Source organism: Leptidea sinapis, chromosome 15 (assembly GCF_905404315.1).
Source record: "Leptidea sinapis chromosome 15, ilLepSina1.1, whole genome shotgun sequence".
NCBI classification, from domain to species: Eukaryota; Metazoa; Arthropoda; class Insecta; order Lepidoptera; family Pieridae; genus Leptidea; species Leptidea sinapis.
In genome coordinates, this window is record NC_066279.1 from 2,389,084 (window position 1) to 2,658,868 (window position 269,785).

The 269,785-nt window shown below is 36.4% G+C and overlaps 9 protein-coding genes and 1 long non-coding RNA gene across 23 annotated transcripts in view; 5 read left to right on the forward strand and 5 right to left on the reverse strand.

Annotated features, from left to right (window-relative positions):
• Window positions 1-16,964: 16,964 nt before the first annotated feature.
• LOC126968169 (uncharacterized) lies at window positions 16,965-32,652 on the reverse strand. Its single transcript, XM_050813026.1, has 4 exons — window positions 32,602-32,652; window positions 27,910-28,060; window positions 17,956-18,077; window positions 16,965-17,204 (listed from the first exon to the last, which is right to left on the reverse strand). The coding sequence occupies exons 1-4, from the start codon at window positions 32,650-32,652 to the stop codon at window positions 16,965-16,967; spliced, it is 564 nt and encodes a 187-aa protein (XP_050668983.1).
• Window positions 32,653-69,710: 37,058 nt separating this feature from the next.
• Window positions 69,711-74,352, reverse strand: LOC126968415 (uncharacterized). Of its 3 annotated transcripts, none has more exons than XR_007730198.1 (3): window positions 74,199-74,352; window positions 71,959-73,384; window positions 69,711-69,842 (listed from the first exon to the last, which is right to left on the reverse strand). XR_007730198.1 is itself a non-coding variant. In XM_050813437.1 (2 exons), the coding sequence occupies exon 2, from the start codon at window positions 73,379-73,381 to the stop codon at window positions 72,356-72,358; it is 1,026 nt and encodes a 341-aa protein (XP_050669394.1). In that variant the 5' UTR covers window positions 73,382-73,384; window positions 74,199-74,352; the 3' UTR covers window positions 69,861-72,355. The 3 variants fall into 3 exon arrangements, 1 of the variants encoding a protein (XP_050669394.1); XR_007730197.1 differs by having other exon boundaries at window positions 71,954-73,384; XM_050813437.1 differs by lacking the exon at window positions 69,711-69,842 and having other exon boundaries at window positions 69,861-73,384.
• Window positions 74,353-83,142: 8,790 nt separating this feature from the next.
• Window positions 83,143-92,331, forward strand: LOC126968404 (uncharacterized). 5 transcript variants are annotated; one of them, XR_007730195.1, is made up of 5 exons: window positions 83,143-83,598; window positions 84,430-85,455; window positions 86,542-86,913; window positions 90,014-90,763; window positions 91,368-92,331. XR_007730195.1 is itself a non-coding variant. In XM_050813421.1 (3 exons), the coding sequence occupies exons 1-3, from the start codon at window positions 83,482-83,484 to the stop codon at window positions 86,656-86,658; spliced, it is 1,260 nt and encodes a 419-aa protein (XP_050669378.1). In that variant the 5' UTR covers window positions 83,143-83,481; the 3' UTR covers window positions 86,659-88,865. The 5 variants fall into 5 exon arrangements, 2 of the variants coding, with proteins under 2 accessions (XP_050669378.1, XP_050669379.1); XR_007730196.1 differs by lacking the exon at window positions 90,014-90,763; XR_007730194.1 differs by lacking the exons at window positions 90,014-90,763; window positions 91,368-92,331 and adding an exon at window positions 87,742-88,865.
• Window positions 88,656-94,323, reverse strand: LOC126968417 (mediator of RNA polymerase II transcription subunit 20). 3 transcript variants are annotated; one of them, XM_050813442.1, is made up of 5 exons: window positions 94,109-94,323; window positions 93,898-94,040; window positions 92,795-93,054; window positions 91,975-92,215; window positions 88,656-89,508 (listed from the first exon to the last, which is right to left on the reverse strand). In XM_050813442.1, exons 1-4 carry the CDS (start codon window positions 94,147-94,149, stop codon window positions 92,006-92,008), a joined length of 654 nt encoding a protein of 217 aa, XP_050669399.1. In that variant the 5' UTR covers window positions 94,150-94,323; the 3' UTR covers window positions 88,656-89,508; window positions 91,975-92,005. The 3 variants fall into 3 exon arrangements, with proteins under 3 accessions (XP_050669399.1, XP_050669396.1, XP_050669397.1); XM_050813440.1 differs by lacking the exon at window positions 88,656-89,508 and having other exon boundaries at window positions 91,936-92,215; window positions 94,109-94,322; XM_050813439.1 differs by lacking the exons at window positions 91,975-92,215; window positions 92,795-93,054; window positions 93,898-94,040; window positions 94,109-94,323 and adding an exon at window positions 89,584-90,577.
• A 2,358-nt stretch (window positions 94,324-96,681) lies between these two features.
• Window positions 96,682-116,465, forward strand: LOC126968416 (homocysteine-responsive endoplasmic reticulum-resident ubiquitin-like domain member 2 protein). Its single transcript, XM_050813438.1, has 5 exons — window positions 96,682-97,096; window positions 104,661-104,965; window positions 109,885-109,977; window positions 112,176-112,382; window positions 112,747-116,465. The coding sequence occupies exons 1-5, from the start codon at window positions 96,962-96,964 to the stop codon at window positions 112,994-112,996; spliced, it is 990 nt and encodes a 329-aa protein (XP_050669395.1). The 5' UTR covers window positions 96,682-96,961; the 3' UTR covers window positions 112,997-116,465.
• Window positions 116,466-117,289: 824 nt separating this feature from the next.
• Window positions 117,290-130,977, reverse strand: LOC126968396 (putative uncharacterized protein DDB_G0286901). The gene is made up of 5 exons (XM_050813403.1): window positions 130,684-130,977; window positions 125,781-125,927; window positions 122,208-122,344; window positions 118,420-118,607; window positions 117,290-118,177 (listed from the first exon to the last, which is right to left on the reverse strand). Exons 1-5 carry the CDS (start codon window positions 130,811-130,813, stop codon window positions 117,313-117,315), a joined length of 1,467 nt encoding a protein of 488 aa, XP_050669360.1. The 5' UTR covers window positions 130,814-130,977; the 3' UTR covers window positions 117,290-117,312.
• LOC126968445 (uncharacterized) lies at window positions 119,649-122,339 on the forward strand. The gene is made up of 3 exons (XR_007730210.1): window positions 119,649-119,790; window positions 119,922-120,327; window positions 121,298-122,339. It is a non-coding gene; the product is annotated as an uncharacterized LOC126968445 (long non-coding RNA).
• A 9,256-nt stretch (window positions 130,978-140,233) lies between the features above and the next one.
• LOC126968372 (protein lingerer-like) lies at window positions 140,234-194,056 on the forward strand. 6 transcript variants are annotated; one of them, XM_050813360.1, is made up of 29 exons: window positions 140,234-140,288; window positions 142,747-142,901; window positions 146,933-147,001; window positions 147,748-147,870; window positions 149,472-149,589; window positions 151,256-151,420; window positions 153,122-153,201; window positions 157,660-157,728; window positions 160,248-160,337; window positions 161,587-161,679; window positions 163,335-163,410; window positions 164,027-164,112; window positions 165,817-165,960; window positions 167,671-167,805; window positions 168,648-168,735; window positions 169,756-169,838; window positions 170,934-171,080; window positions 171,977-172,078; window positions 173,614-173,742; window positions 174,932-175,028; window positions 177,595-177,737; window positions 179,172-179,273; window positions 180,612-180,692; window positions 182,044-182,167; window positions 183,819-183,946; window positions 185,324-185,440; window positions 187,355-187,387; window positions 191,338-191,446; window positions 193,120-194,056. In XM_050813360.1, exons 2-28 carry the CDS (start codon window positions 142,788-142,790, stop codon window positions 191,425-191,427), a joined length of 2,826 nt encoding a protein of 941 aa, XP_050669317.1. In that variant the 5' UTR covers window positions 140,234-140,288; window positions 142,747-142,787; the 3' UTR covers window positions 191,428-191,446; window positions 193,120-194,056. The 6 variants fall into 6 exon arrangements, with proteins under 6 accessions (XP_050669317.1, XP_050669319.1, XP_050669320.1 ...); XM_050813362.1 differs by having other exon boundaries at window positions 173,629-173,742; XM_050813363.1 differs by having other exon boundaries at window positions 173,632-173,742.
• Window positions 194,057-204,519: 10,463 nt separating this feature from the next.
• LOC126968400 (juvenile hormone epoxide hydrolase-like) lies at window positions 204,520-242,662 on the forward strand. The gene is made up of 8 exons (XM_050813414.1): window positions 204,520-204,629; window positions 222,910-223,095; window positions 224,185-224,412; window positions 227,597-227,761; window positions 230,216-230,401; window positions 233,213-233,375; window positions 237,278-237,506; window positions 242,416-242,662. The coding sequence occupies exons 2-8, from the start codon at window positions 222,919-222,921 to the stop codon at window positions 242,630-242,632; spliced, it is 1,365 nt and encodes a 454-aa protein (XP_050669371.1). The 5' UTR covers window positions 204,520-204,629; window positions 222,910-222,918; the 3' UTR covers window positions 242,633-242,662.
• Window positions 242,663-253,847: 11,185 nt separating this feature from the next.
• Window positions 253,848-269,785, reverse strand: part of LOC126968398 (juvenile hormone epoxide hydrolase-like) — a 23,356-nt gene continuing 7,418 nt past the window's right edge. The window contains exons 3-9 of the mRNA XM_050813412.1: window positions 267,388-267,527; window positions 266,433-266,520; window positions 262,624-262,788; window positions 260,448-260,594; window positions 258,737-258,938; window positions 255,052-255,286; window positions 253,848-254,126 (exon numbers count right to left, since the gene is read on the reverse strand). Of these exons, the coding sequence (XP_050669369.1) occupies window positions 253,898-254,126; window positions 255,052-255,286; window positions 258,737-258,938; window positions 260,448-260,594; window positions 262,624-262,788; window positions 266,433-266,520; window positions 267,388-267,527 (1,206 nt within the window). The 3' untranslated portion in view covers window positions 253,848-253,897. The remainder of the gene's footprint in view (window positions 254,127-255,051; window positions 255,287-258,736; window positions 258,939-260,447; window positions 260,595-262,623; window positions 262,789-266,432; window positions 266,521-267,387; window positions 267,528-269,785) is intronic.

Below are 269,785 nucleotides of genomic sequence, written 5' to 3' on the forward strand. Positions count from 1 at the left end.
AATGTTACAAAATAGGTTAATAAACACAACTATCTCCTGGCCTATCCGTTGAGGCTTCAAAACCCACAAGGCGGGTATGTTTCGACCCGGGAGAGTCGGATGTTTTCTGATAAATGTGACTTTATGCTTCGTTTGCAACACATTTCTTACTTCAACTTTCTGGCAATTTTGTTAAAATACAGTTCTTTTTATTACTATAAATATGTCTATCTAAATACTGTTAATGGATGTCTGCTTCATTAGAAATAAGGGATTGCTTGTGACTAATTCTTGTAGTCTTCATAATATACATAATAGCTTTAAGGGTACTGTAGCTGACAGCTTGGAATTTAGATAATTTATACGTCTAGATAGAGTATCTTGCTGTTAGACAACCGATAAAAACAAGCCAGAAATATTAGTTTAGTGTGCGTGACAAGCTACGTCTTACACTCGCGATTTGTATGACACTTTGTGTTAGTACTTAGTGTGCGTGAATTGCTCAAAATAGATGTTAGTTCTAAAGTCTATTTTTTCTCGATGTTTTCACAGCTGTCATAGCCGTACAAATGATCTAAAGCTGACAGCAAATTTCACAACGAAACTGTTCAATTTTGACGGAAAACGATTCTGACCTACAACTAGTTACAATTAATAAGCAACCCGTTGTGACAGCCTTTATAATAAAAATAATTTAGATTTTATTTATCATTTTTATAAAACTGAAACATACAATATACAAGCCAGGCAGCGGTGACGCGTGCCCTTCGTACTATAAATGATATAGCCTCACAGACGGATCTATTTTGTTGCACTCAGGGTGAATTCACGAGAGTAGCGTTATTTATAATATGTTATAAAATTTAAGGATGTAAAAAAGTGAATATTGTATGTACCTCTATCGCATTGGAATATACTGTAATGATAGTGTGTATTTTGATAAAATAAAAATAAATAAATAAATATTTTTGCAGAAGTTATAAGTTATACAAATTTAATTTGTAACAAAAATTATTGACGACGATTTCGAGACTTGATTTCGTAACATAATATACAATTATTTGGGTTGAGCAGATTATCAACTGTAAATTAGATCCTGTTGGTTAAGCCTCAACCAGAGAGTTGAACATAGCATAACAAGCATAAACAGTAAGCTCAGTTGGTTAGAGCACTCGGAGGGAACCTGAGAGGCGCGAGTTTGAGTCCCGCATCGTTCAAAAAGCTGTAGGGCTTTGTAAATGCCAGTCTCGTCCCGTATTGCCATAAAAAAAATGGGTACGTATCGTCTTACGTATCTCGAAGTAAGACGTAGTTGTCATGCATGATAAAGTAATAAACCTGGCTTATTGTCATGCGATGCCTAACAACAAGAGTCTCTATCTAGACGTCTAAATGGTCTAAGTACAATGCCATATCTGTGGAACGTGCTCGAACTTAGGCCAAAATCGAAAATATGATTGTCTATCGTAAATTGTTCCAAAAGTTATGGATAAAGGCTCTTGATTGACAATGTAATACCGTTCGCATCTTATCGAAGTTTATCAAATACCTGTCCTGACGGGAATTAGTTTCAAAGAGATACACTACAGCCACTACAGCGCTGTATTGATTTTAGTGCCAGAGCCAGATACAGGACAAGCTAATTTCAAAGGAGGCCGACCACATCCTACACATGGTTGGGTCCAACATTTGATACAGCGCTTCAATATCCAAATGAGTGACATACGTACGTCACACTAAAAGTTTTGCGTAAGTTAAAAAAACAACATGTTATAACCAAAATATTATGTTGACTGCTTTTCAAAATACTCTCCTCCATACATTTTTAACATAACTTCATGCGATCGATCCATTTTTTAAAACAGGAGGATCCCAGATCTGAAAGCATGTTTTCTACGTGCTGATTGAACGCTATCAATACCTCTTCGGAATTTGTAAAAGTCTCTCCCTCCTCTCATTAAGTCTTTGATGTTTGGGAAAATACAGAAATCACAGGGTGCTAGGTCGGGGCTATGCACAGGATGGGTGACGAGTTGTACTTTTTCGGCAGCTAAAAATTACTTAGTTTTGTTGGCCGTGTGTGAAGAAGCGTTGTCATTATGTAGGAGAACGCGGCTTTTTGGTCGTCTTCCGCGAACTTTTTTTAGCACCCTGGGTAACTTGGCATCAACACTCTTTTGATCTTCAAGTGTAATTGTGCAGATGGGAGGCGTAGCTGAGAATGAATATGCGATCATTTTTTTACCAACGTTTATCGCCTGCTTCATTTTTGTTGGCCTGCTTTCATTTTCAAACACCCATTCACAAGATTGCTATTTTTTCGGGTTTAATACAATAAATCCACGTTCCATCTCCTGTGACAATGTCAGAAACAGCATTAGAATGACCGTGGCTGTACTTCATTAGCATCTGTAAGCACCATTCCACGTGAGCCCGCTTCTGCTCCGCGGTCAGTTCATGAGGGAACAAACCAACGACAACAAAGTTTCCGAACTTTCAATTCATGTAAAATTTTCTGAATTTGGCTCATACCAATCCCCCCCAATAGTCCTCGAATTGTCTCATAGGTAATCCGCGGGTTTTCTTCAATTAGCCGCTTAACAGTATTTTAGCCGGCAGCCACATTATTTTCGTTGACGGCAGTTGAAGCCCTTCACTAAATTTGTCATGTGAAGAAACCCAAATTCAGCAAACTATCGCCTCACGGTGCTCGAGAAAGGTGTTTCTCTCCCAAAAATATTTTGAAGACAAGTTTTTTTAAAATCATAAAAAATCATCGTTCTAATATCTTTTCGACTTAATTACATTTTCGTTGCGTACGTAGATCTTTGATGTGTGATAAAAAACAATTGACAAATGATTTCCCGCTATTTTTTTTTTATTACGAAGGTTGCAACGTTTCAATAAATATAAAATTTGAAATTCAAATAATTCCGATTAGCTAGAAGTGCAAAACTTTTAGCGTGCCCCATGTATTACGTCAACTAACCTCAAAAACAGGACGAAGTACTCAATACGACTGTATTTTTATTTATTTTTCGCCGTTGAGCACTTTTCTTGGGATGGGTATAAAATATTTTATAAATCATAAATGATTTAAATTCGTAAGACGGTCGTTGAAATTATGGATAATTGAAATATTGATGAAATTATTATAAGTTGATTTTTTTAAGAGATAAACTTTTTAATGTAAAATAATTGTAATAGTGTAATTGAAGTGTTAATTTTTTTTATGTTATATAAAGTAATTTATTGTACGATGGCGCAATAATTGATTATTGTATTTAACCACATTAGTACTAGTACTTTTATACTGTTAAATAAAGCAATTCGTGCCAATATATTCCCTAACCATTTCAAAATATTCATAAATGCACAACGTTAATGTTCAAGTTTTCACTTCTGCCGGCACTCCCGGAGTGCAACCTGATTTTTTTTATATCTAGCAATTTTTGATTAAGACGCCATCTGGAATGGACGTCTGCCAACATTCACGCTAGTTAAATTTGTAAATTATTTAAACATTTTAACAATCTTAAGTATTACATTATTAATAATATAAAATCATTACAATAAAATTTATCATTGAATAGGACTTTACAACTATGTGAAGACTTTATATTATGAAAACTTTCCCACACATGGTTTTCACATAAATTCTAATCCTTCCCTGAATGGCTAGCTCCGGGCGAGCTGGCGGTCACCGGTTAAAACTAGATAGAGCCGGTTCCAACCGGATCATTCCGGACAATCACTCTCTCTCGGGTTACTGTTTGCGCTTGTTTCGTGTTTGATAAATTGTTTTGATTTCGTGTTCACATGCGTGTGGTGTAGTATGAACATTGTAAGGACATGTCGCTCGCATGGACAATCCTTTGTTAGTATTTGATTTATATACAACGACATTTAAAGGAAACGTCCTTATTTTCTTACGATAAATATTTGGGGCAAAAATATTCTGTGATACTGTAGGTACATTTTGTCAGAGTAGATTTAAACAGAATTATTTTATAAGTATCATTAGAAATGCTACGAAATAAGAACAAAATAATGGTGTTTCGTGATTGAAGAAACGGCGGATGAATTTGATTTATGATGTCTTTAAAAATTTAAGTATAATAATTATGTACTAATGTGAAAATAATTTAATAGATAAGTTTTATCCAAGGCCATTTTTTTTAAATATATAAATAATGTTCACACCAGTGCTTTTCAGTCAATTGTTTAAAAAATATAATGAATTAGTAGTCTTATTATCGGCTAAAATAAAAAATATGTAGTTTTTATCTTTTAACAAAACCACAGAGTAGGAATAAATACTTACGTATACAAAACTGAAGATTAAATCTTCAGTTCTTCAATCAAAACTCTGATAAAATTCCAAATATTGTTTAGGGAGCTGTTAGCAAATTGGTTAAATAAAGCGTAACAATCAGCTATAGACCACACCTGTTCATTGTTAAAGTTTTCATTGTGAGATTTTTATTATTATTGTTACAAATCAGGACTACAGTTCAGTAAAATACAGTAATCTACAGATAACGCACGAGTTGAATGCAGAGTTTTGGAATACGTAGTGATGTGATCTTATTATAATTGATGACGATAATCATGAGTGTGTCGATAAATTTAAACAATGCTCTAAGTGTATCATTTTACGCTAGGTTACAATGATAACAAATTATTATTTTTTATTTCGTTCTAATTTACCTAACCTAATAATGATCTCAAGTGTTTATTCTGTCTCTCTTCAACACACATGTCTAAAACATTTTTCGATATCTCGTGCTTGACGATGAATAAAAACTCATTTGGAACGCAACCTTGGGTCATTCATTATTGAAATCAAAAAATAAAACGGCATCACAAACTTAGTAATATAGCAATATGCGATGCGACGCGAGATGCGATGCGACGAGAAGCATACGATAACTAACAAGGACGGCACAGCACTACACAGAGGCGAGGCGTGTGGACAGAGGGGAGATGGTCCGGCTCTTTACCTTAGGCCTCGACTGCATTCAACTCGCGATTCATGCGATCTATAACTAAGTGTCAGTAACTCGTTACACACTGATCACCAAAAACACACACGAAGTTGTATCGCTTATTATATCGCACTGTTTGTTCACTTTGATCGATTAATTACTAATGAATCAATAAATCAAATGCGCTTCTATTAAAAATATTATAATGTTATTCGTATTACCTTTCTGCACTGCTCTATGCTCAGAATACAGAACTAACCATAAATCGTCAACGTGCTCCGTAGGATTGGGATTACATTTCATCTGTAAGTAGCACATTTACAATTCATTTTATTAAAATACTAGCTGGCCCAGCAAACGTTATATTGCCATATAAATTATAAAAAATATACTATTAAATTTTTTGGGTATAGAAAATAGATATTGACCGATTCTCAGACCTACCCGATGCACCCAAAATTTCATACAAGTACACTGCGACACGAGAAATGTATATATTAGATTGAATTTATTAAATAAACCCTAAAGGCGGCTAGTATGAAGCGCTGCTAGCAGGGAGGGGGGAGTTATTTTGGACCCAATATATTATGTCTACTCTGCCAATACGCTTCGTAGTGTCTCTATGTCACATGACACGAGTGACAGTGTGACTTGAGTGAGACATGATATGAGTCTCTATGTCAATCAACTATTTCACTGTCAATATTATTAAAAAGGGTATCTAAAGTTTTAAAGGTGTTAACGCTCCGCTCCACTAATCGGAACGTGTGTGCGTTCCCAACGCATATGCGTATCGGTGCTTCAGACAGTGGGAGGCTCAGTATGCCGGCTAGTTTATGGGTACCACAACGGCGCCTATTTCTGCCGTGAAGTAGTAACGTGTAAACATTACTGTGGTTCGATCTCAAGGGTGCCGTAGCTAGTGAAATTACTGGGCAAATGAGAATTCACATGTTATGTCTCAAGGTGACGAGGGCAAATGTAGTGCCGCTCAGAATTTTTTGGTTTTTCAAGAATCCTGAGCGGCATTGCATTCAGGAGCGTGCATATCATATAAGCAATAAGGCAGTGCCTACCTCGTTATAAACCTAAATAAATATAGCATTGCCTACTGTTAAAGTTAATTTACTACGCTAAGCAGTCTACAGATTGTATATACGAAGCAAGCAGTGTTTCATACAACATAATACTGTCGAACTAAAGCACAACTTCTTCTCAATCGTTCACTCTTGTCAGAGTGGTCGTGGTTGCCAAGATGACGCAACATTAGTCGCCGTTGGTCTCCACAGTTATGGGTCGCACTGCCTCCCTCGCGATGCTCCTCCACTTTTGACGGTTTGCAGCATTGCGGGAGCACTCCACAACAAGTGTCTGGGTCACTGTTTTGATAAGGTCCGTCCATCGCGTGGGTGAGCGCCTCTCGCTCTTTTCCCCTCCACTTTGCCCTGCACTATCAACCGCTCAATCGATCCTTCATTTCTGCAGATGTGATCAAAGAACTTCAGAATTCGTAGTTGCACAGTCGACGATAGCCTTTCTTTTATATTCAGTTATTTTAAGATGGAATTGTTGGTTCGGAAAGCCGTCCAAGGGATCTTCAGGAGTCGTCTCCAACACCACATCTCTAAGGCATCAATTTTGCGGCGGTCAAGTCTAGGGGACCAGGTTTCAGCCCCGTAGAGGAAGATTGGAAACACAAGACCTCATAAGTCGAACCTTGTTGGTTTTGCTGATCCTTCTATCCTTCCAGATCTTATTGAGCTTCTCTACCGCAGATCTGGTTATAGCACATCACCTTCGGATTTCCAGCTCGCATACTCCGGTATTGGAGATAGTAGACCCAAGATAGGTGTAGGTTGGCACCACCTCACAGTTGGCAATGTGTTGAAATTCTACCCTATTGTTATTTACGCGGTCTACTATCATCATCTTGGTTTTAACTCTGTTGATGGCCAGTCTGAATTCAATTCCAAGGCTGTTTATTTCCAAACGTGTTAGTAGTTCTTCAATATCCTCCTTTGATTGGGCAAGTAGTGTAGTGTCGTCCGCATATCTGAGATTACAAATTGTGCGATCTCCGACAGATATGCCTTTATCCCAGTCCACCAGAACAATCCGCATTATGTGCTCGGTGTAAATGTTAAATAGTAAAGGTGAAAGGATACACCCCTGTCGAACGCCACCCTCTGTTTTGAAATTTGTCGAGTCTATTTCGTCCACCCGAACAGCTGCTGTACCATCTATGTATAATCTTTTGACGAGTTGTATCAAATGCAGAGGTACTTTCATTTGTGATAGTACGTGCCAAAGTTTTGTCCATTTAACAGTATCAAATGCTTTCCGAAAATCAACAAAGCAGATGTATAGAGGGGTATTGAACTCCCTAGCTTTCTCTACTACGACTAGTTATATCTACAGTGCCTACCTTGCTAGAAAACCAATGCACGCCCATGATTGCATTGTAATGGGCAGGGCGTATTAATTACCGTCAGATAAACGTTTTGCTCGTTTCGTCCCTTATTTTCACAAAAAAAGACACACGCACAGCCCGTTTCCAGAGGGCACACTGAGCGGGGTGGGGATGGCTTGCGTGATCAGCTGATCGCTCTCTTGCCACGACGCACGCCTGCTACCAAGTGGTCGTGTGCGCAACGTCAGTCATCTCAATTATCAATATATTATTATTTAATTTACAAAGTACAAAAATTAAAATACATAGCTTATAGCCCGTAAAAACATTGTTTTATTCAAGAAGATCTAGGCAAACCGCAATTAGTCTCAAATATTAAAGTGCTAATTGCAAGATTTGGTTACAGTTTCAGAGAAATTTCCTTATCAAAGCATAAAGGTTCATATACGGCATGATTTGTTGACCCTCCACATAGTACTATATTCAAACTTAGACTCTCCCGCTTTCCTATCTCAGATAAACATTTAAATATTAGACAAATGGGCCAAAGATCAAAACCCTTTCCTTTACGGCCGTTTCCAATATACTATCTACAGTTGGAGATAAATTACTACCTTCTACTGTCAGTAATTAGCTGTCAATAATCTGAAGCTGTCCCAATATACCCGATAAGTCGTTCTTATCACCTTATATTGGGACGCGTGAATTGAAATTTCCATACAAACTTCTATCGCTGGTAAGCTATACGTCGTCCCATTGACAGACAGCGTGCCGTTACCGTCGATAAGTTTATTGGGACAGAAAAATCAACGATAGTTACGATTTTTATCTCAAGTAAGAGATAGACTGAATATTGGGAACGGCCGTTAGACATTTGTTCAAATAACCACCCAATCATAAGAATGTGTCGCTCATAATATAATGAAATAGCCAAATAGACATAGATGTTTTCGATTCCAGACTTTCGTTATTTTTTAATAAACTAAATGAAATAAATAATTAGATAAGGAATTTTGTAGTTGATTTGATTTTAAAACCTTATTCTAGCTGTGCGAGCGTATAGGATTGCAATAAGATTCAAATGTAATCTAATTAAGACTTTAGGTTAGAAAATATTGTAATCTGTTTGGATTGCCTAAATAAATAAATAAATCTAGTGCAAAGTAGAGCTGTAAAATTATCTGAGAGTATATAGATGCAATATTTAGTAAGTGATATTCAAAAGCATTATAATTAATCTTTATTGATGGAGAACTTCTAAACAGGTACACGTTATTTATTAATTTATGCTAGAGGGTGGACCGGACCGGTTGCGGGGATGAGAAATTATGCAAATAACTATTTGCTCAAGCAAATACTGAATCTTTATCATTCCTGTTTAAAAATGTTTGAAACTGTTTAAAATGTTTGTTGAGAACGTTTTAATGTAGCCTGCAGTTAGAATAAATAATGTAATGTAATCATATTCTCTGATATAATAATTTAAATAAATAATTTTCAAAATAAATACGTACATTATTCAAAATAAAGTTTGAATATGACCTATCATGCTAGTATACATTTAAGGCCACATTGATAATTAATATTTACCGCCTTTGTAACTAAACTACTTTTCTAGTGATGTGCTGAGTAGGTCGATAGATTATAGACAAATATTTTTAAATATTGAAGAATATTTTTGGGTAAATTGGTATTGATTATTACATTTAGTTTTATAATTTCAAATTGCTTAAACTAACATGTACCTTGTTATTTTCCATATTTCTTCATAAAAAATAGCCAAATGGAGAATGCAAAACACGACATACATTGATCACCATAACAAACAAACCTTAACTTACAAACGAGTATGCCAAAGGCAGTTAAAGGCTACACTTATCCACTTTGTATGATGGATTCAACAATCTTTGTCATAAGCACTAACTTTGGTTGTATTTCTGTACTCAATGGAGAACACCAAATGGTTTAAATGTAATTAAACTGATATTGAAACACTGAGGCACGACACAGTGTTTCTTATTCACTATTAGATGAGTATTACCATCACTTGATGTCCGAACGAATATTCGCAGAGTGCGGGTAGCAGAGCAATCATGACGTCATCACGCTTTCGACTGCCGAGTACAGTTTGATGTCATGTCGAACAAAGTTGCATACTTTGATCTTAAAGTTTTTTTTTGTATATATAAGAGGGGCCAAATGGGCTCACGGGATGCGGAGAGGTGAGGCATCCGCAACAACAGCTGTCAAGAAATGCGTTGCTGGCGTTTAAGGTAGATGATATATAGGAGTTAGTTATCCCTTTAAGGGAGTATGATGTTTTTCTTGAAGGTCCCTAAGTCGTATCTGTTCGAGAAAACCGCAGCCTGTAACTGTTTCCATAAAGTGGCTGTGCGAGGCAAGAAATTCTTGCAAAACGCGCGGTTGTGGAATGCCAGACGTCAACGTGATGCGGGTAGTACTTTGCACGTATTGTCCGGTGGTGGCCGCTGGAATCAACCCGAACAGCTCCTCTGACCACTCCCCGTGATAAATGTGATAGAAGATGCAGAGAGAACCCACAGCTCTACGCAATGCCAAAGAATCAAGCCGATCGGAGATAACTTGGTCGTCGATGATTCGAGCCGCTCTTCGTTGTATGTGGTCAAATGGAAGAAGCTGGTATTGGTAACAGTACTCTAGTTGCAGGCGGTGGTGGTTTTAGAGGCCAGTCTGGCCTTCTCTTCCAACCACGGAACTGAACGTCGCTCGATATATCGACGCCAAGTATGTCAATGCAGGCTGTGGCAGTTAGAGGAATCTGGAATCAAGGGGTTACGACAACGAGAGATTTTTAGCGATGAACGCACAAACTTGTGCCTTCTTGGGGTTGAATTGGACTAAATTTTGTCGGCCCTATTCAGAGACTTTGCAAAGCATAGTCTCGATTTCAGACACAAGTTTGTTCCGGTTCTTGGTTTTTACAGCCATTTTTTAAGCCAGAAAAAAAGTTTTGAAGAGTAATTGTCGTCTTCAAGATTGCTTTGGAATTTTTAGAAAAAAATGTTTGTCATCTTCATTTCAACATTAATTTTTGCATCTGTTTTCATAATGATCTTATTTTTTTGCACATTTGCTTTTTATTCAAGTAGTTCGTCAATTCTTAAATGCGTATTTGAAGAGGTTCCCACAAGACGAATCGTGATTGAAGCAATTCGGATAAGTTAATTAACTTAGTCATTTGAGTTCTATCTTCTGTGCCAATTTTACAAGTTTAATTAATCAAATCAAATCAAGTCATTTATTTGCATAGATTGAGTGGGTACATTGGTGTTACATTATAATCATAGGTGCTAACAATCTGCCGGGTAGGCATGCAAAAATAATATTTGACAATTCTTACTCTAAGTTTACAGTGAAAAACATACAACTTAAAACCAAATTATTCATAAAAGTCTATCCACCATCCATAATATTATAAAAATGTGAAAAATAAAAATTGCTTACTAAAAATGTTAATTTGAACTATCTAAATTAACTTATTCTAATGACTTTAGATTCATTTAATCTGTTAAATACTCTTTAACTGAATAATATTTCTGCGTCATTAAAAATTCCTTAATTATTTTATTTTTAAAAGAGTTAATATTTAAGTTTTGGTCTGCTAATGATGCTGGTAGTTTATTATATAGTTAGTTAGGTAGTTTATTAACACTAGTATTTAAATGTAAAATTAATATTACACATGGAGTTGCTAATATATTTGTAGTCCAGTAATACTATCACCATTTTAATAGATGAATTAATAATAAATGTCAAAATTTCATATCATATACGTATGTGTGTGTGATTCCGACATTCAGAACATATCGTAATCATAAACTATAATTAAAAGCTATTGTAAATCCTTAGATAATTAATACGTCTAGATAAAGTCTCTTGCTGTTAGACAAGCGAAACAAAAAAGGGCTGGAATAATACTTTCGAAAGCGTGACAAGTTACGTCTTACACTCACGATTTTTATGACACTTTGTGTTAGTGTGCGTGCATTGCTCAAAGGAGAGGTTAGTTCTAAACTCAATTTTTTTCAATGTTTTGCAGCCGTCATAGTCTATCTAGACGTATTAATTATCTAAGTGTAAATCTTCATCCAACCGAGCTAAATATCGATTCAACAGTACAACACTATCAAAATTAAATGGAGACATTGGCATTTCCAATAGTTTATTTCGATTCGCAAAGTATTTTCGATAGTGATTTATAAAGCTTCGACAAATTATATTGATATTGTACACATATTATATCGGAAGAAATAAAGCTTATAAAATAATATATATTGAAGTGAAACTATTATCTAAAGTAAGCAAAACTATTATCAATGTTAGGTTGTGATACTAGTGTTTATATATTACAGGTGAATTGTACAATAGAAATAATTAATTTAAAGTAATCTAAAATACAATGTTCAGCGAGTCTAAAGTAGTTTCCACACCAAAAAGCCCTCACACAAATGTCTTCCAAAGAGATCTTCTCCCACTAATAAGTTATTTGAATCTTAAATATTAACCGTGTTTATCTTTCATTCAAAAGGATTCATAATATAGTATATATTCACTAACAAACTATATGCAAACTATAAACCGTTCGTATTAATTAAGCCGGTCATAGATTGACCAGTTGTATAATACCTTAATCTGGCGTATCGATGCCTGCCTCTATCTCACGATTACTCTGTGGTCCGAATGGAATACGATACGAAATAGGAATATTAAGATCCGTATTCTAGAGAAAGAGTCGCAATACATAATATATAACAAAGTATATTATTGTTGTCACTGTTTTATTAAATGTACATAAAAGAGATAACAATAGCCTAGATCATGAATCACATATAATGGAATGTCTTCTGAGATATTCTTCAATAATTATTCAAATAAAATTGAAAAACCTATGAGGCGTTTTCAAAGTTTTATCCCGTGGCAATTCCTTTCCTTTGGCAAATAACGTAAGTGCCATATAACATTTTGTGATTAGAGATAACATTTATCAATTAATGAATATATTTTCTTGTCTGAATATATATATATATATGTCAACTAAACTTAATTTGAACTTCAACAATTGCATTATTGTTGTTATGTTTGAAGGCTCTTGATTAATGTAACAGCTGTATATAAATAGTTTCACTTTTAAACTATAATTTATGATAAGTCTGGCTAGTATTAATTATATAATACGCTCATCGAACGTCGAATTATAAATATTAAATTCATTGCGATAATCATAAAATTCGGTACGTATAAACGTAGTTTAATTTAGCGTTTTTTTAATGTGTACGTATTAATACGAATCTCGACCTTAACTTGCCTAGCTGTTATGTTAACAAGTTGTTTACAAGGGATGTTGTTTATTCGTTCGAGAATATTCGAGAATAATTTAATTTAATTCTAACTTGTATATGCAAAAAATAATATGTTGTAGTTTCATAATTAAAGAATATAACAAAAAATAAGCGAGAGGATTTAGTCGGGGTTTTAACAGTATGAGATGGTAGTAGAGAGAGGTATGCTCACTCGCAGGTCTGCAGCTCCGCAGCAGCAGTTGGAGTATAATAGGAGAGGTATGGAGCAAATTTTGAGCTCACCTTGAGGTAGGTATTTGAATACCTACCCAAAAATTGGTGCCAGCTCTCCTACTATCTATATATATGTCGAAGGTATATCGTCAAAGCCGTGATGTTATAATTTACCGGTAGATTTTCAATCCACTTCATTGTAATGATAAATAAAACTACAACATATAAAAATTGCATATTGCCTCTAACATATTTTTGAAAAATTAAAAATGATATTTTAAAACTTTTGAGGTTCATTTAGCCCCGATACTCACGAGTCAGGTCTGCAGCTCCGTGTTGTGTTATAATAGGAGAGGTATGGAACAAGTTTTCAGCTTGCCTCCAAATACCTACCCATAATATGCCCTGTACTTTCCCCGGGGCGAAAAAAGAATAGGGGAGTCCCAGGCCCATGGGTGTCGTAAGAGGCGACTAAGGGCTTTTTAGAAGTGGGAGAGTCACGCTGCCGTCTTATGACGGCAGCACAATCGGGCCAGACTCGTCCGGGTTAATTACCACACTCGCACAGAATACCGGCGTGAAGTAGCGGCCTAGTGCCGCTATGTTTCGCATAGGTTAGTGTCGAGGACCGGAGGCCATCCCTTACCCCCACCCCCTCCCCCCAACAAAATATGAGAGCGGTCCATAAAGAGATATTACCCCAGGAGGGTACCGGTTCTACCAAAGCCGGAGAATCCCTCCCCGAGCACTCTCGCTCGGGCTGCCCTTCCTATTCTGGGGTGGGCACTTCTGAACCGCGCATGACCGAGGACAAACGAGGCAGAAACACCACGGCACCCCGCTTCACGCTCAACGTGGACTTTTGCAATATCAGGGGAATTCACTCAAATTTAAACGCCGTCCACCACCACCATGAGACGGCGCAGCCGGCCTTGTGTTTCCTTACGGAGACGCAGATATCTCGACCTAGCGATACGTCATATTTAACGTACCCCGGGTACAAAATTGAGCACAATTTTTTGCCTCATGCCGGGGTATGTGTGTACGTTAGGGAGGATATCTGCTGTCGCCGTCTCGGCAATTTTGAGGGTAGGGACCTGTCTACTCTCTGGCTCCGCGTAGATTTAGAGGACCGCGTCCGTATCTATGCGTGTGTCTACAGGTCCCATAGTGGTAACGCAGAAACCGATCATCTCATGGGCTGCGTTCAAGCGGCAATTGACGACGTGCTTGCACAGATCCCCTCCGCTGAAATCGTAGTCTTGGGTGATTTCAACGGGCACAATGCCGAATGGCTTGGATCACGTACCACAGACTACGCAGGGTGATCTGTGCATAATTTTGCATTGGCTTATGGTCTGTCCCAATTGGTTGAGTCGCCAACGCGGCTCCCGGATGTGGATAGCCACATGCCGTCCATAAGGACGTATTCTATCTTAGATATTTATATAGATTATTTATATAGATCTTCTGCTGACTACACATCCCGATTGTTACCAGGTCTTTGTCGACGCCCCTCTCGGAACGTCCGACCATTGCCTGGTCAGGAGTGTAGTGCCTATCCGACGCCAACGTCGCAGACCACCAGCGACCCGCCGCGTTTGGCACTACAAGTCAGCAGATTGGGATAGGATGCGTTCCTTTTTTACATCCTACCCTTGGGGCAAGGTTTGTTTCCCTTCGGATGATCCTAGTGCCTGCGCCGTTGCAGTAGCCGATGTGATACTGCAGGGCATGGATATTTCTGTAGTACCGATCGGTGGCAGATCACAGCCCTAGTTCGATGCGTCAGTTAAAGCAGCATCTGACTGCAAAAAACAGGCGTATCGAACTTGGGTTGCGGCGCTGGGCACAAAGGATCCGAACTGCAAAGTTCTTAAGAGGAAATATAACCGTGCCTCCAGATTTTTTAAGCGGCAAATCGCCCGTGCGAAGTCTAAGCACGTCGGCAAAATCGGCGAGCAGCTTTCCAGTTACCCGACCGGCACACGCAAGTTCTGGTCGTTGTCGAAAGCTTCTCTTGGTAACTTCAACCAGCCGTCCATGCCGCCGTTGCACATGAGGAATGACACCCTGGCCCATACGGCAAAAGAGAAAGCCGAGCTCCTGTGCGCTCTTTTCGCCTCCAACTCGACACTTGACGACAACGGAAAAACACCGCCGACCATCCCGCGGTGTCAGAGCTCTATGCCTAAAGTACAGATCAGACAGAAAACTGTTAGGCGAGCTCTGTTTTCATTGGATGTCAGGAAGTCGAGCGGGCCGGATGGCATTTCTCCAATCGTGCTTAGAACGTGTGCCCCTGAGTTGATGCCGGTGCTAACGCGTTTATTCCGGATCTCTTATTCCAAAGGCGTAGTCCCTGACTCATGGAAGTCAGCCCTTGTCCATCCGATCCAAAAAAAAGAAGACAGTTCGGATCCGAACTACAGGCCTATTGCTATCACCTCCCTGCTCTCTAAAATCATGGAGAGCATAATTAGCCGATAGCTTTTAGTATACCTAGAGGGTCACCAGTTGATCAACGACCAACAGTACGGCTTTCGCCATGGCCGGTCGGCAGGTGATCTTCTGGTATACCTAACACATAGATGGGCGGCGGCCATTGAAAGCAAGGGGGAAGGCCTGGCAGTTAGCCTGGATATAGCGAAGGCCTTTGAACGTGTATGGCACAAGGCGCTCCTCTCAAAACTTCCATCATTTGGGCTTCCCCGAGAGCTTTTGCAAGTGGACCTCCAGCTTCCTCACTGGGCGTAGCATACAGGTCGTTGTCGACGGATATTGCTCGAACCCGAAGCCCGTGAATGCTGGAGTGCCCCAAGACTGTGTGCTATCTCCTACGCTGTTTCTTCGCGGACGACAGCACTGGTGATGCCGTATACACGGGCCATGCAGGTCTCTCTCGGGAAATCGTCGACCAGTGCCGGGAGAAACTTGTGTCTTCTATCGAGTCCTCTCTCGAGAAGGTAGCGGAATGGGGTAAATTGAACCTTGTCCAATTTAACCCCCAGAAGACTCAAGTTTGCGCGTTTACCACTAAAAAAACCCCATTTGTCGTATCACCGCTCTTCGAGAACACTTCTCTTAAAGCCGCGCCTAGTATCGGAATACTGGGTCTCGAAATCTCGAGCCAAATTGGCTTCGAAGAAGCTGGGCGTCATCAATAGAGCACTGCAATACTTCAAGCCGGCCTACATTCTAGCGCTCTACAAAGCGCAGATCCGGCCACACATGGAGTATTGCTGTCATCTCTGGTCTGGCGCACCCCAGTATCTGCTCGATCCATTTGACCGCGTGCAACGTAGAGCAGCTCGAATTGTCGGGGACTCAGTGCTCTGTGAACGGCTGGATCTCTTGGCGTTGTGTAGAGACGTCGCATCATTGTGTGTCTTCTACCGTATTTATCACGGGGAGTGTTCCGAAGAGCTGTTTAACCTGATTCCTGCCGCCGAATTCCACCTTCGCACGACACGCCACAAGTTAGGATTTCATCCCCACCATCTGGATGTGTGGCGGTCCTCCACAGTGCGGTTTTCAAGGAGCTTTCTCCCTCGTACTACAAAGCTATGGAATGAGCTTCGTTGTGCGGTGTTTCCGGGACAATACGACATGGGTACATTCAAAAAAAGCGCGTACACCTTTCTTAAAGGCCGGCAACGCTCTTGTGATTCCTCTGGTGTTGCAAGAGAATGTGGGCGGCGGTGATCACTTAACACCAGGTGACCCGTACGCTCGTTTGTCCTCCTAAAAAAAAAAAAAAATGGTGCCAGCTCTCGGACCAAAGGTCTACTTGGTTTGTTGAGTCATTCAGTATCTGAGCGATAAAGTGAACAGTGAGTACGATATGACATGCGATACATATACAAGTGTATTATTGATAATCACTATTAATGTGTAGTGCCAAGCAATAATTATATTACTGACTATGTTGTATTACTTATTTCCCGAACTATACTGGAATTTCCCGAACCCTTTAGCACTGACGCCTTGGATTATCTGCGTTCTGTTTATCTTCATTTGTCTCGTTAGTCTTCAAGCCACGGGTCTCCAAATAAATGGTTTCTGCTTTTTAGCATTAAAGTAAGCCATAGTGCGCTTCATATCAAGAAGACGTCTTTCCTTGCCGTAAACCTTAACAGAGTACTTGACGAAACCTACGAAGAATATATCTACATAAAAGTCTAATTTGAGAGTTTGCATCGCGTAGCAGATTGGTGTTGGCGACGAACACAACCGTCGAAGGTATATCTTTGGCTTCACTGCTTTCTTGGCCTTAAAAACCCTGAATATGATGCAGGAGTAGTCCGTGTTGGCGAATATTGTGAACTGGAATAGCAATGTCTATTATTTTATTAGGAAACATTAGAGTATTTATTAAGAAAATTCGACTAAAATCTCTTAGTTCAAATATGTACTAGGTTTAGAATTGCAAGAGCTCGTAAAATTTAATCACCGTACATAATGCCTTTTTAACCGACATCAAAAAATAACTATAATTGTAACTAGAATAAGATTAATTAAATTGTATGAAAATAAGCAAATTGTTTATTAGATATATTATATCTTTTTTTTTTTGAATTCAAAAAACTATTCTATATTAATTTGTAAATATTATTTAATCATAACTGACCGAAATCCGTTGACCGAAATAGCTGCCAGCGCTTAGGGTTTCCAGTAGCCTTATTGAGGCGCAAAGATAGTATTTTGAACATTCTCCGCGCCTCTGGGCCCCACGCGCCAAGTGTCTCGACACCAAACGGCACAAAGATGTATGACTCACTGAGACCAACATATTTGCGACGCTTGCTGTCTTCGGCAGTCGAAGTTTTTTGGAATAGTTCTTTTTTCGGCGATACCATTGGTTATTTGAATATTAATTCGAAGGAACATTGGCTATAGAGAGACAATACTACACATAAATAACAAGAAGACCATATATAGATTTGAGCTCTTATCTCTGGCCGTATAAAGGCGTTTAATACAGTGCATGATCAAAGTAAAAACGTAATAATTTGCTACTCACATTATAGCTGACTTTATGTGTCTTCTGATCGAACATCCTCTCGATATCCGTCTCATCTGAGAAGAGCTCGGATTTAATTTCTTCAAGGTCGCAAGGGCCGTACCGTGGAATACTAGTAAGACCTATGATGCCACATTCCAATTAGGATTTAGGACCTGTTATTGTACTGAGAAGAGGACGACAAAAGCAGAGAAGTGATAACTCTGAATTGCGTTTCGGGACATATTATAGTCTAATATATAAAATTTTCATGTCGCGGTGTTTGTAGTTAAACTCCTTAGAAACGGCTTGACCGATTCTCACGAAGTTTTGAGTGCATATTGGGTAGGTCTGAGAATCGGACACCATCTATTTTTCATCCCACTAAATGTTAAGGGTGGTCCACGCCAAATTTTTTTTTAAATTTGTTTGATTATGAGTCAGCATTAAAAAATTCATACAACTTCAAATTTTCACCCATCTACGATGAACAGTTACTTTTGTATCGCGATTTTAATATCGGCAATACAAAGTTTGCTGGGTCAGCTAGTCTGTCTATACTAAACTGATAGGTACTTAATAATTTCTGGATCTACCGAACCAATTTTAAGAAAATTCTGTTAACAATAGAAAGCTAAACTATTTGTAAGTGTCATATGATATAATTATATAAGCCCGAAAAATTAAAATAATTTTTCGTGGCGGAATTCGTCGATTAGCAAAGACAAAAAAAAAACGTTTCTTTACAAACGCTGCCTTAACGATGAGAGATATATGATTGTTATGTATATATGAATAATAATATGTATAATATGATATGCTTAAGATATAATAGCCAATACATACAACAATGTATTTCAAAAAGCAGGCTTACATATTTTCAAACAAACCACTCCATGTTTTAAACGAAAATTTAAAAAAAAATGTTTACCACCTAGAAATGCCTCTTTTAGTTTTAATATTGTATTATATATATACTCCCTTAGGAGGGGTGCTTAGCAGAAACCTCCACGTGTGGGCGGTGGTGTCGATCCACGATGAAACCTCTCTTAGGCGTTCTGAATAGAGTGACACCTACCTCTCCGGTGCACCCTGGAAACATTGCGCCTGTGACTGATTTGCTATTGCGCTCGATTTTCACTAATTGCTGCGTAATGGCAGTCCTTTGCTGGCCAGTGGCTAATATCTGCTCCACTCTTCCGGCGGTTAGTGGGTGCCAACCGGAAGATTTTACAGCATCCACCTGCGTCTTTGGCCTGCGCAGTTGATCGCCGTACGCGGGGATGACGGAGTCCTGGGAGGTTGAGCGGGACAGGGGTCGGGGATTAGTTACCCCTGTAACGTAATACGCTTCCTTCGGTCCTGATTTCAAGCTAAACGGTAGCCCCGTGAGTAGCCGCCACGAGGGTAATGGTCAAGTGTCCCCGCCTTGGCAGGGCCACAGGCGAGGTTCGGCTGGTCCCCGCAAGGGGAGGTGCTCAGCCATGCTGACGGGGTAAGAATGGGTGGAGGAACTGATGGATAGGATCGAATCCATCAGCCGCTCATCTCGAGCTCCCGATGTCGCGCAAGAGGCCAACCAGCTGGACCTATATTCCCCTTGCAGCCCTGATGGTTAAGTTAACCATCCCCAGTTGCGGGCTCGGTGGAGGGTGGGGAGCAAGGGGAACGAAGTTCTTTACCCGGTAAACTATGGACAACACAAGATCCAAAAAAACCCCTAAACAAAATAATTCCCCGGCGGAGAAATCCACCGGGACCACACAAACCTCTGGAGCGTGTTCAGCAACTGCTGGCACCCAGAAATTACAGACCAAGGAGCCTAATAGGGAACCGTCTATGGGCACAGACGCCGCATCAGCAGTGTCTGCCCAATCAGTCAGCAGACTGGAGGCAGGTTGGACCCTCGTATCTTACAAGGGCCGAAACCAAAACAAACCCCGAATAGGGGAAAGTCACTCGGCACATGACAACACAGATCGCCATCGACCCAACAGGAGGCAAAGGCGCATAGCAGCTCGCCTTCGCAAGGCCAACGCTCAGAAAGCTAGCGCCTCAATGCCCTCCTCTGAACCCGAACCGCAACCCAGCACCTCACGAGGTTCGGATATGCCGGTCAGGCAAGCCCGGTATGATCCTAGGAAGGCCCCAGACAACCGAAGGCCTCCTTCCAACAAAGCAGGTGGAGTAGCCCAACCCTCGACATCCACCAAACGCACTCGCTTGGACGACACCAACTCTCCGAGGGGTGACCACAAGAGGGCCAAATTGCTAAATAGGCCCAAACCGACAACATACGCCAACGCTGCGAAAACCGACCCTGTTGTGGCCATAACATCTACCACTACAGGGCATATTGACGCGAATATGGCACAGCTTATACAAAGCAAGCTTGAAGATAAGCTCATGTCAGCCATGATGGCCGCTATGAATGAAGACAGAGAAGGGCCTGCGTTTCTGGGCAAACCCGTCTATGATGGGGGCATCCTAAAACTGTGGTGCTCTAATCTTAAAACATTGGAGTGGCTGAAAATAGCTGTCCCGGAAATCCAACTCCCTAACGGTGACACCCTGGCAGTAAAAAACATCTGGGAAATTCCCAACCGCGTCAGGTGTGGCATTCTACTACCAGGTGAATGGAAGGACACCAAAGCAATCGGCGGGATGCTACGGTTCCAGAACTCTTGGGCCAAAGTAGACAGCTGGTTGTTACACGCCCTTTATCACCACAACGACCACAGCTTCATCGTGGTAAGCATCCCGGAGGACCAAATCCCCACAATCTTGGAGCATGAGCGCCGGCTATCATTCATGCTGGGCTCAGTATATCTGAAGTTCCAGGGGCCAGGAGGTAAATACACCGAGACCCCCCCCTCTAAGGATACAAACGGTGAGGCATCGACAACAACTGGGAATAATATAGACGACAGTGATGCACTGCCGGAACCCATGGACGCTCAAGCAATTGACCCAGCAGACGGCAACTGCGCCACTAGCTCTCCATCGGAGCAAGTGCTCGACAGCCTAAAGGAGCTCGAAGAGCTTCTGGCGACGGGCACCAAAGGCGATGCCGACTGCACCAAGGGCATTGAAGAGCTCTGCATCGGTGATGGCGAGGAGGGTGTGCTATCCAAAGATGGCATCCCCTTCTAAGTGCAGCACCATCCAAATAAACCTCCACCATAGCGAAACCGCAACGGCCCAACTTCGGAAATGGTTGGAGGTTAACCCTACAGCTCTCGCCCTAATCCAGGAGCCGTGGGTTAGGCGGGGCCGGATATGCCATCTCTCCAATATCGGAGGTAAGCTTATACATTACTCAGGACCAGAACACCCTAGAGCCTGTATCTACATTTCTAATAATCTACATGTGCAACCCCTAACAGATTTTTGTTACAGAGACTTATGCGCAATAAAAATACTGGACAGACACATCCTTCCAACTCACCAGAGAGCGATAGTGGTCGCCTCCGTCTATATGCCGGACGGGGAAGACCCACCGCCGGAAGAACTTGTCAAACTGGTGAACTACTGCGAGACAACCAAGAGCGAGCTTATTGTGGCTGCAGACTGCAATGCACATCACCCGCTCTGGGGCATGCAAACAACCAACGAAAGGGGTAAGCAACTCACTGAATACCTTTTTTCTACTAACCTTAATATCTTGAATGTAGGTTCAGAACCCACCTTTGTAAATAGAAGGAGCAAAACAATTATAGACATCACCTTAGCAACAGAGGGAGTGTCTGATTATATATCCAATTGGCATGTGTCGAAAGAAGCATCCTGCTCAGACCACAAATGGATACTTTTTAACATGGAGGTAAACATCACTACACCGCCTCCCAAGAGGAAACCCCGCAGAACGAATCTTACTCAGTACAAGTCGCTGATGGAATCGCGTCTAAAGGACGAAACACTCCCAGCCAGAATAATCGGAGTAGACAACATCGAAAACCAAATAGAAAAAATATACGAATTCATGACTGCCAGTTATCATGCTACATGTCCCCTCACCAGCCCTCAATCAGACAGACCAAGACCCCAGACCTGGTGGGGACCTGAATTAGAAAGGCTCAGGAAAAAAGTGAGGAGACATCTGAACCGCGCAATGAACACAGGCGATCAATACGACTGGGACATCTACAAAGAGTGTAAGTCTGAATACAAGAAACGCATCAGATACAGAAGATCAGAAGGCTGGCGTAAATTTTGCAGCAGCATCCAATGCCATAACCAGGCCAACAGGGCAAGGAAATTAATCTCTAACCAACCCAGGCAAATCCTTGGATCCCTGCTGAAACCTGACGGTACATTTACCAACTCACCAGAGGAAACAGAGCGAGTCCTGACGGAAACTCACTTTCCAGGATGCAAAATAATGCAGCATATCGAGTGGGTAAATGAAAACATAACCGCTGAGGAAGCTGACTGGCAACAAGCACACAAGTTGGTGACAACCGATAAAATAAAGTGGGCTATAAATTCCTTTCACCCCTTTAAGTCAGCAGGACCTGATGGGATCTTTCCCGCCTTGTTGCAATGGGGAGGAGAAGGTCTCCACAACCGGCTGATCAACATTTTCAGGGCGTGTCTAGCGCATAGATACATCCCTAGGATATGGAGGGAAGTTAAAGTGATCTTCATACCTAAACCAGGTAAAAGTGACTATTCAAACGCTAAATCTTACAGACCCATAAGCCTTACCTCTTTTACCCTAAAGACCCTAGAAAGGTTGTGTGAAAGAGAACTGAGGGAGAATTACCTTAAGAACATACCCCTACACCCCAACCAACACGCATACAGTCAGGGTAAAAGCACCGAATCTGCACTCCACGCTGTAGTGAACGTTATAGAGGGCGCACTTTCGGAAAAAACCTTTTGTCTAGGAACTTTCGTGGACATTGAAGGAGCCTTCGATAAGACAAAATTTACAAAAATAAAAGAAGCATTACACCGCCATGGAGTATGTACAACTCTGTCATCATGGATTGAAAACATGCTCAAACACAGAGTGATTTTACTAAATGAAAGTGAGACACAGAAAGCATTTGTAGCTAAAGGCTGCCCCCAAGGAGGAGTTATCTCACCTCTTTTATGGAACTTGGTAGTAAATGATCTAATTACCACTCTAAACGAAAATCACTACTTTACGGTAGGCTACGCAGACGACCTAACTATATTAATAAGCGGAAAGTTTGCCAGTACTACATGTGAAGTAACAAATGCAGCATTGAAAATCGTGGAAAGATGGTGCATAGATAACGACCTATCAGTCAACCCACATAAAACAGAATTGGTAATGTTCACAAACAAAAGAGTCCTGGGTAACTATAAACTGCCAAAACTGTTTAACACCGAACTCCAACTAAACAGCGAAGTGAAATACTTAGGAGTTATACTTGACAGCAAGTTAAACTGGGCGGCCCACTTGGAAACAAAAATAAATACAGCTACCGTAACCTTCTGGCAATGCCGTAGAATGTTGGGAAAGACATGGGGACTTGCCCCGAACATCGTACTATGGCTCTACACAGCTGTGATACGACCTATGATATGTTACGGCGCAGTTGTATGGTGGCCACGCACCAAGCTGATCACTACTTGTAATAAACTGCAACGATTCCAAAGACTAGCGGGTATGGCTATCACAGGATGTATGCGAACTACACCTACCGCGGCTGTAGAAGCTATGCTGAATCTTCCGGCACTACACCTCTATATAAAACAAGAGGCGGCCTGCGCCGCAGTAAGGTTGAAGACATTAAATCTTTGGAAAACCACTCAATCCCCACACCCAGAGGTTCTAAATGAGGTGATTGAAAAGGAGCCTCTGCTGTTGGCAGTAAGTGATAGATCTCCAAAGGAATACATATTCGATAAGAGATACAAAATACAGCTGCATGAAGAACTGAAAGAGGACCTCAGTACAAAAAACCTCAGGATTTTCACAGATGGCTCAAAGACAAGGTCGGGCACGGGATACGGAGTGTTCTCGGATGACCTAAATATAAGAATAGCTGCATCACTAGGAGCTCATAACACTGTCTTCCAAGCAGAATGTATGGGTATCATAGAAGCAGTCACTGCTACTTTGACTCGAAAGGTAAAAGACTACTCCATCCGCATCCTTTCAGATAGCAAATCAGTACTACAAGCCCTACAAAGCCACACTATCACCTCTAAGCTAATATACAACTGTCACCAATGTCTGAGGGAGTTATGCGAAAATAACAACCAAGTAACTCTTCAATGGATAAAGGGACACAGTAACTCACGAGGGAATGATGCCGCTGATGAATTGGCCAGGAGAGGCTCAGCGATGACAGCAAAAGGACCAGAACCAACTATCCCTCTCCCGCCTAGCTGGCCTACGAAGGTAATACGCCAACACACCAAGGAATTACATAATAAGTACTGGATGAACGTAAGTGGGTGTAGACAAGCAAAAGAAGCTCTACCACAAATAGACCCCAAGCTCTCTCGCAAGCTAGTAAAACTTCCACGACCTAGGTTACGGAAAATAACTCATGTACTAACGGGTCACGGCCCTTTTAACAAGCATCTGTTCAATATAGGTGTCACCGACAGCCCACTGTGCAGAGCCTGCACGGAGGCGGACGAAACGGCCGCACACGTCATTTTGGAGTGTAGGAGTGTGGCCTCATACCGGGCCAAACACCTGGGGTCACCGAGGACTCTCCCCGAGGTCATGGGTGACATCAGAGGTTTGATACATTACCTTGAGGAACTAGGGTGGCAGGATTAGCCGCCCTCCTCACCACGCAAAATAGGCGCGCTGTAGTCGTCGAGTTGCGGATAATAGCCCGTGATAACCTATAACCTATAACCTATACTCCCTTATTCATAATAGTCTGCTAACTTAAAGCATTGCTAATTCTCACTCTGTCTTCTTCTATTGACCTAAGTCAGAATGAGAAAAAACACTACTTAGCGACTGTTTTAACTTAGCGGACCATTATCAATAAGGGGGTTAATAGTTCATATTGTATTTTAATTGAATTACTTTTCAGTTGTTCAAATTTTTGTGTCTTTTTTGTAATATTTTTTAGTGATTTTAGTTTAAAAAAAAGGTATGGTATTGTTTTTCATTTCATTACGCATTTTGAGTTAGCCTGTAACGGCCGTTCCCAATTCAAATTCAAATATTTTTATTCAAAATAGGATTTAAAATCACTTATTGAACGTCAAAAACTGCCACCCATTCAAAAGAGACTGCCTCAGACCTGAGAAGAATGTTCAATATTCAGTTTATCTCTTACTTTAGATAAAAATCGTAACTATCGTTGACTTTTCTGTCCCAATAAACTTATCAGCGGTAAAACACCTTATCCGTACACGCTGTCTGTCAATGGGACGACGTATATGTTACCAGCGATAGAAGTTTGTATGGAAATTGCAATTCACGCGTCCCAATATAAGGCGATAAGAATGACTTATCGGGTATATTGGGACAGCTTCAGATTATTGACAGCTAATTACTGACAGTACAAGGTAGTAATTTATCTTTTTCTGGAGATAGTATATTGGGAACGGCCGTAAGTGAGGTATACAATTTTCATAATAATATTTAAGTGTGTGCTTGACAATAAGGATTATTATCGTATACAACGTTGTCTTCCTATTTAATAAATATATAAAAAAAAATATACATATGTTGTATTCAAACACAACTAACACACTGGTAAATAAATGCAAACGTAGTCACGGATAACAGTAAACTGTAGAGTCAACGTAACTGTACATTTGATGTTTTTTTTTATTAGGTTTATTTCCAGATAGAGTATATCTAAACACAAAAATACTAATTAAAAAAATTGTCGATCTGTCTGTCTGTTTTTTTTTTGTAAACGCTAATCTTTGCAACTACTGGACAGAATGTTATGAATGCCTTCAGCCATAGCTCGGAACAATTATTTATAGGTGTTTGATCAAAATCGGTAAAAGGAAAAATGGTTAAGTTGCTCCAAATTTATAAACAAAGGGTCAGGACAACATATTATCTAGGCTACATATTATGACACTAGATCAGATATAATATTCTTGCTTCCTAAAGGTTCTTTAGGTTTACCAGTGGGAGGCTCCTTTGCACAGGAAGCCGGCTAGATTATGGGTACCACAACGGTGCCTATTTCTGCCGTGAAGCAGTTATGTGAATACATTACTGTGTTTCGGTCTGAAGGGCGCCGTAGCTAGTGAAATTACTGGGCAAATGAGACTTAACATCTTATGTCTCAAGGTGACGAGCGCAATTGTAGTGCCGCTCAGAATTTTTGGGTTTTTCAAGAATCCTGAGCGGAACTGCATTGTTATGGGTAGAGCGTATCAATTACCATCAACTGAACGTCCTGTTGGTCTCGTCCCTTATTTTCATTAAAAAAAAGGTTCCACGTAGACAACGTCAAAGGCAATAACTAGGTTACTAAGTAAACCTTACACAATTAAATTTATAAGCAAAAACGAACGATGCGGGACTCGAACCCGACTTGAGAGTTGAATAAGACATATACAAGATTTATCATCGATACGTCACTTGAACGGTTTGCTCAGAGGAAGAGCACTCGCACGGAACGTGAGAGGTTGCGGATTTGTGACCCGCATATTTCATAAATTTTGTTTATAAATTTAATTGCGTAATTAATCCCAGAAGTGAGGGCTTTCACTTTAAAAAAAATAACAAAGTGTTTATATAAACCTTGATTGTCTAACTTACTATAAAGATTTTAACTGTAGTATGAATTTAAATAGATTTATAATTATAAATAATTTATTTTTTAATGCAAGTATCATACTACTTTTAAAGGGATTAAACTCATGTAACTATGTAAGTTTCTGTTATGAGTTTAGTTAGAGTTTAGTTCGCGTTTTAATAGTCTAGATTATATCTACACTAATTCAAGTGTTTTATCTTCACTAATTCAACTTTAAAATGAAAAATACTCATATATATTACATATTTTTTTATACACAGAAACTAGCCGTTCCCGCCGGCTTCTCTAGGCGAGTTTTAAAAGGAAGGAACGTTGGATTTCGAAAAATAACGAGATTAATAATAAATAGCCATAAACCATCAATCTAAGACAAATATCGCATCAGTGTTTTAGGCGTGATTGAGCCTTAAAAAAAGACCATTTTCACGATATATATATATATATATATATAACGTCTTAAATTTGAAAACTCGGTCCAGTCGTCAGCAGGAGTTCACTAACATACACATGAGCAGGAGAATTATATTATATGGACGGAATTGAGAATCTCGACCAATCTCAAATTCACTGGAACACACAAAAAATCATCAATATCGGTCCAGCCGTTTAGGAGGTAGTTCATTTGTGAATCTAAACCTTTCTCGAATCCACCTGAGGACACACAGAAAGTTTCATTAAAATCAGTACAGCCGTTTTTTTTATTGGAAAAGGAGGACAAACGAGCGTACGGGTCACCTGGTGTTAAGTGATCACCGCCGCCCAACATTCTCCTCATCCTAGAGGAATCACAGGAGCGTGCCGTCCTTGAAGAAAGGTGTACGCGCTTAGCAGGAGTTTAGTTACATCAGACGCACAAAAGAAATATATATATTACTAGCTGACCCAGCAAACGTTGTATTGCCGATATTAAAATCACATACAAAAGTAACTGTTGATCGTAGATGGGTGAAAATTTGAAGTTGCCATTTTTTTTTAACAAATTTAAAAAAAATGTCAAAAAAATTAAAAAAAACGTGAGGACCACCCTTAACATTTAGGGGGATGAAAAATAGATGTTGTCTGATTCTCAGACCTACCCAATATGCACTCAAAATTTCATGAGAATCACTCAAGTCGTTTCGGAGGAGTTACAATGTTTAACACCATGACACGAGAATTTTATATATTAGAAAGATAGATAAGAAGAGTGTATATGTATAAATTGGTACATTTTGTTAGAGTACATTTCTTGCTTGACACTTACTTCTTCGCAAAACAATTTCTTGGTCTGATAGTCTCGAGACAGCTGGTTGGCCGATCCGCAGAATGTTATTTCTGACCCAATGGTGATTCCAGGTGTAGTCTATAAACCTAGCAGGTGCACGACACCCAGGCCCTTCTATACCAACACCGATCTATGAACATAGACAATTATCACTAGCGATACTAAGATTTATCTGAGAAGGTTTTACTGAAAGAGCATAATTTGTTTGAAACAAATTATGGCTGGCAGCTGAAATTATTGGAATGAAAACAGTATTAAGACTGGGTTTGCAATATACATATACAAGTAAAAATTTACTTAAGAGATTAATTTTTAGAATTTTTGATATTATTTCAAGATTTATAATATTTTCCATAGGAATCTGAAATATCTATATACACCGTTTAAAATATAAACTGTTTTCAAAAACTTCTTTTTAATTCCATTTGTATAGATATTGTGACTATAAGATTACGTATATTCAACGTTTTATTAGGTCGGCAACGCTCCTGTGAATCCTCTACAAGAGGGAATGGGCCGTAGTGACCTGAAGGGTCACTATCAGGTTTAAGCATAAAAAAAACCTATAACGTCGTACCTATGTTTATTCCACAGATTGGCAATACGTGGAAGAAAGTTTCTGAAAGTTTGTCCACAGTGTAGTGGACAAAAAAAAATGTGTGTATGTACTATACACGCAAGAAATTATACTTCTTTGGCCTAAAAACCAAAAAAAAAAAAGAAAGAACAAAATTGTAAAAATTTTGCAACGACGGCTTTGACAATAAATTATTAAATAATGAATACGGCTCTACGGGCTTGAACACTTTGCCTATCCTAATAATGGACGAAAAACCAAAAAAAAAAAAAACGAATGTCGCAAACGTCAGAAAATTTTAGGAACCAATTTCACCCTGTTACTTTTGTGCTACAGTGATGCACGCGCATCTTAAAATTTCACTGTCATAATTTTTTCATAACGTGCCTAAGAAAGTATAGATTCAAAAATATAAAATCTCAACGAACCAAACTCCACTTATCGCCTTGTCTGAGCGCCAGAATGGTACCACTTCTCCAGATGCAGTCTTTAGAAGCGGCCGCCCTTGCACATAAAACTCGAGATGGCCATATGCTATCGATATCCAACTGGAATTAATATTGCTTTTTAGATTTATCTGCGACAGGCTTCTTTGCACAGGTTTCTGGCTCGGTGAAAATTAGAGCGAAGCCTTTTTCGCTATTTATTGTGCTTCTGTTAGAAGGGCACTGGGTTAATGAGATTTAACATCTGAAAGTGATGAAAGAAATTATATTGCCGCACACAAGTTTTGGTTGAATCAAGAATCCTGAGCGGCACTGCATTGTGAGCATCTGGGAGCAGGGTGTAGTAGCCAAGGATGGTGTTACTCATACGCATTCGAGGGCCGCAATCATAGAGGAGATGAAGAGGCGTTTCATCAGCCTCAAGGCCAAATCTGCAAGTTCTATCGTTTCTTATTCCGACCACATTAAAGTGCTTATTTAGGCGACAGTGCCCAGTTAGCATCCTGGTAAATATGCATAGTTTTTTCATCCTCAATGATAGGGCTTCATTCGCGTTTCTATTATTGAATGCTTTTATCAGTGCTTTGGAATGGTTTTAACCTGTTAGGTAAGCCATGCTCGTCTCGTCGCTTTTTCTCATAAAAAACAAGGTTTTGTATATTTTGCAGTTAGCAGCCCTACACTCAAATTTTGAGACTTTTGGATAGAAAAAAATATTAAAACTTATAATTAACTTAGTTGCAATAGAATAAATTATTTATTTAATCAAAACAAATCTTATAACTATATTTACAATACTACGACTACATAAAATTAAAACTATCATTACGTGGAAGCGTACCAAGAATACTGGCAGCATTACCCCGTTGGATAGCAAGGCTGATCCGTTGACCGAAATAGCTGCCAGCGCTTGGGTTTCCAGTAGCCTTATTGAGGCGCGAAGATAGTATTTTGAACATTCTCCGCGCCTCTGGGCCCCACGGGCCAAGTGTCTCGACACCAAACGGCACAAAGATGTATGACTCACTGAGACTACATATTTGCAACGCTTGCTGTCTTCGGCAGTCGAAGCAGCAGCCCCAGCACCAACTGACGTAACTTGGACATGAGAAGGAGCCAGAGTGTCGACGCAAGTAGCGTCCCACACCAGCGCCCTTCCCCGTGCCCAAGCTACCAGCGTCATTCCATCAGGACGCTTGCCATCGCGGCGGGTAATACCATTTGGCTCTAAAACAGCTGGTATATTAAGAGCGGCAAATGCCCTGCGGATGACTTCATTAATGCTGGCGTGACGACTGATACGGCCTGCCGATTTTAGGCAGGATAACCCGTGGCGTCCAAGAGCATCTACCTGAACGCCACATCTACATTGATGTGGTTCATTCAGTTTTATACCTAGCCGGAGTGATACGCATATTGACAATGTCATATTGTCAAGTAGCGTTCCAATCGGCGCAGAAGGCAAGGCTTGTAACCAAAATCCCGACTCATTTTCTGTCACGGCCAAAAGACGAGCACGCTCTGTTATGTCAGTAGATGAGATCAAAAGATCATCAAAGGCTGACTTACAAAGAAGTGCGTCCCATGCTTTTTGACACTTTAAATCGTCTGGAAAATTTTGAATGTTTGCAATATTTAACCAAGCATTGTTAGCTTCGTTCAAATACACAATCTCTGAGTTACCTGGTACATGATTTACAATTCTAGTAACCAAAGGCTGCGCACTATGAACTGAAGATAGAAATGCTGGTAAGGCAACGCCCAAAACTTTGCGAGTACCCAAACCACCAAACCGTATCGGTAAAGAGGCTTGAGACCATGCACGATCTGTAAACGCGCAATTCAAAACGGTTTCTAAAATATTTTTAAGTGAAATATCAATCACATCAAGCAAATTTGGAAATTTCCATAACGGGCTAGACCTTAAGAGGTACGTAAATTTTGGAACAAATAAACAAGACCGAATAATAGTTAAGGCCATATGAGAATTAATTTTCAATAATCTGTCCGAAACATTATTAAATTTTTTAATGTGATCGTTTAAGATCGTTGGAATTGAAACAGGAAATAATGGAGCTCCAAGAAGGTCAAGTGAATTCTTATCCAAAACTTTAATATTGGGGGCCAGAACATTAAATTTATTGGTAATATCAACCCGGTCTGAAATTATTGCATTGCCATCGATCCTTGATGAGTTTGCCAATTTCCAAATTAATCTAACGTTTTGAAAGAGTCGAAAATGACGTTCAAAAAATTCCGTTCCCACAAACAAACATATCGATCAAGCTGCGATAGATAACATTTATCAATAGCATTACAAAAAAGTTTTAAAAATAAGATTTCGTATAATTCTCACAATTTAAATTATAAATTCTTGTTTATTTTCTAAACCTTGGGTTTTGCAAGTTATCGAATCGAACTTAGATTGGATTTTTACTATTAGTTTGGGTTATAAATTTAGGTACATGTTACATTCTGCAGTCAACAAACACAAATTAAACTTAGAATTATTTAGTTAAACATAATTTATTTCATTTTTGCAAACACCAAGATAGAACTGATAAAAGTAAAAAGCAATGACTTTTATAGTTACGAGTAGACTAGCTGAATCTGGCAAACGTTCGCGTTGTATTGCTAGTAATGAATACACAATCTTTATAAGAAACGGTTAACGGTTAACCGATATAGAAATGTGTGCTCTGTAGAACCGCCGTATGTCCAGCTGGATAGCTAGGATAAGGATAAGGAAAAACAAAAACTTTTCTACAAAAAAATACAAATACCTGCCAGAATTTACAATGTGATTGGTACAACAGTGTTGATGGAAATGATAACATATAATATACAAACACACATTTTGAACACGCTTCTTTGAGCTTGGACTGTCAATATGTATCTAAGTAACGGAACGTGATTTTAATGCACATTAGGACATCGGATTGAAGTGAAACTTCGTACTTTAAACGCAATTTCAATCAACGGAATCTTTGAATGTAATTTTCGACTTCTTCAAAAGGTTATATTTGGAAAAAATTAATATTTGGAATTTTGCACACTCGTCAAGAATCGATGGTAACTCAATAATTTAAATAGTTTGTCCCACTTTTATTAGCTTGATCGATATGTTTGTTTGTGGGAACGGAATTTTTTGAACGTCATTTTCGACTCTTTCAAAACCTTAAATTAATTTGGAAATTTGCAAACTCATCAAGGATCGATGGCAATGCAATAATTTAAATAGTCTGTCTCATTACCCTTGCCAGGATCTTCAGTATTAGTATTTTTTTTAAATTCGATTCCCGATAGTGTCTGTGCGAAATTCCAAGGGGCGTGAGTTTCTACAATAAAATACACTTTTTGAGCATCACAATATTTCTAACTTATTTTCTACTTTAAAATTTTGTTTTATATTAAAGCGTGTTTTTTCAACTTTATTTTTAACTTATAGAGTAATTAAAACCTGCCCGTGTTTTTTAATATACTGTAAAAATTTCAAAACGGTTGAAAGAAAACTTTAGGAGATTCGTAATTTTGAACAAATGAACATTATAATTTCACATATATGCTCTGTTATCCATTGCAAATAATTACGTGTTTTAATAGCTTTAGAAAGAAAGATATACTATAATAAAGTTTAAAAGAACTCACATCATGTTGTCTGTAGAAATCTTTACAATCAGCTGGTTTGACATAGTGCATCTTATGTATAGTGATTCTTGTACTATTACAATCTGAAATTATTAGAATTACATTACATTTATTGATATTGTAACAAGGAGTTCTTATCCGCATATAAGAACTCATTGTTCTATGATTGGCCGTCAAGTAAAAGAGTAATTTTTGACATGAAGTATGATGAAGTTCGAATATTGACGCGGATGAAAAAGTAATTGAATAACGAGTCAGAAAAGAGAATGAAGTAAAGTAAGAAGGGTCGGCCTTCGCCCAATATAAAATATATAAGATGTATTAAGTTTTGATATGAATATAATGAATTAGATGGTATTAGGTTGTTGTTATTGATCCCGCGTATGAGGGAGGACCCACGCGTTACAATATTAAGGGTAGGTTCCCATTTTACAACTAAATATCCTATCAAAGAGAAATTAAAATATATTTTTTTTCAAACCTTTTTCTTTCCGTTGTCTCAACTGAAAACACGATTGGATGATATTTTTTCGATACTTTTTTTAAACGAAAACAGTGCTTCTAAGAGATTGGTAATTTGCTTGAAAACTACATCTTTCATAAAAGCGAAAAAATACTAGTACATAGAAAATACGGTTAGTAATCACCAAAGGCAAATTTACGTAGGTTCTTTAGTATTGCCATAATTAAATGAATAAATTTTGGGACTTATTTTGTTTAATTAGGAGCAAAAATATCGAAACACATTTATACGATACGTTCCCGCCCGCTTCGCTGGGCGAATTAAAAGGAAATAAATTAATAAAGGAACGTTAGAATTCAAAAAATAGCCATAAACCATCTAGGATGAATTTCGCAACGAATGGTGGTAGTTGCATGTCGATACGACCAGTGGTTTAAACAAATTTATTAAATCGACGTTCTACTAAAAGTGAACCTATGGTGGTTTATTATTAGTGTAGAATTGACATTCCACTCCATCCCCCTTTACCACCTCCTTTACCATGTTTTGATATATATATCATATAGCTCTGTGGTCAGTGAGCCTACCTACTGAGCTAGGTAGGCTCATAGGTAGTAGTCGAGGTCCCAGGTTCGAATCTCGTTACGTGCATGCATTTATATGATAAATATGTTTGTTTCTGAGTGGAAGTTTAGATATGTGTTTATGTATGCAATACAGTATTTTTTTTATTATCTACAGAACAACGTCTGTCGGGTCAGCTAGTATTATATAATTAATGTCATAACGCATTTAACTAGATAAACAACATAACCATATCACAAATTAGCTGCCGTAAATTATAATACGATTAAAACTGGCCGCTCCACACAATTACGTGTGAAATTACCGTTCGGTGTTGTCATAGCGTAGAACTCTGCGTTATTTAGTGCAGCGGGTGGAGCGCACATTGGCCGCAAACCTGCGAAATTAATGTATTTTATACATTTATATTTACTACATTGTGTTGTAAAGTGTATAAATTATAGTTCACTAAAAAGATACTATTAATTATTAATTAATTAATAGTATCTTTTAAATACTTTTTAAATGATTAAAACGCGCCTCATTGTAACCCGACGTTTCGTAAATGCCTCCCCGTGATGAATGCGGTAGAAGAAACACAATGAAGCAACGTCTCTACGCAACGCCAGGTGATCGATCAGTTCACAGAGCACGGGGTCCCCGACAATTTGAGTAGTTCTGCATTGAACGCGGTCAAATGGTTCGAGCTGATACTGGGATGCGCCAGACCAGAGATGACAGCAATACTCTATATGTGGCCGGACCTGCGCTTTGTAGAGCGCTAGAATGTGAGCCGGCTTGAAGTATTGCCGTGCCCTATTTATTAACCCCAGCTTCTTCGAAGCCAATATGACTTTGCCTTCCAGATAACCGCGGAATTTGATCGCTGGAAATTTTGAGAACCATTATTCCCATACTGGACGAGGCTTACAATAAGTCGTCTATCCTGGACATATAAAGGGGAGTACCTACTCACGTGATAGTCTCCAACTGGACTCGAGTTGTATCAGCACTAGAGCACTGAATGTAGTAGTCAAGTAATCCTGATGGAAGGAGTAGTCCTTGATACGATGCCCGCTGCCCTGGCAGTTAGTCCCAAACACGACCCGCGCTCGAGATCTAGAAATATGGTTCTATAAACATTAATATCATATACTATACGGCCACATTATTTCTGGACTTGGAATGTATTATTGTTTACCTGAAATCTCTCTTTGGCACTCTGTCAATGTCTGACGCGGGCCCGATTGCCATTTGTTTTGTCACCAACACCACCGCCGTCGACAGAAATTTAACATCTATAATAATTATGATAAAATTATGGATTTGTATCCACGGACTAGTAAAAAAAGAAGGACTCCGCGACGTGATATTAGCAAGTGAAGCACCTTTATGCTAGTGTGTGTGTGGTTACGGGGTATACCAGTTACACAATTTTTTCTCCCTTAAATTATCATATATCCACAACACGGACTAGTGAAAAAATAAGGACTCCGTGTCACCTTACATACCACTAAAACAATCCGATTAACGTGTAAATACATAGCCCCACGCACACACTTACACTACTACAGGCCGATAGGCGTCCATTATGAGAATTGTCATTGTCTGTGACAGATCAGTTTGCGTCTCAATTAGATATTTTAAAAATGCCGTCGGACCTTGTGAAAAAGTGTAAAAACGATACTATATAAGTATATGTGATTATTTAAGGGAGAAAAAATTGTGTAACTAGTATCGCCCGTAACCGAACATACACTAGCATAACGGTGCTTCACTTGCTAATATCACGTCGCGGAGTCCTTCTTTTTTTACTAGTTCTGTGATCCACAAATACTTTTAATTTTTTTTTTGGTCTAACAATGAGAGGACGCAAAACCTTGCTATAGTAAGTTTAGGTTAGCTATAGCTAAGACTAAAATGTTTATATGAAATATACAAAGTTGTGGAGTAAATAACATCTCAATATTTTTTAAGATTTTTTTTTCAAAGTCAAAGTCAAATATTGTTTATTCAATTAGGCTTGAAAAAGGTGCTTTGGAATTGTCACTTTAAATATTTCTTTTAAATTACTGAATCTACCATATGTTCGGAAAAAGTAGAGCTCGTGACAAGAACATATAAGAAACTCAACGAACACTCTTTTCAACCAATAGAATATTTTACAATGGTTGTAATATACAAAACAAATTAGTTTATAAGGTGCTGCATCCAATATATAAATCGTATTCCAAGTTAAAAGTGTTTTAAATATTACATAAAAAGTAATAAAGAACAAATTGTATAAATATAAATTATCATATATTGGATGCATCAACCTTCAGAGCTTGGATTTATTGTTTATGTAAGGTTGCTTTCTGAACATGATGGTCGTGATTACTGTCATAATACGTAATCACATCCAACAAAAACAATAATTTATCAAGCAAACACAAATATGTATATATATATGATACTAAGAACAAAAATAATTATAAAGTCCTATAGTGCTTTAAGGTATGTGAAATATATTTCTTTTGTCATGTCTTTAACATAGCCAGATTTTTCCATTGAAGTGTGTCCAGTTAATATTCTCCACCTTGATTTAGCTGTTTTTAAGGTCATTTTCATAATTATCTAACAAATCGTTAACTACTATGTACCATTTCTCTTCATACCCTCGAAATTTTATAGCATCATAAAAAAATCGATAAGAAACAAACTTACCACCCTTATAAAATAGTGTCCCAAGCCAGGGGTAAGTCTCAATTTTACCGAAACCCTCGTACACCACATTTATTGGTGAGTTATCAATGCCACACTCCTTCTTGTATATACTTGCGATGGTGCTGTTTTTGAGTATTTTAGCTAAAATCATTATTTTTATGTCATCTCACCAGTAGGCTCCTTTGCACAGATTGCCCGCTAGATTATTGGTACCACAACGGCGCCTATTTTTGCCGTGAAGCAGTAATAGGTTAGCATTATTGTGTCTCGGTCTGAAGGGCGCCGCAGCTTGTGAACTTACTGGGCAAATAAGACTTAACATCTTATGTCTCAAGGTGATGAGCGCAATTATTGTAGTGTCGCTCAGAAATTTTGGGTTTTTTAAAAATCATGAGCGGCACTGCATTGTAATGGGCAGGGCGTATCAATTACCATTAGTTGAACTTCCTGCTCGTCTCTTCCCTTATTTTCATAAAAAAAAAACCTCTCATTACGTGAATATGCCTCTTCTTGCTATGAATACAAAACTTAAAAAAATCGGGAATTAGACATTACGTGGCACGTGCCACAAGGATCAATTTTAGGTCCTATTTGTGTCAATGTAATATATCAATAACTTGCCAAATAAATATAAAATAGAAATTCAAATTACAAAAATACGTTAAAATTAACTGTAACTTACTATTTACTAGAGCTGATATTAACACTGATATTTTAATAAATACTTCAAACATCTGTATAGATATTTTATAACTTTTTATCTTGTGCCTATCACCCTCATTTGATACAATAAAACTAATGTAAAGTTCGTTTCCAGCTTTAGAATTCATAAAATGATACTGGTAATAATATGTTTGATTCAACTGTTTAACTTACTCAATATTTGTTTGTTATTGTTAAAATGTTTAAGTGGTCAATGATGTAAACATAAATATTTGAGATGTAAGCATAAATTTGTAAGCAGATATGAATGTGTACGGTTATAGTTTGTATATATTTGGTATGAAATGATTTACATCACTACTGGGAAATACACCACTGTTTTAAAATTACCAAAAAAATATTTATCACTGAACACTAACCTATCCCCAGTGACGTTCCTATCCCACGAAAATTCCAAATTATTGCTAATTTTTGAAGATTGCTATTGTGTACGTATGGACTAACACAGAAAATAAATACGAAGTATTCACAATGTTATCTATCTATTGCTAGCAAAACATCACCTCGCATCCCCGGCCTCTTTCTTAGCCCCATGCTATTCACGCCCCCGTTACGTTCGCTTGCTACGATTTCATTAATAAAATAGTAAAGCAAACAGGCAAGTAATATGTTCGTATTGATGATGAGTATTGTCTTCTTAATTTTTTGACATAATTTGATTGAAGCTCGAATTGTCGGGGACTCAGTGCTCTGTGAACGGCTGGATCACTTGGCGTTGCGTAGAGACGTCGCTTCATTGTGTGTTTTCTACGGCAATTATTATTTTATCACGGGGAGTGTTCCGAAGAGCTGTTCAACCTGATTCCTGCCGCCGAATTCCACCTTCGCACGACACGCCACAAGTTAGGATATCATCCTCACCATCTGGATGTGTGGCGGTCCTCCAAAGTGCGGTTTTCAAGGAGATTTCCCCCTCGTACTACAAAGCTGTGGAATGAGCTTCCTTGTACGGTGTTTCCGGGACGATACGACATGGGTACCTTCAAAAAAAGCGCGTACACCTTCCTTAAAGGCCGGCAACGCTCTTGTGATTCCTCTGGTGTTGCAAGAGAATGACAGAAGGTCAGATAGGTGTCGTATATATAACAAAAAAAATAAAGGTAGACAGCATCAAGATGGGAACATGAAATGAAAAACGTGACAGGATGGATGAGGAAAGCAAGGGGAAACTTGGGAAGGCTTGATTGTCTTAATCAAGAAACCTGAGTCAAATACAAAAATTATGACATACCTACTTTTATTAATCTAAGTAGAATTAAGATAATGTGAATATGATAGGTACTGTAACAAACTATTGTGAATTATAAATAATTTAATAGTATGAAATTTTTTTCTTCTTAATTAGGGACACATTTATTTATTTCAAAAATGTAAATGTATTTTCAGTGGCATAAAACCTCTTTGTCGTTCCAAAAAAGAACTGTATTACCCGATTAAATTGAAAATGCTCTGTTTACTCTCATATAATTAGCAGTTAGGTACTAACTTAACTTTGTGGGGGTAATTATATTATGCAGTAGTGTGTAATATTATTATGCACACGTGATCAGTTTATGACCCTAACGATGTAATAAGGCTAACTTTATGAGCAAGTGTGTTAAAATAATGATTTAGTCATGATTTAGGAGTTGAGGATTTGTAACGTGGAATCGATGGTACTGTGGTCTAACATTAACTCATTGTAACAACATATGGGTATTTGTAAGGATATTTTGAGAATTTTAAATGAATCGTTTATCGAAGTACAATGTAAGAATTTTTTAATATTACTAAGTAAAAAAATTTTAATAAATAAACAACCGAAATCAGTAACACTATTCCAAAACAATAGATATAATATGCACTAAAAAGTATAAAAAATTGCGTATTTTATACTATCTAATTAATTAATCTTCTTTTAATTACGATTATTGTCATTTTTGGAATCGGTGTCCTCCCGCCGCGGCCCCGCTCTTGCCTCTCGCCTCCTTACGTCGCGCGTGCGACTCAAGCACATCTCACCTATAACTTTGTATGTAGTTACAAAACTACCTTGGCTGACACCGACTAAATAATTTAATAATATATTTTGTCTATATATTATGTTTAGATCCATTAAATAGCAATTAACGTAAGTGCATTGCAATTTTATTACAGACAGATATTTTGCGACAAATCGCACCCTTACTGTAAGTCGTTAAGGAGTTCCATTGATCATCATATTCGACTACAACAATTACTTGACCATAACGACGTCACGGTAGGTGACTCAAATTTCCGGATAGCATAAAAAGATTCGGCCGAGTATCGTTTATTTGCTCCTAAGAATTGAAAGTTCCGTTACTTTGTCATGGATCCCATAATCAGAACCTAACGAAACTCTCACCAAACTATCTTTGAAGTCTGACTGAGTTATTCGTAAAATTGTGGCGCACATACTTACAGCAAATTTAAGACTTTTATGGTTTTCTCATGGATTCCACTGGATCTGAACCAAATTACAATCGAATCACACGGGAAGCACCAGCTTTCAAATAAAAAAAGAATAATCAAAATTGGTTCACCCAGTCGAAAGTCCTGAGTTAAAAAGATAAAAAACTTCTTCCTATTTTGAAGTCGGTTAAAAATTAATGCGCCAAGTAGTTTACCGACCAACAAGTAAACCTCGAACTCATACATTGAGCTGACGAATGCTTACATTAAATTTCCATACAACTCAAAGCTGAACATGTTAGAAAAGTGCGGAAAGGTGTATAGTATTAAACAGTAAAAATGAAATAAAAAAATGTACAATTATGATTGAAAAAGAAAGCCGATGCCAAAGTAATGTATAAAAAGACAGGGCTGCTCCTTCCGAAATGTCGCTATCGGCAAACTTTATACGTAAGTATCTATCCGTACTATGTGGGTAAACTAACCTAACTTGAAATAGGGTTGATATCACTTTTTTTATAATTCTTCAATATGCAATTAAATAAATATTTTTTTTTTTTTTATGAAAAACTTTGCGAACTAGAGCGGATGGTAATTGAAACCCATTACAATGCAGCGCCGCTCAGGATTATTGATTCTTTATTTTTTTTTTTAATTCTGAGCGGCACCACAACTGCGCTCGTCACCTCGAGATATAAGATGTCAAGTCTCATTTGCCCAGTGATTTCACTAGCTACGGCGACCAAAACACAATGATGCTTACACATTACTGCTTCACGGCAAAAATAGGCGCCGTTGTCGTACCATAATCTAGTCGGTATCCTGTGCAAAGGAGGCACTGCTAAAAAATATAAATATAACTGGTATAAATAATTAGATATGAATAAAAAAATAAATATCGATGAATATTGTGCCAGATTAACAATTTTCTTCACAAGCGTGCCCCGCTCCCAAAATCAGTATCTGTAATCCGTATCTAACTCTTATTCAGTTATTCAGTAAGAACCTTTGTGGACTTTGCTTGAGACTTTTTGGTTGTGATGGCAATATCAAATATTTAACAAGCTTTTATTAAACTTATTATATTGCATACTACCTGACCCGGCAATCGTTGTTTTGCCATAGAAATTATTTTTAGAGTTAGACCGTTTCTTAGACATTTCAACATTACTTTATTTTTCTAAAATAAACGAATATTTCTGAAATAAATGTACCCTAAGTTACTCTTTATTACATCTAATAAGAGTCCTGTCAAAATCAGTCCAGCCATTTCAGAGATTATCCGGAACAAACAGACAGACAGAAAAAAATTGTAAAAAACGTTATTTTTGGTTTACCGTTTAAATATAATAATATACATGTAGTAAAAAAACGGTTATTTCAATATTACAAACAGACACTTCAATTTTATTTATATGAATGTATGTATAAATAATACTGTTTAAAACAAATCTTTCAAGATGAATCATATCCACTAAAACGCCAAACATTCTTAGATAAATATTTTCTCTGAATCACAGTATATTTCAAATTGTAGGGAGGTATTGGAAGAGCGGGGTCTTCTAACACAGGCGCTATAGTGCTTAAAAGGAGGCTCCAATCATGAATATTGATTTATGTACATACTTGCTAAAGAAAATAAACATTTTGTATTTTTGTAAAAAAAATAAAAAAAAAATGTTAGCACCGTGATAATTAAAAACAGTGGCAACCCTGACCGCCCATTAGTGTAAAAGCTTCCTGGCGATAGTTCGTACTAACCATGTTTCCATATAACAAGGAAACTGCTACTTTCTAGGCACCTTCGACTGATTTAACCTACTCCTCATCATTATTCATAAAATCATGTATATGTCGCAGGGATATGATAAAACAGAGATTTGGTCAATTCCTTAAGTGATTTGATCAAATCACGGAAGATGTTAAAATAACAACAGGATTTTACCATTTCTCTAAACAAATCTAGAGATTTGGTTAAATACCAGAATTGGTTCCGTGAAATGACAATAAATCTTTTCTTTTGTATATTTTAAGAGGTTTATTTCGTAACACTTAGACATAATTTAATAAAAGACAATGTGTTCATTGTGTTTTGTCGTACCTACTCGTACGAGCCCCATACGTAACTATAATGTTCTTAAGAAATTATGTTCATTGTGATTTTTGATACTACCGTTGCTTTAATGATAAAAATTATGTCTAAGTGTTACGAAATAAACGTCTTAAAATATACCAAAGAAATGATTTTTTGTCATTTCACGGAGCCATTTCTGGTATTTGACCAAATCTCTAGATTTGTTTAGAGAAATGAAAAAATCCTGTTGTTATTTTAACGTCTTCCATGATTTGATCAAATCACTTAGGGAATTGACCAAATCTCTGTTTTTATCATATCCCTGCGACATTTATTAGGCACTCTTATTCCAAAGGCGTAGTCCCTGACTCATGGAAGTCAGCCCTTGTACATCCGATCCAAAAAAAGGAGACAGTTCGGATCCGGCTAACTACAGGCCTATTGCTATTACCTCCCTCCTCTCCAAAATCATGGAGAGCATAATTAGCCGCCAACTTCCGGTATACCTAGACGGTCACCAGTTGATCAACGACCGACAATACGGCTTTCGCCATGGTCGGTCGGCAGGTGATCTTCTGGTATACCTAACACATAGATGGGCGGCGGCTATTGAAAGCAAGGGGGAAGGCCTAGCAGTTAGCCTGGATATAGCGAAGGCCTTTGATCGTGTATGGCACAAGGCGCTCCTCTCAAAACTTCCATCATTTGGGCTTCCCGAGAGCTTATGCAAGTGGACCTCCAGCTTCCTCACTGGTCGCAGCATACAAGTCGTTGTCGACGGTTTTTGCTCGAATCCCAAGCCCGTGAACGCTGGAGTGCCCCAAGGCTGTGTGCTATCTCCCACGCTGTTTCTTCTGCATATCAATGATATGTTGGACACCTCCAACATACATTGCTATGCAGACGACTCAAGTTTGCGCGTATACCACGAAAAAAACCCCATTTGTCGTTTCACCGCTCTTCGATAACACTTCCCTTAAAGCCTCGCCTTGTATCGGAATACTGGGTCTCGAAATCTCGAGCGATTGCCAATTCCGTGGCCATCTGGAGGGCAAAGCCAAATTGGCTTCTAAGAAGCTGGGCGTCATCAATAGAGCACGGCAATAATTCAAGCCGGCCCATATTCTAGCGCTCTACAAAGCGCAGGTCCGGCCACACATGGAGTATTGCTCTCATCTCTGGTCTGGCGCACCCCAGTATCAGCTCGATCCATTTGACCGCGTGCAACGCAGAGCAGCTCGAATTGTCGGGGACCCAGTGCTCTGTGAACGGCTGGATCAATTGGTTTTTTTTTATGGAATAAGAGGACAAACGAGCGTACGGGTCACCTGTTGTTAAGTGATCACCGCCGCCCATACTCTTCATTGTGTGTCTTCTACCGCATTTATCATGGGGAGTGTTCCGAAGAGCTGTTCAACCTGATTCCTGCCGCCGAATTCCATCTTCGCACGACACGCCACAAATTAGGATATCATCCCCATCATCCGGATGTGTGGCGGTCCTCCACAGTGCGGTTTTCAAGGAGCTTTCTTCCACGTACTACAAAGCTGTGGAATGAGCTTTCTTGTGCGGTGTTTCCGGGACGAAACGACATAGGTACCTTCCAAAAAAGCGCATACATCTTCCTTAAACGCCGGCAACGCTCTTGTGATTCCTCTGGTGTTGCAAGAGAATGTGGGCGGCGGTGATCACTTAACACCAGGTGACCCGTACGCTCGTTTGTCCTCCTATTCCATAAAAAAAAAGTATAAAATGTTTAAATCTAATCTCCATTGTTTTATACTTCTTTCAGGTTCCTATTCTATTGAAAGTTGGAAATTACAATATCTCATTCATTATCTGCAATTCCCATGTATTCTCGGTTCTTACGATTTTCTATTTCTTCCTCTGCTACGTCATCCTCAATATTCTCTTTCAGAATAAAATTTAATAGTTCTTATTATTTTGTTCTGCCATACCGACGCCATCGGTCTGTGAAACCTACCGTCCTTAGGACACGGCATTTTTCGGTCATTCTTATCTTACATGATCGACTTTTCGTTATAATTTATAAATCTCTTCAAAAAAAGGTTCGTTAGATTTCTTTCAGTGAGCTCATGTGGCACCAATATATCGATATTTTATGTTTCAATGTTTGGAAGGGTCAAAAGGCTTGCAGTTAAGGGATCTAATTGAAAAATGACGTACAAAAACTTATTGCAGATGCCATTTACTATGCTTAAATCGGGAGACTGACCAAATATTTTTATATAATCCTGGGATCAAATCCAATCAGACCTATAACATCCAATCAAAGAAGCACTCACCTAAGATTTAGTTCATCACTTTCACTCCACTCACCCTCTCTTCCACTGTACGGTGATGTTTCTTCCACTCCATCATCAAACAATCCATTGCCATCATACCAGATAAATCGCATACATTTATCTTGCCAATCACCATAATACAAAAACCAATTACCTTAACAGTCACCACAATACCAAATTCTGTTACCTTAACTGTCACCACAATACCAAGTCAAGTTACCTAGCCAGTCACCACAATACCAAGTCCAATTACCTAGCCAGTCACCACAATACCAAGTCCAGTACCAGTTACCTAGCCAGTCACCACGATACCTAGTCTAGTTACCTAGCCAGTCACCACGATACCTGGTCTAGTTACCTAGCCAGTCACCACAATACCAAGTCCAGTTACCTAGCCAGTCACCACAATACCAAGTCTAGTTACCTAGCCAGTAACCACAATATCAAGTCCAATTAGATGACTCATCGGGTTATTACCAAGTCCATATTCCCTAGCCTTCATAGGACCCTGATAGCACGACGGGTACAGTAATTACCCAAGAAGAGATCTTTGATAAATAATCTTTCGCCATTAGCTCCTAGCAATATTTTGATAAGAGGAACAGGAAAACATATGAAGGATTTTTTAAGTTATAAGAAAAATATATACATATAAGTAAATAAAATTGGTGTGTCTGTTTGTAATATTGAAATAGCCGTTTATTACTACATTTATATGAATATACATACACCAAAATAACATTTTTAACAATTTTTGTCTGTCTGTCTGTTTGTTCCGGCTCTGAAATGGCTGGACCGATTTTGACGTGACTTTTATTGGCAGGTAGCTGATGTAATAAGGTGTAACTAAGGCTACATTTATTTTAGAAAAAATGTTTTATTTTAGAAAAATAAAGTAATGTTGCAATGTTCAAGAAACGGTCTAACTCTAAAAATAATTTATATGGCAAAACAACGTTTGCTGGGTTTGCTAGTAATAAATAAATCTCCGCGGCGACCTAGCACTGCTAAGTTCTTTGGCTTGTATGGTAGATTCTGAATAAAGCGAAAAGAATTAATTTTGTTTTATTTTCTCATCTTTATCTGTATATCGCCAACATGTTTCAGACATCAATTGTGAGAAAAGTGATTCTGATATCAAAGAACTGAACTTAAGGTCGTGATATGAATTTCCTGTTGCAAGAAATCTCAATATGACAGCTAATCTTTGTTTGACCGTAACGCTTTCTTTTAGTATTGTATCTTCTTTCTGAATAAAATCTGTTATTAAAATACTGGATCAAACTGTGTAGTAGTTATTCTGAGATCATTTCTGAAATCTTCTGGATCTAAAACGTTCAAAATGTTCATATTGTTTAATTTATTTATCAAGAGCAGGTACTGTTCAAACCAACGTTTTCTTTTATTTCGTTTGGTTATGCCATGGTCAGCTTTTCGTCATAGACTGAGTTAGGTAGGATTCGTATGAAGTGCAGTGTAAACAGAACAGAACAGTTTGTAGTGACCTAACTTAATGCACTAGAAATAGTGTAACTCACTGCTAAGATTGATTCTTTCCATGAATCTTATTATATCTTTTGCAGTGAACTGATGTATCTCAAATGGTTGAAAAATTATACTTCCCAAAGAGGTATAGCGCTTACGCATTAAACGATCGCATTCAAGAAGATTATGAATTAATTTATTTATTCATTCATTCATTCATTAAGCAAATTATTTTAATTACAATATATGTTGCAACAAAAATACTCAATACCTTACAGAAGCTACTAATACATTATAATACGTATTATTATGTTAACTCTTTTTATTATGTAGTACGACTAGAAAGATATAAACCAATGTACGTAAATGAAGTAAATGAAATAAAAATAGTTTTAAGACTGCAAAATCATACCAACGTAAGTAAATCGGAACCTACGAATCGATTATCGATTAAGCAGAACAATTACTAAACTCGAGCCCAACTCGATTCAATAGCAAAATAATTGATTGCTGTAATCCCGTAAGCACTGCTCTCACACAAAGCTGAATTTAATTTCTAAGGGGCTTTGTTTCTTCGAGCCTTCCTACGTTTGTTCTTTGGAAATTTACTTTCAAGTTTGCTGTTGAAATATTCTATTGAATTATTACTATAAAATATTTCGAATTCAAATATTTTTATTCGCAATACAAATCTTTTAACTATATTTACAATACTATGAATACATAAAATTAAAACTATCATTACGTAGAAGCGTACCAAGAATACTGGCAGCATTACCGCGTTGGATAACTATGCTGATCCGTTGACCAAATTGCTGCGAGCGCTTGGATTTCCAGTAGCTTTATTGATACGCGAAGATAGTACTTTGAACATTCTCCGCGCCTCTGGGCCCCACAGGCCAAGCGTCTCGACACCAAACGGCACATAGATGTATGACTCACTGAGACCAACATATTTGCGACGCTTGCTATCTTCGGCAGTCGAAGTAGCAGCCCGAGCACCAACTGACGTAACTTGGACATGAGAAGGAGCCAGAGTGTCGACGCAAGACCTTCTCCGTGGCCAAGCCACCAGCGTCATTCCTTTAGAACGCTTGCCATAAAATATTTTAAATTAAATTTGTTCAATAACTTCTTTTTCTGTCTTTTGGCGCCATGTGTCTTAGAAGCGGTGTTAGAAGATATAATTTTAAAAATTTTATTCCTAGAATCAGGTCGTGTTAAAATTATCATATTATTATTAGTTACGAGATAGAGAAAACATTTAGGTGACAGTAAGATTCTTGAAAATCTATAACAGTTTATATCAACTGAAATACGTATTTAGGCATCTGAATGCCAATGTACACTATTTAGGGCCGCCCTACAAACCGAAAGATAAATTATATTGCTTGCAAACTCTACTTGTCGACAGACAATGTGCCGCTGTGGTTGTTTCCGGCATCCTGTGAAAAAAAGCATCTTGCTTGGAATTCGGGACATAATACTACGATTTCAAAGTTATAAGAATATATTAAATAGCAATATTATTGCGTAATTTTTTATCCAAGTTGGTGATTAGATGACGCGTATCAATTGAGAGAAATCTCGAGGTTCAGTGTCGTGTACAGACTAATCAGTGTCACGCGTTCGGGGAAATACCTTCTTGCTACCTGCATGTACGGTCTGCATACAACGTAAAGTGAATATGTTGTTTTGCGATTTATAAAAATCAAAAGAGAGCGCTTGATAGAAAAGAAGACTGAAAAAGTTCCCTACGCCATTTCTAATTACCTTGCGTATTTAAACGCAACCAGAATATTTCCAATTAGCCATGTCTGCTGACTGTTTGTCATGGTGAGTTAATACCTACGCCTGGTTATGGTAATGAACGATTGGTGGGGCAGAAGAAGAATAAAGCAGAATAAATGTGGTAGAAAAACGAAATGAGATCTTTGTATTAAATATTCGGTGTTAATTTGAAAGACAGGTAAAGAAACAATGACACAAGAGAGCGACGTGAAGTTAAAGAAGCGGTACTGGCCATTATTGAAAATAAAGTGTTAAAAGTGGAATAGGTTTGGTCATGCCGACAGGTTAAGTTAAGATAATGTGGATGGAAACGTTGAGAAAGTATGACCTAGATGTAGGTGAAGAGTATTAAAAATACGAGAACATGTATAGAAGGTTGCATGCTAGTGGGAAAAGCCAGAGATGTATGTCATAAATGTGGCACATAGAAGTGCGTTATATCTACCTACCCCTTTGGTAGGCATGATTATATGAATTTTTCTTGTCTTTTTTTTATTAAAGAGGGGGCAAAGGGGCAGGAGACTCACGTGGTGAGGCAACTGCCCATAGGGCACGAGAACGTGGGTAGCGGTGAAAACTTATCCATTTAATTGCAAGAGAATGACAAATGAGACGCGCATACGGGTATAAGTCTTCACCACTACCCACGTTCTCGTGCAACACCAGAGGAATCAAATGAGTGTTATATGCCTATAAGTTTCGTATCATCCTGGACACACAGCCAAACGAAGCTCATTCCATAGTTTGATTGTCCGTGGAAAAAAGATCCGCGAAAACCACATAATGAAGGAATAAAAAAATTGTATTGTATTTTAATTGTCACTGTTTTATTATAGTAAACTAATTTAAGTAACTTGTACATAAATGTGTCATTTCTAAATTTATGCTTAAATAAAAGGATTGATAAGAAATAAAAAGTTACATAAACGTGATTGTTTTGCTGTCGCTACAGATCATCAATATTCGTTCCGCGCCCTGACGACGCCAGTAAGATTTATTATTCACAAATATCTTATTTCTTCAAAAAAAAAAATTAAAACAGACGGAAGGAATTATAGTATCCATATTATATATTTTTATTGTGTATACTTTATAACAATTTCGTGTCAAGTTGTTTGTCAAGAAATTGGCTGCAGTTTGGGCATCCACTTGTGATTTTCGATTCGTTTCTATGAGAGGAAATTCTGACCTACAGTTTGACAGTTCTGCAGTGACATAATTTCATTATGATAATTCATAATTATTAACAGGAGAATGTAGTTAAATTGTAATATTAGAGGATAATATATTTATTCAAGAAATCAAATTTTGTAACAATGTAATGTACGAGACAAAGGCTAGATAGAGTACACGCCGCAGTAAGGCTACTGGAAACCCAAACGCTGGCAGTTATTTCGGTCAACTGATCAGCCTAACTATCCAACGCGGAAATGCTGCCAGTATTCTTGGTACACTTCCCAGTAATTATAGTGTAAATTAATGTAATCATAGTATTGTATTTTTTTTTATGGAATAGGAGGACAAACGAGCGTACGGGTCACCTGTTGTTAAGTGATCACCGCCGCCCACAATCTCTTGCAACACCAGAGGAATCACAGGAGCGTTGCCGGCCTTTAAGGAAGGTGTACGCGCTTTTTTGAAGGTACCCATGGCGTATCGTCCCGGAAACACCGCACGAAGAAGTTCATTCCACAGCTTTGTAGTACGTGGAAGAAAGCTCCTTGTAAACCGCACTGTGGAGGACCACCACACATCCAGATGGTGAGGATGATATCCTAACTTGTGGCGTGTCGTGCGAAGGTGGAATTCGGCGGCAGGAATTAGGTTAAACAGCTCTTCGGAACACTCCCCGTGATAAATGCGGTAGAAGACACACAATGAAGCGACTTCTCTACTCAACGCCAAGTGATCCAGCACTGGGTCCCCGACAATTCGAGCTGCTCTGCGTTGCACGCGGTCATATGGATCGAGCTGATACTGGGGTGCGCCAGACCAGAGATGACAGCAATACTCCATGTGTGGCCGGACCTGCGCTTTGTACAGCGCTAGAATGTGGGCCGGCTTGAAGTATTGCCGTGCTCTATTAATGACGCCCAATATCCCGTAAATTTGTTTAAATTTGACATAGATGTCCTTTTGAGATTGCGCAAATGAATGGTAGATGACGATCGACAGACAGATGTCCGTTGGGGCAGTAAGGTTCTCGAATGGCGACCACGTACCGTAGACGTAGTGTTGGTAGCCACCCCACAAGATGGACCGACGATCTGGTCAATATTGCCGGAGTAGGTTGGATGAGGGCAGTGCAGGATAGATGGTCATGGCGATCTATGGGGTAGGCCTTTGTCCAGCTGTGGACGTTTTCCGGCTGAAATGATGATTTTGATGATGGTATGCAGTATTAAAGTGTAATTAAAATATATATAATAGAAAAGTTAAAATTGTCTTGTTTGTGTAGCTTACGTAAATCTAACGCTGTATGTAACTTTCGGTATATAGTACTAACGTACAAATTATTCTACAAAGAAATGGAATAACTAAAAACTACATATGCTCCAACATACTGGAGTCAGGTAGAAAGTGAAGAGGAATAGAGATTTTGACAGGTTGAAGCTCAAATTTAGCTTATTCCTAAAAAAATTCCATTTAATTTATTACGAGTTCCTACCGTTTCCGGTGCGCTTATTTTACACAATGACCAAAAAGCACAAAGCATCTTTTTCAGTTCAGATATGAAAGTGATGTTTTAAGTGCTCTCAAAAATTTCAAATCAAATCAAAATCATTTTACTCACAAATGACACTTATGAATGTCAAAAAAATATTTTTCCTTTTGAATCTACCGCTACTTCGTAAAGGGTTGAGCTAATGAGAAGAAGCAGCAAGAAACTCATTGCCACTCTTTTAAATCAAGATTTACATTCTCATCGTTTTACAAATCATTTCAATTACAATATAATATGTAAAGTGATGCAACAAACATTCTATCAGTAATCCAACTAATTTATATGCACACATTTCTGGAAATTCGCCGTATATAGTATTCTACATATTTTATTGTAGATATTGATCTAAAAATACTATTGATCTACTAAACAGAGAAGTGTCATTTGTAAATTATAGTGATACGCTATAGAGATATCATCACTGAATTCGCTTTCACTGACGCAGATCAGTATCAAATCAAACCTATACCGTTCACAATTAACAAATGACAAAACAATAGTATCCATTGTATCCAACAAACACGAACAAACAAAGCCATATTGTGTTTCATAATAACAAGTCCACGTAACTACGTTCATCTCTACATAAAACCTCTTGCTTTTATAATGTGAATACTATATTTTGTACTTAAAGTTTAGTGAAAAACTATTGCAATGTATAAAACACATTTTGTATTTATAATTAACCTTGAGTAACATAGCGTTCAAACAAAAGAAATGTCGTTAAGATAATATACCTATAGCTTGGCCTACTTAGAAAATATAGTAACAACTTAAAGGAAACAGTTAGATCTTCACACTATTTTGTTTATTATAAGGGTGTCATGAAAATAAAATAATATGGACATTGAATTCTGTGTCAGATATGTTATCTATAGACCAAACTATACTAACATTATAAATTCATGTTTGTTTATACTTCAAAACGGTCGAATGGCTAAAACTTAACAGACTTATAGATTAGTAGCTAGAGTAAAACAGAGGATATTATGTTCTGTGGACATAGGTTTCACCACATTCGGTCGACATATGAATCTCGCCGTTCTGAAAATTCTACAGGTTGGTGGAATAAAATTGGCTATTTAAATGGTACAAGAGAGTACTAACAGCAATGCTTGAGGATCTGGATTCTCTGTTGTCCACAAAGTTGTCAGCACTGATCTATACGGTACATCTCCTGCAGGAATTTTTCAACACGGATTCTTCGTGGCACTATTAGGTCGAAACGTGTCGTATGTAATAAGAGAATGATCATCTACACTATAGTTTCTCAACCTTATTTTGCTCACCGCCCACTTTGAGAATATGTTTTTTTTAGAGTATTTTCGTGTATTTTTTTGCCTTTTTAGACTATATTTTTTAATCTACCCACGCCCCATCTGCGCCATCTCAATGCCCCCTAATTTTCTCTAGGTCTTCTACTGCCCCCCCGAAAGTCTCAAACGCCCACAAGGGGGCGTTATCGCCCACGTTGAGAACCTATGATCAAGTGAAGTAATTGTGCAATACATTGCCGCATGCCTTATCGAATGACTTCTCCAATACTCATTCAAAAGCCAATGTTGTTCAATAAGATTTGGAAACGGCAAACATATTATGTTTATTAATGTCATGTCAACGCGAATGAAGTCGCCGGTAAGAGCTAGTGTATAATAGCAACTTGGAAAAGTAAAGTACGTGGAGACCAACCCAGTCTGAGGGCTAAAGATGTAAGACCACAAAAAGTCATTAATTTTCTCAAAAAAGTTCAATGGTATCCTTTCGGTAAATCTTCGTAGAATTGCGAAGTCAAAAGTATGATAAATGTGAGTGCACGCCATTGCCCCCAGACTGAATTGGTTTCATATAAATATGAAACATTGCAGACATAACAATACTACAGGTACGGTTAGCAACACCAACTTTTCTGATAATATATTCAGTTTTATCTGGAGCAAGCTTAATAAGTAGAATTGTAGATGTATAGTATAATGCGTGAAATTGCAGGAATATTCCTACTACAAGTAGCTTTAGCATTGACAACTGTTCCGATATGTACAGTTGTACCAATGACATAAGCAATCGTAAGATAGAGATTTGTAAGTAGAATTACATTGTAAATAGTATAATGTGAATGTAGCATTGCATTAATATAACCATATATATATTCATCTGATAATATTTTAAAAGCACTGCGACGCTACAGTAACCCCAAAACCCACCTAAGGGCGATATTACACGTGGCGTGTGGAACGTTATGTCCCACGCGAGTAAGTAGACTGACATAATGCCTTAAATATTGTGGCTTTAAAATGAATTCGATAAAATCTTTTCAATAACAGAGTTTTTCGCTACCGCTCTATAACAAAGTCAAATTACTCGAAATATTTAAACGTATGTATACATTTCTGATTGCTAATATAAAGAAAACTTCCATATCATCATCATAATCAGCCGGAAGACGTCCACTGCTGGACAAAGGCCTCCCCCAAAGATTGACACTGCGCTGCCCTCATCCAACGTATTCCGGCGATCTTGACCAGATCGTCGGCTGATTTTGTGGGGGCCTACTAACACTGCGTCTTCCGGTACGTGGTCGCCATGCGAGGACTTTACTGCCCCAACGGCCATCTGTCCGTCGAATTATGTGCCCTACCCACTGCCACTTCAGTTTCGCAATCATTTGCGCTATGTCGGTTGGTTCTCCTACAGATCTATTCATGTCTGATTCGATCTCTTCTATATACTTATATATATATATGTGTGTGTGTGTGTGTGTATCATAATATGTTTCAAAATCAGTAATAATAAGTAACTATGTGCAATGTTTGATATATTGTACATTTTTACTATAATCTTTTTTTATATCATTAAAAAAATACGTTTGTACATGATCCTAACTCCCATGTTTATGTGGTCGTCCGGCTGCGTACCTGCGTCTAGCATGATGCTAATATAACCTGATCCACATTGAAATTAATGACTTATTTCGCGTACGATCGCCCGGGCCGCCAGGCCGACTAGATAACTGGTTTTGTTTGTTTATAATCCAATTCACCAGAGACAATAACTTCCTTACTTTTAGTTTTTAATATTGTTTTGTATTATTTGCAATGAGCGATTCTCTCCTAACACAGATTATCTAAATCTACCAGGAGAGTTTCATATGTGATTGTAAATGACTGTGTACAAATAAATAAATTTTGAATTTGAATTTTTGAATACTAACCAGGAATAAAGAGTTCTGTATGTGCCTACCCGTTTAAGAAACATGCGTTTTTATACACTCTTGTTAGCATTTTTTACTCTGCTAATAAATAATTTATCATGTAACCATATCTTACAACTATTATGTTGTCTGTACTTAGTATATAAAAGTGCATTGTAAGCGTTCAATAGGTCGAGCTATGCCAACAAAATCATAATCCAAAGTAGACTGGAATATTTCAAATCTTAAAATATACGTAAAATTTGAAGTTTAAAAGTTAATGGAAAAGTTTGCTTATCGTCACAATAACTAGAGCCTCTTTCACAGTTTGATGAAATACGTTAAGGCTTATATAAATTGAAAGATACATTTATTCAAACAATAAATCTTATGACTATATTTACAATACTATGACTACACAAAATTAAAACTATCATTACGTGGAAGCGTACCAAGAATACTGGCAGCATTTCCGCGTTGGATAGCAAGGCTGATCCGTTGACCGAAATAGATTCCAGCGCGTGGGTTTCCTGTAGGCTTATTGAGGACTGAAGAATGATGTGCAAATGCAGATGAAATGTTTGAAAAGTATCCTATATTTTGATACCATGAAGAAATTTATTGATGAAAATCAATAAATAAATTTCACATCCTTAAATTAATTCAACCATTCGAAAGCTAAAGAATCAAAGAAATCGTTACATCATACATCTTTTTTTGTAATATTTATCATTCCAAAGTTTGACCCTTATCAGCAATAGAGTCCATTGGTTCAATAATACAGGTGGTAATTTTTTTGAATTATTATGCAGGTTGATTTCCGCCAAAAGTTCAAGAAATTTTGTAAAAATAAATATATGCAGTTGTTGGATTCTTATAAATCGAGGGCAGGACTCCTTTTACCACTTTCCTCTAAGTCTCGTAGTATCCGACTTGGCCATTACCACCCTTCTCAAAAAACCATCCTGTATACAACGCCAGAGCGCCATTTGTTTCCGAAGCGGTAGTGGTATCTAGTAGTTATTAGAAATGACATCAAAAAGAATTCTAAAGGATTCAATTTTGAGAATCTTGATTACAATGCATACACGAATGGGAAGTGGTATATTACGTGTGTTCCTATCGAACAATGGACTGGATGCACAGGCACTGTCCGACCAGGGCAGCTGTACTGCCACCATATTAGTGGTACACTTATAGTGCTGCGAAACTCATTTGTTTATGGTGAGAAAAGGTTCACATAATGCAAATATTTTATAATTCTTTGAACGAAAGTGTGATAGCGCTTAAATTTTTAATGATACTGGACTATCATTAATATCCTAACATAATTAAAAAAGTATCTATCTAACATTGAAATCAATGATGAAAAGAAATTTTAATACCATAATTATAAACTCGTTTGTTCTGTATTTTCTCTCAAATTGATTTTGTTTTTTAATGAAACAGGATATCCTGTCGCCATCTTCTATATAATCGATAGTGATGGGACATAATATTTTTTAATTCGATATTAACATTTTTATGATTTCCATTTTCAACTTAAAAATTAAAAAATGGATCCGTCATACTTACGGTTATTTTTTTTTATCTATTAGTCTGTTTATCCATTTGTTCTGTTTCTCAGGGATGCATGAGGTTATGGTGTAGAAATTAAATTGCTAAATACCTAGCAGATATATGTTAAATCTTAACATCTTGCATTCTGTATAAAAATCCAGTCAAATATACTTATATACTTATATAAATTGCGGATCGGGATTTTATTTTAATATCGTATTAAATGATAAATAAATTTCTGAAGAAACTCACAACGAAAAGTGCGATCTGCACTCTAACATGCTCCGACGGAATTTTTCAAATCCACCATCCTAGATATACACATACACTCAGACTTTTCAAAAGTGCAATGCTCTCAGATATTCAGCCCCCTACCTTTACGATCGGTAACAAGACACGAGTACAAAAATCGTCATTCGTTATTGTAAGTTGGTATTAATGCAAAAAACGACGTTTATTAATGTATTTTTTCCCTGTAATAGGTGTCACAATAATTTGACCTGATTAAGTGTATAAATGCTATGCTCGGTGTTTCCCTACGAAATCGAATCAGAAATGAAAAGATCCGTAGGAGAACTAAAGTTACCGACATAGCCTAAATGATGCGAAACTGAAGTGGCAGTGGGCAGGGCACATAGCTCGACGGACAGATGGCCGTTGGTGCAGTCCTCGAATGGCGACCATGTACCGGAAGACGCCGTGTTGGTAGGCCCCCCAGATCGACCGAAGATCTAATTAAGATCGCCGGAATACGTAAGATGAGGGCAGCGCAGGATCGAGCGTCGTGGAAATCTTTGGGCGAGGCCTTTGTCCAGCAGTGGAAGTCTTCAGGCTGATGATGATGGTGAAGTCTGTCACCTGTAACGCTATGCATGGTTGCAAACTTATAAATTTTATAAACTCACATTTTATCGACAGAGTGTATCGATATGCTATTGTAAATCTCTAGTAGAGCATTAATTTGAAGCTGCGGGGATGAAGGATAGTCCTCTCTACTTTATTTACATAATTTCATCTTTTTTGTTCATCCATCTAGCTCAATTTTTTATAAGTTTTCCGGTATCTTATTACACTTTCATGAAAGAGTAAGATTATTGATGGCAATGTAAGCACTTGTGTGAAGTCAAAAGGTAAAAAATATGTTTTAAACTTACGCAGCGAGTCAATGACATTACGACGTAAGCAGGTTGGCGTGGAATTAAATAAATTGAGTTTGCTGATTACTTTGAGTAAGTGTATTAAATTGGCGATAAATACGATTGATGCAGGAGTGATAGTATAGCTGTCATAGTCTATCTAGACGTATAAATGATCTAAGCTGTGATGGAGTTTCAGTTATCCTGTGTAATATATTTTGCACACACAGTTTTTTTTATATCACAGGTGGCAGAGGGTCATACCTGAAAAGTGAGCACTGCCACCCGGATGTCTGCAGACCTCGGGGAATTACACTATAGTCCCGAAGACTCTCGAAACTATCGCTCAGAAACAAAGTATGAACTAAGTAATGTATGTACTTATTGGATTTGGTTTATCTTCTTTTTTTTTTTGGTCACACACCCACATTATAGGATTACCAGTTGCAGAGCCGATATAACTTGGGGACCTTCAGTCATAGAGCATACCTTAAAGGCAGGCAACGGTTGTCCATAGACGGTTGCCTCACCACTCTCGCGTGAGTATCTTGCCCGTTTGCCCCAATTTATAAAAAAAATAATCTCATAAGTATAATAAATTCGATTGAGACGCCATCATTCAATATTCAGCAGCTGAAGTGACAGTAATTATATAAAAAATTATTAAAGAAATTCTTCTTTATGTGGGTGATGTTGGTTCGTAAAATTTTCTGACTTTTGCGACATTCGTTTGTATTTTTTTTTTTGGTTTCTTCGTCCATTATTAGGACAGGCAAAGGGTTCAAGCCCATACAGCCGTATTCATTATTTAATTATTAATTGTCAAAGCCATCTTTGCAAGATTTTTACAATATTGATCTTTCTACATATAGCAGGACGAACAAATAATTTTAAGGATTTTTGCTTTGTTACGCCAAAGAAGCATAACTTCTTGCGTGCATACATAAGTACACACATACTTTTATTTATTCATAAATACCTATGATTAACGCTTACATTAACAGTAGAGGTCAAATCAATTGAACGAGGCAGGAAAGTAGCAGTTTCCTTGTTAAAAGGAAACTTCGTTAGCGCGAACTATCGACACGAAGCTTTTACCCTAATGGCCGCTCAGGGCTGCCACTGTGATTAATTATCACGGTGCTAACAATTGGAAATATTCTGTGATTCAGTGAAAATATATTATCTCAGTGAAGGTTTTATATTGTAAATCTAGTCGGTTTTAATTGATACTGTGCTTAAAATGTGTATCATTCTCTTATGAAATATAGACAAACGAGCTATAAGTCAACGAGTTCGTATCAACAGCGGATTTATATATAGTACGATCGCAATCATATATTGGCATTCCGAGATTTGTTTTTTAATTGTTGATCGAACGGTGATATCTTTTACAATCTAGCTTCGGTGACGCATTGGTACATAAGTAAGAAGATAATGGATGATAAGTATTTCTATAGATTAACGACCGTTTTCAATTACCTATCTATCCTTAGTATAACTTACTAGAGGTAGACAAATCTATCCTTTTACGTTTACTTTCATTTCAAAAACCTATCGATAGATAGCATTGGCCTATAACAAATAATATAACTGGACATAACTATGGATAGAAAAGATCTTGTCACTAAACGGTGATAACAATATATCCGTAACTAGAGATACGTTATTAAAAACGGCCGTTACTTAAGTTTGATAACTTCGGGAATATATGACGCAATACGTCATTTTATGCACTCTAAAATATACACATTCTTACGCGTATTTTTGAATCCAATTTTGAATAGAAATATTTGAATTTGAATACTTCAGTACTTATAACTCGTTATTGGCTATTTATGTGTTTGGAGGAGTAATCTTCGTTAGCGCAGGATCAATCCCGCCTCGTCCATCATAGAAAATATAATATGGATATTTTACTCCAGTATGTAAGTGTGATAAATAATTAATTTACAAAAATAAATAAATCGATAGGTTATAAAATGTGTTAAATCTTGCAACTGGGAATTAAACGTTCTTTATCTCATTGTACTTGTTAACTATATATATATATCCGTTTGTTCAACAATTATTTAACCCTAAAATGTAACAAACAAAAAATCATTAATTGACGATTTTATTGGCTTCACTTAACGTAAAATGCATGAAAAACTTTTCGGATTGTTTTTTAATCGGATGACGCAATTATTTTTATATATGTGATGTGATTGGATTTTATATATATTTAATTTTTTAAAATTTATATATTATAATATTTTTCTGTTATTTGCGGCCGGTTAAAAAGTGACGTATCTATTTTCAAAATTCGGGAAGAATATTAACAATAAGGGATACTTTTTTCTGTCGTAGTATAGTTTTTAAGTATTTAAAAAAAGAACGGGAACCAATGGAAGGGCATTGGGACCCTTAATTATTTAATACTTTTGTAATTGTTTGAAGTTTTTTGCACATATCTAAACAAGTTTTCGCACATATTTTATAGCAAAAGTTAACACATTTTTTAACTTGTTGACTATACTATAACAGCACAGTAAATTAACGCCATGTATTTGAAAATAGCTGCACTTTATTGCTATAGTAAAATCTTCTAAATAAAAAAAATTGGCGTGACAACCCTATACCCAGTTAGCTTAGTTTACCGATCGCGACATTTCGGCAGGGAGCAGCCCTGCCTTGTTACCCAATACTTCGGCTTATGCTTCCCTTTACAATTGTACATTTTGAGTGTTTCTACTTTTATTTCCGAATTAATTTATTCCCCGACAGTATTTTTATACAGCTTTTGATGTTTATGAACTTCTAGTGGTGATCATCTTAAGATTTAATACTAACGTTAATAATTCTAATCGGGAGTTTGCAAATAATATATATTTTATAACATTGTATTACTTATGCGGAACAAGTAGTATCTTGGCACTCGCTGTTGCTGTTGTAAAAGAGCCGGTTGCCCATTTTTATTACGCGTGAGTTTTTTCGTAAATGAAACTGTTGTTTGAGTGCGAAAAGTTTACTTGTCGCACGCAAATTATACTTGGCATACGCAAATTTAGATAAAATAAATTATAATTTAAGTTACAAAAGTTTAAAAATGAATATGGAGTCGGATATAGTACATAAATCGTCGCATTTGAAATACAAAATAGTATGTGCAACTCGTGCGACGTTGTCGATTGCCCACCAAAGCGGCAACTTCGCTTTGGTGGGCAATGATTCGCTTTAGATGCACAATATACTATTGCACCTCTCTTTTGTGATTATTATACCGATGGTGCTGCCATAAAAATTTGCTTTAAGCCCGCGTATTGACTTATGGTTCCTTAATTCAAAACTATAAAATGACAAGAGATAAATAAATGGTTTAAAAGGTATATTTAATAACCTATAATTTATCTTTGTATATAACAGTATTATCACAGAGTAGGGATTGATACTTACATTATGCGAACAATTTGAATTATTTTAATGAATTTCGCCGAGCATAGGGTTTTTTTATGAAAGGTTATTGATACGCACTGCCCATTACAATGCAGTGCCACTCAGGATTCTTAAAAAACCCAAAAATTCTGAGCGACACTACAACAATTGCGCTCGTCACCCCCGTAATTTCACTAGCTATGGCGCCCTTCAGATCCGAAACACAGTATTTATTAATTATTTACTAAGAATATAATATACATTTTTATAAATATACATTGTCCTCGTAGCAGTATTGTTTACACATTACTGCTTCACGGCAGAAATAGGCGCCGTTGTGGTACCCATAATCAAGTCGGCATCCTGTGCAAAGGAGCCTCCCACTGGTAAAGTGTAAAAATATTTGACATAGTTCGTTTTGTGAGAGAAAAAGTGCATAATACTAAACCGACAACATGTATTACAAATTAAGAAATTAAATTCAGTAATTCATTGTTAGCGGTCTTTTTAACAAAGTCAAACAAGACTCCAAAGACCAAAAGGTAAAATTCAGTATAAGATGAATTTTAATAGGTCATTTATCTCAGTATTTAATAAATACTATTTATCAATACATAAGTCATTAAAGTTATATTGTAATTTTAATGAATAACGGTCGAGTAACATACGGGTGAACGCAACTGTATAACATAATATAACCCATTGTCCTCGAAGATTCCTAAGTTATAAAAAAATAATTAAACAGGTATATGTATGTACACTTATTATCAATATTATTCAGGCTGATGATCCAATAAATGAGTAAGTAGGTATTACAAAACAATCAAAAACTCTTAGTCTGTCAACGCAACATGGAACGAAGTATGTTAAACATAAGGCTAGGGCATCGATGGACAACCTCAAATATAAGGAAAAGGACGAAGGTGAGCGATGTATTAGAGAAAATAAGAAAACTCAAATGGTATTGGACTGGACATATAATGATGTCAGACAAAGGAAAATGGACAAAATATGTTTTAGAATGGAACCCTAGAAATGAAAATGACAAAGAGGACGTCAAATTAAAAGATGGAAGGACGATTTACCATCAGGATGGAGAAGGTTAGCGCAAGATAGGGATAAGTTGAAGAAACTGGGGGAGGCCTATGTCGAAAGACAACCTGATCAATAAAGTGGTTGCTGTAAATTAAGATAATTTTATTTAATTTTACTTTTTAATAGATTTTAGAAAACATGTTTAATAAGCAGTATATATAAGTTTAAATGCATGGTCAGCGAATAAAGGCTTTTATTATTATTATTATATGTATTGCATAAGCAACAATGATGTTTTAATTATTTTCTTAACTAATGTTCTTTGGAACGGAAAGGTTTATTTCATGAATTCGTGCCAAATTTCCTGAATATTGGACAATGGGATGTATTCTCCTGGTCTTGATTTACGTGTATGTTTAAATATTTATTTGTTTTGTTTATACAGTTCGTAAATATGCAGTCAGATTGTTTTATTGAATAAATGAGATATAACATATTATATACATTTTAAAAACGCTGCCCAAAATTATTGACACTGGGGACCCAGTGCTCTGTGAACGGCTCGATCACTTGGCGTTTTCTACAGTATTTACCACGGGGAGTGTTCCGAAGAGCTGTTTCACCTGATTTCTGTCGCCGAATACCACCTTCGCACGACACGCCACAAATTAAGATATCATCCCCACCACCTGGATGTATGGCGGTCCTCCACAGTGTGGTTTTCAAAGAATTCTCTTCCATGTACAACAAAGCTGATTTCTGTCGCAGAATTCCACCTTCGCACGATAAGCCACAAATTTCGCGATGATCAATTAACACCAAGGTGACCTGTATGCTCGTTAGTCCTCCTTTTCTATAAAAAAAATTACCTGGAATAAGAATCCTTTATTGCAATCAAGGCAACCTGTGTTTGCGACCATTTCTAACTGGCAACAAAGGTTTAACGTAAAAAGTAAATATTAAACTTCTATTTTGTAACATAAAAAAAAACAGATGAGTATAAATATCAATAAAATACCTGTTTACATGTATGTATTTGGTGAGTATTGCATGATATGTAGGATTATATGGGTGTATTAGGATTATTTTATTGTTGTTTGCTGAGTTGTCGTAACAGGTTTCATCATGCTCGCTCAAATGTCACTGCTTGTGGCGGCGACATGGGACGGGTCGTCCCCTTCCCTAAAATATGGTTGAGGGAGGCGATGGCTGGCTCATGCGTCATGCTCGTGAACGGGCGCTGCTTGTGGTGGCGGGATGATCCTGGAGACTATGATATGTATGTATATACACATGTTTATTTATTTATAATCGCTTATAAAATGCTCACAGAATACCTTTATTGATTTATGGTGTATGTGGATGATGCAGCTACTGTACTCAATAACTTTTGTATTAATTTACATTTACTTTTTTGACTTACTCGTGTAAGACATTGACTATTTGACGTTTGAGTGTGTTTGTTGCATCATTTTACATTTTACATATTATATTGTAATGATCTGTAAATCTTGATATAAAAGTGTGGCAATGAGTTTCTTGCTACTTCTTCTCATTAGCTCAATCCTTTACGAAGTAGCGGTAGATTCAATAAGAAAAATATATTATTTTTTTGACATTCATAAGTGTCATTTCCGTAACCTACGTGAATAAACTGATTTTGATTTGAATTGATTTGACACCTGGCAACCCTAACGTTGCGGCTGACTGAGAGCTGGCAACCATTTTTTTTCAATTCTTGACATATTTTTCTTTAAAATGACGTACAATTTATTAAAAAACACATAGCTGCAATTTACATTAGAAAACTAATTATACTAAAATAAATTACAGCTACTTGCGGCCATTTTGTCAACCTATCGCTAATACATTGCATACTCCGTTCATTTAAAATTAGTTTCATACAAAATTCAAACACGTACCTGCCGAATCAAGCGGAGGGATCTTTCGGCTATTAGGATTATAGTTCAAAGTGACATTCCTTACGAATGCCAATATCTATTTTGTATTCCTATTCTATGTCACAGTCCGGCACAATCCCGCCTGTTAGAACACAGAGTAATTGTGACATAGAGATAGGCTTCAACACGCCAAATTAACATAACAACAGGCCAGTTTATAACGGCTAAATCAATACAAATGGTTTTTAGTTTGCATAAAGTTTGCATTATAGATATAAAAGAAGCAGATATATTTATGATTAAATATAAGTTTGACCGAGTACCAGAAGAGGTCTTAATAGTAGGTAATATGATCAAGTTTCTTTTGTCTGTTTTTTCTACAGTTGTGAAGACAGTAACAAAACACAAATATTCTAAGACACAGTCTAGAATACGGACTTGAAATTATATACATATATTTGTTTTTAAAAAGGTTATGCTTATTATTTGAATCACGGCATTCTAAAAATTACGTCTTTTCAATGTGTGGTCCGGACTATTAGACTCTAATCCGGATTTTTCCCGGCTCTCTTACTTGTCTGGATTTTATTTTTAATTAGATGGAATATAGTAATAAAACAACATAATATTAACTAATATCAAATAATTATATTATCATTACAAGAAACGAGTTCTAAACGAGATCAAATAAAGTCAGGACTTTTATCATAATTTCAGGCTTTTTGTCAGGACTTTTCAAATTACTAAATAGAAACCATAGGTTCACGGAACACTTGTTTGGTTGTTTTGTGACTAAGTAATAAATGACGTATTTAACACCCCCCATCTAAGAGTGGGAGTGTCCTTTGCACAGGATGCCGGCTAGATTATGGGTACCACTACTAAGTATAAAAGTATAAAAACTATTTCGTTTGAATGAGTTTTCTATATACCTATATTATTCTTTGATATTGAAAATCCTTACAAAATACTTTGCGATCTGGAATACTTAATCTATTGCAAATGCCAAGTTCTTAGCTTAATTTAAATTCTTTAGTGTTGGGTAACTATATCGGTATTTTTTCGGTACAGATGATATCGTACTCGGTAAAAATTAATTGATAAATCAGCGAAATAAGTAACCCTAGATACAATTCCATACAAAAGTTACACCTAAAACTGTCCAGTTGTTTTTTTTATGGAAAAGGAGGACAAACGAGCGTACGGGTCACCTGGTGTTAAGTGATCACCGCCACTCACATTCTCTTGCAACACCAGAGGAATTACAGGAGCGTTGCCTTTAAGGAATGTATACGCTCTTTTTTTGGAAGGTACCCATGTCGTATCATCCCGGAAACACCGCATAAGGAAGCTCATCCCACAGCTTTGATGTAGGAGGAAGAAAGCTCCTTGAAAACCGCACTTTGAAGGAACGCGACACATTCAGATGGTCGGGATTATATTGTAATTTATGGAGTGTCGTGCGAAGGTGGAATTCGGCAGCAGGAACCAGGTCAAACAGCTCTTCGGAACACTCTCTGTGATAGATGCTGTAGAAGAAACACAATGAAGCGACGTCTCTACGCAACCTTAAGTGATCCAGCCGTTTACAGAACACTGGGTCCCCGACAATTCAAGCTGCTCTGCGTTGCACGCGGTCAAATGGATTGAGCCCTGTACTTTCCCCGGGCCGTCAAAAGAATAGGGGAATCCTATGCCCATGGGTGTCGTAAGAGGCGACTAAAGGCTTTTTAGAGTGGGAGAGTTACGCTGCCGTCTTATGACGTAAGCACAATCGGGCCAGACTCGTCCGGGTTAATTACCACACTCGCACAGAAAACCGGTGTGAAGTAGCGGCCTAGTGCCGCTATGTTTCGCATAGGTTAGTGTCGAGGACCGTAGGCCATTCCCCTCCGCCTCCCCCTTCACCCGAATATGACAGCGGATCCCAAAAGATTTTACCCCAGGAGGGTGCCGGCTCTACCAGAGTCAGAGAATCCCTCCCCGAGCACTCTCGCAGGGGAATTCACTCCAATTTAAACGCCGTCCACCACCACCTAGAGACGGCGCAGCCGGCCATGTGTTTCCTTACGGAGATGCAGATATCTCGACCTAGCGATACGTCATATTTAACGTACCCCGGGTACAAAATTGAGCACAATTTTTTGCCTCATGCCGGGGTATGGTGTACGTTAGGGAGGATATCTGCTGTCGCCGTCTCGGCAATTTTGAGGGTAGGGACCTGTCTACTCTCTGGCTCCGTATAGATTTAGAGGACCGCGTCCGCATCTATGCGTGTGTCTGCAGGTCCCATAGTGGAAACGCAGAAACCGATCATCTCATGGGCTGCGTTCAAACGGCAATTGACGATGTGCTTGCACAGAACCCCTCCGCTGAAATCGTAGTCTTGGGTGATTTCAACGGGCACAATGCTGAATGGCTTGCATCACGTGCCACAGACTACGCAGGGCGATCTGTGCATAATTTTGCATTGGCGTATGGTCTGTCCCAATTGGTTCAGTCGCCAACGCGGCTCCCGGATGTGGGTAGCGCCATGCCGTCCTTATTAGATCTTCTGCTGACTACACATCCCGATGGTTACCAGGTCTTTGTCGACACCTCTCTCGGAACTTCCAACCATTGCCTGGTCAGGAGTGTAGTGCCTATCCATCGCTAACGTCGCAGACCACCAGCGACCCGCCGCGTTTGGCACTACAAGTCAGCAGATTGGGGTAGGATGCGTTCCTTTTTTGCATCCTACCCTTGTGGCAAGGTTTGTTTCCCTTCAGATGATCAGCCTGCGCCGTTGCAGTAGCCGATGTGATACTACAGGGCATGGTTTTTTTTATACCAAGCTCTGTAGTACCGATCGGTGACAGATCACAGCCCTGGTTCGATGCGTCAGTTAAAGCAGCATCTGACTGCAAAAAACAGGCGTATCGAACTTGGGTTGCGGCGCTGGGCTCAAAGGATCCGAACTGCAAAGTTCTAAAGACGAAATATAACCGTGCCTCCAGATTATTTAAGTGGCAAATCGCCCGTGCAAAATCGAAGCAATTCGTCAAAATCGGCGAGCAGCTTTCCAGTTACCCGAACGGAACACGCAAGTTCTGGTCGTTGTCGAAAGCTGCTCTTGGTAACTTCAACCAGCCGTCCCTACCGCAGTTGCACATGAGGAATGACACCCTGGCCCATACGGCAAAAGAGAAAGCCGATCTCCTGTGCGTTCTTTTTGCCTCCAACTCAACTCTTGACGACAACGGAAAAACACCGCCGACCGCGGTATTAGAGCTCTATGCCTGAAGTACAGTTCAGACAGAAAACTGTTAGGCGAGCTCTGTTTTCGTTGGGGAGGTTTACGTCAGGAAGTCGAGCGGGCCGGATGGCATTTCTCCAATCGTGCTTAGAACGTGTGCCCCTGAGTTGATGCCGTTGCTAACGTGCTTATTCCGGCACTCTTATTCAAAAGGCGTAGTCCCTGACTCATGGAAGTCAGCCTTTGTCCATCCGATCCAAAAAAAAAGGAGACAGTTCGAACCCGGCAAACTACAGGCCTATTGCTATTACCTCCCTGCTCTCCAAAATCATGGAGAGCATAATCAACCGCCAGCTCTTGGTATACCTATAGAGTCACCAGCTGATTAACGGCCTTTGATCGTGTATGGCACAAGGTGCTCCTCTCAAAACTTCCAACATTTGGGCTTCCCGAGAGCTTGTGCAAGTGGACCTCCAGCTTCCTCACTGGGCGCAGCATACAGGTCGTTGTTGACGGATATTGCTCGAACCCGAAGCGCGTGAATGCTGGAGTGCCCCAAGGCTGTGTACCTCCAACATACATTGCTATGCAGACGACAGCACTGGTGATGCCGTTCACACGGGCCATGCAGATCTCTCCCGGGAAATCGTCGACCAGTGCCGGGAGAAACTTGTGTCTTCTATCGAGTCCTCTCTTGCAAAGGTCGCGGAATGGGGTAAATTGAACCTTGTCCAATTTAACCTCCAGAAGACTCAAGTTTGCGCGTTTACCACTAAAAAAACCCATTTGTCGTATCACCGCTCTTCGACAACACTTACCTTAAAGCCTCGCCTAGTATCGGAATACTGGGTCTCGAAATCTCGAGCGATTGCCAAATTGGCTTCGAAGAAACTGGGAGTCATTAATAGAACACGGCAATACTCCATGTGTAGCCGGACCTGCGCTTTGCAGAGCGCTAGAATGTGGGCCGGCTTGAAGTATTGCCGTGCTCTATTAATGACGCCCAGTTTCGAAGCCAATTTGGCTTTGCCATCCAGATCACTGCCAGTTGTTTTTTGATATAATATGTAGTTATAATTACTATATAATAAGTAAATCACGAATTACCTACATTAATTAAAAGTAAGACGATAATACTCTATAATTTAATTATGTTTGAATATACAATTTATATTTTGCAAAGATTTCAATTTTATAATATTATATTGATTGGTAAAAAAACAGCTGTTTTTGAGTTTCTTGACAATTTCTGTAGATATAGTAAAACATGATGATTTAAAGGAGCTTAATTTTATTTGGCTCACTAGAAAGGCACATTAGGCAAAATTGAAATTAGAAGAGTAATTTTTTTGAGATTAGTAGAACATTCGATAATATAATAAAAGTATCGAAAACAATCGACTTATATCGTAGATGTATGTACATCACTAAGAATAGTAGGTGACAAAGGGGCTGCCTTTGTAAAACTATTTTATCAACTTTTAAGCTTTTTACTCTCAAGCAAGATAACATTCAGTGATAATAACTAGTTTGAATAATAACGAAGTATGTGCACAGTTTGCTTTATACATATTAATTTCTTAAATTTCTTTTACGTTTTAAAGTAATTATTTACGTTACAGGAACTGTCTTTCACGTACAACGCGGTGTTCTCAAGTAGATACGATTTGGGTACTTGTAATAAACGGACTTGTGCAGGTCCGATTTGAGGCCCATCAGGAGTTTTATACCTACTGATGAAATAATTAGAGCAAAGAGACTAAATCAAACGATATTTTTAATACAGAAAAGTAATTAAACGTTATAAAGAATCAGACTTTTTTGGCCTTACAAATAAACTTGGTATAAAGTTATACCTTTTAATAAACCAAGAATATGCAAAATGCTGACTATATCGCTGACAATACGGTCAGTACAATGATAAATCTGAATTTTTCCGATTATCAAGTAGCCTTGCAAATAAAACGCGGGAAACGTGACACGTCCGAATAAACCAATAATAATAAACATTTTGCATATTCTTGGTTTATTCTTAGGTATAACTTTATACCAAGTTTATTTGTAAGGTCGATAAAGTCTTTACTATTGATTATCTTAAGAAAATTTTTATGAGGTTTTACCCTTTTTTGTAGGTACCAGATCGTTTATTTTTTAAATGAAGTTTAATACAGGTGGGCAAAGTTTCTGTCTTGGCGAGAGCGAACAGTTATTTGCATAATTTCTCGCCGCCGCAGTTTCCGGTCAACCCTCTTGCATAATTTAATGAATAAAACTTGAACCTGCATAGTTTAAGTTTTATGTCAATAATAATCAACTAAAATGTTTATGAATATTGCCAACTTAAACCTGTCTCATTAGAGAGTTGAGTGGCAAACATTTTATTAAAAAGATGAAATATAAGTTTATACTTTTTCAAAGTTGTACTTCTAAGAATGAATTGGAATATGATGAATAGGAAGTCGATGAATATTCCTCTAGTACCTTTAGTGTGAAGTGATATCTACATCCAATATATTTATTTGGCAAGTGACACAGTCAAAGCATAACAACAGGGAACTTTCGTTTTAAACACAACGTGTTTCGCCTCTACACGAGGCATCTTCAGGAGATGTTTACTCGCCAAAGCTGGAACGAGACTGCTATTAATTTTCTTAATTTCTGCAGCTGCAGATAGGACTGTCTCCTCACTCTCCTTCCTCCTACTGAAATATTTGTTTTAGCTTACGTTAAAAAAGTATTTTTAATGAAAGGTTATCATTAATACATGGTTCTTATTTCTTGCTTTCTCCTCGGTCTGTCTTTAAATATAATAAATATTAAAAAATATATATCTATCAAACACCTAAACTTGACGGCAATATATAATTTATATGACCGTCTAGTTTAGGTAGATGTTTAAATTTTAATGCCTTAAATACCTTTAACTGTAATTTTTGTATGAAATCTTGTATATTAAATATAATAATAAATTTTATTATTATTATAATATCTTTTATTCTTATATATCGATATCAAACCCAATAATAAAGCTAATAAAAAATGGTTTATTAAATTTCTATTAGGTTTTTGTGACAACCCTACCAAAATAGGTTTTTGGCCGCTCTTAAGAAACTTAGTCTCTGTTTCGTTTTAATTGCTCATGTGGCCATACTAGATGTGATAACTATATGCTCGTGTGCAAATTTAACTATTGATTTTAAGTGCAAGTTTGTTTAATATTTTTTAAAGTAGATTATAGATTATAGAAACATATTTTTGAAGTAAAACTTATTCAGGTGCGACTTGGATGTATCTGAGCGTTTATTTCGTTAGAAAAAAATTAACAATTACTATTTAATTATTTAAAAATGGTTTTTTAAGAATTTTTTGAAATTACTCAGTAATATTTTTTGTAAATCTCTAAGTGTATTTGTTTATTTATTACTACTTTTGTAATAATTAAAAGTGAGTCAAGTCCATACAGCAATATTTGTTAATATTCAAAAACAACTTTATATTGTAAAAATTAAATTTGTAACCAAAATTTATGGACGATGCGGGACTCGAACCCGCGCCCCTTGGGTACCGTCTGAGCGCTCCTACCATCTAAGCCAACCGTCCGAGTGACGCATCGAACGTAAATCTTGGTGTTTCTTATTCAACTCTCAGGTTGTGGCTCCATCTACTGTACACTACTTTACAGTTGAAAACCTGCACAACTCTAATAATTGCATACAAGGAAATTGACTTCATTACACGTCCCTTACAATACACGCACTTACAATTTGTCCATTACACGCACATACTTTTTTAATGATTTTTCATAAGCCTATATCTTCAACGATATCAGTCACGTAATTAAACAAACATCACTCAAACAGATAGCTAATTCTAGGCACAAAGCTTTGGAGGCAACCGCCATTGTTATACAGGAACCATTGTCGTGTGAATAGTGCTACGCCAGAGATGGAATATGACGTAATGAGGAAAGTTAGGATTTACTCTAAAACTTACCACTTATTATTATATGTACAAGTATTTTATAGAATTGCAGGAATTGTGTATTATTATGGAATTATTAATATATCAAATTAAATAAATACTGTTCTATTTTTTTCAGTGCAGGATCAATCAGCGTTTGTTCACAAGCATGACGCATGGACCATCCATCACTCCTCTCGCTGTATCTCAGACAATGCAATGACCCACCCTACAGCGAAGCCAAAACCGATGATAGTTAAAGGAAAATGTTGCAGATTGTTACGAAAGGTCAAGTAAATATCAAAAATGTAGACCAATAAATACTGACACGAGAGAGGGTCAGGGATTGGAAATAATACTCCGCTTATAGGAACGAGTCTTTATTTGCGTTCACTTTTTCTGAACTTGCACTTCGCCGGTCTGCCGCTCTTTTAGGCGGCGGTACCTTCAACGCGTCACACCGCACCGAACACCAAGTCTCTTCTATCTTCTTCTTCGTGGAACACTTCCACTTTTCACCACTTCTTCTTCTTTACACTTTCGAGTCAGAACTAGAACTGCCTGCTGTAGGCAAAAAAAAAATCAAATTCAAAATTTCTATATTTGGTATTAAATTATATATACAAAATTACTTAAATCTACTTATTAAAGCAATTTACAATTAAGCCTTATACATGTAGGTATCAGAAAACTTATTTCTATAACCCTATCTACGTATTGAGGGATAAAACTTTATTATGCTTAAAAAACTAATAACATGAGGTTTGTGGGGGGGGGGATCCAGGAAACTGGGAAAACCTGGCTATTTGCTATTGAAATAACGTAATATTAATCGTTACCTATCACTTAACCTAACTTAAGACTAATGACTAGAACTTAAAAACTAACTTAAAAACTAAGGTAAATAAATACATAGATATGTATACATACATATATAATATATAAATATAAGAGGGGTGTGGGGTGGGGGGGGGGATCTTGGGAAAGGGAAGGAGGGAGAGGGAATAGGAGGCCAGTTTTCGCCGTTATTTAATTCTTATAACTAAACCAATTTACAATATATTGGTTTTACATTTATTCAGATCTAGCTAGAACTCTGTGTGCGTGAGTGTGTGTTTGTGTATACGCTAGTGTTCTGTGAGCTCTAACCAATTGTGATGTGGTAATGCATGTTTATAACGTTTTATGCTGAGGCAGTACTCTGTGAGTGACTTACGACTACAAGTCGACCGGAGGGCAGGGTTTATTCCGTCTTTCAGTCGGCGTAGCCCTCTGTAGAAGCTATGGGATATCTCTTGTATGTGTTGTTCTAGTGTTGGGATGTTTTTCTTTACATGAAGTCGTTTAAGATTTGTACGCGGGTGGGTCCGGTAGATGGTTTTAAGGGATCTATTTTGCACAGTTTGTAGTTTACGATAATTGTTTTGATTTGTGTTAATCCATACCGGACTTGCGTATATCATGACCGGGCGTATGTACGACTGGTAAAGTAGACGCTTGTTACTAGTTGAGAGAGTGGAATTCCTATAGAAAATGGGTCTCAACAGGCTCAAGGCAGTAAGTGCCTTAGAGCGGGCGTAATTAATATGAGGCGTGAAGGAAAGTTTCCGGTCGAGGATAAGTCCTAGGTATTTAGCCTGTGACTGCCATTCGACCGGGTGGTTATTAATATGTGGCTTTAAAGAGATATTGAGTTTACGGGAAGTTTTGTATGAGAAAAGAACCGCCTCGGTCTTTGTGTCATTGAATTAATAATCGTGTTAAACCGACGCGTATGAAGTCTCTGTGCGTGATGTCGGTATTGGTTTTTTAGTTTGATAAGTTTTGTTATGTCGTGTGGAAGTTTGTTTGTTTGTTTCGGTGTGAACGTCGGGATGTTCGCGTTACGGGCTTTGATTATAGCGTCAGTCAGTGTTTGTATGGCGTTGTCCACTAATTCGGGTCGGTGTAATTTTAAGGAGCCGGGGGAGGGGAGGGCTTCGTTAATATGTTTTTTATAAGTGTCCCATTTAGCATTACTGTATTTAAAGATAGGTCGCGAGATGCGCGGCATGAGGCTATTAATTTCGAAAATAATGGGACAATGGTCCGAGATAACGTCATAAGTCAGTGGGTCTGTAACGTTTGTGATATTTTTGGCAAGGGTGAGTTGTAATTTAGCGGCAGAGTGCCTAGGGTTGGAGGGGAGGTGTGTCGCTATGTCCGGAATTAAAATATTATATTCGTGACCTGCAAAGTGATTAAAAAGACGCGATCCATTGGAATTTGCTCGATTGCAATCCCAATGTCTATGGCGGGCGTTAAAATCTCCGGAACAGATGACGGTGTTGCCGAGAGAGAGAGCTTTTGCGATGGCTGTCGTGATTCTACTGTCTTGCTTAGGGCAATAAAAGTTAACTATTGTGATGGGTGTCTGTCCGCGGTGAGACTCTAATCTAATTGTAATTATATCGCATATATCATGATCCACCGGTGGAAGTGAATGATGCGATATATTTGACTTGACAAAACGCGACGCCACCTCGGGCGCGGTTGTCTGTCTGTCCGTCACGTCTGTAACAGGTGTAACCGGGAATTGAAAAACGTCGTGTGGGAACGAGGTGTGTTTCTTGTATGAGTGTAATGTCGATATTGTGTGTACCTAGGAAATGTATGGGTTCTCTTTTCCTACTCACAATACCGTTTATGTTAAGCGACGCTACTCGTAGAGGACGAGCAGTGCCAGTCGGGGGAGGGGTCGCCGTCTCTTCATCCATGGATGCTCAGGAACTCAAACACTGTGATGATTTGCTCCTCGTAGCTCATGCTGCGGCGTAGCAGAGGCTTCAGCTGACCTGCGATTTTAATTAGTTTTATAATTTCGTGGGTTGACATTTCCTCAGAGTCTGGCTCTTCGGTTGTTTTAAAGGGGGCTGAGTCTGTCTCGACTCTTTTAAAGCCACCTGGCATAGGGCCAGTGGGCCTAAGGCCTGGGAAGATTTGTCTTCCGGACTGGGTGCCCGTGAGGGGCGGCGGTCCGGTAGTGGACCGCGTTGTGGGTGGCTGAAGGCCTGACGGTGACGGGGCGTTCCCTGTCATTACTGAGTTCCACCCGCGGCCGTTCGCCATGTTCGATTTGAACAGGCGGGGCTGGGGTGGTGCGCTTTGGCGGGTCTGGAAGCACTCCTGGCGCTCCTTGACGGCCGCAAGGTAGATGCGGCGTTGGGGGCACTGGCGGTACGAAGCCGCGTGCTCTCCGCCGCAGTTGCACCACCGGACTGGAGCCTCCTCCTTCCGGTCGCACTCCGCTGTGAGGTGGGCTCCCGTGCACTTGACGCACCGGGCGGCCCGGTTGCAGTTCCGTTCTGCATGTCCGAATGTCTGGCACCTGGAACACATGGTACCGTATTTATTATTGGATTATATTTATAAATTCGCACCGATTGGTGACAGATATATTTGATTTTCCTGAAAGCACCGATATCAGTGCTCTTCGGGAGCGTCACTTGGTACCTTGGTACCAGTGCGTCGCCCTTGAAGGCGACAACTTTGGTGGGTTTGAACCCCAGTTCCAGTGCACTACCTAGCTCCTCTGCGGAGCTGTAGTACAGACCTTGGACGACAGAGATGTGGGCTCTGTCGTCCTTGTCAGTGTATGTGTGGAACTGCAAACGTTCCACACCTTTGAGCGCTGCAAGGGCCGATTCTTTATCGGCCTTAGTCTTGCAGGACAGCTGTGCCATATGTGGCTGGATATTAAAATTAAAATTTTTAATGCCCGCGGCGAGAAGCGCCGCTCGGCACCTTTCAAAATCAAAATTCTCCTTGGAGATAATAATTGGAGTCGGCCTCGCCTGTGAGGGCTTGGCCGTTACCTTGGCTCCCGGTGTCTCCTGTACCGGGAGCGGCTTAAACACGTTGGCCGTCGCCAACGGCTTGGGGCGTCCGTTGTCCGGGCGCGGCTTGGCCGCACGCCGCCGCGTCACGGCGATCCAGTCCGGCAGGCCGCCGTGCAGCCGCTGGCCGGACTCCTGCTCCGGCGGCGAGGCCGGGCTGTCCACATCCATCTCGGCGATCACCTTCGCCGCGGGTTGCTCACCGGGGCTAGGGCAGCCCCTCTTCATGTCCTGCGACACAGACGTACAACACACTAATTAATCAACTGCTTCGAACCGTTAAAAAGCGCGCCAAAGGGGCGCGTGTAATTAATAATACTCGGAATTGCGATAGTAAGTTCCACAAAAACCAGCGCGCAAACACGTCTCGTCCGTTCAAGCGCAGGTAGCGGAAAAAACTAACTGCCGTAGGCCACGCTTAGTACGGCTTATATACCCCCGGATCTGTTCTATTTTCAAAATGATTCTCCCATTCCATCTTTAAATTTAATTTATACTAGAAAATTCTTTTAACTATTCGATTTGATCCTGAACTTACAGGAAATTTCCATTAAGTTTACAAAACCCAAAAAATTTCATACACTGGTAGGTGTACCGAACCCGGGTCTACAGCGTCTAAAGTAAACACTTTTACGCTAAAGCTACGAGTGTTGCTGATGGAGCAGTTGAAATTATCAATTTCTTGAAGTTTGACAACTCTCGTCATGTACGTTGCTGCACGATAGTCATATCGTGCAGCAACGTCATGACGTCAAACGTCAGTTTGACAACTCTCGTCATATACGTCGAAGCGTTGCTACGCGACAATACCAATCCAATAAAAATAGCAATGTAAGGCCCGTTGTATGTCAAACCAGTAATATGCACTATATAAAACTTAGTTTATAATATGTTTGGTTTGAATTTTTGAGTTTGTGTTTTAAGTATACGCATCGCATTTCAAAATTCGAAATACTTTTCAGCCACGCCCCAGCCAGCACGTAAGGTCAACTTTAAAATGTTTTTGAACTTGAGCATTCACAATTTATTTGACAGTAGTAATTACCTGTGCTCAGTTACCAAATCATTGTAAAGTCAATGAGATGCTCATTATGCTTAATATGAACTTGTCGAGGTTCACTATTAACTGCAATAATAACTGAACAGACTATCACTTAGGTGTTTGGTTAATGAAAACGACTCACATCAAGGAACTTAACTTATATTCACACAATATTAACTCGTTACATTACATCGCTTCGCCAAGCTAAAATCTCTACTACCAACCTGACGGGCATAATAATAAAAACTTAAATCTAGTGTGGCCAGGCGAAAATATAGTGGCCGCCACAACCACCCCCCCCACGGAGAAGGATAACCCCATATCTAGAAATAATAAAAATCATCTGAATTTTTAAATCTAACGCGACGACTAGATCGCGTGGTAGGGGTTTGCTTTTCTTCGGGAAAAGCTTCTTGATGGGTGTTATCCGAAGAAGTGTTATTATTTAAGCCTAGATGATAAGTGTCCTCATTATTGTTATCTATAAATGCTGGTTTAACCCGGTCGATGCTAACCACCACCTTCCTGCCCTTAATATCTAAGGTCAAAGTCTTGCCGTCACGAGAGCGTTCTAAAATCGCGTACGGACCGTGGTATGGTGGTTGTAATGATCTTCTGACAGTATCATCTCGCAGGAATACGTGCGTTGCTGAAGACAAACTCTTGAAAATAAATGTTGCAGGTTTGGAGTGAGAGGTCGAATAGTGGACATTATCTGTTTAAACTGTACGACCAGATCAGCAGAATCCAATAGATCTGGGCTCGGGCCTGGAGTTATTAATTCTCCGGGTAAGCGCAACGTTTCTCCATAGACCATTTCAGCGACGGTAGCTTTCAAGTCTTCCTTAAAAGCTGTTCGCATTCCGAGAATAACGAACGGAAGGGATCTGACCCAAGAATCACCATGGCACATCAGAGCTGCCTTTAGTTGTCGGTGAACTCGTTCAATCATGCCGTTAGCACTCGGGTGGTAAGAGGTGGTTCGAATCCGTTTTGCTGCAAAAGTTAGAATTAACCGATTGAACAGACCAGATTCGAATTGTGTTCCTTGATCGGTGGTAACAGTAGTCGGGACACCAAATCGTGAAATCCATTCTCGGGTGAAGGTGTCCACCACTTCTTCCGCGGTAATTGACCGCATAGGCCAGACCTCAGGCCATCTTGAAACCCTGTCAATGGCAGTTAAACAATAACGAAATTCGTTACAGACAGGTCGAGTATGTAGCGGAAGTGCTGAACACTTTCATACACTGCTAGGAACTCTCGATAATAGGCGGGCCCTTGCGACTGTCGTGGAGTCAACTTGCGACTGAAAAATGCGAGTGGTCGCCATTGCCCGTCCACTTCCTGCTGTAAACAAGATCCAATATGTACGCTGGAAGCATCTGTAAAGAGTGCCAAACGAGCGTCATTCACCGGGTGTTGCAGGAGTGTCGCGTTGGACAAATGATCTTTACAATCTTCAAAAGCTTTATGAAGAGCGGGTGTCCAGGGAAAGGGTTTTGCTCCTTTACTTTTGGTGGACACGACCGCATCAATTAAAGGAGCTTGGAATTTGGCAGCATGCGGAATGAAACGTCTATAGTAGTTTAGCATGCCCAGGAAATGTCTCATGCCTTGAACGGTTTTTGGAGGAGAAAAATCTCGCAGTGCTTGTACTCGCTCCTGTGGAGGAAACGTACCATCAGCATTTATTAAATGACCTAGAAAAACAACTTCTTTGGAACCAAGGACACATTTGGATGAATTTACGATAACTCCGTAGTCTTGAAAGCGTTTGAAGAGGATACGGAGGTGTTCTTGGTGTGTAGATTCATCGAGAGAAAAAACTAAAACATCATCTAAATACGGAAAACAGAAATCTAGACCCCGTGCGACTTCATCGATAAATCGCTGAAAAGTTTGTCCAGCGTTGCGTAGCCCGAAAGTCATGAAGGGAAATTCAAAGAGGCCAAACGGGGTTACGATGGCTGTCTTCGGTATATCCTCTTTCAAAACAGGGATCTGGTGATAAACCTTAACCAGATCTAATGTGCTGAAAACCTTGGCTCCAGAAAGGTTGTGGGCAAAGTCATTGATGTGCCGAACGGGATAACGATCCGGAATTGTCCTAGCGTTCAGGGCACGGTAGTCACCGCATGGACGCCATGACTGGTCCTTTTTGATGGTCATGTGCAGTGGTGATGACCAAGCGCTTTTAGAGGGCCGGGCTGTTCCATTTTTCACCATGTCCTCAAACTCCTTCTTGGCTGCTACCAACTTGTGCGGAGCAAGACGTCGAGGACGGCAAGAAATGGGAGGCCCATCCGTGGTTTTGATATGGTGAACCGTAAGGTGCTTCGTCACACGAGGAAGACCTGGAGGTCGTGTAATGTCCGGAAACTCTGCAAGCACTTGTGCGAAGACTGAGTCCGGGATAACGACTGCCCTGACGCTAGGTTGGCTAGAAGAAGCAGAAGAAACAAGGCGAGATAAACCAGTAGTGCCATCCAAGAGATTTTTACTACTACAGTTGGGGAGCAGTTTGTAGTGTGCAAGGAAGTCCGATCCAATGATAGCAGTTTTGACATCAGCAAGGACGAACTGCCAGCCGAAATCACGTCGCAGTCCGAAATCCAGCTTGAGAGAGACTTGACCATAGGTTCTGATCTTAGTGCCGTTAGCAGCGCTAAGTTCCCAGTCAGTAGGTGTCCTCTGTCCTCGGAACCAGCTGTAGGGATAACAGCAAATATCAGAACCTGTATCAATTAAAAATTGTCGGCCAGTTATTTTGTCTCTAACAAAAAGACGGTGACTGCAGGATCCTACCGCACAGCAATCAGCTCCTGCCTCTACTGACTGCTGCTTTTTGAGTTTTCCGGATTCCAGTTACATGGCTTGAGGCATTTACTCGCCTTGTCACCGAACCGTCTATGATACCAGCATTGCCTGGACATGCCACCGCCTGGTGTTCTATCTCGGTGGTGACCCCGACGTGATCGAACGGTGTTTATAACTTTACATCATCGACGCCAGATTGAAGCGTCGCACTACAATATGTAAATAGATTAGTGAATTACTACGCCTTACACTTCAAGACTGTACTACATTACCATCCTTCCCTTCGTATGCTACGGGGACTTATTGCTGGACGACGCGCGCGCACAATAAACACTATTAAGTGTTTCTGCGTTTAAGCGGTAATGGCGGCCAGGCATATCGTCAATAATTAATAATTATCCCTTTTGGTAAATATTACTATCTACTTAATTAGTGTTGTGCAGTGAATTGTGAAAAGCAAAAATCAGTGCTACCAAGTGTCATATAAATTGAGACTTGCAAATTCTCAACACAATAACCTAATTTCATCACGCCATATTGTTTTCACGTTTTGTAAACAAACTAGGTAGGTACAAACTACAACTCATGTGAGATCTTTCGTTAGTTCGCGTCAAGTGTCAACGAACGTCAAGTGTCAGTTGGAAATAGATTATAAATGACATAGACATAGAACATGTAATTATTAGAGAGTTGGATTTGCTACTCAACCATTTTTTATCTCCGGTTCTAAGTGATACAGGTACTAACTTTACCCAAATTTCCATAGATTAAGCGAAGTTATTTGTTGTATTTTTAATGTATCAATGAGAATTTTTACTGTGACCTACATTAATTCTGTTTATTATATTTTATATTATAAAATGAATAGTTTTGTAATTAGTATATAACATTGACACAATTTAATTTAATTATTACTTCTTTTTTTTTTACTTTTGCATTTACTGTATAACATATTAGTTATGTAATATGTACTATCTTGAGCACCTAATTTTACATTTATATAATTATAAGGTGTGTTGTTAGTATCAAGATTAGTACATAAGGATAGTTGTTTTTTCTTTTTTTTTTTCAATTGTATTTATTTTATTATGTTCATTTTACCTTTTTGATTTACAATTCTATTAATGCATATTTGTCTGTATGTGTACCTACGGTGAAGGATAACCAGTTTAAATATTTCTACTATACTCCCCTTACTAAAATCTTAGCTCATTATCTTGAACAATACGCTTAACTTTTGTCGCATCATGTCTGAAGAAAAATATAGGAAGGAAATAGAGGTATTAATTCATAAGAATGAGGAGAGGAGGAGAAGGTTGCGTGTTCAAATCACGTCGGGGTCACCAATTGTCGAGGTTCACTATTAACTGCAATAATAACTGAACAGACTATCACTTGGGTGTTTGGTTAATGAAAACGACTCACATCAAGGAACTTAACTTATATTCACACAATATTAACTCGTTACATTACATCGCTTCGCCAAGCTAAAATCTCTACTTCAGACCTGACGGGCATAATAATAAAAACTTAAATCTAGTGTGGCCAGGCGAAAATATAGTGGCCGCCACAACCATATACGCCTAATTTGAATTATATCAGCAGTTTAGTATAATGTTATATATTACCTATGCAGTTACTTACTTATATAAAATAATACGATACGAAACATCAAAATGAGGAAAAGCAAGAGTAAATTATTAATAACATTCTGAACGAGGTGGTAAGACAATTTTGGCGTATTTTTTCCGAGTCAAATTCACCTAACGATATACATTCAGTCTTATATAATTTATACGTCTAGATAGTATCTTACTGTTAGATAACCGATATAAAACAGGCCAGGAGTTATACTTCAGTGTGTGTGACAATTTACGTCTTACACTCGCGATTTGTATGACACGTTGTGTTAATGTGCGTACTTTGCACAAAATAGAAGTTAACTCGAATCTCAATTTTTTGTCATACTCTATATTCTAGTCGTATAGGTAAATGATCTTATTCAATAAATTCAGTCAAATAATTATCGGAAATGGATTATTTGCTGAAGGTTCCATTTATTTGTTTAATGTTTTGATGCTATACTTCTTTTGCCGTGTTAGGAATAAATTATCAAAGTGAATTTTTACGATACGCGCGCACACTGTCACGCAAATTCGACACCCTGACGTTAGCTATTCAACTAGACTATTTGTATCATACTTCAACTACCAAGTCTCTTGTAACTCATATATGAACTATACTCACTACTGAACCCCAACTAATGGACGAGAATTAAACATAGGAGAATTCCCGTACGCCGAGTAGGCTTATCTCATGCGTCAAAATGAAATATATATACTAAAGTAGGTAATTATTATTTGCTTGATTTTTGCCATCATCCGGCCATCAGAATCAATGATTTGAACAGGGGATTGAATTAAAAATAAAACATAATATAGATTTACCAGCAAAGGGCAGTGACGTAAATAAAGCACCAATTTCTTTTAGAGTTGCGGTTAAATAAATGATTATAATTTAGATTTTATTGCTATTTATTGATTCGAGTCTATTTCTTTGTATTTTAATAGATTTTGGCAGGATCACATACTCTGAAACCATTCGTAAAAGTATTATTATTTTAGTATTAAAGGTAATCGACTCTAAATAAAAAATCTTTATTTTATCCTTATAAGCACATAATGTGCGATAAGGGCACCCCGATTGTGACTGTCAAATTAATATATTATAATATTGAATGATTTACATTTATATACAAGTAGGATTGAAAAAACATTTGTGCTCAAAAATCGATTCTTCGATTAATCGATTTCCGACCGCAATCTCTACTCACTAGCAACATGACATGACTGGCATACCTACCATCGCTGCCGCCCGGCCGCCAGCATCATTACAGCTGCCTATCAAAACTCTCTAAGAAAAAAGCAATTTACTCAATTGTATGAAACGTGCAGTCATTGATAGATTGACAGATAACGGCTATAATCTTGTATAAAACCGTCATAGCCAAAATGCATTACTATAAATCAACTGTTCGCTTTCAAACTTAGCCGGATTATACTTACGTCGCCAATCCCCATACTGTAATTAATAATATTTCAAACTTATGTCAAATGTCACTGCACGTTTTATACAAAACTAATTCCAATTTTTACTTTACCAGTCCCGCGTTTTATTACGTAGCATGTACATCCATTAAGTAAGTTTGCATTACAGTTTGTTTGTGTTGTTGTGTCTATCGGGTTTTTACTCTGCACTCAAAGTTCATAATTGCAATCTGCACTAAAAGTATCGGGAATGGAATATTTCCACTATTTTTTTTATTTTTTTATTTAATAGGTACACAAAACAGAATAACAACAATACATAATAAATAAAAAAAAACTATCAGCTAAATACAAGATAGGCTGCAACCCCAAGAGGGTGTGTACTCAGCATGTTTAGCATAAATTAATAACTATGAAAATACAACAATAATAGCGATTTTAAAACTAGCTTTAGGTAATGTAGTATTATAAAAGAAAAAGACAGAGAAAATATATATATAGGTAAATATATATAGGTCTTGTCACAAGGTCTTTTCAAACTTGTTTAGTCGTTGAGAAAATGGAATTGACATTGAAAATGGAGTTGAGAAAATTCTGGAGCGATGATTTATTATGACTTTCGAAGTGGTTTAACACAAAAACAGTGTGTTGACCGGATGATTTCTGCATTTGGTGATGAAGCCCCATCCAAAACCACAATTTATCGCTGGTTTGCTGAATTTCAACGAGGACGTGTCAAGCTCAGTGATGATCCCCGTCAAGGTCGTCCAAAAACTGCAGTCACTAAACAAAACGTTGATGGTGTGCGTAAGCTGATTGAGGAAGATCGACATGTGACATACCGGGAAATTCAGGCATCTTTAGACATTGGCATGAGTCAAATACAAATAATCTTGCATGAACAATTAGATGTAAAAAAGTTGTTTTCCCGATGGATACCGCATTTGCTCTGTGAAGAGCAAAAAGCGGCCCACGTTACTTGGTGCGTCAGAACTCTCGAAAGATTCCACGCAGGATCCTCAAATGCTGTATACAACATCGTATCAGGTGACGAATCCTGGATATACGCGTACGAATCTGAAACAAAAAACTAGTCACGAGTTTGGGTGTTCAAAAATGAGTTAAAGCCAACAAAAATTATTTTTCGTTCACGGAGTGTTGCAAAAAAAATGGTGGCCACGTTTGTCTCCGAAACCGGCCATGTTGCGACTATTCCTCTTGAGGGACAAATAACGGTTAATGCAGAATGGTATGCTAGCATTTGTTTGGCACAGGTCGTTTCTGAACTCCGTAAAGAGAACTGCAACCGCCGCATCGTCCTCCATCACGACAATGCGAGTTCTCACACCGTGCACAGAACAAAAGAGTTTTTAGAGCAAGAAAACATAGAATTATTAGACCATCCGCCGTACAGCCCCGACCTAAGCCCTAATGATCTCTATACTTCCCTAAAATAAAGAATAAATTACGTGGTCAGAGATTTTCATCACCTGAAGAAGCTGTGGACGCCTACAAAACGGCCATTTTGGAGACCCCAACTTCCGAATAGAATGGTTGCTTCAATGATTGGTTCCATCGTATGGAAAAATGTGTCAAATTTCGCGGAGAATACTTCGAAAAGCAATAAATACATTTTTAAATAGTAATGTTGTGTCACTTCCTTGTTTCCCATAATTTTCAGTGCCGCCCTCGTATTTTAGAGTGATCAGTAGACATATGTAGTACAGAAACTACCTACAAACGTTCGAAATGACACACTCACATAAACATGCGCATCGACGAGGCCCCTAAGCAGTTTTCGCGGTCAATACGAGTCGAGTGTCATGTTGTTGTTTCCACGATCTTTTTAAAAATGCCAGCATATTGCGTGGTATACGGCTATTTGACCTCGGCTCCATCAAAACTCCAGTTTTCATTTTTTAATCTAAGTATACATAAGTATATCTTATATATATATAAGAATGATTTATTCTTACTTATATTATTATTAATTAGTAGGTATTCCAATTATAAGTCCGTGAGATCGATTATAATAAATTCGTGAACATAATTTACTAAGATGTCGGCTGCAATATTTATTATATTTTTTTATGGGTGTGGTGGTTTTCTAGGATGTTTTTTTATATTTATTTATTTTGGACAAAAACACTTATCAACACGTGTTTTGTCATGGTTTTCCTGAGTGTTGAAACCAATACCAGCTAGTGCTGCCAAAATGAAAATTCAAGATGGCGGCAGCAAAAAATTATCAAGTGTTTCGTCACGCGTGTCGTTTTCATCGTTTTAGAGGGTACTGAAATAGATAGTGGTGTCAGAATGTAAATCCAAGATGGTGGTTGCATGAAATTGACAAATTTTGCGTCATGGGTGTTGTTTTCATGATTCTCGAGAAACGAAGACTGAAATATAATTATTCACACAATTTTATTTCAGCCTTCGTTTCACCGATACTCCCGAAAATTTTTAAATTTAATAAATAAAAAAAAATATGGCTCATATCATCGTCCACCGTAACATCAAGTTCTTGTCGAACAAACAACATGCAAATATATATAATAAAATAAACATACAAACCACAAATTGTTTTGGTAAACTCGAAGATCTTGCTTCTCTTGGTCAATAATTCACAGATTACTAACTATATGGTTAGTGCTGATACTGTTTAAATTCTCTTTGATTAGAGCTTGCTTGGTAAAAATGAATTTTCTTTACAGATATGTCGTACATAGTCAAATGTACGACAGGCACTTGACATGACATGACGGAAACAACTAGCCCAGAAAATTGCTTCAACGTAAACACAGAAAAAAAAATTGTTGAAACAAAATTTATACGTATTGTTTTTAAATTTGTATTTTATTTCTTCTTTCACATTGTATATGATCTACTATTTCTCATAATGTAATGGGGACTTTGGGGTAATTCTATTCACTTGCAACATTATTTGGCTGTCCGTGTGCGAATTGGAGAATTTAAGTAGGTACATGACAAATGACAATTGACTGAACGGTGACACTGATGACATTTTACTCTGACAAATTATTGTAAATGGATGTCAGAATCAGTTGGTTACCTACTGGTTATTTTTTTAAAGTCTACCTTAAAAACTAGTTTGAAAACAATTTGTTTTTTTTTTCAACAAGTTGTTTGTTTTAAACAAACAGCAATCATCACGTTAAAATATCATTAATGATATGTAGGCAATTTTTATTATTATACTATTCAATAAAAATAGAAATGAACATTGAAAGTTGAAACGAATCGTCACTATTAACTACGTGGATCTACACGTATTACCTTACCTATATTCAATACACAGTCACGGACGAGTAAAAAAAGATCCGTGTACACAGTAAACAAAATTGATTATCAACGATAATTACCTATAAAAAAAACAGAAAAATTAGTGTGAAGGAATTATGACGGAGGAAAGTTATCAGACACTCATTGAGATATCACCTTTACTTACCGATCATGAAATCAGCAAAGCTTTGACTGACTGGTTCAAGGAGGCAGTTACATTTACAAAATGGGAGGTAATTTCGACATGCTTTACATTAAATAATACATTATAATAAATAATATTATACTAGGATGTTCTATAAAACTACGAATTCAATCTTTAGACCTTAAATTTTTTTTTTTTATATTATTTGCTATTATTTTATCAAGATGTGAAAAATACCTCAGGGATTTTTTTTTTATGACAATAAGGAACAAGACGAGCTGATTCAGCTGATGGTACAATTTACATCGGTGTATCAATAGCACGCACTGCGGCGCCCGTGCCGCGAGTCTTGAAATTGTTTAATCACCTCGTAGAAGCCCACCCTGATTGTTATCTATTTACTAATAGACTTGAAGTGTTGGTGCAGTTGCTGCTCCAACTTTGTGAGTCCTCGCATAATAGCGTCTAACATTTATAGTTTAATGTATTTGATTATTGTAATTGGTGTTGTAACCGTTTTAATCAAAATAAATAAATAAGTGCCACTCCGGATTCTTGAAAAACTCTGAACCGCACTACAATTGTTCTCGCCACCTTGAGACATACAATGTTAAGTCTCATCTGCTCAGTAATTTCGCTAGCTACATATGATTGTGACAATCTGTTTTTTTCAACACATGTACATGTATTATATATTCCTTATCATCAAACTATACTTGAGTGGACTGGAACTTTAAGTCAGACAATTACTTAGGTTTTATTTTTAACTCAGAAGGTCCATATTGCTATCTGATGCCAGAATATCCACATCAAAGCCCATCTGCGAAGCAATACCCCAAATGGAAAATGAAGAGTTAAAAACTTGGTAGGCCTATTATAAGCTTAGAATTAACAACCTTTATTATTTGTATAATTTCAGTATGTAGATGAAACTGGCAAAGGTGACTCCTACTTAAGTGAAGTCATAAGAATCAGAATTTACGGGAAAACGGATGATACACTTAGACATATTCAAGTAGTTCTCAAAACAATCCCAAAAAATATTTGCAGAAGACTTACATACCGTAGTCATGATTTTTTCAAAAACGAAATAAATTTCTACACAAAGGTCCTTCCAACCCTGCTTAGTTTTCAAGCGAAAAAGCAAATGACTGATCCTTTTTTAAACTACACAAATTTATTTTTAGCTTTGTCTGATGGAGTGCATGATGTGATATGTCTTGAAGATGCAACTCTTCAGAATTATGGAGCTGCTGTTCGTCAAGAAGGCATTGATTTAGAGCACTGCAAATTAACTTTAAAAGCCATAGCTAAATTTCATGCAATATCATTTGCTTTGCGAGATCAGAATCCAGATATCTTCAATAGTACTAGTATATTTGTAGATGAAACTTATTATGATGCAAGACATTGGCTTTGGTATGAGCGCTTCTGGAGAAGAATTTCCAGCATAGCAATTGATGCTGTTGAAAGAGAATATCCGAATTCTATATATGTTGACAAAGTTAAAGGATTTGCTGTTCCAGAACGATATCAAGACATGATCAAAGCTGTACAAGACAAAACAAATGCTGTATTCTCCCATGGTGATAGTTGGACAAATAATTTTCTTTACAAGTATGATAATGGCACTGTGGTTGATGCCAAAATAATTGATTTCCAACTTACAAGATGTGCCAGTCCTGTTCTAGATGTAACATTTATGATATATGCATGCACAGATCAAGAATTAAGATTGAAACATTACAATGATTTATTAAAGTATTATTATGAAGTATTGGCAAAACAAATAAAAGAGATGGGTAGTGACCCTGATGTTACTTATTCATGGGATAGTTTTATGACAGAGGTCAAGAAGTATTCATATTTTGGTCTAGCATTCAGTTTTGAATCAACACCATTTATAATACTGGCACCTGAAGATGCAATTAGTATGGAAATGACGGTAAATTATATGATTCATTTATTTTTTAAATTATTAAGTGAGGCAAGAAATTAAAAAAAACATATTGATATAAAGCAAATAATTATCAATAGCCACTCAATAGTTAATCAATGGCCACAACACTATTTTTATGAGAAAAAGTGATAAAGAAAAAACCTTGTCTTTAGGTTAGTTTTGTTCTTGTCTTATATTTTGATGTAAGCACAACACCATTTCTTGTCATTATTTTCTGCAATATTCCATTCCCCTTTCAGTTTGAGCCTTAAACTTTTTTTTAACTTTGATTTCTTTCTTATGTCAGTGTTTTTATTTCTGAGCTTCAGATGCTCCATAGCATGTTGGCAAGACTATATTTTATTCATAACTCTTCCAGAGAAGACCAATGTTTGACTGGCATATTGGTATTGAGGAATCCATATATTTTTTTTAATTTTCATGCTATAATTTTACTTCAGTTTTTTCAAGATTAAGAATGTTGATGATACTGAAGGAAAAAGTTTGTCAACTTCATTTACATTACTGTTTTTGTCAAATGAGATTAGTTTTATTAAGTACACATCTTCTTCTGGATTACCAGACTACTACTAAGTACTGGTACTAGTATCTCAATTGTTATACATCTGAAATTTATTAATGTGATTATCAATTGAAGCGAGGATTGCCTTTGTTTGTAAATTGTCCTACAAATTGAAATTAGGTATTCACAGACTATTGTCCCCCAACTTGATATCTACTTCTGTACAACAGTGCTGGCACAATATAAGTTGCTCAACTACAAACATACTTTGAATATTTACACAATAAGTGTAAGTAAATTCTTTCACTCTAAGAACATCAAATATGAATTTAAAAAAAGAAAATATATTGGTTCCTCCTCCTGAATTAGAAGGAACGATCCTAGCTTTACATCATCAACGCTACTTTGACCAGTAATAATTAACTGATGAATCTCATGCTTGTCTGCCAATGACTGACATATAATAATTCAAAAAAAAATTCGAGATACACAAAATTTGTAGGGTATTTGTTAGATAATAATTGAACATTAATCTGACAGTTGTTAATATTTTTTTTCTAATGTTACAGGGTGAAGAGAAGAGAAACATTGATGATTTTTGGTGTCTACCACCTATTAAAACAAAGGAAGGTAGATTACGAGAGGCCAATAATGTAGTACATTGTGTGGATCAGGGATATATATAAAATATTGTAACATTTTCAAAACTGTGAAAAATCTGAAAAGAATAGCTGATTGATGACAACTTTTAAGGTCTTATACAGATACAAAGAACAACTGCAAACACAAGGCACCACACTTATACATTTTCTTCCCCAAAATTGGTGTAATATGTGAACTGCACCTTAGAAAACCTGCTGTTTGATTATATTACTGTGTGGTAATATAGCCAATATTAATACTTGTGCTGCAGAAGGCTATTGGTGGTATTTATACCCTAGGTAATTAATTATATTTTACAAAAATATTTCTACAATCTTAAAAGTTTAAAGAATCTTGATGATATCTTAATGATACCACAGAGTGGGAATGTGCGCCCATTCTTCTCAGATCTGAGGCATACATTTGCAAAAGTGTTATAATATGGTACTTTTAGATGTTCAATAAGTGATTACTTTAAGGCGCTATAGTCCTAAAAGTAACATTTTTAAAAATCTACTTAAAATACTTCTACAAATACTACGGTTCCAATTTTTTGACATGTTTATCTTCATTTCTTTATCTAAATTATCGCTGTTTCGAAAACACGATTACGAAAAAAAATCTTGATAGATTTATTTTTTGAAAAATAGTCTTTTTTATTTGAATTGTTTATATTATCATAAAACTATGATAACTATAAACACAAAACTTATTTTATTCGATAGTTTATTAGTATTTATAAGTTTTCACTGTGGGATTTATCAATATGCTTTATGAATTATTTTATATTAATTTTTTTCGTAATAAACCAAACGCGACGCCTTGGTTGCATGCTCGCTCAAGCCAGCAGTACGCCCGTGACCACTGTCAAGGAGGGTACGTGTCTCTCGGGCTCACATTACGTAAGAATTTAGCAAACAAGTACAAAGCGGGAATCATAGTAAAAAAATAATGATGATGCGACAGCGTATTTGTTGAAATATATAGGTAAATGTAAGTCGGAAAGTACTTAAATAAAATTTACGTAATATTATTTTGAATATTATGCCACGCGGATTTTTGTATATATGTACTTTAGGGCAGTTAGATAAATCCAAGATGACCGCCGCACAAAATTATGATTTCAGCAATATGGATATCGTGTCCGAGGTTCTCGAGGGTGCAGAGAACGATTCTGTGCTCATTTTTGAATTCAAAGATGGCCGCCGCTCATAATTATGATTTCAGCAATATGGATATCGTGTCCGAGGTTCTCGAGGGTGCAGAGAACGTCATGCCCGACGCCCGTGTCCATGCGTACCTATCGAATCTAACGTTCGAGCAATTTTTACCTAAAGTGTTGGGAAAACCTCGCCTTAATTAATTTTTTTAAATCAAATTTTCTGCTCAGGCCTGAAACATAATATTCCATTAGTTGTTTAAGTTCTTTGTTATTTGTTTGAGTTAGTGTAGCAGGCTACATCATGCTCGTTTAAATGTTATTGTTTGTGGTGACGTCATGTAACAGGTTGTTTTCTTTTAGTCGTATACTGTCAGCCTGCGCCGGCATTAGCTCCTTATAATTTAAACCAGTAGCTAACGCACATAACAGCGACACCATCAATCAAGTGATGTGTTGCCAGCCTTTGGGATGAGAGTATGCTCACTTGAAGTCCCCTAGTCATATTGGTTCGGGAATATTGCAGGGGTTTCGTTGTTGATCAAGTCATCTCGGAACGTCTTGATTCTTATTTAATGAGAATATTCTGTTTGGCGTCGCATAGAGATGTGGGGTCTCTCTGTAACTTCTACAGCATATATCTCGGGGAGTGTTTGTGTGAATTCGTGAATGAATTTCACCTGTACCATGTTGATGTCTGATATTCCGCAAATAAGTAGAATCTTTTCGCATCACACAGCCACTTTATGAAATCAACTGTCGACTGTTCTATTCCCGATCCAATACAACATAGGAACTTTCACGTCTCAAGTATTTCAAGTCCGCTCATCAATCAAAAAGCATAATGTTTTAGTAATGCTTCTTCGCAAAAAATAAACAATGTTAGGATCTTTACTTATATAGTTTTATTATTTTTTTAATTTGTAATTAATATACATATTTGAGATGTTACAACACTTGACTGAACCCAATACTGTGAAAACTATACCTTACCTTGCCTTATGCCAACCACTTTTGACCTACTGTATCCCTGATTGGGGTGGAGCCCGCGTAACTATTACATAAGTAAACATATTAAAGTATTATTATTAATGCTTGTTTTATTGTAAATTTAACTTTGGAATGGACTTCATTCCAAAGCTTAGAAGAAAAAAGAGACTCCAAGTATTATTAGATTTCCTTAAATATGGCAGCTTCTAGATGCTAATGATGAGTTGATGAAATTACCCCACCACTGTGAAACAAACTGTTCACGACCATTCGAGTAAGTTGTACGCAGTAAAATGGTTAAGTGTGTTACAGAAAATCATTTGCACGTTTTTATAAATTATCATTAAATTTATGCACACTGTAAGTCAAATTTCGCGAAAATTCGATAAGTACTTAGTGTTGTAAATGACCCTGGTCCGTTGTTTTGTTAACTAATGATTTACAAAAACATGCCTATAATAGCATGTTTTTCTTGTTTCTTACAGTACTGTGGACATTATTTTAAAATATCCTTACTAGCTTAGAATAAAAACGCTTAGAACGAGAGTAGGCCCAAGCGAAATAATGCAGTTTCAATATGGTCTTTTATTCTATACTATTCTTCCTACTATGGCTCCTGTGGAAGGTATACCACAAGTTTGCCAATGTCACGTTAAGGTAGACCACCAAGCTTAGAGTATTCTTTTACTAATTTTAATGGTATTGATCGGTGCTTAAGATTGAAACAAGTTTTATTTTCTTATACCTGAAACAAATATACATGCTGTTAGGACTATAGACAAACACAAATATAATTACTTAAATTACTTGATATAAGTACTTAGTGCTATTTACAACTTAATCTTATTTATTTTAATATATTTACACAAAATATATACAAAAGGAGTGAAAACTAGGGAGAGGAGACATTTAAAGGAAGTTGGGCGGGGAATTTCAGGAGGTATAAAATTGTATAAAGAAGGTTGTGTTAAAGGGCAATTGAAGAATAAATGATCCACGTTTCCCTCATCTAGACCACATTCACACAAGGAATTGTCCCTAATTCTTATTTTAGCCAAAAATACTGGGGTACAAGCATGATTAAAACGTAGACGACAAATAGTTGAAATTACTGACTTGTTGGGAATTTTAAATTTCGAGAACCAAGGTTTCTGAGGAATTACGGGTTGTAGATCTCCATAAAATTTGCCTTTAGAGTTTTTGGAAACTTGCCAAATGCTGGACCAATTCTCATGCAATGTGGGTTTCAGGATGGTGCGCAAGTCATGGGAGAAAATTTTTGAGTATTGGAGGGAACCTGTTGCAATAGCTGTCTTCGCACAGGCATCTGCATTTTCGTTACCAAGAATGCCTGAGTGACCTGGAATCCATGCTAAAACGATGTTAATATTGAGGTCATAGCATTCTTTCAAAGATTCCCTTATTTTAAATATAATTGGAAAATGACTTTTAGACCTAAATGGATTTGACAGTATTGATTGAAGGCAACTTTTGGAGTCTGAAAGAATAATAGAGTTGTTCATGCCATGAGCCTTAACAAATAAAATTGCTTCAAGAATGGCAATTGATTCCCCAGTGAAAACAGAAGTGATAGATGGGCAGCTGTAACTGAGTATAATTCTTGTTGAAGGAATCCATGCTGCAGCACCAACAGGGCTCATGTCTGTTTTTGAAGCATCAGTGTAGATTTTATGCCAATTTTGAAAATCAGAGTACATTATCTGAGAAAAAGTTTTATTGGCTTCTATGGAAAACTTATCTATACCTAAGTTTAAAATTACAGATGGTTGGAAAGTGAGTGCACTAAAAGGCATAGTAAATAGAGGCAATTTAGAATATTGAAAGAGGGGGTAAGAGAGGTGAACACATACATTTCCCGCCGCGTCAGTGTCATTCTGTCAACTTCCAGGACAGTCAGTGCGCAAAATTTAATTGAAAAATTAAAATTACTAACTGTGCAGTGAAACGGTGTCACAAAGCGTCTTATAATAAAAATTATGGTAAGAAAATACTATTTCACTTTTGTATTAGCTTAAATTAAAAGGTCAAACAGCAAAATATTTTGTTAACAAAACAGATGCCATTAAAAAAATATGTTGCCAGCTATGAAAGTCGCAGCGCAAATTTACAATTTCAACAATATGGATATCGTATCCGAGGTTCTCGAGGGTGCAAAGAACGAATTTGGGATAATTTTTGAAAACAATCATAATAAATCAATTAATATATGAATTCAATTTTAGTTCCACGTGGCTCAACAATTTCCGAAAGATGCCTATAAGATGTTTGGCATTAGGGTTATCATTATAACCACCACACATATGTATAGCCCTAAAATAATTTTTCACCACAGCCATCTTGGATTTAAAAAATGATCCATATTGTTGAAATCATAATTTTGCACGCCGGCCATCTTGGATTTCAAACATGATCCCAAATTCGTTCTCTGCACCCTCGAGAATCTCGGATACGATATCCATATTGTTGAAATCATAGTTTTGCACGGCGGCCATCTTGGATTTCAAAAATGGTCCCAAATTCGTTCTCTGCACCCTCGAGAACCTTGGATATGATATCCATATTATTGAAATCATAATTTTTCAGGGCAACCATGTTTGATTTAGAAAATTATCCCAAATTCGTTCTCTGCACCCTAGAGAACCTCGGATATAGGTGGGAACGGCGCCTCTATCGTCTCGCTTTTTCGTTTCATCGAGTTTCAAAAACCAACAATTCTAAAGAACTTCTTTACTTACACTTCAAAAATTGTTGCAACAATAATTAAGTATGTGATGTTATTATTAATTAATTCTTAATTCATATTTTATTTCTTCCTTCTTATTATTATTATTATTACATATAATCTAGTATTTCTTACAATTTACTGATTTAGGGAAATGTCTAAACAGTAACTGAGCTATACTTATACAAGCAACACTGTGCTATTGTTGATCAGCATTAATGTTTTTGGTACAAAATAAGGAGTATATTCTGTGTATTGCAACTACATTTTAATTTGGGAGTTTCGGCGACATTGTTTTCCATATTAAAAATGTTAAAGACCACTTCTAAAATAGTATAGTAAAACAAGTGTTCTGTAAAATAGAAAAACAACTATTCCATGAGTCTGTCAAATGACACACTATATTATATAATATTAAGAATAACTAACTGAAATTTCCACTTAATTTTATTTACATAAAACACTTACATACAATTGTATATTCCACTTTCAAATTATTCTATGCACCCCGTAATCCAGTCACTTTTCTATAAGCACTAAAATATTCTAGATACTGATATATAGTGTCTATGGGAGTGTATATCTCATTCATTCTACTAAGAAGGTGTTGTGGTGGCTGTACCGGTATTGTAGGTCCTAGGATACCCTGTAGGAACTCTCGCAGTAAACCCCATACTGCGTTAGCCATAACACAGGGACGATATTCCACCTGAAAAATTTAACAAAACCTTAAAGTTTTATTTTTCCAACACAAAGAAAGTTGAATACAAAAAATATACACAATAAATGCTTAGAAAAATTATAAATTGTATTATAATGAGTAAATGTTTTTTATTTGCACAGAGCCTTTGGAAAACACCAGCTTTGTTTACTATTATTCTTATTATTATCAATAGACTGAATCATGTATACTTTAGATTTAAGGCTAATCTGGATATTCTATGTTATACTCTTATAACAATTATTATCGTTTTATCTACTTAACTGGCTATAATGGCTAATAGAGATATGATGGCTTAACTGAGAAACAACTATATTTTAAACATTACTCTCCTATTCCTAGGCTCAGACAAACAACTAACAACCAGCTAAGACTAGTCTAATATCTGTGGCCCAACATACTAAAACTATGTTTGTTGATTGTCATCAAGAAAGTAAGATATGTTTTGTTGTATTTCTTTCACTGTATTACTTTGGTAAAAAGGGGTCACCGATTTATAACAAATAAACACAGCAGAAAAATTCTTACAAATCAAATTAACTGAATCAATAATATTATGTCACTTACTTCAACCAATATTCCTTTGAAATTTTGATTCATAGTTACAGAGCCCAATTTCACACAGAAATCTCCGAGTTCAAACCTGGGCCCTTTGCTCTCAATCTTTGTTTGTTTCTTAGATGTATAATGCTGACTCAACTTCATCATAAGCAGGTCAAACAAACCATCAGCAATCACATGAAATGTCTTTGTACCACTCTCAAGTATTGAAAAGACAGATGCTGGTTGTTCTGAGTTATGGAGAATGTGTACAGTCTTAGTTGTGCCTGTAAATTATAAAAACATTTACAATATCTTTGTGTTTAAGATTTATTTTTTAAACAATTAGATATAATGAGTATTCACTGAGAATTAATGACAGCAGAACTATAAACACCACAGTCACATTGCAGACAGAGAAAGAGTTGGATTAAATGTGTGGGACAATACATGAATACCTAGCAATGTCCTGGAGATAGTAGGAGAGGCCAAGAGTCACATCAGTTTATAGCACTGCATGAGTATTGTAATTATTTTTATGGAAATAAGCAAGAGAGTGAGATTTGACCTCATCCCACTATGCTATATGTAATACTACTCTTTCTCTTAAAGATGGATTCTTATATGTATTTTTATTTTTAATCTTCAAACTGACATATGGCATAACAAGTGTAGCACTATGTTGCAGAAACAAGAGGTAAGGTGGCTGTACTGAATGAGCATCTCCTAATTCTCAAAGTAGAAATTAATTAGGTTGCATTTGTATTGAGTTGTAACTAATATAATAACAACATGCTGCATTTGTAGCAGTATACTTAGTATGTATATACTTAGCAGTAATGTCACAATCCCTAAAATAGAATTGGTTCAGATTTTTAAGTTTTGAGTCTTGGTGTTAAAGAAGGGTAGTGTGGTGTAATTGTTGTGATAATAGTGTCCTGATTACTAGTCAATTATATGATAGTAACGGTTGAAAGAACTCTACTCATATCCCCTTTTTTTAGCACTTGATGATAGATGTAGAAGATGCAAAATGTAAAAATGAGAAAGAAATTTGCATATCAACAAACTACGAATATCTTCTTTTTAAAAAAACATGATTTAGAAAGCATAATACATATAAAACGTACCCATTTGAGGATGTGATAGATAACTCTCACAGTCTACAAGAAATTGGCCTTGTTGTGTTGCTCCTAATGCTAAAATCCGCTTAGTAAGAAGTTCAATAGCATAGGTGCCGGTTCTATTTTCCGGCACTGGATATTGCTGTAATCTATTAAAAAATATAGGTTAGAACTGCTTTAAAAAGCTCGTTTAAACTTTACAATAACAATTACTTACACTGTAACGCCCATATTAATTAACGGTGGTTTGGCTAACATCTAAATTGCTAACATTGCTTAAAGCTTAGCATTTAGATTAGCAAATTACACCAGCATATTCTACTATTTTTAAGATTTAAAAATATTAAAGTTTGAATAAAATAAACACTAACATATAAAACAAAACAAGATTTTTTTAAATTATTGGGAGGGAAGGCAATATTTATAGTCTAATCTGAACTCTGAGCACAGAATACTCAACTCAACACAGAGTACTCTAAACTCGGAGTCAGATAAATAATTTTATTGGAGAATCGAGATTCAAAATGTAAGCAATAGTGTTACAAACTAAAAATTGAGCCTGAGAACCCTTGTCCATAAGATTGAGATATTTAGACTTTAAGGCTCACTGGGCTGAGCTCCTAGAATCCATGGTTATGAAATAAATTAAAAAAAAACAATGGGCTCTTTACTTAACGACTAAAGGACATCATCCATACTCATTAAATAAAAAAAAATCACCGGGCTCTAAACATTTGGCTGCTGTAGAGGTCAATAAAAGTGAATAATATTAAAAAAAAAAATATATTGGACGTAGTCGCCATTTTACAATATGTAATACCATCACTACCGTAAAAATAAGAAAACAAATACTCTTAGCTTGGTGGTCTATTTAACGTGATATTGGCTAAATAGTGTTGCAATTGCTACAGAAGCCACAGTAAGATGAATATATTATTATTCTTATTCTTCGTGAATGTGGTCTTTTCACTTTCCTGTTATAGTTATTGAGTTTTTTTTTGTTAAGTGTTCTTTATTATGTGTACAGATATTGTTTTATTCCTTTTTTCTTTTAACAAACGAACTATGGATAAAACAAGTTCGTCGACCAAACAGGAAATTCTGTCACCACCTTAAAAGAGAGAAAAAAACTCCTATTTTGCTTCTGAAAGTCAACATTGATCTTAAAGTGATTGCGCAATCAAGACCGCAGAGACCATGGGAAAAATAGTAAAAGAAAAAAAAATAGTGAAAAATTCACACCGCCTCGTAAAACCAGGTCTACGAAGAATATTCGATATTGATTTGAACAGTAAATCGTTCAATCTTAATGAGGTTGTAAAATTATTTTAAGAGGTTTGGAGACTGAGCGTTTGGAGATTAAATAAAACAACTGCTTGAGTAGTATGAAGAATGTGAGGAATATGTGGAATATATATTTTATTTCAGTTACACGATATATATACGAAATCCTTAAAACTAGTTAACTTCTGTTCGGTTCTTATAAGAGCTAATATTACGGTATATAAAATAATATGTTCGTTTAAGAACTAATTTTTCGGAATACGCTTATTACAGTTAATATGCACGATTTATATTTCTACGATATATAATGCTACGAAGGTATTACGTTAAAAGTTAGATCTTAGACATTTGCATTAATTGATGTTATTGGTTGTAGGTACAGCTACAGAGGGTTTAAAAGATTTGAGGCTGAGGTGTAGTGACTGTAACCAGCATTTATAAAGAAGGCAACAAAGTGCGATTGCAACTACCTTATTGATTCGGAAATGGATCAATTATTTATAATAAGAGTGATTGGTTCATATTCTTAATCATCAAGCTCTTCAGTTTCCGAATCAGTGAGTGAATATTCATATTAAAACTTTATATATTATATTCTATAGCAATTTAAAGTATTATCAAATTAAGAAATTCTTTAGTAAAAAGCAACACGGGTTGCACTCCAGGAGTACCGACAGAAGTGAAAACTTGAACATTAACGTTGTACATTTTTGAATATTTTGAAATGGTTAGGGCATCAATTCGCACGAATTTCTGTATTTATCAGTATACAAGTAATAGCATTTATGTGGTTAAATACCAAGAATATACATTGTGCTATCGTACCTATACAATGACAATTTATATTAGATAAAAAATTTAACACTTCAGAACTATTGCAATTATTTTACATTAAAAAGTTTATCCCTCAGAAAAATTAACTTTCATCCATTATTTCAACGACTGTCTTACGAATTTTCGATCAGGTCACGCGTCCTGGCGCGAGTTTAACATTTTATAACCATCCCAAGAAAAGTGTTCAACGCCGGCGAAAGAAGTTTTCACTTCAATAACAATATCTTTTTTTTTTACTACCTAGGAAAATGTTGAATTGCCCTGAATTATCATTTTGACAGTGACATTTCTTTGTTTACATGATTGGTCTCGAATTACACTTCCAAACATGCATATTTACATGCAAACTTCTGATTTCTGACTGAAGAACTGGCAATTATGTCCACGCAATAAATTAAAAAAAAACCGATGCCACAGATAAGATAACCTAGTTTAAATTTTTTACTGTGTTGTACGTAGACTGACTCAGTCTACGGTGTTGTAGAACCCTGTGAAAGAAAAAAAATCCCCGAGTTAGTTCAGTGTTCTTGCTGCTAACCAATGATATTGTACCATAGAATAAATTATATTTATTTCGAGCCAATAGCAACATCGGACGAGCACGAAAGTAATTCGCTAATTTCTCTTTCATCCTTTTTAACTCACCAATAACATTCAGACAGATAATTTTTATGATAAATTGACAAGTGCATGGGATTGGGGCACCAATTTTTATCGACTTCGTTCATAATTCTTCTTTATTTATTTGGATCTTTCGAAAATACTTGTATACGAGTTGGTCGTATTTGCAGATTTTTTTACTGGAATAAAACTTTTATCAGTGAAACGTTAACGTGATAGTATCTAGCAGTGTTATCATATTACGATCTATGACTCTTGTGTTTACTTATCACGTCGAAATAAGCTAAATTGGTATTATCTAACATCAAAAAACTGTTGCGTGATACTAAAAATGATACCTGATAATGTGACATTGGTTGTAAAGGCTCCAAATCAGCAAGTTGAGGACCAAAATATCGAATGCGAGTCATCGTGGACTGTTCGTCAACTTAAAGGACATCTTTCAGAAGTTTATCCCAGTAAACCGGTAAGATTTAAAACACAATTTTGAATACTCCTGTACTTCCTGTGTAATGTATAATTGGATTGATTTGCTTGAAAGAAATATGAGCTATATTTTGATGCACAACATTTTGGAGAAATACTATGTGCTTAAAGTTTTGCCTGTTAACGAACATAATATTGGTTTAATTATATTTAAAATACCTAACACGTTAACATAAACGATTTACAATACACAATATTGGCTATGTACACAACAACAGAAGTTTTAAAAGTATATGTTTTAATCAATATATAAGTTGCCTCGCATACAAATGTATTGAAGAAAAATATAGGAATTATATTTAGAAACATGGTAGTTAAGATTTTAGTATTTATGAAGAGTAGCTTGCCTATATCTATTATGTTTTATTCAAATTTGAGTTACATATTGGGTTGAGATATACCAGAACAGCTTGTTTGGCATATTCTGAGGAGAGAAGAAGCAAAACTTTGGTATGATGAAATGAAGGAAAACTTAATTCACATTATAGACCATGTTAAACATTATAAAAATATTAGTGTTACAGAAGATGTACTGAGGATTAAAAAAGAAATAATGGTTTGTTGTTAAGTGGCTGATTAAATAAATTAAACTCAAATCTCAAATAATATTTATTCAAATAGGCTCAAATGAAACATTTTTGACATTTAATAACATTTTTCATAAATGCTGATTTTACCAATAATACTAAATGTTCAGAAAAAGTAGAGCCTGTGAGAAGAATATACATGAAACTGACTACCGAATCTATTTCCAACTAAATGTACATTATAATAGGGCTTCCAATCCCGCGGCCTGTATTCAATCTTGGCATTTGCAGGACTACAAATTTCAATCCCGCGGGATCTTGGTATTTGAGGGATCCCGCATATTGAAAATATGCACATTGTAAAACAATGAATTTATCAACTCCACATTTATTTACGTACATATTACTATTAAAATGAGATCAATCAAATTATACGGTTTTTTCACAAAAAAAACAATAACAAATTCTGAATAAAAACCAAATCAAAACAAAACAAATCATTTTCAAAAAATACACAAAGCAAAATTAAAAATCAAGCAAAAAAAAAACATTTTAAACTGATAAATTAGTACTTAATTTTTAAGTTTGTCAGCTTTTTATCTTAACTGAAAATGTTTGCGAAGGAAACACAACATGTCCAAACTGACATCTGCCAAACTACTGCGTATCTTAGACGCAATATAGCCTGCAGCAGAAAATGCCCTTTCTGATTCCACACTTGTGGGCGATATTCCTTTTAAGGGTTTGTACATGATTGAAAGATTCATGATTCAGGATGTATCAATAAACTTCATGAAAATACGAAAAAGTTAAAAACTTGAGTTATCAAGAATAATATGTCACGCAGCTTATCCTATTTTGCATCGCATGCACGCTTTTTTTTCAGTCCCGCAATTCCCGCGGATCCCCCTCCCGTAATCCCGCATCCCGCGGGATTGGAAAATGGCGCGGGATCCCGCAATACCGAGATCTCGGTATTGGAAGCCCTACATTATAATCAACTATAGTGAATACTATATATAAGTATTGATATGAATGACAATAAAAGCCTTTGTATTTTTTTAAGCCATTCTTAATAATTTTTATTATATTATACTAGCTGACCCAGCAAACATTGTATTGCCTATATTAAAATCGCGATACAAAAGTAACTGTTGATCGTAGATGGGTGAAAATTTGAAGTTGTGTGTATTTTTTAATGCTGACTCATAAACAAACAAATTTAAAAAAAAATGTAAAAAAAATTAAAAAAAAAATTCGTGTGCACCACCCTTAACATTTAGGGGGATGAAAAATTTCATGAGAATCGGTCAAGCCGTTTCGGAGGAGTACGGGAACGAACATTGTGACACGAGAATTTTATACATAAGATAATATAATAATTATTAATAATAGTTATAATAAAGTGTCTTTTCTCATTGTGCTCATAACTGTGCATAAAAGTGACAAAACACACTGAAACACCTTCTACTATATGGATGGATAATATATTAATATATAAAAATAATACAGTACAGTAAAAGCTCTTTATTCGCGGGGTATATGTTCCTTAAATATGCCGCGAATACAGAAACCGTGAATAAGGAATGGTAATTTATTTGGGGTTATAGGGGATATGTTCCTAGGTGACAAAATAAAAAACAATCATATAAAAAAACAATTTCATTGAAGCTTTTGACCACACTTATTAATTATTATCTTCAGGCTTAGGCAACATTTTAAAGAATTGTGTAATTTTTTCTTGCTTGGCAATTTTTAAAAGGTCCTTCAGTTCAGTGGTATCAGCAATTTGCCTCTTAAAAATAAGACTTCGTTCCATAGACGGATCAATTTTCATAAAGGAATCACATAGCTCATTTGCCATTTTTAAGCCTTCACTAGGATTTTTCAGAATTAAATGTCACATTTCCAGTGCTTGCTGAAGCCTCTTCTTCGATGGGCTGTGAATGTCACATTTCCTCCAAGTTGATTTCAGTCAAATCTTCATCTTCCGATTCATGCAACTCCTGAATGTCACTTGATTCTATCTGTTGGTACCCATCTCGTCCTATTCCATTCGCAATTTCGGCTCTATTGGAATTCTTTTTATTAATATGCATTTACTATATACCGATTACATCCGCGAATAAAGAAAACTTTAGCCGCGAATATAGGAATTGGGTCACAATTTTTTAATACGCGAATAGTGAAAACGCGAATGAAGGAATCGCGAATAAGGAGCTTTTACTGTATATGAAAGCTAAAACAAATCATTGGTTGCATATTATTATGTTTAAAGTAATAGGTGGGGAATAATCATAGTGGTAATGCTAATGCATAACATAAATAAAATTTGGCAAAAAAATAAGGATTGTAGTTGAATTCTTGTTTAAGAGCTAGCCAACACTATTATATTAAATAAAGGTTCATTACTTTTTACACAGTTTTCCCCCATTGATTGGCAATTAGAATGTTATCTACAGGTTATAAAAATACAATAAATGAATAGTTTCCAGCCAAACTATTAAATTTTAAAACTTTTTATTGATGTTATTCACATGTAACTGGAATTTTCTAAAGTTTTATTTCTGATCTAGCTACTGAGCTCTTTTGAATCTGTATTGGAAGGCCAAAATATATTCATGCCCCACTAGTTTGATGTTCAAATTTCTGTGGCAATCACAGTGTTCTTCGAGTAGCCTCAGTGCTTTGAGGTTGTATACATGTCGACAATTATCCAGAAATTTCTTATAAAATGGAGTGGATATTCATTGCTTCTTGTATGCATGCATAAGTACACACACCCTTTTTTTTCTTTCTAGTTTCTCTCTGGTGGCATCATCAGAAGGTTGCTCCCCATCATAATAATAATAATGAAATCATTTATATCAGGCATACTACTCAAATAAATTACAAATCAGATAAGCACTTACTGTCATTAACAGGAAATCCATAATTTCCATAGTTAGTTACAATATCCACTTATACCTATGTAAGTTTTTACCGCTAATCCTTAAGTCTAGCTTATACTACTTGCACCCTAGTGCTAACATGAGCCTAGCCAGAGGGAACTGTCTAGCTGAAATGCGAACGGAGGGTGTTAGTGCTACCTACTAGTAAGTGTACTCATCATGGACATTACACTTTAGCGCATAATCACATGTAAAATGGTCCATGTAAGTATCCGCAAACATTGCTGACACGCTGCAGCTTCCCCAAAACTGCTCTCAGCACATTGTTATACTGAAAACATAATGCTGTAACTTCTCTGTGTGTAGTTAACCCACAGACTGCACATAATAAAAAACTAATAGTATGCCATGCAAATCTGTGAGCCTACATGTTGCCTCTGACTGACAGCGCCCTACGCTCCTGTTCCATGTCACTGTCGTCATTCAGACGTTCGGTCACTAAGTATCGAAGATACCTGAACTCAGATACTTGTTTCAGAGGGGCCCCACACAGATGTACAGTATGATAGGATGTGAGTTTTTTGTTCTTCCACCTGAAAATAAGAAACTCACTCTTTGTTGAGTTGTAAATGAGTCCATGTTCCTCAGCATATTCTTCACATAGGCGCAGCAACTTATTAAAACCACAAATCGAAGGATTCAATAGAACCATATCATCTGCATAGCTTATATTGTTTATTCTGTATATTTACCTTACCAGTACTCTAACAATGACTGTAGTTCAGGTCTTAGATAATGTAGATAAAACTAAATAAAATATATGATGTATTACCATGCAAACTTCCACCAAAAATGGTTTGAACGAGATCTAGTAAGTAGTTTTTTTTTAATATGTATAAATGATGGGAGCTCATTTGCACTGTATGATTTAGAGCAAAGATTTTTTGCCTTTTCCATTTAAATAATTTAATATCATTTTCCTTTCAATATAACTTTTATATTATGTTACTTGCCGCTTTTTACTTCTAGTTAATGAATTGAAAACCCAATTTCTTGCGACAGTTTATATTATTCTTGATAATATGTTTAGTAAGTAAATGCCACTTAAATTGAACAATGTATTTTTAAATGTTATCATGTTGTATGTAACCTTCAAGTGTCGCAAATATACAAAATACATTGAACATATCAAACAAATAGTTGGTGTTTGCTGATAAGTAGAAAATAATCAAACAATTTCTCTAGAGTTATTTATCGTCTAGTTACTGCCACTGTTGTCGAGAGAGATTAATTTCAGATAGGCCAATTTTTATATATAATATCTCTCTAGCGCTGATGATGATTTCTAGGTTTTTTTTTGTATATTTATACTTTTTCCCCCTCATTCATAATAGTCTGCTAACCTAAAGCATTGCTAATTCTCACACTGTCTTCTTCTATTGACCTAAGTTAGATTGAGAAAAAACACTCCTAAGCGGCTGTTTAAAGTTAGCGGACCATTATGATAAGGGGGTTTATCTATTAGTGCAAAACGTTTATAGTGCTATACTCATTGTGCCAGATACTTTAGTCAGGCTGAAATATTAATATCACAACCGATCATATATTATCACACATTAATATCACAGCCAAACAATAACTCGATTTAAAACACAAATTCTTTTATCCCGACGAAAAATTTGATATCATTTCTCCGAACAAAATTCTCAATGACAGTAACTGCATGAAATGTGGCCGTAGTGACATGAGTTTACCTAACGCACGAAATTTCATATAAAATCCGAAAGTTAAAGGCCAAGGTTTCGATCCTTACTAGACTTTCGAGTACAGGATTCCCGGGATTAATCACCCTAATTAGCACGTTCCCTGTGGCGCTTCTTCTGCATCCAAATCGGATATCTGATCGGCTTATATTAGTGTAAGTGTGTGCGTGGGGCCATGTATTAACACGGTAACTGGCTTGTTTTGATGCTTCACTGTTATGTAGGTGACACGGAGTCCTTCCTTTTTTACTCGTCCGTGCTCCAACCCAATTGTTGCCGCAAAACAGGAATGCCCACGCTAAGCTTCTGTTCTGTATTTATCATTATTAAAAAAAAAACTTATATTTGCAATAATATAATATACTAAGTAGGTACGGCAACTGTATAATAAGATTACACAATTTCTTTTGTGTACGGATGCTGTCAATAGGTCGACTATTATTACCACATGAGTAAATAAAACAGGTAATTATTAATAAGTACTTAGTTATACATGATTTGACTTGTAAGTGATCAGTGCGTAAAATTTGTAATGAAAATATTTGTATCAAGTCACGAGCCAAAAAACAAGGCTAATATAATAAGTATATATACAAAAATAGGAGCAATAATAAATACTATAATATAATGAAACTTAATTTACGTACGTAAGTGTTATTGTGGGACATACATATTATGATGGCGCAAAAGTGTTTCGATGTATTCATAATTTAATATTTTGAAGTTTTGCTAGAGTTCGTATTAGAGGTGTTAATTACTAAAATGTACTACAAGGTATGGAACACTTCATTCCATCCCGAGGAGGTGCCTATCGGTGGCAGGTCAAAACCTCCTTTTGACCGCTTCTGCAAAATGGCCTCTCGCCGAAAGCAGGAGTGCTATCAGGCTTGGGTCAATGCGATGGTGTCTAAGGATGAGATTTCCAGCTATCTTTAAAAACACTACAATCATGCCTCCAGGTGCTTAAAATGAGTTATTCCTGACGCGCAGTCAAAGCACAATTGGCGACAAAGACACTTGCACGCCTTCTCTCGGGAACTCTGGTCACTCGCCAAGACTACTCAGGGACGTTGACTCGCTGGCCCATGGCAGAAGCTCGAAAGAGAAAGCTGATCTCTGTGCACCACTACCGCATATTATAGCATATACATGCTGTAGATAATGTTCCGGCATGGCGCCGTGCTTAAGGCGCTTTTCATCTTGGATATTCATAAATCCATTTTCTCCAAAGTTTGTGCGTTCACTGCTAAAAGATTCCAGATCACTCCTCTAACTGCCACAGCCTGTATCGGCATACTTGGCTTCGCTATATCGAGCGACGCGGAAGTTCAGTTCCGTGGTCACTTGTAAGAGAAGGCCAAACTGGCCTCTAAAAAGCTTGGTGTACTCAGTCAGGCGAAACAGTATTTCACTATAAGTAAGACTTTTACTCGGAAAAGCATAATATTGCACAGGAAATTAGTACATAAGTGATAAGACTGTTTGTTCAGGCGAATAATGATATCATTAATAACTCTTTTCCATATTATATTATTAATAAATGATTGTTTGATATAGTATATTTATATGTTTATTATTTTTTATTTAGTGTTTGTTTTTGTTAACCTTTACTTTATGTAAATATTATTGTTAACACAAATAAGATAATTATATTAGTTTCATTATAATAATTTTAAAAGAACAATTGTTGAGCTATTCTTCTCAATGGAGCTTTACAAATCGGTGTGGTAGTGTAAAAAAATTAATTGACGATTCGAATTTGTTTTTATAAACCTTTTTGTATTAAAATATTTAACCTTGATAGTACGAATTCCATCGGTATGGCTTGATCAGTTTTTATACAGTTTTTTGTCTTAGGTAAAATATACGTCAAGATAGAGTCTCTTTCTGTTAGACAACCGAAGAAAAGAGAAAACAGGCCAGGTTCAATACTTAAGTTTGCGTGACGAGCTACGTCTTACACTCGCGATTTGTATGACACTTAAGCTTATAATGCCTACTACTCGGCTAAGTCGAGTTAGCAAGTCTTGTGGGGCGATGTATATGCTTTTACAACAGGATCCCAGAAAATTTTCAAAGCAAAAGTATTACGTTATTCAAAAGAATTGTTAAAAAACGTTTGTGTGGTAAAGGTTACTATAGCATAAATTACTTTCTTAATGATACCACAGATTGAGAATGGAGCGACCGCCCTCAGGCTTAATAAGTTTAATTGTACAATGTTACTTTGTAAATATTACTTTAATTGTAAAACATATTTTTGATACAAAAAAAGCCCGCTGAGTTTGTTGCGCCCATTCTGACTTTCAATAAGTGATTTCACATCATATTTTGAATAAAAATATTTGAATGTGAATTTACAGAAAACGGACGAACAAAAGATAATCTATAGCGGGCAGCTGTTGGACGACAACGCGGTGCTAAAAGACGTCCTGAGGAGCTATGAGTGTCAGACTCACACGATGCATTTAGTGTGCACGCCCAAGAACAAGATGGAGGCCCAACAGAGGGAGGGCCTGCGGCAGAGGCGGCCGCAGCCCGAGACCGTGTCCCGGCCGGAGACGAGGCAGAACGATCAGAACCACACAGTGGAGCTCCAGAACTATCTCAGCTCGTTTGCGAACACCTACGGAAGGGTGCCGCCGTATCCGACATACATAAATGACAGGTATTTTAAGTTATTTCCCTCACTTCTTGGAATATAGTATCCAAATTAATATTTTGTCAAATTCAAATATACTTTATTCATGTAGGTCACGGAAAAGACACTTATGAATGTCAAAAAAAAAATATTGTTTCTTATTGATTTTACCGCTACTTCGTAAAGGGTTGAGCTAATGAGAAGAAGTAGCAAGATTTACATTTTAATTGTTTTACAAATCATTTCAATTACAATATAGTGACGCAACAAAAATACTCAAATGTCAGAAATTGAAAGGCTTACACTCGTGTAAGCCTTTAAGTCAAAAAATAGTTATTGAGTATAGTAGATGCATCAATCCACACATACCGTAAATAAATAGAGGCATTATATGAGCATTCCATGAAATAAAATATGTATTAACTTTAACGGAAATAATAATAATATAAAACACATCAAGCAGACTCCCGGTAACAAGATCATCCAGCCACCACTGCCGCCAATATAACTGTTCTTACACAGCGTTATATAAATTCGAATTTGAAAGAGCTTACAGTTTTGTTTTTATATAAGAGGGGGTAAACCGTAAACGGACAAGAGGCTCACAGGATGGGAGTAGTGAGGCATCCGCCCATGGACATCCTCAACAACAGGTGTCAAGAGATTTGTTGCTTAAGGTTGGAGCATGCTCTTTTCTTGACGGTCCCTTACGGTTCCCAATATACTATCTACAGATAGAGATAAATCAAAAAAGCTGTCAGTAATCTGAAGCTGTCCCAATATACCCGATAAGTCATTCTTATCGCCTTATATTGGGACGCGTGAATTGCAATTTCTATACAAACTTTATATCGCTCGTAAGCTATACGTTGTATACCATTGACAGACAGCGTGCACGGATAAGGTGATTTACCGTTGATAAGTTTATTGGGACAGAAAAGTCAACTATAGTTACGATTTTTATCTCAAGTAAGAGATAGACTGAATATTGGGAACGGCCGTAAGTCGTATAGGGAAAACAACAGCCGGTAATTGATTCCACAAAGTTGCTGTGTGATTATTATTAATTTATCTATTCAATTCTCAGTGTTGCTAGCGATAAATTTACAATTGCCAAAATGAAAAAAAAAAAACCTTTAAAATAATTACGCAGCTGTAACTTGTATTTTGTCCACCTTAACAGATAAGTTGGGGGCACTTTACAAGTAATTGATCACTGCTGCTCATGTTCTCTTCTAGAGTTTTTGAATGACAGTTTTTTTTTTAATTACCGAAGTGGAGTCGTTCTTTGAAAACCGCACTGTTTAGGATGGTCACATCTAGATGGTGACAATCATATGTATGTCTGCGGTGTGATATGATTTCTATGGCAGGAATCGGTTCTGACAGCCTTTCGCAACATTTGTTATTTATCTTTTTTCGATTGTTACTCCTACGTCACCAGTGGGAGGCTCCTTTGCACAGGATGCCGGCTAGATTATGGTTACCACAACGGCGCTTATTTCTGCCGCGAAGCAGTAATGTGTAAGCATTACTGTGTTTCGCTCTGAAGGGTGCCTTAGCTAGTGAAATTACTGGGCAAATGAGACTTGAAAACTTATGTCTCAAGCTGACGAGTGCAGTTGTTGTGCCGCTTAGAATTATTGGGGTTTTTCAAGAATTTTGAGCGGCACTGAACGTCCTGCTCGTCCCTTATTTTCATAAAATAAATATAAAAAATTGTTAACCGTCGCGGCCCGGATCGGTCAGCTTATTGCCAATTATTCTCAGCACTTTTAAGGTCCGAAATTCTATAATATAAAAATGTCTATAAAATTTATGCCGCGATACCATGTTATGCTTATTTTTCTAAATACATAAGTAACAATTCTATTACCTATTTACCGTACCTGTATATGGCAAAAAAGAAAATATGAGAATGAAACCGCAGAGCATAACTAGTCGATAGATGCGCTCATTTTATTGTTTTGATGCCCGCAGCAATAATTAATTAATTATTCACATAACTGGTTCATTGCTTCTTACAACAAGTTTGACCTAGGTATGTATCTATTATAACGGATTTCGCAAACCTAAAATCACGCCTAAATACAATGACGTTCTATACATATGGACATATCATTCGCAGTCTGATAACGGAACGGCAAAAGTGTGCTTAAAGACAATGTAGGCACACTTTTGCTCACTTTTTTCCATACGATGGAACCAATAATTGAAGCAACCATTCCATTCGGAAGTTGGGGTTTCCAAAATGGCCGTTTTGTAGGCGTCCACAGGTTCTTCAGGTGATGAAAATCTCTGACCACGCAATTTATTCTTTATTTTAGGGAAAGTATAGAAATCATAAGGGCTTAGGTCGGGGCTGAAAGGCGGATGGTCTAATAATTCTATGTTTTCTTGCTCTAAAAACTCTTTTGTTCTGTGCGCGGTGTGAGAACTCGCATTTTCGTGATGGAGGATGATGCGGCGGTTGCAGTTCTCTTTACGGAGTTCAGAAACGACCTGTGGCAAACAAATGCTAGCATACAATTCTGCATTAACCGTTCTTTGTCCCTCAAGAGGAATAGTCGCAACATGGCCGATTTTGGATTTTTTTTGCAACACTCCGTGAACGAACAATTTTTGTTGGCTTTAACTCATTTTCGAACACCCAAACTCGTGACTGGTTTTTTGTTTCGGGTTCGTACGCGTATATCCAGGATTCGTCACCTAATGCGATATTGTATACAGCATTAGAGGATCCTGTGTGGAATCTTTCGAGAGTTCTGACGCACCAAGTAACGCGAGCCGCTTTTTGCTCTTCACAGAGCAAATGCGGTATCCATCGGGAAAACAACTTTTTTACACCTAATTGTTCATGTAAGATTATTTGTATTTGACTCATGCCAATGTCTAAAGTTGCCTGAATTTCGCAGTATGTCACATGTCGATCTTCCTCAATCAGCTTACGCACAGCATCAACGTTTTCTTTGGTGACTGCAGTTTTTGGACGACCTTGACGGGGATCATCACTGAGTTTGACACGTCCACGTTGAAATTCAGCAAACCAGCGATAAATTGTGGTTTTGGATGGGGCTGCATCGCCAAATGCAGAAATCACCTAGTCAACACACTGTTTTTGTGTTAAACCACTTCGAAAGTCATAATAAATCATCGCTCTAGAATTTTCTCGAGTCAATTCCATTTTCTCAACGACTAAACAAGTTTGACAAGACCTTATGACATGACCGAGAATCTTTTTTTAAATAAATAAATTGTATTCGATTTTTAAAAGATTTTAATATGACAGGAATATTGGAAATATGCCATTCCCGATACTTCTAGTGCAGCCTATGTAGGACAGATGAAAGGACACAATCAGTCGAAGCTTATTTTGGTGTCATTTGTGGCATGTGCCATATTTCGGCTTTGATTTTGAATAAGGTGCATTGTCTATAATCTATATGAATAGAACGCCATTGCCTAAATATATTATTTTCATTTTAACAATAATAGTATCACTTAATAATAATAAAATTAATTAATTGTATGAATTTAGAAGCAGGTACGATATTATTATCTACAACGTTAGTGGAAGACAGACAATAATAATACAATGACACATTAACGATCATAATGTTATCAGAGCGACAGATAATAGAGTTAGATGAATAGGTCATCATATTATGAGTCGATAAAAATAACAGTATACAATAATAAAACATAATTTAGCATTTGTGACACATAATAATTCTACCCAAGGCCTTGTCCTAAAACGAAATACAAAATACTCCTTCTATTTCACTTTCCTTCGGTAAACCTGTGCTTCCCGGGCATAAAAAGAATAGAGAAGTCCTTAGGGCATTTACTAATGGGAGGTTCCTTTGATTCCTGTGAATAGATAGGATGGTCACATCACAGATGGTGACAATCATATGTATGTCTGTGGTGTGTTATGATTTCTATGGCAGGAATCGGTTCTGTCAGGCTTTCGCAACATTTGTTATTTATCTTTTTTCGATTGTTACACAGGATTCCGACTAGATTATGAGTACCACAACGTCGCCTTTTTCTGCCGTGAAGCAAGTGTGTAAGAAGCAGCATTATTATGGTTCGGTTTGAAGGGCACCGTAGCTAGTGAAATTACTGCGAAACTGAGACTTGACAATCAAGATTACGCGCGCAATTGCAGTGCCGCTCAGAATTTTTGGGTTTTTCAAGAATCTTGCATTGCAATGGGCAGGGCGTATCTATTACCATGAGCTGAACGTCTTCTATTCCTTAAAGTCATAAAAAAACCGAACATACACACTCGTCCTCTTTCGTTCGTTACATGTGGGACCGCCATGAAACTACTATCACGGAGAGCGTGTATTGTTTTTAAGGGTGAGTGATCACTTAACATGTTTATAAAAACAATATAAACTACTATTGCCGTGATATTCACCCCAGAAAACAGACATGCACTCTATAAGGTCTCTGATAATGTGTTCTTATATCCGTATCATCCGCACGTGTCGCAAGAAATTCCTGCTGCAATATTCTCAGTCTGATATAAGGGACCGCCGAGCTCCGAATATAGTTACCCGACTATCATCTGAACTATGTGTTATTGCGGATGTCAGGGGGCGGGTAATTTTACTTCCCACCCCACTTGCTCGTTTGCCCCCTTTATTATAAATAATCTCTGGATTTATGCCTGAATAATTTTATCTAAAGTCCGGACGCTAAGCAGGAAGAATTTCGTACGTTCACCTGTTATTACCTGTCCCTGTTACTCCTGCGTTTATATAATGCTTCTCGAGCAGGACGCATTATATTAACCTTAAAAAGGGAATTCGTCAATACACATTGGAATCTTCATTCGCAATGTTTTATTGCCTGTTATTATGTTTTATGCCACAGTGGCTAGGAAACCTTTTATATATACGAATGTTTCTGACATTACTTCAATGTTGTACTCGCAGGTTGCCCATACCGACCGATCCGGCGTTGATGGCCAATCACATGATGATGATGCAGCAGGCGTACATGCAGTATATGCAGCAGTATGCACAATTGTAAGTATAGTAAATATCAACAATTCATACACGACCAGTTTCAGTAGTCTTTAAGAATGCCTTTGCCGTTTTCTTGATAAAAACTGGGAATAACTGAAATATATACAGTGTGGAGCTACAATGGCGAATGACAAATGAAAACAAGAAAGCAACTTAAATTTAGTCACCTAAATATATTAATTATCCATAATATCATTTCGGAACATCCTGTAAATCTAGTAACCGCGAGCTAGCGTAGCCTTTACTTCGTGCTGTTTTATGCCTATGATGATTAAAATGTATAATCTCTTTCTTTGAAAATGTCAAAATTTCAACTATTTACTTTAATTTTTAAATATTTTTTTATGGTTAAGGTGAAGTAGCTCTACTCGTGTATTCATTTAATGTCGCCATTTTGGCGCTACGCTGTATAGACTTGTATAGGCACCGAAATCGCATTGGAATATCCAGACACTCAGAAAGGGTTCCGAATGGTGTAGTAACACCAAGACCAATGGGCATCTCAAGTTATGGGAACAAGTAGTATAATGGGCATGAAGAACTAGTGGGGTAAGGATAATAACTTGAATAAGTTCTAACGGAGCCAAGTGTCTGCTCAATCCTGTAACCGTTATTTTATATATTTTGGTTTGAACTTACAAAAAGGTTAAAAATAATGATTATTTGAAGTGAAACTTCTTTAAAATCGTTGTGATTTGTAACTCGATGAAACGAAAAAGCGAGACGATAATGACACAAACAGGTAAAATGTATAGTATTCAGCCGGCGAGAGAATGAGGTAATGGAATGAGGAATGTATTCTACATTACACATTTTTGGTCTCCTCTTTGTGCGATGCTTCGAAGCGTCCCCACTATCGCCTACATATATGTTTACGCCTTGTGTAATGAGATAGTTACACACACGGACTGACATACACCACTTACACAATCACAAACACACTCCACAAACAGACACAAACACAAACATTTACACTACTTACATACATACAAACATACATACAATCATAAACACATACATACATTACACAAAACATCACCACACTTGCCGGCGAGTGTGTTCTTCTCATCTTTTCATCTTCATCTTCATTCTCTCTCCTTCCCACAAGCACACAGCCGGTCCGAGGTTCGAGTCTCCTTAGGAGACGCCCCGCAACTGTTGTTGCGTAGTCTTTGCGGCCTCCACGGTCCATGTCCTATGTCGCTGTAAACCCAGGGCTAACAGCACAGAGGAGGTTTTAGTCGGTATGGGGTGTCCGCTTACGCGGACACTCGAGTCCGACATATTACGCCCCGTTTCGGGCCGTAAATACGTAACTGTATTTCCTCGTCTCAAAAAAAAATGAGATAGTCAGTATATCTATATCTTGCTCTAGGTCCGACCGTTCTTAGTATGTCTTTTTGCGCATGCTTATTAGAAAGCTTTAGTAAGCAAACATGTTGATTGTTGACGCATTATTATTTGTGTGAATATTTTCATCTATTTAAATTAATTTTACAATTATGCCATAAACTATTGCTGAAAGGAATCGTGAACATCGGCAAAAAAATATTTAAACAAACCGCAAAAAGTACTACTGAACGTGTTCGAGAATTTCGTGCACGTCATAAAAAGTTATTAATATAGTTGTTTATATATTAAAATATTAAATAATCTTTAAGCTTGGTGAAAAATAGCAAACCTTTCATTTATCGTGATACTCTTATGGCCGTTTTCAATAACTTATCTATCCTAAGTTTAACTTACTAGAGGTAGACAAATCTATCCTTTGACGCTTACTTACATTTCAATAACCTATCGACATAAAGCATTGGACTATAACTATATTGGACATAACTATGGATAGATAAGATCTTGTCATTAAACGGTGACAGCAATGTATCCGTAAGTTAAATAAAGGATAGATAGGTTATTGAAACCGGCCGTATATCCATCTCAATCTCTCGTAGCCTACTTCTGATTAAAAATACTCATTGGAAATGATGTAATATGATTTGTTTTCAATAATCCTTATTCTTTTTTTTTATGTATTTATAAATATACAGTTTACATGAAGTGACCGTTTATTTTTTTCAATACTTTTAAATGAAGTATTTTTAATCAGGAACTTTTCAAAAGATTCACTTACACACACTATTTTTTTAAACTAATATTCGATCTCCTTACAATACAGTTAACATCATAATGATTGTCTGCAGATACCAACCACAGCCGCAGCCGGCCGCTCCCCCACAGACCCCTCCCCCCGCGCCGCCGCAAGCCCCGCCCCGCGACGAGGAGGCCGCTGATTGGCTGGACCACGTGTACGCCGCGTCGCGGGTGGCTGTGCTTGTGTCGCTCCTGTACCTGTACGGCAGCCCGGCGCGGTTGTTACTTGTTATTATACTGGTCGCCGCAGGCTACCTGTAAGTTTATCTTAAGTTTTTTTTTAATATTTACTTAATTAATTTTATTATAGCACTGATTTTACGAGGGAGGGTCAATGCGTGACCTAGGGCACCGATACACGCGAGTAAGGGATTCGTACTATCAGCCGAGTGATACCCACATACATAATATTGTTATTAAAATAATACGTTTATAAAAACCGCCTTCAAAAACTAAATGTTAACACGAGGAACAAACATAGACTTGTTATGCCCACTACTCGGTAAAGTGAATCTTTTATTGGGCGATGTATATGATTCTACAATATGATCCCAGAAAATGTACAAAACAAATGTGGTACGAAATTTAAAAGAATTGTTAAAAATTGTGATCTATTTTCAGACACCAAATTGGCTTCTTCCGCGATCTGCTCCTAAACCAAAACAACCAACGCATCGAGAACCGACAGCCAAACCCCGCGCAGCCCCAGCCGGACCGACAGCCGCATGCCCCCGAGACACCCCAAGCCCCCGAAACCCCTCAAACACCCCAAACCCCAGGTAACGCCCAGAACGACGATCAATCCCTGCTAGCCGTAACATGGACTATTTTCACAACGTTCTTCGCTTCATTAATACCTGAGGCGAACTAGAATTATTGTTGTATAGTTAATATTAGTGCATAGAGCTCCTATACTGTAAAAATATTTGGATTCCATTCCAATGATACCGAGGAAATGGAAAAAATACCGCCATATTAAATGTATGAAATATAATCCAAATGTATAGAATAGCTATGTTGATAAAAATGTAATATTTGTTAAGTTTTCTTTTGGGTAATGTTCAAACTAAAGCGTTTCCATACTGACACAGCAAATTTATATCTCAGTGGTGCAGCAGAAAGAATTTCGGACATTGACCTTTGATCCTTAAAGTCATGCAATAGATAGGGTCAATGTCCCAAATGTTGTCTACTTCGCGACCCAAGTATATCACTTAAATTGTAGGTGGCAAATGGATTATTAGTACTAAATACATTTCCGTGCGTCTCTTGCCAAGTAGTAGATCATGGAAATCCGGATGAATTTGTATATTATTCAGTATGGCGATGCTGTTAGTTTTTTTTATATCATACACACACTTACCCAGTGATTCATACAAAATGTATGACTCGCGCGGATAAATAACAGATAAAATACGTCACCGGCTTGATTGTAAAAATTGCGAAATTTGTGCAGTGTAAATAGATAATTATACATAAAATCCTTATATGCCGACGGTACAGTATAAACACTAAACAGTCGCCATTTTTTATCCGCACGACAAGTACAAATAATTCGAAACAATATTAGTTTTTATACGACACGCGGTAACGTGCTCAGATAAATGCAAATTATATTTTCACCTAGGGTCGCTTAGACTGTTTAACCAAATATTATGTAAATAAATTATTATTTTAATGCTTAGCGATTTATGTTAGTAATTGTATATAACTTGTGTGGGTTTTGTGTTTTAGTGTTAATCACAACATCAACGGGCGCTTCCATGTATGTAAATACTTTTGAAATATATATATTTTACAATTAACCACGTGTCTGTTACAAAAGAATCACTTGATGCATATATTTTGCGGCATTTTAACTCGTTCCCTTTAGCTAAATACGGATTTCCGCTTCGGAAACAATATGACAGCAAATCATTTGTTTGAGACTTTGTGCGTTTCTTATTATTATTTAAAAATAGATTTTGTATCTTGACCAAAGCCAATTGCATACTACACGTTTCTCTAGCATGTATATTATTACCGCCAAATGAGCAAGTAAACATATTACCATGCTGCAACTCAATGATGCTGTCATATATGAAAATGGAATATTTTGAAATTATTGATAGTAATATGGATATGATGAATATTTGGCTAAAAAAATTCATTTAAATTTGAATTTAAAGTCATTATAGCAATAACGTTCTATACACATATATGGACATTGGACATATCATTCGCAGTCTGATAGCTGAACGGCAAAATTGTGCTGCATTTAGTGCTCGACCGACGGTCAGCGCTGACGTCGGTCGAGCGTTGCTATATAACTATGAAAACATATGAACGCTGATGAATTGCTACACGCGTAGCAACTACTACGTCGCGTCGAAAACCGTTGGTCGGCTGACGCGCTATGGCTATAAATAAGTGCGAATTGCGATCAGTGCCACGCCGGTGTGTAACTATATGACTTGATTAGTCCATATGTATAGAACGCATTAGTCCTATTAAAGTTAAGCGCCCGTTGATATATTAAAAAAGTTGTGTACTGTTAGTTGTAATAAATATTATCTAATTGGTACAGAAATTTGTAAATTTGAAAAGCCATTGTCAATATTATAAATCTTCGTTCATACCAACATGCGAATTGGCGTTTAGATTTTAACTGTGATAAATTCATGGATTTTATTTTAAGTAGGTTCATAGTAACTCTGGGAATCGAGAAAGGATGGTAAAAGGTTGTTTTGTGGGGGTCGAATATTACGGGTGATCGAAATAATTATTTATATATTGCTTTTTAAGGTGGTTTCACTTCGTTTAAAAAATATTCATTTTTTTAAGGAGTTGTTCCAAAATGGGTCCTATCTTTGTACGTTTACTAGATATATTACCTAATTAATATTATTATCTTAGGTAATTTATACGTCTAGATAGAGTCTCTTGACAACCGATCAAAACAGGCCAGCAATATTAGTGTAGTGTGCGTGACAAGCTACGTCTTACACTCACGTTTTGACACTTTGTGTTAGTGTGCGTCAAAAGCTCAAAATTTAGAGGTTAATTCTAAATACAATTACTTTCGAAGCTTTCACAGCTGTCATAGCCTATATGATCTAAGATTTGTCAGGCTCAGAACAGTTAGACGTGACAGTGACAACTGACATATACCTTCACGCCATATTGAAATCATTGCAAATGTTGCCTTGATTTATTTTATATTTAACAAATTTTGTACACAGAAACTCTGCGTATTTTAGTGCAATTTCGGGTCATTATTATTCAATTTCAAGCTGATCTTTCTAGTGCCCGCCGTACAAGGTCGTGGCTAGGGTCAATAGTATTCTGGAACAACTTCTTTGTGTTTCGCCGCAGAACCTTGCGCCGATGCGGTTATAGGTACCATCAACATATTCATTTCGTTATTGTATTATATCAAATACATAATCTTGTTTTCAAGATGTGTAGAAAATGAATATTTACTTTGAAAAACCCATCAGTTAATGTTAAATGAAATTTTTATTTGCGGTAGAATGTATTCTGTATGTAACATATTATGTAATTGTAACAGCACTGTTGATTTTCCAACTTCATGAAGTCAAAAGATGAAATTTGTGACGCATCGTCGTTGATGAGAGGTTTTTCATTTGTATTCTTGTTCATGGACTATTGCTAAGCAGTTTTAACGTATATCATAATAGATATAGAGTGCTGCTGTGAGATCTTCGATGGTCGCTCTCATTTTGAGGCAGAGTCGTTTTATGTCTTTTTGACTGACACATTCATGAATCACCCATGAGTTACAAATTAAATTTTTTGACGGTCTACTATCGTTTAATGTATGTTTTCATTAATGCGTGCTAGAAAAATTGCATAGTAGAAATAGCCAAATTAAATGACATATCGTAATTCATTTCGAAAAAGTTTGCTAAATATATTGTAACCATTTTGCGGTTTCGTGTTACATTTCTATAATCTATATGTGATTAAGTAAGTTCACAAAATAGTCTATTAAATACAGAATAATTAATTAACACCGAATACGAAATTATAATAATAATTATCCCCGAATGCTACCACTCGGATCTATTAGTAATTATAAGTTGTTTTATCTTTATAATTCCAGATGGAGAAAAGGCATTATAAAACTAAATAAAAGATCCCACAATATGAGGCCTGAAATAACTTTACATCTATTCTTATGTAATAAAATTATATTTTTCATAACAATGTATAAACTTCATACAAAGATCATAAGCATTTTTAGCGTAAGTTTATTAAATTAAAAGCATGCAGTTTTGAATCGTTATGTACTGTGATAAGGCATACTTTTGATTGCTAAATAAACATTTTTGAAATTTCTTGTTAGTTCATTTGACACTAAGTACCTGATTCTAAGTTTTAATAAAATAATACTCATTTTATTTTATGATTTAAATCAATTATTCCATAACTTCCAGTTGAAAAGATATGCTTGAGACCTGAGAAGAAAGAAATGCCAGAAACTCAGTGAGCCCGTTTTTTTTTTCATTTAAATTTCATTACAATAAAATTTACTAATTAAATAGCCTAAGGGAGACTGCTATAGGTCGCCCGCTTGGATTCCTTTGTTCTAGACGAAACTATCCAAAGTCACGCATGGCGAGTGTAGGTACCTGTTATTACATTTGGCTTGGCACAACTTCAAACCTATCTGTAAACTACAGTAGGATTTTTCTAGATTACATCAGGTAAACTATAAGTTTCGCTGCTTTTTATTGTCATATATTAAATATAATTTTTTTTGAGTAGGTATGGGTGGGTTGGCCTAAACAAGGTGCCGCGCGCCTTAAAAAATATATATCCGAAAAAACAGGAACGGGAAAAATTAATCAACTCCGAAATAATGTTCATAAAATGAAAAGTACTGGGTCAAACTATGTCAAATTTTTATGGGATCAAATGGCAAACGTTTCGCATCTAAATAAAAATGAATCATGTAAATCGGGTACATACAGGTCGGTTAAAAGTATTCTAGACTTATGAAGAAATATTTGAAGTAATGACTAAACTGCATTCACTTATCGACTTGGTTCTCTTTGGTAATTGTGGCTTTTCATTAAATCTGAGAAAATTCATATTGTGTACATTTTATTATTACATATACTACCTCTGTAGTATTCTATTAAGTGAAATGGAAACTATATTATTATTTTATGAACATTTATTTCAAAATTCTTCACTGAAATCTACATCCATGATGTCATTATTCAACATATCTCTTGAACCTGCAGCTTCCTGAACAAGATCCTGATTAATTAAATCCCTCTCATGGTTCAAATTGTTATCATTCTCCACTAAACCTTGTATTGTACTTTGAATTATGTTATTTTCAATAACCCTCTCAATAGGAGATATTCTATTAAGATTCAAATTATTTGGATCACTTATAGTTTTGTCATCTACAGCTAAATCATTAGATGGCAAATCATTAGTGTCTATGTTTTGACCACTTGAATTACCAGATTTTTGATAAGAATTAGTTCCATCTGTTATATTTTTCTGACTTTCATAACCAGGACCCCTTGTTACATTATCAACATTGACTTCAGGAGTTGACTCAGTAATTTCATTCCCATCTTGTGTATTAGCTTGAAGATTTTCCTCTGTTACTGTTTCACTTACATCACTATCATTAGCTATATTATCAGTACCTAAATTCTTTAAGAGATCTGTTTCTGACTTATCACCAATATTATTTTTATTTTCTACTTCACCAATTTTACTCCCAGTTAACTTATTAGAATCTTTATGTCCCTCTTGTATATCTGTAGCTATCCTTTCTTGAGTATCAATACTGGTTCTATGTGTTTCTATTTGTACCTCAATCACTGTCTCATTTATATTATGTTTATCTGTCAAAATCTCACTTGCATTCATATTGATGTCTGATTCAGGATGACTCATATTATTTTCAAGGTTCTTCAGTTTAGCAAGTCGTCTTTCTTCTGCAAGTTTTCTGTTTCTTATCATCCTTTCTTTTTGTTCCTCACTGATTGAGGGTGATGATGTTGGTTTTGGCATGATTAATGTTCTGAAAGCGAAAAAGCTATTTTTATTGTTTATGGTCACATCAAGATTTAAAAAATATTAATATAACCATAGAATAAAATCCAACTAAAATTTTTTTTATTATTTCGAAATATAAATTTCTAACAAACAACTTTACCAAAAATATGTTCATTGATAATACAATTGTCCAATTTTAAATTGTTGAATTTTATAGAATAATGATTAATAAATTCTACTGACAAAGATATGGTTATTTTTATATACCTGTTTGCAGCCTGAGAGCTTTCTATGTTCTCTGCAGCCTTGGCAGGAGTAGACCTCGCTAATTCTATTTGTTGCTGCAACAACTTGTCAAACTCATCCTCCTGAGGGACATCTTCATCACTTAAGTCCTGTTGCACAACTCTCTCCTCACTTGTGAACTGGTCTGATCTTATTTTATGAAGATTCACCTAAGTGTAAAATAATATATTTTAGATTCATCCAAATTTGTCTACTACATTATATAGAGAAATATTTGTAGTGTTGGCACTACCCAACCTCTCCCTGTTTGTGTAAACATAATTTAGTAGCTTAGAAAGGCATAAAATTAAGGGTCAATTTCCTATATTATTTAGGTGGATAAACCGTTGTCAAAAGGTGCAAATAAATGGATTCCTTTTTTTGTATCCTCATTAATAATGCACATTTAACCAATTGATAACCTTGGTGAAGCTTACACAATAATAAAATCTCTTGTTAAGATAATCTAACACCGTACAGTGCCACAAGGGTCTTTTGGCGCGTGGCCAAAATTGGTACTAAACGGCGCCATCTTGCCAAACGTCATTTTGGCAGTTCGTGTCACTGTTGATTACTTCGCAGGTTTGCTCGAACATTTTTGTGAAAATATTGAATTTTAACATGCCGAAAGTGATCAAAAGTGATGTCAGAGAGGTGTTGCTAAAGGTAAAAGAGTTTTTTTTAAAAGAAAAACAAGCTACAGCTCCGATTATTCCATTTGAAAAGGTAAATGATCGAGTCGCCGCTGCTACAGGTTAGTGTTGCCAACATTCTACATTATCAGTTTGGCTAAAATATTTAAAATATTATAGGAATAAAAATAATTGTCATGTCAGATCAAGAATTATAGGTGAAGGAAGATTGGCCGAAGCTTCATCAAGTAAAATTGTTACACCAGGGAAGAACAGGAAAAAAAGGAAAGACAAAATATTGATGGATGATTTTGATATTGGTGTTTTGCGGCGTAAAATCCATGAATTTTATACTATGAAAAAGGAAATTCCTACAGTGAATAGAAGACATTGGATTTAAAGGCAGTCGAGAAATTCTCAGACAACACATAAAAAAGATTGGTTTCCGATTTAAGAAGTCAAAAAGTAATAGGAAGGTTTTGATTGAAAGAAATGATATATCTGCTTGGCGAGCTAAATACCTGCAGGTAGAGTATCATATTTTTAGTTACCTTGAACCTTAATAACTTGTGTATGTATGTAACAGTACGATTGTCTTCTATGTTTCAGGTTTTAAAGTACAATGATGAGACAGATAAACTTCCAGTTGTGTACTTAGATGAGACATACATTCATTGTGGTCTAACTTTTGGAAAATATTGGCAGAATGATGATGGCACAGGTATTTACATCATAATGTCCAACGCCAGTAAGACAAAGTGGTCCATTAGCAATAAACAACTCATAGCCTGCCCTTTATCTTCTTCCGAATCTTGTTTGTTTGTTATAGTTTATGAATTCATTTATTCACAGATGGTGTACTGAATCTAAAGGGCAAAGGTTTATAATAGTCCATGCTGGCGGTGAGCAAGGCTTTGTGGAGAATGCCTGCTTGGTATTTAAATCACAAACAAAAAGTGGAGATTATCATGATGACATGAATCACACAAATTTCAAAAAATGGGTTACTGAAAAGTTGTCACCCAATTTAAACCAACCAAGTCTTATTGGGATGAATAATGCTCTATATCACAATACAAGCATAAACAAAGCACTTAACACAAATTCAAGAAAGGGAGTAATACACGAATGGTTATCAAGAAATCATATTGAATATTCACCACAATATACAATACCACAATTATTGGAAATTGTAAAAAGAAATAAGCCGGAACCTGATTATGCTATTGACACCATTTTAAAAGGATTAGGCCAAAAGGTATTTTACTAATATATTGTCACCTAATATAATATTAACAAATATATTTTTATTTAATCTCCGGAATCGAATGATAACAGTTTGGTATATATATATTATTTATTAATAAGTACTTATATTTCAATAGGTTTAGGATACATTTAAACTTGTTTAATTTAAAACTAGGTAATAATTTAGATACCTTACGTTACTAATTAGCAAATAAGCACATATTCTTTTAGAAAATATTATATCTGTCTATATTTCATACATATAAAGAAATATACAATCATATACCTTCACTAGTATGTACATAATTATCTGGTGGTATACATACCGACCAACATATTTACTCATTACTACTCATACCTTTAAATTAATTATATACTATATTATATTACTTATTTATTTTTCCTTTCAAAATTATTAAACTACTACTCATTTTGTGCATTATAATAGTCAGACATACACATTCTTGAACTATGGAATAACAGACCAATACACGGGGAGTTCTAATATCCTAAACACAGGGAAACTTAGGAGTAGTAGATTGTTGTCATAATGTAGACTACATACCTACCACTCCAGCAAAATATCAATTTTCTGGGAAGGCACCAGCTTTTATGTCTGTTTCACATAAAACCTACTGTCTGTATGTGCCTAGGTTCTTTAAGAAGTCCTAGCAATAAAAACTTCGTACCTACTTGTCTAGATGCACTTACCAAACATAAGTATATAGGCTTCTTAATGTTTGTATCTAAAGGTTGTGATGTATAATGTTGTGTAGTAGATATTATGAGTATGTAGTAGTATGTACATGGCTTTTTTGTATAATACGTTTTTCTTTTGAGACAAAATAAAATATTTGTATTTGTATTTAAAGGATACAAGATTACTTGATGCAATAAAAAGGTATTCCTAACTGCTAAACAGCTAACCAACTTTCCTAACCTATACCATTTTACCAATTATACCTTGTATTTATTTGCAGGTATTACGTTTACCTCCAAATCATTGTGATCTCAACCCCATTGAAATGGTCTGGGCTTCAATGAAACGCAAAGTGGCTATGGTGAACATTGGGAAACTGGCTAATGAAATGCCAAGTATGGTAATGAATGCATTTAATGCTATTACTGTTGAGGAGTGGCGCAATTATTGTTCGCACGTCAAAAAAATACAAAAAGAGTATCACATAAGGGACGCGCATTTGGACGTACCGTTCATCATAGACTTAGCCTCTGATAGTGAAGAAAGCAGCGATAGTGAAGACGAAGAATTGGACGATATTCGACCACTTAATATTGTACACCTTCATCATAATTATAATAAAATTATTTGAAACATTATTCTTTTTTGCCACCATATGCTTATGTTTGATGACTGATAGGTATATACATGTATACTTTTATAGTTTACCATTTCCTTAAGTTCTAACAGTTAAAAAAACTTAAAATTCTACTCATCCTATTATCTGATATGTTCATTGGGCCCTAAGATTTCGGGATAGATACATATGCATGTTCTAAGTTTAATATTAAAACTACCTATAGTATCACTTTCAATTGGACCGTAAATTAGGCAATTTTTATTCACCGGTAACCCCAATTTCACTGTAGCGCCCTCCTGTCAATGTCACTCATGCGCCAAAAGACCCTTGTGGCAGTATATGTTAAGATAATCTGTAAGTATTATTGTAATGACATAATATTATGTAAAACCATTTCACCAACAGTGAATATGGAGCATAATTTGTACTAAATTGATATAAAAGAGGTGCTTTTAGGTCAATTATTAATCTGTTTTAATTGATCTCAATATATTCATGACCTCAACTGGATTTGGTACAAATATTTATAACAATTAAAATATGTGATTTGCTTAATAAATATAAGTCCTACCATAACAGCTCTTTTCTTTCCCAATGCCTCTATTTTCTTCAAACAATCTTCAAATTGAAATTTAGGGTACAGTCTATATGCCCAATGTTCTAATTTCTTTAAGACTACATCCAAGTCTTCCTTCTCATGACCTTTGCCTGCAAGCCATATAATTAATATGTTTTTCTAAAAACTTATATAGTATGGATTGACCATTTTTAATAGCCTATTAAGAATAAATGTTATAAATTATATGACATATCTTTTATTTTTCTTTGGAAAAGAAAATCAGCTAAATTAGATTTAACATAATTATTTTACATCAGGCATTGATAATAATTTACATTTGTCAATCAACACAGTGAAGCAATCTACAAACAGGCGTATCGAACTTGGGTTGCGGCGCTGGGCACAAAGGATCCGAACTGCAAAGTTCTTAAGAGGAAATATAACCGTGCCTCCAGATTTTTTAAGCGGCAAATCGCCCGTGCGAAGTCTAAGCACGTCGTCAAAATCGGCGAGCAGCTTTCCAGTTACCCGACCGGAACACGCAAGTTCTGGTCGTTGTCGAAAGCTGCTCTTGGTAACTTCAACCAGCCGTCCATGCCGCCGTTGCACATGAGGAATGACACCCTGGCCCATACGGCAAAAGAGAAAGCCGAGCTCCTGTGCGCTCCTTTTGCCTCCAACTCGACTCTTGACGACAACGGAAAAACACCGCCGACCATCCCGCGGTGTCAGAGCTCTATGCCTGAAGTACAGTTCAGACAGAAAACTGTTAGGTGAGCTCTGTTTTCGTTGGACGTCAGGAAGTCGAGCGGGCCTGGTGGCATTTCTCCAATCGTGCTTAGAACGTGTGCCCCTGAGTTGACGCCGGTGCTAACGCGTTTATTCCGGCACTCTTATTCCAAAGGTACGTCCCTGACTCATGGAAGTCAGCCCTTGTCCATCCGATCCAAAAAAAAAAAAGGAGACAGTTCGGATCCGGCGAACTACAGGCCTATTGCTATCACCTCCCTGCTCTCCAAAATCATGGAGAGCATAATTAGCCGCCAGCTTTTAGTATACCTAGAGGGTCACCAGTTGATCAACGACCGACAGTACGCCTTTCGCCATGGACGGTCGGCAGGTGATCTTCTGGTATACCTAACACATAGATGGGCGGCGGCTATTGAAAGCAAGGGGGAAGGCTTGGATATAGCGAAGGCCTTTGACCGTGTATGGCACAAGGCGCTCCTCTCAAAACTACCATAATTTGGGCTTCCCGAGAGCTTGTGCAAGTGGACCTCCAGCTTCCTCACTGGGCGTAGCATACAGGTCGTTGTCGGCGGATATTGCTCGAACCCGTGAATGCTGGAGTGCCCCAAGGCTGTGTGCTATCTCCTACGCTGTTTCTTCTGCATATCAATGATATGTTGGACACCTCCAACATGCATTGCTATGCAGATGACAGCACTGGTGATGCCGTATACACGGGCCATGCAGGTCTCTCTCGGGAAATCGTCGACCAGTGCCGGGACTTGTGTCTTCTATCGAGTCCTCTCTCGAAAAGGTCGCGGAATGGGGTAAATTGAACCTTGTCCAATTTAACCCCCAGAAGACTCAAGTTTGCGCGTTTACCACTAAAAAAACCCCATTTGTCGTATCACCGCTCTTCGAGAACACTTCTCTTAAAGCCGCGCCTAGTATCAGAATACTGGGTCTCGAAATCTCGAGCGATTGCCAATTCCGTGGCCATCTGGAGGGCAAATACCTATTGGCTTCGAAGAAGCTGGGCGTCATCAATAGAGCACGGCAATACTTCAAGCCGGCCCACATTCTAGCGCTCTACAAAGCGCAGGTCTGGCCACACATGGAGTATTGCTGTCATCTCTGGTCTGGTGCACCCCAGTATCTGCTCGATCCATTTGACCGCGTGCAACATAGAGCAGCTCGAATTGTCGGGGACTCAGTGCTCTGTGAACGGCTGGATCACTTGGCGTTGCGTAGAGACGTCGCTTCATTGTGTGTCTTCTACCGCATTTATCACGGGGAGTGTTCCCCACTCCCCGTGATATCATCCCCACCATCTGGATCTGTGGCGGTCCTCCACAGTGCGGTTTTCAAGAAGCTTTTTCCTCGTACTACAAAGCTGTGGAATGAGCTTCCTTGTGAGGTGTTTCCGGGACGATACGACATGGGTACCTTCAAAAAAAGCGCGTACACCTTCCTTAAAGGCCGGCAACGCTCTTGTGATTCCTCTGGTGTTGCAAGAGAATGTGGGCGGCGGTGATCACTTAACACCAGGTGACCCGTACGCTCGTTTGTCCTCCTATTCCATTAAAAAAAAATCTAATTTCACAAATAAATGGGTTTTATCTACTATTTAATATCATACAAAAAAAATATAAGTTTAATAAAAAGCTATATTTACACAAACACTTACTTTAGGTACTTAAATATTAAATGTCATAATGGATTATCAAAAAATTAAGAATATTTTTGTTCCAAAAAGGAAATGATCATAACATTATTTTAGATATCAAATGATAAATTTTGCAAACTAAATCAATATTTTATATGTGTAAATCATATTCCAAACTCACAGAACCTATAATGAAATAAAGATTTCTTACATACTCTTCAGATGTCATTACCATTTTTATTTAATAGAATCTCTAAAAAATGCTTGCAAAGGCCTTTGACCTTTCTTAAAGGCCGGCAACGCTCCTGTGATCCTTCTGGTGTTGCAAGAGAATGTGGGTGGTGGTGATCACTTCACACCAGGTGAATACACTCGGTTGTCCTTCTTTTCCATAAAAAAATGTAGAGCCCATAGAACAAACAAGACGCAGTGATCACTCTTTATTTCCAAATTTAGTTAACATAGTACAGTAGAACCTCTTATAAGTCAAACATTAAGGGAGACACCAAAATATTCGAGTTATACTTTTCGACTTATTGAGAATTTTGACATAAAGATGTTGAGATTCATTCTTATATTTGAGTTATAAAGGGTTTTAAAATAAATCATTGCTATGTTTAAGATTTAACTTTTCGAGCTAAGGAGGGAAAATATTTACCAAAGTGGCTTTGAGGGCTCACTGATAAATTCTACTAATAGAGGGTTGCGATTTTTAGTAATGAGGGTTTTTGGTGTTTGAAGGGTAGGGAACAGCATAATTGGACTTCTTAGTTGTCACTTTCGGGAAACTCAAAAGTTATGACACGTCTTAAGGCAATAATAATAGACATAATAACTTATTAGGAAGAAGAAATTTTTTTATTTGTGACATTATATAATCCATCTAAATACAAAACACTTAAAAATTAAAACGTAAACAAAAATGAGAAATATTATTTTCTATATGTCGCAATGTGGTCCCAACTTAGCTTGTTTGCTGGTTTCAAAACCAACACTGGTCTTCCGTTGGGCCATTTGGTGACATCGCCTTAGTGATAATATAAAATAATAATCAGCTTTTCGAGAATTGGAGGTTTTTCAACTTATCGAGGTTCTACTGTATAAAAGAAAAACTCAACTCATCATTTAAGATTTCGTATTATATTAAACATGTTTTAGATAATAAAACATTTATATATAAATTATTTTACCTTTAAATTTGAAATCTTGAAAATGCTCTGGTATTACATGAATACCTCTCGGTCCAGTGAGGCGAGCAGGATTCAAAACAAATCTGGGATTCTTTATTACTCTCTTAGATTTTGTAGAAGAAGGATCTACTCGTCTTTTATCTTCTTCTGGAAATAAAATTTCACAAAAATATATTTCAAAATACAAGGAGTAAGACAACATCAAAGTCAAAGTCAATTTAACTTTATTCAATTAGGCTAAACATAAGGGCTTTTGAATTATCACTACAAATATTTCTTTTAAATTACTGAATTTACCATATGTTCATAAAAAGTTGAGCTCATGAGAATAACGTATAAGAAACTCAACAGCCACTCTTTTGAATCAAATAGAGTATTTTACAATGACTGTAATACATAACAAATTAGTTTGTAAGGTACTGCATCCAATATACGAGTTGTGTTTAAATAATATTAATTATTTCATGAAAAGTAATAACTTGAATTAACTGTATAAATATAAATTAGCCTATAGTGGATGCATTGATCATTGATGATCGATTGGATGAGCCGTGTTTAAAAATATAAATTATTTTATGAAAAGTAATAAAGAAATAACTATATTAATAGAAATTATCTTATATTGGATGCATCAACCTTTATAGAGCTTAGCTTATTGTTGTACTACATCACAATATTTATTCAATATAAAATATAAATGGGGAGCAATAGTTTTGATTATCTTTGCTATAAAAGCCACGGACATGCCCCATAATTCACATGTTAAAAGCCACGGACATGCCCCATAATTCACATGTTAAAAGCCACGGACATGCCCCATAATTCATATGTTTTTTTTACATTTGATGAGTTAAATACTAGATTATTTCACCAGTGATAACATGCCTAAATTTTAATGAAACTGCACACTCAGGAACATTGCTTTTGAGTATTAATTCAGCTTGTTAAGAAGAAGAATTTAATGTTGTCATATTTTGAACAGGAATATTATAAAAAAGTTATTGAGATTTTGAGCAATATCCCTACTATTTTCAATGACCACTCCATTTTTTTAATACTAATAGAATCTTTATTTTGTTTTATTTTTAGCTGTTTCCCTATTTATTATAATTGCCCAAGTCATTTTTATTTTATTATTTTAAGAAACAATCTGGTTGCAAATATGGATATGTTTTGCCTCTTCACAAACTCTTTTAAATATTTTAGAATAGTTATCTGGCTCCGCGTAGATTTAGAGGACCGCGTCCGCATCTATGCGTGTGTCTACAGGTCCCATAGTGGTAACGCAGAAACCGATCATCTCATGGGCTGCGTTCACGCGGCGATTGACGACGTGCTTGCACAGATCCCCTCCGCTGAAATTGTAGTCTTGGGTGATTTCAACGGGCACAATGCCGAATGGCTTGGATCACGTACCACAGACTACGCAGGGCGATCTGTGCATGATTTTGCATTGGCGTACGGTCTGTCCCAATTGGTTGCGTCGCCAACGCGGCTCCCGGATGTGGATAGTCACTTGCCGTCCTTATTAGATCTTCTGCTGACTACACATCCCGATGGTTACCAGGTCATTGTCGACGCCCCTCTCGGAACGTCCGACCATTGCCTGGTCAGGAGTGTGGTGCCTCTTGGAGCAGGTTTGTTTCGCTTCGGATGATCCTAGTGCCTGCGCCATTGCAGTAGCCGATGTGATACTACAGGGCATGGATATTTTTATACCAAGCTCTGTAGTACCGATCGGTGGCAGATCACAGCCCTGGTTCGATGCGTCAGTTAAAGCAGCATCTGACTGCAAAAAACAGGCGTATCGAACTTGGGTTGCGGCGCTGGGCACAAAGGATCCGACCTGCATAGTTCTTAAGAGGAAATACAACCGTGCTTCCAGATTTTTTAAGCGGCAAATCGCCCGTGCAAAGTCAAAACACGTCGTCAAAATCGGCGAGCAGCGTTCCAGTTACCCGACCGGAACACGCAAGTTCTGGTCGTTGTCGAAAGCTGCTCTTGGTAACTTCAGCCAGCCGTCCATGCCGCCGTTGCACATGAGGAATGACACCCTGGCCCATACGGCAAAAGAGAAAGCCGATCTCCTGTGCGCTCTTTTCGCCTCCAACTCGACTCTTGACGACAACGGAAAAACACCGCCGACCATCCCGCGGTGTCAGAGCTCTATGCCTGAAGTACAGTTCAGACAGAAAACTGTTAGGCGAGCTCTGCTTTCGTTGGACGTCAGGTCGAGCGGGCCGGATGGCATTTCTCCAATCGTGCTTAGAACGTGTGCCCCTGAGTTGACGCCGGTGCTAACGCGTTTATTCCGGCACTCTTATTCCAAAGGCGTAGTCCCTGACTCATGGAAGTCAGCCCTTGTCCATCCGATCCAAAAAAAAGGAGACAGTTCGGATCCGGCAAACTACAGGCCTATTGCTATAACCTCCCTGCTCTCCAAAATCATGGAGAGCACAATTAGCCGTCAGCTCTTGGTATACCTAGAGGGTCACCAGTTGATCAAGGACCGACAATACGGCTTTCGCCATGGTCGGTCGGCAGGTGATCTTCTGGTATACCTAACACATAGATGGGCTGCGGCTATTGAAACCAAGGGGGAAGGCCTGGCAGTTAGCCTGGATATAGCGAAGGCCTTTGATCGTGCAGCAGTTAGCCTGGATATAGCGAAGGCCTTTGATCGTGTATGGCACAAGGCGCTCCTCTCTAAACTTCCATCATTTGGGCTTCCCGAGAGCTTGTGCAAGTGGACCTCCAGCTTCCTCACTGGCCGCAGCATACAGGTCGTTGTCGACGGACATTGCTCGAACCCGAAGCCCGTGAATGCTGGAGTGCCCCAAGGCTGTGTGCTATCTCCTACGCTGTTTCTTCTGCATATCAATGATATGTTGGACACATCCAACATTCATTGCTATGCAGATGACAGCACTGGTGATGCCGTATACACGGGCCATGCACGTCTCTCTCGGGAAATCGTCGACCAGTGCCGGGAGAAACTTGTGTCTTCTATCGAGTCCTCTCTTGAGAAGGTCGCGGAATGGGGTAAATTGAACCTTGTCCAATTTAACCCCCAGAAGACTCAAGTTTGCGCGTTTACCACTAAAAAAACCCCATTTGTCGCATCAGCTCCTCTACAACACTTTCCTAAAAGCCTCGCCTAGTATCGGAATACTGGGTCTTGAAATCTCGAGCGATTGCCAATTCCGTGGCCATCTGGAGGGCAAAGCCAAATTGGCTTCAAAGAAACTGGGCGTCATTACGTCTTACAATAGAGCACGGCAATACTTCAAGCCGGCCCACATTCTAGCGCTGTACAAAGCGCAGGTCCGGCCACACATGGAGTATTGCTGTCATCTCTGGTCTGGCGCACCCCAGTATCAGCTCGATCCATTTGACCGCGTGCAACGCAGAGCAGCTCGAATTGTCGGGGACCCAGTACTCTGTGAACGGATAGATCACTTGGCGTTGCGTAGAGACGTCGCTTCATTGTGTGTCTTCTACCGCATTTATCACGGGGAGTGTTCCGAAGAGCTGTTTTATCTAATTCCTGCCGCCGAATTCTACCTTCGCACGACACGCCACAAGTTAGGATATCATCCTCACCATCTAGATGTGTGGCGGTCCTCCACAGTGCGGTTTACAAGGAGCTTTCTGCCACGTACTACAAAGCTGTGGAATGAACTTCCTTGTGTGGTGTTTCCGGGACGATACGACATGGGTACCTTCAAAAAAAGCGCGTAAAAACACCTTCCTTAAAGGCCGGCAACGCTCCTGTGATTCCTCTGGTGTTGCAAGAGAGTGTGGGCGGCGGTGATCACTTAACAACAGGTGACCCATACGCTAGTTTGTCCTCCTATTCCATAAAAAAAAAAAAGTTATGCATATATTCCTAGAATACTGGATTGTTGATGAAATTCCTAAGCTCATAAAGATGCATTCTACTCCTATGAATGCTTGCTGTAGCCCAGTCACTGAATTTGGATGGATTGTTGATACTCATTTTTTTTTCCTTAAAAATATCATAAAATTATTTACACAATAAATTTAAAAATATAGAAAAATTGATTTCAGTCAGATTCTTTTACAATGTCATTATATTCAATAAGATTTTTTACATTTTTTGAAACATTTCATTACATTTTTTGTCATAGCTCTACAAATAATCAATTATTCTGAGTAGTTTTATTTGATACAAATTTGTAGTCCACAGTGCTCAGATGTCAGTGAATTTAAAATTCTTTTATCAAGTATGGCACAATTACTATATATAATATTATCAATACAGGTACAGGATGAAGAAGTTATTAGTGTTGGTTCACTAAAAGTTTTTATCATATACAAAACACCTAGAAAGATTGACAAGTTTTTTGTAAATTTCTTGCTAACAAGCTAGTCTTTATTGAAATCACCTCACACTATAATTTATTACTGTTGAATCATTTTTTCAGTACCTGTTCCATAATAAGCTCAAATTTATCATAATCAGTATGTTATGGTCTATACATACATACCACAATAAGATGTTCCAGTTCAACACATGATAATTCAATCAGACATTCAAATACAATATCTTTTCTCTCTTTACACTTATGTGGCAATTATCAAAGTACCATCCAACAAGAGATTAGAATTGAGAATAGGTGGATTGGACATACAAAAAGTGGCAGCCAAGGTACAGACAAGGAATTTGATTCACATACCTTTTCGCAGACTTATTGCTTGTAATATGGAAATATCTTAAAGTTTATATTCGTTTTGCATTTTCGCAACGTCAGAAGGATTACCCTTAGATCAATTGTCATCAGCAAGTTAGGCTTACTATAGAATAAAATTCCTTGATTATACGCTGCTACAAATTAATTAATAATAGGTAATATGGATATTAAAATTTTCCTTTACAAACCTGCTTCGCCCTCTTTTTCACTATTATCATCGCTGTACCTTTCCTCGTGATCACCACCTTCTATTATTCTTTCTAATTCATTAGCCTCGTTAGCTTCGTCCTGGAGGAAAACATCTTCCAATAGGGACATTTAATATTGTGAAAGTTGAGGCACTTGATGACTTGAGAGTTGGAACTCGAATTTTGTAAATCAATAACAATCTAACGTTCACGAAGTTTTATACTTTCCACTCAAAGAATATATTTAATTTTACTAAATTGACACTATAGGAGTACATAGTCCTCGCGTGCCCCTTTTAAATAGCAATAGTTTTGACAGGAGTCTGGAGAAGTCTTAGGCGTTGTCGTATTATTAATATGATTAAAATTACCCCTCACGGAATTAAATCGTATGACCTAATGTCACATACGCAACAGATGGTTGGGAATGAAAATGAATTAAAAATAATAATAAAAAGCATGTTATGATAATTATTTATTTATTATAGTACCTTAATATAGTGCTTATTAAAATATAGTATAGTCAAAACTCTGATAATTATCAGGAAATATAGTGTGTTACTTGTTATTTCTATTCACATGTTTTTATTTTCTTTCATAAATGAAAGTTTTTAAAATATGTATAAAAACTATGTATTATATTATCAGATCGACACAAAAACAAAATATCATAAACTTGGAGTGCCATCAGCAGAGGAGTCATGCCCATGGGTTGAGCTATTGGTGGCAGGGCCGCAGACAGAGGCTTCTATATTTGATTTTTGAGCCGACTGCTTAACGAGAACCATTTGAAAAATTTCGAGGCTCTTCGCTATAAGACCGCCGTAAGGACCACCTGGCCTGTGATGTTCGAGTCAACGTCTCGTCGGTCGTCTCGTTAGCCAAGTCAAAGTACTTGTTAAACTTGTCCTTCTCAGCTATCATGAGGTAGTCTTCATATGGGATAGTGATTTCGAAGAGGACAGCCTGGCGCCGGGATCGGTTAACCACCACATAACCATGCTTATATAGGCGACAATGATTCTACCCATGATGATAGACTATTCCCAAGAACCAGCGCTGGAATGTATTTATAGTACTAATTATTATAAGTACTAACCGCCGCCGCGTTAAACTGACTTCAAAAAGGAGGAGGTTCTCATTTCGACGGTATTAGTATGTGTGCAACAAATGGTCAAATAATTCAATATCACACCAACCGATTTAGATGATTTTTTTATTGGAAAGGATATACTTCAATGGTAGTTTGACCAGAGTTTGATTTTGTTCTAATTATGGGATCCACCACAAAGTCACAGAAATCCTCAATTCTTAGGGGCAAATTAACGATACTCGGCCGAATTTTATATATGCTTTCCGGATATTTGAGTCATCTACCGTAACGTCGTTATGCTCAAGCAATTGTCGTGGTCGAATATAATGACCAATGGAACCCCTTAACGACTTACTTACTTTACTATTTATTTGTGGTAGAATTTCTATGTATCTGTAGTCATATTGCAATGCGGATACGTTCGTTGCTGCATTGCACCATGACGCAAAGTTCTATCTATTTTTGCGCTCCTTGAAATTGTCCTCGAGGTAGAATTCCTCTATTGAGATCTCCCTGATTTCGTTGGTTTCACTAAAACAGCGCTGACTCATATGAGCAGTACGTTTAGTAAATCTTCACATACTATGCAGACAAATTACTTGGTGTACTTCAGATTCACTAAAAAACTAAAAATAATTTTAAAAAATCTACCAACTTTAAAAAAACAATTCCAAACGCATATAATATGCACTAGAAATAAAAAAATTGCATTTTCTGCTACAAGTTAAACTTATCTTAAAATTATTTTTAGAGTTCTCCTTAGTAAAAAATAGGCTTTATTGACTGCCTCGAATTGCTAAATAAATTTAGTCTAAGAGTACCAGAAAAATTCCTATTACTCCACTTTGTCCTCCACTTCGTCGAATAATCCTAGGTACCAATGCCCCAGTCCCACCGCTATGTAAAATTTTAAATTATTATAGCATATCTGATATTGACATATTTGCTGATTCCTTAGCCAAATTGCGCAAGACTATTTGCACCAACATTGGCAATCATAAATGCTTTTATAATATGAAAATTAATGTAACTGTGTATAACTATGTAACCTACTCATTTATTAATTTAAAAATAAAACTGTTTAATTCTTAACTCAATTACCTAAAATTTAATATTTCTGTGGATGCTGTGTTTATTTGTAAGTAATCATTACATTTACATTCTAGTTTTTAGATCTACTTTTTATATTTGTGTGTATTATTGTAAGTGATTGTAAATAAACCTTATAAAAAAATTAATTACATAAATAGTTAACATAACACTAAATACTCTGGAAAAGAACATAAATACATACATTTAACCGAATAAACAGTAATAGGGCACAGATATTATCATTCGATACAATGTCATAATATCTTTTACAATCATACATAATACACCCAAAACTATTATTTTATATATACAACAACCATACAGCGAGTATTGTTCTGCCTGCAAAATATTTTTATAGGTGACACATTACAAACTGAACGAAATAGACAACATTGAAATATCTAACTCAGTTGAATGTGATTGCTCCAGTCTCTCTCATCACATTGCTGTAAAGAAAAGTGACTTTACCATATTTTCACAGAAAATCAGGAGTATTTATCGTAATTTTCATGACTTTGAGATAATGTTATCTACTCTAAATTTTGAGCCCGATGTTTTAATTTTAACAGAGTGCAGATTAAGCTCTAATAAACCCAACTTCACTTACATGAATAAATTTTAACTGCACCTTCAATGAGCCGTTTGTTTATATTTTTTGTTATTATTTGTGTCGCATCAAAATGGACTAAAGAAATTCCTGCATGTTTATTAGTACCCATAAATCTGTTCGTCCTGTTGCATTTATCCTTTTTTTTTCTTGGTATTGGATCGAATGGAAACCTGAAATAGATAATTTTGTTTATTGATATACTACACATTGTCCATCATGCTCCTTGTTTTATTATCAATCACAGGAAAACGTACAAATGTCGTTCTAATTTCCTTACTCCATACAAATATACCATTGTAAATTATTAATGCTAATAATAAGTACCTGCTGTATGTTATTTAAATAAAATAACTAAATAAGGCTTTAAATAAATTACTACCCTATAACTTGGGTAAAACTATACGTATGTTATGGCAACATTTTGGTTGTCACTGTTTTATGTTATGTATATTTTGATTACGACAAATTAACTGAAAAAAGGTGGCTGTGGATCAAAAATCAATACTTTTGGAAAGAATGTTTCATATAAAATTTAGTTGATACGAGCTTGCTACAAATTATATTGAAAACGTTAGGTGAAAAGCAATACTTACGTGTGAAAGCTAACTCCTGGATTTTTACATTCACTACCGCTTTGGCAACCAGACACACAGCATCCAAATATGGCCTTTACTTTTATAAGTTGAAAGGCATCCGTATCTCACACCAAATATGTATCAAAACAATAAAATGACAAAAATACTATTTGCAAGCTCAATGACATGATAGATCTTTGTTTATTTGCCCCAAAGTTGACATTGGGCCAAATAAATATATGGGTTACGAGATAAAGATACAAAATCAATAGTTTGTCCCGTTCTATCTCAGCCTTGTCTATCGCGTGTCCTTTCTATTTGTAATGAAGTTACCGACGCTACTTCTGTAGGGTTAATATTTTAAGGTTTTACCACTGTGCCGCTATGATGAAATAACGGATAATCAAGAACTGCTTTACACTATACATTTTTTATTGCTATTACATTTTATAAGAATTTCCTAGTTTTGTTAACCGTTTTATTTTAAGTACATCGGAAGATCTCATTTGATTCAGATATCATCAGATTTGATTTCAAAGATATTGCGGCATTAAGTTCGTCGTGGAAAGAAATCAAGCTTACGAGTAGTATTTCAATTTACCTCCCTCTACGATCTACAAAAGAATCTCAAATCCTCCACAGTTAAAAAGAACTTTTAATAAAATGACTACTTAATTCCGTGAAAGCGCTGAGTTTGTTTGTTTTTCGATTTATACCCAATATGAGGTGAGTTGTTATTGATAAAACACATATTACGTGAGTCATCATAATATTATTATATAATTATAATAGATTGATACTTATTATATAGTATTTGATGATATAAATTAGACTTGAAATAGGGTCCATTCAAATCGAATAACGACTGTGAATTGTCGTTTCCTTTGTCTGTTTTTTACTGTTTATTTAGTTTGGAATATGTTTACTTTATTTGGAAAATTATCGTACAATATAGATCAGCAGCTATTTCGTCCAAATATAGCATAGTTATATTTTATATCACATTGTGTGCAATCTCGCACTTCAAGGTCAAAGGTTACTGTCGGCGCAAGTAATTTTTTGTTCTATGATGAACATGGATTATACATTACTGAGAAGCTTATTTCATTGCCTAATTTTTTTACAGGTTTTTTTTAACAGGAAACGTTGTTTTTCACGGCATAATATAAGGAATGAAAATCCTTGGATTTATATCGTGAATTTCTCAACACTTACTATTTGTTATGTTTTTAAAGTGATAAGCCTCACTTCTAGGATTAATACACAAATAAAATTTGAAAAACAAAATTTTATGAACGATGCGGGACTCGAACTCACGACCTCTGGCGTTCCGTGTCAATGCTCTAACCAACTGATCTAACCATTCGAGTGACGTATCGTCATAAAATCTTATATGCTTTGTTCAACTCTCAGGTAGTGTCTTAATCTACAGGATCCACTTTACAGTTGATAACCTGCTCAACCCCAATATTTGCATATAAGGAAATTGACTTGAGATTTCGCTCTTGTAAATCTTAACAATTTGTTATGTTTTTAAAGTGATAACCCTCACTTCTAGGATTAATACACAATTAAAATTGGTAAACAAAATTTTATGAACGATGTGGGACTCGAACCCACGACCTCTGGCGTTCCGTGCCAGTGCTCTAAACAACTGAGCTAACCGTTCGAGTGACGTACCGCCATAAAATTGGGTATGCTTCGTTAAAATTATAAAAACCGACATTTATCTAAAACATCAATCAGAGTGAATAACGTCACTACTACGTAGTATCACCATGTCGCATTAAATTTTGTTTATTAAAAAATTATGAGAGTGAAATTTTAAGATGCGCGCGCATCACTGTAACACAAAAGTAACAGGGTGAAGTTGGTTCCTAAAATTTTCTGACGTTTGCGTCATTCGTTATTTTTGATGTGAAACATCTATAGCCGTATGTAAAACCGATTTCTGGCATGGCGACGCATGCCGTGGCGACGCGTCGCCTTGTCACAGTAATACCGTCCTCAGAGGCAACATCGAATATAACTATTATCAAAGTCACTGATTAAACGAATTAAGTAGTCACGATTTGAAATAAATTCGTAAATTTTTGTATTTATTTATTTATTTAATAAAGCACACCACATCATATACAATACAATTTTCTTAATCTAATGTTACAATTAGTAGTTCTAAAGTATACAACAATTATGGTGAACATAAAAATTACAAAAAATACTCCCTAAATACTTCTGAAAAATAGAACTAATAGTATAAAAAAGAAAAACTACTTATTTGACAAATGCGATTGAGTACGAGCTAAGTGCTTAACAACACTTTCTTTAAACCTGACCAGCCCGCCACCGAATATATCAAGTTCTGAATTGGTTTCGTTTAACTTATTGTACTCGCGAAGAATTCGAGCGAGAGGCGCCTGAACTCCCAGGTTGGTTTTTACAGAAGGAACTTGGAAGATTCTCTTGATTTTGAACCTTGGGAATAAATATGGGACAGCAAGGTTAATATTCTGCAAGAGGTTATTACATTGTATTTGACCGTTTAAGAGTTTGTACAAAAATATTACTCCGGAAAGAGATCTCCGATCGAGCAATGAAATCATATTAAATTTCCTGAGGCGCTGATGGTACGGGTGTCTATGAGAGAATCCAGTACTAATGTATGCAAGGTGTCGTGTGAATGCTCTTTGGATACTCTCGATGCGTTGCGAATGGATCGTATATAGGGGATTCCATATAATACTACCAATTTCGATATGACTGCGCACTAGAGCGTTATATAGAATTGTTTTCGTTTTGGAGCCGAAACAATTCGAGTTTCGCTTTAGAAATCCTAACATTCGTGCGGATGTGGTAACTACTTTATTAACTTGTGCAATAAACGTTAGTTTGCTATCAATAGTTACCCCCAAGTCACGAATTTCCTGCACTTCTTTTAATGGTGCGCCATCGAGCTCATACACTGTAACAAGCGGTTTTTTTTCTAGTGTACTTAATATGAAAACATTTGCATTTAGGATCATACCATTTAATAGGCACCAATCTTTTATACCATTGAGATCACTTTGAACAAAAGCAGCCTCAGAGGCAGAGTTGATAACTTTATAAATTTTTAAATCATCGGCGAAGAGAGATGCTTTACAATATTTGATATGATTCCTAACGTCATTCACAAATATCAAAAAGAGCAACGGTCCTAGGTGGGATCCCTGGGGAACACCAGATCGCGCAATATATGAATTAGATTCAGTGCCTCCTACAACTACTGACTGAAGTCTATTATGAAGATATGACTCGAACCACTTCAGTAAGTTTCCTCCAATTCCATAATTACTTAGCTTCTGAATCAATAAAGGGTGACTGACTTTATCGAAGGCATTACTAAAGTCTGTATATATCGCATTAATCTGGCGCCCACTGTCCAATTCTTGACATACTTCGGTGACAAAAGAGATGAGGTTCGTTTGAATTGAACGGCCCTTCCTGAAACCATGTTGCTCATCGGAGATCAAACTGTCAATATTTTTGGAGATAACATGGATAACATGGATGAAGGACTGATTCAAAAAGCTTGGAAAAACAAGACAAAATGCATATAAGACGGTAATTTTTTACGTCGGTAATATCCCCCTTTTTATATACAGGTACAACACGAGACTTTTTCCATTCTTCAGGAAATACACCTTCTTTAAGTGATCTATTGAAGATAATAGTTAAGGGTAATGATATTGTAAACCTACATCGTTTAACAAAGAGAGGAGGAATCGAGTCTGGCCCAGCTCCTTTATTAATGTCGAGTCCTTTTATTTTCTGAGATATTTCAGCTTCACTGAAGCTCAGGGACATCAGAGAATGAACATTACCATTATCGACTAGACTAGAACTGCGAACGCGACGCTGACCACAAGTGTATATAGAAGAAAATTGATATGAAAATAGATTGGCAATATCCGCTGCTGTTTGTGCTGTAACATCATCTATTTTCATACAAGAAGTCTTGAATGGCCGCCTTTTTTATTTTTAACAAAACTCCAAAAACATTTTGGATTATTTGGAATGTTTGCTTCAATATTTCGCTTGTATTTAGTATAGCAATCATCATAAAGTTTGTGACAACGCTTTCTAATCATGTGATACTCTAATTCATCTCTAGGATTCTTATATATTCGGAACCTCTTACGTAATTTTTCTTTTTCAGCAAGCAATTTTATTAAGGAAGAGCTGAACCATACCGGATATTTAGATCTCGTGTTGGTTGTTTTAGGAACAAATTTGTTAATGATATTGTTAATTATTTTATAGAACTCAGATACCATACTATTTACGTTATCATGGACGCATAGCCTTCGATTCCAATCAATAGTTTTCAAATCATTGGTAATAGAGACATAAACTAATAGAACCTTTATAAAAATTTAGTTTTGCATTACCTCTCGCTCGCAAAAATGATATTCCAGAACATTCAATATTTAACAATAAGCTAGGATGATTCGTATATGTCCTACTTAACACGTCAGGTGGGGCTGATACATTAATATTAGACATGTTACTCAATACTAAATCTAAAAAGCGGTCATCGCTAGTACTAATACGATTAAATTGCTTTAGGTTATTCATAGACATAAAATCAACTAAGGCAAAGCCAAGAGTATTGTTATAGTTAGATGGAGTCATAAAAACTTCGTTTGCTTGTGACTTCCAGTTAATAAACCCTAGGTAGGTGTATTTAATGAAAATAAATGTTTATTCTATAAATAGTCATTGTTATCTGGAAAAAATCGTAATATTTTATTTTATCATTATGACATATTTAGTTCCTATCACAATATGTTCTTTTCTGCATATTACTTTTACAAAATAATGTCGATGTTTCACATCTGCCAGGCGTCCCGTGACGGCTCACATTTTCACGTATATTTTTTTGGTTTCTTCATCCATTATTAGGACAGGCAAAGGGTTCAAGCCCATACAGCCGTATTCATTATTTAATAATTAATTGTCAAAACCATCTTTGCAAGATTTTTACAAAACTGTTCTTTGTAAAAACGTAGAACAGCAGGAGGAATAAATCATTTGAATGATTTTTGCTTTTTTAGGCCAAAGAAGTATAACTTCTTGCGTTTTGATTTAGGTATATAATACTATAAGATTTCTATATTTTTTAGCAACGGAATCCGAATAATAAAACAATTCAAATAACTCATCGTATTATTTTTACCCTTCTACCCCATACTTTTCATTCATTGCATAAAAACTATTAAGTTTAGTCGTTCATTCGTTCGATAATTCCTATCTCTATGAATTAACTCTTGCTACGAGCTGGTTCTCTGAATGCCATATTTGTTTACTATATAAGACAATTAAGATAAAATAGACTATAAATACCACTGGACAGGCTGTTTAAATTTGACAGCATTTTTTTGTTCCTATTTGAAGCGCCACTCGCGAGCGTCCAGAGAACTAAATTTGACGTATAATACAAATGGCTGCTAGAGAAGCGTATGGTAAGGTGATAAGGTACTCTGAAGTATTATTGCATTTTGAATTAATTTCGGTCGTTTTCCGTGTTATTTATACTTCAGAAATCAACTTTATAAAGTACAAATTTTTTTTGTAAATAGTTTACCATCTTCTAACGATGTTTAGTGAGATGGTCATCACTAGTTTTAGTGCCGCAGACTATCGCTACATAACCAACAGCGCCAAAATGGCGAATATCAAATAGGCACAAAAGCACTTTGACAGCCACCAGTGGGAAATAGTAGAGGTCAGTACTCAGTGCGTAAAAACACGTTACAAAATAATAACCGGTTTTTTCTTTACATAAAAATTATCCAGAGATAAAAAAATACGCTTCCACATTTGATTGAATTATTATTAATTAATTATTTTACTTGTTACTGCTGCGCAAATCTTATAGTATTTATTAAATATCCCGTTACTTAATATGAGAGAAACTCTTAGGAATTTATTTTAATGTAAGAAATATTGACAATATTCTTTTGAATATAATTAAGCATAGTATTAGCAAAGTTAATTTCAATCTTAATAAATATTATTAAAATTATTTGAACTTATATTTATTAACATTTTTAGGGTTAAATTTTTTAGCTCCTAAAACCGGCAAAAATCGAAGTGCGAAAAGATTCAAAACAATAAAACGTAGAGCATGTTCTGTGGTAGGGTATCACTATATGGTCACGTGACCAGCTTGCGTTTGAGAGCGCATTCACAGGTATGAAATTTCGTAAATTTAATTGAAAATCGTGTATTTTACGGATAAATACGTAGTTTTAAGGTAATTAATCATATTTGGCGTGTTACTTGTGTTGATGTGATTATAATTGGGTTGTGTTTTTGTGCTATATCTGGTTATTTCTACATCAAAGACTGTCAATTTCATACTAAAGAAAGGTGCTTCGGGAATGGCGTCCCCCACATGTGCCGCCTATTCAATTTTGCCTTCGTTGGATGTTTCAGAAATTGATGACGTGAGCTGCTGTATTCATTTGGGAACCTTCCTTTGAATTTTCCTCATTAATCAAGATAGGAATTGTGTACATTTTACTTTATTGAAAATGAAATCGAATTATGTCAATGATAGGTTTTTTGCGATATTTATCGCAATAATTCGCATTTGCTTGTTTATTTCGAGTAACTTTCTAGGATCCAAAGCGGTTTAACAGTAAAGCAATAAAATTTCTTTACTGTTTCGATGTTTTCGCACCAACTGTTTGTTTACTCCGTTAAATTTGTAATCAGTCTTCGACGAAACCTTCCGCCGCGTCGTAATAACATTGCTTTGGTGTAATTTCGTATCGCTATCGATTTCCTACAATAATGGTAAATAAATAATAATAAATTTCGAATCATGTAGTTTTGAATCCCATTAACATCTGTTTTGAATTGTTTTTCTCTGCCAGCAAATGCGCATTCAATGGAAGGTTTCTCACTAAAACACTAAAGCTAACAGAAGTCAGCTGCCTTGCTGTTTACATGTAGTTTTAAAATCTCTTTATTGTTTTCTGTTGTTTTGTTAATGTTTTGTTTCTATTACCTATACCTTATAATAATCTTATCAGAATCATATATTATATAAATTAAATTGAAATAAGAACTAATAAGTATGGAAGTGAATCAAAGTTAGTTTATTTTATTCATCAATTATAAGTTTGTAACTGTACCAAAAAATCTATTTAAAGGTTAATCAACATCTTCAAACAATAAATAGCTTAGGTTGATTCCCTGAGAGTTCCTAAATTTGAGAAAACAATATGTTTGAATAATTTCTGTATGTCTAGTGAACAAAATACTAATAAATTCCTCATCAACATTCTAGATACCATTTAAAACCTCCATGGTTCTCTAAAAGTGATGAAATATATACATATTAATACTTAAAATTAAAATATGCAAAATGTCTATCAGATCATACTACTATCTCAAATATTACACTATCGCAACATCACACTTATGGAAGGATGTTATGTAAATGATTTAAGTTTTCTTTAGTGTTAATTCCGCCAATATTTGTTTTTAAAAAACAATTCGACATGTGTTTCGCCTCTACACAAGGCATCCTCAGGACGTGTTGTCTCGCCAAAATCTGGCATGAGACTCAAAAAAAAAATGTCTCTATAGTATAATTATGGATTTCCGCAAAGTAATGCCTAATTCAATAGAAGGATGTTATGTAAATAGGTAGAAGAGCAATGGCCTCTGCTAACTCATCAATATATTGTATTGTAAATAATAAACTTGGAAAGTACTTTTTGTTGCGGTATCATTGTGTCATGGATAAATTGGTTAAGCAGTGTTAATGTTTACATTGATTAAAAATGCTCAATCTTAATAATATCTATATAATATATTATTAAGTCATGTATTGTTAGCAGATTTGCTGAGTGATGTGCATCTTTGTACAAACTGTGCTCTTTCTGATTCATTTATTCAATGATTCAGTGGGTCGCCATCCAACAAATAAGGAAAATTTGAATTTCAAATTAGTTTCGGAGTGAAATGGTTTATTTATGACTTCTTGTATCATTTCATGTAATCATTATTGTTCAAAATTCAGTTGTATTCTGTATTGGCTGCTGTAGTATTCATAAAGCTTAGTATTACATCTTTGTAATAATAATTTTGATTTGAGGTGATCAGAAAATGTTCAACTAAATCAATAGTGCTTTCCTCTTAATCAGATGTAACAATATCTTTGTGGTTAAAGCCTCTAACCACTTCAATCAGGGCTTGAATTTGTACCCCCTTATTCATAATAGTCTGCTAACTTAAAGCATTGCTAATTCGCACACTGTCTTCTTCTATTGACCTAAGTCAGAATGAGAAAAAACACTACTTATTGGCTGTTTTAAGTTAGCGGACCATTATGAATAAGGGGGGTAGTCTTCAGTCATCTCTTACAAACTATAGCCAAGCATATTTTCTAATAAAGTTTCTATAAGTCTTTGATATAATGGTAAAACAAATATTTTGAACTTAGTCAAAGGTTCCCAGATATCATAAAAAATGTGTGTGTAGTTTTTTAAATCTATACTAATATAGTGGGAACTTTGGTTTTTTATACTCCATCTTTACTCTTAGAGTATTTTGTAACTTGAATTAAGAATTTAAAAATTAAGAGTTTTTAAAGCACCTATGCAGTTTAATGTAATGTTTTTTTTTTGTTGTTCCAGCTGCTTGTATATAGAGGCTGTAAATATAAGAGTAGGTAATAATGAGTTTGGGTGCACGCGCCACCAAGGGTGGTGCAAAGGGAAAGGAGGGGAAGCAACTGGATAAAGGCAAGAACACAGATAAGCCACAGATCAAGGAGAAGGCCAAGCCCCAGGTAATATATAGCCTTCTGTTATTCATTGGAGCTAACATAAAATACTTAACAATAAGGCCTTCCTTGTTTGTTTACACACATTTTTTTTATTATTGTTGATTGATTAGGCTGTTTATGCACTTGCCATCTTGATTTGGCCATTGTCCATGTCAGGTTACACCTGTAAGTAGCCTTTTCATTCATCTGGGAGTTATTAATTTATTTTTTAGTTTCTGGAGATCTCAGGAATATTGCTGAATTTTTCAGCCACTTGTTCAATGATTGATAAAATTTTGAAATTGAAGAAGTATTTTTTCAGTTTGAATACTTGTAACAGTATAATTAATCTAAAAAAAGATAAAATTAAATTTAGTAATCATATTGAGTGTGCATGTACCTATCATAATCATTAACAAATTGTTGTATTTATTTCATGTGAATACTAATCAAGACAGTAATCACTACCGTCATGTTCAGGAAGCATCCTTACACAAGTAATGAGTTAAAGCTCTAAAGGTTAATGCATCTATTAAACTATAGTTTATATATATAAATTTTTTTATGGAATAGCAGGACAAACAAGCGTACGGGTCACCTGGTGTTAAGTGATCACCGCCGCCCACATTATTTTGCAACACCAGAGGAATCACAAGAGCGTTGCCGGCCTTTAAGGAAGGTGTACGCGCTTTTTTTGAAGGTACCCATGTCATATCGTCCCGGAAACACCGCACAAGGAGGCTCATTCCACAGCTTTGTAGTACGTGGAAGGAAGCTCCTTGAAAACCGCACTGTGGAGGAGCGCCACACATCCAGATGGTGGGGATCATAACTTGTGGTGTGTCTTGTGAAGGTGGAAGTCGGCGGCAATATTTATACAATCTATTTTAAATACTTTTTATGAAATTTTTAAAACACCTTTTAACTTTGAACATTAATCATATATTAGATGCAGCTACTTTTTATGATATATTTGATATTTAAAAACATCTTTAATTTTAAACATCATCAGAATCATATATTGGATGCAGTACCATACAAAGTAATTTGTTATAAATATGGCGAGCTCTACTTTTTTTATACGGTAGATTCAGTAATTTTAATGAAATATTTATATAGATGATTGAAAAGTGCTTAGTTGTATATATGTATAAAATTTATTTGATTTTAATGATGAAGCCGGCAACAATACTTTGATTCCTCTGGTGTTGCAGGTGTGTGCGTGACAGCGATCACTTGACATCAGGTGATCCATATGCTTGTTTATCCTTCAGGTTGTCATTTAGAAATTCACATCCCGAGTTTGGGGTTGGTAGGGGTTTTATTTTATAGTGGTTATTTGCATCTTTCATTTGACACCCCTCTCAGACTGGGAAGATTAATGATTTTTTATAAATTTGCATTTGTAGTTAAGTGAAACTGAACAAGGATTTTAGAATAAATAAAATAGTGTTACTGTGAAACGGAATTTTTTTCTGCATCTTTTATAACTGGTGACAATAATGTGAGAGTGAGGAGGAAAGAGAAACAGATTGACAAATGACAATGTTATTTATGTGATCATTTACTGACTTTATCTATTTTTTACTGTAGTAGAAAAAAAAATCTCTTTTTGTTCTACCCTAACCTAACCCAAATGATTCACCAACAATGGAGACAAATGACAATGACATTATTCTGTTTCTCTTGCAGTTACTTGAATATGCTTGTGGTGTTTTTGGTGTGTTGTTTGTGGATTTCCTATGACTTTGGCTATTGGATTCTATATCCACTACACTTTGTTTTCTACATTAGGACTTTCCTTCTTAGAATACCTTTGACATGTTTTCTGGATATTTTGTAACATTCGACATGGACAAAATCCAGCGGGCTTGTTGCCATTTTTTGTATCGCTAAACTGTGACAGAAGCTAATCAGTTGACCACGGCTGTTAGTCTGCTCTACCCCTAGAGTGTTTTATAAAAGCCAGAGGTGCGGAGGGTAGGCAGCAGGGACTGCCCTTACCATCTCGTCTCGAAAACTTGTTATATATCATCCCCCACTTGGGCCCTGATAAAAGCCCTTAAAACTTGTTGAGCTCTGTTTTCGTTGGACGTAAGTTAATCGAACGGGATGGATGGCATTTTCTCAATCGTGCTTAGAACGCGTGCCCCTGAGTTGACGGCGGTGCTAACGCGTTTATTCCGGCACTCTTATTCAAAAGGCGTAGTCCCGAACTCATGGAAGTCAACCATTGTCCATCTGATCCAAAAAAAAGGAGACAGGTCGGAGCCGGCAAACTCCCGGCCTATAGCTATTACCTCCCGGCTCTCCAAAATCATGGAGAGCATAATTAACTGCCAGCTCTTGGTATACCTAGAGGGTCACCAATTGATCAATGACGGGCAGTATGGGTTTCGCCATTGTCGGTCGGCACGTGATCTTCTGGTATACCTTACACATAGATGGGCGGCGGCTATCTAAAGCAAGGGAGAAGGCCTGGCAGTTAGCCTGGATATAACGAAGGCCTTTGATCGTGTAAGGCATAAGGCGCTTCTCTTAAAACTTCAATCATTTGGGTTTCCCGAGAGCTTTTGCAAGTGGAGCTCTAGCTTGCTCACTGGGCGTAGCATACAGGTCGTTGTCGACGGTTATTGCTACAACCCGAAGCTCGTCAATGATGGAGTGCCCCAAGGCAGTGTGCTATCTCTTACACTGATTCTTCTGCAAATCGAATGATATGTTGGACACTTCCAACATGCATTGCTATGCAGACTACAGCACTGGTGATGCCGTATACACAGCCATGCAGGTCTCTCTGGGGAAATAGTCGACCAGTGCTGGGAAAATTCCAATTGTCCAATTTTACCCCCAGAACACTAAAATTTGCGCGTTTACCACTAAAAAAACTATTTGTCGTATCACCGCTCATCCACAACACTTCCCTTAAAGCCTCGCCTAGTATCGGAATACTGGGGCTCGAAATCTCGAGCGATTGCCAATTCATCTGGAGGACAGAGCCAAATTGGCTTTGACGAAGCTGGGCATCATAAATAGAGCACGGCAATACTTCAAACCGGACCACATTCTAGCGCTCTACAAAGCGCAGGTCCGACCACATATTGAGTATTGTTGTTATCTCTAATCTGGCGCACCCCAGTATCAGCTGGATCCATTTGACCGCGTGCAACGCAGAGCAGCATCTCGAATCGTCGGGCACCCAGTGCTCTGTGAACGGCTGGATCACTTGGCATTTGTGACGTCGGTTCATTATGTGTCCTCTAACGAATTTATCACGCGGAGTGTTGTCGCGAAGTCCTGTTTCACCTGATTCCTGCCACCGAATTCCACCTTAGCATGACACGCCACACCTACTTACTACAAAGCTGTCGAATGAGCTTTCTTGTGCGGTGTTTCCGGGGCGATACGACATGGGTACCTTAAAAAAAGCGCCTTCATCTTCTTTAGAGACCGGTAACGCTCCTGTGATTCATTCATTTATGAAAAAATAAAAACACGGGAGTAATGTAAATGTCAAAGATCAAAGGAAATCCGCATATAGCTTGCACATCCTTTCTAAATGTAACCTAACATATCTTTAAATCAAAAAAAGTTATATAATTAAAATCTACTCCTTTCCGCGTTTAGGGGTTGAGGGGGTGGGCTATATCTGTCCCCCTCCCCCCTCAATCATTAATACTTAAATAATGATTACTTATTAAAAAAATATTTACAAAATTGGTACCTACACCCGGAAACCTTAAGAACTTTCAAGGAACTTTCTTCCAACTACTACATAGCTGTGGAATGAGCTTTCTTGTGCGGTGTTTCCGGGGCGATACGACATGGGTACCTTCAAAAAAAGCGCGTACACCTTCCTTAAAGGCCGACAACGCTCTTGTGATTCCTCTAGTGTTGCAAGAGAATGTGGGCGGCGGTGATCACTTAACACCAGGTGACCCGTACGCTCGTTTGCCCTCCTATTCCATAAAAAGAAAAAAACAGTATAATATTATACTACAAGTTAGTTTTGTTTACCTACGAGCCTATTTTTATTGATTTCTTGTTGTTGTCAGGCGACCACAGAACAACTTCGTATGGCAAACATGATAGACCGTAAAGAAGATGTGGATGTCCGTAGAATGGTAACGTATTAAATAAATACTAATTTTGGTAGTCATGTGAGATCATTACAATGATTAAGATATTATTTGAATTTACTAACTAGAATTAAATATAGAAATACTAGCTGACCCAGCAAACGTTGTATTGCCGATATTAAAATCGCGATACAAAAGTTGATCGTAGATGGGTGAAAATTTGAAGTTGTATGTATTTTTTAATGATGACTCATAATCCAACAAATTTAAAAAAAATGTCAAAAAAATTCAAAAAAAAAAATATCGTGTGTATAAGGGTGACCACCCTTAACATTTAGGGGTATGAAAAATAGATGTTGGCCGATTCTCAGACCTACTCAATATGCTCACAAAATTTCATGAGAATCGTTCAAGCCGTTTCGGAGGAGTACGGGAACGAACATTGTGACACGAGAATTTTATATATAAGATTTACCAGTGGGAGGCTCCTTTGCACACGATGCCGGCTAGATTATGGGTACCACAACGGCGCCTATTTCTGCTGTGAAGCAGTAATGTGGCGTAATGTAGTAATTACTGGGCAAATGAGACTTAACATCTTATGTCTCAAGGTGATGAGCGCAGTTGTAGTGCCGCTCAGAAATTTTGGGGTTTTTCAAGAATCCTGAGCGGCACTGCATTGTAATGGGCTGGGCGTGTCAATTACCATCAGCTGAACGTCCTGCTCGTCTCGTCCCTTATTTTCATAAAAAAATATTACAAACTTATACACCTTCAAACACTACTTGCAGGTCAATGAACTGATGGAGATGACGCGACGTACCGAGGAGGAGGTTTGCTCAGCTCTACATGACACTGACAACGACATGGACGCTGCCTGCAACCTTCTGCTAGAAGACTGTCAGCGGATACAGGTCTGTACTTAAAGAATGTTTAAATTTTTGTCCCAATAACAATAACAGTATCTGTCGGACCAGCAGGCAGTTCAGCTTAATAACAGGATCTCAGATGCCCATTTCATCCTTAGGTTTTAGTGCAACATGTGTTCTGCAACATGATAGTTAGTTATAGTTTTAGTATGTGATGTTCATTGATTTGTAAGACAAATATTTTTTCGATGAATTCAGATTCTTGCGATTTAACAAATATAGAAAAATAAATTAGTTATAAATATTTGACGTTCATCATATCCACATAATTCATCCCTGCCAACCCTGTTCGGAACCAACAATCAAAAATTAAATTATTTCTAAGAGAAAAAGTTCCTCCTCACGGAAAATTTGCTTGATGTTGATCAATTACAAAAATAGATCGTCTATCTGCTAGAGTGTAGCACAATTTATACAAAAAGTCCCGTACATAAAAAATAAAGTGATTATTTAACGTCCATCACTTCTCTCCACTTATTTATTTTTAATAACAAATCTTCTAATAGAAACTACCATTGGGCAGTTGGTCTTTTGGTTTTGGGCTCTTAGCAATGTACTTATTCAAATACAAATATTCAATTCAACAGGCGGCAATATTACCAAGACGTTTAAATATTGGGATAGATCATTGCCAGTGGGGCTTCTTATTGAAGCATAATATAATATCTTAAGCCATATCATAGTAACCTACTTATCCCTTTTTTTCGGCATCTTTAGTGGTGATGCCACTATGCAAGCATTGATTCTTGGCGCCTAAAATGATATAATAAGTTAAACAATTCTCAATAATTCATGTGATGCTATTTTTGTAGATGAAATAGAAGTAAATAAATATATATTTCACCTTCGCACGACACGCCACAAGTTAGGATATCATCCCCACTATCCGGATGTGTGGCGGTCCTCCACAGTGCGGTTTTCAAGGAGCTTTCTTCCACGTACTACAAAGCTGTGGAATGAACTTCCTTGTGCGGTGTTTCCGGGACGATACGACATGGGTACCTTCAAAAAAAGCGCGTACACCTTCCTTAAAGGTCGGCAACGCTCCTGTGATTCGTCTGGTGTTGCAAGAGATTGTGGGCGGCGGTGATCATTTAACAACAGGTGACCCGTACGCTCGTTTGTCCTCCTATTCCATAAAAAAAAATATAAATTACAACTAGAAACTAGGTGGCACCCAGTGAAGGTGCATTGCTGACAGTATAAGCCTGTCCGACAGAGAGACTCCTGATTATTACACATATCAACCCTGAACAACATGAACAGTGCAATTATTTTTACGTTGAATGGCATTAAACAAGTCTAAATTATTATTTAATTTAAAAATCTAAATCAATCTAATAATAAGGTAATGGTAAGATTCTCAATTGTCATACCTGAATTTCTACTGTGTACATAATATAGGTACCATCTTAGCATTTCCTAAGCTCGTTTGTCGTACGCCCGTTTGTCCTCCTACCTATTCCATAAAAAAAAATCTATTCTATAGTATATGGAGTGACAATAACATAACATATTGCAACACTTCATGAAGCGTAAAACGTTATGAAGCTACACCAGTTAGTAAAGGGTGCTTGATGTTTTAGGGCGAGTGGCAGACAAATGAGAAGAAAAAGAAAAAGCCTCCGGCTCCTTCCGGCAACGGCGAACTGGATCCACCCAAAGAGCCGAGAGATGCCCGCAGCCGTTCCGGACCTCGACCACGTAAGTTGCAATTTTTTTTTACGCCATAGTCAAGAAAATGTAGCTGTTCAGGTGTATATAGGTTACATGTAATATTTTTTGATTTTTTGAATTATCAATAAATATCTACCCTGTGCATGGTCCTTGTCCATGCGGTCCCCGGAGCATTAAAAGAATAGGGAAGTCCCAGGCCCAAGGGTGTCGTACGAGTTGACTAAGGACTACCAGTGGGTACAATATACGATTACACTCAAAAGTAAACTCCTTTATAACTTGAAAATTTTTAAAAATCGGGAAGTTATTGGTTTTATCCCGTGTTTATCGAAAATCGATAACAGGGGACCGAACTCGACCGATTTCAGCGCGGTTGGCGCCATTCAAAAGGGCTTAACCAAACTTAGATTTTGAATTCGGACGTAGATTTTAAGACATCTCAAAACAACTACGAAAAAAAAATTCAAAATGTGTTTTTTTTTGGAATAAGTACTTTTTAAACGATTGGCCTGATTGACTGAAAACTGCGTGAAAATCGGTTTATTCATTCAAAAGTAATTGCGGTTTAAAAATTTATAATTCAAATCAAAATCAGTTTATTCACGGAAGGCACAAAAATGACACTTATGAATGTCAAAAAAAAAATTCTTATTGAATCTACCGGGAAATAAAATAGGGTTTTATTAACGTTTCACCAGATTTTTGAGTTCGAAGAGCTCAAAATCGTCATAAGTACTATTTGAAGCGTTTAGGTATGGATTTAGCGGGAAGTTGAAGGGATGGCTTTTAGGGTCAACTGTTTCCTATTTATTATTTATTTCTTTTCAGTCTGACTGTCTGTCTCTGGGCTAGTAAGCGTCTATTTATCAAACAACAAAATTTTTCATTTTGATTACTTCTCGATACGAGGGTGGAAGGTAGAAATTTACGTGCATTATACCGCCATAGTGTTGTAATTACGAAAAAAAAGTTTTTTTTGTGGTACTCTCGTCCTTTCCCGCCATTGTTTTTTCGATATTTATATTCCATTGCAAAAAATAATAACTTTGATTGGAAAATGGGTTCTGAGGTGCGCACTGCTCTTTTTCATCCGCGTATTATTTGTCATAATAATATATATGATAACATGGGGCGTGTAATATAGTCATTTTTTTATCGCGGATATTTTTAGAGGTACAAAGGATCTATATTTTTGTAGTAGGTATCTAATCTTCTTCGTCGGATTACTTTTGACAGAGCAGTTGTGATCACGTCGAATGACGAACGATTCTACGCCAGTTATCCAGGCTGTTGCTTCTCTGGCACATGTGTTGAGGGGAGTATTGGTTAGGGCTTTGATCCGGTCTGTCCAGCGCATAGGGGAGCGTTCTCTTGACCTACTGCCGTTGACCCTTCTCTGAACAACAAGTCTATCTATGGCATGCTCTCCACGTCGCGTGATATGTCCGAAGTATCTGAGGATACGGGCTTGGACTATAGATGAAAGCCTCTCTTTCACATTGAGTTGTTCAAGTATCGAGACGTTTGCGCGGCGTTGTGTCCAAGACACTCGTAGCATTCGTCTCCAACACCACATTTCTAGTGCCTCAATCCTTTGTCTCGCTCGTTCTTTGACTGTCCATGTTTCGGCACCATACTTGGCACATATTAGTTGCCAGCTCGGGAATCAGCTTCATAATATTTTTATGTAAAGGTCGTGGTGAAGGCGAGGGCGGTCGCGGACGGGGTTCGGGCCGCGGGCGAGGCGGAGGGCGCGGAGGCCGCGGCGTGGCCCGGGGCGCCAGGCGCGGGGGCCGGGGAGGGGCCCCGCGGGGCGCCGACCGGCCCGGGGACAGCTGGAGCAACCACGACGACACGGGTGAGTACATCCAGCTACCACTATCACTGCTGCGAAATGAGTAGCACTCGTTTGTATTTTGTTATCATACTGCAGCAAGAGTGAGTGAAATAAATTCAGTTGGGGTTGATTTATTTCACAATATTACATTGTGATGCAAGGGTGGATGGCAGGTTAATACAAACGAGTCGTCATTAATATGCCCAAAGCAAAGGCAAACATTTTTAATGTCACGAGTTTGCAATAACTTACACACCCGTGTATCATCCGACGCTTTTCAATACAGTTGTGGGAAAGAGCAACAAAATATATCAACGAATTAATTATTGTTAATTATGTATGTTTTTTCAACATAATATCAGACAATAGCGTATTACTTTTTTGCGCGCTTATTTTTGACAAGAAAATTTAAATTAGAACTGGTAATTAAATATAATAAAGAACCATTTCAAAGAATTTTGAGAATTCAATGCTAACACATATGGACTTTCATTCTTTCATTTTTTTATATTATTCGTACAAAATCTATCCGATTATTTTTAATGTTTGGAAACTCCTCACTACAAATTTTTAAATTGACTTATAAATTAAAAACTGTAAAATTAATGATTGAGCTCATAAAAGAAAGTCACGACCGCGTACAAGAAAGATGCCTATGCGAATGATTTAATTTTCGAATCATAGTTATAGCCTCTGAAAGTACGCCATGTTTAACAACTGTATAGACGAAGTACTACTCTAATGATAACAGAAGTGATAAGTTACCCATATTCAATGTTATGTATTCAGTTGCTTAGATATGCAAAGGCATTCTCCAACTGTGACCCTCTGTCACTAGACTACTTTTAGCCTAAGTTTATGTTTCTGTCTGAATAAAGGGCATTATTATAATTCTCTGCATCATGACATTTGACATTGGTGCTGTTATGGTAATCTATAAAACACAAGATACTGTTTACTTAACGGCTTGGCACATGGGACATCCTTTACCCCAGCATGCTCACCTATTCATTTTCCATTATTAACTTTTCTCTGTATGCAAAAAAGCAAAGGGTTCTCAAAGACAGACTCATGCAGCTGTCAGAAGTAGCGGTCGTGCTCGAGCATGAAGCATGGACCATGGATGGTCTTTTTTAATGGAATGCTTCTCTCGACCATTCTAGAAAAAGGAGCGACCCGCCCCATGACTCCGCCACAAGGGTCGACATAGCGATCATGACGACACCTACCACAAGACCTAAACGAAATAACAATAAAGAAAATATTGATAAATTATGTAATGCTCATGAAATACCTTGAACATTTGTATATTAAAAGCGCAAAGCCTTTAGGAAAAAGGTAATTAGTACATAGATATGCATTAACACCTTTTTCTTCATGTAATCTATATATATAAAAGAGATTGTATGTTCCCTAATAACTCCTAAACTATTCGACCGATCTCAATGAATCTTTTGTATTAGATTCGTTGAAGTTCAAGGAAGGTTTACATATATAATTTATATGGCAAAACAACGTTTGCCAGGTCAGCTAGTCTTAAATAAACTAAGCAAATGAAAACGTTAAGGACCAGTTGAAAAAGTCTGCTTTCATAAACATTATTTGAGATTGTGTTCATGGTTCTTGCAGATGACCCTTCGAGTGACCCAATACTTTTATGTTATTATTTGATTCCATGATTCAATTGAATGTAAAATTACTCACAAAGTGATGTTATTTCAGGTGGTGGCAATGTTGACTCATTTCCTGCTACAGAGGACTGGGACAACGAGGAGTGGTCTGGATCGTTATCAGACACCAAGGTAAACTATTTTTGCTTTGTTTTATTTACATTCTCATGGTACAATAACATTAAAAACAGTGAGGTACCCATATACCTATATTCACCATGACTTTGTTCTTTGCAAATCCAACATACACAAAGAAAACTAACTTATCATGATGACCTGATATGAGTGTTTTAAAATTCTCTTTTTTGTTATACCTTTCGATAAATGCAGTGTAACTTGTTCAGATATTAGGCAAGATCCAATAAAATTGTATATTTTTAAAATATGTTTTGAATATGCACGGACGGAATAAGAAGGACTCCGTGTCACCTTACATAACAGTGAGACACCAAAACAAGCCGGTAAACGTGTAAATACATAGCTCCACGCATACACTTACACTAATACAAGCCGATCGGCCGCCATTATGAGATTTGCTATCGTCTGTGATAGATCAGTTTGCGTCGCAATAAAATATTTAAAAAATGCCGTCGTGCGTTGTGAAAAAGTGTAAAAACAATAGTATAAAAGTATTTGTGGATAAATGATTATTTAAGGGAGAAAAAATTGTGTAACTGGTATACCCCGTAACCGCACATACACTAGCATAAAGGTGCTTCACTTGTTAATATCACGGCGCGGACTCCTTTTTTTTAGTAGTCCTTGGGAAGATGTAATGATTATCATAATTGCATTTTTAATGAGTATCCATAACCTACTATCTGGTGATATCACCAGCAATCTTTTTCTATCAAATACCTAACATTGTTTAATCATGTTTGTTGATTTTGCTGCAACAATACATTACATGTTTATGTAAAAAAAAAACAGTATTTTACAATAAAAATAAATTTAATTTAACAGCAATAAAGTATGCTATTTATTCAAATAATATATAATCTTATTTTACAACTTCAGTAATTTCTATCTATCAGTTTTTATGTTACGCATTACTATTTAATTAGTAACTAAATGCACTAGTGATAATAAGTAATTTATTGAATGTACTAAAACGTATGTAACTATTACCGAACTTAAATATTAATTACCATGAAAATTAACGATATTTACAAAATAATAATGACACACCCTTATTGAAGGGTGACCCGCGCGTTAACCGAAAAACAAATTCGGGTTGCACCCCGGGAGTGCCGACAGAAGTGAAAACAAATAAACTAATTTAAAATATTTAAAATTAAATTAATCTTAACTTTTTTCTTTTCATTATAAAAATATTTCACGTTTGAGATTCGATCCCTCGACCTCGCAGTGTTTCGGCTTCGCAATTACAATGTTTCAACCACTGGTCCAAGTTGAAATAGCTGAACTATAATTCGTGAGAAGTATAAATCTTTCCATTCCAATCCATAATTTCAACTACTGTTTAAGTCATTTACGAAAAGGTCGCGTGTGCTGACGCGAGTTTAACACTTTATACCCGTCCCAAGAAAAGTGCCCAACGCCGCATAAGAAGATTTCACTTCAAAAATTCAATGCATGCTGTGAATATTTTTTGTGGCAAAATATATTACCGCACATAATGATAGGAATATATTTTTAATCTGAAAATTCCCATCTGATTCAAATACATTGAATAAGGGATTGCCTCGTTACACTTGAGTAGCAGTTTTTAGCGCTTTTGCTAGCGAAACCCGAATTATGCTTGAGTAACAACTCATAAGATTTAGCTAGCGATTCCTGTGCTTGCGTAACAACTCTTTTCTTTGTAACAAAAACAAGTCATAATATTTAGTTAGTGATACACGTGTTACTCTTGACAACTTCTTGCTTTAGCTGTGTTACGCTTGAGAAATTGTTATAAGATTTAGATACCCAATCCCGTGTTATACTTGGGTTACAACTCATAAGATTTAGATACTCATTCCCGTGTTATACTTGGGTAACAACTCATAAGATTTAGACACCCATTCCCGTGTTATACTTGGGTAACAACTCATAAGATTTAGATACTCATTCCCGTGTTATACTTGGGTAACAACTCATAAGATTTAGATACTCATTCCCGTGTTATACTTGGGTAACAACTCATAAGATTTAGATACTCATTCCCGTGTTATACTTGGGTAACAACTCATAAGATTTAGATACTCATTCCCTTGTTATACTTGGGTAACAACTCATAAGATTTAGCTAGCGATTCCTGTGCTTGCGTAACAACTCTTTTCTTTGTAACAAAAACAAGTCATAATATTTAGTTAGTGATACACGTGTTACTCTTGACAACTTCTTGCTTTAGCTGTGTTACGCTTGAGAAATTGTTATAAGATTTAGATACCCAATCCCGTGTTATACTTGGGTTACAACTCATAAGATTTAGATACTCATTCCCGTGTTATACTTGGGTAACAACTCATAAGATTTAGATACCCATTCCCGTGTTATACTTGGGTAACAACTCATAAGATTTAGATACTCATTCCCGTGTTATACTTGGGTAACAACTCATAAGATTTAGATACTCATTCCCGTGTTATACTTGGGTAACAACTCATAAGATTTAGATACTCATTCCCGTGTTATACTTGGGTAACAACTCATAAGATTTAGATACTCATTCCCGTGTTATACTTGGGTAACAACTCATAAGATTTAGATACTCATTCCCTTGTTATACTTGGGTAACAACTCATAAGATTTAGCTAGCGATTCCTGTGCTTGCGTAACAACTCTTTTCTTTGTAACAAAAACAAGTCATAATATTTAGTTAGTGATACACGTGTTACTCTTGACAACTTCTTGCTTTAGCTGTGTTACGCTTGAGAAATTGTTATAAGATTTAGATACCCAATCCCGTGTTATACTTGGGTTACAACTCATAAGATTTAGATACTCATTCCCGTGTTATACTTGGGTAACAACTCATAAGATTTAGATACCCATTCCCGTGTTATACTTGGGTAACAACTCATAAGATTTAGATACTCATTCCCGTGTTATACTTGGGTAACAACTCATAAGATTTAGATACTCATTCCCGTGTTATACTTGGGTAACAACTCATAAGATTTAGATACTCATTCCCGTGTTATACTTGGGTAACAACTCATAAGATTTAGATACTCATTCCCTTGTTATACTTGGGTAACAACTCATAAGATTTAGCTAGCGATTCCTGTGCTTGCGTAACAACTCTTTTCTTTGTAACAAAAACAAGTCATAATATTTAGTTAGTGATACACGTGTTACTCTTGACAACTTCTTGCTTTAGCTGTGTTACGCTTGAGAAATTGTTATAAGATTTAGATACCCAATCCCGTGTTATACTTGGGTTACAACTCATAAGATTTAGATACTCATTCCCGTGTTATACTTGGGTAACAACTCATAAGATTTAGATACCCATTCCCGTGTTATACTTGGGTAACAACTCATAAGATTTAGATACTCATTCCCGTGTTATACTTGGGTAACAACTCATAAGATTTAGATACTCATTCCCGTGTTATACTTGGGTAACAACTCATAAGATTTAGATACTCATTCCCGTGTTATACTTGGGTAACAACTCATAAGATTTAGATACTCATTCCCGTGTTATACTTGGGTAACAACTCATAAGATTTAGATACTCATTCCCGTGTTATACTTGAGTAACAACTCATAAGATTTAGATACTCATTCCCGTGTTATACTTGGGTAACAACTCATAAGATTTAGATACTCATTCCCGTGTTATACTTGGGTAACAACTCATAAGATTTAGATACTCATTCCCGTGTTATACTTGGGTAACAACTCATAAGATTTAGATACTCATTCCCGTGTTATACTTGGGTAACAACTCATAAGATTTAGATACTCATTCCCGTGTTATACTTGGGTAACAACTCATAAGATTTAGATACTCATTCCCGTGTTATACTTGGGTAACAACTCATAAGATTTAGATACTCATTCCCGTGTTATACTTGGGTAACAACTCATAAGATTTAGATACTCATTCCCGTGTTATACTTGGGTATCAACTCATAAGATTTAGATACTCATTCCCGTGTTATACTTGGGTAACAACTCATAAGATTTAGATACTCATTCCCGTGTTATACTTGGGTAACAACTCATAAGATTTAGATACCCATTTCCGTGTTATGTTAGAGTAACTACTCATAAGATTTAGCGATGCTAGTGCTATGCTTATAAGATTAAATCGCGTGCTTAACTCTCGAATGAAATAGCACATGAGTTTCGTTACTTTAAAAGTATTTTATTTAAATAAATAACTCATATTATGCTTTATTTATTGATTATGGTGTTTCGCTTGAGTATATTAATTACCCATTTTGCTTTAGTAAGCGCTTCCAGTATTTTGTGCTTAATTGAGAAGTAGCTAGCAATTTCAGTGTTCCGCTTGTGTAACAACTTATAAGCTTTAGTTAGGTAATTTCGTGTTACGCTTGAATGACATGAGTTACAATCTAGTGAGCAACTCCCGTGGATTAGGAAATACGATTGTTGAATGTTTGTCGCCAGGTGTTCACGCCCAGTGTGTTGCAGAACGCGGCTGATAGCGACGCGCACACGCACCTGCCGACTCCCACCGTGAGTACAATCCAGTTTTCTAACACACACACATACACTCACACACACACATATACACACACACACACATACACACACACACACACACACACATACACACACACACACACACACACATCTTAAATTTATTTGTTACTAGCTGACCCGACAGACGTTGTTCTGTATATAATAAATAAAATGTTTTTATATGAATTTGTCAATAATATATCATAACATCAAAAATTACTTCGTAAAATATGAACCCTGCTGTCGTAATGAAATTGTTTCACAGCAGAACTGTCAAACCGTGCGTCAGTAAATTCTCTCATGGAAATTATGTATGGACACATCAAAGGAAAAACAAATTTGTTGTTTTTATTTAATTAAGCAGCATTTTCCTATTTATTCACCTTTTAAACCTTCTTTGGACTTCCAAAAATAATTCAAGACCAAAATTAGCCAAATCGGTCCAGCAGTTCTCGAGTTTTAGCGAGACTAACGAACTGCATTTCATTTTTATATATATATATTGATGGATTCAGCTCAGGGTTATTTCAGGGCTGCACACATTAATAAGACTACTGTATAGGGTCACTATCGCTATGTAATAGTGAGACAGATGAAATTATGACCAAAACTGCCGCTACGACAACAATTAATAAATACGAAGATAACGAAAAGTAAAATGGCCGCCGTTTATAATAATATTTTATTATTTTCAATTCAATATAATACACAAATAGATACTTTTAAATTGTCATTATTTTGCTCGCATTATTCCATGTACTATTTAACTGTGGAAACTTTTATTGTTCAGTGATTTATGTTTAATTTTTTAAGTGTATTAAGTTGTACTGTTTGTTTCCGGAAAAAGTATAAAAAATAAATAAGTAAAAAATATATGAGAAATATTCGAAAGTATGAACTTGAAGTGTTACTTGTGATCTTGTCCTCTCAACTGGTGGGACCTGCAAGATAATTGAAAATGAATTGCCGCCAGTTGGTAGCAAGAGAGAAGTTTACAAACCGAATGATTTGCTCGAATAATTTCCTCGAGGTTTATTTATATTTCACCAGTGAAGGATATAAGCGGTTAAAAATTCATGCTCAAAAAGTATGATAAAACTTTTTTAATCTTAAATGTATTGAAATCTCTCTCGAATATAGAGTAGTTAGTCAAATCGTCCTAGTTAGCTACATTTTGACAAAAAGCTGTCCAAACAAAGATACGTTGATGTCCGTTTACTCTACATATGCCAAGAATGGCTCTACATACCCTGCGAAAGATGACTCAAGTCTAAAACACAAATTTAAACAAATTAAATTTATTTCAGGGAACTTAACATGTTAATAACCAGTTTACCGAATTAATTGATTCTCTCATTATTGGTTACCTTAACTTATTAGATCCAAATCTATTTAGAGCGTTAATGAGTAACAGATATACACAAAAACCAATAAATATTAAATACTTCTCTTTTTCGTCAGGGTTTAAAAAAACGCCTTACTACTAGTCTGCTGATGTCACTTTCCAAATCGGGTTCTAAATTAAACATAGGCGGCCTAAAATGAAAAAATGTTTACATTGCTGCTTATTTACCTTTTATTTTAAACAACTGTAGTAAACGCAGAAATGTGGCTATGGTGGTGGTGGCTATGTGGAAAATCATAGATATGGCAATCAAACCATATGATGTAACTAGCTGACCCGACAAAGGTAGTTTTGCTATATAAATTATAATATCCGGACGACCGAGCCTTGCTCGGATTTTTAAGAATGTACAAAACTTGAAAAAAAAAAACTAATAGGACATCTGGATTCGAACCGGGGTCTTCTGCTTTCCGGATCACCCAATGTCCCATCTGAGCTATAATAGTCTTGTATTTAGTGGCGAAATTTACCTTTGTATTCTAATGTTATTGTAGCTGTTTCTCATTCAAACATGGATAAAACCATTTTTTTTTTAATTGAAACCTAGCTAGATCGATTTATCACCCCCGAAATCCCCTGCATACTTAATTTTATGAAAATCGTTGGAGCCGTTTCCGAGATTCAGATTATATATATATACAAGAATTGCTCTTTTAAAGATATAAGATTTAGTGTTGTACCGTTTTTTTTCAGACTTACTTTTTAAAGCCAACAACCACGACCACGAAAAAGTCTTTTCATTTTTCGGGTTAATATAATATAGCAACAATATTTTTATAAATTATAGCCTATGTGTTATTCTGGTGTGTAAACTATATTATTGTCATGTTTCATCAAAATCTATTCAGTAGTTTTTGCGTTAAAGAAGTACAAACATAAATCCAGACATACAAACTTTCACTTTTATAATATTAGTAGGATGTGGCATGTGCCATATTTCGACGTTTTGTATGACATGAATTGTCTATATGTATACAACGTGTTTGATTTAACTAACAAAAAAATACATATTAAATAATTCATAGAACACAACGTACAGTATTTACCGCACAAGTACCCAGTAGGTGTGATAGTTATAAAATATTTTTAACTGTGGTTTTACTTCCAGGAGGATTGGGAGTGTTCAGAGCCAAACGGTCCCGGCGACCACATTCCTACCTTCACCTACCATAACCCACAGCACAGCACAATCATTGAGGTGAGTGACAAATATAGGCTAACCCACTTTAGCGGTGGAATAATGATTTGAAGGGAGGGGGAGCATGAGCTAGGGATACATGAGCGTATGAGTTAAGCTATTAAAAGCTATAATAATAATAATATTTCAGACCCTTTATACATAGTACAAAAAAAAGATTAAAAAAATAAATAAAATTAACAATATAAATTACAACTAGAAACTAGGCGGCAATATACACCCAGTGAAGGTGCATTGCTGACAGTATAAGCCTGTCAGACAGACAGACTCCTGATAATGCCATTATTACACAATATATCAACCCCGGACAACATGAACAATGCAATTATTTTACGTTGAATGGCATTAAACAAGTCTAAATTTTAATTTAATTTAAATAATCTAAATCAATCTCTAAGTCAATTGTCATACCCGAATTTCTACTGCGTACATAATATAGGTACTATCTTAGCATTTACTAAGCTTATTTTAAAAAAAGCCTATCTTTTCTTGTGGTATTATAACTTTGACGTATATTAGGTCCGAGTGCAAACATATACCAGCAAAATCTCTTCCCAACTTACGAAGGGACACTGCCGAAATCTATCGTAATTTCTTTCCCAGAGCGAATATCTAAAGCTGAACTTACAGGTTCTTATCAAGTTAGGGTAGGCTTGGAGAACAACTTGAGAGCGAAGGTGATTGCTGATGTACACCGTTAGTACATCTGAGGCACTTTTCCGAGTTGGTCACTCTGAAGTGTGGAGATAGACCATTATGAATCTTTTTTAAACATGATTTATTTGAAGTCGGTTTTCTAAGTTATAACTGTATAATTATTGCGCTTATAAATCGGAGCTGATAATTGATATTATTTGATCTCATTTCCAATTTAACATCTTTACATACAACGTTCTATACACATATAAGGACATATCATTCGCAGTGTGTGCATAGTGTATTTTTTTTTAAATTAAATTTTTGGAATTTTTCACATATATTTTGAGTGAAAAAAGTGTGAAATCGTCAGTTGTAGTTTTTTTTTATTACCTACAACTTTGCCATTTGACTTTTTTTCCATAGGACTTGTAGTTTTGCCGTAAATCGAGATTTTTTTTACCCTTAAACCCTTTTCCACTTCCCAACCTCAGATCGCCCGTAATTTATTTTTCCTTTCATTTTTGTTATATTGTCTTCCATTATTTTTTTTTGTTTAAAAAATTATCGACCCTGGCCTATATAGCATTTTGTATCTATGTATATATTTCAGAACCAGATAGTATCGGCGCCCGCGTCTGGTCCGGTGGCTCAAGTAGCACCCGTCGCGAACACTGAGCCGGCAGACACCTACCATCACCACCAGGTACATAACTCCATTGTGATTTTTTTTATGATCTGGACATAACAGCAACCATATGATTTGTATCGTAACACGTTACACAATGTATGTAGTGGAATGTCTCACGTGCCTGTAATAACATCGGCAACAGGTGAAGCTGAAAGAAATCGTTGTAGCAGCAGAAACTACCCTTACACTACTGATTATGATGATAACATGTTCATCTGCAATTATTGTTATTATTATTAAACTTTATCTATCATGGTTGAGATTATATAATGATATATTTGATTGATATATATTTAATATATTGATGAAATACTAACATAGTGAAAATGTTAACAATTAAAGAATTTATGATTTAACACAAGAGGGCCATTCGCGCTATTTATAACCTAGGTCCTAAAGAATCATTAAGAGAAAAAATTAAAGAAATAAACAACTGTGACATTCATTATGCTAACACGAGGACCAAACATAAACTTGTTTAGTATTTTATTGGGCGATGTATATGCTTCTACAATATGATCCCAGAAAATGTACAAAACAAATGTGTTACGAAATTTAAAGAATTGTTAAAAAACGTTTGTATGGGAAAGGTTACTATAGCATAAACGATTTTCTTAATGACACCACAGACTGGGAATGAAGCGAACACCCTCAGGCTTTTTAATTATAAATGTTTATTGTACGGTATTACATTGTTTTCCATATTTTTATATAAAAAAAGCCCGCTGAGTTTCTTGCGCCCGTTCTTCTCAGGTCTAAGGCAGTCTTTTTTGAATGGGTGGTAGTTTTAAACGTTCAATAAGTGATTTTGAATCCTTTTTTGTATAAATTGTTTGAATTTGAAGCTATTGTAATACCTGTTTTAAAGTTTAGTTGGATTACCTTTGCATATGACTTTTAATTGCACTAAACCTCATAGACGTCCGCGTGCGCTATGTACTAAATGGGCACTAAGTTTTGTTAGTGTAATACATAAAATACTTGGTTTGTACCATACTTGTACATAAAATTTTTAGTCCCTTATTTTGTTGTCGCTTGATTGTCGTTATGCGTATCATAGTGTTTCTCTATCGTTGCACTTGCCACTAGATGGCTTACTCCTGTAGGCAGTATACAACTTGATCAAGTTGTATACTGTTCAAAAAACTGTAAATAGATATACGCTTCTTTTAATGCTGCTTTTTATTTTAAAACATCTAATTATATTATTATCGTCTTTTATATATTGAGATTTATATTTATGTCTTATTGAATTATTTATTTAAGTGAATTATTTATTATATGGCGAGCGCACTGTATCTTCCAAAGTTAAACGGGCACCGCTGAAAATCAGTGCTGTTTCATAGCCACGGCCGTGTCATAGATAATCCTGAGTCGGTGACCCATTTCCTGCACTGCACAGGAACTCTCTAATTTTAAATCAATTACTATTTAATTACGTTCTTTTTTGGTTTCTTTTGTACTTTTATCTTTTTATATTAAGTAGGTATAACCTGTGAGTGTTTTGTGAAATAAATGTTTTTTTTTTTCATTCTTTCTTTCTTAAAACAAACACAGGCATTAATTTCGAATTTGTGCCATAAACAATAACTTGCTACAAGTTAACACTGTTCCACATCAATTACTTTATTAAATTGTTATAATGAAATGTGTTTGTTGAATTGTTTCAGCCAATGGGCATGTCTGGCAGTCTCAGCGCCGCGCAGTCGCAGTACCTGTCTCAACTCACACACCAACACGACAATAGTATGTTGCAATATGTATTCTTTAACTTTTACTAGTAAAATAGTTTTTTATTTCCCGCATTTGAAAAATAATATTGCAGCAAGAAAAATGATAGAAATGTAGTATTTAGTGGATGTAAAAGTGAGGAACACCTATATCAATGCATTTGAACACTTTAGATCAGCCAAACTCAATCTTCGAATGGCCGCCATGCTTTTGAAAATGCCCCCTCTAGTTGTAGCTCAAATTCGAATCAATCATAAACGAAGATACTAAGCCAATCCTAAATTCCATTAATTAGGTTTTTCTGATAGAAGTAGAATAAAATAAGTTTGTTAAAAATGCACACTAGTGATTTGAATTAAAAAAAATAAAAACATGTAATGGTATATATAGGAACTAACTCCGCAGCATATTATTGTATCCTGTTGTCTTTGTAGATTTCGTCTCTGTATACATCCTCATTTACCACCATCATTAGTTATTTATGCTGTTGATATATATCCGTCGCGGATGATGTTTCACATTTGCATGGGGCATGCATTACTTTACATACGGATTTCTTTTTTCTTAATTTTAATACCTAAAAGTATGATCCTTAAAAATTTGTAAGTAATATTAGTATCATGTCAAACAGGCGTGTACAGCGGCAACTATGGCGTGTACGCGCCCGAAGTGCAACACCGGAAGCCGCAGCGGGCGCGGGTGCCACCTCCCTCCAAGGTATACGCAGTTAGACTGTTATATTATTACAATGTTAGTCATAAGCGAGCGAGTGTCGGATTCACTTGTTGGTTTTGTTGTACATGCACAGTTTCCCAAGTTGATGACTTCCTAGAGATAAATAGAAAAAAGATAAATGTTTAACTCCGGGTTCTACTCTACACTGCCGCATGTAGGAAGCAGTTGCTATATGCCTAATCATGGGAATCAATTATGGGTAGCACTAGTAGAGAATTAGTTATCTTAATGTGTACTATAATGTTTAATATATATTAATTTTCCTATTATCGTGCGCAAAGTTCAATTTTGCTCATGCATTTGCGTTCGCAAAGTAGCACTTTCCCACACGTTGACAAGAGCGTGCGGGAATGTAAAAGAGTATACAAGTGATTCCAAGGTGCATATGTGCGCGCTATCTCTGGCACTCTCTTCGCATTAACACGTGCGAGCGACACTTTCCCCGAGCCCGAGCGATTTTACTCGCGCCGGTTTGTTTACATCTGTCGTCTGGAGTGGACCTGTCAAAACGTGCGTTCTGTTTTTTGTATTCTGCCATTTTGTTAATACAGACAACGACCGTCAAAGTATCAGGTCGCTTCGCATCATAATTGTAGTGGACGAATTTTGCGCAACTTAATCGGAAAAAATAAAATAAAATCTGTTTATTTCAGACTGTTCTTAAAAACTATGTCAGTACATAATAATTCACATTGCATTATTTAATTCAATTTAATAAATATAATTTAATTTAATATTGATTTAATTAAATTTTTACATTTCTTTAATTTAATTTAAATACTTGCCACGACATACTGAGGCACTAGCTATGTGTACATGTGTGTGTATCCAATGCCTCAGTATGGGGCATCAACAACAACAAGCAAAATGGTATTGGTGGTCCCCCGCACCCTGCGCATGACTGCGTAAAAGTCGTCTGTATGTGCGTTCTATGCGCTTCAATGATGAAATAGTTATTTATATGTTGTGTAATAAGGGGTATTAAAACACGAATGTGGATTTATGTGACTAGTGATAATAGTATCACATGAGTGTTTTAATACCTAATTATTAACAGTTGCATACAAGACTTTATCTACACCCATAATATGAATCCTCTAAAAGATTCTGAAACTGCTGCTAACATTAAAACAGCCAGGCCTAGTAGTAACCTAATATCATCAATTACTGATTATATACTAATAAACTAAGTGTAATAATTAAAATTCACTTGAATATTATGTTCTTTTGCAGCGTTTAAAATGAAACGCTCATTTTATGTAAAAAAAAAGCAATAAAAATATCTAAGAAAATTGGTGGGGATTCGAATAATCTACTTTTTTTTATGGCGCGCGACGCTCTGGTAGCGTGGAAAGGGCGTAAACGAAAATGTTATTTTTTTTTAAATTCATACAGATCGAGCAATAAGAATGTGGCTTTGAGCATGAAGGGAATGCAAAAAAAATAGGGAGTGTTGTTATGAAATTCAGTACAACATTACAAGTTACAACACTCGATTGGATGATGTAATGGTTATTAGAACATTGGGTGTTGTAATGTTGGCAATAAGCTAACTGTTTCAGATTTTTTAATAGAGGATTTAAAACATTTGTGAAGATAAAATAGTATACAATTCTCGTGCGCACGTAGGTCATCTCTTACTTATTTTGCGCAGTCGTATCATAATGTACCGTTATCACCGCCCAGATCCCGTCGTCGGCGGTGGAGATGCCGGGCGGCGGCGAGAGCGCCGGCAGCATGTTCCTGGACGTCCAGTTCGGCGCCCTGGAGCCCGACGCGCTCGAGCCGCCGCCGGCGCAGACCCCGACCACCACCACCGTGCAGAAACAGGTAACAATACTATCTCATACATCTGCAAAAAGAAACCGTGAACACCCACATTTATAATCCTTTAGCCGGATTGAGGATTTTAAACTTTTAAACGACTTTTAGTTTCAAAATACAATTTATAACACTATAATAGCACCCACACAAAAGGATTGACAGTATTGCAATAGGTAGATGAGCTGAAAACAGATATACATACAAAACTTAATGACTATTACACGAAACACAAACTAAAAATAACGATTACAAGATAAGATATAAAACTGCACAAGGTAGCATAGGTCTTGCATTGATCACTGTGGGAGACATACTAATTATGCCTTTCACACTACACGTTAACCAAGAACCGATTTGCTTGCATTAATCGCTATAACAAAATTGTGTCCGCTGTGGTTGTTTATATGTTGATATTATATTTATCTTGTATGAAAATAATTAAATGTCTACAAAGTTGTAGTAATATAAGCTATTGATAATTTATACAATAATAGATTATATGATTAAAGTTAATTTAGTTTTATATTATTAAAATATCTTTAAATTTAATTATTAATTTTAAATCTTGCTCTCATAAGATAATTTTTTCCTGATTCGGCTGTTATAGTTGTTAAAAAAGCAACAATGGCTTGGTGCTAGAAGTTAATTTAGACATCCGAGGTCACAAAAATTCGCACTCAGATGAAAATATCCAGTATTGCTCAAAACACCATTATAAATAATATTATATAAAATTCCTCCATCGATCCAACTACTGGGTAAAATATTTACTAGGTTCACAAAAACTGGTTTTTCGCGATTTCAAGCAAAACGGTAAGTTTTATCATAAAATTAGCGTGGCCAAAAATTGTAGATCAGATAGTTTTCTATAAAATATATCAAAATACGTTTTCCCCTTAGAGCCACGGTGTTTGAAATTAACGATTTAAAAAGTCGAAATAGTTGTAATCGTTATAGGCTAGCCACGCTATATATTATGTAGTGTACAGTAGACTAAACATTGATCTGAGTAAAATAAAGTTTAAAATTATAAATGTTGCTAAATAACTCATTTATCTCAATTACCTTAGTTTCTAAAGATAGAACACTATCCAATGTCCAACTTATAGAGCTATCACACATATATTTTAAATAAAACTTGCAGTTAAACTCCTTAACTGGTGTTGTATGAATCTATAAATGTATCTTTGTTAGTGGTAACTCTACTACGTCCAATCTGTTTACATATTCAAATTACTTATGTCTTTACCTTTAATTGTAAATCCAAAGTTGACTCTGAATATTGATTTTCCTAAAGCATTCGATCGCGTCACTAATTATATTTTCATAATCAAGTTACAACTTATGTGTTGTAACTTGATGACCTTGACACAAGGGCCAGGAGATGCGCTGATACACCATTTAGCTTGTATGAAAGTAGTGTAGGTAAGGTGGCGTACCACAAGTGGAAGATGCCGGGCAAATGTTTCAGGACTGAGGCTAATGGAAGTCTGTGACGACACCTATGGGTGATATGCGTGGTTGTATGAATGCATGGTTAAATAAATTAACGGTCGTTCACAATAGTTAACACCTTAACAGTCATGATTTACTAATCTTCCAAGATTATTAATGATGTAATAGGTCGATGATGATCAGCTTTAAACTTCTTCTTCAAACCACCAAATTCGGTCGTTGATTATAAGCATAAAAAAGCGGTACCATATTTACTTGTAGCAGGTGCAGCCACAACCGGAGCCCGTGCCGCCGTCCGCTCCGACGCCGCACGAGCCCGACGCATCGCACGCGCATCCACACGCGCACCCACACGCGCACGCACACGCACACGCGTATACCAACAACACTCAGATGGTAAGTGACTACTCACTGTCCCCAACACTTTAAAACCGGCCATGGAAATACGTTTGTATGAAAAATCTTTGTCAAATAGACGATGTCAAATAAGTATGCTAAAGGTATAGAAAATTTGAGACATAGATTAATTTATTGGTCGTCTCTAAATTATAACACGTTGGTAGATCAAGTTTGATATTCCTATTGCTTGTTGGCAACATTTCAATATTTGAATATCTCATTGATTTAGTTTATACGATTAGTATTACTTTTTTTTATATACATATAAGAATGGGCAAGTGGCTTACTTGATGGAAAGTAAACAAACCAGTTATCCGTTGACATCAACAATGACAGAGTTCAAGAGATGTGATGCTGGCATTTGAGATGGAAGAATGCTTTGGACTTGAAGGTCATAGTTCAGTTTAGCAACTGGCGGATAATTAAGTGGAGCGCGGTAAACGAAACCAGTGATTTCTTTGCATGGTATTTAGAATTATTGTGTAGCTATATTATAGATGTTAAATAAAAATAATTGATTTATTGTTTTGTAAAATTGAAGAGAGAGTAAGTTTAACAACACTTCTAGCATTTATTGCGAATTTTCATGTTTGTAAAATTTTATGAAAATTTGATTGTTTTGATATAAAATAGTACATTAAGGCATTTTTGTCAATATAAGAAGTCTTTTAAATGCCCTAACTTATTGTATCTTGGAACCGAGAAAGTAACAATCAATTGTATTCCATGTTTACTGAAGATAATGAACAACTTAATAATGGCAAACTAATTAATTTTTAATTGTAATTTCCGCTTTTTCTTGAAAAAAGTTTATACAACAATCTATATGATATATTTAGCAGCTGAATGAGAGTCTGAACACTGTGGAAACGAGTGCGACGAGTCAACCTGTCTCCTCAGAACCGCCAGCCGTCTCAAACTCTACCTGTGAGTATTTCACCACATATTTGATTAACTGCTCTTAGGTTATCTATGATCAAGTTTTTTTTACGACAGTAAGGGACGAGACGAGCAGGACGTTCAGCTTATGGTAATTGATACGATCTACCCATTACGATGCAGGGCCGCTCAGGATTTTTGAAAAGCCCAATAAATCTGAGCTGCACTACAACTGCGCTTGTTATCTTGAGACATAACATGTTAAGTCTCGTTTGCCCAGTAATTCTGACAGAAACACAATAATGTTTACATATTATTGCTTCACGGCAGAAATAGGCGCCGTTGTGGTACCCATAATCTAGCCGGCATCCTATGCAAAGGTATTACGTTACTGTCTGCCTCTTATATGTAGCGTATCAATAACGGACGTATTATACGTGTTATGGTTTTTATTTAATAATCTCTACAATTAAGCTTCCTCACTGGGCGCAGCATACTGGTCGTAGTCAACGGTTATTGCAATTTAGCTCCCAAAAAACTTGAGTAGTTTACGCGGTTACCACAAAAAACCCCATATGTCGTATCACCACTCTTCGAGAACACTTCCCTTGAAGCCTTGCCTCGTATTGGGTTATCGAAATTTCAAATAATTCCTAATTTCAGGGGTCATCTGGAAGGTTAAGTCAAATTGACTTTGAAGAACCTTTGATACATAAATTGAGTATAAGTTAATTGATAAGTGCAATTGAGTAGTAGTAAGGATGACATAAGAGTGTTTCGAAGAGCTGTTTCACCTGATTCCTGCCGGCGAATTCCACCTTCGCATGACACGCTTCAAATAAGGATATCATCCCCACCATCTGGATGTGTGGCGGTCCTCCACAGTGCGGTTTCCAAGAAACTTTCTTCCACGTAGATCCAAGCTGTGGAATGAGCTTCCTTGTGCGGTGCGGTTTGATCGTTACATTCCCCAATTTAACTTTTAAAGATCAAGTAATTGTTAACATTATTGATAAGTTGCTTGCATGATCGAAATAAACTTGTTAAATTGATTGATGTTCTCTCCAGCTATAGACAAGCTGTCGGCAGGACTGAAGTCTGTCACAGTGACTGAGCAACAACATCACCAGTACCAACATCACAGGAGTAAGGTAAGTTCTACTTCCAGTAGTCTTTTAAATTTTATCTTTCAACACAGCTTGGATGTGTGGCGTTCCTACATAGTGCGGTTTTCAAGAAACCTTCTTCCACGTACAACCAATCTGCGGAATGAGCTTCCTTGGGCGAGGTTTCAGAAAAAGTTCCCACACATTAGTGGTTCCTTCCTTCGGCAGTGATCACTTAACAACAGGTGACATGATCGTTAGTCTTTATCTTCCATAAACATAATCCGATATTTACCAGTAGGTACAAAAAAAAAGTTCATATTTCTGATAGCCCGTTTTTTTTACCAGTAAAAAGTAATGGTACTTTATCTACACCCATGCTTTAAATCCTCTATTAAAGATTCTGAAACAGTTAGCTTATTGCCAACATTAAAACACCCAATGTTCTAATAACCATTACATCATCCAAACGAGTGTTGTAATGTTGTACTGAATTTTATAATAACACTCTTAAGTTTTTTTTTCGATCCCTTCATGCGCAAAGAGTTTCAACAGACAGCCGCATTCTTATTGCTCGATGCGTGGTATCTGTATGAATTTAAAAAAAATAACATTTTCGTTTACGCGCGTTCCATACTACCAGAACGTCGCGCGCCGTAAATAAAAAGTAGGTTATTTGAATCCCCGCCATTTTGCTTTGATATTTTTATTGTTTTGTTTGCAAACATGAGTGATTCATTTTAAACGCTGCAAAAGGACATATTTGAGTGAATTTTAATTATTGCACTATACAAAATGTAAATTACTACTAAAATAAATAATTGTTTCAATACTTAGTTTATATGTATATAATCAGTAATGAATGATATTATTAGGTTACTACTAGGACTGGTGTTTTAGTGTTAGCAGTAAGCTAACTGTTTCAGAATCTTTTAGAGGATTCATATTCTGGGTGTAGATAAAGTCTTGTATGCAACTGTTGATAATTAGGTATTAAAACACTCATGTGATACTATTATCACACTCGGCTTCGCCTCGTGTGATAAATCCACATACGTGTTTTAATACCCCTTATTACACAACCGTTGCATAAATAACTATTAAAACATATTGACATTACATTATCTAATAATTTTCCAGGCGGCGCCGAGTGCGGTCGCGTCCACGGGCGTGACGAGCGCCGTGAACGTGACGTCGGCGAGTGTGACGGCTGCCAACGTGTACGCCAACGCAAGCGTCACGCATCACCCGCAGCAGTTGTACGGCGGAGCGCTCTACGCCACGCAGGTGCCACTCAGACATTAACCGCTAGTACTCGTGCAGATGTCGCTGCCGCGGCAATAATCTATACGCGCGACGTTGCCAAACGCCCCTCCCACCGCCGTGCGGCGTTGCCGCACTGTCAGTATTTGTTTGAATGTTGTTTGTGAGATTATTATTGATTAAATTATGCGATAAATGGAAAATTTCGTGGTCAATGTATTACCTTAGTTAGTCTTATGGTAACTTAATACAAGCACGTTTATTTTATGTAAATTGCTGCTACAATATTGTGCAACAGTTCACATTAGGCAGAGGCGGCCACGTGTCGATGTCGTGGTGGCAATTTTAATATATAGTGAAGAGAAAAGAACTTATTATAATCATACTGCTTATAATAAGTTCTTAAGCTTATAAGAACTTATTATAGCTAAAAAGTCATACGTATATTTCAGTTTACATTGTGCAGCGTGTTTTAAGTAGGTATAAGTTTTTATTTACGGATTCCTACAGTTGTGTTTTCTGCGCCGCGTCAATAAAAAACGGGAACTCATGCAAACCATCAAGATGAAAGTTGCATATTTGGGGCACGTGCTTAGGCACGAGAGGTACAAACTCCTACAACTCATCATGATGGGAAATGTTGCCGGAAGAAAAGGCGTAGGTCGCAGAAAAAAGTCTTGGCTGCGAAACATCCGAGAGTGTACTGGCATCGTGAGTGCGGCAGAACTATTTCGCCTCGCGAAGGACAAAAAATTAAAATTACAAAGCAGTCAGCTTCCCTCCGTTAGTCGGAGAGGCACGCGAAGAAGAAGAAGAACAATTTTGTGAAAAATTCGTTAGCTAAACGCTCACGTAGATTACGAAGGCTTAGTAGAGCGAACTATCACTATTTCATATTGTTTTTTAATTAACCTGTACAGGTGAACTCAACAAACGCGTCGATAATGGGCGCGACGATGACAAATCCCTACCCCTCAAGTGCGACGCTAACGCAGTACCAGCCCATCATGAACTCATACCAGGTAAACATTATATATATATAACACATGCTTTTTTGTTGCTCTATTCCTACAAGGATGTTGTTCTTTTTTTAGCAAAAGGCGATGTCACAAAACACGCGAGTTGGTATCGCATCTATGATGATAGTAAATAGAGATGGGTCTTCTAAATATTCAGGATAATAAAGTTTTGGGAGGCCATGATAACTTAAAATTAGGTGACAAGAATGCTCGTTAGTCCTCCTTTTCATCATTTTTATGAAAATATGGGACGAGACACGCAGGACGTTCAACTGATGCGCCCTGCCCATTACAATGTAGTGCCGTTCAGAATTCTTGGGAAACCCAAAAATTCTGAGCGGCACTACAATTGCGCTCGTCACCTTGAGACATAAGAAGTTAAGTCTCATTTGCCCAATAATTTCACTAGTCGTAGCTAGAACGAAACACAGTAACCAGTAACAGTAAGTTGTGGACCCATAATCTAGCCGGCATCCTGTGCAGAGGATCCTACACATCAAACCAGATCGATTTTTATTAATTGTTTGTCCAAATTCTCTTTCATATAAATTTTCCCTTGCTTTTGGTGACGCTGTTGATAGGTGTCACAAGTTGTGTTACTATTCAACTTATTTGTTTGTATATATAAATGTCGCAATATATCCACCCAAACATTGTGGATGGAAGTTCTTTTCACGGTTGTTGATTCTTGACGTTCTAGGGGTAATATTAAACTAGTTTGTTTTATTTTAAGAATAAACTTGAACTTATTCATTAAACAAATAGATTTCTTAGATCATTAATACGTCTAGATATATTATGACAGCTATGCAAACGTCCAAAAAATTTGAGTTTAGAGTTAACCTTTGTTTTAAGCAATGCACGCACACTAACACAAAATGTCATACAAATTACGAGTGTAAGACGTAGCTTGTCACACACCCTAAAGTCTTAAACCTGGCCTGTTTTTCATCGGTTGTCGATCAACAAGAGACCCTATCTAGACATAAATTATCTAAGGCACCAACTATGCAATAACAGTTCACGCAAATAATTTGATTTTTAAAAACAAATAAATATTTATTGTACATGAAATTCTACTTTTTTTTATAAAAAAGGGACGATACGAGCTGGACGTTCAGCTGGTAACGATGGTAATTGATACGCCCTCCCCAATACAATGCAGTACCGCTCAGGATTATTGAAAAACCCAAAAATTCTGATTGCGCTCGTCACCTTGAGACATAAAATGTTAAGTCTCATTTTTCCAATAATTTCACTAGCTTCGGCGCCCTTTAAACCGAAACACAGTAATGTTTACACATATTACATATTTTTTTTTTGACATTGATAAGTGTTATTTCCTTGCCCTACATGAATAAAGTGATTTTGATTTGATTTGATTTACTGCTTCACGGCAGAAATAGGCGCCGTTGTGGTACCCATAATCTAGCCGGCTTCCTGTGCAAAGGAGCCTCTTACTGGTGAGCTTGAACTTTGAAGAATGTAGACCAGGAGTGTGTAACTATTTAAAATTGATACTAGTTGATGTTATAAAGTGGACCGATATTCAGCAGACGTCGTCTTCGGTGGCGTACGGCGCTAGCGCGACGGGGAATGCTCTCTACACGGCGGCTCCGTACCAGGCCTACCAGGCCGCGCCGCACAACAAACATAAGGACGCACAGGTCACTACACACACACAGCGTACTTACATTGCTCAGACTTTACCTGTGTAAATTTTAGCTGAGTGTACGGTTAGCATAATTTTTATAGTTATTTCCACTGAAATTATACTTAGCTTATTAAGCTTAGACAATTTATTGAACTAGGCGGAAATTAATTCCGCCAATTCGTTTTTAAACAATTCGGCACGTGTTTCGCCTCTACACGAGGCATCCTCAGGACGTGTTGTCTCGCCAAAATCTGGCACGAGACATTGTGACGAGTGAGTCTTAATTAATTATTTTAATTTGGAATTAACACTAAAGAACACTTAAATCATTTGTATAAACTAAGACAGTCCAATGTAAAAGTCATGTTCGCGTTTTATCACACTTAGCTAAGTTTTATGTGAGTAAAGTCTGAGCAAAGTCGAAGTACGGTCTATAGATCTTTAGGCTTAGAAATATAAACAAAAGACATCACAGCATGATACAGGCCGTGGTAGGTATTTTGAGTCTTCTACAGTCACATTCGTTGATATTTCACGGCACACCATTGTACGCTCAGAGCGCGGATTGACTCAGAATCCTCCCAAAAAAATTCATGAACATGGAAAAAACTGAACATTGTTTTACCACACAACTGTTCACAGCCTTAAGATCCTTTTTAAAGCATCTGCAAACAATCATCAATATTGTATGAGTTACACCTTTAATGAGAAGTCCAAGAGAAGTAAAAGTCTTTTGATAGCTGTAAAAATGATATATTGATAAAAAGATAAAATAAACTGAAAAATTCTAAAATTAGATCTACATGAGTTATGCGCGGCGTGATTGATAACCGATGACGAACTAACTGTCTAAATAACTTAAATTAATGCATGTGGTGTAAATGCGCTGAAATTACAAATGTACGTGCGTTGGCCCGTACAAATGAAATCGCAACAATCTTTGAAAATTAGGATCCTGCATACCAGCCTTCACTTAAACAGTGGTTCATAATTCACACATGAACATTGGAGAACGAATCCTAATAACAACTAGTTACTAAGATAACCTCTATTCGCGAGATCTTTAACTGTCACAGTTTTTATCGTTATACACACTAAACTAATAAACCTGGCCTGTTTTTAGAGAGAGAGTTTGCAAGAGACTATCTAGACGTATAAATTGTCTAAGATACAAATATTAACGTATAATATTGAATTTCCAGTACGACAGTACGAGTGGCGTGAGCGTCACGACCGCGCACACGGCGCCCACCACGCAGCACCAACAGACCACGGCCAAACCAGCCGTCACCACCACGGGTGAGTCACGCTGCCAACCCAACTATATTACGTACACAACACAAGCTGATACATACATACAAATTCAAATATTTTTATACAAAATAGGATGTGACATCACTTGTCAGTCAAAAACTAACACTCATTCCAAAAGGAATGCCTCATACCTGAGAAGAATGGACGCCACAAACTCGTGGGCTTTTTTTTTGATGAAAACACACAAGCACGCCTGGTAGACATTCGTGATAGATAGACACAGGTAACGGCCATCTTAATCGAAATTTGAAGCGGACAGCTAGTACATTGCACTTACATACAAAATAATATTAATATCCAAAATAAGGTTAGAGAATGAAATTTATTTGTGGTAATATCTGAGATCATATTTCGTATTATGATGTGAAGGAAAATGCATATTTTCTTTTTTCAGTAGACATTCTGTCAGAGCTTTCTTTCCAATAGGCTCCGTTTCTGATCGGCATGAATTAAGCAAACTCGCGGCGTCCACTACGTTAATAATACGTTTACGTATAGTAATAGAAGGCTATGGATGATTTGATTTCATCGATCTGAAATACTATACTATAACAATCACGTGCGCTTGGGTACGGAGGTACCCATGAAAAATCGATAGTAGATTGGGCCTGGGTACTTCTATACCTAAATTTAAGATTACCGCTACCCGCAGTTTTAAAACACGTTAATTTTTTTTTAAATTAAACAATCCATGCAGCCCTATTTGGCTAATTTACCTGTGATTTTTTTCTATCATCCAGTTTCTGGCAAAAAAACTGCACTCTCAGATACAACAGTTAAAAAATCAAATCTCATCTTCATACTAGTCTCAGCGGGGCTGCCACGATCTCAGTTAAATTTGTTGACAATTTTGTTTTTAACGTGTGCAGTAAAGTGAAATTGTATGTTTTATATTTATTTGCAGGTAGGTAAGTGAAAAAAATTACCTCAAACCAGATGTTGTCACGTAAATTCTAAAATAGGGTTTTGAGATAATATTTTTATTAATCAATTTATACAAATGATTTAAGTTTTCTTTAGTGTTAATTCCGCCAATATTTCAATAGTTCAATCAACATGAAACATGTTGAATGAACAAACAAATTTAGTCCCATCACCTTTGTTACGTGTCTCTTTCGGGGGTAATACGTCACAACAGCCGACCAATCACAGCGCGTCATTGAATGGGACGTGGGTATAAAATAGCGGCTTCCGGCTCATTTGATTCAGTCTCGTGCCAGATTTTGGCGAGACAACACGTCCTGAGGATGCCTCGTGTAGAGGCGAAACACGCGTCGAATTGTTTTAAAAACAAATATTGGCGGAATTAACACTAAAGAAAACTTAAATCATTTCCGCACAGTAACGTCTAATCAATATATTTTATTAATCAATTTGTTATGTTTTTAAAGTGATAACCCTCACTTCTAGGATTAATACACAAATAAAATTTGAAAAACAACAAAATTTTATGAACGATGCTGGACTCGAACCCACGACCTTCGGCGTTACGTGCCGGTGCTCTAACCAACTGAGCTAACCGTTCGAGGATCTACTTTACAGTTGATAACCTGAGATGGCCATGTTTAGCGTTTATTATAGTAGGCGCGGTCTTTGACTGACTTTGGACAAAAACACTTGTTTCTAGATAGCGGCGTTTATTTGTTTGGAATTAAAGTAGAATTGATCCCAACTTCATTTAGTTGGAATTTATAAGAAAATATACCTTCCCATCAACAAAATTAGGTTCGATAGTAAAAGAGGGGTCATATTACAATTATAATAATAATTTATGCTAAGTAAAATCTAGTGGGGTATAGGTGTATATAGCCCTATAGTCTACACTGTATTGTTTTAATACGTAGGTAGAAGATGAACAATAGATGCGTCACTAAACTAACACACAGTATCTGCTTAGACCTTTTGCATATAAAATTTTTTTTGTCGGGTTCATAGGCTTACAACATACAATGGTTGTCATGGTGCAATACAATTTAATGTAAATTCTAATTGAATAAATTCTGAATGTTAATACGTAATTGAGTGATTTGATATGAATTCAGTTATTATTAATAAGAATATGTGACGTTTTTGTCTATTGCGTTGTTCTAATTATCCAGAACGAAAACATGAAAACATAACACGCCACAGACTATCCCTACCATATAACCGAATGGTTAGTGATCCTGACTACTAAGCTAGAGGTCCCGGGTTCGAATCCTGTTAGGTGCAATCATTTATATGATGAATATGTTTGTTTTTTTCCGGGTCATGGATGTTTATATATTTATTTATGTATGTTTTAGTAAGTATAATGTATTAAATATATCGTTTTCTTGTACCCATAGTACAGGCTATGCCTAGTTTGGAGCAAGAAAATTTGTGTAAAAGTGTGTCAATATTATTATTAATATCACGTCATTGAGTGATTTGGTATTTTATTTTGTTTGGTATTATTAAAAAATGTGACGTTGTTGCCTATTGAAAACATAACACGCCACAGACTATCGCTATCCCATTTACCCACGGTGCCAGCGAATATAGTGTTGATGTTGTATTTGTACTGTGTCAGTGAGCGGCAACGTGAACAGCGGCGTGTCGACTACGGCGAGCGCGGGGGCCGCTGCTTCGGGCGCGGGCTACGCGGCGGGTGCGCTGTACGGCGGCGCCTACTACGACGAGCAGCTCATGAGGAGCACGCTGCCGCACCACATGGTACTCACACTCACGTACCCGCTTGCTTCACTCTATCGTCTGTTGTGGCCTACTTGACTTTTCTGTCCCAACTTATCGATGGTAACTCACCTTATCCGTCTACGCTGTCTGTCAATGGGACGACGTGTAGTTTCCCAGCGATAGAAAAATAGTGAAATTGCAATTCACGCGTCGCAATATAAGGCGATATGAATGACTTAAAGGGTGTATTGGGACGGTAGAAGGTAGTAATTTATCTCTATCTGTAGATAGTATATTGGGAACGGCCGTTAGGGCCCCACGGTGGCGCAACCAGTCACCACTACAATCAAAATGTATACAGCACAATGGAGTGCCACTCACCTGGTGTCCGTTTGGTTACACAACCAATTCGGTGGCGCGACCAGCTCGGACGAGTCTTGACTCTGGTGTCTGTATAGTGTCTATTTTGGTAGCTTCTGGATACCATGTTGGCTCAACTGGATGCCCCACCGTGGTATACCGGTGAAATATAGCCCTTAAGGGAATGTTCAACAATTACTGTGAGCAATATTTAGATCAATTTGTAGTTAACTTTTTTAATTATTCCTTCCTAGTTTCCACTTGGACACAAATATACAATAAATTATTATCCTTCCTTCAGAGCTCTATATTTTCAAGTACAATTAGTATATTGACAACAATTTAATATATAAATCACTGTTCGGAGCATTGGTTTTCAATCAATGCTAGCAAGTAACAATAGTGATAATGTGTGGTTTATGCGGAGTCAGGTCATCACAATACCTTAAATGAAAATCCGACGACATTCATATTGCTCATCCACACAACACTAACAATTTGTTAAACTGTTGCTGATATGCTGATATTTAAGTTTTTTTTTTTAATTTAATTTCTTAAGTGCTTAATTATTTTCTTAATTAAAAAATCGCCAATTATTATTGATAGAAACAAGTTGCTCGACAAAACTTTCAAGATTCTGTAAGTAAATAATTTGTGTTTCGTGTATCAAAGTTGATACACGAATAGGCAAGTAATACGCATATGAAACTTGTAAGTACAAGAAAGTAAAATTTTGGTTGAAGTATCATGTGCACAAGTATATACACGATGAAATATTCGGCAAGAAAATAGGAGATAACTCAATTCAATTGAAAATATTTTTTATGACAGATAAGGCTCGATTCAATTGAAAATATTTTTTATGACAGATAAGGCTAACTACAGACTAAAGCATATGTAAACTAGAAACGTCGAAAAAAATTGAGTTTAAAACTAATTTCTACTTTGAGCAATTCACGCACACTAACACATAGTCATACAAATTGCGAGTGTAAGACGTAGCTTGTCACGCACACAAGTATTAAATCTGGCCTGTTTTTATATGTTGTGTAACAGCCAGAGACTATCGGAGACCTTAACCTATAAGTTAATATAGTTATTGTGTTGTCGCAGGGCGGCTACTACGAGGTGGGCTACGGCGGACGTGACGCCGGCGCATTTGGACTGAGCGCCGCTGATCGCTTCCCCAGGACTGATGCAGCGTCACCTCAACAAGTATATCCTCCTTTTTACTTTATTTTGAAGACAAACAGCACATTAAAACTATATATATGCAGCTATGTAAATAAAGAAAACCATTTACATGTCTTCGCATATTAAGTTAACCACGGCTTTTAGATACTAATAGTATAAAGATGTAATGTTTCTTACATATATTAATGTTTAGATTATTCTATTTAAATTTAAGAATTTAAGATATTTTTTTTATTTATTATCACGGCTTTATTCACAGTTTATTCGACTAGTTTCGGACCATTCTGAGGTCTTTCATCAGGGTGAGTGTAGTGGGATCCCGACTTGTGCTCGTAGTGCGCGGCTTAACAGAGCGGGGGCGTGGAGTGCGTCGGTGGTGAATTCGAGCACGGTATCACTGACTCTATGTCACGATGGGTGTTCACGGGTGCACAAAATGTACTCACAATGTCCACTACGTGTTCATCGGCACGAGTTTCCAAGTAGGTGGCAGAGCTGAACCCTTGTCCCTATTACAATTAGGTCGGCGGTCGATTTCTATGGCTGCCAGAATCTAGTGAGACCCAAAGTTCTTATCGCGGGCCCATACTTTCAACTTATCGAACCTAGCATAATGTGAGATGTCGGATTTGAGCGCATGCTCTACCACTGCCGAATTGTTGCTATCCAATTTGCGAACATTGCGGATGTGTTCGGTGGGTCTGGTACTTATGTTGCGTTCCGTTTCAACAATCTTATGTTTTCGCGAACCCACTCCACTCAGCCTGATGAATGACCTCCGAATGATCCAAAGGTAGTCGGTACCCAAACCGATAAACCGTGAGTAAAGCCGTATTAATAAATAACGTTTGAATGTCTCAAGAAAGTTTTATGAATTTAATATTTTTTGTTGTTTTACCGATATAACATAAATTTACTAATAATAAGTGATGGTTATAATGTGCTGTAGATTTTATGATATAAATAAATAATTAAAGGAACATTGTCAAATCGTACTTATTGTTACATATATGTCTTTTGAATGGTTATGTACGTTATTTGTGTAAATTTATGAAAACATATCATTTAAGCGTCCAAAGCCCTTGTATAATTATATAATTTATACCTTTATATATTTATGCCTATATATTATGAAGGTATAAATATATAAGTATATATTTATACTTTCTATAATTCGTACTGATAAACTTTTCAAAAGAATGAAAACGGAAATATTTACAGTTGATCACTTAGAGAAATAATCCTTAAAATTAAATTACCTAAGTGAACCACTGTTTATTATGAAATATGTAAATTATAACAATAATTATATATTATTTGTACTCATTAATTTAAATTTGTATTGTTTTTCTGTATTAGGTACCAGCGGCGTTACCACCTGGCTACGCGTTCTACTATCAACCACCACCTACAACATACCAGTATGGAGTCTATCCAACGGTTAGTGTTAAATAGAATTGTATTTATCGTATTATCTTAAATTATTTTCGACTTTGACTGATTTATGAATTAAATTGTTCTTTTGCATATGTTCAAAAGGTAATGCAATTTTAAGTAGTTTTAAATTTTAGCTCAAAAATTACAACCTAAACAACTTCTTTGATACTGATTTAATTAACAAATTAATGCTGTAAAGTATAAAGGGCTTGGAGTATTAAGGAAGTAAGGCACCAAAGGCAGGCTTTTAGTTCATAAGTCCTGATATATCTGGCATATAAATCTACTATTTGTTACTAGATCAACCCTTATAATACGCTTTATGTACTTGTTAACACTATTTATATATTTTGAAATGCAAATAATGTACTTATTCGATAGATGAGTTTCATGAAGCCTATTCATAATTTTACATGTACACTGTGAAACAGGACGGGGATTGTTTATCAGTGTGTGTGAATGAATGATATGCTTCGCTGATTCAGATTACACGATATATAGTTAACATTCATGCGGATTTGAATTATAATTTTTTTATAGATTAACCCTAAACAACAACCTTAGTTATTTCCGATTTCATCAATGACACTTCAAACTGAGGTCAATAAAACTCAGGTTTTTGTAAAAAAAATCAAATGCCGGTCTTGATTTCGATTAAACACAGCGATTTCACCGTACTTTTACACCAATACATTTTGATCGTGTTGACGTAAATCGAGTTTACATGTCATACATAATAGAATGTATCAAATACCTGTCAAAACTGTCATCAATAAGTTTGAACATAATACAGAATTGTTAAATGTCAATGTTGCTATTACGGTAACGACAGTGACAGCTATTGATCGCGATCAAATATTTTGAACGCCCAAAATTCGGCGGTCGGCATTTAAACGTGATTTTGACTGCGTTTAGTTTGTGTTGGTGAAATCAGAATTAGATCTGTAAACTCGTGTACAGGCGTAAGATTAAATCATAGCGTTCTTTCTAATCATGTTTTATTTCAATGGTGAAATCGGGGTTTGAGAGTTCAAATTAGTTTACCAGTGGTCCTCCCTTTGGCCTTCTTTGCACAGGATGTCGGCTAGTTTACGGGTACCACAACGTCGCCTATTTCTACCGGGAAGTAGTAATGTAGAAACATTAGGGCGCCGGAGCCAGTGAAATAACTGGGCAAATGAGATTTAACATCTTATGTCTCAATGTGACGAGCGCAATAATTGTAGTGCCGCTCAGAATTTTTGGGTCTTTCAAGAGTCCCGAGTGGCACTGTGCGTATCTATTTCCATGAGCTAAAGCATCCAGCTCGTCTCGTTCCAAAGTTCAATCGATTAGTTGTAATATATATTTCCAGTACGGCGGTGGATCCAATGTGGGCGGAGTGGGCGGAGTGGGAGGAGTGGGCGGAGTGTCGGGCGCGGGCAAGGTGGCGGCCTACTCGCAGCAGCAGCCGCCTTACGACGACACGTACAAGCAGGGTGAGCAGATGTGAAAACGTCGACAAAAATTAAGGCCGACAGTTAATTTCAATTTTGAGTAATGCACGCACACCAACACAAAGTTACATACAAATCGCAAGTGTAAGACATAGCTTGTCACGTACACTATAATAATAAACCTGGCCTGTATTCATAGGTTTTCTATAGTGTGCGCGGAAGCGCTAGTCACCGCCTGAGGTATGTGAGCGGCAGGGCGGGGGATGTAGACAAATATCAAGCTAGCTCATTCTGCCGTCGATGTCTCGTGGGTCTTGTAAATCGCGCCCTCCCCCGTCTCTGTCTCCCCATACGTGACACATACATAAGGTGACTAGCCCTTCCGCGCGCACTATAGTAGCAAGAGGCTCTATCTAGACATATAAATAATCTATGGCCATATATATTTGTGCTTTTATGTTACGATTATGAAGATTCCTGTATAATTATTATAGAAAAATTTCATACATTCCATTTACGTGCTGGGAGATGGCATACCTACGATGTGATCGCATTTGTTTCGCTTTGCGTTAAGTCAAGTGTGATATTGTGTCACCATTCCGATCATATTGCCACTCCAATTGACACCTGTTGATTATCTGGTCTTCTGACTTATTTCTAAAAGATTCAATATAATAAAATTTTCAGTTTTAAATTCAAGGGCTGAGTGATAGATACTGTTTATTGTCTTTTGACTATAACGCATTTTACTCAAACACTTTAAATTATTATAAAGTATGTAATGCAAACTGCAGAGTTCATCCGAAGTTGTATTATCCATCTGCTGGGCTTTTACAATACAATCATGGACAATTAATTATATTCTCGAATCGTGTCATTTGGAGCCATTTAAAAATAATGTCACACGAATGTCAGTATGTTTTATTCCTCTCCTATACTTGTAACACTGGTGAGACCCGTCCTAACCTAGTGGGATGTCAAATGTTTCGCAATTTTACATTTAGAAATATATTAGATTAAAACTAGTGTTCCAAAATTATTTTTCTATCCATTTAATTTAAATTTCAATAAAATCAATATTGAATCAAACAAAGGGATGAAAATAAAACATAAAAAATGTTTATTATATTTGCAAGTTCATAAGGAATGTAGTTTAAATTTGGTGTTGTAATACTTAGATATAAAATATTTTTTTAAATGTGAAGTCACAAAAACCCCTCCCCGCCCCTTGTCACACAATGCCACCCTTTGTTAACGTCCTCCCTCCCCCTTAACGTGTGACGTAATTTATGGATGGCACCTTTTCAGTCACCCTCCGTGCTAATAGTTATTTATGCAACTGTTTTGTAATAAGGGTTATTAAAACACGAATGTGGATTTATGTGACTAGTGATAATAGTATCACATGAGTGTTTTAATACCTAATTATCAACAGTTGCATACAAGACTTTATCTACACCCATAATATGAATCCTCTATAAAAGATTCTGAAACAGCTAGCTTACTGCTAATTACCATTACATGCTGTAATGTTGTACTGAATTTCATTTCAACTCTTGTTTGGATGATGTAATGGTTATTAGGACATTGGGTGTTTTAATGTTAGCAATAAGCTAACTGTTTTAGAATCTTTAATAGAGGATTTAAAGCATGGGTGTAGATAAAATATTATACTGGTTCACACACGTTTCAGGAGCAGGCTCGGGCGCAGGCGGCGGGTACACGGGTGCGGCCAACAGCGCGGGCAAGGCAGCTCCCGCGCACACGCCCGACATTAACAACGCGATATACAAGCCGCATGTCGCTATCAACAAGCTGAATGTGAGTGCGCTCGCAACTCAGTAACCAGTTTACTCACTGGGCGTTGACAAACAATTTTAAAGTGATAACCCTCACTTTGGGGCTATGCTCGGAGTTTCCCTGCGAGAATGAATCAGTAATGAGGAGATCCATAGGAGAACCAAAGTTACTGACATATCACATATGCATAGGGCAGGGCACATAGTTCGACGAACAGATGGCCGTCGGGGCAGTAACTCGTCGAATGGTGACCATGTATCGGAAAATGCAGTGTTGGTAGTCCCCCCACAAGATGGACCGACGATCTGGTGAAGATCGGCGGAATACGTTGGATGAGGGCAGCACAGGACCGATCATCATGGAAATCTTTGGGGGAGGCCTTTGTCCAGCAGTGGACGTTTTTCGGCTGATGATGATGATTATGATGAACTCTTACCTCTATGATTACTTATATAAATTAAATTTGTAACCAAAATTATTCCTTATTTGTATAATTCATCCCAGAATGAAGGGTTATCGCTTTAAAATAACAAAATGTTTAGATTTAAAAGAGCGACATCTCAAGTCAATATCCAAATATGCAACTATTGGGGTTGAGCAGATTATTAACTGTAAACTAGATCTCGAAGATGTAGCCACAACCTGAGAGTTGAACTACACATATCAAAATTTACGACCCACGCGTACACGAAAGGTTGGCTCAGCTTAGAAAGAGCGCTCGGATCGAACCAGAGAGGTCTTAGCTTTGAGTTCCGCATCACGCATAAATTTTAGTTCAAATTTAATTTGTAGTGCTACATCATACAGGGCGTTGTCGATGGTTCCGCCCGACTAACAGCAAGTGTCCCCCTATGTGGCTATGTGTTTTTTCCTACATTTTTTCTTCTGCATTTTAAATTTTAATGATATATCGACCAGTGCAGAAATAAATTAGTATGTTCTTTCGAGAGACCTCGATATAAGAAATAGACAATACTCGCAAAAGTAAAAGTCTTCATGAAATTGCCAAAAAGGACAGTAACAACACAATAAAAAAACGTGGGACATTTTGAACGCATCACTCGAATTTCTGATGCAGATGTCATCACACAAATCTATGATGTGACTTTCGTTCAGTGTCTGTTCTTTGAATAGGATAAGTAATATTAGTTTGCCTCATAGGAAAGCCACTTTTTGTCACTTTTTGTAACGTGTATTGCCACTGTCTTCTTAATTTCATCTTTACACCTATAGGGTTTACACCTATAGGGTCTTCCTATTATGTCTCTGGACAGTTTGCAAACACTTTGATCTGCCGTCCATTTGAGTGGGTCTTTTCATCTCAGTATATTGGTAAGTACTGTCTTTCTCTTATCGCCTCACTGTATAATGTAATGACTATGTGCGGTATGATTCCAGAGTTACGAGAAAGCCGGGTTCCACAGCGGCACCCCCCCGCCCTTCGGCGCCGCCTCGCACCTCTACATCCCGGCGCCGCCTCATCACCACCCGCACCACCACCCGCCACAGCATCAGGTGATGCCGCGTGAACACGTGTACACACACAGGCACACACACACACACACACACACACACAGGCATACACACAAACAAAACTGTTCTTTGAACACTATATGGAGACATACAATTTATATGGAGACTAATGACATTACAATGCTTAAATCATAATATTATATTATTTGTATTACATAATATGCATTAAATTAATAAAAAAAAACAGCGACTAGAGAGAAGATCGAGGGACAAAGAGAGATAGAGGTTGTCACTAAATATTTTAAATGGCAGATATAACTAATAGCAGCAACAAATAAAACTAATTCAAGAAAACTGTTCAATGATTTATGATCTATCAACCACACAATATGTGATCAGGTCTTAAGTTGAGTGCAACAAAGAAATCCTACATTTATTCTTTTCATACATCTTCGATGTAAGATACAATAAGTCAAAGTCAAAAATATAAAATTAACATAAAATCAAAAGACAACATAAAATCAAAAGACTGAGAGAATATTTAGATATTATTTAGTACTATTTTCAAACTTATGTTCTTCTTATCATGGATTACACACACAAACAACATAAAAGGTTGGGGGAAAAGTTTTTTCGCATTTTATATGAATACTCAAAACATTTTTTTCAAATAGATTATTATAACAAGTTATATAACAAGTTGTTTGTGAAGGTTGCGGGTATTGTTAGCAAAAATATTGAGCAGGTTTCGAGAAGGGTACAGGGAGAGCACTTTAAAATTAAAAGCAGGTGATTAAAATCAAACATTCCACTCGATTTACTGTATGTTATTCCACAGAGTTTAATCCCTATTTGTTTATTTTCTTTTAATGTTACCTTTTTAATGTCAAGAAAACCAGCTAGATACAATGAGAACAGCCAAATGGTTTAATTATACTAACTATATGCGAAAAGATTTTTTCCGCGAACTATTATACATAGTATATGATTTGTTATGTATTAAATGTTTTCAATTAAATAGCCTTATCAGTGATATTACCATATAATAATAAGTTATATCTGCAATGTTTGCCATGCGTACTTTCTATATAAATATTTCTAAAATCAAGTAAGAATTTAGAAGCAGAAAGAAAATTTTATAGCACTGGAACACTTAAAAGGCTTGTAACATTACATTTATATAAAATTTAAGAATTCATCATAGTTTATAAAAGTGTTGCGTTATAGTAACTAATAGGGTATATGCATTGCATTAGAAGACTCAAATATTTTTCTAATAATGTTAATGACAAAATTAAGCCTGTAGCAATATTTTTTTTGGTCATAATTATTTTATTTTCAGCAAGAAATTAATTTGTGAAACTTGCAAAAATTGTGGAATACTCAAACATGTGTATAGCGCTATTTGTCAGAGCGAATTTAACGTAAAAGTAATGATTAATATAAATTTAGAATTAATCCTCTCGCCTTGTTTGTACTATGATGTTATCATAGTACATGCCTCAGGGTCCAATCATGCCAAAAGTTGTGTCCACATAACTTGGCTATTTTAAATACTTTAATTTACTTTGTGGGCGCTACAGCTATTCAAAGAAAATAGATGCATATTCCCTATTGAATTGCATTTTTTATGCACTCACGTTATTAACTTCACCTAAATTGTCATTCAAGGAATATCCTCTGTGATGTGGGCTTTCAATGAGCTGCCAATATTTCGTGCCTGTTGTAAGTGACAGTTGACTGGGTTGATCCATCATCAAGGGGCTTGCAAAAGTGCCTAAATATTTTGAGATAATGGATAGCCCACATTATGAAGATTTGTTTGCATTTAATAATTGTTTTATTAGAACATGTTACATATGTCACGAGACAGCACACAACCCACACATGCATGGAAGGAGATAGGACATGGATTGATTGAAACACATTTACTTAGAGTTTGCTTTTCGTTTGTAGATGGATGTACGGGTGAACAGTAGTCATAGGCGGGTGAGTGATCCGTTATCAAATCTACATAGAGCACTGCTGTCTGTGTGTCCGACTGCTTGTGTGGCTCCGCTTGTAATCTATAAATCATACCTCTCTTTTGTTGGTTGTAGTCAGTAATGGAACAATTTGATAATCTATTATTAATATGCAACAGGCACAGAAGTATTCGAGATTTGGTATGATTAAAATTGACATGAAGAAGATATGCATGAATCGATTAAGTATAATTTCTTAGTAATTTGTATAAAAATTGATTGCAAGATTCAATTGTTCCGTTCTTTCTGGCAATACCAAATTCGAAAATCCCTTCGGCTTGTGACCCAAAGACACTGGATACATAAGATAATTTTTTTTTGCTTTAATACAATATGTCACACCTGAAAATACCTTTGAGCGCTTAAGTGGCGTTGATTAACCGTTATTTAGTATCACTGAAAAATTTTCAGATTATATCTTCTCATATTTTTTTTTTCTCCCTGTATGTTTATCAGATTACAATTTGAGCCGCACAGTATGCTGTATTTTATTTACATGTAACTGCACCGTTTTAACAGAAGATATATATTTATTTTAGTTTATGTACATAAGTGGCATGTGTGTTATGTGTCTCGACTTGCACATATGCATGCTTTTATATAATATATTATTACAAATTGTATAAATATACTCATAGAAATCTGTTATCAAAAAAAGAAATAGGAACATACATAAAATTATATGTGTGTATTTACAATAAAAATAAGCTATAGGTACTTTTTTAGCAAATTCAATTAATTGTATACGATATCGCCCATTTAGACTGCTTGTCTTGACTTCTAGTTGTCAACGCAAATCGACTTCGCCATATTAATGCAGCAACATAAGTAATTGTACTCTGACGTCTTGGTAACAATAGCTATCTGTTGTTATGTATTAACAGTGTCATTTGCCAGATCTCAATAGATGTTCATACTATATACTAGAGGGATATTTTTCGACAAATTTCTCCGTGTTGTAAAAGGATTTCGCTGTGCGCCCTCATCGTAAATTTGTTCCCAAACGTGCCATAAAAAGCTATTACGAAGTGCTTTTGTAAAAAAAACTTTTTTTTGGTCACCTTCTTGTATCATTACAATAGATCAATGATAGAGAAGACTAGATTAATTACATATTGTGTATTTATTATGACACTCAATAAGAATACTTCGATCGTAACTATGAATGCCTTTATATTTTAATAAATTATGCGACCGCCTTGCATGAAAACTAGTATAATGCAGTATCGTATGTTGTGACTTTAGGCTGAGTTCAAATGGTGGAATTATGCGTCCGCACGCATTTACATACAAACAACTACTTTGTATGATTTACTCTCTCGCCCCTGATTTATCCACGCTGATTTCATAGGTTAGGTAGGTAAAATTGTAATACATGTAACATGCTTTAAAAAACAGTAAAAGTTGTAAATTAGCATTGCCTACTATGTTCACAGTCTACTGGTTGCTATCACAAGCATTTATTTAAACAAAACTACTGGTCTACTGGTTAAATAATTTTTAAAATAGCTCTCAAGTAGTTTTTGAGTCTACTCAATTGTACTACACAATTGCTTAGAATGATCTGTTGTTATAAATGTATTTACTGTAGGCAGCAACGGGTTTCTTTTTCCTCTGGTGTAGTATCTTCAGTGGACTGGATATTGACTTACTCTGAATGCTCTACTACAAAATAGAGCATTAGCAAATGCTCTGGAGCCTCTCTCTACTGAGGGATATCATACAGGTTTTTTTATTACCCTACAAATATTCACACGGTGTTCACGACTATGTAAATTCACTTACAAATCACGAATAAAAAAGAAAGAGTTTTTTTTGTAACTTCCGAGTTGGCCACATAATGAAAGTTATTCACATCCGAGACATTCCCTATGAAGTAATGTATCACAACTTGAATGTAAGTGAAGATATTATAAACTTACCACAACTTCTGTTGTTTGTCTTTCGTGGAAAAATAATCGTGGGCAAGGTAAAAAAATGGTTACCCTTTTGTTATGTCGTTCCACCATTTGTACTGGGCTCAATAAGTTCTAATTACTAATCACAACGCTTGAATGAAATGAATGCCGTTTTTATATTTTAATTTATGTTGAACATGCAGCCCCATACGGTAAAGAAAAACGATATCTTAATGATAATCGAAATAATGCGTAAATAAAAATAAATCGCATCGTTAATAATAATTATCTCTTATTTTCTCTATATTATCGCGAAAGAACTATAAATTTAAATACTTCCCAAAAACCATAAGGAGTATGACTACCAAGGTAACTGTTTTCCTTATATAAATTGTAATAATTATAATGATAAAGTTCGATAAATCTTTAAAAGTTATGTATAGTTCTTAAATTACGGTTACTAGTTTTATGTACGGTAGGCGGTCCTATTTACCCTATTGGGCTGTGTGTGGTTTAAGCACAATATGCACCTTTATAACATTAATATGCTTGTATGGACTATATCGCTGTTTAATTTTGTATCTATACATACGGACGTTTCGGAGACTTGTGGATGTATAAAAAACTAAACAGTGATATAATCCGTTTACATCTGTTTGACGAATCCGTTTTGCGAATAGTATGAATGCTTTGCAAGGGTTTGATTTCCGCTAGGGTAATAACCACGTCTGGTTTCAATGTATTTGTAAAGATACGAATGTATTGCCAGAGTATGTAAATCGCCTCCATTGTAAGTATAATGGGCTTGAAGACAGTCTAAGAAGTAATTTCGGTACACGTCTACTATTTGCTAAAAATACTAAATTATTTCATTTTTGTTGTAACTAGTTTTGAATTGCCCGCGAAATTGCTCGTAATACGTGTGACGGCGCCGGCTTATGACGTCACTGCTTAGTGACGTTATTAACTCTGATTGGGGTTTTAGTTGGTATGCCAAATGCCGGTTTTATATTTTTATGTCATAACGTTTTTCTAAAACCATCTTTTTTTATTCTTACTAGCTATTGTTTTTCATTCTATTATTAAATATTTTTAATGAATCTTATTTAATACTGTCATCATGCCTATTGAAATACCGGTATAACTCAATGAGGGTCTTTTTGAGGCTTATTGTCAGTATAATTATAGTTCGATAACTATTTGACATAATATATTGAATCTCTAAATTTTAAAATATCAAAACGGCCTTCAAATTGTGCCACTAGTACCATAGAACGAAGAAAGAAAACTCTCAGTTGAAATAAAAGCAAATTGTAGTTTTTTTGTGTATAAACAGCATTGTTCATGATATACAATATAATGGGGACTTAACAATAGGCAATACCATGTGGATGTTATCGAGAACATTTACCAAGAACTAAGAGTTTGTATATTCTTCGTTCTATTGGTAAGATCGGAGGAGGCTTAGCAATGGTGTCACCGTACGTTTTTAGGACAGGTGGAAGTACGGTCAATGAACAAAAGTATTGTATAACGCCGATGGAATACAATGACTGTCGCTCTACATAGGTATTATAATATTTCGTTATCGGTAACGCTTAGTAGCGCGTTTATGGTACGGGGTAAGATCCCCGGCGCTCAGCTCACCACGTACATTTTACTACTGGCAGGCTCCCTTGCACAGGATGCCGGCTAGATTATGGGTACCACAACGGCTCCTATTTCTCCGTGAAGCAGTAATGTGTACACATTATTGTGTTTCGGTCTGAAGCGCGCCGTAGCTAGTGAAATCACTGGGCAAATGAGACTTAACATCTTATGTTCCAAGGTTACGAGCGCAAAATTGTAGTGCCGCTCAGAATTTTTGGGGCTTTTAAAAAATCCTGAGCGGCACTGCATTGTAATGGGCAGGGTGTGCGATAGATATAATGGCGCATTAACCGTAATTCCGCTTGTCCTCGAAAGGTATAGCATAAGTTAGCAGTGAACATGTGAAGCTAATTATATCTGTGTGTAGGAGAGCGGGTCCGGCACACGCACGGGCGGCAAGTCAGCGGGCGCCAACAAGCCGGCCGGATATCCGCAGTCGTACTGGACGCCCAACTAGCGCGCCGATACCCACCGCGGTAACTATACCCACATGTGTAACACAATAGACTCTTACAGTCTTACAAATTAACTAGGTATTATATCTAAGAACAAACCAAGAATATGCAAAATATTGACTACTAGCTGACCCGGCAAACGTTGTTTTGATCTTGTGCTTGCTAGTTGATAAGAGATGGCACTAGTTGCATTCATTAGTAACAATCACACTTCTTTTATATTTTGTATAATTCACACTATAGTTTTATAAATTATACCCTATTTGTTATTCTGGTGTGTAAGCTATATTATTGTAAAGTTTCATCAAAATAGATTTTGCGTTAAAGAAGTTCAAACATACATCCAGACATATAAACTTTCACATTTATAATATTAGTAGGATATCGCTGACAATTACACTGTTAATGATAATTCTGAAGTTTTTCGAATGTCAAGATGCCTTGTAGAGAAACGCGGGAAACGTTATACGTCCGAATAAACCAATCATAAGCAATATCTCTATTTGTAAACTATTTCAATATTCTTGATTTATGCTCAGGTATAACTTTATACCAAGTTTTTTGTGAGGCCGGTAATATTACCGGCCTCGGACTCAAACTACCCTCAATATTGAGGGTAGTCGTAAATTCTTTAGTTTGTGATGTTCGTATTTCTTAACACCTAAATGCTTATGCTTTTGTTTATTTTTTACATAATTAATATTAGTACGTAACTTTAAGTGATTTCTTATTTTTTATATTACACTTTAAATTTAAATAAAATTGTGTATTTCAACAACCTTTTGTGCAAAGTAAAACTCGGATGAGTTTATGTATGTACAAGAATTATGGTTATTATTTGTAATTTGTTAATAATTAAATAGATTAATTAAAAAAGAAACAAGTTTTCCCAATGCAAGCAATTATATCATCCAACTGAGGTGAGCCAGTGCCTACTTAAATTTCACGGCTACATTATCATCTAATATTTAGATGTTAGATGATGATGTAGCTGCTACGAATGCAGAGCAATAACGCATTGCAGTCACTTCACTGCAATGCGTTTGATTCTCTTGAATACAAATTATATTTGCACGGTATATTTCTTCATACAAGCTCTTGTACTTTTGACTTGGCCCCCCTTTAAATATAGCCTCGATCTGGGGTTGACACTAGTAATTGTTGACATAAACACACACGGCAATTTTTCACGATTATTTTCGTTTGCACCCAATTATATTTATTTATTAATAATAAAAATAAAAAAATATTAATTTAGGTTATCAATTACCACCACTGCGGAAAAAGGTTGAGTTTTGATTCGAAGAAGTAGCAAGAAACATTTACAGCTATTAATAAAGATGCTCATATGTCGTGTGTTACACGACTATGCTAAAACATAAATGTAAATTAACTAAAATAAAACTACAAAAGTTATTGAGTACGATAGAAGTCTCAATTCACACATACAGTAAATGAATAAAGGTATTATGAGTGAATCTTAATTTTTATTTTTAGGATTATGCGATTATTATCGTGAAATATGACGTTGTGTGAAAGTTAACCTTGACCTCTAGTCGCAAAAAAAGGCCTCCCTGGCAGGGAGGACATCTACTGTCCAGGGAGTCCCTGGATATTAGGCCCAGGTCGACCTTTCCTAGAAAACGTGTTGTATCGAAATCACAATAACTTAAGTTTTTTTTTTTAAATTTCAGGCAAGGCAGCCGTCATACTTCACATGTACAGGGCTAAAGCCACATCCATACACACACACACTCAAACAGTCAATTTCCGGTTCACACACACAGCCGCGCGAGCATGTGTACATATTCGTGTAGCGCGCCCGCGTCACTCGCTCAAGATCGCGCGACATTTTGTAACGCTGTTTTATTTAGTTTGTAATTAATTAAATGTGTTTATATTGACCAATAATAATAAATTAGCGCGGGAAGTGACGCCGGCGTGCAACATTCTCAAGTGTTGTTTTCTGTTGCGATATGTTTTACACTTATTAATTTGATTGTATTTTATCGAGCGAGCGCGTCGTGAGAATTGCGCGTCCATGTTGTAAATTGTCCCTGCTATTTGTATATTTAAAATTCTGCGATTATAAAATATGTGGATGCGATTAGATGCGGTTCCTATTCCAACGCGACACGCTCGGCCGCACGTCTATATAAATCCTCACCCGGACTGATTGTATATTAAAATGCAAACTGAATTAATAAAATTATGTTAATATTCTTTAAATTCGTAGTGTATTCGCGTCGGGGCGTCCACTTGTTCTATATAGCGTTCTACTCGAGATTAGATTAGGTTAGTGTTTAATTTGTATTTTATCAGCGCGCGACGCTCCGAACCTCTCATTTACGCGTAAGATGATCCGTTAGGTTACAGTAATTATGAGTTCTCTATAAATTAACCGTAGTGCTATGTATTCATATAATATATATAATATAATATGTATATGTGTAAGCGTTTGGTGCGCTATGCGCGCCGACAATTTTGTATTTAGTTGACGGACGTTTTGTAATTACATAATATTAATTGTATTAAAGTGGAGAATGGCGCAGGCGGCCGATGTAACGTTGTATCGGGCCGGCGCTTGTGAGCGGGCATTTGATTACGAGAGAATACACGTATTGAAACATGCAGGTGCTTTTATTTTTATGCCCTCTTTACGATTATATAGTCTGTGTTTATGCACAATGCAACGATCTGGTATGGTACTGTAACGGCCATTCTCAAAATTCAGTCTATCTCCGGTTGTGGGCTTACTTAAGATAAAAAATCGTGACTATCGTTAACTTTTCTGTCCCAATAAACTTATCGACGTCAACTAATCCGTACACGCTGTCTGTCAATGGGACGACGTATAGCTTACCAGGGATAAAAGTTTGTATGGAAATTGCAACAGTGAACTAGCGATAAGAATGACTTATCGGGTATATTGGGACAGCTTCAGATTACTGACAGTAGAAGGTAGTAATTTATCTCTATCTGTAAATAGTATATTGGGAACGACCGTAAATAATAATGATCTCGGACGCACGTCTTCTTTCGCCAATGGCTGCGGCTGTCTAAGAAAAAAGCGATTCACTCGATTGTATGAAACGTGCAGTCATTGATTGATTAATTGACAGGTGATGGCTATAATCTTGTTAAAAACGGAGATAGCCCAAATCCACTACCTTTTAAGCAACTCTCTTTCAAACTTAGCCAGATTATACTTCGTCGCCAATCGCCATACTGTAGTTAATACTATTTCAAACTTATGTCAAATGACTGCACGTTTCATACTACAACTTAATTTCAATTTTTACTTAGGCAGTCGCGCCTCTTATTACTGATATTTACATCCTCTGGCGTCTGGAATGACCAACCTTCTTCTGGTGCCTGTTCAACCTACTCAAACATATATATATAAACATATCTGTATCATATTTAAGGCAGGACGTTTTATTAATTAAACAAAATATATAATAAAATATTTTGTATAAATTCCAAAACAACCAGACCACAGACAGACACACAACAGACATTGTTATATTTATGCTTACATTTCTTTTTCTATTCTTCCTACTGTGGCTTCTGTGGAAGGTAGACGACAAATTTGCCAATATCGTGTAGAAGTAGACCACCATTTAATGGAAGACATCGATGCTAAAGATTGAAACAAGTTTAATTTATTTTTTATACCTGAAACAAATATTTATGCTGTTGAACTATAAAGGACATACACAAAATATATTATAATTACATCAATTATTAAATATAAGTACATACTGATATTTACAAAAGCAGAGAAAGGGAGGAAGTAATTAGGGAGAAGAGGCATTTAACGAAAGTTGGTCAGGGAATATAAGCAGGTATAAAATTGTACAAAGAAGGTCGCATGGGACTATTGAAGAATAATCCACGTTTCCCTCGTTTAAGCCACATTCGTATGCTTATATTATTTTTCCTCTTTGTATTTGTTAATTGACAGTCAGGTCTTCCACCCCTCTCTGATCACTGTATATATTATTATTTTAGTAAAGTAATAGTTATTTATGCAACTATTGTGTTATAATATTGGTATTAAAACACGAATTTGGATTTATCTCACGAGGCGAAGCCGAGTGTGATAATAGTATCATAGGTGTTTTAATACCTAATTATCAACAGTTGCATACAAGACTTTATCTACACCCAGAATATGAATCCTCTAAAAGATTCTGGAACAGTTAGCTTACTGCTAACATTAAACCACCAGTCCTAGTAGTAACCTAATATCATTCGTTACTGATTATATACAAATAAAATAAGTATTAATGAAACAATTATTTATTTTAGTAGTAATTTACATTTTGTATTGAATCGCTCATTTTTTGTAAACAAAACAATAAAAATATCGACGAAAAATGGCCTAATAATAACCTACTTTAAACGAAAATGTTATTTTTTTGAAATTCATACAGATATCACGCATCGAGCAATAAGAATGTGGATGTATGTTGAAACTCTTTGCGCATGAAGGGATTAAAAAAAAACATAGGAGGGTTGTTATGAAATTCAGTACAACATCACAACACTCTTTTGGGTGATGTAATGGTTATTAGAACATTGGGTGTTTTAATGTTGGCTGGTTAACTGGTTCAGAATCTTTAATAGAGTATTTAAAGCATGGGTGTAGATAAAGGTATTTAATCAAATGCTGTTAATTTATATCTATTTCTCTTTATTTTGTGTGCTGACAGTTTGGTTTTTAGAAAGAATTGTTAAGAATCATATTATTCTTAACTTTATTATTCAAAAATATTACAAGATGAGTAAATTGCTTTTGTAAGGTTTTGTGCACCTGCTATCTCCTCTCACTTCTCTCACCTCACTTTGTATTTGTGGATAACCAGGTGCGTGTCACTCTGTGCTTTATGTACGAACAGGAGCGATAGTAATACCTACGGGAGCGCGGGATCCTCAAGGTAGACGGTGGATGCATTCGTACATCAGTCGCTCACCGCCACGCGCATGCTGCTGTTATGCTGGTCAAAGGTTCTCGGGATGTGTCCTTTTTTAACCGACTTCGAAAAGGAGGAGGTTCTCAATTCGATCGATATTTTTATTATTTATGTACACCGATTACTCTGAGATTTATGATCCGATTTTCGTGATTCCTGTGTTTGGTTCTAGACGAAGCTATCCCGCTCAAAGTCACGCGTGGCGAGTGTAGGTACCTGCGATTACATTTGGCTTGGCACCGACTTCAAACCTATCGATAGGAATATACAAATAATAGTATTTTATCAATATTAAAGGTATAAGATTCGCATAAGAGGTATATTTAATTAAATCTCTATTAAGTTATTTTACACTTTTGGGTTTTTGAAGTAGGTTTTTTTTAAACGTAGTTTTTTTTTGTTTATTTGATCAGTGTTAAATTCCCCTCAAACACGGAGAAGCATAAAAATACTTTAATATTAATCAAAAAAAACGTAAATATTGCACTAAGGCAGCTAACTAGGCAAAATAAGTAGGTAATTTTTTCTTCTGTTATCGTGCGAGTTGGAAAGTAGACTTAGCATTGTCACATTGGTTCTCGCCTTTACTTTATCGTTCTTAGCCCCAAGTAAATAGCTATGAGAGTGAGTTACAGTTGATCGTAGTATGAGTAAACTTATTTATCAATGTGTTACGAATCCAATGCATCTACGAACTAAGTACGATTCGAAATTAATCTTACTAAATGGCTGTTTAAAGTAGCTATTTCATCAAACAGAAAAAGAAAAAGACAAAATATTGGAGATTGAAGGCAGATAAAACGAAGCTAAATAGACCACAGATACACCGACAGAAGAGTCGATGAATTTTCATCGGTATCCGAGTAATAACATTAATAAAATAATTTGTCGTATTATTTCTACCCAACTCTTTTCGTTCACTGCTTAAAACCATTAAATTCATTCGATCGATGGTGAGCTATCTCTCGTTAACTGTTCGCCATATTTGTTTACTATTTAAGACCCGCAAAAAAATACTTACAATAATTTTTTTTATAGCTCAACTTATTTAAAGGAATAGATATAATAATTTAAGAATAATTTGTAACCCTACGTCCTTGCCAATAAAAATATAATGAATAAACAATTTTTTTGTCATTTGGAAGATTCAAGCTAATGTAATGGTTTCTAATAGTCCAGTAACTAACTACAACGGCTTTCATACCGAAACATAAATAACAGGTTTTTGACTTTAATTCGTTTTAAATTTGTTTCAATTGACAATAATGGGAGGCAATTGAGAAAAGAAATGATAACAGAAACGCGGATACGTTTAGTGTTATATGTATCATGATATATATCATCCACATATAAAGTTTATTACTACCCGCTTATAGATAAGAAACACAAAGAAATCCTTACGATGAGTACCTTACTTACCGTACTTTGAATTATTGTACTCCCGTTACTGGCGAAGTAATTTGTTATCATTGTTGCGTCACATAATTTCCGTTTAAAATACGTATTGACTTCGAGGGGCTACGAAGCCCGTTTACTAGGGTTCCGTAGCCAAATTGCAAAAAATCGGAACTCTTATAGATTCGTCAAATTCAAATATTTTTATTCAAAATAGGATTTAAAATCACTTATTGAACGTCAAAAACTACCACCAATTCGAAAGAGACTGCCTCAGACCTGAGAAGAATGGGCGCAAGAAACTCAGCGGGCTTTTTTTAAATATAAAATATGGATTACAATGTAATATCGTACAATAAACATTTATAATTAAAGAGCCTGAGGGTGTTTGCTTTATTCCCAGTCCGTGGTGTCATTAAGAAAATCGTTTATGTTATAATAACCTTTCCCACACAAACGTTTTTTAACAATTCTTTTAAATTTCGTAACACATTTGTTTTGTACAATTTCTGGGATCATTTTGTAGAAGCATATACATCGCCGAACAAAAGACTCACTAACTCGACCCAACCGAGTAGTAGGCATAACAAGTTTATGTTTGTTCCTCGTGTTAACATTATGAATGTCACAGTTTCTAGAAAATTCCTCAATGTGCTTATGAACATACAGAACATTATCAAAAATGTATTGAGAAGCAACAGTCAAAATGTTTAATTCTTTACACTTATGGAACCCCAATACCGAGAGGAGTCCCAGGAGATCTCCTGCCATTCACCTCGACCCTCTGAATCCTATTATTTAAATATGAGATCAGAAGATCGAGTGCAGATCCTCTTATACCATAGTGACATAGCTTTCTGACCAGCGTTGAATGTTGAACACAATCAAAAGCCTTAGATAAATCACAGAAGATACCAATTAGTGCATTCTGTAATTCCTCCCAGGCCTCAAAAATATTCCTGATGAGTTCAACCCCTGCATCCGTAGTCGAGCGTCCCCTTGTAAAGCCAAATTGTTTTATATGAAGTAACTTGTAAATGTTAAAGTGAGTAAGAATTTGGCTTAAAATAATTTTTTCAAAAATTTTACTAAGGGTCGGCAACACTGAAACAGGGCGATAGTTATTCGGGTCAGAAGTGAGTCCCGATTTAAATATTGGTGTAATTTTTACTATACTTCAGAAGGTCAGAAACACACCATGTTCAATACAGCTATTAAAAACTAGTGCTAGATATGGTGCTATGACGTCAATAACAGAACTTATTATTTTTACAGATATGCCCCATATATCAGCAGTTTTTTTCATTTGTAAGGATCTGAAAGTTTTAATTATTTCTGCTGGGCTAACAATACTGAATTTGAAATTTTGTTTACATTCCTTAACATTTTCCAAAAGAAGTGACTCGGCAACACACAGGAGACAAGGGTGCTTGAGATGGAAACTGGAATATCAGAAAAAAATTTCTCAAAAGCAGAAGCTACTTCCTGCTCAGAGTGGATTTTTGTATTGTTTATTATTAGATTATATTCAAACTTGCAGTCTTTCGCTCTTCCAGATTCCCAGTTAATAACTTTCCAAGTCATTTTTATTTTATTTGAAGCATTTTTTATTATTTCTCTAATATGCATTGACTTAGCAATAGTACATACTTTCTTAAATAATTTTGAGTATTTTTTCACATATACAAGGAAAGATACATCATGATTACATGATGATCTCTCACTATATAGTTCATATAATCGTTGTCTGCTCCTATGAATACCAGCTGTTGCCCAGTTGTTAAATGACAAGAGACCACGCGAGTTGAATGTCTTTGATATTTACTAGAAGCAAACTCTGTTTTAATTATTTTAAATAACTTACCATACATCTCATTTGGAGTACTGTTATAATTCAAATACAAGTTTGAGAGTTTTTCCGAAACATTGCCTATATATTTCTCCATTCGCCTATTGTTTACCGGAACAAACATAAACTTTTTAGTTGAAGTACATTTGTTTACTTCAATATTAAAAGAGTCTAATTGACCAAAGTGGTCTGAGCTCAGTTTACTAAGCAGCCAGTGTTCAGTAAGACATAAGATATCAATATTTTCATGGCTCATTAGTAACTCCAGTTCCAGTTCTTTAACTAACAATCCTTGCATATTTTGGTGCATCAGGTTTATGACTTTACAATTATTATGTTTACTATTACTTGTACATTGTGTATTTATATTGCTAGAGGAGTCCGCTATTGTCTTATTGACTAATTTAAATTATTTGGAACATATTCCAAACCAGAAACTAAACTATAAGACTGCTCAATAGAAGCAGTGTTAATCAAATAATTACTTTGCTCAATAGGAGCAGAGTCCAACAAGCTATTACACTGCTCAATAGAAGCAGTGCTAATCGACTCACTAACCTGCTCAATAGAAGCAGGGGACCGGGTTGCCAAATAATTGGCTGTGTTATAAAATAAATAAAAAGATAGCGATTTAGCTATCTGTCTGTTATAAAAATTAGATAGGTGTAACCTATCAAATGTCAACATTTTACATTTATGATTAATTATATTATTAATATCAATTATGTGTATGTTACTACATAATAAATTACCATTATATGTCACATAATTTGAATGAGACAATAGGGTTATCATATTATTCAAATTGTCTCTTGCTTTGTTTTCCTGTGGCAAATCCTGTATGAATGGCAGTGTGAATATTATAAGATTTTCTATTTTTAAACTATTTAACTCATTGTATAATTTTTGTAGAACATTTTTATTTAAATTCCCTCTTCTCCCAATCATAACAATAATAGAAGTATTAGAGCAGTGAGTATCACTAAGAATTCTTTTTATAATTTGATAGTAACTTGCCCCTGGCATGCAAATATTTGATGCAATATTTGCCCGTTACTAATTTTGTGCAAAATCAACCCCATATTTCTTCCCAGGTCATCGCTATAAATCTTAATATGTTTTTTATGTGAAGAAATTGTTTGTGAGAGTTGATTTTTAATACCAGGAGTAGTGAGAGCCCTGACAGATTGAGAAACTACATTACTGTTAAGTACTTTCTTTGCCTGAAGGGCCTGTGGAAAAGTGACAATTACAATTACTATACATTTTAGAAATTGAGTCAAAACGCTCTGCATTATAGTTAGTTAATTCAATTAATCCATCCATAGCCGTGATGTGTTCGGCTATGTCTTTCTGTGAAATCTCATATTGTTTTGATACATGATCCAGATTTTGATGTAAGGCTAGTAACTCAGCCTGAAGAGAGCTCACACTTTCCTTATAGTCTTTTTTGATATTATCCAAATCTATACTGAGTTCTTTAGCTTGTATTTTAAGTTAATTTCTTTCCCTGTATAGTTTGGAAAATTTAGCACATGTGATGTATTTTTTGTTAACAATGTTATTGTTTCTTTAATAAATTTACATAATCTTACATATTTCTTAAATTTTTTTTTGCTTAAATGAGCCGGGTAGAAAGCCACAGAGTCCACATCAACTTCTGGGGCACATCCAACCAACTCATTGAATAGGCACTGGGTTTGAGAGGTCTTGAAACTCTGATCTGATGTTTTTAAGGATCTAATCGTCATGTCTGTCTGTCCGTCCGTATGCCACAGCCACATTTTTCCGTAACTATAAGAACTATACTGTTGATACTTGGTAAGTAGATGTATTCTATGAAAACCGCATTAAGATTTTCACACAAAAAAAGAAAAACAATTTTGGGGTTTCCCCGTACTTAGAACTGAAACTCAAAAATTTTTTATCATACCCATATGTGTATCTATCTATGGATAGGTCTTCAAAAATAATATTGAAGTTTCTAATATCATTTTTTCTAAACTGAATAACTTGCGCGAGAGACACTTCCAATGTGGTAAAATGTGTCCTCTCCGTCCACTCCCCCTAACCCTCTGTGAAATAAGAGAATGATAAAACTAAAAAAATATATGATCTATATTAACCATGCAAACTTCCACCGAAAATTGGTTTTAACAAGATCTAGTCTGGATCTAAAAAAAATTTTTTTAATACGTCTTACAACTACAAGAACTTTAATATTATAGTATATTTTGCTTCTACATAACCCTTCATGGGCTAGTCCGACTCGCACTTGGCCGCTTTGATATGCGAACGATACAGTCTAGGTCCATTTATTACGTTTATAACATACATAAAATATATATGTGACTGTAATAGAGAAAATATATCCTATATTTTCTCTATTACAAAAGTTATAGAAAAAAATAATATAGGTAAACTGTGACAATATGTCGGCCCATGCTCGTCAATTACCATCAGGTGAATGTCCTGCTCGTCTCGTCCCTTATTTTTATAAAAAAATAGTAAAACCTTGAGATACCCATTGAACACCTTAATATGATAAAGTGAATCATTAAAGTACAATTAACACAGTGGCGAATACCACCATTAAAGTTATATCTTATTACAATAAAACTACCGATGCTTGAGACAGAATGAATGCATATTATTTTAAATTAACACTAACATTAGTGGTGACACAGCTAGCGACCTCTACTAGAATATACCATTATCCTCGTACGACCGAATTTTAATTCTAGAGCGGGTTGTACCTAAAAATGATCGACGGTACACTGTAAGGGTTCAAATTTTTGTATCCATAAAAGCCGAGCACTTTAAAGATTCTGAGTATTCTAGATTTCAGACAGACTTGAAATTAAGTGGAGGCATTGTTTTAAAATGTTTTCAAGAGATATTCGAGAAAAAAAAGTTCTTTTAAAAGTATTTCTGGTATAACCACAACTGTAAGCAAAAAATGTAAAGTGATACAAGTTCAAATTCATATATACGTTCCGCTGATGGTAATTGATATGCCCTGCCCATTACAACGCAGTGCCGCTCAGGATTCTTGTGAAACCCAAAAATTCTGAGGGCGGTACAATTGCGCTCGCCACCTTAAGAAATAAGGTGCTAATTCTCATTTGCCTAGTAATTTGACTAGCTACGGCGACCTTCAGACCAAAATACAATAATGTGTACACATTACTGTTTCACGGCAGAAATAGGCGCCGTTGGGACCACTTATTACCCATACGTATAACCCCTACCCATAATCTAGCCGGTATCCTGTGCAAAGGAAAGGAGCCTCGCACTGGTAAAAATACGCCGTCATAGTATCATGAAGGTCACGAAAGACCCATAAAATGGTGGCGATCATATGGATTGTGGTTACTAAAAATAAAACAGTAGTTAATTCAGTAGGCTTGAAAAAAGGTTATCACTTCTTTGACCACACGACAGAAGTGAAAACTTAATCAAGGCGAGGTTACTTGTGCCACCATTATAAATAAGGTTATTTAAATGCATTTCAAAAAACGAGGTAAAATAACTGTTTAAATATATTATATGGCAATATTCATAATTAGTACCTTTGGAAGTGCTGTAGGTTATCAAAATATCCTAGTTAGCTCTAGTTTTTGTATGAAAATATTTGTTTGGTAAATATTTGAATCGTTGAGCATTCTTCATTCATTCTTCAAAATGTTCTTATTAGTGACTAAATCCGATAGTCCTTGGCAGAGGACTATTATTATTTTTTCTAATTGAGATAAAAATTATTATGCAATATTTGATTATACAATTAGAATAAAAAAAACTGAAAAAAACTTGAAAGAATACTGAGACCCTGCCACCGTAGGTCTCTGCAAGGGTCTATAAATGTTTGCTTTGGACTGCTGATTATAATTGACACAGAATCGAGCAAATAATTATTGAGGAGTGTGCATTGATGATTTATGCACACTCCATTATTGCACACACATTTATGCGCACATTATATTACATTATATAACATGCAATCTCAAATGCCGAGACATTTGATGACTATGAATTATGATTATTTGTTCCTTATAAGAGGACCGTCGAGGTTATATTATTTGAGAATTTTACTACTATATTTACCGTATATAATACAGTAAATATTTGTTTATGTAATATTTTATTGACCGAAGGAATGGAGAGTGAAAATCCAAAGGATTTTGAATTCCCAAATGATAATGTCCCATATGATACGTTCTTAAAGGCAAGTTAGGTTATATTATTTGAGAATTTTACTACTATATTTACCGTATATAATACAGTAAATATTTGTTTATGTAATATCTTATTGACCGAAGGAATGGAGAGTGAAAATCCAAAGGATTTTGAATTCCCAAATGATAATGTCCCATATGATACGTTCTTAAAGGCAAGTTAGAGATACGTAGCTACGTGTGTGTGGACGACATAGCCTCATTACGATGACATTTGTTTTATGAACCAGTGGGAGGCTCCTTTGCACAGGATGCCGTCTAGATTATGGCTACCACAACGGCGCCTTTTCCTGCTGTGAATTAAGATCAAATGATGTCCTTAGTGGGACTGAATCCATGAATAATATTTATTTATTTATATTAGGGGGCCCGACAGTCATACAGAGTTAGATGTAAACGTTAACAAGTAAGGACAATTTAAGTAGAAAACAAGCCTCCACAAGTTGAAAGAAACTGAACTAAAACTACAACGTTTTATACATAAGTCTAGGTTTAACATTTGGAGATTGAAAACTTATAAACTATATACAATACAAAAACAGGAATAAGTACGAATATTGTTAGTCCGCCATACTTTTGCAAACTATCCATGTATTTACTGCCACTAGTAATGTTAATTATACGAACACGCTAAATATTTACTTCATTCACATCAGTTCAGCTGATAAGTGGTCGGCTTTAAGTATCGCTCGCACAATAAACAGTATTTGTCACAACTCCTAGAAGACGTGGTTGTTCCTTTTGCTGTAAGTATTAAAATACTATTCTTCTATAGTTTTAAGACTATCTCTAAAACTTATGGAAACATTTTATTCACATATTCCACATTTATAGGATATTTAAAGTACTTTAAATAATAATATCATTTATTTCACGCCACAGTCCATATAATGTTAGTAAAATCTTATTCTAGGGCTAGGAATACATTAAATACATTTATTTGAACACTTTAATTTTGACAGTCAATGTCTATTTATTATATTTTCAAAACTATTCACTACATTTAAAACAATATTGGAACTATAACTAATGCGAACTCTAATAAGAAAAATCGTTTTTTTAAATTCTTTCTGCATAAAAATCATTTACCCTATACAGTGCAAAAGCTACAATAACGCGTCAGGTCCATAAATGTCCTAAATGCGTTATTATATTGAACACTTAAGATATTCACTTCAATTAATTATTTATCAATGTAATTATTGATAATTGTATATTTTGTAGCATCGTTCACTATGTTTATTTGTGGCTTGTTATTATTTACAGCATAACTGTTTGTTAATAAGGTGTTATGTACAGTCTGACATACATACCTATCTGACTCTATATGGGTATAGAATATAATAAATGAAGAATACTTGATTTAAGTGAATAAAACTCAACCATGTCTCGATATATATCTCGGCATACTCGGCGACGTTCAGCTCCGTGGTCACATGAAAGAGAAGGCCAAATTGGCCTCAAAATGTTTGGTATACATGTTCACTAAGGTGAGACAGTACCAACCTCACTTCAACCCACCGCCTGAAACTTCGGACGCAAATTCGGCCTCACATGGAGTACTCATCTCACCTCCTGGCGGGCGGCCTCCAATACTAGCTTCTTCCATTTGACCGCATACAACGAAGAGCGGCTACAATAGGAGTTTAGACATATAAACCAAACCTATACTATAAATTTTTTCCTTTTAGAAAAGACGGCAACGCTTCTGTGATTCCTCTGTTGTTGCAGGAGAATGTTCGTTCGTTTGTAGAAGAGTTTGAAGGGGTTTGAAGCAGAGTTTAATAATGTAATCTTTAATTAAACGTTAAATTATGTCTACAATCTAGATAAACCATAGATACCTACTAAATCATCGGATGTAACTAAGTCTGACCATATTAATGTTATCTTGTGTAGCTACAGTTTAACAATTGGCATTAGCATGAGCGACTATAAACATTCTTACAAGCCTACATTAAATATTCAGTGTTGGTTTAAATGATAATGAGTCGGCTTACAACACGACATAGGTAACTGATAACTAATGTAATTTATTAAGTACCTACTTACCAAGAAACATGTATTTTGTCTTTAGACGCAAGTCTAAATATTTAATCTTGTCTCGACTCTCTCAGTAGATAAGTATACTTATTGTTTTGTTCTTGGAGAGCGCACCAGTAGAAACAACTAGCTATATTATGTATTCCATGTTGCCTACCAAATTACCTAGTTACCTACCCAATAGGATAGAATATGTACCCGAAATAATGGAAAGAGTTGCAAATAAGTAATTCCTGTCGTGATGCCTAATGCCACTCAATTGCACACAGGTATTAAATCCACTGGGTAGATCTTATGGAAAACTTCCTAAAGAATTATCGGCTATCTTTTGATAGCGTTTCCATTTTCATACGAAATAAAGGACGCAAGGCCAGCTATTTTTTTTATGAAAAAGAAGTACAATTGAGTATAATTAAACCATTCCATGTAGGTATGTAAGGTTACCATTTAATAATTTGATAAGTCCTGACATTATGATAAAGGTCCGGACTTCGTTTCTCGAAAGATAAAATACTTACTTATTTTATATTAGTTAATATGTAGTTTTATTACTATATTTCATCTAATTAAAATTAAAATCCTGGCAAGTTAGAGAGCCGGACATAATCCGAACTGGAGTCTAAAATAATAGAGTGAATAGAAATAGATAGTAGGTAACCCTACATATATCTACTCCTGTAACACTAAATGAATCACAGGACGATTATCAACCTTTTAAGGTAGTCAAATGGCTCAAGCTTATACTAAAGACCATCGGATCAGATAGATGAGAAATAGTTTCCCCGTAATATGTGGCCAAAATTGTGCTCTATGGAGCGGTATTATCTACGTGGCCGTCTTCTCATTACTCCGCAAGTGTTCAAGTATTCTTATCATTACTCTGCATGCTCTATCAACGACACTCAAATTTTTCGAAGCCAGCTTTGCCTTTCATATGACTTTTTATTGAATTAGGCGTTACTTTGCGGAAATCCATAATTATACAAATGATTTTAGTTTTCTTTAGTGTTAATTACGCCAATATTTGTTTTTAAAAGAATTCGACACGTGTTTCCGGCCGGCTCATGTTATTCAGTCTCGTGCCAGATTTTGGCAAGACAACACGTCCTGAGGATGCCTCGTGTAGAGGCGAAACACGTGTCGAATTGTTTTAAAAACAAATATTGGCGGAATTAACACTAAAGAAAACTTAAATCATTTGTATTTTCATATGACTTCCTGTCCCTTGCTTGATTTAGTGGTTAACGCGAATACTTGAGTCTTATGGTGGATAAGTTGAACAAGCTTCAATTCACCTCAGGGCAACGTTAGAAAAGTAAAGGTTTTTTCTGTAGTTGTCGAAGATTTCCCGAGAAAGTCCGGATGGCATACGTCATCTCCTGTGCTATCGTAAGTATCCATCCCTACTCTGTGGTATAAAAATACAAGCCAACATAACATTATCAATGATTATTTTAATACGTAAATTAAATAGATTAATAGATCAACGAAGACCGACTTAAAATTTGGTTGTTATTGCTTTTTACACATAATATATTTATACAAGTAGGGTCTTATGTAGCGCATCTACTCCGTGATACTTACTTTCTTCTTACCTAGGTATAGGTAACGTGGATAGTTTTCGTAGAATTTTATAATAAAATATAGGTAATTTCGTAAAATGCTGTTAATTTTTATTATAGTAAATCGCAACCAAAACTTATTTACCATGACTAATTATATTATTACCTAACTTTTAAACTTATGTTAAATTAAATGCAACGCATTTTTTCTTAGTGCTTAGTAAATTGGAACACTTACGAGTAACTAGGTTTGGTACTGAGAGAGTTGAATTTAACTGTTTGGCCTAAATACCATAGTTTCATGAGCATCCACCCACCAGTCTCAAGATATAATTTTGTACAAAAAGTGTTCTAGGGTTCGGAGGGTTGCATGGTGAGGAAATGATAATAACAAACTCTGCAAATAAAACGATTTTATTTATTTATTATGTACTTAGTTATAGAAACTGGGCCGAAACAGCGTCATTTATTTCGTTCAAATATGCGGACAAAAAAGTTATTATAATTGGCACATTGTGTCCAAAGTAAAAATTTGCTTTTTGTGTATTTTGGTGACTGGTTATGTTTGACTTGTCTGTAAAATAGTGGTGTGATCATAACCAAAGGAACCAAAGATACTATACATAGTGATTTTAATTTTCTATTTTACAACGCAATGACTTTTGTATTACTGATGCGGGAAAAGTAGTATCTTGCACTCGCTGTTGTGGTTGAAATGGAGCCGTTTGCCCATTTTAAAATTACGCGTGAGTTTTTTCGTAAATGAAACTGTTGTTTGAGTGCGAAAAGTCTACTTGTCGTACGCAAATTATACTTGGCACACGCAAATTTAGATAAAATTGCTGAAATAAATAAAATAATAACAATCGAAATATCAAAACTGAATTGAGGTTGACCAACCCCCCGTCTGGGCTTTGCCCCTGGACCCACATAAATCGTCGCATTTGTAATATAAAATAGTATGTGCAACTCGTGCGACAAGTTGTCGATTGCCCACGAAAGCGAAGTTGAACGCACGAGCGAAGCGAATGCGGTCATTCGCTTGAGTTGCACAATTTACTATTTTCGTCTTTGAAAATATTTCCAAGTTAAATATTTAAGTTTATTTTATATAACAGAATTTGGCGTTTAATTAATGGCTAATTATATTATCATTAGAACGTAAGAGATCCTTTTCAGTGTTTTTTTTTTTGCTTTACTAAACGTATGTTTATACTAAATACAGTTCGCTATATTATGTACCTACTTCTTTACAGAAGGCCTTGTAGATACTTTCCATTCCTGGCACAGTTTTTCAGCTAAGGAAGCATCTACTAGACTGCCTATGTAAAAATTAAAATTGAGTTTAATATGAAACGTGCGGTGATTTGACATAAGTTTGTATCTAGTAATTACAGTATGACGATTGGCAACGAAGTATAATCCGGCAAAGTTTAAAAGCGAACTGTTGCTTAGAACGTAGTGGATTTGGGCTATCTCCGTTTTTTTTCAAGATTATAGCCGTCATCTGCCAATCTATCGATGACTGCACGTTTCATACAATCATGTGAATCACTTTTTTCTTAGAGTGTCGCCATGCTGGGCTGGAGTGTGTAGTGTGTACGTATTCGATGATTTTACTATCATGAGAAATAATAATTTAAACTCTTTTTAATAAGCTTCTAATATGTACATGTTTGTATGTATTCGATCGGTTTTTTTATGTATGTACACCGATTACTCTGAAATTTATGATCCGATTTACGTCATTCTTCTTTTGTTCGATGCGAAATAGTTGCCATTTGGTCCCATAAATATTTTACATACTTAGTTAGGCCCAGTAGTTTTCATTTTATGAGCATTATTATGAAAATTTTTGTCTATCTGGGTGACATAATTGTTTTCTGCGTTCGGCTTTTTTTGGAGATTTTATTCAGGTTGATTATATATTATTATTAACTGACGCTAAAACGTAAAAAATAAACTACGTTTAAAAAAACCAACTTCAAAAACTGAAAAGTATCAAGTAACTAAAAATTTAATTTAATACACCTCTAATGTAAACCTTTACCTTTAATATTAATAAATACAATTATTTGTATGTGCTACATATTGATAGCTTTGAAGTCAGTGCCAAATGTAATAAAGGTACCTATACTCGCCACGCGTGATATTGAGCGGGATAGCTTCGTCTAGAATATAATAACCCAAGCGGACAGACACGCGTAACCAGACAACCTAAATAATTACAGTAAGTAAGCTGTTTATAATATTAAGTTTTATTTTGTTTAGGGCTTGGCACTGACTTAAAACCTATCAATAAATAATACTATTTTACTAATATTAAAGGTAAAGGTTTGCATAAGAGGTGTATTAAATTAATTTTTTAGTTATTTGATACTTTTCAGTTTTTGAAGTCGGTTTTTTTAAACGTAGTTTAATTTTTTTATCAGCAACTTCAGAGAGTTCTTTTTACTTTTATGTTACCTTGCTTTATAATATCTATATTATGCATTTAGAAGTCGTTATCTTTTAAGATGAATAAAACATTTTTTTTTATGAAAATAAGGGACAAGACGAGCAGGACGTTCAGCTGATGGTAATTGATACGCCCTGCCCATTACAATGCAGTGCCGCTCAGGATTCTTGATAAACCCCAAAAATTCTGATCGGCACTGCAACTGCGCTCGTCACCTTGAGACAAGATGTTAAGTCTCATTTGCCCAGTAATTTTACTAGCTACGGCGCCCTTTAGACCGAAACACAGTAATGCTTACACATAACTGCTTCACGGCAGAAATAGGCGCCGTTGTGGTACCCCTGATCTAGCCGGCATCCTGTGCAAAGGAGCCTCCCACTGGTAAAACGTATAAGAGAATTCATTTACACTTGCTATCGTCGTTTTATTATTCAATTATTCCAATGACACGAAATAAATAATCCCCACATCCGTATAATTCCCACTAGTATCCAGTCAGTCTTGGAGCGATCACAGCTGTTTGATTATGAGTCAGCATTAAAAAATACATACAACTACAAATTTTCACCCATCTACGATCAACAGCTACTTTTGTATCGCGATTTTAATATCGGCAATACAACGTTTGCTGGGTCAGCTAGTAATATGTAACATTTCTGATCGATACAAATATCAAGTTGAAATTTACCATTCTACTCAAGAAAAAATAATCACAGAGGAAGTATTTTCTAGAGAGGCATTTTCTTAATACTTCTTTGTTTTACTTGCTTTTGTACATATAGCTCATGACGCGAGTTTCATGATTTTGCTGCACCCAAAAATTTGCTTAACGCGCCTTTCATTTCAATTTGTATCAGAGGCCAATTTTTTTCTTTTAATTTTTATCACTCTGTCTGTTTGTCTATTTGCTGCTGATTCTTAAAAAGGCTTTACTGTTTGGTAGGATTATTTGTGTATGTGTGTTGATGAAATGAAAGGATGTCATAAATTGTGAAATGACTGGGCTAATGAGATATAACATCATGCAATGCCGCTAAGAGTTGTGTATGTTTCAAGAGTTCTAAGCGGCACTTCATTGTAGTTAATTGCATTTCAAGTATCAAGTATTTCTCACCGCCAGCTGAAAGTTTTGTTCACCCCGTTACTTATTCTCATAAAAAATGAAGTTTCAAATGCAGTTTTCATGCAATTTAATGATTGTTTCATTCTAATCACAAAAAATAGCAATTTTTATAATACGTCGAAATCTCTGGGGGCAAAGTCGCGCTAAAAATTATTGTCAAAATAATGAAATATATTTACAAGGTCTGATCAAAAAATAACCGTTATTTTAAATTTTTTCCAAAAGTATTTATTTATTCATCAATAACTATCTAGTCCCCTTTAAAGTAATCCCCCTCAGATATAATACACTTATGCCAGCGTTTTTTCCAATCCTCGAAACACTTCTGAAACGCGCTTTTTGGTATCGCCAACAGCTCCTGTTTCGATTTTTCTTTTATCTCCTCAATCGTAGCAAAACGCCCTTCTAGACGCTTCCATTGGGATGATAGGGCTTTGTTTTCAAACTCAGAGCTTGAACGTGAACCCATGATTCGTCACCTTTTTGAGGAAATCTGGATCGTCGTTGACGATGTTCAACAGCTCCTGAGCGATGTCCATGCTACGTTGTTTTTGCTCAAAATTTAGCAATTTTGGAACAATCTTCGCTACCGCACGTTTCATGCCTAAAACATTCGTAAAAATTGCTTGGCATGAGCGGAACGATATGCCAACATCATCAGCAACCTCTCTGAAAGTTATTCGACGATTATCCAAAATCATTTTCTTCACTGCTTCAATGTTTTCATCGATTGTTGACGTGCTCGGGCGACCAGGACGAGCATCGTCATTGACATCTTCTCGGCCTTCCTTAAACCGGTTATACCACAGTTGAACTTGTGTTCTGCTCATAGTAGGCTCGCCAAACGCCAGAGTCATTGCGCATTTAATTTCATTTTTTGCACAAAACTTAATACAGTTTCTTTGATCCATTTTTTCGAATAGTAAAAAATCGAAGAGCATACCAAAATCCGACTAACCTTTTTATCTGTCAAAAACAAACTGACTCCAAAATGGCTGATATTGCCAACATATATAACAGACATGTGTACCAACATAACAGAAAAAAAATGCGAAAATCGAACATATGAAATTTGAAAATAACGGTTATTTTTTGATTCTGATCAAATATACGAGGTCTGCCTTGTATATTTCGGCAAATATAAAGGTAACCGTCGGTAATCCTCGTAAACTGCAGATAAAATACTTAATAATAAATATAATAATAATAGCCACAGAAATAACATTCACTCTCAGATCATTATTTTATACAATTTGAACCGCTATTTTAAGCAATTCACGCACACTAACACAAAGTGTCATACAAATCGCGAGTGTAAGACGTAGCTTGTCACGCACACTAAACTAATATTGCTGGTCTGTTTTCATAGGTTATCTAACAACAAGAGAAGAGTCTCTTTCATCATTTACATCCGCTCGTAGAGAGCCCAAAACAGTACGAATATTGTTATAATCGGGCGAGAATGCGTTATTTATTTGGTACTTACGCATATGCGAACAGGGGGCCTACACTTAAAATCGATATACGATATATCGTGGCATGGCAAAAATCAAAATATCAGTCTATGGTTACGATGTTGTTACGATAAACGAAATTGAATACGAACATTTGTTAGAGAAGGATAGGTGCGATATATTCGGGGTATTATCGTATCATTCCGAAAATATCGTTGTCGATTTTGCGAGTAGACCTCCTGAACCGTTGTATTTCTTGCGTTATAAACTGGCGCAAAAAATGTCTGAAAATCCATTTGTGAAGTGTTGTTTATTAGTTTGGCTACTCAATAATGAAATAAAAAAGAAAGTCGTAAAATGGAACTCTAACCTACTTCAAGAATTTTTTTTGCCCTTTGTAATCGAGTATATTGAATAATGAATTAAATATTCTTAATGTATTTTGGTTTGAACTGATGGTATTGTTACCAATGCTTTATTTTATTTTATTTTATTGTAATTGGAAAACTTACAGCTAAATACAATAATAGCTAGGAAAATATTTACATAGAAGGCTATTTACAAGTTTTCGCAGATATTTACTAGCTAATTACATAATAAATAGTTACTAGATTAATATTAACAAATCGAGGATAACAAAATCTGATCTAGCAATATGGTAAAAAGAGATTCGTTGGTTTATATAAGAATGTTATCTATTATAGATAAAAAAATAATGCAAACACGGACGTGCATCTACATGCACGTGTTCAATAAAGGCTGACATTTATTAAATACTATTTTGCTTAGTCTATAAATATATTAATATACTCTTCAGTCTACACTGTATTATGCTTAATAATAAATTTATATAAATTCTTATTTAACTTATTATATTATATAAATTTAGGCGTTATTGTCGATATTATTCGAAAATTTTTTTGCTGAGCTGGTGTTTTAATTTCGTTACCGTTGTATTAAATAAATCTATATCTATGCTACAGTCTCTAATAATGTCATTATAAAACCTGCATGCCCTTAAAATGAATGAGTTTTGTCGATAGTATGTTGATACTATTGGGACATGTAACAGTTCTGGTCTTCTAACTCGTGCGCCTGGGACTCGTAAGCATATGCGTTCTAGTAACTCTGGACAGTCTATAGTTCCATTTGCGATATTCAGTAGATATAAAAGGTCGGCTATTCGCCTTCTCTCATATAGTGGAAGGATGTGGAATTTCTTGCATCTGTCTGTATAAGAGAGGATGTATATTTTACTTTTAAATTGTAGATGCCTGAGAAAGCGTTTCTGTATACGCTTATGACGAGTTATGTATGTGTTGTAGTTTGGGTTCCAGACTTGTGAGCCGTACTCGAGATGGCTTCGAACAAAAGTACAATACAAAATTTTTAAAGTTTTAATAAGGTTAAAATCGGATGTGACTCTTAATATAAAACCAAGTGCTTTTGATGCTTTGTTAATGATATTATCAATGTGATTGTCAAATAATAATTTAGAGTCAAAGATAATTCCTAGATCCGTTGTTGAGGTAACTCTTGTAAGTTGCGATCCTTTAAGTTTGTAATTAAATAGAACCGGTTTGGGTTTTCGAGTAAATGAGCATATGTAACACTTATTAACATTTAAATCTAGTTTATTATGTGTACAGTATTCTTCAAATCTTATGAGATCGTATTGTAGCTTAATTGCATCTTCGATAGACGTGATTGTAAAAATTATCTTCATATCGTCGGCGTATAAAAGTATCTTAGAATTTAGAAAGCATTGAGAGATATCATTAACAAAAATTGAGAACATCAATGGAGCTAGTAATGATCCTTGTGGGATTCCAGATGGTATTTCCATCGTCAGGGATGTATAGCCACCGAGCACTACTGTTTGGCACCTATTACTGACATGACAATGACTTTGAATAACTAAAACTAACTAGTAATGAAGTAAAATATAAATATACAAAAAATTCGATAGTTTTTAAATTGAACCCTTAATCTTAGGTATATATAGAATTCTCGTGTCTAGGTCTTTTTTACCAATCTCCTCCGAAACGGCTAAACAAATTTGTTTGAAAATGGTTACCCACGTACACACAAATTAAAGTGGTTACACACTGAAAATGTTTAGAACTGGCCAGCTAGAAACATTGCTAATGAAAACTTTTTTTGAATTTCAAATTTGGAACTCTTTGGTAACCTAATGTAGTATATTGCATTCATTTGTCATTTGTTTTTTGTGAATTGGCGGCAAATCTAATACTCTTGTTACACGTGAAAATTAACCTAACGCGAGAAAATTTTCAATGTCGATGATTTATTATCACTTTATTTGTGGGCTTACTCAACAACAAAGCTTTTATAGGCTGCGGATTAGCATTTCTTAATGAAGCCCCATCTCGTGCCACTATTTACAAATGGTTTAACGAGTTTAAGCGTGGACTCAATCTAAAAGCTCTCAAAGTAGCAATCTCAATGATGATCCGCGTGAGGGACGTCTACTGAAGATAACATCGGTGCTGTGCGACGAGTCGAGACTGTCGAGACTGTGGTATGAGTCAAGTTCAAAATATATTACACGAACATTTAGGCGTCAGGAAGCTTTGTACCAGATGGATTCCCCATACTTTAACCGACGACCAGAAACACCTTAGCATGGACTGGTGTCGCCAAATGTTAGATAAGTTCAACGGCGGTGACTCAATTGCTGTATTTGACATCGTCACAGGTGATGAAAGCTGGATATATTGCTACGAACCCGAAACCAAAAGACAATCTGCTCAGTGGGTATTTCCTTTCGAGGATCGGCCAACTAAGGTAAAGAAAGGAAGAAGTCAAGGAAAAAAGATGATTGCCTCATTCTTTGGTCGGAAACGTCATTTCACGACAGTTGTGCTAGAAGATGGAATACAGTTACTGCAGACTGGTATGTCAATCGCTGTTTGCCTGTTGTCTTCGAAAAAATTCGACAGAAGCGCCCTCGAAGCAGGATCCTCCTTCACCACGACAATGCTTCAGCGCACTCCGCAAAACGTACTGTTGAATATTTGACTATGGCAGGTGTCGAGATAATGAGTCATCCGCCATACCGTCCTGATCTGGCGCCCTGCGACTTTTATTTATTCCTAAGAACTTAAGATCAACAAGCAGCCAATCAGCCAACATCTATTTTTCATACCCCTAAATGATAAGGGTAACCCCTAATTTTTTTTTTTTTTATTATTTTTATTTTATTTTGATTCAGCATTAAAAAATACACACAACTTCAAATTTTCACCCGACTACGATCAACATCTATTTTTGTATCGTGATTTTAATATTATCCTATTCCATCCACAGATACGCAATATAATAATGCGCGGATTGCAAGATGGCAATCGAATACAATAATTATTGTAGAATCGATAAATTTTATGTACGATCTATTGATAGGTATCTGAGAATTATTTATTGATCGTCATCTATTTATTATACCCCAAAAATTTTAATTATTCATTCTAAAGTATGAAACAGGCAAAGGGACACAAAATACATCCAAATCTTGAAATAGATTTAGTTTTTTTGAATAAAAACCAGTGGCTCCTTTGCACAGGATGCCGTCTAAGTTATGGGTACCACAACGGCGCCTTTTTCTGCCGTGAAGCAGTAATGTGTAAACATTACTGTGCTTCGGTCTGAAGGGCGCCGTAGCTAGTGAAATTACAAATGAGAGTTAACATCTTATGTCTCGAGGTGACGAGCGCAATTATTGTGCCGCTCAGAATTTTTAGGTTCTTCAAGAAACCTGACCGGCACTACATTGTAATGGGCAGGGCGTATCAATTACCATCGGCTGAAAACAAAAAATCATTTATAAGCTTATATAGATTATATAAGTATATAAATTTAACTCATCACTTATTTGTTATAAAAACCAAAACTACAAAATCAGATATATCCATTACTTCTGACTTTGTTTTTAATGTCACACTGAAAACAAAACCATTCGCGCATCGTTAGAACTTAGAATAAGCAATGAAATGAAAATAAGAATTGAAAGCCTTAAGGAACTACCTTGTTTTACCTATTTTGTTTATACTATATATATTGTATTATTAAATACTTTTATAAAAGTAGCATGTTTTTAAAATTGCATAGCGGTTATAATTAGCACGGGTAGGTAGCGGTTTATGAGAGACTACCCGCTGCCGATAAACGGAACTGTTTTTTTTTCACGTATGGAACCCTAAAACCTTTCATCTTGCTATTCCGAGAACTAATATTGGTCTTCACTCTCCACTGCAGCGCTCTATCAGATCATTTAATGAGCTCCTTAATAATAATTTTGACACCATGGATATGTTTGGGATATCGATGCTACAATTTAAAAGACTTTGCAAAAGTGTTATTTATAATAGTTTTTAATTACATATATGGTTTGTTTGTTTTACTCATATTCAATATAAGAAATAATTTGTATTTTTAACATTTATTCTTTAAAGTACTTTGCGTTTTTTGTACTAAAATTATCTTTAATAATACAACAGAGCTGTACATAAACCTGTAAGAAAGCTATTCTGTTCATAATGTTCGTTTTACCAGTGGGAGGCTCCTTTGCACAGGATGCCGGCTAGATTATGGGTACCACAACGGCGCCTATTTCTGCCGTGAAGCAGTAATGTGTAAACATTACTGTGTTTCGGTCTGAAGGGCGCCGTAGCTAGTGAAACTACTGGGCAAACGAGACTTAACATCTTATGTCTCAAGGTGACGAGCGCAATTGTAGTGCCGCTCAAAATTTTTGGGCTTTTCAAGAATCCTGAGCGGCACTGCATTGTAATGGGCAGGGCGTATCAATTACCATCGTCTGAACGTCCTGCTCGTCTCTTCCCGTATTTTCATAAAAAAAAACTTATTTTTGTTTAGTTTAGAATAGCTTGTTGGTGTGTCTATAATAAATAAATAAAACTTGTGATAATAATTTAATGAATAAAATAATAGATCGAACGGATTGATATGTATTCTATACTTTTTGGTCTATGTTTCTTAAATATCAACATTAACATGTTTTTCAATTTCGAATATATCCTCATCTAGAAGTTGCAGTCATATTTATGTGCAAATTCTCGTTATATTAATTAGCATAGTTGATATGCAGAGAAAACAAGTTTACATTTTATTTTATCATATTGTCATAAATAAGATATTCAGAATAGTATTTATTTAAGTTTTCTTTATGAGAAAATGTGACGCGACCAAGAGGTTCACCTGCTGGTGGGTGATTCACCCTGTCCATTACAACGCAGTGCGGCTTAGGATTCTTGTTTTTTTTTTTAAATGAAAATAAGGGAAAGACGAGCAGGACGTTCAGCTGATAGTAATTGATACGCCCTGCCCATTCAAAGTCAAAGTCAAAGAATCTTTATTCACTGTAAAACTTTATAAGTTATTTAGTGCAAGTCAGGATGAAGTACAAAAGTTACAATAGCATTCAAATGAGTTTAACAATATTCATTAACAAAATATAGAACATTAATTCCAACTACCTTTATCATTCAAATAATCTTTCACATTATAATAGGCCTTAGATGTTAATTTATTTTTTACGATACATTTAAATTTTTTAATAGGTAACATTTTAATTTCATTTGGGAGTTTATTATAAAATACAACACAATCCACTTTAAAAGATTTAGCAATTTTACGGAGCCTAGTAGATGGAATTGCGAGTTTATGTTTGTTTCGAGTATTGACACTGTGTACATCACTATTCTTTTTAAATTGGCTAATTAATATTTTTATGGGCGTATAGGAGGTTCTCGTATATGTACTGGCAGTGTACTATCATAATATTTATTTCACTAAACTTTTCTCTCAATGAATCCCTTGAACGCATTTTATAGACTGCTCGAATTGCTCTTTTCTGCAGCACAAATATGTTGTCAATATCTGCAGACCTACCCCACAAAATAATTCCGTAAGACATGACACTATGAAAGTAGCTGAAATATACAAGTCTAGCCGTTTCAACATCTGTCAGCTGCCTAATTTTTTTTATCGTAAATACTGCAGAGCTAAGTCGATTACATAAGTTTCTTATGTGAGCACCCCATTGTAGCTTAAAGTCTAATGTAATGCCGAGGAATGTTGTCGTTTCTACTACATCAAGTTTGTCATTATTAATTTTTATAGGTGTTGGTTGGTGCTTTATATTTGGAAGTGTAAACCTTACACATTTTGTTTTCCTTTCTGTGGGAAGTAATTTGTATGAGTTTTTCCCTCTCTATGGAGGGAAGCAGCATTTTCCACACAATAATCAGATCAAAACAACAATACTTTCCAAGTATGAGAAATGAAAATAATATTTAATAGTTAACTAATGGACACAATATAAGAGCAATGAATAATTAATATAATGGTCAGTGATACAAGGTTCAGGCAAAATGTTTTTGGGTTGTTACAAAAAAATATAACACCAAGACTAAGGTGGAAAGCGAAGTTAGAGGTGGTTCTTCTCCATTTGTCACTTTAACTATAATTTAATAATAAATAATTTAAAATTGTATAAAATATTGTAATAAAATGTGTAGCTAAAAATTAATTGTGTGTGAAATTGAGGTGAAAATTACAAAATTGGGTTCAAGGTATGATATCTAGGTTAAAGCTAGCTAGCTGGTTTTTTTTATGAAAATACGGGACAAGACGAGCAGGACGTTCAACCGATAGTAATTGATACGCCCTGACCATTACAATGCAGTGCCGCTCAGGTATCCTTGAATGCCCAAAAATTCTGAGCGGCACTACAATTACGCTCGTCATCTTGAGACATCAGATGTTAAGTCTCATTTGCCCAGTAAAATCACTAGCTACGGCGCCCTTCAGACCGAAATACAGTAAATGTTCACAAATTACTACTTCACGGCCGAAATAGGCGCCGTTGTGGTACCCATAATCTAGCCGGCATCCTTGTGCAAAGGAGCCTCCCACTGGTAGCTAGAGGACCTTTCCTAGCCTTAAGGAATGGAAGAAAGGAACTGAAAGAAGCAGAGGTAGGAGACCATTGGCTTCGGAACATGGAGGCCTAATCGCTAGACCAGCGACTTGTTTGTAAGGAAGGGGAGGGCGGACGAGCGTACGGCTGATGTTAAGTGTTCACCGCTGCTCTTGCAACATCAGAAGAATCACAGAGCTGTCGCCGGCCTTTTACGGTAGGTGCAGTCGGAGTATGCGCGTTTCTTTGACAGGAAAATTTATTGGGAATATATATATATATTTATTTTAAATGAATGAGAGGGGTTAGGTTCGGACCCCGGAAATCTAATCTGTAGAACAATAATTGGCTTAATTCACCTAACAGTGAATTAGTAATATTTATCATGATTCGAATTAAATTTTGGTTAAATCTTATGTGTATAATTAACCCCCAAGTGACGGATATCACTTTAAAACTAACAAATTACTTATCATAATTTTAATTTTGTTTTATACATTTACGTAATTTACACAACAAATGTCATGCGTTTGTAAACTATAGCGATTCATTGGAAGTAGAAGACGCTCCATAGGTCGTCTATTAGTTTATAAAAAAATTAAGATACTTATGTTATATCATAGGGTTTATAAAATTCATCAATAGCAACTATAGGTCATCTTGCAACCCTATATGTCGGTTTGGTGGATGGAACAGAATAATATAAAAATCGTGATAGAAAAATAGTTGTAGATCGTAGAAGGGCAACAATTTAAATTTGTATGTATTTTTCAATGCTGAATCATAATAAAATTAAATTAAAAAAATTGACAAAAAAAAAAATTGGGGTGGACTACTCTTAACATTTAGGGGGATGAAAAATAGATTAGTAGCCGATTCTCAGACCTACTGAATATGTATATAAAATTTGGTAAAAATCAGTAAAGCCGTTTCGGAGCAGTAAGGTAACTAACATTGTGACACGAGATTTTTATATATTAGATTATATTCATAAAAATCAATACTAATAATTATTCTCTTTAATCGTTCGTTAATACTGAATTTTCTCGGTTATTCTGGGATGAGGACTCTTGTTTGATATAGTTAATAAGATAAGAAAGTTAATAACAACTAAGTGATTTAATTATTTAATTTAATTCATTAATTTGTAATGTTTCTGATAATATTATTTATATTAGCTTTATGCGCTTCTTCAACATATAAAATAACAAGTTTGCGCATCACGAATTAATATTATCATCGTAATGGTAGTTCGTATATATTTTGGTAAGCTGAGGCGACCTCCAGTGTAGATATAATCATGTTGTGTTATTTTAAAGGTACATGTGACATATGAAATGATCAAGATTGCACAAAAACACTGCAATTGACTTGAGATCGAATTTTATTACTTGATTCACGTCATTAGGGACAGATCACAGGGGATGCTTGCCGGTAGTTTTAACGGTTGATGGAACGGAAGCTGGCCGGATGTCATTTCTAGAATGAAGAAGAAGAATCTCATGGCACCAGCTAAGATCAGGCTGTGTTGGAAGCAACTTGTATTCTCTATAGAAATCAGCCAGTATCAGCCCGATCCATTTGACCGCGTGCAACGCAGAGCAGCTTGAATTGTGGGGGACCCAGTGCTCTGTGAACGGCTGGATCACTTGGCGTTGCGTAGAGACGTCGCTTCATTGTGTTTACTCTACCGCATTTATCATGGGGAGTGTTCCGAAGAGCTATTTCACCTGATTCCTGCCGCTGAATTGTAGAAACTGAATTGCCGCTGAATTGTAGTTGAAACCATCTGGATGTGTAGCGGTACTCCACAGTTCGGTTTTCAAGGAGCTTTCTTCCACGTACTACAAAGCTGTGGAATGAACTTCCTTGTGCGGTGTTTCCGGGACGATACGACATGAGTACCTTCAAAAAACGCGCGTACACCTTCCTTAAAGGCCAGCAACGCTCCTGTGATTCCTCTGGTGTTGCGTGTGAATGTGGAAATGTGAGGCGCATGTCCTTTTCCATAAACAAAAAAAAGAAATCCCCAGAAAACTCAAGTTTGTAGTTCTACCACAAAATGACCCAGGTGTCGTATCACCATTCTGTCTCGCCGAGTAAAGGTTACGGGATCTCAAAATCTCGAGCGATTGCCAATTTTGGGGTCATCTGGGAAGCAAAGTCAAATTGAATTTGAAGAAACTGAAGGACATTTTTTTTAATGAAAATAAGGGATGGGACGAGACGAGCAGGATGTTCAGCTTATGGTAATTGATACGCCCTACCCATTACAATGCGGTGCCGCTCCGGATTCTTGAAAAATCCAAAAATTCTGAGCGGCACTACAATTGCGCTCGTCACCTTGAGACATAGATGTCAAGTATCATTTGGCCAGTAATTTCAATAGCTACGGCGCCCTTCAGACCGCACCACTGTAACGTTTACACAATACTGCTTCACGGCAGAAATAGGCACCGTTGTGGTACCCAAAATCTAGCCGGCTTCCTGTGCAAAGGAGCCTCCCATTGGTATTTATGAAGCATGGCAATACTTCAGGAATGCATTGTCATTCTAGAGCTTTCCAAACGCAGCCACATATGGTGCGGTGCACTATAGTATCAGCCATACCATTTGCCTGCGTACAACGCAGAGCTGCTCGAATTGTCGGGGGTCCAATGCTTGGTGAACGATTCGATTACGTGACGTTACGTAGAGACATCGCTTCAGCTTATGCTATTGACATATCCATGACATTTGTTACGGATAGTATTGAGAAAGAAAAGAAAAAACCAAAGAGCTGTTTAACTTGATTCACTTGAAATAGTGCTGAAATATAGAAGAAGATGTCCCGTAAGTGTATAAGTATATATCATATCAGCCGGACGAAGTCCACTGCTGGACGAAGGCTTTCCCCAGAAATCGCCACAACGATCGGTCCTGCGCTGCCCTCATCCAACCTATTCCAGCAATCTTGACCAGACCATCGGCCCATACAAATATTTTCCGGTACGTGGTCGCCATTCGATGTCTTTCCTGCCCCAATGGCTATCAGCAGTCCGTCGAACTATGTACCCTGCCCGATCGTCTTTCGCGAAATTGGATTGTCTAAGTGGATTGTTTGTCCATGGTAGGCGAACTCATCAACAATGTCGAGAGTAGGTAGAATTCCCAAGTGTTACGGGAGTAGGTGCAACATGGACATTTGACATGATCTTTGTCTTGTCTATGTTCATTTTGAGACCTACTTCATGGGAGGCTGTATTGAGGCCACCGAGCAAAAGGCATAAGTCTTTTATGGTATTAGCCATGATTACGATATCGTCTTTGAATCGAAGGTGAGTGATATATTCGCCGTTGATATTGATGCCCAGTCGTTCCAGTGCAGAAGCTTAAAGACTTAAAGACATTATATATTTTAAACTGTATTTGAATAATATTTTTAGATTACGAAGATGTGGTGGATTACAATAGCTGTGTTGCTGTTTTCTGTTATTGCGTGGTTCGTGTTAAAATCACTTTACCCCGGTGCTCCGCCGCAACTGGACCAAGAAGAATGGTGGGGACCCAACGATTTAAAAGGAAAACAGGACACAACTATTCGACCGTTCCAGATCAAGTTTTCTGAACAGGTTAATTATAAAATATTATTTTATACAAAATGGACACAGGCGCACGTGAAATAAAAACAAACACTTTCGGCTTCGGTCTTCTTCGTTTAAATATCGATCGATTAATAATGTGAGTGAGTAATGAAATCCGATTGCACGATTTTGAACTTATTTAATTACTTAAACAATCAGCCAGCCTGGGACTAGATTAAGACTATCTTATAGAAATAGCAATAACACAAGGACATGATATAAGTTATATATTTTTATTTACGGGAATACTTTCTGGTGCCGTTTCTTTCTGAGAGCGCTTAGTTTCCAAAGCGGTGTAATGTTTTCATTGACAGCAGAAATAATTCAATATTCCTAAATCATATTTTAGAAAATAAATGCCCCTTCTGCCTTCTAGAACTTTCCACCACTTTTTATCAAGTAACTCACAGACTCGATTTACCTTCTATTCCATTAAAAAACAATTTTAGTTCTTATCATATTTGAATTTGAATTTTATTCTGACTTAAGCATGAAAGCCATTCATTTGAATGCTCTCGACATTTGATTTAATATAATCTCGTTTAATCACTTAGTTACATTTGTTAAAAGCAGGTATATAACAAAATATTACGCTTTTTTAGTATTATATAATATATAATAGCCCTTTAATATAAGTGGGTAGTTGTCCCATTTTAGGTCTCCTGCAAAACGTTTTCAGACCTATAAAGCGTCACTAAACTCTTCTTCTTCGTCCGATTACTCTTTACAGAGCAGTCGTGGTCACGTCGAACGACGAACGATTCTACGCCAGTTATCCCTGGCTGTTGCTTCTCTGGCTCACACAAAAATGTTCTAACTTATTTATTACTACGGCTTAACTCATGACTTCACATCCCGTCTCTTACTGCGGACTTGTGCTCGTAGTGCGCGGCTGGACAGAGCGAGAGGCGGGTTATCGCGAACCCACTACACTCACCCTGATAAAGGACCTCCAAATTGTCCGAAACTAGTCGGTACGCTCACCGATAAACCGTGAGTAAAGCCGTAGTAATAAATAAGTTAAGAATGTCTTACGAAAGTTTTAATAATTAATGACTTATAATTTTTTTCTATCAGATGATTAACGACCTGAAACAGCGTCTCAAGAATCTTCGGCAGCCGGTGCCTCCTCTGGAAGACCAAGCATTCAAGTACGGCTTCAACAGTAACCAGTTGTCGTGTTGGATAAAGTACTGGGCGGATGAATACCCTTTCGCTGAGAGGGAGAACTTCTTAAACCAATACCCACAGTTCAAAACTAATATACAGGGATTGGATGTGCATTTCATTAGAGTTACACCTGAGGTGAATCTTAATATTAGTTAGTTGTTAAAGGTTGAGGTTAAAGGTTATCAAATTAAACGGGCAACTTTGAGGACTTATGAGTTTTGAGCCTTTTTTGTGCTTTGATATGACCTAGATATAGATTTTATACATTTTCAAAAACGAATTATAAAAAGAATGGCGTGAATTTCTCGGGGTAGCCTAATTCCCTAGAGGACGCGTCCCCAGGTGGCGGATAGGGGAATCAAAAAAAATCAAAATCAAAATATATTTATTTTCTCTCACAATAAAAACTTACAATACACAGTTTATTAAAATCTACATTGATACATTGTTATAATTGTGAGTGACCGGCGGCGCTTGAAATAGGTAACTAAATACCTGTGCTACAAGTCACCGGGCCCCCAAAGCACATGGTTCAAATGATGGAGCGAATATACAAAAAATAAATATATTATAATGAAATTTAATTAGATAAACAAAACTTAATTAGATTCAGAAAGTAATTGGTGTTAGTGTAGATGATGGTTATGTGAAGGTGTGTGTGTGTGTGTGTGTGTGTGTGTGTGTGTGTGTGTGTGTGTGTGTGTGTGTATGTAGTGAGTCAGTTCAGTTTCAGTGTAGTCCAAGTGTTTCAGCCATTCAAATAGAAGTGTTTTACTTTTTTGATAGTTTACTTTGTGTAATTTAAACTCTTTATTTATCTTATTAAACAAAAAGTTACCTAAATAACACGGGAATCTATCGATAAAGAATGTATTAAATTTTGGTACGCTAAATAGATTATATTTAATACGTCTATTTTGGGCTTCCTTTATGTCTTCCACATTAACCAGATCATGAAATCGTAACATTAATCTCTGAATGAAGAGTTGCCTCACAGTTAGTACATTACTGTCTTGATATAAAACAGAGGTAGGATACAAAAATGAACGGAAATTACTCACCTTAAGGATGGCTCTTTGAGCTCTTTCTACTGTTATCAATTGAGTTTTTGCAGCACCTCCCCACGTGTTAATACAGTAAGAAACTAGAGATTCGCACAAGGCATGGTAAATAATCTTCATTAGTTTAGGATCTGCAGAATGACGAATATTTTTAAATAAGGCTATCAGTTTACGAATTCGCGTAGTTAAAAGAAGAATATGTGGTTCAAAAGTTAAATTATTATCTAAGATGACACCTAAATATTTTACTGTTGTAGTTCTGTTGATAATTGGACAATTACATGAAGATGAAGTGGACAGCGCAGTACAGGAACAAGAATGAGCTATGATATTAAAACCATCTGAAGGTTGGAAGTTTTTTTTAATTGAGAAAGTCATATCGTTCGTTTTATCGGTATTTAAGCTAAGGAGATTGGCTTGAAGCCAGTTAGAAATTTTATCAAAACCAATTTGAGCATTTACATAGGCTTCGTCCCAACTCTTTCCCCAGAATATGCAAGCACTATCGTCGGCGAATGTAATTATGCGGCCGTTGTGTAGTGACATGTTACATAACTGGTTGATGTAAACTAAAAAGAGAGTTGGACCGATTATACTTCCTTGAGGGACGCCATAGATAACATCGCGAGGCTACTGGTGATATTATCAATACGCAAACACTGAGATCTCCCCTTTAAATAATCCTCAAATAAGTCCAACTGGTGGCCTCGTACGCCTAACTGGTCGAGCTTTCTTCCCTGCAACAGTGTTTGTTAGCTCAGCAGTAGATCGAGTTTTCCTAAATCCGAACTGATTATTAGATAAAATGTGATTTTTTTCTAAGTAATTTACAAGTCTATTATTAAGGATTCTTTCAAGTATCTTAGAAAGGGTAGGAAGTATAGCAATAGGTCGATAATTTTGGATAACTGTCTTTTCCCCACTTTTATAGATTGGTGTTATAGCTGATTTCTTAAATACGTTTGGAAATTTCGATTTTGCAATAGATAGGTTGAAAATATGGACTAGCGGGCCAGCTAAGATTCTTTATTCTCTTTTATTATTTTGGAATTAATATTGTCCTACCCAACCGAACTAGTATTTTTGAGAGAGTTTATTAATATTTTAACTTCGCTAATGTCAGTTTCCAAAAGGCCAAACGATGAAGGAGAAGAAGGCAACGTTACTAACCGAGGACATGTTGGGTAAATTGAATGATTTATTGAATTTGCCATGTCTTTTCCTATATTCGCAAAGTAATCATTCATAGAATTAACTGCGGTTAGTGGTGTAGGGTTATTGGCTAATAATTCATGACTAGTGTTTGATTTGGATTTGAAGTTAAAAGAATGCTCGATAGTCAAACCTTCATAGCATTGGAGGGAAAAGTTCTAAGAGTGAGCCGACAGAAAACTGAATATATGCACTGCAATTTCTCAAAAAGCGACACATATACCCAGCCACCACCCACTTGGATAAACCCCTTGAATAAGGTAGACGATTTCAAATATCTCGGGTCCGTTATTAACACTAAAGCCAATATCGAAAGTGATATTCAAAATAGAATAAAAACAGGATGTCTGAAGTGGAGATCTCTTACCGGTGTTCTATGTGACGCAAAAATGCCAATTAAAACTAAGGGCACCGTGTACAAACGATCACTGAGACCAGCTTTGCTCTATGAATCCGAATGCTGGGGTGTGACGAACAATAAATGCATGTCACCGAAATGAAAATGTTGCGTTGGTCTGGGGGTGTTACACGGTCAGACAAAATTCGTAATGAGTATATCCGAGGCACCCTTAAAATTACACCTATACATCATAAAATGCAGGAAGGCCGATTACGCTGGTATGGGCATGTAATGCGTAGCGACGAACACCATGACGAGACGAGTCATGGATATGGATGAGGCGAAGAGAGGCAGAGGCCGCCCATCAACTACCTGGACTAGAACTGTTAAAAAAGACATGACGATGCTAGGCTTATGCCTAACTTACAACAACAAAAGATTTGCTTACCTTTCCTCTGCCAGAAATGACCCAAGATCGCAAACAGTGGCAATCTTGTATCAGGAGGGCCGACCAAATAGGGAATGTACCAGGGGAATATATAAAAAGAATGGAATCATAAAATCAATTAAAAAAGGAAATAGCTAGATTATGTCACTGTCACTTTGACGACAATCATTAATTATTACTACTGTCAATAGTCTTTGTTGGTGCCCTTTAATACTGAATTATATCATTGACTAAGGTATTAATTGTCTTTTCTTTCAGGTACCACCAACTGTGACAGTTGTACCTTTACTACTGGTGCACGGCTGGCCAGGGTCAGTTAGAGAGTTCTACGAGGCCATCCCACTTCTGACCAAACCACTCGAAGGCGCTGACTTTGCTTTCGAGCTTATCATCCCGAGTTTGCCGGGTTATGGGTTTTCTGATGTAAGTATTATTTTTAATGCAAATAACTGAAATCTATGATGTGTGGATTACAATACATATATTTAATATTAGAATAGCCATCTCGTGCGCTTAAACATCACATTTTCTTGCCACAGCTCAGTAATCACTGGCTTCTTCAGCTAATAAAAAATTCGTAATTTCAACCCCATCACGTTGATGACTGATATTCCACTAGCACGCTTTTCACAAAAACTCGCCCTCACAAGACATATATATTCTTAAGGCGACACTAAGTGCCAGTGACCTTGTGCGATATGAGTTAGCGGCTGCCGGCCACCAGCTATGTAACAAAGCCAAAAGTTTAAAAATTCTTGTGTGGAAAACGTAACATTTTAACAGTTGCAAACAGTTTATATGCTTACAATCCTCGTTATTCATTTATTATTTGGATAAGTGTACCTACACAAAAAAGTACAAGCTATAAGAATAACATTTCTGAGAGTAGTACTAAACAAATGCGTCATGCCATGCCAAAAAACTTGTATAACTGCAAAGAAAAGTAGTAGTTTAAAAAGACCCTGGAGTGTTAACTATAACCAACAGCAAGCATTAGCAACCTACAAATAAGACTTAAGGGTATTTATAACATGATTAAGTAGTGTTCATGGCTCCAAATGCTATATTTCCACCAGAAAACTTGTCTAAAAACACCTTGTTTGCGTGTTTTCTCTTTACCCTTCGCCTTAAGGATAGATATTAGACATATCTATTTAAATTGTATCTAACGACGTTTATTAATTGAACGAACAATTCTAGAACATACATACTTTCCAAATCTTTGAATCGGCTCTAACGGTTTTGATGAAATTAATTTGAATTAAGATTTAACGTATAATAATATGGGGATAATATTTTTGGGGGCAAAAAACCTATCTGTCTCTAAAAAAACAATTTTTCACACCGAGCAGGTCGTAAAGATTGTTCACCTGTATCATATACACGTGTACCTACTCTTTGCTAGTGGACACTAAATAAAAAATCTGGAAATTTAATTGACTTTTTTATGACAATAAGGGATGAGACGAGCAGGACTTTTATCTGATGGTAATTGATACGCCCTGTCGATAACAATGTAGTACCGCTCAGGATTCCTCAAACTTCCCAAAAATTCTGATCGCCACCACAATTGCGCTCGTCTCTTTGAGACATAAGATGTTAAGTCTCATTTGCCCAGTAATTTCACTAGCTGCGGCGCCCTTTAGACCGAAACACAATAATGCCTACACATTACAGCTGCTTCACGGCAGAAATAGGAGCCTTTGTGGTACCCATAATCTAGCCGGCATCCTGTGCAGAGGAGCCTCCCACTGGTGATATTGGTAGTTTTCCGATTACAGAGCAATGCCGAATTGTGCTGATGCTTTATTGGAACGTGAATTAGTGTTCAAATGCACCAGCAGAGTGCGCTAAGTTCTGTGTTGGAAAAATATTCATAGAGCAACCTAATAGTAAGACGAATTATTTAAATTACGATGAAACGAAAGCCTTCAAAAATTTTTCAACAATAAACAATTTTCTAAAGATAATTTATAAATAAAATTTCGATTATGTAATGCCAACATAAAGCAAAACACTTAATTTTCTCCCACTGAATTGGTATCGATTGCACGCATCACGCGAAAGCAGTTATTTTGAGAGTACTCGATTGTGCGAAGCGTTATCGTAATTGATTGAAGAAACCAGTGGGAGGCTCCTTTGCACAGGAAGCCGGCTAGATTATGGGTACCACAACAGCGCCTATTTCTGCCGTGAAACAGTAATGTGTAAACGTTACTGTGTTTCGGTCTGAAGGGCGCCGTAGCTAGTGAAATTACTGGGCAAATGAGACTTAACATCTTATGTCTCAAGATGACGAGCGCAGTTGTAATGCTGCTCAGAATTTTTGGGTTTTTCAAAAATACTGAGCGGCACTGCATTTTCATGGGTAGGGCGTATCAATTTCCATCAGCTGAACGTCCTGCTCGTCTCGTCCCTTATTTTCATACAAAAAAAAGATTCAACGTTGAGCATTATGCCGCATAATGAACTTTAGTGCTGTTATTGTTGTTATTGGAAAAGTACCAGTATTTCTTTACTTGATATATATTAAGAAAATTTATTGAATTAGGCGTTACTTTGCGGAAATCCATAATTATTGAAATTTTTGAGTTTTCTTGAGTGTTAATTCCGCCAGTATTTGTTTACCTTTACACGAGGCATTCTCAGGAGATTTTGACTTGTCAAACTCTGACACGAGACTGATGTAGTACCTATTAAAATCACAAGGGAACTGTAGACATTGGACCGTTGCAAGTATTGGCACCCTTGTGGTAGTTCCTTGGAAGCCAATATGGTTGAGCCATCCAGATTGAAACAATACTCAAAATCTGACACCAATCACTACAGTTATTGTTGAGACAGTAAATGGCAATAAATAGAAGGTGTAATTTTTAGGCACCAGTTCGCCCCGGCCTGGGACCAGCTAAGATAGCCGTGGTCTTCAAGAACCTGATGGCCAGGCTCGGCTTCACCAAGTACTACGTCCAAGGTGGTGACTGGGGCTCCATCGTGGTGGCAGCGATGGCCACCATGTTCCCGGAACACGTTCTGGGTCAACATTCTAATATGCTGTTTGTTTCTGTAAGTTAATGACATGATTTTGACATTATCAAAAGCATTTTGATTTTTTATATTTACGAGAAAAAGGGACAAGACCAGCAATATTATATTATACTAGCTGACCCAGCAAACGTTGTATTGCCGATATTAAAATCGCGATACAAAAATAACTGTCGATCGTAGATGGGTAAAAATTTGAAGTTCTATGTATTTTTTAATGCTGACTCATAATCAAACAAATTTAAAAAAAAAAGACAAAAAAATTAAAAAAAAATCGTGTGGACCACCTTTAACATTTAGGGGGATGAAAAATAGATGTTGTCCGATTCTCAGACCTACCCAATATGCACTCAAAATTTCATGAGAATCGGTCAAGCCGTTTCGAAGGAGTTTAACTACAAACACCGCGACATGAGAATTTTATATATTAGATTTTAAATCAATTAGAACGCATGGAATTATAACAGAGTTGTAACTTTTTAAGTTTTCAGGCGTTAACGCCCTGAATAAATTAACGTTTAAACAAAACGCCAGGTTACATCACGTAATTAATCATATAATACATATTTAATCACAATAATAGCTATTGTGTACGATTTGTTGTGATTATTAACTGACCAATTACAATATGTTATGTTCATTCACTGACCAATGAGCATTATGCAGTACCCCACGTCCGCACTACTCCTTTGGTTGAATGTTTTTTTTTGCATTGTGAATAATATATAGATATACAGGGTGGACCAAAAGTCTGTTTATAATTGGAATGATGATTTAAAAAAAAAACTAATTACAGTAGATCAAAATTGTTTATTGTTTTCGATAGTAAACAAAAGGGGAATTTATTTCTTAAAAATCATATCATCCATATGCAATCCTTCATTATTCTGGCATTGCTGCAATCTAGAGTGGAAATTTTCGATGACAGCTTTACATGTTTCTTTTGAGATGTTTTGGATTTCTGTGCGAATACGATCCTTTAATTCGTCAAGAGTTACTGGGTTGGTTGGCTGGAATGCAGGGGTTTTTGATCACCATAACATAGTGTCACTCCAATAACGACAATTTTGTCTATTAACATGCCCATTTAGGTGGAAGTGTGCCTTGTTGAGAAAAAAATGTTTGTAAAACTGGTGAATCGCTCTACCATTTCGTTCGCAAACTGCAACCTAGTGGCATGGTCCTGAGGCCTTAATTCCTGCACCATTTGGATTTTATAGGAATGTAGACTTAAATCTTTCTTGAGAATGCGGTTTAATACATCATTATCTTGGCACGTTAAGGACAGCAGACCGCTTTCGAGTTGATAGTCCAGGTTGGTCACGAACAGACGATTTTACTCGCTCCACGTTTTCGGGGTCCCTCGACGTTCTAGGCCGGCCAGATCGAGGTAAATCCATTGTTGAACCCGTCTTCTCAAACTTGAGCACCCATTTTTTAATTAACACACCTGATGGAGCTTGATTTTTGTGTCGTATCTTGTAATGATTGCAAAACTTTCGTTGAGCTAAGGTCGCAGAATCGTTGTTTCGATAGTACTCGCGTACACAAAATGCCATGGTACTCCCCTCCACCCCCCTCCGCCGCCGCTGCTAGACGCGGCAACCGATTCAAATGTAAACGGACTTTTGGTCCACCCTGTATCTTAATATACATAAATTACGTGACACGTTGTTTGTCTGCGATGGACTCCTAAACTAATGAACGGATTTTAATGGGGATTACTTCATGGAGTGCAGTTTGGTCCAAATTGAGAGATAGGATACTTTTTATTTCGATTTGGGATCCATAATTATTTTTATTTTCCATATTTGTTTTTTATGGACATATTTTCTGTGAGAGAATTTAGTGACGCACGGTTTGACAGTTCTGCCGTGAAACAATTTCATTATAACAACAGGGAGCATATTTTATAAAATAATTCTTGATGTTATGAAATATTTTAGACAATTAATAAAAAAACAGTATTTTTTTAATTATGTGCAAAAAAATTACGTCTGTCGAGTCAGCTAGTAATATATATAAATTACGTGACACGTTGTTTGTCCGCGATGGACTCCTAAACTAATGAACGGATTTTAATTACTTAATGGAGTGCAGTTTGGTTCAACTTGAGAGATAGGATACTTTTTATGTCTATTTGGGACCCATAATTACTTTTATTTTCAATATGTTTTGTATTTTCTATGATAGAATATTTTTGACGCACGGTGTGACAGTTCTGCTGTGAAGTTCATTAATTAACAATAGGGAACATATTTCACGAAATAACTCTTGGTGTTACGAAATATTGTTGACAAATTCATAAAAGATAGTGTTTTATTTATTAATAGCTGACTCAGCAAACGTTGAATTGCAATATTAAGTAATAAATTAAATTTATCATACTACAATAATCATTATAATATTCGATTGCCATCTTGCAACTCTATTGCGTATCTGTGGATGGAATAGAAAAATATTAAAATCGCGATACAAAAATAGGTGTTGATTGTAGACGGGTGAAAATTTGAACTTGTATGTAATATTAATGCTGAGTCATAATAAAATAATAATAAAAAATATTGGTAGGTAAGGTTATTATTTAGGGGTATGGTAAATAGATGTTAGCCGATTCTCAGACCTACCCGATATACACACAAATTTTCAAACAAATTTGTTTAACCGTTTCGGAGGAGTTTGGTAACAAATACCGGGACACGAGAATTTAATGTTTAAGATGTACAGAACAACGTCTGTCGGGTCAGCAGTATTGTATTCGGAGTATACTGAGTTATAAGATCGATATACTACCATTAATCTAATAAAATAATATTTAATCGTATGTTTCAGAATAATTGTGCGAAGTTTAAGATTCTTTTGGGGGCTGTATTGCCATCTCTGGTAATAGAATCTGATGTGGCCCACCGCATATACCCGCTGACTTCATACTTCGCTCACTTGGTCTTGGAGCTAGGCTATATGCATTTACAAGCAACCAAGCCAGACACAATTGGTGAGCTCACATTTTCATTCGTAAGGGAAAATGAGAAACTTCTTTATATGTTGGTCCTCTTTAAACGTTCGATCCCTTTACGTTACTTAAGGCGACACTAAATGCCAGCGACCTTGAGCGATATTAGTTCACGGCTGCCGGCCCGCATCTATGTAACAAAGCCAATATTTTCAAAATTCTTGGGTGGAAAACAGTTTATATGGTTACAATCCTCGTTATTCACTACTAATCTGAATAAATGAACCTACACAAAAAAGTACAAGCTATAAGAATAACTTTTCTGAGAGAAGTACCAAAAAAATGCGTCACGCCATGCCAAAAAACTTGTTTATTGAAGAAAAGTGGTAGTTCAAAAAGGCTCCGCAGTGTTAACTATAACCAACAGCAAGCATTAGCAACCTACAAATAAGACTTAAGGATATGTGTAACAGGATTAAGTAGTGTTCATAGCTCGAAATGCTATACTTTCACCACAAAACTTGTCTAAAAAAACCATGTCCCGTCCCTTAATTACAATTAGTATACTGGTCACTTATGGCCGTTCCCAATATTCAGTCTATCTGTTACTTCAGATAAAAATTGTAACTATCGTTGACTTTTCTCTCCCAATAAACTTATCGACGGTAACTCACCTTATCCGTGCCCGCTGTTTGTCAATGGGACGACGTATAGCTTACCAGCGATATAAAGTTTGTATGGAAATTGCAATTCACGCGTCCCAATATAAGGCGATAAGAATGACTTATCGGGTATATTGGGACAGCTTCGGATTATTGACAGCTAATTACTGATAGTACAAGGTAGTAATTTATCTCTATCTGTAGATAGTATATTGGGAACGGCCGTTAATAGTATGACGGCGGTTGAAATCAGTTTAAATTATGTACTTTGAATATACCAGCGTATTGTATACGACTTGACAGGCCGATAACGCGTAACCGAATTTGATTTGTTAATGTGTTTGTTAATAGCTAGTTTTTTTATTAAAATAAGGGACGAGACGAGCAGAACGTTCGGCTGATGGTAATTGATACGCCCTGCCCATTACAATGCAGTGCCGCTCAAGATACTAGAAAAACCCCAAAAATTCTGAGCGGCACTACAACTGCGCTCGTCACCTTGAGACATAAGATGTTAAGTCTCATTTACCCAGTAATTTCACTAGCTACGGCGCCCTTCAGACTGAAACATAGTAATACTTGCATATTACTGCTTCACGGCAAAAATAGGCGCAGTTGTGGTACCCATAATCTAGCCGGCATCGTGTGCAAAGGAACCTCCCACTGGTAAAAGTGGCTTAATACCGAAAATACTAAGGAGCAAATTCCAAGCGGTTACAATAATTGCTTACCTTTCCTCTGATATCCTAAATATCCCTTAGAAATGCCCTTCTCTCTTGAACGCTATATTTGTCTATAGTCTATACGTTGGAATACGTCAGAATGAGAAAAAACACTCCTTAGCGGCAGTTTAAAGTTAGCGGACCATTATGAATAAGGGGGTAACAGGCGTCCCTAGCCATTCGCGATCCCAATACCTCTAAGATTCAATTCCGTTGATTTCCGAGCAATTTTGACACGCGAATTTTACGCGCGCAAAAGTGTATCGATGTGTATTATTTTACGTGTAGCAAAAGAATGCTTATAGTTATAATAATTTAAGTAAATATATCTATCTAAGCTATCGAAACAAGCTATAAGACCACGCATAAATTGTTATTCAAATTGTGTTTTATTTTATTTTACACACATGACACCAAATTGAAAAACCGTAATATTTTATTATAAATGACTTTATCATTGAAAACAATTGTTTTTGTTTAATAGTGTTTATGGTTTTATAATCAACTTTATATTTTCTTTCTAAAACAAAACAAAAGTATACATGCTTTCGTAGTAATAATTTGAGATATTCATTCCGAAAGATTAAGAAGATATCTTGACCTTGATCAACCTTGAAATGTAAGATCGCTTGTGTATGATTTACACTGTAACTATGCTATATTTGGACAAAATAAGAACTGAAATATATTTGACGATAATTTTTTTAGTAAAGTAAACATATTTCAACATATTCCTAAATAAATAAACGTTATAAACAGACAAATGAAACGACGCTTCAAAGTCTTTATTAAATTTGAATGGACGCTATTCCAAGTCGACTTTATATCAACAAAAACTATATATCATACTATTATACTTATGCTTATATCTTGGAAATATAGTCTAGACGTATTATAAAAATATTAAATTACTAAATATTGGGTTAAACTTCGAAAAAAAAACAAAATATCTGCACACTTCACTATCACGTCGTATGTTCTAATTTGCAGAGTTAACGGTTTATTCTATTAAAAGTTCAAATTAAAATAGTAGTATCTGATGACAAAATTAGGTGAGAAATTTCGTCCTTGAGCCATATTATATACTCTAGGTGTCTCGTTTTCGTTACTATTTAAGTACATAGGTATTAGCACGCTATAGGCTAGACGGCACGGTAATTTGTTTTGTAATAATTGCATGTGCGTCGGCAATGTAGCGATGAACCTACAACATTCAACAGCCAATGTAATATTTACAATTGTAAACTGACAACTCAGTCCGCTGACATCAGTCGCGTAAATTAATAGTTATACATATATACCTACTCAATATCTTAGGAGTATTGGCCTAAAATATTATACAATTATTACATTGAATATTTTATAATATCTACTTTATGTTTTAAAACTACACAGAAATTTTAAAGAAATCTTTCGCATATGTGCGAGCTCTCTCTAACTACTACATGTGCTAGACTATAGACACTAGATAGGGTCATGGCGATGGTCGCAGAGGTACCTAATTAATAATGGAATCGTGCTCAACTAAATCGACAAAAAATATGTTGTAATTCATAAGTTTAAAATATAGAAACGTGAGAGGTTTGATTGTAAAATCAAATATAAAATTTGTAGGGTTTCCACTGCACGTACCCTGACGGTAATGCACGGTTTTATAGAAGTATAAATGGGGTTTTACAGTTTACAATTAACAAACATTGATACTAACGAAATAAAGTCAAAGTACAATATTTTTATTGAAGTAGGTTTGATAATACTTAAAATACCTTTGAATCGTCGACTACATTTTTTACAGGCACCAGCGATTCGTATAATATATGAGAAGAATTAGCAAGAAATAATTATATATAATTTTATAATTAATAATAATATCGTCTACTTACATAATTTATATGTCTATATAGAGCCTCTTACTGTTACACAACGCATGAGAACAGGCCAGGTTTATTACTTTAGTGTGCATGCGTTTCCTTACTATTTAGTATTGACATGTACTTTATTGCTTTAAGTAAACACATAAAGTAAACTATGTATTCATGGAATTATTCGCTTGTTCAATCAATTCCATCGCTTGACTGTATAATATACTTTTCTGAATAAAATTTGCTAAAATGACATTTATATGTAATGTGTTTATTGTAAAACCTCACACACTCAGTCATGTTTAAATTTTTGACTTTTGTATTTAAGTTATATTCTCTAGTGCGTGCATACTATAGAACATTTGATGATGGTTGACATGCCATATAATCTATCAGCTACATGAACCATCAAGGTTAAATTTCCCATCGAATGGTGGTAGTCATCATGTCGATACGATCAATGGTTTAGGCGTGATTGAGCCTCAAACAAAGACCATTGTCATTATATATATTATATAGAATATAGACATACCCCCTTATTCATAATAGTCTGCTAACTTAAAGCATTGCTAATTCTCACTCTGTCTTCTTCTATTGACCTAAGTCAGAGTGAGAAAAAACACTCCTAAGCGGCTGTGTCTATTCTATAACGTTATTTCGAAAAAAAAATAGTTACCCTTAATTGTATGTGTTTCCAGGAGTGGCTCTTACTGACTCTCCTACTGGTCTACTCGCTTATATCCTAGAGAAGTTCTCATCATGGACCAGATGGGAGAACCGTTCAGCACAAGACGGTGGCCTGAGTTCCTTTACCAGAGAACAGCTTGTGGATAATCTGATGATGTACTGGAGTAGCAACAGCATCACGACATCCATGAGGCTGTACGCAGCAGCCTTCAACCAAAAAAGTGGAGTGGATTTGGATAGGTTGGTTTTAATATAGTTTGACTGTTAATTATTTTACATATAGACTTAGGTCATACTGTAGGTTTCTGGATTCATTAATATTGCCACAGATTTAGATATATTTACGGTTTTTCAATAGTATATAATACCAGTGGGAGGCTCCTTTGCACAGGATGCCAGCTAGATTATGGGTACCACAACGGCGCCTATTTTTGCCGTGAAGCAGTAATGTGTAAGTATTACTGTGTTTCGGTCTGAAGAGCGTCGTAGCTATTGAAATTACTGGGAAATGAGACTGTGATGTCTCAAGGTGACGAGCGCAGTTGTAGTGCCTCGCAGAAATTTTGGGTTTTTCAATAATCCTGAGCGGCACTGCATTGTAATCGCGAGGGCGTTACAATTAACAATTATCAGGTGAACGTCCTGTTCGTCTCGTCCCAAATTTTTATAAAAATAAAGTATATTGTGTGATTAGGGAATAAACAACACGATCTCAGATGAGGGACAAGTCTCGGGTGGCTTCACCCGAAGTATTTTTCATAAGATTTTCATTGAATGTGCGAGTTTTAATATCTGCACAAGAATATATAATAGTACAAGACTGTCTGTCTGAAGAAGTCTGGTTACAACCGGAACTAGAGAATTTAAGACTTATAGCGAAATATCTGTTAATTTAGCTAATGGTTGAGATGATAACAATAACAATCGAAAACATGGCTGTTTCTTTATTGTCAATGTCAAAATATTTTATTGACATAAAATCAAAAGACTGTTCGTCAATGTCAATCACATAAAATACAATTCAGATACATACACATTAATTGCATAAAAGTTTAAACATATTTTAAAAACAATGCAAACCAGTGAAACAACACAAGGTTGAAACATATAATCCTTAAAAAAGAACTATAATACTATTTAATTCCATATTGTAAATATCGGTTATCTACACCCATGCTTTAAATCCTCTATTAAAGATTCTGAAACAGTTAGCTTATTGCCAACATTAAAACACCCAATGTTCTAATAACCATTACATCATCCAAAAGAGTGTTGTAATGTTGTACTGAATTTCATAACAACACTCCTATGTTTTTTTTTATCCCTTCATGCGCAAAGAGTTTCAACATACAGCCACATTCTTATTGCTCGATGCGTGGTATCTGTATGAATTTCAAAAAAAGAACATTTTCGTTTACGCGCTCTCCACACTCCCAGAACGTCGCACGCCGTAAAAAAAAAGTAGGTTATTCGAATCCCCGCCATTTTTCTTCTTTATTTTTATTGTTTTGTTTACAAAAAGTGAGCGATTCATTTTAAACGCTGCAAAAGAACATTATATTCGAGTGAATTTTAATTATTGCACTATACAAAATGTAAATTACTACTAAAATAAATAATTGTTTCATTAATACTTAGTTTATTTGTTTATAATCAGTAATGAATGATATTAGGTAAGTAAGCTTACTGTTCCAGAATCTTTAAGAGAGATCTGGGTGTAGATAAAGTCTTGTATGCAATTGTTGATAATTAGGTATTAAAACACTCATGTGATACTATTATCACACTCGGCTTCGCCTCGTGAGATAATTCCACATTCGTGTTTTAATACCCCTCATTACACAACAGTTGCATAAATAACTATTACGTAATCTTCAATACTGTAATAAGCCTTCGACATAAGTCTGCGTTTAATAAAAGATTTAAATTTATTTATTGATAATTCAGATACACTTTTTGGTAATTTATTGTAAAATTTAATACTATCGCATGCAAAGGAATTGTTTATTTTACAGAGCCTAGTAGTAACATTACGCGGTAAGAAAACGACAGTTTTCTGCCCGGCTGATTGCCCAGTCTCATTGGTCTGAAATTCACTAGTTTCGGGTTGCTCAACTGGCATTGCAACTCGCACTTTCAATGCAGGTTATATGAAAAGTATATTTTTTTAATTGTTTGTACGCTGTGCTTGTTAAGGTGAGACTTATAGATTCCTTAAGTGGTTGTTAAGTAATATGTAAAACAATTTACAATTACAAACCGTATTTTTGCAAATATAACTTTGTTGATTGCATGTTTAGGCTGGCTTGCATCATATCAGCTGTTATAGTTAAGGTTTAAGTCAAATTTAACGTTAACAGTAACGCTGACTTTAACATAGACTACGGAATGTGTTGCACCACCGTATTCCTTGGCATAGTTAAAGTTAAAAAGTGACATATCAAGTCAATATCGAATATTTATTTGAAACTTTTATTTAACATTTACAATAGCTTTAACGGGTGAAGATTGGTTACGGTTAAAAGTTAAAGCTATGATGTCATCTAGAAGTTGCCAAATGGTGCAACACATTTTTAACATGTTTGTTATTGCTAAAGTTAGTTATGCAACCCAGCTAGTTTAACAAGTACTCTACTCACATTAAAGTATGTCTATATTTATCGCCCGTCGGAATTTACTTATAAACCCTTTTACTACTACGAAAATACCATATTCATACCATAAATTCCAATTCAAATATTTTTATTCAAAATAGGATTTAAAATCACTTATTGAACATCAAAAACTACCTCCCATTCAAAAGAGACTACCTCAGACCTGAGAAGAATGGGCGCAAGAAACTCAGCGGGCTTGTTTTTTAATATAAAATATGAATTACAATGTGATATTGTACAATAAACATTTATAATTAAAGAGCCTGTGGGTGTTCGCTTTATCCCAGTCCGTGGTATCATTAAGAAAATCGTGTATGCTATAATAACCTTTCCCACACAAACGTTTTTTAACAATTCTTTTAAATTTCGTAACACATTTGATTTGTACATTTTCTGGGATCATATTGTAGAAGCATATACATCGCCCAACAAAAGACTTACTAACTCAACCCAACCGAGTAGTAGGCATAACAAGTTTGTTTGTTCCTCTTGTTAACATTATGAATGTCACAGTTTCTAGAAAATTCCTCAATGTGCTTATGAACATACAGAACATTATCAAAAATGTATTGAGAAGCAACAGTCAAAATGTTTATTTCTTTAAGTTTTTCTCTTAATGATTCTTTAGGACCTAGGTTATAAATCGCGCGAATAGCCCTCTTCTGCAGCAATAGATATAAAACTGGTATTCAGTTGCGTAGGTCAATAAGGCTGAGAACTATAAAACGTTCTTCGACTTGCATCATCATCGTCAGCCGGACGACGTCCACTGCTCCCCCAAAGATCGCCACGACGCGACGGTCCTGCGCTGTCCTCATCCTTCGACTTTGCTCAGACTTTACTTAGGTAAGACTTATTTGAGTTCCAACTTAGCACAAACTTTGATTGGGTATTTATAGTCATTTGGAGAGCTGAGATTATACCAAGACAGCCAATAGAAAAGTATAGCGCGTTTCATTATTACACAGTACATTGTCAATTATTATTAAACTACTAACTACTACTACTATTATTAAACAGTACTACAATAACTAGCTAACTAACTAACTATATAACAGTATGCAAAAGCTATATCAATATTAGTTTAATTGAAATAAGCGAAAATCGATGAATGATTTATGTGAAATGTTTACCTATTTATTTGGTATGAGAAATGGAAGGCATACATAGATGCATGTCTATGGGTGATATTCATGACAGGTAACAACTAATTACACCGACCACCTATATAAATACCACTGGACAGGCTGTTCCATATATTTGACAGCAATTTTTTGTGCCTATTTGAAGCGCCACTCACGAGTATCCAGAGAACTAATGTTGACGTATAATACAAATGGCTGCGTACAATACTCTGAAGTATTGCATTTTGAATTAATTTCGTTCGTTTTCCGTGTTATTTATACTTAAAGAATCAACGTTATAAAGTACACAATTTTATTTTGTAAATAGTTTCCCACCATCTATCGATGTTTGCTGAGGTTGTCATCACTAGTTTTAGTACCGCAGACTCTCGCTACATGGCCAACAGCGCCAAAATGGCGCAAGTCCAGTGGTATATAGTAGAGGTCAGGGACTACATCAGAGCATGTATTACTCGGGAATTTTAAAACGTCAAACAGATGACGCAAGAAATGTTCATCTCCATTTTGTCCGGCTTATAGTCTGAGTTTTGTCCTAAGTCATCGTTATGGTGGCCTTAGATTAAGCTACCACTCAATGTGATGTTTATAAATACGGACTTCGACTTAACTCTCCAGATAATTTTTTTTGTTTATATTATATGGGACGAGACGAACAGAACGTTCAGCTGATGCTTATTGATACGCCCTGTCCTATTTTAATTATTAATCTAATTTTTTGTTAATAATTTTACACTATATGCAATGTGATAAAGGTAAAATAAATGACTCTTTTTTTAATAACACCACACCTGAAGAAGCAACCACCCTCACTAAATTTTATTGTAATGAAATTTAATAAAAAACAAAGTTCTTCTCAGTGTCAATTTTAGAATGGGTGCTAGTTTTTGACGTTCAATAAGTGATTTTAACTATTTTGAATACAAATGGATTTGAATTGAAATAAGCCACAGAAGGTATTTTATGGCAAAAAAATATACGCAGGGCACAGTATTGTAATAAAATACAGCAGTAACAGTGATTATTAGTCCGCGTACAGTGCTGCTCAGGATTCTTGAAAAACCCGAAAATTCTGAGCGGCAATACAATTGCGCTCGTCTCCTTGAGACATAAGATGTTAAGGTCTCATTTGACCAGTTCACTAGCTAGAGCGCCCTTCAGGCCAAAACACAATAATGTTTACACATTACTGCTTCACGGCAGAAAGAAGTCGCCGTTGTGGTACCCATAATCTTGCCGGCATCCTGTGCAAAGGAGCCTCCCACTGGTAAAAAGTCTGAGAAGAGTCTAAGTAGTCTCTATAGATGTCAGCTTAAGTATAAGTAGTAATTATAGAAGTGTTTAAATCCACAGATATCCATCAAATGTTCCTGTCTGGGCTCTCCAAGTAGAAAACGAGATATTCTACCAGCCTCCCAGTGTACTCCGTACCAAGTACACCAACCTGTTAGGAGTGACAGTCCTCAAGAATGGGGGTCACTTTATTGCTCTTGAGTTACCCGAAATATTTGCAAAGGATGTATTTAAAGCAGTTAAGGCTTTCAGGGAGTGGTATCAGAAGAATAAATGAAGTCGTTAAGAATTAAAGTGTATTTTCCAATTTATAGTTTATACAATTATTCGTTTATCTTATGTAAGATGTACATGTGTATGGATGTTTGTTTCCGAGTCATGGATGTTTTAAATATGTATATAATATCTCTTCATACTACAGGCTATGTCTAGTTTAGGGCAAGATAATTTTTGTAAGAGTGTGTCAATATACATATTATTATTATTATATGAGTACATCACATTTTGAATACCTTGGTAAAAATGAGAACAAAGATAAAAACAGTCGATATAATAGATGTGAAAACTTAAAAACTATAAATTAATCACAGTTTTTTCCAATGATTTTATGTCCAATCCATTCCAATAAAATAAAATATTAAAATAATAATTTCCCGTTAAAATAGAGATTCATTTTAATACTAACAAAGACTTAATAGAAATAAAAAAACAAACACACACACACGCACACACACATACCTCTTTTTAGTAAGTTTGCTAATTATGTTTAATAATGTATAGCCTTTCGGAAGGACCTAGCATCTGCAACTCAGGGTATCCTATCGCAGAGGATAGGGCAGGGCACAAAACATTTTGTACCACATATTATTAGTTAAATAAATTATTATTATTATTACTATTTTAGTGGGAAAAGGCACATTCAGAATTTTTTTCTCATGAAAACTGCCGTAAATTTGAAACCTGCTTCTGCGTTTATTTAATATTATCCAATTTAAAGACATCTCATATTATGTAACTTCATAGAACTAAATTTTTTAACAGTTGATACGCTACACAACTTGTCACGATTATTTTCGCATCAATCTATAAACGGGTGTGAATACTGCTTAGAACACACGTCTGAACTAAAAGCTTCATCAGAGCGAGGTTAACAATACGAAATACTAGTGGACCAGTGACTACCAGTGGGAGGCTCCTTTGATACGCTAAAGGATGCCGGCTAGATTATAGGTACCACAACGGCGCCTATTTCTGCCGTGAAGCAGTAATGTGTTACCATTACTGTGTTTCGGTCTGAAGGGCGCCGTAGCTAGTGAAATTACTGGGCAAATGAGACCTAACAACTTATGTCTCAAGGTGACGAGCGCAGTTGTAGTGCCACTCAGAATTTTTGAGGTTTTTCAAGAATCCTGAGCGGCACTGCATTGTAATGGGCAGGGCGTATCCATTACCATCAGCTGTACGTCCTACTCGTCTCGTCCCTTTTTTTCATAAAAAAAATAATACTATAACTTTATTCTATATTCCTAAAGTAATTAATTAATTTTCAATATAATATATAAATATATTATAAAACATTAAACAGTCCTCCGCCGCGTCTGTCTCTCTTTTTGTTCGCGATAAACTCAAAAACTACTGCACTGATTTTCATGCTGTTTTCACCAATAGATAGCGTGGTTCTCGAGAAAGGTTTTACTGTGTAATTTTTTGTTTCTGTATACATTTTTGTAATCATTAACGATAATTATTGTTGGAGGTGTCGGAAAAAAAAAATTCCGTCTAGGAGCTTTCTACGAAAACGCTGTCAAAACCCTTTGAGATATAACAAAATAATGTATGATGGAATTGTGTATCTTATATAGGTATATCTGTAAAGAGTAGCATACTTTATCCATTTTAATATGTAAAAGCCGATTGCACAAATATGATATTCATCCTTATCATTTCCTATTGACGGGTCAGCTGGTGATATATAATATAAATTTTTTGTTAACAATTTAACATATAACTATGCAATGTGGTAAAGGTAAAAATAATGACTCTTTTTAATAACACCACACCTTGGGAAAGAAGCTCTCCGTCAGTAAATTTTATCGTAATGAAAAAAAAAACTTCTTCTCATTGTCAATTTTAGAATGGGTGTAGTTTTTGACGTTCAATAAGTGATTTTAACCACCGAAGGTTTTTTATTGCAAAAAATATACGCAGGGCACAGTAAGTACAGTTGTAATAAAATACATCAGTAACAGCGTTTGTTAGTCCGCGTCAGTAAATACGGAGAGGCGGGGAGGCGAGAAGGCGTGTAAAAGGAAGATAAGGGAAGTGGAGTTAGTGAGGGGACGCCGCGAAGTATAATCACTTTAAGCTTGGTACTCCGAGTGGAAAATACGAGTTGATAATATTGCAATTTAGAATTTCTATTTGATTTTTAGGGTCGTGTACATAATCGGTAAAGGGGCTCTATTATTGAGGCCATTTAGAGGCCATAAATAATGGGTAGGCTGACGTTAGCACAAACTATTTGTGGGAATATCTTACCAACAATATTAACACTAATAATGGAACATTTATCGTTTTAAATATTAAACATTTATATTTATCTTTATATATATAAACATTATTATCACGTAGCAAAGGGAATTAGTAGAATAGGTTGCGGAAAAAGTTTCTCCGAAATTTATATGAAAACTCGAGATATTTTTTCATTCAAAGTTTATTTACATCTAATTACGCCATATAGACGAAATAGACAGTGACATGATTTAATTTTAAATTAATGAAATTTTGGGGCTTCTGATAAAAAAAAACGACAAGTACTTTTGGCAGTCCTTTCTTGAAGCTGGAAGAAGGTGGAAGAGGTGGAACTCCAAAAACTCTTCTATTTTTGCTAAGTATCTGTGGTCTATCGTTATCGTGATGAAAGCACACCCTTTCTTTTGATCAATTCCGATCAGTTTCTCTCAACTTCTTGATTGTCATAATTTGTAGAGATCCGAATCGATGGGTCTGCCCGGCGAAAAAACACATAATGAATAAAGCCCGTACGTTTCCACCATTACCATATTGCGAGTTAACCCTGGTTTTGTCACAGTCTGTGAAGCCTGACCAAAGGCTCGATTTTTTTCGGTAGTTCTTGTCGTACGGGATTAAATATCATTAACAATTTTTTCAAAACCATTCTCTTTCATAACGTTCATCAATAAAGATTCTCAAATTAGTACACTGCTAAGCGGTGATTTAAAAACATTATAAGAATTGGGTTTTCTGTATAGGCTCACAGGATTTTACTTAAAACTTTAATTAAATTTTATTATACGATTTGCGTAAACGGCTGTTTCACCACGCACGACACGCCACAAGTTAGTATATCATCCACACCATCCAGATCTGTGGCGGTTCTCCACAGTGCGGTTTTCAAGGAACTTTCTTCCACGTACTATGCTGCATACAATGCTGCGTAAATAATAATAATACTTACTTACTTTATACATGCGTTGGATGAGGGCAGCGCAGGACCGATCGTCGTGGAAACCTTTGGCCTCCCTTTCTCCAGCAGATGTCTTACGGCGGATGATGATGATGATACGACTTGCGAAACATTTTTCTTTCTTTTTCGTGAATACAGCGTTTCTCTCCAAAGTCACTTCATAGATTTCTTCTTGTGGCATCGCCAAATTGCGCCGAAGCTTTGTAAGTCGGCAAGTAGCCACAACCTACCTAAGACTAGGTTCCATCATATTAGCTGTTACAGTTAAGGTTTAAGTCAAATTAAACGTTAACAGTAACTCTGACATTAACATAGACTGCGGAATGTGTTGCACCATTGTATTCCTTGTCATAGTTAAAGTTAAAAAGTGAAATACCAAGTCGATATCAAATGTATATTTGAAACTTTTGACAGGTCGCTATGTAACATTAACAAAAGCTTTAATCGGCGAAGATTATTTGAGATAAGACGGTTAATAGTTAAAGTTATGACGTCATCTAAAACTTGTCTAATGGTGCAACTCATTTTTTACTTAACCGTTACTTTAACATGTTTGTTATTGCTAAATTTAGTTGATGCTACACAGCCTGAGTCATTAACAAGTCACATGTCAAACATTCTTCGGACCACGTAGGTCGTAGCTGGTTTAGGTCTTGGAGGACACAACTAAGATAGCCGATCTGTTAATAAACATATGAAAGTTAAAACACGAGCACATCCGTTTCTGTTAAAATTATTTTTTCTAATCAAAACATACAAAAGCTTTTGCAAATATTGTTATATTTGTAATATCGTCTAATTCTGTCATGTTGCTAAAATCTTTTAACTTTTGATAAGAACAAATCCGGATTAATTTCGGGAAGTTATTTTTAATTAAACATCCTTACTTTTCCGGATCATAAGCGAGTAATCTGTGGCTTATTGTCTTTTTAATCTTACAAACTTTTTCAATTAGCAGACTTACAACAGTTGGGTATCAATTTAAGATCAACGGTTATTATAATTTTTTACGGTACGTACTTAAAGAAGAAAATTGAACCCTAATGACTTCATTACATGATTTGTTTGTCCGTCTGTCTATGACCTTCTTTGCCTGAAAAACGTGGAGGGAGTTAAATTAAAATCTAATTCATACCTCTCCCGTCCCTTGAAGTAAAACCTTATTAATACAAACCAATCAAATGAAACCATCACTTAAACCTAATGTTAAACACACAGATAGAGTAGACAAAACCTATAGAGTAGACCCGTCTTCTTTGCGAGTAAAAAGGTTTCACAGCACAAGGACAGGAAAAATTCTGGAAAATCATAATACAACAAGTAACGGTATCATCGCCACCTTCTGGATGTGTGGCGTTCCTCCACAGTGTGGTTTTCAAAGTATTTTCTTCCACGTAGAACCAAGTTGTGGAATGATCTTCTGATGTTTCAAAAAGTCGGCAACGTTCCTGTGACTGCTCTGTTCTTGCAAGATCATCATCAACATCAGATAACCCGTCCGCCAGTTTTTCCTCTTCCATATTCCAAATCAAATTCAAATATTTTTATTCAAACTAGGATTTAAAATCACTTATTGAACGTCATAAACTACCACATATGAAAGGACGTCGATAGGAGAGCTCTGTTATTGAAAATAATTAATTAACATTTATATTTTTATGTATAAAAATTTAAGAAATTTTCCCATAAAAGTTATTTACACAATAACTTAACTAGAAAAGTAATTTACACTCAAATCTACGTCTAATGGTAAGACTATGTCTTTCTACTTTTTTATGGTTTATCTTTCTAATTTTTATGTAAAATATTATTATTATTTGGAATTAGATAAATTCGAGGTATAAAACAATATCTATTTCAATTATTGTGAAAAAAAGTAAAAGATAAACGTAAAATTTGCTACATGTTGTTCTTAGTACCACAAAACACTTGAATTGAAATCTTCCCCTTTTGAATTTGGTTAAAAATACGGAGAGCCCCGCGTGTACCAGCTAACATCTCATCCCTAATATAAATTTGTTATCAGTGTCAAACCGGCCGCTCACACACGTGCCTTCATTTGTCAACAATCAATTTTATCATCTACCCTCACTCCTGGTTGCTTCCGATTCTCTTGAGCTTGTGTACTTTTTTATTATGATATTAAATATTTATTTAGTTCTGATCGATAGGGGCAGTAGATGTACGTAAAAATATTGCATTTCCCAAAAAGTGATACCTTTTTGCGAAGTTTAGCTACTTTCACTATATGTATAATAATAATATTGACACACTTTTATACAAATTATCTTGCCTCAAATTAGGCATATGGTCTGTGGGTGCAAAACAACGATAAATTTAATACATAAATACATATAAATATCCTTGACTCGGAAACAAACATCCATATTCATCATATAAATTTGCACCTACCGGGATTCGAACCTGGGACCTCTAGCTTAGTAGGTAAGATCGCTAACCACTCGTATATAAATTATGGTTTTTATGTATGTTTACAGGAGTTTCTTTCTCGTGTTTATTGATTATTTATTTATTTATTTATTGATTCCATTATATATATTTTTTATAACTATATTAGCTGACCTAGCAAACGTTGTATTGCCGATATTAATATCGCGATACAAAAGTAACTGTTGATCGTAGATGGGTGAAAATTTGAAGTTGTATGTATTTTTTAATGCTGACTCATAATCAAATCAATCAAATTTAAAAAAAAATGTCAAAAAAATTAAAAAATTAATTTGTCGTGGACCACCCTTATATCATCCCCACCATCTGGTTGTGTGGCGGTCCTCCACAGTGCGGTTTTCAAGGAGCTTTCTTCCTCGTACTACGAAGCTGTGGAATGAGCTTCCTTGTGCGGTGTTTCCGGGACGATACGACATGGGTACCTTCAAAAAAAGCGCCTACACCTTCCTTAAAGGCCGGCAACGCTCTTGTGATTCCTCTGGTGTTGTAAGAGAATGTGGGTGGCGGTGATCACTTAACACCAGGTGACCCGTACGCTCGTTTGTTATTCCATAAAAAAACCAAAGTTATTGAGCACATTAGCTGCATCATCCTCAGACACCGTAATTAAATAAAGGTATTTTGTGAGCATTTTATAAGGGATTATAATCCCTTATAAAATGCAATACGTAATTATATATATATATATATATAAATATATAATAATAAATACATAATTATATATATATATATATATATATAATAATATATATACTAACATGCGTAGGAGAATTATATATCGACTGTATTGAGAATCTAAACTATCCTCGAATCCACTTGACAACAGACAGAAAATTTCAACCAAATCGGTCCAGACGTTTAGGAGGAGTTCACTGTCAAAATACGTACAGAAGAATTATATATATAGAGATAAAAAATATGCACTTTCACTGTAATTTTTTGGTCTAGATTGACTGGACTTTAATATGGAGCTGTAACTTTCATTTACACGAGATACATTCGTGCGGAGATCGAAAAAATCAGTTTCAATAATCAGATTAACATTAACTATTAATGTTAAAGTTTCCCTCACGTATTAAGATCCAAGCACGTGTCGGACGCACGTACTGGATTATCCCTCTTGTGGTTCTAGCACCAGATATAAATATTAGCTTTCATAAATAAGCTTTACTATGCATTATTCATATATTTATTAATTACGGTATCGTCCTGGGGTAGACCTTGCCGTAGCATATTATTATATTTTTATTTATTTATCTATACAGGACAAATAACAACTTCAATTCATTTCATATGTACACGGAAATTATCCTATACTGTATATAATTTTTTTGTTTGCCTGTCAAATCAAATCAAATCATGTTTTTTTTTTAATTAAAATAAGGGACGAGTCGAGCAGGACATACAGCTGATGGTAATTGATGCGCCCTATCCATTATAATGCACTCATTTGCCCAGTAATTTCACTAGCTACGGCGCCCTTCTGACCGAAGCACAGTAATGTGTAAACATTACTGCTTCACGGCAGCAATAGGCGCCGCTGTGGTACCCATAATCTAGCCGGCTTCCTGTGCAAAGGAGATAAAATAACACCATTGTTATAATTAAAAAAAATAAGTAAATTAATAATTCTAATTAGTTATCAGTTTAGATAAGTAGGGAAGTATCTAACTCACAATAATAAAACATAATGTAATTGTTGTTATGTTATAAAAAATAGTTTTAAAAAACTAAATAAAAAACGCCTTGTTTGAAAAGGTAATGGTTGAAATTTAAAATTAACATCGATTCCTGCCTTATTGATGATAGATGAAAATTATATAAATTAACAAAAATCTTATTTTGCACATAGAAAAATAGAATATTTTCAGTAAATTAATGTATTGTCATTTGGCAATCGAAAAATCTACTAAGTTTGACCGAAATCTGGCCGTTTAAAGTGGTTCAAAATCGCGCCTTAATGTGTCGGTTACAAACAAACATACACACAGGTGAATTGTAAATAAGTGTACCTATGTAAATATTACCTAGTCAAATAACTGGCATCTTGTAAACCTCCTCCACTGAGAAAAAAATATGTTTGAGAAGCCACTTTGAAAGTTGTATCGGAAAACCGTTGTGGAAGATGGATGTGTGGCGGTCCTCCACAGTGCGGTTTTCAAGGAGCTTTCTTCCACGTACTACAAAGCTGTGGAATGAGCTTCCTTGTGCGGTGTTTCCGGGACGATACGACATGGGTACCTTCAAAAAAAGCGCGTACACCTTCCTAAATGGCCGGCAACGCTCTTGTGATTCCTCTGGTGTTGCAAGAGATTGTGGGCGGCGGTGATCACTTAACAACAGGTGACCCGTACGCTCGTTTGTCCTCCTATTCCATAAAAAAAAATCTTTCTAGATTGAGTTCGGCAGCCTGTTACACACAGACAGACCCATTATATAAACTGATCTCTCCGATTTTCGCAGCTTATGGTCTGGCGTGACCATTAAGAGTACGAGATTGTTTCCGCCGGAAGAGGTTTATATTACGAAAAGTGTACAGCGCTATTTAATAAATCAGCTCATAAGGTAGCTCACGAGACATCGTCCAAGACGCCCACAACTGTCTGACTATTTGCATCATGTAAAAATAAAATTAAAAAAAGACATTACAATGTCACTAAAACCAAGCCGTTAAATTGTAAATGAAGTCGATTGACAATCTACCGGTAAATTATAATGTCCACTGACCTGTATAAATACCACTGGACAGGCTATTCCATATATTTGACAGGAAATTTTTTGTGTCTATTTGAAGCGCCATTCGCGAGCGTCCAGACAATTAATTTTGACGTATAAAACTAATGGCTGCGACGGAACGAAAAATACTCTGAAGTATTTTTGCATTTTGAATTAATTTCGATCGTTTTCCGTGTTATTTATACTTCAATAGTCAACGTTATAAAGTACACAATTTTTTTTTGTACATGGTTTACCACCATAATATATCGATGTTTGCTGAGGTTGTCATCACTAGTTTTAGTACTGCAGGCTCTCGCTACATGGCCAACAGCGCCAAAATGGCGATTTTGCATGATCCAAAATCTAATACAAATGTCCATAATTCCATAAAATCGCGACTGTCACTTATAACTTATAATAAACAGTACGCTGAGTTTGATATATTTCACTTATCAAAAATGAAGCTGAAAACGGGAATAATAAAACATCATCGTAAAAAAATACTAATGATAGGTAACGCATTAAAACGCAGTAGTCACACACTCCAACTTTCTCTCTCTCACACACACACAAGGAGACAGTTCGGGTCCGGCAAACTACAGGCCTATTGCTATTACCTCCCTGCTCTCCAAAATCATGGAGAGCATAATTAGCCAGTCAGCTCTTGGTATATCTAGAGGGTCACCAGTTGATCAACGACCGACAATACGGGTTTCGCCATGGTCGGTCGGCAGGTGATCTTCTGGTATACCTAACACATAGATGGGCAGCGGCTATTGAAAGCAAGGGGGAAGGTCTGGCAGTTAGCCTGGATATAGCGAAGGCCTTTGATCGTGTATGGCACAAGGCACTCCTCTCCAAACTTCCATCATTTGGGCTTCCCGAGAGCTTGTGCAAGTGGACCTCCAGCTTCCTCACTGGGGGCAGCATACAGGTCGTTGTCGACGGATATTGCTCGAACCCGAAGCCCGTGAATGCTGGAGTGCCCCAAGGCTGTGTGCTGTCTCCCACGCTGTTTCTTCTGCATATCAATGATATGTTGGACACCTCCAACATTCATTGCTATGCAGACGACAGCACTGGTGATGCCGTATACACTGGCCATGCAGGTCTCTCTCGGGGAATCGTCGACCAGTGCCGGGAGAAACATGTGTCTTCTATCGAGTCCTCTCTTGAGAAGGTCGCGGAATGGGGAAAATTGAACCTTGTCCAATTTTACCCCCAGAAGACTCAAGTTTGCGCGTTTACCACTAAAAAAACCCCATTTGTCGTATCACCGCTCTTCGACAACACTTCCCTCAAAGCCTCGCCTAGTATCGGAATACTGGGTCTCGAAATCTCGACCGATTGCCAATTTCGTGGTCATCTGGAATGCAAAGCCAAATTGGCTTCAAAGAAACTGGGCGTCATTAATAGAGCATGGCAATACTTCAAGCCGGCCCACATACTAGCGCTCTACAAAGCGCAGGTCCGGCCACACATGGAGTATTGCTGTCATCTCTGGTCAGGCGCACCCCAGTATCAGCTCGATCCATTTGACCGCGTGCAACGCAGAGCAGCTCGAATTGTCGGGGACACAGTGCTCTGTGAACGGCTGGATCACTTGGCGTTGCGTAGAGACGTCGCTTCATTGTGTGTCTTCTACCGCATTTATCACGGGGAGTGTTCCGAAGAGCTGTTTAACCTGATTCCTGCCGCCGAATTCCACCTTCGCACGACACGCCACAAGTTAGGATATCATCCTCGCCATCTGGATGTGTGGCGGTCCTCCACAGTGCGGTTTTCAAGGAGCTTTCTTCCACGTACTACAAAGCTGTTGAATGAGCTTCCTTGTGCCACAAAAGGCCGGCAACGCTCCTGTGATTCCTCTGGTGTTGCAAGAGATTGTGGGCGGCGGTGATCACTTAACAGGTGACCCGTACGCTCGTTTGTCCTCCTATTCCATAAAAAAAAACACACAATCGCTCTTTATTTGTTATTACATTATGTTATTTTTTAGGTAATCTTTTGTGGCATAACGTAAAACCTACACTTAGATTGTAAAAATAATTGTTGTGTACGCTGTTGATTTCTTTTAATAAATAAACATTGAATCTCATAATAATATGTTTAGAAACCAAACGAAACTCTCCTCATTTTTGCAATTGTTTAAAGTACGCGTGGCATAACTGTCGTTGGCTCAACTTAAAACCAAATCCCCAGAGTCAAGATACATTAAAAAACATCTACCGTGATTGAATCACCGATAAAATATAATCTGAACAATATATTCACAAGCACAGGGTCACGTGTGTGGACGCCGCTCGCGACATATTAGGGTTGACATTTGCGACAAATGACAATTGATTTTCACAAATGCGGCGCCATTTTGAAATAAATCGTTCATTGATTTCATAGCTAATATCACAGCTGAAATTGCTTTATAGATTAAGTCATTTATTTTTCGGTATTTAGGCCAAATAAAGAATTACTTGGTTTATGTTGAAGTTGAAAATGAAAATTTTGTTTTGTCATGGGTCTTTGGTAAATGTGTAAATTTTTATTGTTTTCGATTGGGTGAAAAAATAACCAAGAGACCAGTCGAGATTCCTTTAGATATTATTTATACGTCTAGAATCTAGATATATTGCTATTAGGCTACGCATGAAAACAGGTCAGGTTTATTACTTTAGTGTGCGCGACAAGCTACGTCTTACACTTGCAATACGTATGTCACTTTGTTTCAATATGCATGCTTTGCTGGAAGAAATAGAGAAGTGATCATAAATATAAATAAATATATAGATACAGAAGCATTAGTTTAAATTAAAAACATAAACTTATTTAAACAATTTTTTTTATCAAAATATATTATACAAATACATCCATTCAGAGCTCTGTTTTTTTATATTCTTTATTCAATTTTCTGAATTCTCCTATTGCCTTTAGCACGTCATTGCTGAAGATTTCAGGCAGTTCCATAGCCAAGAAGTGTCCACCGTCATCGAGGATAGTTTCATTCACGAGATTGGGATATTTGGACTTCAGAACTAAGTTGAGAGTATAGGATACCTCGTATTTTGCCTGCGTCACCCATGTTGGAACCGACGTTGGTATACTGTTATCAAAAATACACAAAAGACATTTGGTTAGTTCATTTATTTTAGTGTTTATTTTAAGGTTTATTTTCAACAGTTATTAATAACAATCCTATAATTGCAACGCGAGATTGATTCTTCATTCCTAGCTTTTACCATTTTAGCAACCGATGAGTTTTTTCAATCCAAGAAGAAGAAGACGGTTTGGATTGTTAGGTAGTTAGTTGTATGAATTCGACAGATAACTGGTTTCTATACCCTATCCAAAATTTGACATATCAAATTATTGACGTTAGACAATCTATATAATATTTAAAAGCATGCTGTGTTCACTTCCAGAAAGAGGCACTCGTCCCTACATGATATCGTATTTTTCTGTTTTATACAATATTTATAGTGTACCTATCCCGTTTAGTGAACCTAATAAAAAGCAAACAAAAAAAAGAGCTGCATAGCAAATCACCTTGCACCAATTTGTTACCAATAAGTTGCATGATATAACAGACCAATAGGAGACTTAAAAACTTCCAACTCCACCAAAAAGTGATTTAATTTTTAGCCATCCATCACTGCGTTTCCGGGTCTGAGAAGAGCGAGCTACTCCGAACATTGCCCGAGACTTGTGACTTGAGTCACGGCAGGTAAGGCAGGAAGAGTAATATGGCTCGTATTACTCTCCCTGTCTGGCCTAATTTGGTAAGAACCTAACAGGTTAGCCGTACAGATATACATAAACATCTCTAAATCAAACATTACTATTATGTAGGTAAAAAAATTAATTTATGATCGTCAAAGTCATACATTTTCCATTTACGAATTCGTCGATCGAATCGAATTGGTAAAAGTGGCAAGGAAGTCAACGGCCAAGGAATCGCCAATCTCATTAAAGTTTCATGATTATTTTAATACAACAACACACTTACATAATTATTCAATACAACTTACTCATCCATTCGTAGACCCATGTATCTGCTATTAAAAGTCTCCTTGTACAGCCTCATAGAGGTGGTAATAGTGTTGGTAGTCCAGTAGACCATGAGATTGTCGATTAGTCGGTCTTTGGTGAAGCGGTAGGGAAGACCACCGTCTTGTTTATATCGATGGTCTGGGCACACCCACGTAGAGAATTTCTCCAGAACATACGCTGCGAGACCAGCCGGACTATCTGATAGGGCAACCCCTGATACAAAAAGAAACAAAAGTTCTTGAAGCGAAGTTTTTAAACGGACGTTCGGTTACACGAAAGCGTCAGATTTAGTAGCGTTACACAGGAACACTGTTAGTTACGGCAGTCGGCACTCCGCAGAAAGCAAGTGGGACCAAACGCGTCGATCTGTGTAGTTCATTATACTAATAAAATAAATAAATAAAATAAAATAGCCTTCATTATTACTAGTGACTTAATTTTTCTTATAAATAAAATTTAGATTAGCTTAACTAGTAATTTGTCTCTCAACAAAGGCCTCCTCTAAAGACTTCCACCTTATTCGGTCTCTGGCTACGCTCATCCAGTCCGATCCTGCTCTCCTTTTAAAATCGTCCTCCCGCCTTCTAATCTGTCTACCTTTCCTTCGTTTCCCGTCTCTTGGATACCATTCTGTAACGGTTTTTGTCAATTTCTCTTTCTTTTCCCTCAGAATGTGTCCAGTCCATTTCCACTTTTGCTTTTGACACATCTTGTGTGCGTTTTTGAATTTTGTCTGACTCTTAATGTTTTCTAACTTAACCTTGTCTCGTCTCCTAACTCAAATTACGCTCGTTATAATATATGCCATAGAAAACAACTTATAAAAAAAGAAGTCATTGCATTCGGCTAAGTTTTATGTAAGTAAGTTCTGATCAAAGTCTAAGTACCTACGCTCTATAGATCTCAGCCTTTGTCACACATACGAACAGCTAAAATGATAGATAATCTTTCAACTTTACAGAAGAGAAAAATATAGGTAAGTAATATTTAAGACCAGAATGATAGCCATTTACTGACTGTTCGAGCCACAGAGTCCTCGTTGTTGCTTCACATCGTAATGTTGCAAGATACATTGCAATTGCAATCTAAACCATCCAAGGACTCACCCAATCGCACATTAATACGGCCTTGCAATTAAACTTGGTATAAAGTTATGCCTGAGGATAAACAAAATGTTAACAATATCCTTGACAACACTGTCAATCCTACTAATATTATAAATGTGAAAGTTTGTATGTCTGGATGTATGTTTGAACTTCTTTAACGCAAATTCTACTGAATAGATTTTGATGAAACTTTACAATAATATAGCTTACGCACCAGAATAACAAATAGGCTATAATTTATAAAACTATAGTGTGAATTATACAAAATATAAAAGAAGTGTGATTGTTACTAATGAATACAACTAGCGCCATCTCTTATCAACTAGCAAGCACAAGATCAATATAATTTATATGGCAAAACGTTTGCCGGGTCAGCTAGTACAATGATAATTCTGAAGTTTTCTGAATGACAAGCAGCCTTGCAAATAAACGCAGACAACTTGCAGATAACGTTATACGTCCGAATAAACCAATCGTAAGCAAAATGTATATTTGTAAACATTTTGCATATTCTTGGTTTATGCTTAGTTATAACTTTATGCCAATTTTATTTGTAAGGTAGATAAAGTTTTAGCTGTGTTGGAGAGGAAGAAATTGTAGGCTAGATGGGCACCACAGCAGCGCCTTTTTGTACCACGAAGTAGTAGAGTGGGTGGGTTTCCACGGAAGACCAGCGTTGTGGATTCTTTCGAAACCACAACTATGCTGAGTTGGGGGCCCATTGGCGTCATTAGATCATAATTAGAATAGTATAACTTTAAGAACTATTATCAGAATATATATTGACGTCAATAAACATTTTTTCTTTCTTTTTTGTATTAAATTTTGAATGACGCCGTTAGTGATATTACTTCGCTAATGAGACATTATCACCTCAAGTCTCAAGGTGAGTGCAATCGCGTGCCGCTCAGCTCTTAAGGTTATCAATAATCCTAAGCTACTAATCGGCTAAGTCAGCCAGAAAATGTTCAAAACAAGTGTATGTTCAGAAGTATTGTTAAAACCTTTGTGTGGTAAAGGTACTCGTATAACACTTACATAAATGACTTTCTTTAGCTTTATAGTGACGAATATTTATGAGATGTTGAACTTAACCGTAGACGCCACCTAACTGTCACAAAGACTGTCTATAATGTTATAACTGCTCCGACAGTAAACTGGTTGTATAATGGTGGAGCCATCTCAAGCACCACATTAGTTAAGACCTTGAGTTTTTGTGACAATTAAAAACTATATAATATAATAACAAAAATATAATTTTTGAGTTGAATTATTTAATATAAATTGTCATTTATGTGTACGATAGCGCAATAAATGAATATTGTATTTAACCACATAAATGCTAGAACATTTATATTTATAAATAAAGCGATTCGTGCGAAATTATTCCCTAACCATTCCAAAATTTTGTTAATATAAAAATGATTTTAATATTGCCTTCTCTCACCAATAAGCTAAATATCTGATTTATTATACAAATATCTCGGTGTCTCCAGATGATTGTATCCTAATGTGGTTTTTGAAAGCGTCCCTTTATCATATGGGTTATAGGTTCATGCCACGGGACGTATCACTCATCATCAAGTCAATGGCTTGCTTTTACATACACTCGTACAATCTAAACATATATAAATCCAGTGACCTGATATTTGTTTTCAGTGAACTCCTTATGAACGAATTTTAATGGGGATTACTTCGTGGAGTGCAGCTTAGTACAACTTAAGAGACAGGATACTTTTTATTTCGATTAGGGACCCATTATTATTTTTAAAGTGAAACTTTTATTACATCGTCTCATACTTTTTCGTATGTGTGTTGCATGTCGCGTGACGGTAGGGCGGTGCCTATAGTTCGCAGCAGCTGACCGTGTAGTGTATAGACTATTACTCATTTGTGCCAGTGCTCCACGCTATTTTGTTTGTTTTGATTATTTCCCATGATCATTCCAATATTCCAATTATAAAATTAAGATTGATAAAGCGATTTTTATACCCTTAATGGAATATTATTCCAAAAATTTTTAGTTAAATGTCTATAATGTGAAAAAAAGTTTCACTTTTACCGTGGTTTCATAACACCACACAATCCTTTTGTTGTTTTACTTCCAATATTTGTTTTGTACGGACATATTTTTGACGCACTGTTTGATAGTTCTGCTGTGAAACAATTTCATTATAACAACAAGGTGCATATTTTACGAAATAATTCTTGATATTATGAAATATTATTACAAATTCATAAAAAAACAGTATTTTATTTACTAGCTTACCCGACAGACGTTGTTCTGTTCATTATAAAAAAACTCTTGCGGATGGAATTTTGGAAAATCCGTTCTTAGCTGACCTCTACTCGGTGAAAAGAATATTCCTACCAAATTTCAAGTCTTTAGCTCTTATCGTTCCAGAGATATCGTGATGAGTGACTATATACGTTGAAATCTCTTATATATATATATATATATATATATATATATATATACATAGATTAAGTACAGAACAACGTCTGTCGGGACAGCTAGTAGAACTATATAGAAGTGTAAGTAAACGTAAACACGTACCAACTGTATCCGGCTTTGTTATTTGTAAATGAAAATATCCTGTCTCTTGTAGAAGGAATCCAAAATAGTTGCTTAATGGATACACTCGGTCTTCAACTTCTCGCGATACAAGCAGCGGAGGGTATATCGCCCCCAAGATTCTTAAGAACGTGGCCTTTGACGACATGATTAATGGCAAATTTGTGTGGAATCCGATGACCTCCTGAAAATGTTATTTAAAGTTACTAGATAATAGATTCTGCCACATATCGGTTGCCAGATTTTGCACAAAAGGGTATAACATCTGCATTGTGTCAGTAGTTCATACGTACTAATTCTAGAAGGCTTCATAAGATAAATAATAGCTTTAAGGGTAAATGTATACCTACATACACTTCTATAATAAAGTCCCAGCCACTGTTCAGGCATTATCTATAAATGAATTTAAATGTTTTATAAAAAAATGGCTCTGTCGTAAATCCTATTACTCTTACTGAATATCTAAATGATCGGTCAGCCTGGGACTAGATTGTGATTATTTTATAGCGATAGAAATGACTGTACAATATTGTATAATTTTATTGAAAAGAGCGCAAAAAAATAATGCCGGGAGAGTTTCTTGCGCCGCTTCTCGGAGCGCCATTTGTTTCCGAAGCGGTAGTAGTATCTAGTATATTAGAAATGACATCAAAAAGAATTCTAAAGGAATCAATTTTGAGAAAATAAATGCCTTTTATGCCTTTTAGTTTATATGAATAATTGACGGATTTGTTTACGTTATTTATCGTGTCGTACGCGATTATACATTAGATTTAACTAGTTCATCGAGAGCGTTTGTATCACGCAAAGGCATGAAGACACCGTTTGGGCTTCCTTTTCCCTGTTGATGTAATATACGCCTGGATCTGACGCCAGTGACACTTCACTAAGATGGCGGCCTCTCCCCATCCTAAGGTGCGAGGATTATAACGCATCACTGAACTAGCAGTCATCGCATTATAACCCTTTAAGAAGACTTTAGATGGATTGACTCAAAGCTAATTGATGTGTTAATTAATTAACTCAATGATCCCAAATAAACAACAGGTTCCGGGTTTTCTTTTCTTCAAAAATGCCTCGCGCTAATTGACAAAAAACCACTAGTGACGTTGGTTTTACTAAGGTATTCGCCTGGTTACTTGCAGCGAACAATCTGTCTGTGCTAACGTAGCCTAAGCGAACGTGTCACGCAGTTTGATGTTTTTATATTATATTTATAACCATATTATATTGAATATCTTCGTTCGTTTTTTTTTAATGAAAATGCATTCGTGCTCGTCTCGTAAGGGATGTTCAATTGATACGTCCCGCCCATTACAATGCAGTGCCGCTCAAGATAATTGACCAAAAATTCTAAGTGGCACTACAACTGCGCTCGTCACCTTGAGACATAAGATGTCAAGTCTCATTTGTCCAGTAATTTTAATAGCTACGGCGCCCTTCAGACCGAATCACAGTCAACAGTGCTTACACATAACTACTTCACGGCAGAAATAGGCGCCGTTGTGGTACCCATAATCTAGCCGGCATCTGGTGCAAAGGAGCCTCCCACTCGTGTGAATGTTCCCCTGCATCCCGTGTTTTAAGCAGAAACACAACAGTATATAATTATTTGAAGGAAGAAACAGGTGTGGTAGCAGTACCGTCTCGGACGGAAACTCTACTTACAGTCACTTCTTCTATTACACCTTACCTGAGGAAAGAAAGAAGCCATATTACTTCCAATGAGAGCGCCCCAGTCCCCTCCTTGGATATAATATTTCTTAAATCCAAGCCTGTTCATCAGATTCTTAAAGATAACAGCTACTTTATCAGCTCCCAGTCCTGGTCTTATGGCACCCTGGAAATAAGGCATCAAGTACACGACAATAATCTCATTCGATTATTAGATTACCATTTAACGTCATAGCTAATTTTGTTACAATTTAACATCTATACCAAGGGTTGGGAATAGGCGGACCGCGATAGGTCTAACCTGGGACCGCCAAATATTATAATGTATAGCAGGGGTGCTCAAGCTTGAACTGCTGGCGACCTACCTCAAAATTTGTAGACTACAATCGATCGACTCTGAGAGGCTTCAAGTATGTGTGATGAACGATTGTCGTCGAGGTAGAGTGTCACGATGACATAGATATTAGTTTTGCGCAAAATATGCATTTTTTTAGTCAAGGTAAGTGTAGGTCTGCTCTTAAATGTCAATGAAAAAACTCATAATTATTATTCAAAATTGCGAGTTTATTGGTTCTTACAACACAAACGCGTTTTAAAGTTCTAAGCTTAACTAAAGAGTGACTTTGGATGTTGAAGCGTGACACTGCATGTCCTGAGCATACTTTTCATAAGATGGTAAGTAATTACCGATTTTAGTTTATTATACCGGATGTTTTTCTCGAGATCGACTCAAAAAGCACTCGCGATCGACCTGCCGATCCCGATCGACCGTTTGAGCACCCCTGATGTATTGTATACCAGGTACAAATTAATACTTAACTATAAAAAACTGGCTCAAGAGTCAAGACCGTCGGTGCAGCTTCTCACATTAATTTTAGTCTTTGTGTTTTATAATTCTAAATTTTATTTAAGTCAATAAATAGGTTGCACTTAATTATTATCAGTTTTTATTTCTAGACCTCGTTTAAATTTTGCCACAGTATCCGGATCGCACCTAAAACTACTTGCCGACCCCTGATCTAACCACTAATAAGTGGAGAGCCGGTTTTTTCCGTCGGTTATGCTACGAAAAATACGGAACCGATCGGAATAATACTTAAACCATAAGATGCAGCGTGTTTCGGAGAAGATTTTAGTATATGATATGTTAGTGATTACTAATCCAGAATATTTTTATGTAAGTATATATTTTTTTACCTTAGAAATTCCTATATAATCGCAATTCAAATAATTCAGTCAATAACATTTAATTACATAATATGACAATTCATACAATGAGCGGGCGCGGGGTACTTAATTTATATGACAAAGCAAGTGTGCCTTTTAGCACTTGTAGATAAATAAATAGCTTCCAAACTTTACATAGCTGCTAGAATAAACTGTGTACACACTGCTTTTTTGATTGTTTGCGATTTGCGAAAGCTAGGCGTTCTATATACCTAAATATTGATTCAAGGCTCTTTGATTCCGATGATGGTTGATTCTGATTTATGTGGGTTTTATAATGTTTTAGGAGTGTTAGTAAAAATCTAAAGGAAGGTTAAATTTAGAGTAATAAACACACACACACACACACACGCGCACTCTCACCAAACCACACACGTACAAATATCATGTCTTATTATAAATATTGTAAAATGTAAATCCGTTATTAGATTTAAGTCCTACAAAATAGTATTATTATAACCTAATCTAAGTTCTGTGGATTTTGTGATGTTTTAAATAAATAAATATAATTGGTATTTAATACATATAAAATTGTTAATCTAGGATGAAGTATATACCTGGATGTGATATGCAAATAATAACATATGTATGAAGGAGATCACAACATACAAAAACTGTTAGTGTTGTGTCTTTGTCAGTGTTACTTTTTTGTTTCGTGATAGCAATTTGCTGGTTGGAAGTGAAGGTCGCAATCAGCATTTAGGTTGTGATTGTAATGTATTGTAAAGTGTTGAATGTATGTGGTAGCCTTTTCAATTCTGAAAGCACATGGCCGTCGATACATTTTATGGTTATACAGAATATTTTGGTGTATTTATACGTATGTCAGTTTATTAATATCTAGCATTGGGCCAGCGAAATGGTTATTCGGTCACGATACCATACGCAGCCATACGCTAATTTCATGTATGTACTTAACCTACAATAGATTTTTTTTATCATATGTGTTATATTCAATGGAGTCTTACACTTGAGAACCCATAACCAGGGAGGCTGGGTATGATGAGCTCCAGCGCGAAGTTCCTGTCAGGTCTGACAGCTGTCAGAGCTGGTATCGCCTCGTAGAACTCCACGAAGGATCCCGGCCAGCCGTGTAGAAGAAGAAGCGGGACCACCTCAGTGCCTTCAGGTACCTGGGTCAAGAAGTTTCAGTGTATATTCAGTGAGGTTTCCATATTAAATCTTGACTGCTTACCACAATATACTTCATATAGAGGCGCGTTCATAAACTACGCCGGAGGTGCCACTGTTTTTTGTGAGAATAAGCAATAATACAAGCAAGACGTTCACCTGGTTAGTGAAACGCCCTGCCCAGTATAACGTAGAGCCGTTCAGCATTCTTGAAAAACCCGAAATTCTGAGTGGCATCGAAATATTATGCTCGTCGCTTTGAACTATAAGATGTTAAGGCTCATTATTCCCACATTCTCTTGCAACACCAGAGGAATCACAGGAGCATTGCCGGCCTTTAACGGCCGGTCGTATCGTCTCGGAAGCACCGCACAAGGAAGCTCATTCCACAGCTTTGTAGTACGTGGAAGATAGCTCCTTGAAAACCGCACTGTGAAGGACCGCCACACATTCAGATGGTGGGGATGATATCCTAACTTCTGGCGTGTCTTGTGAAGGTGGAATTCGGCGGCAGGAATTTGCTTCTGAATTTAATGTTATAACTTAGTTATATTGTAAACAATTTGTTATTTTTAAAGTGATAACCCTCAACAATGAGAGTTAAACAAGACATACAAGATTTATCAACGATACGTCACTCAAACGGTTGGCTCAGTCGAAGTGCGCTCGCAGGAAACGCGAGAGGTCGCGGTTTCGAGTCGCGCATCGTTCATAAATTTTCTTTTAAAATTTAATTTGTGTAATTAATCCCAGAAGTGATCACTTTAAAAAATGACAAATTGTTTAGATTTGAAAGAGCGACATCTCAAGTCAAATTCCTGTTATGTAAATATTGGTGTTTAGCAGGTTATCAACTGTAAAAAAGATCCTGTAAATGAAGCCACAACCTGAGAGTTGACCAAGACATACAAGATTTATCAACGATACGTCACACGAACGGTTGTCTCAGTGGAAGAGCGCTCGCAGGGAACGCGAGAGGTCGCGGTTTCGAGTCGCGCATCGTTCATAAATGTTGTTTTCAAATTTAATTTGTATAGTTAGTTATATTGTTAATATTAATCATTGAAACGAAACAACGGCACCTTGAGCTTCTGAATGCACCCCTGCACAATTATTTTACCAGGCTCATTTATACTTTTTTATATTTTACAGATCACTCTCTAACTAAAATCTATACTACCTTCAGCTTATTAATGAAATAAAATGATTTATTTGTATGATTCGTGGTAACATAGTTGTTAACAATTAATAGGTGTAGGTACAGCACAATTCGCCAATATATCGACATATAAATATTTCAATAATATTATAATCTATATAGAAATGAATTGCTGTTCGTTAGTCTCGCTAAAACTCGAGAACGGTTGGACCGATTTGGCAAATTTAGGTCTTGAATTATTTGTGGAAGTCCAGAGAAGGTTTAAAAGGTGAATAAATAGGAAAATGCTGCTAAATTAAATAAAAAGACCAAATTTGTTTTTCTTTGATGTGTCCATACATAATTTCTATGAGAGAATTTATTGACGCACGGTTTGACAGTTCTGCTGTGAAGCAATTTCATTACGACAGCAGGGTGCATATTTTACGAAGTAATTTTTGATGTTATGATATATTATTGACAAATTCATATAAAAATATTATTTTATTTATTATATACAGAACAACGTCTGTCGGGTCAGCTAGTATAAAATAATCATTAGTTTGTAGGTACTTCTCAAAAAATAACATTTAAATACTATTATTTTTGGCTAAAGAATTCTTTTAAACTATAAGATTTTGCATTTATCTATTAGCCATAATATTAATTTTTTATGCATTAATGCTTAAAAAAGCATCTCTCTCATTTTCTTTGGAAGGTGGTTAAAGACCCTAATACACATAACATTTGCGTTATTTTGATGAAGCGCTGTTCTACAGTTTGGCATCAGAAGTCGAACCGGATCTCTTAATCCTAATATGGAAAAGTCCTTTGCTGGTTTAAAAAGTTCACCATGATTTGAATGAACATACAAATTTCTAATATATATAGACCAGTAAGCGTTAACCTCTCTTGTTCCTTAGTTGTCAATGTTTAAGAAAAACTAATTTTCCCGTTTTATCCTTATTAAAACAAACATAATTGTGTAAAACAATTTAACGGCCTGGTTTTAGTGACATTGTAATGTCACGGGTACACTATAGTGATATTGTAATAAATCTAAGTATATTATAAATGAAGTTAGCAGTGTGAGACGTCGAGCGTTCCGATTGGACAATTTTTTTCATACGCAATGCAAAACAATAACAGTAAACATTGGAGCGTGTCAGCAGTCTTCCATCTGAAATTATTGTTGAAATAGTAGTGAACAAGGGTCAATTCGGCTATGGCACTCGCCAGCCACTGCCGCGGCACGCTCCGCTCAGCTCATGCGTTGTGGTCAACAGCCTTAATTTGTTTTTGGGACCTACTAGAGAGCAAAGGCCGATTCAATTAGATAATAATTTGTTGATTACACTAAACAATAATGACTGTACAATATAATCAAGAGATAGAACAATCAGAGGCGGCCGAGGTAGTTTATGAAACTAACGACCAGTAAAATTGTCAAAACATCTTTGCCTTACACTACCACTATAGTGTGTATATATAAGTTATATATACACCAGTGACATATATAATGTTACTAAAACCAGGCCGTTTAATAGTATGAAATGAAGTCGATTGACAATCTACCGTTGTATTATAAATTATAATATCACTAGTGAAATTGTAATATCACGGCTTTGACAATACCTGCGACATACACATAAAAAAGAAGTCTCTGTCTGTGATGTCAAAAGAAGCAGCCTATTTTGTGTGTTCGTTTGTTTCGCCATATCTCCTTATGTCTGCTAGCTTATAAAATAAGTATAATAAGATAGAAAGTAATAGAGAATAACGTAGGTTATTAATTTTGAAAATGATTTTATATCTGCGAAAAAGATTAAGAAACCATTTCGGAATGAATTTCGATTCAATAGTAGACCCAATTTAAATAGAATTATTTAGTCGGGTTGTCGCTTATCTTTACAAATATTACAAATATTGAAAGTTTGTATACTTATTTGGATGATTCTTAACAATCTCACAAGAATGGATCTCAATAAATTGTGGCCCAAAATTTCCACGCGAGCGAAATCGCGGACAGACGTTAGTATTAAGGCGACACTAAATGCCAGCGACCTCGAGCGATATGAGTTCACGGCTGCCGGCCCGCCGTCTATGTAACAAAGCCAATATTTTCAAAATTCTTGGGTGCAAAACAGTTTATATGCTTAGAATCCGCGTTATTCACTACTAATCTAAATAAATGAACCTACACAAAAAAGTACAAGCTATAAGTATAACTTTTCCGAGAGAAGTACCAAAATAATGCGTCACGCCATGTCAAAAAACTTGTTTAACTTCAAAGAAATGTGGTAGTTCAAAAAGGCTCGGCAGTGTTAACTATAACCAACAGCAAGCATTAATTAGCAACCTACAAATAAGACTTAAGGATATGTGTAACAGGATTAAGCAGTGTTCATAGCTCGAAATGCTATACTTTCACCACAAAACTTGTCTAAAAAAACCATGTTTGCGTGTTTTCTGCTTACTAAGGCGAACTTAAAAAAAATTGCTATTTACCTGCGGTGTCACCCTCACGAAGTGTATCTTCAAACCTTGAATGTTAGTCTTGAAGTGCGGGTATTTGTTTAAATACGCCTCCCTTTCGCTATAAAATAAGTGAATATCAAATTATATTATAAATTAAATTCTGTTTATAACATAACCATACAAACGAAAAGCAAATAACTCAAAATTGGCTTCAGGGGTCATAAATTAGAACAAGGCAATACTTTATTTTACGAATTAAGAGGCATATCTATACATATAAATAAAATTGGAGTCTGTTTGTAATATTGAAATAACCGTTTTTTACTACATGAATATAAATATATATACATATACACATTCATTAAAATAATAATTTTTACATTTTTTGACTGTCTGTCTGTCTGTTCCGGCTAATCTCTGAAATGGCTAGATCGATTTTGATGGGACTTTTATTGGCAGGTAGCTGATGTAATAAGAAGTAACTTAGGCTACGTTGTAATGTCTAAGTAACGGTCTAACTATATTTGTAGTTGTCTATTATTGTAGTTATATATGATGAGTTGAAACTTGTGGACACAACCGTATTTTTGGGCATAGCATTAGATACCAAACTTCAATGGAGTGCTCATATTTTGAATTTGGCGAAAAAGATCAGTTCTGCAGCACTTTGTATATATTGTTGTAAGAATGATTTGTAAATTTAATGGAAAATAATATAGGATTTGAATAGAGTAACCTTAGAGTTTGTTGCTCGTTCTTCTCTAAGGAAATCTGCCTTCCGAATGAGCTGTATCAACCAATTGCATATTTCAAGTGTAATGTAATTTGCCTACGAAATAATAATATATTTGATTTAATTTAATACCAAATAAATAAATAAATACCTCACCTTAATCTATTTTAATAAATATCTCACCACCAGTGGGAGGCTCCTTTGCACAGGATGCCGGCTAGATTATGGTTACTACAACACCACATCACTTACCTGAACGGGTATTCCTCAGCCCAGTACTTGAGCCAACTCTCGAGCTGCTTGCTGTTGAAGCCATACTCGAATGCAACGCCCTCTAGTGGCGGAGTGAGGGGGTGTCTGTCGCGGAGACGCTCTTTTATGTCCTTCACGATCTGTAAACGTTTATTATATGGAGTAGGAGGTAGATGGTAGAAGACCACGGCCGTCCATGTTCTTTAAGTTCGGTTTTGTTCTACCTTTAACCCAGGGGCGTGCATTGGTTTTCTAGTAAGGTAGGTACTGTGGATCTAACTAGTGGTAGTTGAGCTTTGAAATAAGCAAAGATGGCTTACAGTAGGTAGTTAGTATCTAGCGTTAGGAAAAATTTTATGAGTGGATGTTCAATAGAAGTTTGGTAAAAAAATTAAATAAATTGAATTTAACACAAGTGCTATGTTTATTTTGGTTAATAACGAGATAGGTACTGCCTAATTGCCTATATCATATGCACGCCCGTGCTTTAACCACTGCTTATCGGTCTTTGGTAACCTAAGTTCATTTTAAGGTTACGTTGATAAAACTGGCTAAGAACAGCTGTTTCCACCTTCATCGCTAAGTTATTTGACAGATTTTGCCCTGTACTTTCCCCGGGGCGTAAAAAGAATAGGGGAGTCCCAGGCCCATGGGTGTCGTAAGAGGCGACTAAGGGTTTTTTAGAAGTGGGAGAGTCACGCTGCCGTCTTATGACGTCAGCACAATCGGGCCAGACTCGTCCGGGTTAATTACCACACTCGCACAGAATACCGGCGTGAAGTGGTAGCGGCCTAGTGCCGCTATGTTTCGCATAGGTTAGTGTCGAGGACCGGAGGCCATCCCTTACCCCCACCCCCTCCCCCAAACAAAATTTGAGAGCGGTCCATAAAGAGATATTACCCCAGGAGGGTACCGGCTCTACCAGAGCCGGAGAATCCTTCCCCGAGCACTCTCGCTCGGGGAGCGATTCCACACCACGGCACCCCGCTCCACGCTCAACGTGGACTTTTGCAATATCAGGGGAATTCACTCCAATTTAAACGCCGTCCACCACCACCTTGAGACGGCGCAGCCGGCCTTGTGTTTCCTTACGGAGACGCAGATATCTCGACCTAGCGATACGTCATATTTAACGTACCCCGGGTACAAAATTGAGCACAATTTTTTGCCTCATGCCGGGGTATGTGTGTACGTTAGGGAGGATATCTGCTGTCGCCGTCTCGGCAATTTTGAGGGTAGGGACTTGTCTACTCTCTGGCTCCGCGTAGATTTAGAGGATCGCGTCCGTATCTATGCGTGTGTCTACAGGTTCCATAGTGGTAACGCAGAAACCGATCATCTCATGGGCTGCGTTCAAGCGGCAATTGACGACGTGCTTGCACAGATCCCCTCCGCTGAAATCGTAGTCTTGGGTGATTTCAACGGGCACAATGCCGAATGGCTTGGATCACGTACCACAGACTACGCAGAGCGATCTGTGCATAATTTTGCATTGGCGTATGGTCTGTCCCAATTGGTTGAGTCGCCAACGCGGCTCCCGGATGTGGATAGCCACATGCCGTCCTTATTAGATCTTCTGCTGACTACACATCCCGATGGTTACCAGATCTTTGTCGACGCCCCTCTCGGAAGGTCCGACCATTGCCTGGTCAGGAGTGTAGTGCCTATCCGACGCCAACGTCGCAGACCACCAGCGACCCGCCGCGTTTGGCACTACAAGTTAGCAGATTGGGATAGGATGCGTTCCTTTTTTGCATCCTACCCTTGGGGCAAGGTTTGTTTCCCTTCGGATGATCCTAGTGCCTGCGCCGTTGCAGTAGCCGATGTGATACTGCAGGGCATGGATATTTTTATACCAAGCTCTGTAGTACCGATCGGTGGCAGATCCCAGCCCTGGTTCGATGCGTCAGTTAAAGGAGCATCTGACTGCAAAAAACAGGCGTATCGAACTTGGGTTGCGGCGCTGGGCACAAAGGATCCGAACTGCAAAGTTCTTAAGAGGAAATATAACCGTGCCTCCAGATTTTTTAAGCGGCAAATCGCCCGTGCGAACTCTAAGCACGTCGTCAAAATCGGCGAGCAGCTTTCCAGTTACCCGACCGGAACACGCAAGTTCTGGTCGTTGTCGAAAGCTGCTCTTGGTAACTTCAACCAGCCGTTCATGCCACCGTTGCACATGAGGAATGACACCCTGGCCCATACGGCAAAAGAGAAAGCCGAGCTCCTGTGCGCTCTTTTCGCCTCCAACTCGACACTTGACGACAACGGAAAAACACCGCCGACCATCCCGCGGTGTCAGAGCTCTATGCCTGAAGTACAGTTCAGACAGAAAACTGTTAGGCGAGCTCTGTTTTCGTTGGATGTCAGGAAGTCGAGCGGGCCGGATGGCATTTCTCCA

Excerpts from the sequence above, each read along its gene's own strand:
- LOC126968417 (XM_050813439.1), bottom strand. The coding sequence starts at position 90,577 with ATGCCTTTTAGTGCACTCACTTTCCAACCATCTGTAATTTTAAACTTA.
- LOC126968169 (XM_050813026.1), bottom strand. The coding sequence starts at position 32,652 with ATGCACTATGTCAAACCAGCTGATTGTAAAGATTTCTACAGACAACAT. Across the intron at positions 28,061-32,601 it reads ATTTCTACAGACAACATGAT|ATCGGTGTTGGTATAGAAGG; the intron begins GTGAGTTCTTTT and ends CTATGTTCATAG. Across the intron at positions 18,078-27,909 it reads AGAAATTGTTTTGCGAAGAA|GTCTTACTAGTATTCCACGG; the intron begins GTAAGTGTCAAG and ends GTGGCATCATAG.
- LOC126968400 (XM_050813414.1), top strand. The coding sequence starts at position 222,919 with ATGTGGTGGATTACAATAGCTGTGTTGCTGTTTTCTGTTATTGCGTGG. Across the intron at positions 223,096-224,184 it reads AGATCAAGTTTTCTGAACAG|ATGATTAACGACCTGAAACA; the intron begins GTTAATTATAAA and ends TTTTTCTATCAG. Across the intron at positions 230,402-233,212 it reads CTAATATGCTGTTTGTTTCT|AATAATTGTGCGAAGTTTAA; the intron begins GTAAGTTAATGA and ends CGTATGTTTCAG.
- LOC126968404 (XM_050813421.1), top strand. The coding sequence starts at position 83,482 with ATGACGGAGGAAAGTTATCAGACACTCATTGAGATATCACCTTTACTT. Across the intron at positions 83,599-84,429 it reads TTACATTTACAAAATGGGAG|TATGTAGATGAAACTGGCAA; the intron begins GTAATTTCGACA and ends GTATAATTTCAG. Across the intron at positions 85,456-86,541 it reads CAATTAGTATGGAAATGACG|GGTGAAGAGAAGAGAAACAT; the intron begins GTAAATTATATG and ends CTAATGTTACAG.
- LOC126968396 (XM_050813403.1), bottom strand. The coding sequence starts at position 130,813 with ATGTCCCTATTGGAAGATGTTTTCCTCCAGGACGAAGCTAACGAGGCT. Across the intron at positions 122,345-125,780 it reads TCAAGATTTCAAATTTAAAG|GCAAAGGTCATGAGAAGGAA; the intron begins GTAAAATAATTT and ends TATGGCTTGCAG. Across the intron at positions 118,608-122,207 it reads GAAAGAAAAGAGCTGTTATG|GTGAATCTTCATAAAATAAG; the intron begins GTAGGACTTATA and ends TTTTACACTTAG.
- LOC126968416 (XM_050813438.1), top strand. The coding sequence starts at position 96,962 with ATGATACCTGATAATGTGACATTGGTTGTAAAGGCTCCAAATCAGCAA. Across the intron at positions 104,966-109,884 it reads CCGACATACATAAATGACAG|GTTGCCCATACCGACCGATC; the intron begins GTATTTTAAGTT and ends TTGTACTCGCAG. Across the intron at positions 109,978-112,175 it reads ATGCAGCAGTATGCACAATT|ATACCAACCACAGCCGCAGC; the intron begins GTAAGTATAGTA and ends GATTGTCTGCAG.
- LOC126968372 (XM_050813360.1), top strand. The coding sequence starts at position 142,788 with ATGAGTTTGGGTGCACGCGCCACCAAGGGTGGTGCAAAGGGAAAGGAG. Across the intron at positions 163,411-164,026 it reads CACACACCAACACGACAATA|GCGTGTACAGCGGCAACTAT; the intron begins GTATGTTGCAAT and ends CATGTCAAACAG. Across the intron at positions 171,081-171,976 it reads GAGCGCTCTACGCCACGCAG|GTGAACTCAACAAACGCGTC; the intron begins GTGCCACTCAGA and ends TAACCTGTACAG.
- LOC126968415 (XM_050813437.1), bottom strand. The coding sequence starts at position 73,381 with ATGAAGAGGGGCTGCCCTAGCCCCGGTGAGCAACCCGCGGCGAAGGTG.